At 39.5% G+C, this 280,344-nt stretch overlaps 20 protein-coding genes and 3 long non-coding RNA genes across 59 annotated transcripts; 2 read left to right on the top strand and 21 right to left on the bottom strand.

The window, feature by feature from the left end:
* Nucleotides 1-13,226: 13,226 nt before the first annotated feature.
* KRT25 (keratin 25) lies at nt 13,227-20,636 on the bottom strand. Its single transcript, XM_006214287.3, has 8 exons — nt 20,085-20,636; nt 19,718-19,800; nt 19,167-19,323; nt 16,900-17,061; nt 16,689-16,814; nt 15,028-15,245; nt 14,590-14,657; nt 13,227-13,608 (listed from the first exon to the last, which is right to left on the bottom strand). Exons 1-8 carry the CDS (start codon nt 20,511-20,513, stop codon nt 13,499-13,501), a joined length of 1,353 nt encoding a protein of 450 aa, XP_006214349.1. The 5' UTR covers nt 20,514-20,636; the 3' UTR covers nt 13,227-13,498.
* A 2,526-nt stretch (nt 20,637-23,162) lies between these two features.
* LOC140686084 (uncharacterized) lies at nt 23,163-24,859 on the top strand. The gene is made up of 2 exons (XR_012059579.1): nt 23,163-23,299; nt 23,968-24,859. It is a non-coding gene; the product is annotated as an uncharacterized lncRNA (long non-coding RNA).
* Nucleotides 24,860-29,095: 4,236 nt separating this feature from the next.
* On the bottom strand, nt 29,096-35,494 carry LOC102526144 (keratin, type I cytoskeletal 26). The gene is made up of 8 exons (XM_006214288.4): nt 34,946-35,494; nt 33,740-33,822; nt 33,175-33,331; nt 32,264-32,425; nt 32,054-32,179; nt 31,533-31,750; nt 30,252-30,319; nt 29,096-29,657 (listed from the first exon to the last, which is right to left on the bottom strand). The coding sequence occupies exons 1-8, from the start codon at nt 35,402-35,404 to the stop codon at nt 29,503-29,505; spliced, it is 1,428 nt and encodes a 475-aa protein (XP_006214350.2). The 5' UTR covers nt 35,405-35,494; the 3' UTR covers nt 29,096-29,502.
* A 5,678-nt stretch (nt 35,495-41,172) lies between these two features.
* Nucleotides 41,173-45,803, bottom strand: KRT27 (keratin 27). Its single transcript, XM_006214289.3, has 8 exons — nt 45,292-45,803; nt 44,616-44,698; nt 44,079-44,235; nt 43,639-43,800; nt 43,432-43,557; nt 41,910-42,127; nt 41,612-41,661; nt 41,173-41,494 (listed from the first exon to the last, which is right to left on the bottom strand). Exons 1-8 carry the CDS (start codon nt 45,733-45,735, stop codon nt 41,352-41,354), a joined length of 1,383 nt encoding a protein of 460 aa, XP_006214351.2. The 5' UTR covers nt 45,736-45,803; the 3' UTR covers nt 41,173-41,351.
* A 7,457-nt stretch (nt 45,804-53,260) lies between these two features.
* On the bottom strand, nt 53,261-61,490 carry KRT28 (keratin 28). The gene is made up of 8 exons (XM_072938678.1): nt 60,964-61,490; nt 60,188-60,270; nt 59,431-59,587; nt 58,366-58,527; nt 58,154-58,279; nt 54,532-54,749; nt 53,870-53,925; nt 53,261-53,595 (listed from the first exon to the last, which is right to left on the bottom strand). The coding sequence occupies exons 1-8, from the start codon at nt 61,411-61,413 to the stop codon at nt 53,453-53,455; spliced, it is 1,395 nt and encodes a 464-aa protein (XP_072794779.1). The 5' UTR covers nt 61,414-61,490; the 3' UTR covers nt 53,261-53,452.
* Nucleotides 61,491-68,827: 7,337 nt separating this feature from the next.
* On the bottom strand, nt 68,828-73,337 carry KRT10 (keratin 10). 2 transcript variants are annotated; one of them, XM_015247869.3, is made up of 8 exons: nt 72,744-73,337; nt 71,831-71,913; nt 71,320-71,476; nt 71,070-71,231; nt 70,853-70,978; nt 70,308-70,525; nt 69,522-69,940; nt 68,828-69,197 (listed from the first exon to the last, which is right to left on the bottom strand). In XM_015247869.3, exons 1-8 carry the CDS (start codon nt 73,335-73,337, stop codon nt 69,091-69,093), a joined length of 1,866 nt encoding a protein of 621 aa, XP_015103355.2. In that variant the 3' UTR covers nt 68,828-69,090. The 2 variants fall into 2 exon arrangements, with proteins under 2 accessions (XP_015103355.2, XP_015103356.2); XM_015247870.3 differs by having other exon boundaries at nt 69,542-69,940.
* LOC107034533 (uncharacterized) lies at nt 69,847-195,367 on the top strand. 31 transcript variants are annotated; one of them, XR_012059548.1, is made up of 7 exons: nt 69,854-69,986; nt 77,169-77,285; nt 83,871-83,989; nt 117,448-117,533; nt 131,732-131,820; nt 177,415-177,766; nt 180,629-183,077. It is a non-coding gene; the product is annotated as an uncharacterized lncRNA (long non-coding RNA). The 31 variants fall into 31 exon arrangements; XR_012059564.1 differs by lacking the exon at nt 131,732-131,820 and adding an exon at nt 127,097-127,172; XR_012059553.1 differs by lacking the exon at nt 83,871-83,989 and adding an exon at nt 74,453-74,500 and having other exon boundaries at nt 69,914-69,986.
* On the bottom strand, nt 99,767-105,152 carry KRT12 (keratin 12). The gene is made up of 8 exons (XM_072938679.1): nt 104,555-105,152; nt 104,042-104,124; nt 102,946-103,102; nt 101,912-102,073; nt 101,675-101,800; nt 101,313-101,533; nt 100,570-100,643; nt 99,767-100,090 (listed from the first exon to the last, which is right to left on the bottom strand). The coding sequence occupies exons 1-8, from the start codon at nt 105,101-105,103 to the stop codon at nt 99,993-99,995; spliced, it is 1,470 nt and encodes a 489-aa protein (XP_072794780.1). The 5' UTR covers nt 105,104-105,152; the 3' UTR covers nt 99,767-99,992.
* On the bottom strand, nt 110,614-118,769 carry KRT20 (keratin 20). The gene is made up of 8 exons (XM_031686009.2): nt 118,389-118,769; nt 116,416-116,498; nt 114,916-115,072; nt 114,324-114,485; nt 114,002-114,127; nt 112,855-113,075; nt 112,098-112,132; nt 110,614-111,496 (listed from the first exon to the last, which is right to left on the bottom strand). Exons 1-8 carry the CDS (start codon nt 118,764-118,766, stop codon nt 111,399-111,401), a joined length of 1,260 nt encoding a protein of 419 aa, XP_031541869.1. The 5' UTR covers nt 118,767-118,769; the 3' UTR covers nt 110,614-111,398.
* On the bottom strand, nt 133,676-145,942 carry LOC140686083 (uncharacterized). Its single transcript, XR_012059578.1, has 3 exons — nt 143,905-145,942; nt 140,433-140,512; nt 133,676-134,010 (listed from the first exon to the last, which is right to left on the bottom strand). It is a non-coding gene; the product is annotated as an uncharacterized lncRNA (long non-coding RNA).
* KRT23 (keratin 23) lies at nt 147,748-162,121 on the bottom strand. 2 transcript variants are annotated; one of them, XM_031686007.2, is made up of 8 exons: nt 161,381-162,121; nt 156,259-156,341; nt 155,408-155,564; nt 154,186-154,347; nt 153,976-154,098; nt 151,898-152,118; nt 151,000-151,037; nt 147,748-149,446 (listed from the first exon to the last, which is right to left on the bottom strand). In XM_031686007.2, exons 1-8 carry the CDS (start codon nt 161,774-161,776, stop codon nt 149,364-149,366), a joined length of 1,263 nt encoding a protein of 420 aa, XP_031541867.1. In that variant the 5' UTR covers nt 161,777-162,121; the 3' UTR covers nt 147,748-149,363. The 2 variants fall into 2 exon arrangements, with proteins under 2 accessions (XP_031541867.1, XP_031541868.1); XM_031686008.2 differs by lacking the exon at nt 151,000-151,037.
* KRT39 (keratin 39) lies at nt 177,858-187,578 on the bottom strand. Of its 5 annotated transcripts, none has more exons than XM_072938676.1 (8): nt 186,927-187,575; nt 186,006-186,088; nt 185,210-185,366; nt 184,451-184,612; nt 184,221-184,346; nt 182,681-182,901; nt 181,062-181,332; nt 177,858-177,995 (listed from the first exon to the last, which is right to left on the bottom strand). In XM_072938676.1, exons 1-7 carry the CDS (start codon nt 187,389-187,391, stop codon nt 181,071-181,073), a joined length of 1,476 nt encoding a protein of 491 aa, XP_072794777.1. In that variant the 5' UTR covers nt 187,392-187,575; the 3' UTR covers nt 177,858-177,995; nt 181,062-181,070. The 5 variants fall into 5 exon arrangements, with proteins under 5 accessions (XP_072794777.1, XP_072794776.1, XP_072794775.1 ...); XM_072938675.1 differs by having other exon boundaries at nt 177,870-178,006; XM_072938674.1 differs by lacking the exon at nt 177,858-177,995 and adding an exon at nt 180,174-180,311.
* A 139-nt stretch (nt 195,368-195,506) lies between the features above and the next one.
* KRT40 (keratin 40) lies at nt 195,507-200,843 on the bottom strand. Its single transcript, XM_006214295.2, has 7 exons — nt 200,337-200,843; nt 199,595-199,677; nt 199,171-199,327; nt 198,192-198,353; nt 197,987-198,112; nt 196,643-196,863; nt 195,507-195,866 (listed from the first exon to the last, which is right to left on the bottom strand). The coding sequence occupies exons 1-7, from the start codon at nt 200,781-200,783 to the stop codon at nt 195,767-195,769; spliced, it is 1,296 nt and encodes a 431-aa protein (XP_006214357.1). The 5' UTR covers nt 200,784-200,843; the 3' UTR covers nt 195,507-195,766.
* A 7,335-nt stretch (nt 200,844-208,178) lies between these two features.
* On the bottom strand, nt 208,179-208,920 carry LOC102528209 (keratin-associated protein 3-3-like). Its single transcript, XM_006214296.4, has one exon. It carries the CDS (start codon nt 208,835-208,837, stop codon nt 208,538-208,540), a length of 300 nt encoding a protein of 99 aa, XP_006214358.1. The 5' UTR covers nt 208,838-208,920; the 3' UTR covers nt 208,179-208,537.
* Nucleotides 208,921-213,964: 5,044 nt separating this feature from the next.
* LOC102528468 (keratin-associated protein 3-3-like) lies at nt 213,965-214,709 on the bottom strand. The gene has a single exon (XM_015247957.3). The coding sequence runs from the start codon at nt 214,628-214,630 to the stop codon at nt 214,331-214,333; it is 300 nt and encodes a 99-aa protein (XP_015103443.1). The 5' UTR covers nt 214,631-214,709; the 3' UTR covers nt 213,965-214,330.
* A 10,131-nt stretch (nt 214,710-224,840) lies between these two features.
* KRTAP3-1 (keratin associated protein 3-1) lies at nt 224,841-225,477 on the bottom strand. Its single transcript, XM_006214298.4, has one exon. The coding sequence runs from the start codon at nt 225,391-225,393 to the stop codon at nt 225,097-225,099; it is 297 nt and encodes a 98-aa protein (XP_006214360.1). The 5' UTR covers nt 225,394-225,477; the 3' UTR covers nt 224,841-225,096.
* A 13,121-nt stretch (nt 225,478-238,598) lies between these two features.
* LOC102529268 (keratin-associated protein 9-3-like) lies at nt 238,599-239,760 on the bottom strand. Its single transcript, XM_006214299.4, has one exon. It carries the CDS (start codon nt 239,691-239,693, stop codon nt 239,211-239,213), a length of 483 nt encoding a protein of 160 aa, XP_006214361.3. The 5' UTR covers nt 239,694-239,760; the 3' UTR covers nt 238,599-239,210.
* A 1,906-nt stretch (nt 239,761-241,666) lies between these two features.
* LOC140686081 (keratin-associated protein 9-3-like) lies at nt 241,667-242,554 on the bottom strand. The gene has a single exon (XM_072938673.1). The coding sequence runs from the start codon at nt 242,475-242,477 to the stop codon at nt 242,025-242,027; it is 453 nt and encodes a 150-aa protein (XP_072794774.1). The 5' UTR covers nt 242,478-242,554; the 3' UTR covers nt 241,667-242,024.
* A 4,558-nt stretch (nt 242,555-247,112) lies between these two features.
* Nucleotides 247,113-248,079, bottom strand: LOC102528989 (keratin-associated protein 9-3). The gene has a single exon (XM_072938672.1). It carries the CDS (start codon nt 247,945-247,947, stop codon nt 247,555-247,557), a length of 393 nt encoding a protein of 130 aa, XP_072794773.1. The 5' UTR covers nt 247,948-248,079; the 3' UTR covers nt 247,113-247,554.
* Nucleotides 248,080-257,462: 9,383 nt separating this feature from the next.
* On the bottom strand, nt 257,463-258,174 carry LOC140686080 (keratin-associated protein 2-2-like). The gene has a single exon (XM_072938671.1). The coding sequence runs from the start codon at nt 258,101-258,103 to the stop codon at nt 257,714-257,716; it is 390 nt and encodes a 129-aa protein (XP_072794772.1). The 5' UTR covers nt 258,104-258,174; the 3' UTR covers nt 257,463-257,713.
* Nucleotides 258,175-264,540: 6,366 nt separating this feature from the next.
* LOC140686079 (keratin-associated protein 2-2-like) lies at nt 264,541-265,264 on the bottom strand. Its single transcript, XM_072938670.1, has one exon. The coding sequence runs from the start codon at nt 265,189-265,191 to the stop codon at nt 264,802-264,804; it is 390 nt and encodes a 129-aa protein (XP_072794771.1). The 5' UTR covers nt 265,192-265,264; the 3' UTR covers nt 264,541-264,801.
* Nucleotides 265,265-269,458: 4,194 nt separating this feature from the next.
* LOC102528693 (keratin-associated protein 2-2-like) lies at nt 269,459-270,313 on the bottom strand. The gene has a single exon (XM_006220071.2). It carries the CDS (start codon nt 270,240-270,242, stop codon nt 269,853-269,855), a length of 390 nt encoding a protein of 129 aa, XP_006220133.1. The 5' UTR covers nt 270,243-270,313; the 3' UTR covers nt 269,459-269,852.
* A 6,845-nt stretch (nt 270,314-277,158) lies between these two features.
* Nucleotides 277,159-278,421, bottom strand: LOC140685422 (uncharacterized). The gene has a single exon (XM_072938669.1). The coding sequence runs from the start codon at nt 278,338-278,340 to the stop codon at nt 277,609-277,611; it is 732 nt and encodes a 243-aa protein (XP_072794770.1). The 5' UTR covers nt 278,341-278,421; the 3' UTR covers nt 277,159-277,608.
* Nucleotides 278,422-280,344: the final 1,923 nt, after the last annotated feature.

Raw genomic sequence — 280,344 nt, 5'->3', positions numbered from 1 at the left:
AAGGAAAAGAGAGAGAGATTCAAAACAGACAAGATTAGAAATGGGAAAGGAGACCTGTGGGTCCAGGAAAGGTTAAAATAATTATAAAAGAGAATCACATACAAGTTCATGGGACACACTCGGAGATAGTTCTAGTACTTAGCCCATAAGTGATCTCTATGCTCATCAGACCAGTCCCACCAAGGCTCACCCCAGGCACAGGGACAGGGGCAGACTCAGGTAGACAGTCTACCTGCACGGGCCCCAGGGCATGCTGGGAGAGCGGAGGCCCAGGGCTGCCCCCAGGAGAGCGGGGCTGTTGAGAAACCATTGCAGAGCTGTGGGCTCGGATGGGAAGGGCTCACAGGATAAGACAAGTCTGAAAACAGAGGTTGTAGATCTGGGCCATGCTTGGGAGGGTCGGCTGTGGGCTTAGGACCTAGGAGGCCACCCTATATGGTTACTGTTGTGTGGAGGAAGCCCGTGGGAATGCTGGCTAAGAAGCCGGATCTTTCCAGGAAGGAAGAAAAGGAACAAGATTCGTCTCTGATGTGGGGCTTGACTAGATAAGCAAAGAACAGGTCCCAGCAGGCGACTGTTCTCCAATGCTTGTGCCCTGGAGGGAGACAGAGAAACCAGGTGTCTGGAAGCCTGGCATCCTTCCCGCAGTGGTGCTCAACAGCAAGTCCAGGGTCTCCATTGTCCTTCTGGGTGCGGAGTGGACACAGGCATTTCTAAAAAGGGCTAATGGATGAAGTTTGTGTCCTAACCTGTGACCTCTTCATTGTTGATGCCTGGGTATTTCTAGAAGCACTTTGACATGGTTAGTCCTGGAGCCAAGGACCCAAACCATGCCCTGTTCTCTTCTTTCTGTGTATCCACAAGTTCACCACCATTCAAGCTCTGCCTCCTCTAGAATGCTTGTCTTGCCCCATCCACCAACTCCTAATTTACCAGCTTCCCCTCCTCCCCACACACTTCTTTCTTAATTTTTCTTAAAGTTTCTACCACGTGACTTACCACTTGGCTACTCTTTTATTTTTCCTTAAAAATTAAAAAAAATGATATTCATTGTAAAAACACTTAAACCTTCATATGGTTTTTCTTTGATGATTTAAAAATTTCACATGCAGTGCATATTTCAGAAAAATTAGAAAATGCATATAAAATGTAGCAGGAATAAACATTAGCCATATTTCCACTACCCAAGAATAGTCACTGTTTACACTTATATGTATATTATTTCAAATTTTTAATAAGCATGTCTGTAATTTGTATATAATTACTTTTCTTTCAAAAGTAGGTACTACTGTATGTATTGTCTTGAAACTTTTCATTTCTCAGTTGACGATTTTGTTTTGTGTGTGTGTTTTTAGTTTTTTTTTTTTTAACATTTTTTATTGATTTATAATCATTTTACAATGTTGTGTCAAATTCCAGTGTAGAGCACAATTTTTCAGTTATACATGAACTTATATATATTCATTGTCATATTTTTTTCTCTGTGAGCGACCATAAGATCTTGTGTATATTTCCCTGTGCTATACAGTATAATCTTGTTTATCTATTCTACAATTTTGAAATCCCGTCTATCCCACCCACCCTCTGCCCCCTTGGCAACCACAAGTTTGTATTCTATGTCTATGGGTCTGTTTCTGTTTTGTATTTATGCTTTGTTTGTTTGTTTGTTTTTTTAGATTCCACATATGAGCGATCTCATATGGTATTTTTCTTTGTCTTTCTGGCTTACTTTGCTTAGAATGACATTCTCCAGGAATATCCATGTATCTGCAAATGGCGTTATGTTGTCGGTTTTTATGGCTGAGTAGTATTCCATTGTATAAATATACCACATCTTCTTTATCCAATCATCTGTTGATGGACATTTAGGCTGTTTCCACGTCTTGGCTATTGTAAATAATGCTGCTATGAACATTGGGGTGCAGGTGTCATCCTGAAGTAGGGTTCCTTCTGGGTATATGCCCAAGAGCAGGATTTCTGGGTTATATGGTAAGTCTATTCCTAGTCTTTTGAGGAATCTCCATACTGTTTTCCACAGTGGCTGCACCAAACTGCATTCCCTCTCAGTTGAAGACTGACATCTTTTCAGGTCGATACAGGAACTTGAATATTCTTAATGGCTGCATGACACTCCTCAGGTGGGCTTTGATGGGTGTTTCCTAACAGTCTGTTGATTCTTCATTGTTGGATATTTTATTTTGCCTAACTTTTCACTATGATAAAACACTGCTGGGAGGAATGGACAGATCACAAATAGCGGATTATTTTAGAATGAATTCTTAGAAATGGAGCTGCTGGCTCTAAGGATATATTCTTTTCTTAAAAGCTTTTGATACCTATTGTTAAACTGTTCTCATGAAGGTTTTGCCAATTTACATTCCATCCAGCCAGGCATTAGTGCCTTTTCCCTACACCCCTGCTAAAATGGGTGTTACCATTAAACAAATTGAATCCTCTTTTGATGTCTTTCTTTGATTACTAGAGACATTGGGCATCTGGCGCTTTTTAATGTTTGTTGGCCATTCATATTTTATGAATTGCTTATGTGTATCAAGTACCCATTTCTGGTTCCTGTGGTTATCTCTTATTTATAGATCTGTTCATGAATTTATATATTGGAGACATCAGTCCTTGAACGGCCATAAATAAGAATTAGAGTAAAAACTCCTGGTACCATGTGGCATTGCTGAAAATTGAGACATAAAGTGATTGGCTGTTGGCTCCCATTCTGCGCCCAACTCCCTAAGAAGATGGCTAAAGCTCATATCTTCTGGGGTGAGGAAGGGCTGGGTGGCAGTGGTCAGGGGAGGGGAATTTTGGGAATGGGGACGCTGAGGATAAGTCAGGCCAACTAAACAGGCTGGGGCTTCCTGGCACTGCTGCTTTCAGCTGGTCCCAGAATCCTCTGTTGATTTTAGACAGAGAAGACAGCTGCCAGCAGGTGGCGCCAAAATGCAGAGAGGACAAGATGGAAATTGCAGCGTCCAAATCTGGAGTCCCTTGGCTGCCAGCTGCCCTGATGCCCCTTAGTGCTGGGATGCATTTATACCATCTTTTATAAAGGTTTAAAATGTTCTTCTTTGATACTTGCTTCTTACTGCATATTCTTTTCTTCATACAGATCTTTCTTTTCATGCTTTTTACTTTTTTCTTTAAATTTTTTTATTGAGTAATAGTCATTTTACAATGTTGTGTCAAATTCTAGTGTAGAGCACAATGTTTCAGTTATACATGAACATATATATATTCATTGTCACTTTTTTTCACTGTAAGATATCACAAGATCTTGTATATATTTCCCTGTGCTATACAGTATAATCTTGTTTATCTATTTTGCATTTTAAAATCCCAGTCTGTCCCTTCCTACCCCCCACCCCCTTGGCAACCACAAGTTTGTATTCTATGTCTATGAGTCTGTTTCTGTTTTATATATATATATATTTTAGATTCCTCATATGAACGATCTGATATGGTATTTTTCTTTCTCTTTCTGGCTTACTTCACTTGGAATGACATTCTCCAGGAATATCCATGTATCTGCAAGTGGTGTTATGTTGTCGGTTTTTGTGGCTGAATAGTATTCCATCATATAAATATACCACTTCTTCTTCATCCAGTCATCTGTTGATGGACATTTAGGTTGTTTCCATGTCTTGGCTGTTGTAAATAGTGCTGCTATGAACATTGGGGTGCAGGTGTCATTTTGAAGTAGGATTCCTTCTGGATATATGCCCAGAAGAGGGATTCCTGGGTCCTATGGTAAGTCTATTCCTAGTCTTTTGAGGAATCTCCAATACTGTTTTCCACAATGGCTTTCCTTGCTTCCCTCTCCCACTCTTAATGATTCAGATGTCTTCTTTTACAATTTTGTGTTTATTCTTTTTGTAATTCATGGCAGTTATCTCCTTTCCAGTTATGAGTTTCTCATTTCTGTAGCATCCTGCTTCTTTTCTATTTAGAGTAGACCTGTGAATATTTCTTTTAGCATGGGTTTAGTGTTGCTAAACTCTTAGATTTTGCTTGTCTGTGAAGTTCTTTATCTCTCCTTCTATTCTGGATAGAGTATCCTAGGCTGCATCTTTTTTTCATTCAGGACTTTGAATATATCTTGCCACTCCCTTCTGGCCTGTAGTGTTTGTGTAGAGAAATCAGCTGAGAGCCTTATGGGGGTTCCCTTGTAACTCACTCTTTGTTTTTCTCTTGCTGCCTTTAGGATCATTTCTTTATCCTTGACTCTGGCCATCTTGATTATGGTATGTCTTGGTGTGCGTCTGCTTGGGTTCTTCCTGTTTGGGACCCTCTGAGCCTCCTGTACTTGGATATCTGATTCCTTTAGGTTTGGGAAGTTTTCAGTCATGATTTCTTCAAATATCTTTTCAGTCCCCTTTGTTCTTTCTTCCCCTTCTGGAACCCCTATTATGCGGAGATTGGCACACTTTATCTTATCCCATAGGTCCCTTATATTTTCAATTTGCTCTTCTCTCAGCTGTTCTGATTGGGTGCTTTCTGTTGTCCTGTCTTCATGGTCACTTTTTCATTCCTCTGCATTGTCTAGCCTGCTTTGTACAGCCTTTAGGTCAGCTCTCATCTCAGAAAATGGGTTTACTAATTCAGCTTGGTTCTTCTTTATAGCTTCTGTTTCATTTTTGACATATTTTATATCTCTAAACACTATTTCTTTTAGTTCCTTCAGTACTTTGACAAATCCTTTTTTGAAATCTTGATCTAGTAGGCCATCAATGTCTATTTCCTTGATCGTGCTTTCAGGGGATTTCTCTTGATCTTTTAATTGGGAGTGGTTCCTCTGCTTCTTCATCTTGCTCATATCTCTCTGGTGCTGTGGCTTAAGGAGTATCAGTTATCTAGTTCTCCTGGAGACGTGTGCTCTTAATGATTTTATCAGGAGGTCTTTGTGTCTTCACCCTGTTTCACATACTCAACTTGCTGTTTGCAGAGGCCCTCCGTTGGCGCCCTTGTCTGTGCTGCTCCCAGTGGCTGTCGACTAGCAGATTGCGCCCCCTCCCAACGCTGGGTCAGGTGCTGAGCTCTTACCCGGTGGGCGGGCAGGTCACTCCCCGTCCAGATGCCGCAGTCAGCTGCTGGGCTCGGGTGAGGCAGGTGGGCTGATTGTGCCCCCTCCCAGCACCGTGGTCAGGTGTTGCATTCCTGCCAGGTGGGTGGGGGGCCACCCACCCTCTCCCAGCACTGGTTGCTCCAATCTCAGGGACCAGGGCAGAAAGATCCTATCTGCCTCGGGCTATAAACAAGTCTTAGTCCTGCCTAGGAGGTTGCGGAGCCCCCAGGTGTGGATTCAGGTCTCGGCCCCGCCCCTGGCCGGGCGCTGCGCATAGGAGGAGGTGGTGGCTGTGGCTGCGACCCGCCTCTCTTCTCATGAGAAGCACCAGCAATGGTGGTGTGGTCCGAGGAGACAAAGGCTATGGCGCCCCTCCCCCCAGGGCACACCAGCCATGTTGCCTTGCTTTTTTTGCAATTTATGTGGGACTGAGGTTGTCCTGTTCCGTATCCCCTCTGAGCCACGGCGCGCAGCACCCTGTGGTCCCCTGGGGCTGCCTCAGTGCAGCCTCCCCAGTTGTCTGCCCGGCTCGGCCGCCTGCCCTGGCTCCAGCTGCCGGCTCGCATCTCGGGCTGGGTGTCGTGGGGACCCTTTGTGCCCGTTTAACTCAGTTCTGTCAGTCAAGGGGTGCTCAGGGCAGGTCTGAGCCTCGGAGGCTCCCCCTCCGTCCTGCTGGCCTCTCCGTTGGAGAGGGGAGCCCCAGCGAACGAACGCCAGTCCTCCTTTGCTGCTCCTTCCCTGTGGGATCGGTCCCGCACTGTTTTGCTTTTTCTTCCTTCTTTTTTCCTTTTCTCCTACCAGATTTTTGGCATCTTTGTCTTTTGAAGAGGGCGATGTTCTGTCGGAGTTCGGCAGGTGCTCTGGATGGCTGAGTAGGTCTGTAGATGTGAGTTTTGGTGTATTTGTGGGAGAGGGTGAGCTACAAGCGTCCTTCTACTCTGCCATCTTGCTTCTCTGGTTTTTTTTTATTTTAAATATCCTCCCCCATCCCTCAAATATATACTCTCTCTCTTTTTAAAAAAAATTTGAAGTCTTTGAAGGTTTACTTTCTTATGTTTATGTAATCTCTGTGGGGTTTATTTGGTGCATGATATGAGGTGGATATTTAACGCTCTCCCCACTCCCGCTCCTTGGTTAACTAATGACTCCAGCAGCCTTTATTGAATAATCAACTTTCCCGCAACTGATTAGACAATAGTATTCTTATATATAGGTGTGTCTTTTTCTGAGCTGTTGATTTCTGTGTCAGTGACACATTGTTGTAGTTGTTGGAACCTTGTACTGTTTTCTTAAATCTTGTTCCCTGGAAACAGACTCCAAGATGGAGAAATGGGTACAGAGGTTTATCAAGGAGTTTCTCCTGGGAGATACACCTGTAAGGAAATGAGGGAGGTAGCACAGGGCAGAGGGAGAGGCCAACTACCATGCTGGGTTATTTTTTTTAATTAATTTTTTTAATTGAAGTATACTTGATTTGCAATGTTGTGTTAATTTCTGGTGTACAGCATAGTGATTCAGTTATAAATATATATATTCTTTTTCATTATAGGCTGTCACATGGTATTAAATATCATTCCCTGTGCTATACAGTAGGACATTTTTGTTCATCTGTTTTATATATAGTAGTGTATATCTGCAAATCCTGAATTCCCAATATATCCCTCCCCACTCCCTTCCCCACCCCGGTAACCATAAGTTTGTTTTTGATGTCAGTGAATCTGTTTCTGTTTTGTAAATAAGTTCATTTGTGTCATTTTTAAAGATTCCACATATAAGTGATATCTGTGGTATTTTTCTTTCTGACTTACTTAGTATGGCGATCTCCTGGTCCATTCATGTTGCTGCAAAAGGCATTGTTTTATTCTTTTTTATGGCGAGTAGTATTCCATTGAATATGTTGTAAAGGGATAGGAATGATATGTGACATACGGCAACTGTGAAGTGTGTTAAACAGAAAATTTTGTAAACTCTTGGAATACAACTCCCTTTTGAACCAAAAAGTGCTTTGTTTTTAATGACAAATTGAGGTAGTCAGTAACCATTATGTCCTTGCTCATCTAAAAATAGGTGTGAAGTTTTGAACTAGTGGCAGTTACCTAAAAAAACAGAAAGGAAGACTATGTGTATGTTTCAATGCATTATTTTTTACTTTAAAAACTTCACAGAACTATTACCTATAAAAAAGAGATTGAGGAGTGTAGGCTTCTTTCTTGACTCATCAATTCTTCAATTACTGGGTAATATTTACTGTAATCTCTGGCTTGACCAAATCTGTCCTTTTTGATTTTTGAATCAGCACCTTGTTCATACTGTATTCTGGTAACTGAGGTTTCAGACGGTATGTTTTTCACCTGGGAAAAGCCCGCTGTTGTGGATGCCAACATTACCTCATGACACTGCCTTGTGTCAAGTGTGTTTATCACCATGGAAACCTGTGCTTATACCAGCACCTTTATCTCTAATCTGCATCAAGTCATTTTTCAAAAGTTTGTTCTAATGATTCATCAGATTCAAGACATTTTTACCCCTTTAAATAAGATCATTTTCTCGTCTCATCTCTTCTGCTAGCCATGCTTACATTTCTGCATCACTGTTTTTCCCTCTTTTTTTTGGCTGGAGGGAGGTAATTAGGTTTATTTATTTACTTATTTAAATGGAGGTATTGCGGATTGAACCCAGGCCCTTATGCATGCTAAGCACATGGTCTACCACTGAGCTGTGCTCTCCCACTGAGCTATGCTCCCCACCCCCGGCATTTCTCTGTCACTTTTGCAGGCTTCAACCCTGTCAGTGTACGTATTAGTGTTTAATAAAATAATTATTATTAATTATTATTAGAGTTGTGAGAGACAGTCAGGAAATTTTACAGAGAAGGAAACTGAAGCCCAAGTGTTATGTTTTCTTTTATGTAATACAAGTCGTTAGTGTAAGAATCAGAGTTAGAACCTGGGTCTCTTGACTCTGTCCAACACTCATTTCATTACATCAAAGTAGACGCAGTGGTGATACATTCTCCTCTTTGTCATCACCCTCACTGAGGGTGTCCCTGCTCACCCATTTCCTGAAAGGTGTCACACCTCAAGAGATGAAGTTTATCAGTGAAGAGCATGGATCTTCTAGTTTTTAGCATCCCTTACACATGAAGTTCAGTGTTTCCTCCTTAAATTTTGTCTCTTTGGAGCAATTTAGAAACTATCACTGGGTGGTTTATATTTTGTAATAATTTCTTTCTTTGGAAAGAGAGAACTTCTTGGGGTGTGTGTGTGTGTGTGTGTGTGTGTGTGTGTGTGTGTGTGTGTGTGTGAGTGTGTGAGACAGGCAGGTATGGTAAAGCAGGTTTTAAAATTAAAAATTTAATTCTTTTTAATGAGGAATATTTTCTTATCATTTACCCCAATTTCAGCAACTTTGCTTTCAGATGCTCCATGTGAAACAAATTTGGTGAAAGTTATAATTAAGCAAAACTTCCCATGAAATCTACCAATTTTCCTATGAATCTCTGACAATCACAATGGATTCATTAACCTAGAAGCATTCAGTCTTTGTTTTAGTGAATTCTTCTCTTTTAATTTTCTAAATTTTAGTTTTATAATTTATTTTATTATTTTATTATTTTAAACTCTTCTTAATGAAGGGAATATAACTTCTGTTCAGTTGGCATTGATCAGTGGCATAAAATTAAACATTTTAGGTCCATGTTGAATTAAATAAGTTTATATCTTTTAGTTTCTATGTCTGCCCACATGTTTTAAAAACATTTTACATAAAATCACTTTTTTGGGGGAAATAAATTTCCAGGGGTTAAATTTTTTGAAATCATTGTCGAATTCATAGAGTGGTACCTTGGATGGGAAGGACATTGGACTGGTGGTTTGGAGCCCTGAGTCCAAGTTCTGTACTGTCACTTAATTGCTTTGAGACCAAGGAAGTGACAAGTAACACCTCTGAGCCTGGATCTTGATCTGTAAATGGTCATCACACTTTTTATCTTTTACGGTTTGTGATGATCAAATTTTTGTGTATCTGTGTATTTAAATTCTAAGCGATCTATAAACATAAAATATAATCACTATTCAATTAATTGTTATGCTAGTGTTTGTTTTCTTGAGTTCAATCTCTAGGCTTTAGAAATAATCAATATTGGAGGTGGGGAGGTAAGGTGGAGTGAGTTTTACGTCTGGAGGATGAATTTTTATGTCAGACTTAAGGAAGTACTCATTTGTATTTTCTTTCTTGTACTTCTAAGCCTAGAAACTTAATTGTAGCAATGGGTTGAAAAGTAGTAGTTTCTGATCTGCTTGAAATAGATCTATCTGTATTGATTGAATCTCCCACTTTTGTTTTAATTACCTGGAAGTTGGTTTCAATGAATGTGAATTTTTCTTAAGCTTGCCTTGGTTCAGTTATTTTTCACATGCAGACAAATCTATCCCTCCTACACAGTCAAAGCTTCCAAACAGGATGAAATCCCTCTGATCCTGAGCGGAGATTCAGGTACACCCAGGGGTAACTTTTGATCTTCTGTTTTATGTAGGGGCTGAGGGGCCTTCTGTGAAAGATGTCAAGTCTTCTCTGTGATTGGGTTTCGGATCTATGCATGTACAGATGGGCAGGGACCTGGCAGATGCTGACTGTTGAGGAAGGGCTCTAAGAGAGAAGTCACTTTAAAGAAAGATGCACTTCATCATGAGCTACACTTGACTGGAGCCTGGATGTCCAAGGGGGTGTGAGGGTCTTGAGTGTGGAGGGCTCATCCATCTGGGCAGTTCAAGGGTTAGAGCTGTAGGGGACGAGTGTGCTGCTGTGGAACTCTGTACTGTCTTAGGGCTCTGCCATGAGCTCCCTTGTAAAGTGAAGGGTTAACCCAGAAGGACTGGGATGCATAGACCCTGCACACTCCAAAGAAAGGTCTGGTCCTACCCCAGCTCCTGAGAGATAACCTCTAAGCCTTGAAACATCCTGTCTCATAAACGTATCTTTGTGGATGCAGAAGGTTTATGCTAACGATGTGATTTATGGTGAGTCCTTGACCTACAGTGCATCAGTTTGACCTCTGAAGGGACTGGAGGTTGAGTAGGTTGAGCCACATGGGTGCTCCTTGCCTGCATGACCAACCCCCAGAAGAGGCCCCGGACCCCAAGGTTTGGTTGAGCTTCCCTTGCTGGCAATACTACATACATGTCACGCATCATTTCTGGGAGAAATAAGGCTGTTTGAATCATTACACTTTAAGAGGATGGCTGGGAGCATATGCCTGGGGTCTCCTATGCGCCTTTTGCCTCTGCTGATTTTAGTCTATCCTTTCCCTGTAATAAACCATAACCGTGAGTCCAACAGCTTTTCCGAGTTCTGCGAGTCCTGCTGACGAACTATTGAACCCCAAGGATGGTCTCCAGGGCCACCAACACACTTATGCAGAACAGAGCTCAGAGGAGAGAGGGAAGAGTGTTTCCTTTCTCACATTAAGATAACTTCCAAGTTGTTGTAGCATCATGAGACTTAAGAGTTTCAATGGCCCCAGTGCAGAGCATTAAATTATAGTGCAAAAGGCTAGTTGCCAGAGGTTCTGGATATAGTTTTATAGGTGGGGATTAAAGAATTAGGGAAATGAATGTATAAATGTTCAGAAGACTGCACTGATAGCTATATACTTTTAGTTACATGTCAAAGTTACTAAATCTTGTAGCTAATTTTAAAATTACAGCCATGTTCTCTCAATATTGTGTATAAATATCCCCCTTTTCACATCAAGCCGGGAAAAGGCCCTGATGAACCAAGGCAGTCACTTTCCTCTTCCCTCTCTGGATGGCTTTCCTGCCTCAGACACTAGTTCACACACGTTAACCTTCTTGCCAGGTTGTACCTCGCACCCGAGCAGGAACATCTTGGCTTTGCTGGGCGCCGTGTTGCTGCGGGCAGAAGCATCACAAAGAATAGGATCAGGAGCCGTGCCGTCTCTCTTCTCTTTGTAGATTTGCCATTTTGGCAACACATTCCCCGGAATGAGCTCACTTTTCTCCTGAATGCTTCTGTTTTAGTTGGCTGATTTATTCAGTTCATTGCCTGAGCCTTATCCTAAAGCAGGGAGAATTATCATTCAGTTTTAAAAGGATTGATAGGATGAGCTCTCTCATTCTGAGCACCAGGGATGACTCTGAATCAACCTTTGGGATCTTAGTTCCCTTTGGGGGAATTTGGTATGGATTTGAGAACTTCTAAGCTCTCTGATGTCTGTAAAGTTCTCTGATTTCATGAACTGAATTTTTACATTTTAATTCCTTCATCATGTAGCTACATTTACTTTTTTAGTTTAATTTTTTCTTCCAGTTTTATTGAGCTGTAATTGACATACAGCACTGTATAAGTTTAAAGTGTGCAGCATAATGATTTGACTTACATACATCATGAAGTAATTAGCATAATAAGTTTAGTGAACATCCATCATCTCATACAGATGCAGAATTTTTAAAATATATATATATTTTAAACACTATGTTTTTTTGTTTTTGTTTTTAGTTTTCTTTGGGGGGAGGTAATTAGGTTTATTTTTATTTAATTATTATTATTTATTCAATGGAGGTACTGGGGATTGAACCCAGGACCTCATGCTTGCTAAGCATGTGCTCTACCACTTGAGTTATATCCTTCCCTGAGATGAAGAATTTTAAAAATAGATTTTTTTTTCTGATGAGAGTTCTTAGGTTTCACTGTCTTAACTTTCACATGTAACACAGAGCAGTGTTAATTATATTTATCATGTTGTACATTACTATCTAGCTTTGTTAGGTAAAACCAAACAATTTTTCAATGTGATTGTGTTTATAAACCTGCAAGAATATTAGAATTTCTGTTGCTCCACTTCCTCTTCTACACTTGATGCTGTGAGACTTTTTGATACTTGTTAAGTTGGAGAGTGGGAAATGGAAGCTCTTTGTAGTTTTAATTTACATTTCCCTGATTACTAATGTGGTTGAATATTTTTGTATATTTAAGGAATGTATAAATTTCCTTTTCAGTGAGAAGCTTGTTCAAATTTTTATGTCATTTTTATAGTGCTGTCTTACTTTATCCTCATGTCTCTCAATCTTCTAATATATTTGTTCATGTGTGTAAACATTTTATATATATATCTACACTAATCCATTTCTGTGCTGAATTCTGGATAATTTCTTCAGAATACAATTTTCTCATATTCTTGTGCATTGTGTCTAATCTGAATCTAAATATGAGATTTTATATTTCATTGTATTACACTATTTAGAAGTTGCCGTTTGTTTCTTTTTCAGATCTGCTTAGTCATTCTATTCAGATTTTTGGATTCTGCTCGTTTTCAAGGTTGTTTTTTATTTCTTTAAATATATTCATCCTATTTTTTATGTTCTCTGTTCTATAATTGTCTCTATTGGTTCTTGCTCATTGCACCTTGTTTCCCTGGGTTGATTTTTGATCACAGACAACTGATTTTCCTTAGAATTTTATTTATGTGAGACTCCTTTGAGGCCTGAGATGATGGTGGGTTTATCTACAGAAAGTTTGTATTTGCTTCCATTAGGGCACCTGGGAGGGTACCTAGTGGGTATAAGAATTCTTTTAAACTGAATTCTCAGCTTAAAGTTATTTTGGAACAGCCAGATAATGGGAATTTTGGCTATAAAACTGCCTGAAGTTTGGTTTGTAATTATATATTCTTAAGGGTAATTTCCCCCTCTTCCCTAATGCCAAATGGGGAGACAGGAAACTTTCTTTGCAGTCCTGCCACGGGGTGAATTAATTTCTCGGTCATGCTTACACCGAATGCATGGCCCTCTGTGGCTCACACCCACAAGGGAGGGTCTCTGTTGATACTTCCCTCCTTAGGCAAGTGTTCTGCTTTATCTCTTAACCGTCATACTCTGTGGGGTCATAACAACTGAAGTCTAAGTGCACAGCTTCAGCAAATGTCAGAGTATGGCAGATTGGGGATTTCAGTGGAAGTATTTTTATTCCTTTTGAATTTACCTCATTTTGAATTATTGAGAGAGCCTGATGAAAATCTAGGAAGAAATCTGTTAATTATTTTTTAAGGTTTTCATACAAATCAAGAGCTGTTAGGTGTTCATACATCTGTACCACAGTCATGAACACTTTAAAGATAAGACAATACTACCAGTGGTAACTTGCTAAAGGAAGGTTTATTGACTACAAAGAATTGACAACATCTTCTGTAGGCTAATTAAATGAGTCATCAAATTTGTGTGTAATGTTTTTCCAGATGAATGGGAAGATACCACTGTTGGTTACCTAGATAGAGATTATATTTCAGTTAACAGAAAGACAGCAAACAGGACAGACTTTCTTCTTAGACTCGCTCATTTTTCCGGACAGATACGTAATGCCTTCTCTTCTCAGAGAGTGTTTGGCACATACTCTCTCTCGTGTATCAGATTAATTGCTTTGAGATTTCTCTTCCAGGGAGTGGAGCCTGGTGGTAAGTATTTTGCTGCGTTGGTCTACCTCCTCAAGAACTTTCTTAACCACAATGGCTTTGACTGGATCTAAAAGTTAAATTTTAAAAGATTTTAAGAGAGTTGAAACAAGATGAATAGAATCACAATAGCAAAAATGTGGAAGCAACTCTAGTGTCCCTTAATAGATGAATGGATAAACAAAACACGGTCTATTCATACAGTGGAATATTATTCAACCTTAAAAGGAAGGAAATTCTGATACATATGAGAGCATGGATGAGTCTTGAGGACATTATGCTAAGTGAAACAGTTGATCACAAAAAGAGAAATATTATATGATTCCACTTATAAAAGGTACCTAGAGTAGTCAAGTTCATAGCAAGAGAAAGTGGAATGGTGGTTGCTAGCAGTTAGGAGAAGCAGAAAATGGGGAACTATTGGTTTCTTTGTTTTTAAAAAATTTTAAGCTTTTTTTTGGTTGTTGTTTATTTATTTTGAATGGAGGTACTGGGGCTTGAACCCAGGACCTCGTGCATGCTAAGCATGCGCTCTACCACTGAGCTACACCTCTATGGGGAACTATTGTTTAATAGACTTAGGGTTTCAGTTTTGCAAGATGAAAAGATTTCTAAAGATGGATGGTGTTGATGGTTGCACAATAATATAAATGCATTTAATGCCACTGAATTGTACAGTTAAAACGGTTAAGATAGTAAATTTTATGTTCTGTGTATTTTACCACAGAAAAAAAGCAGAAAAAATAAATAAGAAGTTACCTCAACTAAAGGAATAATAGGATTTTTATAGAGGATGGACGATGCAGGAAGCACAAATACTTAAACTTGTTTTTCAGGAATTTTGATTTCTTGGTTAGCTAAAAACATGGTGTCATAACACTTTGTTTAAAATTAGCACACATCACTAAAGTTAGACACCTAGCACACACTGGTATCTACTACAAAGCTTTATTATATCTGTTCTTACTAAGCTCCAGGAATGTGAAAACAGTCAAGCTGTGCATTGAAGATGAAGTCGTATAACTTAAAACCAGAATTCCATTTTAATTACCTTTGATTTGGTTTCCCACATTTCCAGGTCCATAATCTTTAGACTTGTAACCTCCAGACTTGCAAGCCCTGTGGACACATTGTTGAAAACATCACAAAAGAGAGTCATTTAGAGAGAACCTCTCAACTCTAGATCCACTCTTCCGTTTTCTTTAGCTTGTTTGGTGAGAACAGTTTCAGTGGGTGACACAGTTGAAACTACTCTGCTTTAGCATCAAGAGCTGGTCTTTTTAATTTTCTCACCTTAAATACAGGGCTTGGGGCACTTTGATTTTGTAAGATGGGGCTAATTTGTGTTTGGGCAGCAGTGTATTATGTTTACTATTTAGCATTCATGATAATAAACGTGGTCATTTCAATTTATGTTCACTCTTCCGCTGATCTAAGTTTCAAGTAGATTTCAGTATATTGCATCTTCCCTGTAAAGTAGTGCACCTACCCATCATCTCCACCGATAAGGAGACAGTAGGTCTCAATTTCTTTTTCCAGGTGGACCTTGATGTCGAGGAGCTGCTCGTACTCCAGTTTCTGGCCCTCGGTCTCAGTTCTGACCTGGTGCAGCTGCTCCTCCAGGGCACCGATCTGCGCTTGGATCTGGGCCAGCTGCGCACAGTAGTTGCCCTCGGTCTCAGTCAAGGAGCACTCCAGGGAGTGTTTCTGCCGGGAAACAGTAAAGAAGCTGAGACGGATGTACAGATAGGCAGAAATTTGCTTTGACAGATGACTTTCTCCTCTTGTTAACTCTGCCTTTAATCGTTTCAAATTTCACATTGACCCATAGTTAAAAAGATTCTATGACACTCATAAAAATCAGCAAATTTTTCTTTTTGGTAGAATGAGCCTAAAGACATCAATGATACTGTTTTAACTGTTATATAAAATCCTATTCTTTTCTTATGTTCTAAGTCAATTACATGAAAATACATACGGATATATTCCCAACGTGGTTAAGGACTTTAACTTCAACTGGCACACGTTTAAAATGATAACGTAGGAGCTTAGTTTCTGACATATACAGACAGCTCATACAGCTCAATACCAAAAAAACAAACAGCCCAATCAAAAATTGGGCAGAAGATCTAAATAGACATTTCTCCAAAGAAGGCATAACAGATGGCCAAGAAGTACATGAAGAAATGCTTAACATCACTAATTACTAGAGAAGTGCAAATCAAAACTACAGTGAGGCTCCCACCAGTCAGAATGGCCATTATCAAATAGTCTACAAATAATAAATGCTAAAGAGGGTGTGGAGAAAAGGGAACCCTCCTGCCCTGTTGGTAGGAATGTAAATTGGTGGAGCCACTATGGAGAACAATATGGAGGTCACTTCAAAAACTAAAAATAGAGTTACCATATGACCTAGCAATCCCACTCCTGAGCATATACTTGGAGAAAACTCTAACTGGAAAAGATAAATGCACCCCAATGTTCATAGCAGCACTATTACAATAGCCAAGACATGGAAGCAACCTAAATGTCCATCAACCTAAATATCCAGATGACTGCATAAAGAAGATGTGGTATATGTATAATATATTACTCAGCCATAAAAAAGATGAAATAATGCCATTTGCAGCAACATGGATGGATTTAGAGATTATCATACTAAGTGAAATAAGTCAGTCAGAGAAAGACAAATATCATTTATATGTGGAACCTAAAAAAATGAGACAAATGAACTTATTTATAAAACAGAAACAGACTCAAAGATACAGAAAACAAATTTATGGTTACCAAAGGGGAAACGGGTGGGGGGTGGGAGGAGGATTAAATTAGGAGCTTGGGATTAACAGATACACACTACTTTATGTAATATAGATAAATAACAAGGGCCTACTGTAGAGCACAAGGAACTATATTTAATATTTTGTAATAACCTATAATGGAAAAGAATATGAAAAAAATATATTCTGAATATATGTGAATATGTATATATGTGTGTTTGTGTGTGTGTATATGTAGCTATATATCTATATATCTGAATCACTTTGCTGTGCACCAGAAACTAACACATTGTAAATCAACTGTACTTGAATATTTTTAAAAAGAAAACAAAATCATAACCTAGGAGATGGTAAGAAATCGTCCTTTGCGTACCGTGGCTAAGAGAGACTGAAGTTCGATTTCCAGCGTTTGGAGATTGCGCTTCATCTCGGTGAGCTCATTCCGGGCAGAGGTGGTGGCTCCGACGTCCTCGGAGATCTGCTGTTGCAGCGGAGCGCTCTGAAAAGGTGTAAGGGAGGGAACAGAACTTAATTTTGTGAGTATCACTTAAACGCGGAGGGAGTCTTTTCCAGACAAGACTCACCTTTTCGTTGAACCAGGCCTCCGCATCCCTGCGGTTCTGCTCGGCCAGGCCTTCGTACTGGGCCCGCATGTTGTTCAGCAGAACCGTGAGGTCCACGCCGGGCGCCGCGTTCATCTCCACATTCACGTTGCCTCCGGCCGCGCACTGCAGAACTTGCATTTCCTAGGGGCAGAAAAAGTGTTCAGCTCAGCAATGCAGGGATGTCATAGAAAGTCTAGAGGCTAAGCTTTGGTAGGGTTCTTAGAGTTCATCTGAGTCCCACCTCCCAGACTGTGCAATGACCTCTACATTTTGTATTTCCTGTCTTGTGAAGTAGCTTGCTTTTATTCTCGAAGGGTTTTAATTGCTCGAAAGCTGTTCCTAATGGTGAACTTAATTCCTGCTCCTAGGACTCCAATTCATCGGTTAGTTCTTCTGCACAGAAAAAAGTATTCCTTCCTTTTCCAAATGAAAGTCCTTAAGATATTTAAAATGAGGTATCCAGGTCTGTTATTCTGTTTATTTGTGGCTGAAATGTCTCCACCTCAGTGGACTGGTCTTCATTTCACTTACAGACCAGCTTAGATGTGTTCTCCACTCAGCTCTGTCCTGACCACAGACACTATGAACATGGTCCAAGGGCAGAGTCTGAGCATTCTGAACAATTAAAATAGTTATAAATAAATATTTGTTTATATATATATTTAATTATAATTATAAGCATATTTATTTGTTTACAATTAATAAAGGAAGAACGCTGTCCTCTAAACAATCCTAGCTGTTTATTAAGCTGTCAGGCTTACACAGGGACGTTATAGTTTCATGATGGACCACAGACAGATCTCTGTGTGAACTCTGGTTCTGCCCTAGAGTGGTTAGGTGAACTTGGGAAAATGCTTAAGTTTTTTAAGTCTCAATTTGCAGATAAGAAAATAAGAATAAAAAAATCCTTCTCTGGGTTGGTGAAGGATGTGCAGGAACTCTTAGTAATAAGACTTAGCAATACTACCTGGTGTGTAAATGCTAAATAAATGCTGCTGATTATGCTAATTATCATCATCATAGAAATTGGAGTCAGTTTTGCAGCCAAAGTCTATATCGTATTCCATCTGAGATGTGGGCTGTTGGGATGTACTGAGTCAGTTGGATGGTGGAGGGCAGACCTCACTGCTAAGACTGTGCATAATGAAACAACAGGAATCAGCTTATGTGTCTGCTGCAGGAATCCTCATCCCTCCCATGTCCCCGGCCTTGCACCAAACACTCCCTCCCACCCCTGGTAATTCTAACATTTTTTCCTCCCTGGTGGTCCCTATACCTTCTCTTTCTTCAGATGGGGTTTTTACTCTGAGGATCTAGTGAAAATGTCCTCAGTTCAAGCAGAAAAAGAAAAAGATTTTTTAAAAAAGCCATGTGGGTTTGCTTGGAAGTGAGTCATTTAAAAAATCAATTGTATTTAATTCGTCAAAAAGTTGCTGAGTAACTCCCATGGCCTGCAACCCATATTTGAACCCATATATCCATATAAATGTTGTTCTTCAAGAAAGTATCTTTACAAGATAGCGTCATGACTAATCAAGGGGCATTCTTAGCTTGATTTCCTGCTTAGAGCATTTGGCTTGACTAGAGAATTTTTTTTTTGTCTGTTTAAAAATATCAAATTCATTCTCAAAGAATATTCTCTCAGGAAATAGTGGTTCTGAAGCAACCCCCAAAATGTGTCTGGAGTAGTGGCTGTATGATCCGATTTAAGAGCGTAACTCCCAACAGTGACTACTTTGGACATATACTATTCGGAAGTGTAAATTTTGATATAACAATTTAATTTCAGTCTCGTTATTTTTATAGCCATGTCTATTAGAATATACTTTAAGTATATATACTTAATGTGTGTATGAAGTAAATGTTTAAGTGTTTTAAATCTGCCACTGTCTTATAGAAATTTAGATCTAGTTTTCTTAAGATGTCCTTAAAGCATATTTATTTTATCTTAATTAGAAGTGATCTCTTAAGTGTGTTATTTTAACTTAGCTATAATTACCTTGCTCAAACACAGTTCTTGTAATCCTGATTAGTGTGGAAAACAAGATTCTTCTGCCCCCTCCCACCAAGGACATTTGATGAGAGATCAAGAGTGAATCTGTACTTCACCACTTCTACAGACAACTCAGGACTCATGCCTGTCTGACGGTGGGTCTTTAGTACCAATTTCTTATTTATGAAGTCAAGTCCATTATCCCCTGTCAGATGGACAGAGGGATGGCAACATGGAGACAGTCAGCCCTTACCTCTTTATGGTTCTTTTTGAGGTAAGTCAACTCTTCACTCAGGGTTTCATACTGAATCTCCAGGTCTGTTCTGCACAGGGTAATTTCATCCAGAACTCGGCGCAAGCCATTGACATCACTTTCCACGCTCTGGTGAAGAGCCAGCTCATTTTCATACCTTAAAGAGTGTTAAAGATTTTCCAGTTGGTCACATGGTTGGAGAAATAGTCACTGATCAATGAGCAGATGCTAGAATTCTAGAATTTTCGAGCGACAGATTTGGCCACAAGAGACATTTTCAGAGCTTATTGTATCATAATAATTATTTTATTTTGAGGTAATTCTTTGGCAGAAAAAGAGCTCGGGTACCAGGCACTACTTTTGTAGTGGTTCATACTTTATATTTATAGCCAAAGTATAAAAAAGTAGTAACATCCTGTTTCTTTTAATTCCGAATGTTTTATAGTGTTGGAATAAGAGTGGGTCATATTTAATAAGGGATCAAGGAATAAATTCAGTTGAATGCTTTCCATTGACCTCCATGAATTCTTTCTACTCTGGGTGCTACTTACTTGAGTCTGAAATCATCAGCGGTCAGCCTGGCATTATCGATCTGCAGAACAGCGTTAGCATTGCTGGTGGTGGAAGCGATGATCTAGAAATGGGGAGTTTGACTTTTTAGAGGCAACTTATCACAACCAAAAAAAAAAGTATTTTTAGATTGGGAAATAGAAAGAATCAAAATCAATAGTTACTAGATAGTGACATTTTTTTCATGACCAGTGAATCTTCTTAGTGCTTATTTCCAATGCTAAATTGAAATTCCCTTTAAGAAATCACAAGTAGAAGTGATCAGTGTTTTTCGAATTCAGTGAAGAAAGGAAAAGAACATTTAGAAATAAACGTACAGAGAAAAGATGACGAAGGGTAATTTCTTACCTGGTTTTTAAGATCGTCGATGATGGGGAAATATCGACTATAGTCGTGATCAAGACCGCGGCAAGAACCGGGTCCGTATTTCTCATACCAGCCCTTGATCTTCTGCTCCAGGTCGGTGTTGGCCTCCTCCAGGGCGCGCACGTTGTCCAGGTAGGACGCCAGGCGGTCGTTGAGGTTCTGCATGGTCACCTTCTCATTGCCAGAAAGGAGACCCCCCTCACTCACAGTAAAGCCAGCACAGGGATTGCCCCCCACTGCATTTCCTCCCGAGGAGCTGCCCCCGAAGGCACACGAGAAACCGCTTCCAATTCCAGGCACGCCGCAAGCATTTCCAGCCCCAAAGCCGGCTCCCCCACTGGAGAGCCTGAGCGATCCTGCCGTGGCACGGGGACCGGCCCTCCTGGATCCGCTGGAAAGTCGGAGAGACATGGTATCCGGGCGAGCGAGTCGCAGAGCTGTCTCTGAAAGCCGGGGTGGAGTGACTTCCCATCCCCACTCTCCTGGTCCCCCTTTTATAGACAATTCTCAAGTGTGTTCCGGATGAAATTCTGCCTACATAGAGTAAAACACAGCTTGCCAGCCTCAGCAAGTTAGCATAATTGGATGATTTTTCCTAATTAGTAGCTAACTTTGCTGGGCTCTTTTCTGTAGGAGGGCAGTTGCCCTCAGGTTGGTGGTTATCTGAGAAATGGGTCTGGGTGGAGCAATTTCAGCTTCCTTATTATATTTTTAAATTGAGGGTGAGTCATCCCTTCCCTCGTTGGAAGATAAAACTCATCAGTCCACCACGCAAGAAAAATCTGGCGTCATGGTTTTGGGCTATTCTGCCAGGGCAGATTTTGATGTCTCTGAGAACTTTTTCTGCTTCTATTTTTACAGTTCTTTCCGCATCAATAGAGAACAGAGCTATAATCATCATTATTTCCCCAACTTGGATCTTCGATCCCCAACCTTCCCCGCCCCCTCCCCCACTCTTGCCCCTGTTTCCGGTGGGAAGTTAAGTTCCATTTTGACTGACATGCATCATATTTTGTTGACACTTAACATATGTCTGGGGATAGTTGTCTTCTCATATCCATTTTGGTAATTAGGAACACACCCCTAATTGCTGTTGCGGGTTGTGGGAGTTTGGAAGGACATTAACTCATTCCCTGACCCTGCAAAATTTGAAGCAAACCTGGAAGGAAATATTTCATGTTTTTATTCACTGTAGTTTAGCTGAGGTGAAAGTCATCCATCAACTGTTTACTGGGTGTGGGTTCCTAGATGTTTATTGAAAACTCTAAATATTGGGGAAATTTTGGGGAAAATCTGGAAACTGGTTTACGGACGACATTTCCATGAATATTTATTACGTGAGGCTGTTGTGAACATATGGATTCACCCATTCATTTTTTAACAAATATTTATTAAAAACCTACTATATGCCAGTCACTGTTATGACACTTGTGATAAGTAGAATTATAACATTATTTTACCTGTTATTACTGGCTTATTTCATTAACATAATGCTTTCAAAGCTCATCAATGCAGTAGCATGTATCAGAATTTCCTTTCTTTTTAAGGCTGAATAATGTTCCACTGCATGTATATAACATATTTTGTTTATCCATTCATCAGTCAGTGGACTTGGGTCGCGTCCACTTTTTAGTTATTGTGAATAATGAGTATGGCTGTACAAATATCTGTTCCGGTCCCCACTTACACCTTTTGTGAGAATATACCCCTAAGTAGAATTACTAGATCACATTATAGACGTTAATTCTATTTTTAATTGTTTGAAGAAATGTCATACTCTTCCCGTAGTGGCTGTACTATTTGACATTCCCATCCATAGAGCACAATTCTAATTTCTCCACATCATCACCAACATTTGTTATTTTCTTTTTTTTTTTTTGAGAGTAGCCATATCCGGTGGTATCTTATTATAGTTTTAATCTGCATTTCCCTAATTGTTAGTGATGTCAGGCATCTTTTCATGTGCTTGTTGGCCGTTTACTTATCTTCTCTGGGGGAAATGTCTAAGTCCTTTGCTCATTAAAAATATCATGCTGGTTTTTGTTTTTCATTGTTGTTAATTTGTAGGAGTTTGTTGTATATTCTGGATATATATAACCCAGATAATATTAACCCATTATCATCTTATTTTTAAATAAGTTGAATTTATCACTCTTTTCACTTTTGAATTGTGATTATTTTATAATAAGAAGTGATTATTTTATAAGAAGTGATTAACTCTCTGAGGTCATAAAACTTGTTTCCTAGAATATATTCTAAGCATTTAATCATTTTGCCTTTCACGTTTAAGACTTTGGGATTTTGGAGTAATTTTTGTGTGTTCTGTGATAGAGAATCAAAATTTCATTTTTTCCAATAGGGGTAATAATTTCAGCACTTTTTACTGAATGGTGCCATCCTCTCCCAACAATGCAGTGCCATGTTGTCATAAAGCATAAGTTCAATGCCTCCATAAATCAGTAAATCAAAGCCTGCAATAAATCTTCATGTAGATTGTTACTATTTTTCCGTCAGTCCTGGACCATATCATTTTGGTTACCATTGCTCCATAGTATAACCTGATATCTGGTAAGACAAGTATACCATTTTGTTCTTCTTTGCCATCAGGTTAAATATTCTTTCTTTATTACTCCTTCATATAAATTTTATTTTATTTTATTTTTATTTTTAATTTTTCCCTTGTGTTGGCTTTTTATTATTTATGAAGACTGGTTGCCATTTATTCTTTTTTTTTGCTTTATAAAAAATTGAAGTATAGTCAGTTTACAATATTGTGTCAATTTCTGGTGTACAGCATAATATTTCAGTCATACATAGGCATACATATATTTGTTTTCATATTCTTTTTCATTGTAGCTTACTACAAGATACTGAATATAGTTCCCTGTGCTATACAGAAGAAACTTGTTTATCTATTTTATAAATAGTACTTAGTATCTGCAAATCTTGAACTCCCAATTTATCCCTTCCCACCCACTTCCCCCTACTGGTAACCATAAATTTGTTTTCTTTGTCTATGAGTCAGTTTCTGTTTTGTTAATAAGTTCATTTGTGTCTTTTTTTGGTTTTTTAGATTCCACATGTAAGTGTTAACATATGGTATTTTTCTTTCTCTTTCTGGCTTACTTCATTTAGAATGACAATCTCTAGGTCCATCCATGTTGGGGCAAATGGCATTACTTTATTCTTTTTTATGGGTGAGTAGTATTCTATTGTATAAATATACCACACAACTTCTTTATCCATTCATCTGTTGATGGACATTTAGGTTGTTTCCGTGTCTTGACTATTGCAAATAGTGCTGCTATGAACATTGGGGTGCATGTATCTTTTTGAATTAGAGTTCCTTCTGGGTCATATAAACTTTAAAATCAGCTTCTCAAATGCAGTACTATCCTAAGATTTGCCTTAAATCTATAAAGCTATTTGAAGAAAATTGACATCTCTATGATATTGTGCATGTCTATCCAAAAAATTGAATATTCTTTCCATTTCCTTAGTATCCTTCAGTGAAAAGTTACAGATTTCTCCATAATATGCTTTCACATCTTTTTTTAGAACTACTTCTAGATATTTATCTACTATTGTTGTTAAAGCTATTTTTTAGAAGTCACAATTTCTAGGTAAATTTTACTATGTAAAGACATGCAATTGATATTTGTATAGTGATTTTGATCAACTTTGTTATGCCATAGGGCTCTTTTTGCCTCTAGTTTTTATTTACTGATTTATTTCCAGCTTTATTTAGGTGCAACTGACAAAATGATAATATACATATATGTTGTGAAATGATTTTCACAATCAAGGTAATGAAGGTGTTAATCCCCTCACATGGTTACCTTTTTCTTTTTCTTTTTCTTTTCAGTGAGAACGTGTACTATCGGCTCTCAGCAAATTTCAAGTATGCAATACAGTAGAATTCACTTTGGTCACTGTGCTACACACGAGAGCCTCGGAATTTATTCATTTTATAACTGCGAATATGTCCCCTTTTCTTAACCTGTCCTCGCCTCTCCACGCCCCAGCTCCTGGCAACCACCGTGCATGCAAACATTCTTGAGGTAAACAAATCTAGGGCTATCTAAGCGTGTAGAGTAAGATGTTCAAGTCCTTCCTCACCTTCTCCACTCTTCTGTCCTCCCTGCTCTCTCAGGTGATTACAGTTTACCCTTCCAGATGTTTGCATCCTTTCAAATGAGTTTCTGTTTATTTGCATACATACATGGCATGTAAACATGAACATGCCATAGTTGAGTCATCTGTGTTATATGTGTTGCTCTGTAACGTGCTTTGTTTCCCTTACGCAATATGCCTTAGAGCTTGAACAGGTGTCTAATGTGGATGAAACTGTTGGTTGACCCTCAGTTTTGAGCTGGGCAATAGCGGCCCACGATAAAGATTACTTTCTCCAGCTTTCCTTACAGCTAGCTAACTGTGGCTGTGAAATTAAGTAGCTGATGTGATTTAAGCAGGAGTATATGTGACACGTTCTAGAAACTTTATCTAAGAAGAAGCTGACACAAGTCTTTGTCCTATCTTCCCCCTTTCCTCCGTCCTGCTGAAGTGGGTGTGCTGGCTGGATATAAGGGTTGGAGCTTCATCTTGGACCATGAACCAGGAGTATACCTTGGGTACGGCAGAGGAGAAAGCTGAAAGGACTGTGGGTTCCTGAGGATGCCCTGAGGTGCAGAGCTATTATCCCAGCCCTGAACAGACTACCTCTGAATTTTAAAAAATGTATCAAATTGTACACTTAATTTTTTTTGTTTTTTTTATTTGGAGGGGGAAGTAATTAGATCTATTTATATATTTATTTATTTTTAATGGAGGTACTGGGGATTAAACCCAGGACCTTGTGCATGCTAGGCATGGATTCTACCACTGAGCTATACCCTCTCCCCACCTCTGAATTTTTGTGTGTGAGAGAAATAAACTTCTATCTGCATAGTATCTTGTTATTTTGTTATTGTTAATTAGGACCAAACCTAATATTAAGTAATTTGTTCAGATCATTCCCAACTTTTTGCTATTATTAATAATGCTAAACATATTATCATTTTTCTTGAAGATAGAATCCTTAAATTTATTTTGTCAGTTCTTTTTAGCCAAATTTATTGAGGTTTAATATGCATATAATTAAATTTATTTTTTAAGCACACAGTTTTATGACTTTTGACAAACCCATAGTCATGGAACCTCCACTACAATCAAGATAAAGAAAGTTCTGTTACCTAACCCACCAAATTCCCTTATACCCCTAGTCAACCTGTCCCCACAGCCCCAGCTCCATGAAAACACTGATCAATTCTCTACGTGTGTAGTTTTGCCTATTCTAGAATGTCATATAAATGGAATACAGTATGTGCCCCTGAGTCTGACTTCTTCTAGCATAATTCAATTGAGATGCGTTCACGAATGAGTCAGCGCACTGGGCAATCGGAATATTCCTAGAAGCCTCCCATGGACCTCATAAATATATCCTACTATGCTCAACCCAACTTCCTCTTGACTTAGAGTGACTCTGTGTCCATATGCCTACAGTAGATCAGTTCATGCCTACTAGTGTGCCTGGTTAATAGCATCCTTTGCTCTCAGGTGTTACATTTGGACAATACCTTATGGTCACCCTATCTTAGAAGGGTCCTTGAAATGCTTATGGATGTTTAAATGTCACCAGACCTGAGGGAAACTGATGATGGAGGGGAAATTGGAGTGGAAAGAGATAGAAAACTTAACCAATTATGGTAAAATTATCTTAGTTTTGTAAATTTTACAAAATGGCCATATAAACATAATTCTAGGGCCCCTATTGTACTAATGAGGGGCCCTGAAGCTTATGTGTTACTAGTGTTATGCTAAGTTCATCTCTGACAATCACCCTGCCCTTAGCTTCATCCCTCAGTTCGATCCTCCATCACACTTGGTTCCTCTAAGTCCTGAATCTCTCCTGGATTCTGTGAGGTCAGCTGGTTCCTTGAACATGTATTTTGTTGTTGCTGTTCTTGGGGCTTCTTCCACTGTTCTGAACCAGAAAGACTTTCTCCACCCACTTTCTTTCTTCCAAATTTCTTTTTTATTCACCTGTTTCTTCTCGTATACTTAAAAAAAATCTTTGTAGTTTTATACCTTTTTCATTCTTTAAATTACATTTTAGTGAGGTATGGGAAGAGAGAAGAGCCATGTTCAGTACAGTGTGTTTTTGGAAAGAAGGTGGCAGCACTCTGCACCATGATCGGATATAGCCTCAAATTGGTCACATTCAAGAATGCGATTCTTGCGTGAGTCCCAGGGTCTCAAGGCACATGCAAAATATTGGAAACAGAGACCAGGAGGTTCTAATATAGCACAATATCATTTGTGTCTTTCCTCTACAGTCTCTTTGCTGTCCTTGTAGGGCTGATGGAGGAAGAAACTGCCTGATTCCTTAGTTTATGTTTTACTCCAGAGTCCATGAATGCTGATGATGTTCTGTATTCTTATTGGTCCTGATTTTTCAGGGCAGTATCTTCTCAACCTATTCTACAAAATATTTGTTTGCAAGAGCCTGAAGGTGAAATGTCTAGGACATGCTCTGTTTAGCCATGGTGTCTGAATGATGAATACTGGATGAGATTTGGTAGTCAAAGATTAAGCGTGCCCAATACAAGTTTTTGGGATTTGTTAACTATTGATAACAGTTTCTCACTTTTTTATTTTTATTTTTCACTAAGATGGACTTCTTAGAAATGTGGATGAGTACTTAAGCTTTCTAGCCCTCATTTCAAGAAGTATCATTGTTAGCTAAAAATGTTTGTTTTTGACTAGTAATTTAAGCTTGTGTTAACTATAAATCTGTCTTATGTGGACAGACAAGTTTATTTATCTGAATAGGAAAGAGTAGATACAGAAAAATGGAAGTTAGATTGTTCTTGGAAAGAAGAACTCTCTTGGGAACAAGGAGTGACTAGTACTGGGGTCACAGAGAAAGAGGGTCCAACGTTGTGGTGTAAGATGGTGGATTAGCCAGATGTCTTAAGAGAGCAGATGTTGTGGTTCTAGTCCTTCAATTTCTGTGAGATGTTGACTCTACTACTCAGAATGAGACAGTAACAAGGCATAATGAGGTAGTCTGTAGCCTAAGAGAGGGAGATATCTGGTGACCAGCATTTGATCAATACGGTGACAGAGAAGGCTGGTGCTGGGGATGGGTGATGTGCAGAGAGGAAAAGACTACATTTTCACATTAGCTCCTTGTTATCATGTCATTGCTGATTATGCACACAAGGATCTGCCGGATTATGATCCCCCTTGGATGGCAATGGAATCTTAGTGTGAAAATAGAATGTGCTTGGGTGAAATTCCTATGCTGACTTTTTTCCCTGGACATTGAGACTCTGGTCACCATGGTGGAGAAGGAGCTCGGGATTTGAATTCGGACCCCATCACAGGTCAACTGTGTAACTCTGGGGAAATTACTTAAATTTCTTTGAATATTTATGTCCTCATATGTAAAATAACAATAATAAAAGCACCTACCTTATAAGCCTTTGTAAAAATCAAACAGGTTAATTCATGGAAAGGAAGATTAAAGCACATTCAATAAATGTAAGATCTAGGTATTATGGTCCTGAAATTGAAGGTACTTCTAACCTAACTCCATCCACTCTACATCACTGAAGTTATGGCTTCCATACTTGGGGCCATTCATAACATGAAGACCATGGAAAAGGTAATCTGCAGCTGTATCAACACCTCTGCGCTGAGGTCAACTACTTTATGTAGACGTAGGAAACAATAGCAATCAAGACCATCCTTGAGACTTGGAGCTGCAACCTCAATAGGTCTCAGTGCCTTGAGTTTATGTGCCATGTTTATGGGCCACTTTGAGTTCCACAGGACGTGATACCAGTTGGTTAAAACCCTTTAGTGATGCCTTGTCATGCACATTGAAAATCTAGTTTATTGCAGAGTTCCCTGCCTCACCTCCCCAAATGAAATTGATGCAGAAAAAACGGATGTGGGCCGTGAGGAGGGCCATGTCCCCGGCTTCGCTTGAGCCCCTGGGACGTGCCCCGCCAAGTGTGGGTCCTTGGCTGCACGCAGGAAAGAATTCAAGAGTGAGCCACAGTTGAGTAAAGGTAGATTTATTCAGAGAGATACATTAAGAAGCAAGAGAAAGGCCACGAGGTGTGGGGGTTGGGTGCTCAGAGTAAAAGTAGGTACATACTCCATAGACAGAGTGTGGGCTGTCTCCCAAGAAAGAGAGAGGGGCCGCGAGGGGGCAGTGTTGCCCATTTTTATGGCTTTGGTAGCTTCCTATGCAAATAAATGGAAGAACCAGTCTAACTAGCCTGGGGAAGGGGCTGGGATTCCCAGGAAGGTGGCCATTTCCCACTCTGACCTTTTGTGGCTAGCCTTGGGACTGTCATGGCGCCTGTAGGCCTGTTATTCACCATGCTGATATATTACAATAAGCATATAATGAAGCTCAAGGTCTACTAGAAGTTAAATCTCCCTCCATCTTGAGCCTCAAGGCCTACTGGGGGTTGAGTCTTTCACCATTTTGTTGTTAACTGCTGTCTCATTCCTTGAATGGCTGTGCCCTGCCCCCTTCCTGTCTCAAAATGAACCTCTAGAGCCTAGAACTTTGCTGCTTATCCAGCTCCAGTTTCACTTTCTAAAAGAATTTGGTCAGGATATCAGGCAGAATATTGTGTGCAGGAAGATGTGAGCAAGATTGAGAACCATCCCAGGCCTGAGTAGTCCAGATCTAAATTTGCTTAGTTACCCCATGGGAAGGGCAGAGAGATGCATGTATTATAAAATGGAAAAGCAGCTCTCCAGATTCAGATGAACAAACTAACAGTAGCTGATCACCCCCGCAGGCTAGGCATTATAAGGTTGAACCAATCCTATTGCTCAATGGGTACAACCTTCTATTGCATTCGCGGAAGCCCAAATGCAAAGAGAACTAATCATTTATATAGTGAACCAGGGACAGATCTGGGACCAGAGATTAGGGCCAGTGTTCCTTCCAATTTATCCCGTCATGTACTGAAGTAAATGTGACTGTAAGTGAAATACTTCATTTTATTAGCATCTCCTTAGGACTGTAACATTGAGATCAACACCATGGAAATTCAGAAGCACCGGATTTAGCAAAAAATAACTTGCAACAGGAAAATGTTTTAATGAAAAGGCAAAAATGAGCTCCCCCCCCAATAAAACAAACAAAAAGTAGGGACAGAGCCAGATTTTTCCTACTCCTGAGAAGGATTACAAAGAGCATGAGAAAGAGAAGAGAAGGAAAACACATTCTAGCCTTTTATTTGTAGAAACAGAATTGAGTCATTTCGTTAGGGGTCCTTGGCCAATGGGATTTTGCAAAGGCAGACTATAAAAAAAAAAAAATTCCTCCTCCTCATTTTGGGACTTTCGAAGACACTTGTTGCTCCACTGTAACATTGCTTATTGTAGAGGATTTTTCTTCAACTGGGTGGATCCTTAGTGAAAGGACACTGCTGAGCTGGTCTAGCTCCTCCATCACTGTTTTGATAACAGTTTCTTCTTTTGAGTCTAAAAGAAAGTAGATGCAAGTTTAGTACTCATTCTTAGCAGGTTGAAGGGTGTTAAGTCACAATGGGTATAATGGGTATGCTTTTAAAAAACAGTGTTTGCAAATTTGCCATAAATTGAGATATAATACTGTGTGGGAAGTCTATGTTTAGCAAGGCCTGGGGCTATCTTGTATTTACCACTGCTTTGAGAACAATTGGTGTTTGAAAGCACAAGTGAAACACAGATTAAAACATAAGTATCAGACCAAGTAGAGGCCTGGAGCAAGTCATGTCTTCTTTTAAAAACACCCCTATTTTTGTGGTTTTAAAATATAGGAGCTCTGCCATCAAAGCACTGAAACAGGGAAAATTCTAAGTAAGAAAGATATTGGGGGAATTAATCCCTCATTTCAGTAATTTCATAATTTGACCGCATCTGTCCTACAGGAATATGAAATACAAACATTAAGAACTCTTATAATGACCCATTATTCCTTCATTCACTACAGCTAAACTTAGAAACAGTTTTTTTTTTAAGGTTACAAATAAGTGACTTATTTAATACAATTGCTGGAGTTGAAAAGGGTTACACAAGTAAAAAACCCTTCTATACCTTTGACTTGATTTTCAGAGTTTATGGGCCCATGCCTTTTTGATGTGTAACATGTGGCCTTGCTTTTTCTGTGAAGAGAAGAGAAAATTATTGCATTTTTTTCTTTCATTAGGGAGCTCATAAATAACTTTGAATTGGTAATAAAAGTTTTGAAGTTCTAGTTTTCAGTAAGATTCAAATTTATGTTTAAGAGACATTAGTACATTTTCATGACTTCGATCCAGTGAAAGAAGAGATTAAGTGGGTATTTATGATCATAAATTCCCTTGTGACCAGATATTAACTCATATATAGCACTCTGGGGACTCCTAGTTCTCATTCTGACTTTTGAAGTCAATCACCTGGCCAGTGAACATGTTTGAAGTGCCTACTATGCAGAAGGTTCTAGACTAGAGGCTGGAGAAAATATAGAGTGAAGATACCAGCAGTTTACACTGCTGAAAATTAAGTGTATGCATGCAAAAAGTCATCTAGAACATGGCATGAAACGTGCTGGGAGAGAAGTGAAAAAAATGAATGATGTGGTAAGCACTTTGTCCAAAGGAGGAAGCAGTCACTATTGGGTTCTGAGAGTAGGCTGTCGAGGGCTGACACTGGCCTTGGAGGATGCATGAGATGTTACTGACTCACGGTGTGACCATGGACAAGCATTTAGTAATAGCCACTGATAACCAAGTACCTTTTGTGTGCTAGCCACTGTCACATGCATTTTACCTCCACAGCGAGGCACTATGGTTCAGAGGAGATAAGTGTATGGTTTTGATGTTATTGTGGTTTTTACCAATAAGGAAACTGGGTTTATAGAGCTTAAACAACATGCTCAAGTTCACCCAGGGGTGTGATTCACACTCAGGGCTGTTGCTCTTGGCTAACAAGCCGTGGTGACTTCTCCAATTACATCTTCCTGTATCTTCCTTGCTCATCTTTTCAAATGTAATAACCCACTTAATACAGGGTGCATGGGTGGTAACTAGTGAAGCAATAATAGAATGTGTTATTATAAGAAATGTGCTTCAACATTAAATCACAGAAAGCAATTTGGGAGTACAGGAATTGTTCAACATTCCATATGTAAATGTTCTCTATGAATAATAGGTACAATTACTTTATATACTTAGCAATCTGATTTTGCTGCCTATGTGCATTTCACTTGGCTGCAGTAATAAATTCCTAAGGTAAGTTCTTTAGAGTAGGAAATTCTAGGCTACAATGTTGGTATACGTGTATAGGAAGAAATCTTAGTCGATGTAAAATTGATTTTTTTCGCGTGGTGGTATTTACCTTCCTTCTCCGTCTATTAAATTGCGGTAAGTTTCAATTTCTTTTTCTAAAACTGTTTTGACATCTAGAAGCCGCTCGTACTCCAGCTTCTGGTTCTCTGTTTCCGTTCGAATCTGCTGTAGTTGCTCCTCCATTGCCCTGATCTGTTCCTGGATTCGTTGGAGCTGAAGGCAGAAAGTGCCTTCCATCTCAGCCAAGGAGCATTCGTAGGAACTTTTCTGAAAGAACAAAGCCAGGCTCATGAGTAACATAAAAGACACGTTCAGATTTTTGAAACATTCTCAAGGTGTAAAAAAACATTTGTACAAGGGCAATAGCCAGGTTTCTAACAAAAGACATTTTCTCTCCATTGAAAAGAGTTTTTTTTCCCCCCTTTTTTCAAGTTTTGGGATTGGTGAGTCAACAGTGATGTTATGGACAAAATTCTTGATAGGTAATATATCTATGTCTATGTAATACATTTTTAGTTATATGTATGTGTGTATTCACACACATTCAAGTCAATGCTGATTCCGACGAACCATGGCCACGAAGGACTGAAGCTCTATTTCCGAGGTTTGCAGATTGCGGTTTAGTTCCATCAGCTCATTCCGGGCTGCCGCGGCCTCTCCCGCATCGTCAGAAATCTGCTGCTGCAGCGAAGTGCTCTGAAGCATAATTGTCATAGGGTTAGTGACCCTCTCAGTGTCTTCCTAAACAAGCCCGTGATGTGTGATTTGCCACAGATGTACCTTCTTGTTAAACCAGGCCTCTGCATCTTTGCGGGTCTGCTCTGCCAAGTCCTGGTACTCGGCCCTCATGTTGTTCAACAGAACAGTCAGGTCCACCCCGGGGGCGGCGTGGATCTCCACGTTCACGTTCCCCCCGGCTGCTCGCTGCAGGGCTTTCATTTCCTGGCAAAGGGATCTGCATTATAATCAAGGTAGACTTTTGACTGATAGTCCCACTCTGCTATGAAAGGAGTGGTGGTTAGTATCCGCAAATCCCAAACTCCTAATGTAGCCCTCCCTGCCATCCCTTTTGGTAACTGTAAGTTTGTTTTCTGTGTGTATGAGTCTGTTTCTCTTTTGTAAATAAGTTCATTTGTATCATGTTTTTAGATTCCACATATAAGTGCTGTCATGAGATATTCGTCTTTCTCTGTCTGGCATACTTCACTTAGTATGATGGGGCGGGAGGGCATAGCTCAGTGGTAGAGTGTGTGCTTAGCATGCAGGAGGGCCTGGGTTCAGTCCCCAGTACCTCCATCAAAAACAAACAGATAAATAAACTTAATTACGCCCCGTCCAGAAGAAAAGATCCAAGTGTACTTAGTATGATCATCTCTAGATCCATCCATGTTGCTGCAAATGGCATGAGTTTGGGATTAACAGATACACACTACTTTATATAAAATAGGTGAACAACAAGGTCCTACTGTAGAGCACAGGGAACTATATATGCGATATCTTGTAATAACCTATAATGAAAAAGAATATGGAAAGGAATATATATGTATATGTATGTATAACTGAATCACTATGCTGTTCACCAGAAACGAACACATCATTGGGAATCAACTATACTTAAAAAAACAAAAGGAGCAGTAGACTTGAGGAAGGAAATTGGGTATCATACAGAGTTACTCCGCAGGGTTCCTTACCTCCTCGTGATTTTTTTTGAGGTACATCAACTCCTCACTGAGTGCGTCACACTGTATCTCCAGGTGGGTCGTGCAAAGGGTCAGCTCATCCATAACTTGATGAAGACCGTGGATGTCAGCCTCAACACTCTGATGCAGAGCAAGCTCATTTTCAAACCTGGAAGGTTGTTAAAGTGCTTGAGAATGATAATCGTAGGCGGTCCAAAGCGTAACTTTTTCAGACATCTCATGTACTGAAAGATACGACGTTCAGTACACACTCCTGAAGCTTCTGGTGACAGCAAAGTGATGAAACCCTTTGGGATACCCACTGATGTATGAATATTATTTGGGAGGAGTTGTTTCTTCAGAGTTGATTTTTGGCGTCCAATGTGCTTAACAGTTGAATAAAAATATTGTTTAAAATTTGTGACAGCTTTTTATCAGGGCATATTTAATTTAATTTCTTCAGTGATCTAGTCTGACTTTAGAAAAACACGTTGGTTTTTAAAGTGAAATCTATGTTCTTTACTCCAACTGTAGTATTTTTACCTAGATTATAATTAATTACTTTATATTTACCTACTTCAGCCGGAAGTCATCAGCAGTCAGTCTGGCACTGTCGTTTTGTAGAACAATGCTGGCATTACAGGTGGTCACAGAAATAATCTAAACAGGGTAGATTGTGCAAAATGTTAAGTCTCAAACGTCAAAGGAGACTCCAGATTTAAGTGTGATTCTTCTTCTTTTGTTTTATTAGGACAGATACTGCATTTGAAACATTCTTACTGCTTTCCCATAATTCTTACTTATTTATTTATTCACTTTTAAAAACTGAATTATAACCAGTTTACAATATAATCAGTGTCAATTTCCACTGTAGAGCACAATTTTTCAGTTATACGTGAACATACATATATATTCATTGTCACATTCTTTTTTGCTATGAGCTACCACAAGATCTTGTATATATTTCCCTGTGCTATACAGTATAGTCTTGTTTATCTATTCTACATATGCCTGTCAGTATCTACAAATTTTGAACTCCCAGTCTGTCCCTTCCCACCCCACCCACCTGGCAACCACAAGTTTGTATTCTATGTCTATGAGTCTGTTTCTGTTTTGTATTTATGTTCATTTTATTTTTTCAGATTCCACGTTTGCGTGATCTTGTATGGTATTTTTCTTTCTTTTTCTGGCTTACTTCACTTAGAATGGCATTCTCCATGGACATCCATGTTCCTGCAATTGGCGTTATGTTGTCATTTTTATGGCTGAATAGTATTCCATTGTATAAATATACCAAGTGTGATTCTTCTTAACTCATCAAGCATCTATTTTAGTGTCATCTTTTCTACATTAGAGGAATCTGGATTTTCTTCTGAGCTTAAGAGCTGAAGTGTAAGTTTTTCTAATCATGGACACCTTTATTTACTCTTAAAAAAATTCTTCCTCTTCTTTTTTTTTCAATAGAAGTACTGGGGATTGAACCCAGGACCATATGCATGCTAAGCATGGACTTTACCACTGAGCTATACCCTCCTCCAACTTTTATTACTCTTGATCAAAAAGTCTGAGTTAGATATAAGATCAGTGAAGCAATTCTACTTGGAAACAATTTCTCTTTCACTAATGAAGTCTACAAAATCTTATTGCCAGGCGGTGTGCTAAGCACTGGGAGTGTAGAGTGAGCAAATTCCACATCACATAAATTTGCCGAGCACATTTTCTATTTTGTCTTTTTTTTAAGGTTATACACACCCAAAGTTTGTTGTAAAAGTGTATTTCTTACCTGCCTTTTAAGATCTTCAATGACTGAGAAATATCTACTGTAGTCATGATCAAGTCCTCGGCAAGAACCAGGCCCATATTTCTCATACCAGCCCTTGATTTTCTGCTCCAGGTCATCGTTGGCCTCCTCCAGGGCGCGCACATGGCCCAGGTAGGATGCCAGCCGGTCATTGAGGTTCTGCATGGTCACCTTCTCATTTCCGGAGAGCAGGCCATGCTCATTTCCAAGAAAACCAGCACAGACACCACTGGACAACCCTCCACCACTGGCCAACCCTCCACCACCATTACATAAACCTCCTTCGGAAGAAACGCTCCCAAGAGTACAAGTAAAGCTGCTGCCTACTCCTGACCCACTGCATACGTTCCCAGCCCCCAAGCCTGTTCTTCCACCAGAGGACCGAGCAGCCCCGGCTTGAGAGCAGAGCTGCTTGGATCCACCAGAAAGCTGAAAAGACATGGAGACAGCACAGCCCAGTGACCCTTTCTCAGAGAGGAGCAGAGCTGAGGTACCCCATCCATGGACATTAGCTCCATTGGCCTTTTATACGATTCAGTAGCTCATTGCAGTCTTAACCGTGCCAGTCTCTAATAAAATATTACTCGCATGCTAATTGTTGTTTTTCATAATTGGGTGATTTTTAATAGTGTCCAGTTTGTAGGTAGAAAGCTGCCCTAAGGATGTCTGTGTTTATGGAAAAGGTGCAGGTGGAGTAACACTAAATCATAGTTTCAAAAATCAAAATTAAATATGAGTAAATGCACATCTTTTTGACCTCTGAAATAGATTTTAGGTGATTTCCCCTCCTTTATAACAAAGTATTTATAATTCAAATGAAAAATGTCTCCTGCTTCTGTCCTGCAAGTGCTATGAAATATCTTTCTTACTCATGCAGTACTGAGTGTTTTCTTTCTTACTAAAATCAGATGCTCTCAAGACCTAGCAATATTTTGGACATGGGAGTTCTTTCATTGATTTTTAAAATTGAAAGTGGAAATAATAAAAGTCCTGCAGAACTTGCATAGCAATTTAACTAAAATTAATGAATATGTGGCAATGACCAAAAATGATTCGTATTGAGATTTCTTGCTTTAGTCCAGGAGCAGAATGTCCATTCAACTAACTTTTGAGTCTCTAAATTGTTCATTTTCTACCTCAAAAATATGGCTTAGTGTTTTTTTTTTCAGTTTTCATGTATGTATTTAAGGCAATGTAAGTTATTTTGAGAAGGGAGCTTCATGTTGGTGAGTAGGGAGAAAAGTATATGAAAAAGGGGAGTGTTTTCATCTCTATCTAGAGAACCAATAATTATGGTTCTCTAGATAGAAGATTAGGTGTCGGTGGTAAACAGACTTCCTCTTCTTGCCTTGATGCCTATGGGAAGTTATCCCGTCTGGTCCTTCTTTTCCCTGTTGGGCAAATGAAAATAATAACATTGAATAGTCTCAGATGAATGTTGAGCAGTTCCAATAATTAATGACTACAAAACAGTCTGAAGGGCACAAACATTGTGTAAATGTTAATTATTTAAATTATTATGATAAACTGGACACGTCATACAGGGTCCGGCCTCTATGACTTAGAATGGTACAAATTGATTGGTTAACTGATCATGGGTTCAGAGAGTTTTGAAACAGTCATTTTTCTGGCAGAGATTTCTCAATGTTGTGGATATTGAATACTTTGAAAAACATCCAACATTATTATCCCCCCAAAGATATGGAATATTTGGCAGACCAGAATCCATAAAAACCCATCATTTTGGACCAAAAGTACTTAAAACTATTTAAAGTAAAAGTGTAATTCAGATCCTTGGTCCATGTTTAGAACAATGTGTGATGAGTCAAGAGATGCAGTTCATCTTCAGAGACTTGTAGTGACCTGGTCAAAATTTTAATCTTTTGCTCAGGTTTCCCACGAATAAAACAATAAAAACAGAGTATGTCGTCAGTGGAGTAGTTGATAAGTCTTGAGTTTCTTGGATAAGAGGTATTATGAGCCTGCAAAGTGTTATTAACGTAATCTACTTATCTCTAGATATTTTGTAAATACCAATTAACTTATAATCTTTGGTGTAGTAACTTAAGCATATGTTATTAGAAGCCTTGTGGAGATGAGTTGGCTGGGAAGCTAAGTGGCCACACACATCACAAAGAATTTTGAAATCAAAGCAGGACTGGAATGTATGATGCTCAACTCAGTGAAACATTGTCATCTGTTTACTGAAATCTCTTCAATTTTCTTAATCTGAGATTTCTCGCAAACTAATAATTGCTACAAAAGTTTAGGTGTGCTTTAGTCCTTTCTGGAAGTGGAGTTTAGAGTTAACAAATTCTCCAGGTCATTTCTGCCTGTATGTTTCTTCCCTGAGAGTGGTTATTTTATTCACGGTAAGAAATGCATATTTAACTGCAAGTCATTAGCATTTCTTGAGAATCTGTTGGGTATTAGAACATTCATTATATAATGAGCCTATGGTGGGTTCTCAGAAATAACTGACTTGCGTTAACCTTTAAGTTACGCAGTGTTCGTGTCTGCTTATCTCAGGATAAAGTTGTTCCTCACATTATCTTGTTCTAAGGATCGTACGCTGATTTTTCCCTTGATAAATTTAGCGTTTAGTTTCAAACAGGCTTCCATATCTTTTGCTGTTGTTTAACATTCACATTCTATGCTTCTGTTAGCCAAGTTAAGAAATGTGCATTTCTTGAATGTGAATGAGTTTTGTTTTGTCACTAGATTTCTAGTTTTTGTTCTGAGAATCAATTCTGGTTGTGCTAATTACTCTCACCAAATGGCTTCCCTGGTTTCTTTGAGAAAGAGACTCTGACAACTGCTTAATGTGAAACTGATTGGAGTTAGAATGCACTTAGTTTTTTTTATCCCTTCTCTTGCTAGAAGGTAGAAGCATGAGGTTCTCACTAGCATGGAATTATGTTAAGCACACACGCTCTGAGCCAGACTGCTTGGATTAGTTTTCTAGCAACTCCTGTTACCACCTGTGTGACCTTGGGCAAATTACTCAACCACTCTCTGCCTCAGTGTCCTTAACTATAAAAAGAGGATGATAATACCTTATGGGGTTGTGTGAGAGTTAAATGATGCTTAGAACAGAGCCTAGCACATAGTATAAGTGTCGGTTATCATTATTTTTAGTTTTCTCCTGAAAGTTATGTTGAAAAGTCCTGGCTATATTCTTGGTTTCATTGCCTGTTGCTTTTGGTGTCAAATCCAAGAAATCATTGCCAAGACCAATCTCAGGAAGACTTCCTCTCTGTTAGGTCTTTAATCTATTTTGAACTGATTTTTGTGTCTAGTGTAGAGTAGGGGGTGCAGTTTTACTCTTTTTACATATGGATATCCAGTTTTCCCAAAACCATTTGTTGAAGAATCTACCATTTTCCGATGTTGTATCCTTGACCCCTTGTCAAAAGTCAGTTGACTGTACACGTGTGGGTTTAGTTCTGAGCTTTCTATTCTGTTCCATTGACCTATGTCTGTCTTTATACCAGTACCATACTGTTTTTTCCCATTGCAGTAAAATACACAGAACGTAAAATTAGCGTTGAACCATTTTTAAGGGTACAGTTCAGTGGCATTAAATACATTCATAATGCTGTGCAACCAATATCCGTCTCCATAACTATTTTCATATTGTAAAACTGAAACTCTATACCCATTAAACAATAACTCCCCATTTCTTCCTCCTCCCAGCCCCTGGCAACCACCATTCTACTTTCTCTATCACTTTTACTACTCAAGTACCTCATGTAAGTGGAATCACGCAGAATTTGTCTTTTTGTGACTGGCTTATTTCACTTAGCATCATGTCCTTAAAGTTCATCCGTGTTGTAGCATCTGTCAGAATTTCCTTGCTTTTTAAGGTCACATAATATTTCATTGTATGTATGTATCGCCTTTTGCTTAATCCATTCATCTCTCGATGGACACTTGAGTTGCTTCCACGTTTTAGTTATTGTGAAAAATGTTGCGGTGAACATGACTATGAAAATACCTCTTCAAGACCCTTCTTTCAATTCTTTTGGGTATTTACCCAGAAGTGGAATTGTTGGATCAGACAGTAATTCTGTTTTTAATTATTTAAGGTACTGCAGTAGTAGTGTTTTCTGCAGGAGCTGTACCATCTTACATTCCTACCGACAGTGCACAAGGGTTCTGATTTCTCCACATTCTCACAACACTGGTTATTTTCTATTTTTTTGATAGTAGCCATTCTAATGGGTGTGAGGCTGTATCTCATTGCAGTTTTGATTTGCATTTCCTAATGATTATGATGTTGAGCCTCTTTTCATGAGTTTATTGGCCATTTGTATATCTTCTGTAATGTTTTAATTACTGTAGCTTTGTAATGTATTTTGAAATTTGAAAGTATGATGCCTTCAGCTTTGTTCTTTCTCAAAACTGCTTTGGCTATTAAGAGTCTTTTGTGTTTCCTTATGAATTTTTGAATCATTTTTTTCTATTTCTGTAAAAAAATGCCATTGGGATTTTGATAGGGATTGTTTGACTATGTAGATAATGTTGGTAGTACAGACATTTTAACAATATTAATTCTTCCAATCTATGAACATAGATGTTTTCCCATTTATTTGTATCTGCTTTATTTCTTTTATCAATGTTTTACAGTTTTCAATGTACAAGTTTTTTCTCTCTTCAGTTAAGTTTATTCGTCCAAGTATTTTATTCTTTTTGATGCTGTTGTAAATGAGATTGTTTCCTTAATTTTTTGGGGATAATTTGTTACAATATAGAAATGCAGCTGATTATTTTTCTGTTGATTTTGTATCCTGCAACTTTGCTGAATTTATCAGTTCTAATAGTTTTTGATAAAGTCTTTAGGGTTTTCTGTATATAAGATCATGTCATCTGCAAACAGAGGTAATTTTGCTTCTTCTATTCTGATTTGGATGGCTTTTATTTTCTTTTTATTGCCTAATTGCTTTGGCTAGGGCTTCCAGTACTATACTGAATAAAAATGGAGAGGGTGGACATGATCTTCGAGGAAAAGCTTTAAGTTTTCCACCACTGAGTCTGATGTTAGTGTGAAATTGGCATATATGATCTTTATTATGTTGGGGTACATCCTTCTATATCTAATTTGCTGAGTGTTTTTATATGCAAGGGCTGGAATTTTGTCAAATGTTTTTTCAGCATCTATTGAGATGATCGTATGATTTTTCTCCTTCCTTCTGTTAATGTAGTGTATCACATTTATCAATTTGTGTATGTTGAACCGTCTTGTATACAAGGGATAATAAATCCCATTTGATCATGGCTTATGATCCTTTTAATGTGCTGTTGAATTTGTTTGCTAATATTTTGTTGAAGATTTTTGTGTCTATGTTCACCAGGGATATTGGTCTGTAATTTTCTTGTAGTGTCTTTGTCTGGCTTTGGTATCAGAATAATGCTGGCTTTGTGAAATGAGTTTAGAAGTTTTCCCACTTCCTTAATTTTTCTGAAAGAGTTTGAGGAGGATTGGCATTAATTCTCCTTTAAATATTAGAATTCACCAGTGAAACCACCTAGTCCTGGGCTTTTCTTCACTGACAAGTTTGCAATTACCAATTCAATCTCCTTACTCGTTATCGATCTATTCAGATTTTCTATTTCATGATTCAGTCTAGGTATGTGGTATGTTTCCAGGGATTTCTTTCTTCTAGATTATCCAGTTTGTTGGCATATAAATATTCTAGTATTCTGTTATGATTCTCTTGTTATTCAGTTTGTTGGCGTATAAATGTTCTAGTGTTCTCTTGGCATCAGTTGAATGTCTCCTCTTTCATTTATAATTTTATTTGAGTCCTCTCTCTTCTTGGTTAGTCTAGTTAGAGATTTGTCAATTTTATCTATTCAAAAAAACAACTCTTAGTTTTGTTGATCTTTTGTATTGTTCTAGTCTCTATTTATTTCTGATTCTTCAATTCCTTATTTCCACTTCTGTGAGCATGTTACACAAGGTGATTGGATTTTGTTAGCTGTTTTATTCTCGTTGCTGGTGCTTAGTGTGTGTTCAACAAGTATTTATTGAAGGAAGGAAGGTTTAGAATTTTACAAAGACGTGAAAAAGACACCAACTAGTTTGCCTGTTAGACTTACTCTTAGCTTGCAAAGACCATTATATTAAAAGGAAGAAATTAAAAACAAATTCAGCTCCCATTGGGGGGTATATTTATAATGTAAAGATTGACCAGAACCAGTGAGGATGACTTGCAACAGGAAGAACTTTTATTGAAACACCACCATAAAGAAAGCCAAAGAAATGTTACTATTCTAAAAATAACTTGTCTTAGTTCATTGGAAGAAAAGCAGAAAAATAAGAGGGCTCTTATTTAGGAACCTAGCTTCGACCTGACATCTGGATTTAGGGGCACCCTTTTTGGGGTCAAGAAGGCACCCTCTGTTCACCCTTCATGTTGCTGGTTTTGGTAAACTTCTCTTCCATAACATGAACTCTGGTTGGGAGAACTTTGCCACGAGGATCTATTTCTTCCACAATTGTTTTAACCATGGTGGTTTTAGATGAGTCTAAAATGACACATATGAATTGTTAGAATTGATCAAATTCATAAAGGGAAAATAATGAACTCATCATTTGAAACATATACAAACAAACACTGAATGCTCAACACAGCTTTTGTTTACCTCTTATCAGATTTCCTGGTCCTTCGTAGCCTTTTGATTTAACACAAGAGCTGTTAAAGTATAAAGTTTGTATTAATTATTTCATTGTATTTTGCTAAGGCAACTGATTTAAGATGAATGATGTAAGATTGGAGATCTTATGGAGATCTTATCATAAGATTGGATTCTTATGTTTATTCTTAAGCATAAACTAGAAGGGGTTTATGTACATATGACCTGGATCATAGATACTCTGTATTGGATTTCAAAAAGTCTTTAATAACCTTAAAATTGTTTTCTCAATGGAAACAGGACTTACCCATCGTCTCCATCGATCAGGTGGCAGTAGGTCTCAATTTCTTTTTCCAGGTGGACCTTGATGTCAAGGAGCTGCTCGTACTCCAGTTTCTGGCCCTCGGTTTCGGTTCTGACCTGGTGCAGCTGCTCCTCCAAGGCCCCGATCTGCGCCTGGATCTGGGCCAGCTGCGCGCAGTAGTTGCCCTCAGTCTCTGTCAGGGAGCACTCCAGGGAGTGTTTCTGTGGATCAGCAAGACATAGTTTAGTAGAAAATGTTGCACTGTTGCTTTAGAATAAGGCCAGGCATTTAAGAGATATTTCAAAGAGTTATCCTGACATAATAACCATATTCACCTGAAAGATTCCTCTTGTTCAGCATGGATTATTGCCCTTATTAGATGATATACTATTTTTAATCTATTTGAGAATAACACAGTTGGTGGTGAGGGCCACTCATATCCCCAGGAGTGTTGGAAAAGTGAAAACTAAAGCTCCGCCCCTGACTTACATCCTGTGCTTGTACAGTCTGGCACAATTTGTCACTTTTTCCGGGGATAAAAGTCCCCCTACACTTTGCTATCTCATTTCTATCCTATGACAGCCTTGTCTCATGAGGATTATAGCTCTTCTGTTAAAAAGGTAATCCTCTAGTGAGCTGTATAAACTTTCCAGAATTAGAATGACCCCCGGGAAAAGAATGGCTTTAAATAGTTGGATTCATTGGCTTGTGAATTCAAATGGGTTAATACAGGGTTTATCTCATGGACAGGGGCTTGTGCTAATTTTATATGGAATGAGGATGAAGTTGTCTTACCCATTCATCTGCAAAAATTTTACATACATGTATAGCCTCTTCTCGAGGTTTACTAGTCATAGTGGGAAAAACTTAGATCTGGGATTTGGAAAATTTGGTGAGACATTCTGGTTCCTTCATATCCAACAATGGGGCTCTTGGAAAATTGCTTCACTTCGTTCAACCTCAGAGTCTTCTCTTGAAAATAATGACATGAATTATAAAGCCTGCTCTGCCCAAGCCCCAGGCTGATTGTGGATGCCTGTGGGTGAAAGTCCTGGGCAAACCCTTAATGAAAGAGATTACCATTATCATCATGCAGGTTTAGCTTCACAGGCAACCTTCATGCCTCTACTTTGCTTGTTTATGCCACTTAGAAAGGAATCTGTTAAGGGCTCCAATTAAGTGGCCAAAAGGAAGGCTAGATGAAGAAACTAGGAGGGGTGCAAATGTGTTTTTGCATTCCCTGGGCAGTGGTTTTTGATATTTTGACTTGGGAGAGAAGATTCAAGGTAAAAACTATTTTCCTTCTCGAGTACCTCAAAAGAATTATACTTGTTAATTTCTAATGTTTCACAATTATTAGCATCTTGGTATAATTTTCAGGCAGAGGATTCTCTGGTGAAAAACGCAAGTCTGTTTTATTTCAAGCGGAGTAATGAACGGCTAAAAACGAAATTAATGATCAGGTGGAAGGAAACTTAATTTTTCTGAACTTCCAAAGTAAATCTTTTCCATAATTTTTACCTACCATTGCTAGGAGGGACTGAAGTTCAATCTCCAGGGTTTGGAGGGTACGTTTCATCTCGGTCAGTTCGTTCCGAGCTGAGGTGGTGGCGCCAGCGTCGTCCGAAATTTGCTGCTGCAGCGAAGCGCTCTGAAACGTTGGGAGCCTTGTTAGGGTGATGCTTGCATCAGCACCCGGTGCCACGGCAGCGCGCAACAGCGTGCTTTTTACCTTTTCGTTAAACCAGGCCTCCGCATCCCTGCGGTTCTGCTCCGCCAGAGCTTCGTACTCGGCCCGCATGTTGTTCAGCTGCACTGTGAGGTCCACGCCAGGCGCCGCGTTCATCTCCACGTTCACATTGCCTCCGGCCGCGCACTGCAGAGCCTTCATCTCCTTAAATAAAAGTGTTTAACCATATTAGGATCTGGCTATATCTAAAGGGAGCCAGACAGACACGACCCATAGGGTTAGAAACTTCTGTTACCGTTTGTTTCATTTGAGGGGGATGCAGAGAAACATTTCAAATAATCTAAGCCGTATGGAGAAATCGACAAGTTCCTTCTTGAATATTTGATTCAAGATACTATGTTTGTCATCTGAAATGCATTTTTTAATTTGGGAGGAAGGCCGGTTGTGAAACCAGGAGTAGGGGGTGGGGGGAGAGCACCTACCTCCTCGTGATTCTTCTTGAGGTAAGCCAGCTCCTCGCTCAGCGTTTCCAGCTGGACCTCTAGGTCTGTCCTGCACAGGGTCAGCTCGTCCAGGACCCGGCGCAAACTGCTGACATCCGCGTCAACGCTCTGGTGAAGGGCCTGTTCATTTTCAAACCTTAGAAAAATAATTGGAAAACTTCATCACAGTAGTCATCACTTTTTCGGTCCTCATAAAACTCCAACTAAGCTTTCAGGTCACACTGTTAAAATATACTCAAAACTTCAGGTGGATCGCCCATACTGCAATGCATACTTTTTTTTTTTTTTGGAAGCAAGAGAATGAGAATATTCAAAATTCTCTTTCCTATGATCTTGACATTCATTTGTGTCAAGCCCCAACTTTCCCAAGTAAAAGATGTAATTCAGTCAGTCATTCTTATATACATTTGTTTTAAAACAAATAAGCCAAAGCAAAGAATGGAGCTGACCTCAAAGAGCCTAAATAAAAGAAGGAAATGCTTATGTCACTTTTTTTGATGTCTCTTCTCTACTCACTTTAGTTTGAAGTCATCAGCTGTTAGTCTTGCATTATCATTTTGCAGGACAACATTGGCATTACTTGTCGTTGCAGAAATTATCTGATAAATGGAGAGTTAAGAATGAGGACATATTTTTAAAAGTTCAAATTTCCTTGAAAGAAAATCACCTATGAAATTATACTAATGTCTTTGGAATTCTGTCTCCAATAATAAGATGATGGACATATTTTTAAAAGTTCAGATTTCCTTGAAAGAAAATCACATATGAAATTATACTGTTTTAGGCATTCTGTCTTCAAAAATAAGATGATTTTTGAAAATGGAAAATTTAAGTATAACCTCTTTTACTCTCCACCTCATCCATTTAAAAAAAAAACCTATGGAAAAGCTTATAAATATATAGCTAATATTGGGCAGTTTTTGACATTTTAATAGTACTAAAGCATATACATACCTCATACCAGATGATGAGTGAGTGATGTTCGAAGATTAGAATTTTAATATGTTATTTTTGATATTAATAAATAAACTACCCCAAATTAGAAGCTGAGCAAAGCGTTGCTGTGTGATGGCTTAGGCTTTTGTGTGTGTGTGTGTGTGTGTGTGTTGTGGGAGGGTGGGGGTGGCGCGCGCATGCGCATATGTGACTAACTACTCATGGGTGTTTACCCTGAAGACGTCGTGTTTCTTACCTGGTTCCTAAGGTCGTCAATGATTGGGAAGTATCTGCTGTAATCATGATCAAGACCACGGCAAGCACCAGGCCCAAATTTCTCATACCAGCCCTTGATCTTCTGCTCCAGGTCGGCGTTGGCCTCCTCCAGGGCGCGCACATGGTCCAGGTAGGACGCCAGGCGGTCGTTGAGGTTCTGCATGGTCACCTTCTCATTACCGGAGAGGAGGCCGTGTTCATTCCCGCTGAAGGCAGCGCAGGAAGCACTTCCTCCGCCCAGCCCTCCGCCGTAGCCTCCTGCCGATGAGCTGCCCCCAAAGGCGGAAGAGAAGCCACTTCCAATGCCTGGCACACCGCACGCGTTGCCGACCCCAAAGCCAGCTCCCCCACTAGAGAGTCGCACAGAGCCCGCTCCTCCGCAAGAGCCAAGGCGTCTGGATGCAGAAGAAAAGCGCACAGACATGGTGTCCAGACTGCCGCGCTTGTTCCTAGAGGTAAGCTCTGACGGCAAATGTCCTACTCAAACAGAGTTTTCGTTTGCCTTTATATATGCACCATCTGGGTGTTTCTTGATGAACTATGCTACTCTTAGCAAAATGATGTTTGCCAGCTCATTGTGAATTATTCATAATTGGGTGTTTGTTTGTTTTGTTTTGTTTAAATTAATGCCTTTACCCTAGTGTGCCCATTTCTGTAGGTGGGTAGTTGCCTTGGGGTTATTTGCTATCTCCAAAATGGAAAAGGGAGGAGTATTATCAAGATTATTATAGTGATGTATTTCAAATTTAATGAGTAATCCTGCCTGTCTTCCAGGCTTTAGGACTATAAAATTCCTCTAAGAGGAAAAAAGTGTGATAAACAAATTTCTTTTTCCTTTGCTTAGTTCAAACCAACACCATTGCATTTTCTCCGGTAAGTGAGCCATCAGAGGCATGGTTTTCTATGGATAATGATGATCTTTCTTTCAGATATGTTGAAAGTAATTTCAAGACCATGAGTTTATGGTACCAGAGGAAGGAAGCCAGGTCCTAAACGGAAATTGAGGAATTAAATGGACTCTTGTTTGGAAACTGAAAAATCTCCCCTTGATCCTTATCCCTCCTGAGTTACCATTCCATCTTTATTGGTTTTCTGTCTAAGCTCTGTTGTTGACCAGGTTAAGTAATGGTACTGGTTAACTGCTATAGGCCTCAGTTTCCTCATCTGTAAAATGAGGGGACTAGACTATGTTCCCTTTCTGTTTCTAGATTTCTTATATTTTTACATCTCCATCTCTTCCTTTCATTATTTCTAGAAAAAAATTTCTACATTCACTTCCTCCACTTTTCACTTCCTACTCCGTCCTGAATTTTGGTCTCACCCCTTGACTGAAATTTATCTCACAAAGATTGCTAACGACCCTGCGTCTCCAATCCAACCATCATTTTTCATATTTATTCTCCTGCACCCTCTCGGACACGTTTGATACTGACCACTCCAGTCTTAACTGAGTTTTAAACAACTGCTTTCTGAGAATATAGCTGCATCTCTCTTTACATCTCCCCAGCTTCTGAAAGAATGGTCTAAATTGGGTCATTTCTTACAGTTTTGTACTTGGCACTTTTTTTCCTATCCACTCTTGCTTGGTGACCTCATCCTTTTTTGTGGCTCTGGCTCTATGTGAATGACTTCTAAATATGCATCCTCAGCAACGGCTTCTTCCCCTTTCTAGACACATACCTTACTATGCCCATCAGACATTTCTATTTGGATGTCCTGTCATGACTTCCAACTCAGTGTTCCATCACCTGTCATCTCACTCTGATTTTTTGCATCTCTGTTCATTATTTGCTGGTGGAACTAACATCTCACAATTACTGAGAAAATTTTCATTGCTGTCATTTTTCACCATCTGTGTCCAAGAACTCACTAGGTCATATTGACTCTACTCTTGCAGGTTCTCTTGAAGCATTTCCTCTTTTCTATTTTCCTTGTCACTATCATTTTCTTTCAGTTCAGTTATTAGAACCTTAATTGGGTTTTTGGTTTCAAGCCTTTTTCCTTTCCATCATGGTCAGTAGGCAGGTCAGTAGGCCAGAGGTACCATTCCTGAAGTACACCACCATTCATGTAATGGAAGGAAGCTGGACTCTTCAAGCAGATATGTCAGCATTCATATATCCGCTCTGTCATTTTCTAGCTGTGGCACTAGTGGAAAATTCATTCTCTCTAAGCTTAGGCTTTTCATTACCAAGATGGAGACATTACTTCTGTTGTTCAGAGGCTATTAAATGATGATTAAATGTGTAAAGCAACTATGCTTAATATGTGGTCCATGGGTATTTCATTCCTTTCTCTATTCTCCTCCAGTTTAAATCCATCAACCACGGACTAGGTGAAGCTCCTTTGCCTAATATTTAAGACTCTTCTTGTTGTGACTTCTACCTACCTGACTTGTCCATTCTTTTATTTTACTCCCCTCCTCCCACTCCCCGCTTTTGACCTTTATTCATATTGTTCTCTCCGTTTGGACCACTTAAGATCTCGAGATCTTGCATTTGCCAAGAATGACTGCCATCACTTTGAGTGATGTACATTGAAAAGAAATTGCTAAAAATAGAAATTTGTGTGAGCTATTCAGTGAATTTGCAGAAAAGCAAACCAGAAAAAAATCTGTTGATCAATCAAGAAATCACATGAATAAAGCATTATAATTTATTGTACATAAAATTAGGACATCAAAAAATTTTTTTTTGTAATTTGTAAGTTTCTGTTATTATATGTGTATCATTATTACCTCTATCATATCATAGTAATAAAATATTTTTAAAGAAAAATATTCATGCTTTAGTACCTGTAACTGGCTTTTTCCTGAATTTGAGCAAGGAGCCCAACATTTGCATTCTGCACTAGGCCCTGAAAATTATGCCAGCTCTGGTTATTGGGGCGTTCTCTAGAGCTGAAAAGATCCTAGAGAAAAGAATTCCAGATGCAGGTGTTTGAATGTTTCCCACAAAAGGAAACACCACACAATCATACACACACACACACATACAGAGCTTTCAAATATTTACTCTTTACTTTACTCTTGAAGATGAACAGAATTTCGAAGATCACCTTACACTGAAAAACACTTCAACATGAATGACAAAGATTCAAGCAAGAAGCCAAAAATAGCACTTGGGAAACAGAGACAATATAGGAAGCAGAAGAAAACATTTTAAAAGAAACTTATCTGTAATTAATACCCTTAGAAGTAACAGAAATGCTGTATATTTGAAATATGAATAGGATATCATTAAAACTGAACAGCAGAGCAGGAGACAAGCTCTTGGAATTAAAAGCTAACTTCCACTACCAAATGTCAACGGATTGGTTGAAAAATAAACTTAAAAAACAGATCTCCCCAACAGTAGAACAAATGAGAGAGGAATAATAAAATGACTCTGCCTAGGCTAATTCCTGGCCTTATACTTGCCTTTTGCTTTTAAAAGGGTCAGCAGATCTGACTAACCGGACACTGCCTGCAGCCCCAGGCCTGCTGTTACAACTGGAGTTACTAATTTTCCTGTTTGTTTTACCTTACTCTGGCAATTGAAATTTACAATCATGTTTGGATTTTGAGTCATTCCCGCAGAAAGGGAATCACCGGACGACAACCTCAGGAGAGGAACCAGACCCTCCGAAGTCCCTCCTGGTGCCTGATGAGTCTCATCAGATAAAGAAAGTCGCAGGCTGATGACCCTCCAGACCACCGGACGGTCCCATGAAGTTGGACAGATTCGCCAACATTTAGGAGGAAGTGTCACCAGAGACACTTGTTGATTGATATCCCCTTTTACTCTCCAGTTTGCTCACTATATGATCACTAAGCCTCAACCCTAAGACGGGCTCACAGTTTTGAAGGTACTAGCCTGGTGTGAGTCCTCTTTGCCCAGCAAAATAATAAAGCTGCCTCTTTTCTTCTAAGCTCCAAGACCTTGTCTCTGGGTTATTTGACTTGTCAGGGACGGGGGCTGATCTTTCGGCAACACAAAGGGCAAAAAGAAACGTAAAAGAAAAGATGAGAAAATGAGAGGCTTGACCCAAAAAGAACAATCTTAAGGAGGATTTTCAGAAATAGAGAAGGGAGAAATGAAATAATTTTATAAATATATTCTAGAGTACTACTCAGATTGAAAGTACTACTCAGATCGAAAGATCGAATATAAACATATTCTAGAGTACTACTCAGATTGAAAGGAGCTTCTAATTGGAAAAAGACCATGAATAATAAACGAAAAAGAACCACAGCAAGGCACGTGCACAGGTGATCCTAGAGAACCGTGGAGAAAAAGAGAACGCTTAACACTTAAAGTGCCGGAAGAAAAGACAACACATCTCCAAGACTGGCGAAATTAGAATGGCTCAGGGCTTCTCAACAGCTCTGGAAGCCACGATTCCAGTAAAGAATACCTTCAAAATTCGAACTGAAAATGATGTTTGACCTAAAATTCTCTATTCTGGCAATTAATCATGAGCAAGGATGGAATAGAAATGTTTCTGGACAGAAGAGTTCTCAAAAAATACCTCCCTTGCACATTCTGTCAGGAAGGCACAAGAGGGAAAAATGAACAAGAAAAGGGAACAGTTAAGATCCAGGGACTGGGATTCCACTACAAGGTGCATTGAACCAATGTCCCTGATGATAGCTGGGTAGCAGGTCTAAAAGCCAAATAGCCCATTTTTAGTAGGAGGTTGGAGGATTCTAAGAGTGAGGTCTTCAAGGGGTAGACAAAAATGGTTGATGATTTTGGTCATGTAAGAAAGAGGCATGTGAGATTAAGATACATAGATCCTGGTTAGTGAAAAATTAGAAAAATATTGTTTGTATGAAGCACAAAAAATTGTCCAAAAAACCACAGTACCACTGACACAATGAGCACTATTTCAATGCTGAACTTTAATTTGACCAGATCTAATTTATAGCTGTATTAGGAAGAGGAGGAAGGTGGAAAAAGCTTAAACTATCAATTTCCTGTGAAGAGGCTAATACATAATGTCTAAAATAGATAAATCAAGAAACATTGGCGAATGCACATTATTTAAAAATATAGAGATGAAGATGATAAGAAGGAGCTAAAAGAGTTTCAAGTGGTTTCCCATAGAAAGCAGGGCTTGTGGTACAAGAAGGTAGGGAACAAAAGACTACTATTCTTTGTTTTGACTTTTAGTACAATTTGACTTTTGAAACAATGTGCATTCATTATCTGATAAGAAGTAAAGTAATTTAAAAATAATGACAACCCCAAACTGCTCAAATGTACATCAGAGGTTTAACTGTAAAATTTACAAAGTTGGTACAGAATCCAATTTAAAAAAACAGGAACTATAATATTTCCATGTATAGTTTTGATTTGCATTTCTCTGATAATTAGTGATATTGAGCATTTTTCCATGTACCTATTGATCATTTGTATGTCTTGCTTGGAGAATTGCTTGTTTAGGTCTTCTGCTCATTTTTGGATGGGGTTGTTTGTTTTTTTCTTATTAAGGTGTGTGAGCTGCTTATATATTCTGGAGATCAAGCCTTTGTCGGTTTCATCTTTTGCAAAAATTTTCTCGCATTCCATAGTTTGTCGTTTTGTTTTGCTTATGGTTTCCTTTGCTGTGCAGAAGCCATGTATAATAGTTAAATAAGGCTAGATACTTTGGCTTTTTTTTTTTTTTGCTTCTTTTTAAAAAACTTTATTTATTTGTTTTATTGAAGTATAGTTGGTTTCCAATGTTGTGTTAATTTCTAGTGTACAGCATAGTGTTTCAGTTATACACATATATATTTTTTCTCACATTTATTTTCCATTATAGACTCTTGTAAGATATTGAATATGTAGTTCCCTGAGCTCTACAGTAGGACCTTGTTGTTTATCTATTTTATATGTAGTAGTTAAGACTAAATATTTTGAAATGCCCTTCCAGCATAAAATACTCTGATGCTGGATAAATTACCCTAAATGTCCTTTTTTAAATTTAATTTTAATTTTTTAAAATTGAGGTATAGTCAGTTTGCAATGTTGTGTCAATTTCTGGTGTACAGTACAATGCTTCAGTCATACATAAATATACATATATTCATCTTCACTAAATGTCCTTTTAAAAAAAATTCCACTAATTTTTAGTGGGATAGATAATTAGATTTATTTATTTATTTTTAGAGGAGGTACTGGGGATCAAACCTAGGACCTCATGCATGCTAAGCAGGCTCTCTACCACTGAGCTATCCCTTCCCTTACCTCTAAGTGTCCTTTTAAATTCATTACTAAGCTCTCTTTACTACACTGTCTCCATTGTCAACCAGTGGGTTGTGCCACGTACAGTTCTGATTCAAATTCCATTGTATGGATTTTCCCCCCAACACCAGGCAATTCTCTATCGCTCAGTTCTGACACTATCTGCCTTGAGATAACTCTGGATTCCACAGGTAAAGAGTTCACTCCTACAAGCCTGCTCCACCTACCCCAGTTCAGACCTCAGTGTCAAGTCCAGGTTGTCACTTGTGTTTCTGACCCATAGGCTATCGGCTGGAGGTTCCCATGAACCCCTCTTTGGGTTTGATTAATTTGCTAGAGTGGCTCACAAGAGAAGCGTTTTACTTAGTAAATTACTGATTTATTATAAAAGGATATAACTCAGGAACATCTAGGTGGAAGAGATGTATGAGGAAAGGGTGGGAGCTTCCGTGCCCCCTCCAGGTGCGCCATTCTCCCCAAACCTCCATGTGTTCACCAACCTGGAAGCTCTCCAAACCCCTTTCTTTTGGGTTTTTATGGGGGCTTCATGACATAGGCATGATTGATTAAATCATTGGCCATTGGTGGTTAAACTCAGCCTCCAGCACTTTTCCCCTCTCAGAAGATGGAGGGTAGGAGGTGAAGCTGAAAGTTCCAACCCTCTAATCACATGGTTGTCTCCACTGTCAACCACCTCTGTCCTAGCTGGCTTCATACGTTGTACAGCTGGGAAATTATTTCCCCATGAATTTCTAGTATTTGCTTCGTTTTATGACTTTGGCTCAAGGTTTTGTACATAGCCCATCCTTCGCCCCTTCTTTGAACTCCCATTAACTGGTGGGTTGTTTGGCAGACTTGTTGCCCTCACTGGAGCATCCTGTTAGAACCAGTTCTCATATTAGAGATGTATTGACAGCCGTTCTTCTTTTAGGGAATTTCATATTTGATGGGAATCCTTACCATACATTTTGATCCAGAAAGTCAGAGAGACATGTTCATCAACCTCATGAGACTTTAAGTTCTAGAACAGCTGTTGACGAGTTCATTTGGTCTGCTACCTGTTTTTGTACAGCCTATGAGCTAAGAATGGTTTTTAAATACATGTTTAAATGATTGGAAAAAAAACCAAAAGAAGAGTAATGTTTCATGACACATTGAAAGTATTTGCCATTCAAATTTCAATGTCCATAAATAAAACTTTATTAGAACGTAGTCAGGCTCTTTGGCTTATCTATAGTTTATGGTTGCTCTCTGCTGCAATGGCTGAGTTGAACAATAGTTGAAGTAGAGAACTTAAAGAGCCTAAAATATTTACCATCTGAGCCTTTACGAAAAAGTTTGCCAACCTCTGATCTAGAAAAAAGGTCATTGGAATGAGGATCATTGCTATGGCTCTTTCTAGAGATGATGCTGATTCTCTGGGATGAATAGCTATCCTGAACAGTATCCAAATCTCCAGAAGAGTTTGAGATAAACTCATAGGTGAAACACCAGGAATGCGCCATCTAGCGGTGGAACTTTCAATCACAGGAGATTTTTCTAAAATTTTCCAGATTATTTGCTCAGGCAAAAATGGTGAGATTTAAAGATTCTGCCTAGTGAATATTTAATATTTAAATGCCATGTGGTATTGACTATTTTAAAAAAACTAGAGCAAAAGTCATTTAAAATATATTCCATAAATGTCTCCCTATGAATTAGACACAGAAAAAACCTCAAATAATGATTAGTCATGAATAAATGGATATGTCCACATCACCTTTTTTTATTTATTTGAAAACAGACACCCAACTTCCTATAAAAGGTAACTAAGAAAACAGGTAAGTAACTTATCTCTAAGAGTAGAAAGTGTTTTTATTATCTCCTTGATATTTAGAAGAAAGCAGTTTTGCATGCTCTTTCCCCAAATGATCCTTTTCTCAAAAATAACAGTTAGAAAGGAACCCTCTGTTCTATCTTGCCATTGGTCATTTTGGATGTCTTTTCTTCTATGGACTGAACCCTCGATGAAAGAACTTTGCCACGTTGATCTATCTCTTCAACCACCGTCTTTACCAGTGTGGTTCTGGATAACTCTAGAAATAAAACATATGTGAACACATGACACATGGCATGTCTAAAAGATTACACAACAGAGAATTCCACTGCTGGTTGTAATATAGTATATTATGTACATTTTGGTGAGGAAGTTAAGGATAGGTTTACAATAATAATTTGCGATAGTTTTATCCACTCAAAAGAATACTTTACGTTCAGAGCACTTTAGTTAAAATTACTAAAAGTGTAGTGTATGATTGCCATTAATATAAAAGTATTTGCTGCATTAGAGAGAGATCTAGATTTTATTACCTTTAGATGAATTTCCTGAGCTTCCTGATCCAAAGCCCTTTGATTTGGAGCATGAGCTGTTAGAAATATTACAAAATAAATGAGGGCTTTTTGTTTATCACTTCATAAATATTCAGTGAATTGACAGATGAATGTTTTATACCCAAAACAGATTTCCACTTTCCACAGAGAAAAATATTAAAATTTTTGTGTTGGAGTTGAAAGTAATTAGATATGTTCAAAAGAAAGGATATTAAAAGAACTTGTTTCCATTTGATTTTTTTAAACCCAAGAACTTAAAACTTCAGGAAAAAATATATTTTATGTATCGATCCGAGGGGTTTGTACAGAGTATGCTTATTTCAGGGACAGCAGTGACATTAGAAATGAACTGAAAGATGGGGAAAGCCTGGGGGGTGGGGTGGGGAGAATCATAAAACCTACAATGAGTAACACAGACAAGAAATGGGGGCTTCTGCAGGGATGCCTGGGGCCGCCCAAGGCAGATGAAGAAGAGGCTGTGATGTATGAAATTCAGAAGAGATGACAGCAGAGCAATAGGTGGCTGTGCTCTTCTGCAGTGAGAATGAAAAAGGAGGGCTTGGAGGCATCGAAGGGGAATGACAGTATACAATTGTGCCTCAAAATAGGTAAAAACTGTATTTTCAGAGGATGTTATTTACTTTCCGTCTCCATCGATCAGGCGGCAGTAGGTCTCAATTTCTTTTTCCAAGTGGGCCTTGATGTCAAGGAGCTGCTCGTACTCCAGTTTCTGGCCCTCGGTCTCAGTTCTGACCTGGTGCAGCTGCTCCTCCAGGGCACCGATCTGCGCTTGGATCTGGGCCAGCTGCGCACAGTAGTTGCCCTCGGTCTCGGTCAAGGAGCACTCCAGGGAGTGTTTCTGAGGACATGTAAGATGTCAAAGGAAGCGAGGAAGGACTTTGAGGGCTCTGTACACTAGTGTGTTTCTCAGCAAATGGCAGACTTGCTCCCTCGGTGAGTTTCGGAAATTTGAGGGTTTATAACTATTAAACAGGAGATGGACAGAAAGGGGAAGTGACTGGGACTTACTGGGGGTGGGGGGCAGACCGACTGGCTGACCTGGCATGAGATACATGACCCTTTTCCCACAGGACTTGTGACTGTTCTAATGGACATTCATGGAATTTAACTAATATTTCATATTATGGCCAACCGACATACAAGAACACCTTTTGGCAGGTAGCACCAGAAGAAATCAATATTGGAAATCTTATATTTTGAAATTACATACTTATTTTTAAGTTGCCTTTTGTTTCTGCAATCTTATTCTGCTATTGTCCCCAGAGAGCTACCTCACCAGAGTTCCAAGGCCTTTTGTGTTGCTGTTTCCTTCTCTTTTTCCCCTTTAATTGAAGTGTAGTCAGTTTCCAATGTTGTGTCAATTTCTGGTGTACAGCATAGTGTTTCAGTCACACATATACAAACATGTATTTGTTTTCATATGCTTTTTCATTATAGGTTACTAGAAGATATTGAATAGGGTTCCCTGTGCTATACAGAAGAAACTTGTTGTTTATCTATTTTATATATAGTGGTTAGTATCTGCAAATCTTGAACTCCCAATTTATCCCTTCCCACTCGCTTGCTTTTTTTTTTTTTTTTTTTTAATCTGTCCTGGGTTTTCTGTCATCAGTCAAAGACCTTTTGTTTGGCACTTGAGGTTGAATGAATGGCCTAACATTCATTGGGTGGGTGGGACTGCAAGTCAAGAGGTGTATTTCAATAACACAAGACAGGTCATTATCTCAACACTACTCTTGTGACTCTTCTTGCCTCCTTATTTCTACTTCCATAGTCTGTAATTTGTCTGGTCGTGTGATCCCTACTTCAATTAAAGTCATTTTCCTCTTTCCTGTGTCATAGCCCATCTGAGTGGTTATTACTTTTCTTGATGTTCATTCTTATCTGAGTGTCCACCCTGCTTCTACTCTTTCATTTTCTTTTTCTTCTTATGTGGACTCATTCCCAATCTTACGTTGTTTAAAATAAAACTATTGATCAAAGGCAGGGGTAAGCCTTTCTCTCTTTCATTATATGTTCAAGGGTAGATGGGCCCCAGTGTTTACATAGTAAATATATTTTATTTTAAAATACTTTTATTTTTCTTTTTTATTGCAGTTAATGCCTTTTTATGACATTATATATTTTTTTAAAATTTTTTTTTGGGGGGAGGTAATTAGGTTTTTTTATTTATATGTATATATTTAATGGAAGTACTGGGGATTGAACCCAGGACCTCGTGCATGCTAAGCATGCACTTTACCACTGAGCTTTACCCTCCCCACTGGTTTTAAAAACATTTTTTTTTGGTGTGTTGCTAAATATATTATCTATTGACTTCATTTTTAGGATTATAAAGAAGGAGGTATAAAATATTCATTATAACAGGCAGACACTGGGTCGAATGGAGCTAAGAACCACAGCCTTAGATAAACAGGCTGATAGGTGTATTACATGGCTGGTGCTGGGCTGTCCAGGGCAAAGACGTGGAAGATGGTCAGAACAGTAATGGGGAGGCTGAGGCAACAAGTGGCAAGTGTCAGCCACTTCAATTTCCCTGATTAAGTGTTCTCATATGATATTCCTTTTCAAGGTTGCTCACGCTCTCCTAAATCAGAGGGGACCATGGCATCTCTGTCTTGTAGCCTTCTGCTCTAAAAGTTGGCTTATAGACAAGGAAGGTCAGGATGAACTTGGAAGTTTGTATATTACAGGAAGCACATGAAGCATTTATATATTTAGATAATTTCCAGCTGACCCATGATTTGTGCTCTAAACTGTAGAATTCCTCTTATGACAAAAGAATCTCAGAAATGGAAGTTAGGTTCTATGCCACCATTAGTCTGTAATTCAGTTATGTTGTAAGTTAAAATAGGCTTTTTTGGTGGATTGTCTCATGAGCCCAAACTCTACTGCTACTGACTGCACAAAATCTAACTACTTTCTAACATCACTGCTTCTCTGTGAAAATGCTTAAAATTCTGTTCTGGGAACTCAGGATTTTTTTCTATCAACACAGCTCAGGAGTGAGAAGGAGGGTTTGTGCTCAGGGGCAGCGTGGCAGGAACAGGTCCTCAGGGTTCTAGTTGCAGGAAAGAAGCCAGTGGGGAAGAGAGGAGGGTTCTGGGAGCCCAAAGTGACAAGGAGGAGCATCTGGGGTACCAGCCAGCAGTGGTGATGAGAATGAGGAGGAGAGGGAAATGCTGGTTCAGTTGGGGTTAGTCCGTGGTAAAAACAAGTCTCCAATCTAAATAACATAAGGGGAACCATATTCAATGTCTTGTAGTAACTTATGGTGAAAAAGAATATGAAAACGAATCTATGTATGTTCACGTATGACTGAAGCATGATGCTGTACACCAGAAATTGACACAACATTGTAAACTGACTATACTTCAATTATATATATATATATGTATATATATATACACATACATTTATATATACAAGAAAAAAAAATAACATATGGTAAGAAAGCACCACGCCTTTTTAGGGTGGGTAAATCAAATTAGTCTCCCTATCGTTTTGAGTCATCTTCTCCTTCTCTGTTCCCTGAACTCATTTGTATAATAGTGGCTCTTTTCTTCGTGTTACAGCCTGATGTCCTCAGGGAGCATGAAGCTTCTGATGAGGACAGGGAGCCCTTGGGCTATGTGGGTGCCATAATTCTCCAAATCTAGCCTTTTGGATGCTATCAGCTCACACCCCAAAAGGGAAGCTGGTTTTCCTGGGTTGTCTCCATGGAAACCTCAGAAGGAGGTGCCAAGAGATGGACTAAATGCCCAGGGTTTTGGAGGCATGTCAGGATGGGACCTCTCTCCTGGACACAGCAGGGCAGAAGAAGCTGATAGTCCTCACATGGAATCAGATGTGTATCCTCCTTTTCTCTGCCTGATGGATAGCACAGTGTTGCCTTTAATAGGACTTCATCAATATTAGGTGATGCTGGTGACACCAGCTCTGTCTTGTCTGGCTGCCTGATGTAAACCTGCCACTTGGTTTTCAAAGGTATCAATACCCTTGCTGCTTGCTCTGCGTCCAGAGATGGACCACTTGAAGGAAGGAACTATTTCATTAAGTGGGCACTGAGCACGGGCGGGAGGGAAATCCTCAGTGACCTCAGGGAGGAAGAAATGCCCTGTCTCTGAGCATCTCAGGGTCTGTCTGTCCCGTCTCTGTTAAGTGTTTGTGGGTCAAGATGTAACAGGGAGGAAGGGAAGGGTTTCAGCTAGACTTTGTGGACTCGCTGATCTGTGCTCTTACCGTTGCCAGGAGGGACTGCAGCTCGATGTCCAGGGTCTGCAGAGTGCGTTTCATTTCGGTCAGCTCGCTCTTGGCCGAGGTGGCCGCGCCTGCGTCGTCGGAGATCTGCTGCTGCAGGGTGGCGCTCTGCAAGACCAAGCGCCCAGGGGCTAGACGGGGCTGCCCCCGCCTGGGTTAGCGGTACCGGCCTGGGCTGGCTGGGCGGCGCTCACCTTTTCGTTGAACCAGGCCTCCGCATCCCTGCGGTTCTGCTCGGCCAGGCCTTCGTACTCGGCTCTCATGTTGTTCAGCAGAAGCGTGAGGTCCACGCCGGGCGCCGCGTTCATCTCCACGTTCACGTTGCCTCCGGCCGCGCACTGCAGCGCCTTCATCTCCTGCGGGGAAACGCCAGGGTGACCTAAGGGCGGCGCATCTTTCTATCTCAAAGTGTTTTTGGTTAGTGTCTCTGTAAGGGAGATGAGGAATCCTGCTGTGGACCTGACCCTGCCCTGGCTGGGCTGCTGTGGTTACTATTCCTTCTCTTCCGGGACGTTTTCTTCTCTGCGTCACCCTCTCTGCAGTGCATTCCAGCCCTCTGCTCTGTGACTGCCCTCTCCCCGTTTCTCTTTTATTTTTAATTTTTCCCTTCTAATTTTTCTTCTCCTCCCCTTTCCATAATTTTCTCACTTGGGGCAAGTAGATTTGGCATTTTGGCCATTTCTAACCAATGGTGGGGCACTTCCCGTCACGGGTTGTTTTCTGACAATTTCACATCCATGGTTTTGCAGAATTTTGCAATTCTTTTTGGGATAATAATTTTTTTAGGGGGTTGAAGTTGCCTGGTATTACGTGTCAAATAACGGTTTATTACTGTGTAGGGTTCAACATTAAGATAAACCCAGGCTAATTAAGTAGAGAAACAATTGACATCTTTTCCTAGTCAGAGACGTCTTCTGTGAGAAGACTGATCTCAAGACAGGCCTGTATGAGTGAAAGAAATAATCTAGTGGGAAGATGGTTGTGTTAATGTGAAAGTAATGTGCAAAAGTAATGTATTATTTTCAAAAGGATAGACTATGACATCAGCCTTCAAATGGAAAGATGCAGATCAATTGAACATTTATTACCTTGCAGGATGCAATTAGAAGGGCAGAGTGAGAGACGTGGAATTCTTTCTTTAGATGCTTTGGCATTGTTTGAATTATAATGAGCGTGAATTGCTATTGTAATTTAATGCCCCCTCCAAGTATTTAAAATATACAGAGTTGTGATTTGACTAGAGCGAAAGCTTCCCCTACCTCTTCATGGTTCTTCTTGAGATAGGTCATCTCTTCACTCAGGGATTCATACTGCAGCTCCTGGTCAGTCCTGCAGAGTGTCAGTTCGTCCAGGACGCGCCGTAGCCCATTGATGTCGGCCTCTGTGTTTTGGTGGAGGGCGAGCTCATTTTCATACCTTGGAAGGCATGCAGTGAATTTCAGCACAAATTAGATTGGCTCAAGAAATGGAAAAATAAAGCCTCAAATGCTTTTAACTGAAAGCTAGAAATTGAATTAGAGCTCTACATTTTGTAAACAAAAAAAGGCAGAAAAAGCCCTCTTCCATCTTATCACCCAATTCTATGCAGGGTAATCAGCAGTGATTAAAATCACACACCCAATTCTATGCAGGGTAATCAGCAGTGATTAAAATCACACAACTTCCACTAGCATATCCCAACTAGATAGAAATAGACTGTTTTAGAATTTTATCTTAATATTTTTACCTAATCGACAAATATTTCACAAACATTTGTGCTTGGCACTAGTTCATGCAGGCACAGAATACAATGATATTTTATCCTAAGAATGTAATAAGTATGTATAAATTGTGAGTCTAGCTGACTGTAATATTATAACATGCTTTGTGTCATATTGTGCTGTAGTATTGTAATGCGGTATTTTCTTTCATCTTTTAGGTTATAGCTTATTCTACTTGGGGTGAAATTGAAATTTTATTCAACACATTATGTAGATCGGAAACCTGTTCTAGGCGTGATTATTTTTTATGTCTTACTTTAGCCGGAAATCGTCAGCAGCCAGTCTGGCGTTGTCAATCTGCAGAATGACATTAGCATTTGCAGTAGTGGAAGAGATAATCTAGAAGAAATCGGGAGGGAAAACACAATTAAGTTTGCTCTTACAACCTATGATTTCAGGAAACAAAAAGTGTTTTAATGTTGCACAATTAAGCTTTGGCATAAAAATTTCACTTCCTTAGGTAATAACCAACATGTTTCAAATTTAATGTTTAAAAATTACAGGTAAGGTTTTATTTCTTCTAACATAACTTTTAGAATATAATACTTTCTTATCAATGAATATATTTCAAAAATCAACAATAATGTAACTAATGACATTTAAGCTACATTGAAATTCATGGATCAAAGTGCCTAATTTTAGCTAATTAGAAGAATTATGTTTCAAAATAAATAATAAATGCAATGTGGAGGGGAGGGATAAATTGGGAATTTGGGATTTGCAGATACTAACTGCCATACATAGAATGGTTAAACAACAAGGTCCTACTGTACAGCACAGGGAACCATATTCAGTATCTTGTAATAATCTATAATGAAAAAGATTATGAAAAAAACATATATCAGAATCACTATGCTGTATACCAGAAACTAACACAATGTTGCAAATCGACAATACTTCAACAACAAAAAGAAACCACAATATAGATTACAGATAACAGTTATGAAGCATTTCCTGTTTACTTTTATGTCTTCTGCTAGGTAGTTCTTAGTTTTAAATACTTTGAGTAGTTCCAAATGTGTGACTTCTCACCTTACAATTAAGATCTTCGATTGTTAGGTGATATCTGCTGTAGTCATGATCAAGTCCACGGCAAGATCCAGGACCATATTTTTCATACCAACCCTTGATTTTTCTCTCTAGGTCAGCATTTGCATCCTCCAGAGCGCGCACGTTATCCAGGTAGGATGCCAAGCGATCATTAAGATTCTGCATGGTCACCTTCTCATTCCCAGAGAGGAGTCCCCCTTCACTTCCAGCAAAGCCAGCACAAGCAGCACTTCCAAGGGCACCACCAGCATAGTTCCCAGCAGAAACGCTGCCCAAGCCCCCTCCCAAAGCACAGGAAAATCCACTTCCGGCACCCGAGCTGCTGTATGCATTGCTACCTACAAAGCCTATGCCTCCATTGGGTGGTCTGGTAGATCTAGTTCCAGACCGCAAGCAAATATGCCTGGACCCACTAGAAAATCGGAGAGACATAGTAGTGTGAGAAATGTTTGCCTTGTCTGTGGATAGCTGGAACTTCAAAGGAGAACAGAATGTTGTGTGCTGATGGCTTCTTTGGGCTTTTATACACAATTATCAGGGTGTTTCTATTTGAGTGAATGCGTGCCAAAAGAAAAAAAGGCATCATTCAGATTAGCATGAAATTATGTATAATTAGGTGATTTTTTGGGGGGGTAAATTAATGCCTAACATCTCTGGCTGTTGCTTCAGGATATTTGTTATCATAAATATAATAGGGTTCATTCTATATTAAGTTCATTATTTTAACTTCTAATTTTGGATGAGTAATCCTTTACTTTCATCTAGGCCCCAGGGATCATTATCTGGCACAGGTTATTATAAAGTTTTAAAAGTTAAGTAAGATTGTGATAGGGTACCATCAGCTGTGGTAGGGTCTTAATTACCAAAGAACCATTAACTACAGAAATACATATTTTATCTCACCATAGCAAAACACTGTGTTATTTTAAAAAGTATATTATCCTGGTACCTTCTCTGGTCTTACCATGATTAGGACATCTGTTCATTATCTTGAACAATAACATAAATATTGAGTGATTCCTTTATTTAACATGTATACCTACTATGTTTGGTGTTCAATGCTGAATGCAAAAATAGAGACCCGATGCTAAAAATGCAGAGGTGAAAAATATATGGTTACAATTTTTGAGAAAAGTATGGTCAGGACCAGACAGGGGCTAGGTCTTGTTTCACCTTCTGTACCAAGGAGTTTGGAATGAATCCTAAGTGGAAGGCAGAAGGCAACATAAGCAGGTTTAAATAAAAAAGGAAGGCCAACTACAAGGTTAGGACAGTGGTCCACGTGGGAAGGATGAAGGCAGTGGGATGGAAAGAAGTCGAAGAGGATATGGTCACTGATTGAATTTGGAGAATAAGGAGAAAGGGCGAATTGGGGATGACTCTTAGGTAATTGATTTCAGATGCTGGGAATTCCATGATATTAACTAAGATAGGGAATATAGGAGGAGAAAGAGACTGAGTTTAGTCCAGCTGAGTTTTAGGGATTAGTGGAATACCTCATCTGAAGATAGGAGTTGTGAACGTTTAGAATAAGTACATGGAACTGGGAAAAATACCTGACAAGCAATGAGTGAAGGGATTGTCAGGAAGAGCTGAGGGCCCAGCTGTCATTTGTAATGACATTCACATGCATTTTTGGAAGTTATCCTGTTCTAGGAAGCAGGAAGAGGACGCTCAGGCTGATGTGCATTTGAGATTTGAAGACAAGTTCAGAAGAAGGAAAAAGTAGTGAGGGAGTTTGGTGCTCTTCAGAAAACACTTGAGGTGATTGACCATACGGTCATATATAAAGAAGGAAGTAAGACCAGAGGGACAGATACAGTGAAGAAAGACAGAAGTTGAGTCATTGGGCATCTTTATGAGGACATGGAGCAGGAGATTGACAGAGATGAAGGACGGTGGGTTAAAGTTGGACAGTAGAAGCCAGAGTTTAGAATTTTAAAGTAGATACATGGGTGGGAGGTATTGCTCAGTGATAGATTGCATGCTTGGCATGCACAAAGTCCTGAGTTCAACCCTCAGTACCTCCGTTAGGGGGAAAAATTAGATACAACCCCAGATCTTGAGACATTGACTGACCCAAGAGTCATTGGAGTAGGAAGGTTATTAGCTGAAATGTTCAGTGGACCATCTACATAGCCATGAAGTCTCCCATGACGGCAGGAGATGGGAGAGAACGGACTATGAGCCAGGTGCCAAAGTCCTTGGATGATGGGAGGGTGTGGTGAGGGGCAGTTGGATGGCATTAGCCTCAAAAGAAGAGTTTTAGCTTAAGAATGAAATGACGTAAACTGGATGTGGTCTTGAGGAGCAAGAGAATATGGATTCAGCCTTGAAGTCCGTCTGTTACATATGTTGTAGTGGAGTTGGGGAAAGGATGGGGAGGGAGGTAGAAGGGGACATGGGGATGGAGATAGGGGATGAATGATCAGTTTCAGGTAGAAAAAGTTGCTAGGCCAATTCCGGAGAAAGGCACATTAAGTGTAATGATATAAAAAATATCTTTTCAATTGAACCCCAGAAACAAACAATTTGCTCAGACTCATCAGGCACTTGCCAGGTGAAGATAGCGCATAGGTTCAAGGTGATGTTGAGAGTCTGGCATCATGAACTTACACATCAAATGAGTACCTACTTTATGTATTGCCATCCATAGTCTTAAAATGCTGTGAGGATTGGAAAATTATCTTTTAATGAAGTTATTGAATTATTGAAATTGAAATATAGTTGAATTAGAATATTTAAAAATATAGAGAATTGTGACTCTCTTCAGTATCTAATCATTAACTATAAATAACAATAACTAGACAAGTAATTGATGTAACAGACCTATATCCTGCATATGTAAAGAAAATATTTCCGAAGGAACGTCTTGTGACAAAAAAAAAAAAAGAGATTTCTTTTTAAACGCGTAAGTTTATGTAAGTGGTTCCTCCTATTCAGGCAGCATCACCCCTGGCAACCCCACGTAACTACACCTGCCCCTGCCCTTCTATTTCCACCAGGAGGCAGCCCTCACCTGCAAATGGATGTTGTTTGAGGCTGAACCTCCACTTCAGCCTGGGTCTCACATGCCCTCAGCTGGAAATTATTAAAACCCCGATAAGAAGCAATTTCAACATTGATCTTTTCAAAGTCCAGAGCACGATGAATATAAAGACAAAATTTCCTCACGTTTATATCAAGTTCTACAGCTTCCAAAGGGATTTCTAGTATATTATCTTATTTGAACCTTATAATGAATCTGGGAATTAGGCAGAGAGGTTTCCTTCCTCTGGTTTAAAGACAAGGAAACTGAAGAAAAGGACTGTTCAAGGATACACAGCATCAGACCGGGCGAATCAGGCTAGAACAAGCCTTGTGATTCAGTGTGGTTCCTTTTAATGTACATAATTATCTTTAAGTCAGGTAGAAAAGTAAAACTCAGACAATGCAACAGTCTTCAAGGAAAAACAAACATATTTCTTACCAAATTCTTTTCCGAACATCTAGTTAATAGCAAAATGAAACTTTTGATCACAGTTATGTAGCCTATCAGCCTATGCCATTCATTCTTTTTGTTTGTTTTGTTTATTCAGGAAATATTTAATGAGTGCCTACTATACACCTGGCACTGTACTTGTGTGTGTGTGGGCGGTGGGGAGGATAGAGTAGGGAAGAAAATAGATGCCTTCTAAGCTCTTATTGTGAATAATGCTGATTTGAACCTGCCATGGGCAAATATCTCTTCCAGACCCTGATTTCAGTTCTTTTAGCTACATACCCAGAAGTAGAATTGCTGGGTCATATGGTAAATCGGTTTTTAATTTTTTAAGGCGCCATCATACTGCTTTCTGCAGCAGCTACACCATTTTACGTTTCCACTAACAGAGCACAGAGGTTCCAATTTCTCCATATCCTCGCCAACACTTGCTACTTTGTTTTTTTGATAGTAGCTATATACTAATGGATGTGAAGTGGCATCTCACTGTAGTTTTGATTTGCATTTCCCTAATGATGAGTGAGGTTGAGTATCTTTTCACGTTCCTATTGGCAACACCCAACTTGGTTTTATCTTTACAACAACTTGTTTGATCTATCAAGATGCATTTTGGTACCATGCTTTTTCTAGTCTTTCCTTCAGATTTCTAACTTTATGAAACCTTATGGAGGCTCTGTAGATTGAAATTTTTAATGAGAGTTCCTCTTGCATATCTTGGTCATGGTTCAGCTAACCTTTGAACCCATTTATTTACGCTTTTCTGGAATTTCTTCCGAGATAACTTATTCTGTGTAGAAAAGGTTAATTAAAAGCTTAAGTATGTGATCTTTTTTCTTTGTTAAAATCTTGAAGGACAAAACTATTTTCAGAACACTACCCAAATTCTTCCCTGTGGTAATGTCCTATGTTTATACCAACTCAAAACAATTCCTTTCTCTCCTAACTGGTATTAGGCTGGAAAGACCTTTTGCTCTGTGTTAGGATGTGGATGATGTTTGTGTTTTAATCTAGGGACTGAGGAGTGATGTGACAACTCAAAGAGTCCTTCTTTTGGCATGACTTTTTCTGTGGGATGACCTGGATCAAAAAGTATCCTTCAAAAAAAAATCCTTCATACCTAGTTTCCAGACTGGTTTTATTTCTGTTGTGATGACTTTTTTCTCTTTGCCACCCGAGGACACAGCTTAGATAGTTTGCATGATGATCAGGGCGACCACAATTGCAGCTTTCAGGGATGGTCAACTATCTCAGATCTTTAGGGAAATCGTCTGGTCCTTCCCATTTAACTTTCACAAATCTCTTGCTAGATTTTATTGGACCTCAGGTTCACTGGACTAGATTAGTCACAATCCTTTGTGACACACTGGAATTCAGTTTTGTAACCCCAGGACAGCAACTTGACCTTGTTCTCTGCCTCTTGGCGGACCACATTAATGCATACCTATTCTAAAAAGTTTCTGTGATGCTCATGGCCATTTTTGGAGAACCTAAGTTATTTAGCCAGTAGCGTATTTCTTTGAAGATGAACAAAATACTTTTTCTTCAGTATCTCCTTATTTTTCTAAGGGCTGTATAGGTATTAACTCATTTTATCCCCACAGTAATCTCACACGAAGTCATTATTATCCCTGTGGTATAGATAAGAACACTGAGACTTAGGAGTGTTCAAGTAACTTGTCCAAAAATTACATGATTTGTAAATGCCTGGGCCCAGATATGAAGTCCAGGAATCACTGACTTTGAAATGCACACTTACAACCACAAATGAGCTCTTTCCCTAACTCCCACTCTCAATGTACAAGATAGATGGGAAATCCTGGATGAACCTTATTTAGTTAAACTTACTCAAGCTGTTTCCCCTATAAAGCTGACCACAACAAAGTTACTTCTCCACGCCGAAGCAAAATATCAAGTTGTTATGGACATCAAGGTCAGGGTGCAAAGCTTTAAGGTCTTCAGCGGCACAAGTCAAAATCTTCGGAGCAACAGGCTTTTACAGTTTTGTATGATTTCACCTGAGTGTCAACATTGACTCTGCTAGTCTCATTGGACGCTGTCCTGCTTAAATAGCAGGACTCTGTAACAACCTTAGAATCTGTGAGAATGTATGATTAATAGCTATATGATAAGTCTGTGTAGTAAAAATAGTGACCTGTGCAGCTAGTAATTTTTTAAACTATGAATACCAGTGTCCTTGTTAAAATCAAACTGCTTGTTTAGACAAACTATCTTGATTAAACTGTAGTTTCAGAGTTCAGTCAAGAAAGTATCCCCCTCCCTAGTTTTACTGAAATATAATTGACACACAGCACTGTATAAGTCTAAGGTGTATAGCATGATGACCTGACATACATATATTGAGAAATAATGATCACAATCAGATTAGTTAACATCCATCGAGAAAGTAGTTCTTGATCAGAGAGAAACTAGTTACTTTATCAGAGAGTAATATAAATGTTTAAAGATATTAGAGGATTGAAAAGGGAAGACAGGACCATCATGATTCAGACCTTTCAGGAATGAAGGTTTTGGTCACCACCCAACCAGGTAAATTGTTGCAGAAAAATGTGTTACACCTCAGTGTTACAGCTCAGTTGTGACAGCAACCTGGATCCAGGTGAGAGACCAAGCAGCACTCAGGGAGTTGGAGAACTCAGATTTATTACGCCAGCAGGCCCAGAAGAGTTAACACTCCAAGCTCTGGACCCCGTCTGTAGGTTTACACAGGCTTTTATAGGCTGCCAGTTTACACTTTGCAACATCATATGCAAATAAGGTATAACAAAAGTTGACTAATTAGGAACAAGCTTTGTATAAAATGGACCAATCAGGAGGAAGAGAAATAACCAATCAGGAGTGAACTCCATGCAAATGAAGTACTACAAATGGACCAATCAGGAGTGAGGGAAATGGACCAATCAGGAGTTAGCTCAGGAAACCAATAGAATTTTAGAGGTAAGTTCCACTTTCCTAGAAGCAAGCCCTTTCAGAGGCAAAAAGTGAGATAGAGTCACTGGGCCAGGGAACTGGATAGTGCTGGGAGGAGAGTAGTGGCCCTACCTGGGGGTCCTGTGGGTCTTTTTTTAATGGGGCCTCCCACCTCAAAATAACTGACTAGCTGAGACCCTGGCTTGGAATACATTAACTATTTCATAATAACATATTTATTTGTCTCAAATTAGTGTTATGGAATATGAAAACACTTACTTATTCAGAGTAATGAGAATGGCCATCTCAGATTATGAACAATACTCTAGGTCCCAGGGATTTGGTTAACTTTGTTAGATAGTAACTATTTTAGAAGAATGTTTTTGAATAGCATTCAGTATATACATAGTAGAAGCTCAAAGAGTCCTTACCCAGTAACATGTTTCAGGGCTTTACTAGGCGGCATGTTGGGACTTCAACAGACTGGTCCCCTAAAAGGATGGCTGGTATACATAGAAAAAGACATGTGAACTAAAGCATAGAGTCTCTGAACTGTGGTAATATTTGGTGCGAGGTAGGTCCCAGAGTTTTCACTATAGAGAAGTCCATTCACATTGAAATGGGGTTTCAGTCATCAGTTTGGGGTACAAGAGGATAGGGTTTACCCAGGAGTCCCAGTCAAGTAGCCTGGGGACTAGGTTTCAGGTCTTCGGGAGAACTGGAGCTCAAATCAAGAAGGATACTGAAGAAGTCTGCTAGTTTGTGGACATAGGTAATCCAGGAACCTATCAGAGAACACAATGTAGTCTTGGGGCACCGAATAACTCCAACATTAGCTACCCTATATCCTAGCAGAGTAGGAGGTAATGTCAATTATGTTCTTATTGGCTGAAGGATGTGATTGGATTGACCTTATTATGTCTTGACAGTACTTCTCCTGTTCATCTGATACTTGCCAAATAATTTTGTTGGGGTGATTATTTTACTGGGCTAGTGTTGGAAGATTCTCTTTTAAGCTGTATAGCAATTGGGCAGAAGTAATATAGTAATGGGAAGAAAATAAGGGCAGGTAAATGTGAGAAGTCAAGTAATCAGAAAATGTGAAATTTCCAATTAACTTTATCTTTGGGATATTATTTGAGATTTTTCACAATTTCTAGGACTGAAATAATTCAAAACCAGAGAACTGGGAGCTTTCTACATACTTTGTGTCTTGAAGAGTAAGACTGGGGATTCAGGGACTTTTTCCTCACTGACATTGCTATCATTGGTCCAACATACCCAGAAGATTAAGAACTGATTCAGAGAAATCATAATGACTATCATTCAGTCTTCAGAATTTCTGGATAAATCAATCTTCAAATGCTATAGTTTACTGACCTTTAAAGTTAAAAATATTATCTAATTCAAATTAAAAACAATTCTGACCATATTGGATAGTTTGCATCAGTAAGAAAGTTTATTGAAATTATCAGTAAATGAGAATAGAAAGTTTTCTTTTTTTTCCATTAAAGAACACTTTCTGGTAAAGTGAAAAGAAATACAGAAACCACAAAACACCATTTAGACACCTTATTTTCAAGGAGTGAACCTATTTCCATAGACCATTAAGACAGAAGTGTTTTCTTGGAGATTTTGTTTTTCAAGCATCTGTGCATTAATGGCCTGTGCGAAGGGAGACTCTTTCCTCTTGATGCGGCTTAATAGTAGTGTTTCTTGGTTTCTGATTCAACCACAGATGAAAGGACTCTACCATCAGGTGCCACCTCCTCAATAATTGTCTTGATCACTCTGGCTTTGTTAGTATCTGTAAGTTAATCAAAAACCAAATTAAGACTACGCAATCTGTGCGGTCCTTATTAATTAACAAGCAAAAATATCTAAAAAAAATTACACTAAATTGAAAAAAAGAAAATTAAACTTTACGTTGCTTAAAAAAAAAACCCCACACCCGAGCAATGTTTAAGTTATAGCATTTTAGACATTGCCATTTTCCCTTCAAGATCGGGGTCAAGACGATATTTGGTTAAAAACCGCCAAGTGGGAATTCTAAGATTTTAATTTTTAAAATAGCTCTAGAGCTTAAAAAGCAACAAAACCATCGCAAAAAGTTAAAACTAATTCTGATTACCCCAGCTAGTTTCTGCTGACCTTGGTCCCTTAGATGAGGACTCGCCAATGGACCCGGAAGACGAGGACTTGTGGCCTCCGCTGGAGCTGCCGCCGCCGTAGCCGCCGCCGGAACTGCCGCTCTGGCCGCCGCCACTGGAGCTTCCGCCGCCGTAGCCGCCGCCGCCGCCGGAGCTTCCGCCGCCGTAGCTGCTGCCGCCGTGGCCGCCGGAGCTTCCGCCGCCGTAGCTGCTGCCGCCGTGGCCGCCGGAGCTTCCGCCGCCGTAGCTGCTGCCGCCGTGGCCGCCGGAGCTTCCGCCGCCGTAGCTGCTGCCGCCGTGGCCGCCGGAGCTTCCGCCGCCGCCGCCGGAACTGCCTCCATAGCTGCCGGAACTTCCGCCGCTGCGGCCGCCGCCGTAGCCGTAGCCGCCGCCGCCGGAACTGCAGAGTGAGGGTCACGTTCGGTTAACGCTAACGTTGGAAAACGGTGGGTCCCTTTCCATGTTATTATTACTTTAGGAAATAAGCAAAACACGTTTTGAGAAGTGTATTTCTCAAATGTATTTGAGTACTTGTTTTAAAACCCATTCTTTTAAAGCAGTTTTATATACACATAACCCTAAGAATCATTCTTGGTCAGGTTCGTGGGAAACTGATTCCGGTTGTATATTCCCTTCTGTGTCCTCTGCCTCCTCCCTTCTCTCCCCTTTCGCCTATCCTCTGACACGTTCTTGGGTTTTGGAAAAGCTTTGCCATTTGGAATAGTGAATAAAAGCAATTGGGATAATTTTAAAAACAAGTAATTTACCCTCCCTCTCCTTCTAGCAGGCTGCGGTAGGTTTGAATTTCATTCTCCAGTCGGATCTTAATATCCAGGAGTTGTTGGTACTCGGCATTCTGGCACTCGGTCTCAGCCCGAATCTGTTGCAGCTGCTCTTCCAGAGCAGTGATCTGGGACTGAATTTGTGAGAGCTGCACACAATAGCGACCTTCTGTCTCTGCCAAGGAGGCTTCCAGGGATTGTTTCTGAAAAGAAGAGAGAATATATTGTCGCTTAACGACCTCATTGTTCAGCTGAGTACAGTGAAGCTTGTTTAATAATTTAGTAAGCCATATAGAGGAATAAAGAAAATGAACGGAATTTGTATTTTTGGCTTAATGGCAACATTTCAGTTTCAGCACTTTTAGATCAATGTCAATAATGCCATTCTCCCATTTAGCAAAGAGCTCCAATTTTATTTCTTCTTTCTTACCCCCAAATCTGCATTTTCTCTGGTATTTCCCGGTTTTACGTGAGCCAGAAACTTTGCATGGTAAAGTTGAAGTCATTTCACGAGAGAGTTATTAACGTACCAGGGCTAGTTGGGACTGTAGCTCGATCTCCAGACCTTGAACAGTGCGTCTCAATTCAGTAATCTCAGATTTGTAGCTGGACACTTGTTCAATGTTACTATTGATTTCTGTAGTCAGTTCTCTGCTCTAGAATATTAAAAAGAGGGGAAACAATGAGGAAAATCTGAAGCGATAAACCAAACCTCCATTGGTTTTGCTGTGAAGGAGGATGAATTACCTTTTCATTGAACCAGGCTTCGGCGTCTTTGCGGTTTTGTTCAGCAAGTTGTTCATACTGGCTTCTCATGTTATTCAGAAGTTCAGTCAGATCAACACCTGGGGCAGCATTCATTTCTACATTCACATCACCAGTGGACACATTCTGAAGGTCTTTCATTTCCTGTTTGAGGAACAGAAACATTGAATGACTTCACTATGACCACCATGAGCCCTTTTTTGGCTAGGGGGAGTATAACTTTTTGTGTTACCTCCTCGTGGTTCTTCTTCAGGTAGGCCAGCTCCTCGTTCAGGCTCTCGATCTGCATCTCCAGGTCACTCTTGGTCAAGGTCAGCTCGTCCAGCACCCTGCGCAGTCCATTGATGTCAGCCTCCACACTCTGGTGCAGGGTCACCTCATTCTCGTATCTGAAACAAGCATGGTACAAATCCTGGGTATAACTTGTATCAGGGAGGTGTTTCTGAGCAGAGACTGTTTAAACACCAAATAAAGAGTTGACTTCATATCTTGGCAACACTTATCATATGCTAATTCATAGTGGTTGAATGCAGAGAAACTTAGCAGTTCCTTTAAAATACATTGTCTTCTTTTAATATTGCCAAAAAGGTAATCTTGAGATAGAAAATGTCTCAGACAACTCCAGGGCCATTTAACTTTGAGTGAATTCAGAAACATGTAAATGCTATTATGGGCATCCAAAGTCATTGTTAAAAACGACTCATGTACTTGTGACAGTATTGTACCATATTCACTTAGCTTACTTCATCCTGAAGTCATCAGCTGCCAGCCTGGCATTGTCGATCTGAAGCAGGATATTGGCATTGTCAGTTGTTAGATCGAAGATCTGGTGGGAGAGGCAAAGAAATCAGATACAGAGAGGGCTTTTTAGTGGCATAGATTAACAAAATTTTTATGTTGTCCTGTTGCTGAATCTTGGGGAATTTTACATTTTAAATATGAAAAATTGCAGGCTTGCCCATATACCCAGATTTGAGTCATTTGTTCTCTTGAAGTTTTTAGACTTTGCTATTTCTATATCATCCCTTTCCGAAAACTAGCTGGAATTATATAGCCATCTTCCTGCATGTGTGTCCAGCTCTTGTATACTGTGTGATTTCCATGTACTTCATGGAAACTTGACTGACTCATACCTGTATTTGGCCTAACTTGTTATAAATATATATTCTAAATGAATACTCTGCGAGCTGGTACCCAGTAGGTGCAATCCACAAATTCCCTAGAGGCAAGCAGTATCCTGGTTTCATACTGGAGAATTCATGTTTCTTGCAGTGTTGGTAATGAGTATGTTTTTGGTTATCAATCTGAATAATATTTTGTTCTGATTCATTGAGTAATTCTTTCAGTCCCTATAATTTGTAAAAGTTCTAGTGTATCTTAATTTATGGATTCATTATATACTCATTAAAAATCTAAAAAATTCTCAGTAATCCCCCATCCCATAAGACAAACAACATACATGTTGGATGAGAGGATTGCAATGATCATACCATCATAAATATTTACCTTTGAAGAGACTGGACTGTTTTTAGAAGCAAGAAAGTAACATAGTCAAACACAGTTAACAGCTACATTGTGGCTAATTTAAGATCCATCTATCTGAATTACATGGTTAAAAAAAGAGGCTTTAAATTAGAGTTTTTAAACACCCCTTACCTGATTTTTAAGATCCTCAATGGTTTTGTAGTATTTGCTGTAGTCACGAGGCTCCCGCTGGCCTACGTTGGCATGCTTTTCATACCAGTCCTTGATTTTGCCTTCTAGCTCGTAGTTTGACTCTTCCAGAGCCCGAACTTTGTCCAAGTAGGAAGCCAGGCGGTCATTCAGATTCTGCATGGTTACTTTCTCATTTCCGGAGATAAGGCCACCATCTCCTCCAAATCCTCCACCAAAGCCTCCTCCAAAGCTGCCGCCTCCGAAGCTGCCTCCTCCGAAGCCGCCCCCTCCGTAGCCCCCACCAAAGCTGCCTCCTCCGTAGCCCCCACCAAAGCTGCTGCTTCCATAGCCTCCACCAAAGCTCCCTCCACCGAAACCTCCTAGCCCTCCTCCATAGCCACCTGACGAACCCACCAGGCAGCCTCCACCAGAGCTCCCACGACTGAAGGAGCCACCACTGAAGCCCCCTGAGCTAAATCCTCCACCATGGGAGCCTTTGCTGCTGGAAATTCTGAGGGATGATCCTCCTCCCCCACCCCCTCCTCCACTGCGGGAGGAAGAGTACTGCTTGCTTGAGCTGTATCTAACAGACATGGTGATGCTGTCTAGCCCAGGGAGTGCCTGCTACCAAGGACAGTGACAAGCCTTTATATACCAAAGAGGGTGTGTCCCACGTGTGTTCAAGTTTTGCTTACTTGCTTGGTTTTCCTTTTGCCAATTTTGCATCTTTGGCTTATGATTGCATAAATAATCTTCAATAGTCACCAATCCCCATATGTTCGGTTTTGAATTTGCCTTAAGAACAAACAGGTTTGCTGTGTTGAAATTTAAAATGGGTGTTGTTTGGATGAGCAGTTGTTCCATTAAGCTTTTTCACCTTTTGAAGAACATTGAGTAACTTAAAATCCAGTTTTTTCTCAGCATTAATTTAGTTTGCACAGAACATTTACAAAGTTTGGAAAAATAATTTTACCTACAGAGTTATAGTTAAAATAAGATTTTTCAAACTCAGGTTTTAAACAGTTCAGTTAATTGGAGCAACAATTAGCATAAAGTCAGCCAGAATCATGCCATAATAGGGATTGTGTACTACACTGTAAGCCACCAAAAGAAAATAAAAAACATATGCTAAACAATTTAATAGTGTTCAAAGTTGCCACATTTAAACAGTTGAAGTTATAAAAATACAATTTAGGAAATGTGTCTGTGTATATTTATAGAGAATCTTTTAATTTTTTTGGAGAATGAAAATATATTGATATTTTGCCTAGGAAATTGGAAGTGAGTAGTAATTTAGGAATCTTCTAATTTAATGGTGCTATGCTTTTTTTTTTACATTTTTTATTGATTTATAATCATTTTACAATGTTGTGTCAAATTCCAGTGTAGAGCACAATTTTTTAGTTATACATGAACATGTATATATTCATTGTCACATTTTTTTCTCTGTGAGCTACCATAAGATCTTATGTATATTTCCCTGTGCTGTACAGTATAATCTTGTTTATCTGTTCTACAATTTTGAAATGCTGTCTATCCCTTCCCACCCTCCGCCCCCTTGGCAACCACAAGTTTGTATTCTATGTCTATGAGTCTGTTTCTGTTTTGTATTTATGCTTTGCTTGTTTTTGTTTTTGTTTTTTTTAGATTCCACATATAAGCGATCTCATATGGTATTTTTCTTTCTCTTTCTGGCTTACTTCACTTAGAATGACATTCTCCAGGAGCTTCCATGTTGCTGCAGATGGCATTATGTTGTCAGTTTTTATGGCTGAGTAGTATTCCATTGTGTAAATATACCACATCTTCTTTATCCAGTCATCTGTTGATGGACATTTAGGCTGTCTCCATGCTATACTTTTTAACATTAAAAAAAAATCTAAAATCATGAAGTGATCCTGGATTTTTTTGACTTTTAAATTTATCTTAATGAAGGCTTATGTGAAGACCATAGTGCAGAAATTCTTAGCATAAGATTTGAAGAACTAACCCCCAGATCTTTGTTTACATTAAGTTTGACTGATAGAAAAGGGAGAATTAAGTACATTATAATAGTGAGTTAAAATTTGCTTGCAAAAATATATACCAGATTAGATAATGATACTTCAAAAATTAGGAAGGGGGCATGAGGTATATATAGCTTAGTGGTAGAGTACATGCAAGATCCTGGGTTCAATCCCTAGTACCTCTATTTAAAAAAAAATTAGGTGAACATAAGTTTCCAAGCTAGAAACTGTTTCTCAAAAAAAATTTCCTTGGATATACTGTATATAGAATTTGGTGTAACAGTTTGTCTGGTGAAATATTTAGTTGGGACTTGAATACATTATATAAAATTATTTTTATCTATCTGTAGGCTATGACATTGTTATTCAAAAATATGTTTACATGTATATTTTTATATATGTTCGCACACATTTTACAGTTTTACAGTGCTATTTGTGACGCTGTGGTTTTAGAATCTCTGACACAAGCTGCTGAGACAGGAATGGTGGTTATTATCTCTAGTTTGTATAAGAAGTTGAAGCTGAGATAGGTTATGATTTAGAAAACTGGTCTTTTGACACCTGGCTTTTGGCTCTTTCCTACTTTACCACTGTGTGTATATATTCTCAGCTCTGGTGGATTTGGTCTGGTGGAACTGAATGTGTTTACTTCTTACCATAAACTCCACATGGGAAGAAACAAAACAAAACAAAAAGTACTTGGAAGCATGAGTATATTGAAAGGGTAGGATATTTGGCACACATTTCCATTACTAGTTGCTTTTTCAAATTCAGTGTGTAGCTGCACATTCCAGTTTATGAAAACTATAGAAATAGTCTGTGCAGGGAAAGGGAGTGTGGCTGGGAGCATGAATGAGGAGTTGATTGTTAGTGTGGAGGTTACTACCCAACAAATTGCAGCTCCTCCAACTTGTTGGCACATGCAAGTGGGGCAGTAGTTAAAACAAAAAAAAAAAAACCCAACCATGGGAATTGATCCTTGATGAAGATAACATTGCAGTAAAAGGAAGGCTATAATAAGTCTGGGTAGAAAAAAAAAAGATTCCAGTAAGTTTAGAGAGGATGTTGAAGCCTTAATATTAATGTAAATGATTTGGAAAGGAAATATTTTAATTAAAAAGAGATTTTGCTAGGGGGAGGGTATAGCTCAGTGGTAGAGTGCATGCCTAACATGCACAAGGTCCTGGGTTCAATCCCCAGTACTTCCATTAAAAATAAATGCATAAGGAAAACAACCTACCTCACCGCCCCTCCAAAAGAGATTTTGCTAAATTTTACCTGTAATTATAACAAATTTTGAATCTTGAGCTTACCAGTTTTGCTTTAGTAGCCTTTAATTTTTTTTTACCCTGGTGGGAAGATATAAAAATCTCAATCTATTTGCAGTTAACAAGTGATATGAAGAGATCTGTTACAATCACATTAAATCACAGAATATGTGCAAAGAAATCTTTGTCTAAAAGTACATGGGAACAAGTACATGTGTAGTCTTCTAATACCAACTGCAACATTTAAGCCACATTTAATTTTTTTTTTAGTCAAAGATTACTTATTAACTTGTACACTCTAGAAATTGGTTTCTTCTTATTTGCACTGTCATTTGTTGAAATCGGCCTTCGGCATGTGTGAAATAAGAGAAGTGTCGTCTAATAATTCTACAGGTAAATTGGATGGAAAGGTTATGATTGTCCGTTCTAGTCTTGGCACCATTTACACTGATTGCCATAATCCACTGTCACTGTAATTTTGTTCTCAATTTTTATTGTCTCTATGTAAGGCATACTGATAGGTGTTCAGAAGATAGAAAGATGAATGAGATTCAGCTCCTGCTCTTAAGGATCTTACCAGTTGTTACAATCTAACTGAGGAGACAAAACACACACTGTCCACTTAAGCTCTATGTAAATAGTAAATGAAGTGGGACGGAGGTGGGATGGGGAGAAGCTATTAACATTTCCTGAACGTTTGCTGTGCTCTCTAGGTGGTTTACTCTCCTTTAATCCCCCCCCCGCCCCACTTCTCCAGATAGGTATTATTTACCTCATTTTATAGCTGGAAAAATTAAGCTGTAGAAACCTTGAGGAATTTGCCAGGAGTAACATACCTGGTTTATGCTACAGCCTAGTTTTGAATCAGGTCTGTGTCACTTCAAAATTGATACTTTTTTCACGTCCCCTAACTGCCACCTTAAGACTGATGAGCAAGAAGTCTTGTTGGAATGGGTCACCTGACAAAATTTTATGGTGTGGGTGGAATTTGAGCTGAGTCTTGTGAAGAATGGGTAGGATTTTTCAATGTGTGCTGCAGGGGAGAGGGCTGTTCTAGGAAGTGGTGCCTGTGAAATGCAAAGCAGGTGGAGACTCTAAATGGACCAGTTTGGCTGAAACAGATCATCCACATTTGTTAATTTCTCTTACAGATTTTATTGAGCCTCTGCAGAATTCCCTGGGTATACAAAGGTGACTAAGACAATTCTGGCCATCAAGGAGTTTACAGTCTACTTGGAGAGGCAAACAAACAAACCCACGAATCAGAGGTGATAATATAGGGTAATTTGGGCGACACTTGAGGCATGGACAGGGTGTTGAGAGAGTTCAGAGAGAGCATTCTGACAGTCTGGTGTTTGTGTGTGTGTGTGTGAGAGATGTGTGAGCGTGTGTTTGTGTGAGATGTGTGAAGGCACTGAAAGAATACTGAAGTCAAGTTTTGAGAAGATGAGTTTGGTTTAAGACTTGTGAATTTGAAGTAATAGTAGGATATTGATGTAAAACTATCTTTTAGCAGTTAGAGTTGTAGGACTGCAGTTGAGGAGAGAGATTGGAGCAGCAGATTGCAGGATAGTGAGGATCCCTGAGGGAAGGAATTTAGAGGAAATGAGCGAAAGTCTAAACCTAAACTCCTGGGGACAGCCACTTGAGCACTGGTTAGAAGCTAGAGAATAATGATACTGAGAAAGAGGGTGCCCAGGACTGTGGAAAGCAAGGAGGAGGGTCATAGACGCCAAGGGAGGAAAGAACCCAGATAAAGTGCGCTGGTCTCCAGAGAAGATCAAGGAGAAAGGGGATGGAGGAAAGATCATTGGTTTGGCATTTAGGAACCATTGGCATCCATCCAGAGGATAGATTTAGTAGAGTAGTGGTGGGGCAGTCAACCATGTATACTGGAATTGATGACTTTGCTTATGTTATTTTTTTTTTCATGTAATCCAGTTGATCAATTTCTTCTTAATTGTTTCTGGATTTTGAATCATGGTTAGGGTGGATATAGCTGCTATTCTCATTAATTTGGCTGGGGCTCTTGGAGTGTGTTGTTGATTTAGTTTTGTTATCAACTCGACTTTGTCTCACTCTTGGGATTTGGGTCTTTCCTATTTCTTTCTTATTTTGCCTCGAGTAAAATTCTCTTTGGAAGTATTTTTCTAGTTGAAAATACTATTTGCTTATTTCTGTCTTTGAGTAACTGAGATGTAAAATAATTTATGTAGAGGCAGAAAGACAAATCTAGTTAATGCAGTTTATGGCTCAAGATGGCAAGGCTGATGAACTAAACGTTTAGGTTTATGTTTTTATTTATCATATAACGCTTGAGAATAAGGCATTTTTTTTTTTGCTTGAATGTTCTGTGACTGTGCAAATTGCCAAATGTGCCTTTGTGATTACCACCCATGGAGTCAACACCAAGTGGAAAGTTGTACAACTATTTGATGGATTTGGTACCCTCCTCCCAGATAGCTTAGTAATTAGGATAATTAAGATATTTTTTCTCATTGGAAAACAAATAATATCCAGGGCTCTGAAATTTGCAAACATTTCCATGTTATACAATTTTTTCTAAAACTTTGGGGACTGCACTGTGATGGAAGCTATAAAAATATGGAAACAGCATGAAGGCTTTTCAGTGTATATAGTAGAGTGGTTAAGTGGATGGGTTCTGGAGTCAGACTGCTCGGGTACAGTCCAGGCCCTACCACCGACTGTGTGGCTGTGTCTCAGTTTCCTTACCCTTAAAGCAGGCATAATACTTTTACTTACAGAGTTGTAATGGGAGTTAAATAAGTTAATAAATATAAAGCATTTAGAACAGTGCCTGTCATATATAGAATATGTGCTTACAGAAGGTTTCTCTGTTGTTACTATTACTGTGATCAGAACCTAACCGACTGTCTAACCCACAGTAGGCCAGCAAAATACAGGTTAATGAAAGGATAGGGTTAGGAATTGAATAAAGGCTAGTGAGGAGGAGGAAATGGCTGAGGAGGAGAGAAGGGCAGGGGAAAGGTGTTCTACCTGGCAACTTTGTGGTAAACCATGCTGTTTTTCTCTGAATGACACTTACTTTCAGTTTTAAACTTCATTCTTTTCTTTATCTCCCACATCCACCAAATTACCAATTTTGTCACTTTTTTCCCCATCTGATACATTTGTTTCTTTTTGTCTAGACGCACTGCAACTGTCCTAATCTGGGCTTTCATCACATCTGCCATTGGTTACATCACCAGCTTCTGAAGTGGTTTGGTGCAGTCATTTAAGATGTACTCTGTTCACTGCTGCAGGATTACTGTTCTTGAAAAAATACTGTCATCACTTCCTCAGCATGTTCAGGCACCTTCAGTGGATTTCTCTTGTGGGTGGATTGTCCCGGTGGCCTTGTCCAACCTCATGCTCCTTGCAGTGAGTGAGGGTGCTGGCATGGAAGGATTGTTGCATTCTCCTCATAAAGTAATTATATGGCCTTGGGCAAGTCACTCAGCCCTTCTGTGTCTCATTTTACTACCCTATAAAATGTGGATAATAATAATAATAGTAAATACTAAAATACGTATAGTGTAATAATAATCCATGATCCAATGACAAAAGTGCATTGACCTTTCCTTAAAAGCATTCTTTAATTGTGAGCAAGCCTTTCTCTTAAATCTTAGCCAAGACACTGTTTTATCTCATTTTAAAGCGTTTGCTGCTCTTGGTTTGGAATGTGCTGCTTCTGCTCTGCTTCTTGTTCAGGTCACTGTGTCTCAGCTTCAGTCTCCTCTCCTTCATGAGGCTTCTCAGCATTAGTCTAGTCATGGCTGTCTCTTTCTCTCCATTTCTTATAATATGATGTAATTGTTATTATTGTTCCCTTTGTGACAAGACATTGAAGCTCCTTTAGAGAAGGGAGGGTGCCTTGCATTCTTGCTGCACCTGGTAGATACTTAGCATTCTCTGAATGTTTTCATAACACCTTGGTGTCTTTTTCCACTTTCTTTTCTCTGTCTTTGTTTTGGTCTCTAAACTCTTTTCCCATGTGTTTTGGCAATATGCAAGTTCAGAATTTAAATAAAGGCCAGTTGGAGACGGCCAGTTTAATTTTGCTTTGAAGTCAATTGTAATACTTTCAGATGTGAGAATGTTGTGTAAGAATGTAAAAAATCTAGATTCTGCACCGGAATTTTAAGCTGTCTTAAAATATATAAAGATATATGCCTTAGAATGATTATTTATTTATTTATATTAAGAAAACATTTTGGTCCTGACTTACTCATCTTCATTAAAGGTTGTGTTTTTGGTCTTGGATCTATTGAGAGGCTCTTGATACTAATAAGCTGCCAAAGTAGATCTGTGCTCCTACATTTTGAACTTTTTTAATTAGGAAAATTGACTGATTTTGTTGGTTTCTGGTGAGCTAGCTCATGAGTATGGTGTAATTTAAGGATTAAAAGTAACATGACTCAGCTTTGAAGTTTCATTAGTGTGTCTTAAGTTTCTTCCTTTTAATCAAATTAACTTCAGTCTGTGAATGACAGTTGCTCACTATGAATTACCTGCATTAGAATTTACTGACATAGAACATAAAATAGAAACATAATATCCCTTTTAGTTTTCAATAAAAAAAATAGTAAAGGTGAAAGTACCCCAAACCCACCAACCAGTCTCTACAGACTCCAATTTCAAGATACTGAAACTGGACATTGTTTAAAAAGTCATTAGATGTCCTCCCCACCCCCATGCATAAGTCTAAGAAAATTCCTTTATGTGAAGTTGTGGTTATTTATCAAAGTTGGCTATCTCAAAGATGGTTGGTAATGAGAGAAAATAACTTTATTACCAAGTCTTACTAATTTTTATCTAGGAAGTACAGGCAGATCTAAGAGAATAGAGAAAATTTTGGATTAGATATGGTACATGCAAAGGTTAAAGTATGTAATGAAAGCAGAAATCCCTCACTGTAGTGATTTTAAGTGAATGTATGTACTGTGCTTAAAATTGAAAATAAAAAAATCTTATGAAGTTAATCTCTTAATATTATTGTTTAGAGATTTTTAAAATACTAGACTTAAAAAAAATCAAACAACTTGTCAGTTTCATAAGAAAGCAAGAACAGCTCTTTGCCAGAAATCATATTTTTTTTTTTTTGGTTGTGGGAATGGTAAGGATTAGATATAAATAATTATTTAACTGTAACACCCAGTAGCAATGGAGAAAATTTACCATAACCATTCTGTGACTTCCCTCCACAAGGCTGAGGATTGAAGATACCCGAAGAGCCTTTAATTTCTTGGATTTAACCCATTAAGTAAATACGCAGCATTTGCAAAGTCAATCCTCAGATAATTAGAGCTTATAGTGCTAACTGAAACTTTTCTGTGTTCCTGGGCTTGTGTTAAGCACTTCACCTGTATTTTTCTCTCATCAAATCCTGACAACAAGTGTAAGAGGTAGCTTTTATCTGAACTAAAAAATTTAGTAGTTTGCCCCAAATTATTCCATAAAGGGGCTTAGCTGGGATTTGAACACAGATCTATCTTCAGAGCTTTCGCTTTAACAACTCTCTTGAAGTGACGTGAAATTGTATTTTCCAGTTTTGTGACTTAGAAAATTAGCAAGAACATAAGAGATTTTACTTTCTTTCTCGGACTGGACAAGCTGTTCTTATCATTATTACATTTGTGATGAATCATAGACTAACTTGAAACGAAAGAAAGTTAATCGGGCAAGAATTTCTCCTCTTGAAGAGGTCAGACTTGGAGGTCTTAGTCTATTCTCAGGCTGGACTCTGCTCTAGCTTTTTGAGGGTGCTTCCTGCTTGGGTTTTTGGAGGTTCCTAACTCTTTGTCAAGATTGTCCTCAGCTCCGGACCAGTCATTAAAACAACAAATCAGAGCAGTTAGCTACTGTGCATAATTGCAGTGTTAATCCTTTTATAGTGCTGCTTTTTCCAGACCGAGCTCACACCCATTATGGAGATGAACTGCTTTTTATCAGGTTTTTACTCATAAGACTTAAACATGTGGTGTATATCTTAATTTAATATTAAACTATGACAGGAAGGGGTTCTGTTGCATTGGGATTGTCCAACTTCAGTAATACAAAAGCTATCAAACTTTTTGATGTCTCTCAAATATTTCACATATTGATCATTTTGGTTAAGATGTGGAGCTAAGATTAGAATTTTCTAGTCCTAAAGCTTAGATAGAAATGAGGGGATATTTACAGAACTGTAAGATGTGGTATGTTATTTTTTCCTTTGACATCTAGAATATAAATGCTACAGTTTAAATATGATCTAGTAGAATTGCTTTATTTTTTTTAAACTCTCCAAGGATGAGGAACCCACACTTATATTGAAATAACTGTCATTAACAATCTATCACACCAATAGTCGTTAAGTTGCTCTAAATGTAAGAATATTAAGAATAACAAGAACTTCCACCACTTTCGTCACTAACATTTATTTAACATTGACTTGCTGCCAGACTTTATCTTCAGGGCTTTATGTACATTTTCTCATCCAACCCACTTAACTGCATAAGGCAGATACTATTATTAGACCCTTTTTCCAGAGGAGGAAACTGAAGCTTAGAGTGCTTATCTGTCTTGCACAGGGTAACACAGTTAATAAATTAGTAGCTGAGCCAGAATTGAATCCAGGTCTATTGTCTCTAGATCCCACACTCTTAACCACTACCTTTTACAGACAAATGTTTAATTAAACTTTGCTTTGTGATTTCAAAGACTGTCCCAGAAATATGAATTACAATGGGAAGGGTGGAACTTTTTCATTATAGCAGGACTGTTTTAGGATAGGCTTACATTTTGTACTTATAAATGAAGTAAATGGAATTTTTAAGGTAAGAAGACTTGAAGAATGTTCTTTTGGTCTAGCTCATTTTAGAGTGTTATTGTCAAAGATGTTCTGCAGACACTTTGTGATGTGGATATGTTTAGAGGATAATGGATTTGACTGACTTAGGGGTAGGTCAGTTATAATCATAAATTATTTTATGGCAAGTGCTTTTTTGGCCTGATATTCTAGGTTTGAGTGAGGATACCTAATAATTTAAGGACTGATATTTATTGGGAGGGCTAGGGTTTCAGTGGATTATTTATTGCATCACTTACCCAGACTTTCCATTAATTAATTTATGGTACTTTTCAATCTCATTTACCAGTTGATTCTTCATACCCAGGAGTTCAACGTTCTGACTGTCTACCTGGGTCCTGATTTGCTGAACTTGAACCTCCAGATTCCTGATCATTTCTTGCATTTGTGAAAGTTGAACACAGTACTTTCAGTTTCTGTCAAACTAGAAGGCTTATTTCTGAAGGAATGGAAAATAAACGAAGCAGAAAGACATAATCTATACTACTACCAGACAGAACTTAATTTGTAATTTTAAATCAACTGTTCTAAATTTTTTACTCTTGGCATTGTGTCTTTCTCTCTTATCCTAATTTGCTGTTCCTCTCTTGTTTAACCTTTAACAGAGTTGCTTTTAATTTTTAAAGTACAGACATTCTTCTCTGGAGACATAAAGTAGTTTGAGAAATCTGTGACTATTCAGTGACTGTCACATGGGGATAACCTTTGGACTTTAAAAACAACACGTTGCAACATTCTTACCAGAGATCATTGGGCATGAAGCTCCAGTTGCGATGTCTGGGTGGTTTGCCACAGCTTACCATCTTGCTCCTGTTGGTACTTGTCTTGTTAGCAGAAGTCAATACTTGCCTATTCAGTTCTTTACTCTGAAGTACAGAGTAGAATAAAAATACAAATACTTTGTAGCAGCTTTCATGAGCTCAGCTTAATATTGGATGATTTTTTAAAAATGATGATAGGGTTTATTTTTTGGTTAAACCAGGTCTCAGCCTTTCTGTGGTTTGTTCTGCCAAGACCTCATGTTACCCTCCCGTTGGGTTCAGCTGGGTATTCAGGTCAACTCCTGGACCATCTTGATTTCTACGTTGACTTCAACATGAGGTAACATATCATTGTCACCCCTCATTTCCTGATCCAATGTAAAATAATTAAAATGCCACAGGTTTTGCATCTGGAATATGATAATTAAAAAGGATTAAAAAGATAAAAATGGAAATATAGATTTTTTGGGGAAAAATTTTTCAGGTTTAAAAAACTTCTAGGAGATTACAAAATAGTGTTCCTAGATTTAGCAAATAAAATTACAGAATGCAACGTTAAATTTGAATTTTAGATAAACAACGAATCCTTTTTTAGTATAAGTGTATCCCAGGCAATATTTGAGATGCATTTGTAGAAAATGTTATTCATTATTTACCTGAAATTCCACTTTAACTGTGTGACCTGTGTTTTGTCTGGCAGCCCATTACAAAAATATTCAAGGCTAAGGTAATACATGATATTTTTATATTTTACAAAATGTTTTAATATAAGTAACTCATTTGATCTTTACTGAGAGGTAGATTTTGCCTTGAGGTGGGGAAAAGGGCGTTCTTCTTTAATTAGCAAACAATTGAAACTCAAAGTAACAGCTCATCAAAGCCACGGATTAGCAAAGCATGCACCTGAACCCCAAGGCTCTTGACTCTTAGTCCAGCACTCTTTCTTAAAATTTTGAGACTTTGCAAAATACAGGAAAGCACCAAGAGTTAAGATGCAGAAAGATACAGATAGAAATGTAAGAAATAATCATATTCCACCACTCAGCATTGCTGACCCTTAGTTTTCTTATTTGCTCTTTCCAGCACAGTGCATTACAGTGCTGCTTTTAGTAAGTGCCAAGTTTAGAAAGACCCCTTCCCGTGGCCCTGGGCCCCGTGGGCTGCTGCTGAGATCAGAGAGGTAGGCAGAGGGAGGGAGGTGGGAAAAACCTGGTAGACATGTTGACGTTACTGTCTGTGGTATTTCACCTGTTTTACGAAACAAGTATCCTACAGTGACACCCACCACCGCCCTATCCTCACAAGTGCTGACTTACTGCAACTTTTGGTTAACATTTCATGCAATTCCTAACTCGTCGGGGTTCTTTTTTGAGGTAAGTCAGCGCCTCCATGAGGCTTTCTGTTTGCAATGCGAGGCCAGTCTTGTTCAGAGTCCCCTCATCCAAGGCTCCTCAGGCCCGCGCTGTCAGCCTCAGCACTGTTAAAAGGCAGCTTGACTGTGGTATCTGGACAAAGCACAGTTCGAAGAACAAATACAACTTAGGTAGTAATAGAGCTCTCTTCATCCAGTGGCCGTTGAATACCCCACAGAACGGAGGGTGAAGAGCACAGCATTAATTTATGTGATGTCATAGGTGTTGGCTGGGAAAAAAGGTGTTTTCTGCGTAAGACAAGTGACCTGAGTTTTAAGGTCCTCAATAATCGTGTAATATCCGCTGTAGTCTTGAGGTTGACCATCAGTGTTTCATTTTCCGAAACTCTCATACCGTCTTTTTATTTTGAATTCAGTATCAGCACTGGCATTTTCTAGGTGATGCACCTTGTCAAGGTAGGAGGCTTTGCAGCTGTTTAAATTCTGTGTATCTTCCCTCTCATTACTTGACAAAAAGTACTGTCATCAGAGCCACCAGCATTTCCAAGGCTCCCATTTGGTCCAACACTCAATGCTGCTCCATCCTGTGCCAGTGCCCAACCCAACCCCAACCCCACAGACTCCACCAAATGGTCCCTTACACTATCTGAGCCACCTACAGTGCCAGGACTGACCTCACAAAGCCAGGTGCCCTCCAGACCCACTTTCCACCTTTCTCCATCCTGCTCCCTGCTCCAGGAGGATAGCTGCCTCTGGCTCTCATTACTTCTGCCCAGTGGGGACACAATCAGAAAATTAGAGGGAGGTAAGAAATAGAGTTTGGGTTGTTTATTCCCCAGGCCCTTCCTAAAAGCCATAGCTCCTCTCATGGTGACCTTCTTTATATGATTTTCCCTTTCTGATTAATCTTCCTTCATCTCTTTAGATGTGGGGGTGATAAGCTACTCCTGGTGGCTTCCCTACATCATGCCCACATTTTTGCAAATAGTCCTTTCATTGAACTCTCCTAGATTTTCCCTAATTCAGGTGTACCAGTTGTTTCCTGCTGGGACTCTACTGTATGGTAGGACTTGCACAAAGTTTTTGTCTTCCAGGAGGTTAATAGGAGAATGAATAATGCAATGCCATGAAATAAAGGCTAATAAATACTTATGTAAGGTCTTTGAAGGTAGAGGCCACCTATTACTCACGTTTCTTTCTTGACACTTAGCCTGTTTAGTCCTGGGTATAGGCAGATGCCTGCCAGTGTGGAGGCAGAGGCAGAGCTTTGAATGGCGGGTGGTGGGAGGGGAGGGGAGAGGTGAGCAGCTGTCCCAGGAGGCTCCAGGTAGGCTACTCAGGGCAGTCAGAAACAGACTGGTTGCATTAAACAAAGGAATTTACTGGAAGAGTATCGGTGGCTTCTAGAATCAAAGGAACGCGGGAGAACAGGCTTGGAAGATACACAGGAACTGGGATGTTCTGGAGAGCTAGTTTGCTGAAACCACAACAGAAGTCACACATTCAGTGTGAGTGGGGCATCCTCACAGACAGCCCTTGGCTTCAATTTCTTTGACACAGATTTCACATAACAGAAAACATCTACAAATACATATTATATTCACTATATGGAAACTTTCTGGGCGTTTTCCCTCCAGTCTTCCTCTCAGAAAGCCTGCTTAGTACTGCAGCTAAGGTAGGTCTCAGGTGGGACCAGGTGATAAAATAAGGTGAGGCCTGATCCTCCGTGGCAGCCTGTGTCTCTGGACTGCAGCAGCTAGCTCACCTCTCTCTCCCTGACCTCATGAGATGAAAGGCAGGATAATAGGGGCCGCAGGTGGGAACACTGGTGAATTACAAGAGTTAGCAGGTGTTAAGTAACAGTGGAAGATGAGTTCTTCCCTTGAAGAGCCAAGTATGTGTGCAGAGGTGGGGCTGCTTTTGCTGAGTGTGAGAGAGCATTTCCCCATCTCTGGGGAGGAGCAGACGAACCAGAACCTACCAGAGTTTCCAGCATTGAATTGGGACCTCTGTTTGGCTGCCCTCTTCCTCTCTGCAGCAACCCTCCCCTCCCGCAGCTGTCCTGTGCGCTGAAGTCGCTCCCTGGCAGCCTGAAGTCACATCCCAGTCGAGTTTCTCCCCTCCTGCTGGGCTGCATTTCCCTGACTTCTTCCCTTCTGAAACTTTTCAGCCTATTATGGGAACAGGTGTTAAAAGGGTAGCCGTCTGTTAGTCTATTTCAGTCTAAGGTGCTACTCACTGACAGGGTAGGGGTGGAGAAGTATTCACCCAAACTGTTTACATTTAAAAAATGTCCCTTTTACCTAAGTGAAATTTCAGGCACTGTGGTGATAAAAATTTTGGAGAAAGGACTTTTTTGTATTCTTTCAGTGAATGCAGTTTGACTATCAGATCAGCTGCATTAGGAAGCTTTTTGCTTGTTTATGTCTGTAGGCCTTCTTTCCTCACCTGCAGGGAAGGGGCAGCGCCTTGGCTCTGCTTTCCCTGTTTTTGCGCAGTAGTCACTCACTGACTATATATTAATACTAAAAATTTTACGGGGCTCCTGAAGATGTAAAGAGGTAAGCTGTGGCCCTTGCTCTAAAAGAAACAAATCTTGGAGGCGGAGAGTAGAGGATGAGATGTAATAATTACAAAATAGGTTGAAAAGTTTAATAACACAGATTTATATAAAGTATATGAAGCACCAAAAAAGAGAAACTAGTTTTTTGGAGGACTTGGGAAATGCCATTTGAGTAGTGTCTTAAAAAGTGAGTGGGGAAACTTTTTTTCTAGGCAGGGGGACCAGCATATATAAAGGAGGTGTAAACATGCATGACATACTTGAAAAACTGTGGAAAGTTTGGTTTGGCTGGGGCATAAATTTGTATGAGTGAGTGCCAAGAGATAAGACTGGAAAAATTGGGGCCAGTTGGGGAAGGGCCTTTAATACCATTCTAAGGAATTTGGACTTGGTCCCATAGCCAGGGGGTGGACCATTGAAGGTTGCTAAACAGGGGATGAATATGATCTTAATTTTTAGAAAGATAACATTGTTGGCAGTGTACTAGATGGACTGGAAGGAAACTGGAGGCAGGGAGATGAGAAAGAATATGCAAGGGTCTGTGGGGACTTTGGGGCATGCCATTAACTAATACAGGAATGCAAAGGAGGAGCAGGCTTTGTAGGAAAGATAATGAGCTCAAGATAATGAAGATTAGGGCTGAAGCACCTGTCAGCATCCAGGTATAGCTATTCCTTAGGCATTTGCAGTGTTTGTTCTGGGATTCAGAAATTGTGGCTAGATTTTGAAGTCGGTGGCAAAAAGCAATCATGGAACAGGATGAGATTTCCTAGGAAGAATGGGTAGAGATGAGGACCAAGAATAAAACCTTGAGGAACTGTAACATTTAAGGAGAAACAGAAGAGGTTGAAAGGTCACAAAGGAAAAAGAAAAAACCAGGAGACAGAAGTTTCAGGGACGTCAAGGGAGAGGAGAGTTTCAAGGAGATGGGATGGTCAATGAAGTCAAAGATATCAACAGTTCAGAGATGTCATGTGGGACGAGGGCTTTAAATTTGGCTGTTCAAGTTCTGGGAAGACCATATAAGTACTGGGGAGTGAGTTCTCTCAAAGATACTAAATAAAATACATACAGATTCTCATTATTCATGTATAGTTTGTGAATAGTGTAACACAACCATTTGCACAAACTAAAGGAAAGCGTTAATTTCCTTCAAAAAGGAAATTGATACAAGAATTTGGGAAACAGCTTAAGGCTTAGGGATCATCCATATTGAGGAGATAATCAAAGCCTTGAGAACAACAGAGTTTTCTAAGGTAAAAAAGAGCAGAAGATTAAGATTGAATGGTGAGTAAACCCTCAAAATTAGGATTAGGACAGAGAAAAAGTAAGTACCTGGAAAAGGGAGTGAATAAGGAGTGATCTGGAAGGCTGGAAAAGCCTTAGGAAATCACAGCATGAATTGAAGCATGAATAATTCACCTGGTGGGGTTTCCAGAACCTCTTAGAGGTTCTTCCAGGTCTTGAGTTTCAAATTCTGCAGAGATCAGGCAGAATGAGGTCTAGAAAAATGTCCATGACATTGCCACAAGATTCTTAAAGAGCTGGAAGCAAGAATTTTCTGGACACTTTAGGCCCAGAAGCCAAACCATGTCAATAGGGAAGGAAAGGATGGAGATGGGAGGACAGCTGGGTCTTGTGTTGCTACAGCCTCCCGAGTGGGTGTAAAAGACAAAAGGATGGTGAGGAGGGAAGCAAGGGTGGAGCAAAGACAAGACTGTTGGGTGCAGCATGCACTTGAAAACAGAAGCAAGTAGATTTTGGAACTCTTTAGAGCTTTTTGGAAACAGAACAAAGGAGAACACTGAGGGAGCCAAGAAGTGAAATTATCAGAATGGAATTATCTAGACAACTAACACATTCACTGCCACGATGTCTACCAGGAAAGAATTTCCAAAGAATTTCAAGGTCATTACCAGGTTTTAAATCCTAGCTCTCCTTCTTACGGGATGTGTGGTAAGTTATTTAACATCCTCATATGAGAAATCATATCCAATTGACAAGTTTGAGACTACCATATCAGATAACACATGCGAAGAGTTTGCAAGTGGTAGATACTCACTAACGTTAGTTCCCTTCTTGCTTCTCTTGTTAAAAAGATTTAGCACCAAGCAGAATTCCCTTATCAAATCTCTCAAGTCTCTACTTGAATATTTTTAGTGACGGGAAGCTCATTGTTTCACAAGGTATTCCATTTTGAGCCGCTCTGATTACTAAAAAGCTTGTCTTTATATTGAACTGAAATCAGCCACACAACATAGCTTGCATTTTGCCACGTAGAGCTTAGCTTTGGTGTCTTTTCAACATTTGAAGAGGGATACTGTACCCTTCTAAATCTCACCTCATTTAGTTGTTCCTTGGATGACACTTCCATTGTCATTAGGTTGCCATAGATCACTTCCAAATTTGCAGGGTTTATTTGGCCTTTTTTTTTTTTCTGTCTCTAGTATGAGTTCAAGGAATTTTTTTTTAAAGGAATGCATGCTAACTGTGTTTTATTCCACTGCATCAGTCTCCATCATTATATTACTTCTGAAGATATAATATAGCACAGAATTTCTTGTTTTCCTATTAAGTCCATAGAAATTATTTAAGCTTAATAACTAATCATTAGTAACACAAAATTCTCCCCCTGTCCTGGTTTCAGAGCTTGCTTTCAGGTGTATTGAACACATTTTAATGGAAACTTACTTTACTCACTCTTTGGATTCACTCTCTTTTCTTGGGTGTGGGACTGAGGCTTGTCACTTAGACATTTCTGATTATGGTGCTGATTAACTGGTTGCCTCCTAAGCTATAATCATCTTCCTCCTTCAATTAAAATCACATTTCTATATTACAACATGAGCTATTGCAAAATCTAATAATACACATTGGATTTGTATTTCCTTCTAAGCAGCTTTCCCTGACAATTCATATTTTTTCCTTCTGGGTTGTTCAACTATTAGGTCCTGAGAAGGACTTTTTTCCTCACAAAGATTGATCGATGGGCACTTTGCACTATTGTTTTTTCCATTTTGCTGTGTTCTCATTTGCTCTTATATAGTGATTAAAACACACTGTATTATTATTTCCAGCTTAGAGAATTTTGAGAGACTCATAAACTAAAGCCATACTGTTGTAACAGCATAATTGGTGCCAAATGAAATATTTAGTCAACATATGCTTTTATTTTCAACTATGTCAAATGGTGGGCTTGGTTAATAGGTTTAATTGGATGTTATCCAGTACTTCCCCCTGAATTTTTCAATCATTTTGACAATGTGTAAACTGAGTGTGATGTTTCTGAACATCACTTCAACCAACATGTCTTTGGCATACCTACATTCTGCCAGACACTGCAGTAAGTGCTGGGAGTTTATTTCTGGATGACCAATAATATATGCTCCTGCCTTTAAAGAGGAATCAGACACACAAACTCATCTAAAAATAAAGTTCAGACCTCCATGGTCAAAGAACATAGGGTTCTCAGAAGAAGGTCACTTTGTCTTGTGGGAAAGCACCCCAGGGAGATGCTCTTTGGTCCTGTTTCTGCCTACCCACTTCCTTTTAGCACTACATGTAGAGAAATACTCGTCTAGGCTCTGCTCAAATAATTCTTCTGCTAGAAGAGCGGCTCTTGTCCTCATGCCCCAGTCCTGTGTATCCTCTCCCCCTTCCAGACTTCTGCGGCACCTCATCGCACTTTCTCTCATAGGCAGGTCTCGTTATACCTCAGGTTTTGCATAAATGTCTATGTTTACTCACGGTTGTTTCTGTAATGCCCAATAAATATTAATTTGATTGAGAGAAAAGTCTATTTTAGATAGAACACTTTCGTTAACTAAGGGGAAGCAAGTTCTACTTCATTCTAGGTTGCCAGGAGTATTAAGATTCTAGACTCAAAAAAATTTTTTTTCATGGAAAGCCAGTCTTCAATCAGTCGCTTCAAGGGGACTCAGTTTGTATCCATAGTTAATTGATTGCCTGTGTACAAAGCATATTCTAATCATGAATAAGAGGATTCTGAAGTTGCTTCTACAAATAAAACATTAAAGGATACTCCGCCCCCTCTTATAAACACTTCATAGAAATCAAGTTTCTCTGTTTTGTGAAAACAACTCCTAGTACTCTTTAGATGGATAGGAAAAAGTCCTCGGGTTAATTTGCTTAAAAAAAAAGTCGTGAATTAAAAGACTGCTTATTGAAACTGAAGATTGCTTTCTACTGAGTCATCAGAAACAGTGCATTGAGCAATACGATTGATACCCATATGCCTTGTGAAATTGTTAAGTTAGGAGTTGTATTATTTTAGATAAAAAATTTATGTCTCCACCGAGTGTCAAGTATCTTGAAGTTTTCCTGAAAATATTAATAGAATCCAGTGGAAATGCAAACAACTTCTTAATGGTGGTTTAGTCTCTGAGAGTGTAATTCAGTAAAATGCAAACAATTCCTTAATGGTGTTTTCTGATAACGTATTTCCCTTATTAATATTTAAGGAGAATATAGTAAGTGGAATTCATTTCCATGTGACTCATGCATTTTTAAAAATAAAGTAACCAAAATTAATAGGTTCAGATTCAGTGTATTAGGCATCCTCTTAGTGTCTCCTATGTGATGGCCACTGCTTAACCACTGTGCATTGATTCCATGTGTTTGTATTTTATAAGTTTTATGTAATGTGAATTTTGCAGTCTATTGCATGTATATAAAGCATTGCATTTACTCAGGATTTTGCTAAAAATTAACTATGCTTGTTAAAGGACAAAAACTCCTAAGATTGTGAATAATAATCCCTAAGAGCCTGAAGGTTTTCCTCAACCTGTTTTCTATACCCTATATTTGCTTGTTGAAGGAATGGATAAGTAAATTGATGGATTCAGGAGACATGGAGCTTGACCTAGTTAAAAAGCTACAGGTAGGAATTTGGGATTAACAGATACATACTACTATATATAAAATAGATCAATAACAAAGACCTACTGTATAGCACAGGGGACTATATTCAATATCTTATAACAACCTATAATGGAAAAGAATCTGAAAAAGAACATATATTTGTATGAATAACTGAATCACTTGGCTATACACAAACATTGTAAGTAAACTATACTTCAATAAAATGAAATAAGAAACTACAGTTGAAGGATTGTTAGGCCAACATTGATGGTGGAATAACTTTACTTGGATTGTTTAGCTTAAGTTCTGTTTGAGATGCATACGTTTGTTGAAACAGTGATTTTTTCTGACCAAAGCAAACATTAATTAAATGACCTAAAACATCCTAAATGGAGATCAGTTATCATGATGATAAGAAGTTTGGATGTATTTGTATATAGCAAGTGCTTTATGATGCACATTACACATTTTTAGAGTGTAGTTTCATAAGAGTAAGTTTTCAGAGTGCCAATGTTGGAAAATGCAGCTAATTAATCAACAAATCATTGTGTAACCTGCTGCTTTAGCTTTGTGCTATGGGAATTACACTATTATATTGTCCTTTAACGCCTCAGAAATCATCTCTGTCATGCAACTGTTTGCTATGTGTCCTGGAGGTGACAGATAATGCTGATAATGATGACTAAAACATTCACTGGGTTCTCCTCCCTGCTGAGACCTACCTTCCCCTAGAGCCATTCTCATCTTCCCTCCTTGCTCCTTCCAGCTCTGTGAGCTGTGAAAACACCTGCCAGAGTCACGTAGGATAGAGAGAGCTTCCACTGAAGGCTTCAGTGGGGAATTGAATCAGATTCTCTAACCTTCACATCACCTCCTGGAGGACTTTTCCTTAGCCCCAGCCTCCAATTAATGAGACAGGGAAACTAGACTTCATTGTTCTGTTTTATCTCTAACACCACTGTCCAGTGAGTTATGTGTTAGTCTGGATCTGATGCTGTAGTTTTTGTCACAAGATTATCTCTTGATTAGATGCTGGTTGTAGGCTGTATATGTTTGTTTTTTTAAACAATGATGAAAATTTATCTTACGATTTATCAGTCTATTCAGTCACTTATTAGATAAGATAGGGAGGTTTACCATTAGAATTACTCTGTCATCCAGAAACAGCACATGAGGTTTTTTAAAATGAGTGTCCAGTGAAAACGTCTTTAAGTACCTTGGAGTTACTTGTACACCATGAAATATGTAACATAAAATGTAATTAAGTACTTAAGAATATCAAAATTTAAAAATATGCCCTCATTTATCTGTTCAACAGTATGGCTTGCTCCTTTTAAAACTTACCAAACCCGTAAATATGAATGAGGAGGTGTCATATCTTCCAGAAGGGGGTGACTAAGCCTCTCACACCTTTGTTAAATGATCAGTGTATACTGTGTGGGGGGGTAGTGTCACTTTTGCCGATTAAGAATGATGATGACTTAACTTCGTTCCATTTGCAGGACATAAATACAAAACAGAAACAGCCTCACAGACATAGAATACAAACTTGTGGTTGCCAAGGGGGAGGGGGATGGGAAGGGACAGATTGGGAGTTCAAAATTTGTAGATACTGACAAGCATATGCAGAATAAACAAGATTGTACTGTATAGCACAGGGAGATATGTACAAGATCTTGTGGTAGCTCACAGCGAAAAACAATGTGACAGTGAATATGTGTATGTTCATGTATAACTGAAAAATTGTGCTCTACACTGGAATTTGACACAACATTGTAAAATGATTATAACAATAAAAAATGTTAAAAAAAGCAACAAAGAAAAATAGTATATGAAACTAGCATGCATTTACTTTCAGTTCATAAAAACTGAGGTTATTTTCTCTAGACTATGTAGACTTACCTATAATTGGTGCTAAATAAATATTTGGTGAATGAATGAATATACAAGTAAATGAATATGTGATGCCCCACATGTATTCATAAATACAGCAACTGAATGTTGTTTAAAAAAACTAAAAATTACACTTCAGTGTAAAAAAGTTATATTGGCAGCTCTGTTCATTTGAAATGTGAAATAGCAGCCTTAAGTGATGAAAAAAATTCCATGCTATTTTAAAAGATGTGAAATATTTCAGAGTGGACACTTTCCTTAGCAGAAATTTTGTGTGTATGTAATTTTAGGAGGTGGTTTCAAGCTGATAACTACAATGAATACATTTTGACCAGCTAAGTTCATAATACCCTGTGTTTATGGTGATTTTCACGAGAATCCCCAAATGCTAGGCTAATGTGATTAAACGTGATGTTATTACTGTTTTTTTGGGAAGGTGAACCATCTCAAGTTGAGTAACTTGGTCTGAGTAAGATAATGACTCACTGAATGAAGTACCATCTAGTTTCTATCTATTAGACCCCACTACCTCTCTGTGGACTGTTTCATTAGTGTGGTTTATTTGAGTCTGCTTCTAAGTTCTGTTTCCATGGTTTTGAAAAAAAATTGCATTTCTTTACAATTATATGCATAGTGAAACATTAACACTGCCATCTTTTAGCAGCTAAAAATCCATAGTTAATTTAATTTGAAGGAAGACCCGAGTGCAGACATTGTTTCTAAAAGGACTGATGACTGTGTATTTGCATTCTATAAAGTTTAAAAGGAGGTGGGTATAGCTCAGTGGTGGAGTGCTTGCACGAGGTCCTGGGTTCAATCCCCAGCACCTCCATTAAAATTTTTTATTTTAAGTTTAAATATTTACTCTGAATTTTGCAGTCTATTGCATGTGTGTAAAGTATTGCATTTACTCAGGGTTTTGGTAAAAGTTATACCACGCTTGTTAAAGGAAAAAAAAAAACCACCCTAAAATTGTGAGTGATAGTCCCTACGAGCCCTAAGGTTTTCCTCAACCTGTTTTCCGTACCTTACATTTATTTGTAGAATCCTCCCCTTCAGTCTTAGCAGTGGCATTAAAAAACAAAACAAAACAAAACAAAACAAACCAACCAACAAACAAAAAACACTGGCATCTTACACTTGTAAAGTGCTTTGCAGCTCACAAAACTCTTTCTCAGAAATTGGCCTTTTTGATGCTCACAACAGCTTGTGATGGGGGGGGATAAATATTATTATCCCAATATGTCACGTGAGAAAATCTGACCTCTTTGGAATCAGCTATGGAGAAATATTTCAGGTGAAAAAGAAAATTGCACATTTCTTTTTTGAAATCAGAATTATTTGGGAGTTTCCGTGACTAGGAAGGAAAAGAATAAATGTCTAGGGGTCTGGGAGGAAATCTGCAAATTCATTAATTTCTTTAGTTGTAGAGTGACTTTCTTCTTGTAATAATAGCATTTAGCACTTATTATGTGCTATATGTGTACTGACTCACTGAGTCCTTGTAACAGTTGTGTCAGGTGGGTACTGTTATCTTGATTTTTACAGATCAAAGAACTGAAGAACGGAGGAGTAAATAAAACCACTGGAATGTGGCAGAGCTGGAGCCCAAACCCAGGCTGTCAGCCTCTGCATCTGTCCTTAACTACTGTGCTCAGTGGTAGAAACCAGCTCTTCACAGTCAGTAGTGGAGTTATTTCCATCATGGCCAGTTTCAAGTTAACAGTGGCTTAATAGCCAGCTTGAAAAATTCCTGAACGTTTATCAATCAGTATTTAAGAGGAGGTGCAAACCTGAGCTAGCACATCATTGATTATGCTAACACAGTCTCTTCATGCTTTCACACAGCATCGGCATGAAGACAGACTGTCAACTTACTATTATTATTGAACAACCAGCTTTATTGAGATATGATTTCTATACAATCAAATGTACCCATTTTAAGTGTACAGTTTGAAGAGTTTTGACAGTCAGCATAATCAAAATATAGAACATTTTCTTCAGTCTTAGATATTCTCTTATGACTAGTTCATTGCCACCTCACTACCCATTTCAGCACCAGCAACACTGATCTGTTTTCTGTTACGATAGATTACATTTTGTTTAGACTTTCATATAAATGGAATCATACAGTATGTATTCTGCTGTGTCCGGTTTCTTTTGTTTAGCATAATGATCTTGAAATTCATCCATGGTGGGGTTTTTTTTTTAACATTTGATTATTCTTTATCTATCTATCTATCTATCTACCTCCCTACCTACCTATTTATTTATTTATTTATATTGAAGTACAGTCAGTTACAATGTGTCAGTCTCTGGTGTACAGCACAATGTCCCAATCATCATTTATGGTGTTTTTGTGTCAGTAGTTCCACCTTTATTTATTGTTAGGTTGTCGTCTGTTGTATGGATGTATGATAATTGAACTATTCACCAGGTAATTGTTTTTCAACTGTGAATTCTGGTCGTAAAAAATCCTTTAGTAAGTATATCGCTGGATGTTGCAGCCATAGCTTTTATTAAAAAGCTGTAGTGATAACGAGGACACATTTAATTAGGACACTAATGTTTTTTGGTTTAACTTTGAGTTTATGATACTAATACTGAAAAGTGACATTTAAATCTTAGATCCAATACCAACATTTAAGAGACATTTACTACCCCATTAAAAAAACCACTAAATTACTTAGGTATATGAATATGTTTTTCATTTGGTGTTTGAGTATATTTTTAAGAGCCTGGGTATTTCATATTGGCTGTCTGGTTCTCTAAACTCTAAATAACTACTAGCTTTCTTTTTTATTGTATGCCTTATAGAACTTGCCTCCTTACTGGAAGACTTTCTGGAAACTGATACCACTTATTATTTAAATAAGAAAGCTTTAATTTATTAAGTTGATGCTTTTAAACAAGTTTCCTCTCTTTTTGTCTCTTTTCTTTCTCTCTTTCTTAAAACAAACAAAAAAACTCCACCCCAAAACCAAAAAAACCTTTCTAGTATCAAACATCTCAAGTGGTTTGAAGAGCAGGATTAATTTTTTAAAAATTCATTTTCTGAGATTCCAGTAGGTGGCACTCTTACAAAGCCCAAAGAAGTGACTGCTTTGGCAATCCGTGGTTGTTTTCTAGATGGTTCCCTTCCTACTGTGATCTACTTGCAAACCCATTTGTTCCGGATAACTAAAATTCACCCCCCCCCCACCATTAGTAGAGTTATACCTGCGGTTGGTTAAGCATTTAAAAAAATGTACCAAAGAAAAAATAAAATATTCTTCAAAACCTTTGCTAATCCCCGAGATAACTACTATACATAGTATAGTGTAGTATACACAGTGCTTTCCAGACCTTCCTCTTGCCTGTACACACAACAAATGTATGTAAAAGTAAAAATTTAAATTAGTAAAATTTTAGATTTTAAAATAATCATAAATAATATGCTTGTCTTTTGTCTGATCTGGTGCTTGAGCTTTTTTCTTATGAGTTATTCTCTTTAAAGACAGACCTCTCACTTCTGTAACTCATTAACTGCTGAGTCCAAAAGGACCTTTCATGTTTGTGTTGAATTAGGGCTTCTGGTCTAGTGGGTGAGGGCTGAAATTTTGTGATAAGGATTCTGTGCCAAGTGCCTTTCTTCGCGGTAAGAGTAGGGTAAAATGAACTTACATAATAAGAAATCTAATGCTCCTTTTGCTGACTGAAGACTATCGGATATTGTGACTAAAATATTATGAGAACAGGACTATGATTTTTGGAGTTGCTGGCTCCATGAGATGCTAGCTATGGGTGCTTCAGTGGGAAATTTTATAAAATTTCAGGTAGATTTTTTTTCCCCTCATAGTATAATCTTATAATCAGCTAACTTCCCCCAGATTGAGCAATCCAAGAAACCAAGCAAGATGGAAATGTTTTTGTGACCTAACTTTGGAAGTCACACACTGTCACTTCTTCACTAGGTCTACTTTATTCATTGTGGGAGGGGACAGTGCTCAGGGGCAGAGGATTATTGGGGCCATGTTGGAGGCTACCACAAGAAGTAATCAATACATAGACAGTTTATTTATGTACTTCATTGAGGTATAATTGACATATTAGCTTCAGGTGTACAACTAGTGAGAGCCCTAGCAAATTTAAAAGGGAGTGTGACTTCACAAAGCTGTATATGGAAGCTAGTCAGCTTGAAACGACATAATGACCTTCCGGGGTCTTTTGCACCCAAGCGCTGCAGTTCCTCCAGGCTTGCATGACTCACCCCTCTCCCTTCTGCTCCTTTTGACACTGCTCGCTCATCAATTCCCCCGGTTTCTCCATAATGTTTTGGTTCCACACAGGAAATAATAATAGGAGGCAAATACTGAGTACTTGCTAGGTGCCAGGGATTGTCCCTCCTGTTTCTTGTATGTTACCTTGTTTAATCTTCACAAAACCCACCCCACTTTAAAGATCAGGAAACTGAGGCACACAAGAGGTTAAGTTGCGATTAAGTATTAGAGCCAGGATTTGAACCCAGTCTGGCTCCAGAGCCCAGGCTCTTAATTATTAAATCTTGCTCCTGTTTTCCTTTTAGGGTTTTGAATTTGGCAACCCGGATTGAATCACCGTCTGCTCAGGCTTAGACTTTTGCCACCTTCTGCCCCAACCCAGAATATGACATCTGTTACTGACTTGACTTGTGGGCCTGACACACCCCAATAGAAACCCCACCCTGGGCCTCACTGGTGCCAGATAGGAGAGAGGCCATCAAAGCAATGTTTGTTCACGCCCCTGTGTCCTTTCACATGTGCTTCCTCGATTCCCTTTCTCCCTTCTCTGCCTGGATGATTTCTGTATGAAGCATTTGATTGTCTCCTGACCAGTTCATTTCTTCCTCCAAGTGTCCTTTGAACGTCTGTTTGCCCTATCTCGCTGTATCACCGTTCCCGGTAGATGTCTTCCTCTGTCCTCAGTTGTGAGCTCCTCCAGGCAAGGACCATATCTTATCCATCTTAAGAGTCTCAGTCTGGCACCCTACGGGGGTTTAATAAGTGTTTCTGGACTGAATGAAAGAAGGTGGTAGAAAATGAATCAGACAAATGTTATCCCTTGTAGTGGACAATATAATTTTTTTGTAACCTTGATGGGCTGATGTAAAAAGGACAAAACTTCTAAAACAATCTTAACTTAATCTCCAGCCCCAATATCTTTATCCCAGTGTTTATCTACTTAATTATTAATATTTCACAAACTTCCCTCTACACCCTTGACACTATTGTTGGATTCAAGAAAGTACACATTTCACATTATTACTGTTCATCTTTCATTAAAATTAGCTTTATTAAAACAGTACTACTTGATCAAAGTCTTGTGATTAAAAACATGTTCCAGATCACTAGAAGAAAGTTTATTAAAAGACTACTCCAGGTCCAGAAAGATGTAAGGCAATTTTGATTTATTAGACCAACATGGCCACAATGACTTGTAATTGAATTTTGTTTCAGAAGGGCAAAAAATACTCAAAGTGAATGGAGAATCCAGAGAAAATGAAATAAACAGAAATGGAGATTAAACTAATATATCATCTTACTCTAAAAGGAATAATTTCTACTTGTAAATTTCTTGTTCCTAAGGAACTAATCATGGGGCAGATCTTGTGAAACTTTACATTAGTTCTTCAATTTCCTGAACTTGGGATGAGACCACTTCACCATTCACCACCTCCTGCACAATTGTCTTGATTTTTCGGGCTTTGGTGGGGTCTAAAGATAAAAATGGAACAAAGATGGGCAAAAGTTAGTGTTTCAAATATTCATTTAAAGTTGGTTGTTTAATTAAGCTTCTAAATTAGGTATTGATGGGTACAGTCCATCGAATTTAAACTTTTAGAAGTGACTTTTGCATTCTAAAAAATCGTATTTTATTTAATGAAATGTATTCAGTGTTGTCTTCTGCACAAATGAATATATATGTCTTTTTAAACACTGAAAAAGTGTTTATGATTCTCATAGTACCTCTTGATAGAGTAATTTTTTTCCCTTCCTGAGCTTGCCAAAAGTTTTAACACTGTACGGACTACTCATTTTTCTGCAGGAATGCATAAATGTTTTTTCCCTTGGCTCAGAATACAGATATACTTTAAATTTAAATTGTTAATAACATTGCAATATTCAATGAGATCTTATAGTTTTAGTAATTAATAACTGTGATCTTGACTTATTCTAAGTGGGAATCAGCATACCTTTAGAGGAATCAGTTGATGGTGCTTGAGATTTGGAGGCTGTCATCACGTATGAACTTTCATCCAAAGAGTCACTGTAAAGAAAACAAAGGAGAGGATATTGCATGATGCTTTCTGGAATGAGAGGGAATAAGGAGTTTGCTATTTGAGCTTAAAAGAAAAAAACCAAAAAAAAAGGGCCGATTAGAGAAGGTATTCCAAATATTTTGATTAAGAATGATTGAATGATGCACCTTGAGGATAATCATTTGGTGCGGTGCACCTTTGTTTTCAAACCCTGCCTAAAAAATGTTTGCTTCTTAAAATGAAGCAAACTGGCAATTAGTGGAAGAGCTGGTTTCCCGATTTATAGTCCTGAATTCTTCCACTAGTCCAGGCTGCTGTTACTTTTGGAAAGTTTGCTGCAGTAGGCCTAAGGTGGCTGGGTGGCTGCTGTTTGATGTGTCATTTTTAGCGAGGGGCACTGATACCAGAACTGGAGCGGTTGGTTTTTCTAGTACTGAGCCGCAGTATGCCTCTCTGTGGTGCCGTTGTTCAGCTCAGCATTCTATGATCTTTTATCAAGGAAGGTAATGGGTGACAACACTTGGCTAATGGAGCGTTTAATAAATCTAAGGCATGTCTTTCCTACATGTGTTATTTTCTGTCAGCTACAGAATCCTTCCTTTTATTGCCCCCCAAACTGGTCGGGTGCCCCCTGTCGGTCAGCCATTGCGGTTATTTTCAGCCTCAGTGATTCTCACCCTTGGGCTTCGCCGTCCAGCAGGCGGCGGTAGGTCTCGATCTCCAGCTCCAGGCGGGTCTTGACGTTCAGCAGCCGCTGGTAGTCGGCGTTCTGGCGGTCGGCGTCGGCGCGCACCTGCAGCAGCTGCTCCTCCAGGCTGCCGATGAGCTGCTGCACCTGGGACAGCTGGCCGCAGTAGTCGGCCTCGGTTTCGGCCAACGAGTCCTCCAGGGATTTCTTCTGCACGTGGGAGGGGAATGACACAGACGTAACAATGGAGGGGACCGAAATGCGGCAGGCAGCCAGTGGTCTTACTAATTTGGATGCAACATTTTCTTTGCAAAGTCGAAAGGAAGCCGCGTCTTTCTGCGCGCGCCCTACCATGGCGAGCTGGGACTGGAGCTCGATCTCCAGGTTTTGAAGCGCGCGCCGCAGGTCGGTGACCTCGCTCTTGCTGGACTGAAGCTGCTCCGTGTTGGTGCTGATCTCCTTCCTGAGCTCCCCGCTCTGCCGCAGTAAAGAGGGGCGAGAGGGGACGAGGGGTGAGCCCTGCTTTCCCCTCGTTGGTCTTTAATGTGAACGTATCAAAGCCTTGTGTTTTTGTTAGTGGTATCCTACCTTTTCGATGAACCAGGCTTCCGCGTCCTTCCGGTTCTGCTCGGCGATGGCTTCGTACTGTGCCCGCATGTCGTTGAGGAGCCTGGTGAGGTCCACTCCCGGGGCAGCGTCCATTTCTACGCTGACCTGGCCTGCGCCTCCTGCCTGGAAGCTTTTGAGCTCCTGGGGGACAACGAGTGAGAGAGGAGGGCGCGGGGGCCCGTTATGACTTTCGTGGGACCCTTCCTCCATAAAAAATAGGCAACATATTTTACGACTGCATTGGCATAAAGATAAACATTAACACAGTATCTTCAAACATTTTTAACCTTGAAGTTCATGTTTTTCTTCTGATTTTCAAAATCACCGCGCAGTGCCTACCATACGGAAGGGATGAGCTGGCCCTGCTTCTTGGGGATCCAGGACCTTTACAAAAAGGGAAGGCCTGGTGGAAACGGTACCCCGGGGGGTTTCAACTACAGCTGCCAAAGCAAGGGCTGCAGACAGTTCATAGGCTTGTACACCGTTTGTACCATAGTCATTGATTTCCAGTAGAAAGCTGTTTAAAAGCCAATTGCCAGCATTATGGTTCATAAATGTCCTGTCTGTACACCAGCTCCTGGTATACATTACAGCAGATCAGAGTTCTGTGTATGTATTACATGGGTATAACCAGTGTCTCTAGCATATATAACATTATGTATTATTAGGAGACCTTTTTTTTGAACTTCAGAAATACTATATTAAAAAAGTCGCTGTATCAGGACTATTAAAATTATGATTATCCTTACCTAATGATGAAAACAACAAAATCAGGAAGTGCCTCTAATGTATAGGAACCACTATCAATACCACCACCACCATGACCATCACTTGCACGTGCGCACACACACACACAGACACACACACACACATACTCAAAACAAATGGTAGTATTAACAGGGAGGTAATGTATCATCCATATCTCTTCAAACTCTGGATTTGTAAATTTAAAATCGTGATTTTTGAGTCTGGGAGCAAAAAGCAGCTTAGAGAGCTGTGCTTTCTGGCCTCACCTCCTCGTGGTTCTTCTTCAGATAGGCCAACTCCTCCTGGAGATTCTCGATCTGCATCTCCAGGTCGGCTCTGGCCAGGGTCATTTCGTCTAGCACCCTGCGCAGGCCGTTGATGTCAGCTTCCACGTTCTGGCACAGGGCCAGCTCATTCTCATACCTGAAAGCCAAGTGCAGAACAGTTTAGGGGATCAACACACCCATTTGATGAAGGCCCCCTGCATAAATCTGGCAGCCTTGTGATGTATGCATGCTGTTTTTCTTTTTCTTTTTCTTTCTCTTTTTCTTTTTCTTTTTCATGGTAGTTTACTACTCAATTAGAGAGAAGTGGAAACATTATGAAATGATATTTTTCTACCAGCAGTGATCCCCAATAGCACTGCATCCCAGGCTACAAATTCCCTTCTGGCTGGCTGCTCTGACTACGGACAACAGCAGCCCCTCTCTAAGTAGAGTTTCTGATAGAATCCTAAAAGCAGTTGAAAATAAAACGATAATGAGTCATCTTGCTTAAGTTTTATTCATGATTTAATTTAAAACATCAATACTCCTTTAGTAGCTTGTATCAAGATTTTACAGGTTCAGGTTCCTCACCACTACCACATCCTGAGTGGAAATTTTGTGGAGCAAAAGGAACATTAGTATTTCTTCCTTATGTCTGGGAGGGTGGAATGTGGACAAAGAGGAGGGAATTTAAAAATAAGTGCATGGTTAATATTTTAGTTGTATGAAATCAGAAAAAAGATCATTTCATTTAACTCCCGGGCGAGAACATTATTAATTCATTTTGATACATGAAAGATGGAGATTTAGAACATTGGTAGAATTATCATGTCACATCATGAGTCAATAGCAAATGTCAAATATGGTAATCCACAGCCCTGGGTTTAAACAACTTCTAATTAAGGACATGTAATGTGAATTGCGTTTGAATCTAGTTACTTTCTTGGAGGCTCAATGTGAATTTTCCGAAACATTAAATGCATGGAGCATGTGACCTACAGAAGGTTTGAAACAGTTGCCATCAACGAGAGTAGGAAAATGGAGAAGAAGAAGAGACACTGGGACATGTCAGTCATTGCTAGTCTTTTCTACTCACTTCATCCTGAAGTCTTCGGCAGCTAGTCTTGCATTGTCGATCTGCAGGATGAGCTGGGCGTTTGCAATGCTGGCAGAAATGATCTGGCAAAACAAGGGAAGCAAGGTTGTGAGAGACCAGTGTTTTGCAAATATATTTTTGACAGGAAAAAAATGTTAGGTGATGTTAAAATGGTATTTTACTAGGAGTTTAAGGCCATTTGACTTTTTGAAAGACATTCAAGACATTTGAAATTTGGAAGAGTCATTGATTTTTGAAAGAGATATATTTGTAAAATATTATTTAAAAATTAAGAAACATACACTTCCTACAGAAGAAGTAGTGGAGATACCGTCACTTTATGGTAAATGATAAAATGAAACTAGGTATCTTGAGATGAGAAATTACTTCAAATAACAGTTGAATTGAAAGATAGCTGAGTTTTTGGTGATTTATCACTGTAAAATATTGAAACAGCAGAAAAGAAAAGTGAAAAATAATTCCCAAAGCCCCTGCAAAAAACCATATTGTTACCTTATTCCTGAGGTCTTCAATCAGTGGATAGTATTTACTGTAATCATTCTGTGACCTGGGGTCTCCAGCCCCAGATCCTTGGGTTTCGTACCATTCTCGAATTTTGTTTTCTAGCTCGGTGTTCGCCTCTTCTAGAGCTCGAACCTTATCCAGGTAGGACGCCAATCTGTCGTTAAGATTTTTCATAGTTTCCTTTTCTGATCCAGAAAGAAGGCCTCCATCGTTGCCAGAGAGGATGCCAAGAGACCCACCTCCTGGGCTTCCCCCAAATGCGAGCCCCAGGGCCCCAAAGCCACCTCCCATGGCTCCCCCGTAACCAGTGCCCATTCCTCCCGCAAAGGAACTGGCAGAGCCACCACCCAAGCCAGAACTAGAACCGAACATGGAGGCAGCAGAAAAGCCACCCGCATAGCCGCCTCCAAAGCCAAAGGCGCTTCCCGCATAGCTGCTTCCGATGCTGGAGGAAGACATGCCCCTGGCTCTGCCCAGTGTCCCGCTCTGGGAAGAGAGCCGCTGGGGCAGTCCAGAGGTTCGCACGGAGAGTGCCATGGTGATACTGGAGAGATCCACAGCCTGGGGAGGGTGGCCACAACCTGAGAGGAAGCAGTGTCAGCAAGGCAGGAAGGTTACCTTTTATAGGTCGTGGAATGGGTGTTGGCAGTTGAAAAGTTCACTCTCTCCATTCAGAATATAGTGCCCCCCTCCCCATCTTTTTTTTTTTTGCCAGCTCAACAAGAAAATGATTTATGCATATGGACAATTCATTGGTATAGAAATAATTGAATAATTGTTCCCATCACACATTTGTTATAGGAAGAAGAAATCTGGGTGGAGTGCAGATAGGTTGTCATAAGGAATTTTTCTTACCCAAATTATTCTATTGCTTGTATTCTCAGCACTGCCCAGTTGTCTTATGCACAGTGGGAAAGCCATGAGTGAGTGCTGAATAGTTAAATTAATCAATACTCATTTCTAAGTCTGCCTTCTTGAAGTTCCTCACTCATATTTCCTGTTTGCTTCCTTTAGAAAACACGACGTAAACCATCCGATCATGATCCAGTCTATCATCTAGTGGAATGTAGTTTCAGAAGCATTTGTGAAATGCTGTGCTGGAGGGTGGGGAACAAATGCACTTTCCAGATTGATACTGGAATTTGAATTTTTGGGAATTTAAAAACTTTGTCATTATGTTGTATGATTTCCTTTTTTTTTTCTGATCTTGAAAGAAGACCTCTTAAACTCTGAAAATTGTTATTTTTAAGTAGAATATTACAGTACGTTCAGCGGATCTTCCTTTTACATAAAAATTGACCTTAGTAAACTTCATGAAATCAGGAGCCTTGTCTGATCGGTCATTACTCTACCCCCAGCATTGCTAGTGTATCAAAAAACAATTAATTTTTTTGATACTGAAATTGCATCAGTGCTCAATCAATCCTCAACTCCTCCCCACAAATATCCAGATATTATCTGCTCTGACTCTAGCCTCCCTGAGGGTGAGGTTCTTCAATTCTGTGAATAGTCCTATGCACAGTCCTGTGAACAACCAGAACCAGGATTACCCACTGGTGATTTGGGGGCAGTGCAGAGGGGGTTCTGTCTGAAGCCCATGTCTGACCTGTATAGGGAATACCCAGTATCAATTCTGACAAATGGAAGGACCTTGTCATCCTTTTGATCACTTTCCTAGGGTCAAGAATGGTGAATCCAAGGTGAAATCTGACTACACCTCTCTTCTACCTTTTTATAGAAGAGACGTATGCCAAGGGACATATTTCCTCCCCAACCTATACACATTGCAAGGAGAAAGCAAGTAGGGTTCCTAGGTAAAGGGGTTTTAAGCAAGCGATAATGCAGAAATTATATATTCTCATTCACAATAGATATAGAAAGGATGCAGAAATCTAATGCAGACTCAGCTTGAAGAGAAGGGCTGTAATCCGTCCATTGGTTTCATTTCTTGAGAGAATGCAAATTTACAGGGGTCTCAGCCTCATATGGAGATTCTCCCCCTCCCCCCCAAGGATTCCTTTAATCTGTGTTACAAGCGTTTTCTCTGAGCCTGTCCTTGCTGGACTCATTAGTGGAGATTGTGTACTTACTGTGTTCTGGACATTGGGTTGTGGCTACCTCTTAAGGTGGATACTTTTACCCCATTTTAAAGATAAGCAGTCTGAGGGCCAGGATGTTAACTTACTTGTTCAAGGCCACACAACCAGGAGAAGACACTGGGTCTGCAGTGCCTTCTATAGACACACAAACCTGCCTACCGTGAAAACAAAAGGAACAAGGTTCACTCTGACCCCCAGATCGTGAGACTGGGTTTCTGCCCTGCATATAAATCAGGAGTTTAATTAACTCTTTCCTTTTTAGAAAAGCTTCCTCCTTGAATTTCATTTCTCAGTGTACCGGCTGAGACCCAGATATCTTCATGGTTTATAAGGAGTGATATTACATATGTAATCCTGCGAATATGTAGGCAAATGTATTTCTAGCTATATTTTTGGACATGTGACCTCATCTACAGAGATTTTATAAAGTACTAGTTAAACTTGCACTTCCCACACAGGAACTTGATGTTATGATTATAAATTATTAGTCACTCACAGCAGCATCTCTCTAAGACAGAGTGATCCCATTTTATTGCATTAGAAATGAAATCAGACTGTTACTTGCTTACAGAGTCAGAAGTCATGTGCCAAATTTAGAACTGTGACTTAGTGATATGATCACGTTTTATGGTAATATGATTAACTTGAATTTTTGAACTTGGAACCACTTTTGTGCCGAAATGTATACTTTCCAACTCTAATGCCCATATGTAAATTTTAAATAATTTTGTTCAACATCTATACATTATGTATATACATTATCCCTTTGTGTTTCTATACACATGATAGATTATCCTAGACCGTAAACCTCTTAGGTGAGGATTATGTCTTCTTCATGTTTTATCCTGAGTCTTAGCCTAGTGTTTGGCTAACTTCATTCTTGCACACTTGGAGTTATTTCACTTGAAAGAACTTAATCCTTAATATATTTGACTGTGTCATTTAAAATTCATTTCATTTGGAAATGACTTCGCTCTAATTTACTGGTATGCTTTGACTAAGATTTATTCTGAATCCAACCATCAATGAGGAACAACTTCAGAAGTTGAAAAGAGAAATATTTCTTCTTCAGTGGCTTTTTTTTTTTGGTGGGGGACGGAGGGCAAAGTTAAAGAATTAAGTCTCTATTTTAGAGTTTTTAGATGTGAAAATAACTTTCTTTGACAGCTGTAAAAGTATAGGAAGGTGGTAAGGTATAAAGTGGGAACAGTCTTGGCCTTGTTGGCAAAATGATTACATGGGTTGAGGCCCAGAGGACAATGACTATAACCAAGGTGAACTGTTCAAAAGAATTACGTCTTCTATTTTTGTAGAGTTTAGGGAATACTCAAAATGAGGGCTATTATTTACGTGACACTTGTAAATCTTTAGATTTTTATTAAGTGAAATGTGTGCTCATCTTTTCATGTCAGATCAGTTAGTTTCCTGGTCTTTGACTGCAGAATTTTCCTTCTGAGTTCTTTCTCTTAAAGACGTACCTTTCACTTTGTGCAATTTACTGATCACTTGGTTCGTAATACCTTTTTTCTTTTTTTTTTTTTTTTGCTTTGGATAACATTTTAACATCCTGTGAGCGAGTGAAAGAATATTGAGTTACTGACGTTTTACACTGTGCTTTTGAGAAAAGGATGAACTGACACCATGGTGTTCACATGCTGGAGGATGACTTTTGGACTTCAGAGCTTGGTGATTCTCAAAAGCAAGGGAGGCTTGTACGTGGTGAGAGAGAGGAGGAGGAAGATAAAATAAGACTACGGTAAGGTGATCTTGGAAGTGAGTCAAGGAGAGAGAAAACAGATGTTTGAAGGGAAATTGAAAAATAGAAATTGCTAACCAATGCTTTAAGTTGGAATTGCTCTTTGAGGGTGTCATAAGGTGCCTGAGACCACCCCTAAGTGAGTGTGAGTGAGAGCAGACGGTGTCCACTGGTCAAGTTTTGATTTTAGGTCATTTCATGTCATTTTTCTTTTTAGATATTGTAAAGGCTCTGTGTAGAAGGAATTCTCAAAGCCCAGAAAAAGAATTGTCCTGTCCATCCTGACCTCATCTGTAGGGGTTCTGAGTTTGATAGCTCCACTTCTGCACCGATAATTTCATATAAAGCCATGAAATATACTGATGGTGGTTCTCATGTGTGATAAAGAGACCTATATTTAAGCACTGTGAATCTTCTCTGGATCTGTATGCCTGTCAGAAACAGGATCGTGCTGTAGAAGTATAGATACAGAGATTAACACTTCACTTTCACACAGTAACTACTGGTAGAACCGGAGGTAGAATCATCTGGTCCCACATGTGTGTACGGTCTCACCTACTAACTTGGAAAGATTACTTGGAAGAAACTAGAGACAGACCAAAAGGCAAGGCTTAATCTTCATTTTTATGATAGGAAATTGAGTCAAAATAATAATGTTACCTCTTTTAACAAAGCGTCATTATTGCAGTTTGAGAGTGGCCATGCCTAGTGAATTTCAAACTCACCTCCTTAATTAGACTCATGGTCTCTGGTGTTTGCATCTCAGGGTCTCAGACTATTCTGGAATGTGTCTTGGTATGTGAAAAAGAATTCACTTATGAAAGTTCTTAGCATCTTTAAAAGCAGTTTACTAACTAAAGTGACTTGGAAGGAAATTAAGAAATAGAACAAGAGTGAAACCTCTTTACTTCTTTGAAAAGCAAAGGAATGAGAATGGGTGAAAATAATATCTTTCCTGACAAAGACTGTGCCGAATCAAATCTTGTGTGTGATGTTAGCTGGACGTGTGTGACAACAGTGTGTTGTAAGTCAACATGGCTAGTGAAAATGACCACTAGAAAACAACAAAACAAGAAGCATAGGCAGATGTTCAGGTGGGACCCAGTAATTGTTTGTCATGTAATTAGTTGCTTAAAAGGATGTCATGACTTTAGACAAACAGCCCTGAAGTTCAATTTTGCTCCGTTACTTGGTAACTGACTGCGGGAGAGTCCTTATTTCACGTCTTCATAGGTAAAATGGGGAGAACACGATAAGGTCAAACCACAGGAAACTGCTATTTTTGAAGGTCAAAAATGATCACATTTTGGTAAGTTCATATTCACATGATTCAACCCAACCTCATGGGTGGAAGATTTTAATTTAATTGTGAAGATTAAATGAGAAATGCATATAAAATGCTGGCACACTGTTTAGCACATATTAAGGGCTCAATAAACGGTGGCTATTACTATTAAGTGAATCACATTATTTTCAACGTAATAATCACACTCAAAATCCTATTTATTTACCAACTCATATATCAAAATTTAAATCCAAGCTATCCATTTACTAGAATACAATGATGGAGGGCAAATTTATTTTTCCTGTAAACATCTGCAAGGCAGTTATGGCTCACTAAAATGCAAAAAGAGTGAGAACACAACGTGTAACCTTTTGGAGTCAGATGTGCTACCGTTGTGCCGCCAGGTCTCTCGGGGGGCTAATATGTGACCTTTCATATTTAGTTTCTTTCATTTAGCATCATGTTTTTAAGGTTCATCCACGTTGTAACATGTATCAGTACTTCATTCCTTTTTATTGCAGAATACTATTCTGTTGTAGGGATATATCACATTTTATTTATCCATTCATCAATTGATGAGCATTTGAGTTGTTTCCACTTTTGGGCTATTATGAATGAAAATGCTGTGAACATTTCTGTACAAAAGAACACACTGTATGATTCCACTTATAGAAATGTCTAGGTTAGGCAAATCCATAGAGAGGAAGTGGATTAGTGGTTGTCGGGCTGGGAGGGAAGAGGATTTTGGGTGACTGATAATGGAGTTTCTTTTTGGGGTGATGAAAATGCTCTAAAATTAGATAGTGGTGATGGTTGCACAATCCTGTAAACATACTAAAGGCCTCAGAATTACATACTTTACAAGGATGAATTTTATGGCATGTGAATTATATTTCACGAAAGCAGTTATTTAAAAAAAATAGTAAGAAACATTTCATCACATACCTTTACCGCATAAAGAAACAGGGCACCCAATGAAGATTTACACAGTTTATTATCATAAGTTGAAGCTTTCTGCCTTGAGAAGGGTTTGGCTGATTTTGTTTTTGATCTACTCCCATTTCAAGCATAATGTACTTCATTCTTATTCTGCTCAGCATTTATGATTGGAATTTGACTCTCAAATTATTCAAAGAGCTGATCTGACTTTTAAAGGCAGTGGAGACAATGAGGGCAAAAAGCAGATATCTCTTAAAGCCAGCAGAATTATACTGATACTGAAATTTAATGAAATTAACCAGGAAATTGACTCAAGAATCCAGGGACCCCTGAAAGGAGATTTTGCAATCCAGAAACAGGAGGAATTAGAGAGAGGTTCATTTGCAGTTTGCATACACTCCTCTGCTCTGTATAGCAGTTTAGTATAATTGAAATATGCTGTAATGTTTGGGAACATTAACGAATTGATATTAGGTGGTGTGTAACTTGTGATTAATGCATTTTGTGGTAAAGATGGCAGTAATGATATTTTAAATATCCTAGTGCTCATTGGATTTCATTTTTGCAGGCAATTTGCAGCTCCTCTGAGTAAAACATTTATATTCAATTACAAAGACTGATAAATGGACTGTCCCCCCCTTCTGATCACTATGAAACATTCATGATACTCTCTGATGCTTCCTTCTTGTTGGGAGCAAAATTTATAGCTACATTTCTTTCAAAACCTCAGCAGCATCACCTTCTGGCGGCTGTTTATATCATTTCTTCCACTTCTCTGACTTCGGATGACACAACCTTGCCGTCCACTACTTCCTGCACGACTGTTTTAATCTTCCTGGTTTTCTTTATATCTGAATTTAGATTTAAATAGAAAATGTTAATTCAGACATATGACTCTGCTAGTTTATAATATTCAACTTTAAATTATTACTTTGTATGCATTTCCTTATTTTAGAAAAAAGCTGAACCCATTCTCTTTCTTAAATGATCTTAAGTCCATCTTATAAATAAATGCAGGAGGAGGGAGGGTATAGCTCAAGTGGTAGAGCGCATGCTTAGCATGCCTAAGGTTGTGGGTTCAATCCTCAGTACCTCCTCTAAGAATAAATAAATACTAAATAAACCTAATTACCTCCCCCCACCAAAATAAATAAATGTAGGAAATATTGAATTAAGTAAAATATACATTTTCATCTTATTTTACCTTTTCAAGATCTCAGGATGTCTCACGACAGTAATAGCATGGGCCAAGAAAATCACCGTTACAGAGCATGTGAGAAATTTCATATGGAGAGTCTCCTTATGTGATGTGCCTGATTTTCAGAATCCATAGGGTACTATCTGTTTCCTTGAGAACTGAGCTCCCTTTACTTTTCACCAGTGGCAGATAATAAGTGGTGAGCTACTGAGAATTCAGTCTTAAAGGAAATGTGTGAAAATTAGAATACTTACCTCCCTCCTCTAGGGTGCTTAACAGGTAGTCTGTACTGCTTTTTGTTTTTTTAAGAAAAGAAAAAGAAACAGAGAGAAGTATTATTGCCATTTTGAAAGTGAAGCACTGTCCTGCCTTTTTGTTTCAAAGTGAAGTCTGAGTGTTGTGTTTTACTGCTGTTTGTATTTTCCCCCTTTTACAGTGCTTGTTACTTCAAACTTGAGTGTCTTAGTTTTTAACTGGAAAAATACACAGCTTCACAGCCAGCCTGTTTGACCTATGCTAGACATTTTTGTAATTAAAATAACAAAATTACAACGTAAGTTCCAATTTGTGTTCCCTTGTTGCCTTTCGTGGACGTGGTATTTGAAGACAGACAGTTGCTGCTACAACACTGATGAGTCTTAAACTGATTCCCACCGACCTCTGTGCCCTGTTGTTCAGTTCATAACCTTGCAATGAGAACTCTAAAAAGTTATAGTGCTTTCAAGTCTGTATTAGTCATAGAAATTAGCACAAGCATAGTCTGTATTGTCTGTCTAACCGTCTTCTACCTCAGTGCTACGACATGACCTCAAATACAAAGGAGGTACTTGGTATTTTGGGGGTGTGTGTACTTGCCGGTATATTTTTGTTTTGTTGGTGGTGGTGGTGGTGAGGTGTGTGTAATTACTCTTGTGCTGGGGATTGCATTGGTGCTGACAGTTTAATGTATGGACGTTAAAATAGGGCAGCACATAGCCATTAACACATATCCCTTGATTCTGAGAGCCTTACTTTACATCTTCTCCTTCCAGAAGGCGACGGTAGGTAGCAATTTCCTGCTCAAGCCGGGTCTTTATGTTGAGGAGAATATTGTATTCGTTGCTCTGACGTTCTGTATCCATCCGAATCTGCACCAGTTGGTCTTCAAGGAAGTTTAGCTGCCTCTGGATGTTGGCCAAAAGGCTGCTATAACGAGCGGTGGTCTCCTCTAGTGTATGCTCCAAAGCGTCTTTCTAAGAGTGCAAGAAAAAGTGGATGTTTCTTATGTAAGGACCTGATTTAAGAGGTGGCTCAATTTTAGTTTTTTTTTTTTTTGAGGAGAATTTCCACAGCTAGTCGCTGTGGGCATCATGCATATTTCTAGCTTTGTCTCCCACTATTTCCATCTAGGCAGCCTCAGCCAGCCAGCTGGGGTCACTGGCTCTTGGGGTGTTTTGTTTGTTTATTTGTTTTTAGCTTTGTACTCACTGTTCTCTCACTGCAATATATTATATTATTGTTCTCAGTATCTGCTTCCCTTCCCTGTGATTTGCGGTGCTTTTCCATGTGGAGCATTCGACTTCCTCATCCCGTTGGTGCCAGGCTTGATCATGTGACTCTCTGGCTCATGAAATGCAAGTGAAACTGATGAATGCCTTTTCTGAGGAGATAGCTTTAAGAGCTATCACATGGTCTGGCCATTGCCCCATTCTTTCTGGCATATCAGTGCCATGCCCCGGGTAGGGTCTACTCCTTTCGACTTACCATGGAGCAGAAAGGTCATGGAGCAGAGCTGCAGCCAACCCATGATGGACGTAGTGCTGTTGTAAGCCACTGTGATGTGGGGATTGTTACCATAGCAAAAGTCGTCACGAGCTGACTGATATGCTCAGCCTGGAATGTCTTGACCCCTGTTCTCCAATTAAAAGTTCATCTCACTTTTTCAGATCTAATTTAAGTGCCACTTTCCCTGTGAAATCCTTCAACTCAGCTTTTTCCTCTGCATCCTTGCCCTTGATTGTCTTCTGTCTTTTCATTGTAATCAGTTGTTTGGCCTGTTTCTCTGCCTGCTCTGCAAGGGAAGGGGTTATTTCCTGCAGGTGTTTGCATTTCCAGAGTTGCTAGTACAGGCACCTAGTAAACACACACACACTGAGGGCTGAAGGTTAGAGCGCTTTACCATGTTGTGTTGGGACTGGAGCTCTATATCCAGGCTCTGGCAGCTGTTTCTCAGCTCCTTTACTTCATCCTTGGCTCCTTTTAGCTCTTCAGTGCTCAGTGTGACTTGTTGTTGGAGAGTTTCACTCTAAAGTTTCAAAGATGAGAAAAATAAATAAATGAGACTAGGAAGAAAAAGAGCATAAGAAGGGAAGGAAGGAAAGAAAGAAGAAAGGGAGGGAAGGAGGGAGAGAGGAAGGAAGGAAGGACAGAAGGAGATGAGTTCTGTCTTTTGGGAGGACAGTTTCTACGCATTTGCTTATCCTTTGGAATGATTCCATTACCTGTAGCTCATACTGTTCTTTGGCCTTCTGAAGGTTCTCCTGGGCCATGGCTTCATATTTCTGCCTCATTTCATTCATGATGGCGCCGAGGTTCAGGCCTGGAGCAGCGTCCACCTCTACATTTACGTTCTTGCCCAGATGAGCGCGGAGGCTCTTCACTTCCTACGAGAATGAAAATCCTAATTGATTATGGTCTGAAGCACATTCTCAGATGAGGCTGTGCAGAAAAGACATAGTTAGTCTTATGGCTTCTTTCACTGGGGAGAAGTAACAGAGGAAGAAAGTAACACCTCAGGTAAGGCTTATTATTACGAGCCAGGTACTGCTCTAAGCAGTTCAACCCTGATGGCACCGTATAGAAAGAAGTCAGGTTCACGTCATTCTTGTCATCTTCATCACCACCACCGGATCTTCCTCTATTTCCTCCCCCTCCTCCTTATTATTATTAAAGCCATTCTATTATTTCCAATGTCATCTTCATCACTACCACCGGATCTTCCTCTATTTCCTCCCCCTCCTCCTTATTATTATTAAAGCCATTCTATTATTTCCATTCTATTATTTCCAATAGCACTTTTGAATATTTTCTCACCTCCTCATGTTCTTTTTGGAGGAGATGCCGGTCTTTATTTAGCTCTTCAATTTGAATCTCCAAGTCTGTCTTCCTCAAGTTTAACTCATCAAAGACCTTATGCAGGCCTTGGAGGTCAGCCTCCACGGCGAGGCGTAGCTGTCTCTCGGCCTCAAACCTGTGAATTAATTAGTTTGGAGAGATGATTGAGTCCTTCTGAAGCCATTATAGAAGAGATAATCTTAAAATGACATAGATTTTTATGTGGTACATGAGGAGTTCAATTTCAGTACATTATTGTGTCTCCCTTTATACATTCTGAAAATGTTCATGAGAACATTGGCATCAGATAATTTGCTGCATAATGTAGTCTCTGTGATGTGGAGTGATTGGTTAAAAAAAGCAATCAAAATTACTTTTATAAGTTTCTAAATTCTAGAATTTTTTTTTAAAATTCAAAAAATATTTTGCTGTAATTACTATGCTAGCAAAGGGTTCTCATTATTTGTATTAAATAATTAGGTTGGTATTATAAATAATAAATAATTGGTATTAAATTGTTAGGTTCGCTTAGTGAATGCACATGATCAGTTTCTTTTTCTTACTTTGTAAACAGATACATCCAAAGTGAATTATCTTAAAAATTCATGCATTCTCCTCTACAGTCTTAAATACTCCTATTTTTATTAATGTAGTAAACTTAAAAAAATGATAATGCACTGAGCCCTTTCAGATGCTGACTGGAATTAATGAACTTTTGCAGCTTTAATCTTCAGGTCTGCATCCTCATTGCTTTCTCTTTGATTCCTTGTAGCATTAAAACGTTACCTTCTAAACCACAAAGGACTCTTTAGTACCAATGCGTTATATGAATTCAGGATGAGGAAGCCCTAGTGTAGAAGCATTTATGAGGAACAGCTCTGATCACATGTTTGTGATGTGACTATAAGAAAGTGAACACAATTTGAACCGCTTTTATCAACCTCGTTCTTTGGTTGGTCAGACTGTATTGTAAAACACTGGGAAACTAGAAAGCATTAAGAGTCAGCCTTAGAACTTGGATCATACGCTTGTAGGCATCTGAAGGAACGTGGATGACTCAGAATCACTGAGGGTAGATAAATGGCTGTCTTTAGATAACAGAAGGGCACTTAGGTGGATGGGGAGTTGTAAATTGCTATTATTCCAAAGGGCAGAATTAGTTTCAGTAGGTGAAAAGATAGATGCCAGGTTACTTAAAAAGAACCTTCTGGCAGCCAGAGCTAACCATCGAGAACAGTGGTAGTAACCGGAGGTGTTCATTCACGTACTGGGTGACCAAATCCTAGGATTGTGGGAGAAAGAAGTCCAGTCCTGATGCTGGGCTAGACCAGATAGCTTTTAATGCCCTTTAAACTGCAAGGTTCTGAAAATATTTAATGGTAGCTCCTTTGCCCCGCAGTGTGGAAAGCTGAGTGTCATGAGGGACCACTGAAAGGCACTCCTTTTCAGGAAGCATTCCCAGGGTGTCAGAGAACCTACTTCAGCCTGAAGTCCTCAACAGCCAGCTTAGCGTTATCAATTTGCAGGACACATCGAGCATTTTGTAGCTGAGCATCTTTAATCTGGAAAATACACAAGAAAGAATGACATTTTCACCTGGGACAGGAGTCTAAAATGATTGAGTTTTTCCTCAGCTACAACCACGCTTGTGTCAAAGATGATGTTCAAGGATTTCCATTTAAAAATAGAAAGGTGGAATACTGAGATGAGTATTTGACATAGTAGATGTTATGCAACTCTAGTCCTTAGGGTTTGGTCAGCTTTCTTCTGATTGTACAAATGAAGAGTTTAATTCAACATGAGCCATCAGATCTTAATGAGTGCCTTGCCTTTGGTGTTGTTCCCGTTTAGAACGTTCCTCTCAGGCCCTCTCACTTGGTGAACTCCTTCTCCCCAGGTCTCGGCTTAGACATCATTGCTTCAAGGAAGCCTTCACTGATTTCCTCAGAACAGAGCTGGATGAAGGGCTTGTGCTTTCACTGCCCTGCACAGGCCTCCATGTATCCTTCCATGTAGGAGAATGCTGCCTTTGTCCATGTCTGTTCCCCCAAATCACATTCTGTTCACCATCACAGGCCCCAGTGCCCAGCGTGGTGTCCAGTACCTAGATAGTGTCTACTGAATTTTGGCTGAATGAGTGCACACTTGCCATGTCATGGGATTTGTGCTAGGCACTGGGCCTGTCAGGATGGATAAGCCCCTGATCTTAGGAAGCAGTTACCTCATGGGGAGTCCTCTAAGATGCATATAGATCAGAAGTCTGCTTGTAAAAGATGCTACAACAAAACGTCTCTTTCAGCAGATCTGGTGGGAGCTGCCTTCTTTCACATACTGGGTCTGCCCATCTAAACGTTTGGCTATGCCTATGTGTTTGGAATGATCCTAAGTAACTTCAGAAAAACAAATTGTGAGACTGGGAGAATGGTTGGCTGATTTTGAATGTCTTTAGTGGGAGCTTGAGAAGAATGACCTCTTGGGTAATTTAAACACCTTTGCCTCACATCCCGACAGCTCCTGAAACCCCAAAGTAACTTCCTGTAAAATCTGAATCAAGTTGCACTGATGTCTAACACAATGCAGGAAAAAGAGACATGCTGGTGAGTAAGTGACCTTTGCTCGAAAGAAATAGGAATGTTAAAACAGAAATGAAAATGAAAGGGACACTCTTCTTGATTAGATAAGAATTTTAAAACAGAGTAAGTGTTCTGTGTCATATTTGAAATCTTCAATTTAGGAGCAAAGTCTTATTTTGCATAACTGATAAAACAGAACTTCACCTTTCTTGTATGACATGGGAGCTGGTACGATTGCAATAAATTTGAATTGGGGGCAGTAAAACATTTTATTACTGTGGAGGTGGTTTCTGAACCATTTGGTGATGATGATCAGATTATTAAACATTTTAAAGACATTTTAAAATCCAGATATCATTAAGACTTATACCCCTCCCCCCATTTCCACTCTGAATCACTTTATCCTTGAAGTCTATGATCCAGTATTCTATCACTTGTGTTACGACATTTATATAAATGAAAGGAGTGGAAAATCTCTAAATTGACTGGGATTTTAAAAGTTGATAGACATTAGGTGAAAAACCAGCAGAGATTTGTTACCACATAAAAAATTGTTAGTTCTTTCCAGAAAAAGAGTTTACTATTTGCTTAGCCTTGGTAAACTGACAAAAATACAGATAAGACTGGAGGATAAAATTTCAATATTTTGTATGTAATTGGAAATATTATTATTATTTTGAATGTATGGTTTAGAATCGTCCTATTGTAGTCAGGTATTCTAGCACTAAGGGTAGATGGTAGAATATACCATTTTTATAGATGTAGCATTTAAGCCTAATTTGCTTTACAATGTCCCTTGGGACCTGCTTAACATACATGTCATGCTGATGTATCATGCAGCTGAATAGAGGAGGAGAAAGCACAGGCATCATGCCTCACCTGATTTTGCAGCTCTTGGATTTGTTTCCAGTATGCACTGTGGTCCCGACTGGTGCCAGGGGTGTTGGCTTCATACCAATGCTTGATCTGTAGTTCGAGTTTGGAGTTGGACTGCTCCAGGGACCGCACTTTCTCTAGGTAGCTTGCTAGGCGGTCGTTTAGGCTCTGCATGGTCATCTTCTCATTGCCAGCACACAGGATCCCCGTGGCGAGATCGCTCCCATAGTTCACCATGTGTCTGGAGGTCGAGATGCGGGTGCCGTGGCCTCCAGCCCCACCATACACGCTAGGTGCGCTCCCCTTCCTATATATGCTGAGTGCAGGGCCCTGTGATGAGGAGCTCAGGCTTCTGTGGAAGATTCTGTTGTTGAAATCCATCGGGGATTCTAGGAGGGAGCAGCTGTAGCTTCAGGATGGATGGAGCAGAGTCTATCTCTTGGTGGATGAGCTGACCTTTTATAAAGTTTCCAGGAAAGAAACGCCTCCTGGGCTGACATCTCACTTTCCGATTGACTCCACAGTCCACCTGGCTTTTTTTTTTTTTATTCCCCTTTGTACAGCAATCTGTTTAATTCCATTCCAGAAATTACCACTAGAGGCCTTTCTTAGAGGCTTTTCTCAGAGGTGCTTTCTTTTTTTGAACAGAGGAAACAAAAGGAAATAGGAAGGTGTATTCTTTCAGCCGTGGCACCTGGCTTGGCAGATTTTTTTCTTCCTAACATACACACAAAGCCTATTTGCAGTCTCCATGAATAATTTACCTAAAAAGACAGGTGTGGGTACATAATAGTAAATCACACAAGTGATTAAAAAAAACAATATTTAAGAGTTAAAGTTATCTTTTTTTCTTTTTGGTGAGAACATTTAAGTTCTACTCTCTCAGTAAATTTCAGTTGTACAATACAGTGTTGTCAACTCCAGTCACCATGTTTTAAATTAGATCTTCAGAACTTACTCATCATATAGCTGAAAGTTTGTACCCTTTTACCACCCGCTCCCCATTTCCTCACCCACCTCAGCCCTTGGCAACCACTTTTCTACTCTCTTTTCTGAGTTTGACTTTTTTTCCTCTAAGATTCCACATATAAGTGACACCGTGCAGTATTTGTCTTTCTCTGTCTTGCTTATTTCACGTAGCATAATGCCCTCAAGGTCTATCCATGTTGTTGCAAATGGCAGGACTTATCTGTATTCTTATATTCTCTTTATTTGTTCATTCGTTGGTGGACCCTTAGATTGTTTCCATATCTTGGCTGTTGTGAATATAGTGCAGTGAACATAGTGGTGCATCTGCAGATATCCCTGGATGTAAACCCAGAAGTGGAATGGCTGGACTATAGGGTAGTTCTACTTTAAGTTTTTTGAGGAACCTCCATGTTGTTTTACATAATAACTGTACTAATTTACATTCCCACCAAAGTGCACCAGTGTTCCCTTTTCTCCGCATCCTCGCCAGCACTTGTTATCCTGTCTTTTTGATAATAGCCATTCTAATAGGAGTGAGGTGATATTTCACTGTATTTTTGATTTGCGTAAGAACAATGGTTTATATGTATTGATAAATTACTCTTAATCTCTGTTTTATGCTTCTAGAGGGACTAAGTTTATCCTGTTTAAAGGTCATATTTTATAAGGCTATTAAAATACTTTGTACAAACACAAAACCTTGAATATTTAGAACAGGAATGAAACATTTATACATTTGGAGATATAATTTGGGGACATGAATTAAATGAATTTAGGTGGATAGATGATTTTGAAGTTTGTTTTTCCTCCTAATTCTAATATTCTAAGACTAGATAGTGCATTTAAATTTCTCAGGCACTGCCTGGCTTTGCATCTTCTTCCTTAGAAACTTAGAATAGATACCACAGTACTTTGCACCCGACCTGGTGAATGAGGGAATCTCTCCCCCTTGTAAGGTCAGCTCAACACCTACCATGTGACAGGCTCTGCTCCGTCCATCCTAACGCTGTTCCCTCCTAGAATCCCCAGTGGATTCCACCTGCAGAAGCTTCCACAAAAGCCAGTTCTTCTCTACATGTTTCCATACTCACAGCACAAGCAGAGCAATTCCACATACAGGAAGGAGGGTGTGCAGGGCTTTCGGACCACACCCGGCCTCCATAATTGGACTGGGAACCACTGCAGGTGTGCTGACCTCCAGACTCACGGTGACCTATGGGTGTGATCTCACCAGTGGCGATCTGATGCATGGAATTTGTTTGTTTGCTCCACCTCCTTCAAACTCCCTGGCCAAAAAATTCATACCTCCCCTGAAACACTGAAATTGTCTCCTTCATCAAGTTAAATCCAAGAGATTGGAAAAGTCCCAGAAAATGCCTGATTAATTCTCATCCTAATCCTTGAATTGAATTGAAGTTTGTATATGAGTAAAGCCAGCAAGCAAACAATAAAACAAAAAAGAAAAAACCTAAAAAAAAAAAGGCATGTCCCAAATCCCTGCACAGTCTCTCTAAAGAATTTGGAATTTACTTGTTTTGGTGGCTCATTTATGTTGCTGTTTTTTCTGAAACCAAAGGCTTTTTTACTTTTGAGTTTGAATTTTTCTTAAACATCTTTCTTCTAAAATAAGGTAATATTATATTATTTGTCTCTTATAAACAGTATACTTTTCAATAATACTTTGTATTAGAATTTGCTTCAGTTATATTATGAAAGTAAAAATTATAAGACAGTTAAATGTATTTCATGCACTTTATGGTACATGTGTGGATAGTTCTTATATATTTTTTTATCCATTCTTTTATACATCAGTCAACACTGGCTGAAAATTCACCACCAATGACTGAAACATGAAACAAGCAGACTTTGTTCTTTATTACAGAACTGTAAATTACCCTATGAATAGACGTCACAGATAAAATCTACAGTGAGGAACTTTTTATAAACACATGAACTGTATTCTTTTTATATATGTGTATTCACAAAAGTAATTTTTTTTTGTTACTTAATAGGGGAGAAGGTGGTTTGATTGAAGTCATTGAAACAGCATACTGTTTAAATTACACAAGTTTTGCAGTGAGTTAGTTTCAGCTAAGAGTTTCATCCACTAACACGTGATCAAGGCAGGTAGAAGTGTTTTCTTAATCGAGTTAGTTTTATAATTAGAAAATATAAAGAGCAGTTATTACACATGATAATTTTGTTCTCTTCTTGAATACAACTTATGGCTGGACCCAGTTATGTTTAAGTGAAAGAGTTAAAATCTCTTTAAAATGATTAAAATAATTTTTTGGAAAAATAACGTGTAAGAGTTACTCCACCAATTTTGGCTAGTATTTGTAAGCTTTTGGGACTTCAAATTTAAACTAAATATGATACAGTAGGGGTATTAAGATGGGGTTCAGTCATCCAGTTTGCTCATTTGTTGGAGTACAAAAGCTCCTATTGTGAAGGTTTCCACATATTTATGTAAGTGCAGGAGAATTTGCTGTCTCCTCTATCACATTGAGTTCTATGCACTGGTAGATTATTATATCTTATAATGTGATCACAGGAAACTGGACTGTTATTTCACAGCAAGTAATTTTTCTGAATTATCCCTAAGAACTAGGTACAGATCCTATTGACTCTTGTTCATACACAAGCCCCTGATATTCCAGTCTGTTGGAAGACTACATCTGTAAAAAAGTATATTTTAGATCTCAACTTCCTTATAATTAATAGGAAGTGCATTTTGTCCTCTGAGACAGCCTTTGCTGAGGGTGTTAATGATTAATGTTGAGTATGTTAAGTATGGCCAGTAATTTGGAGAGTGATCATCAGTACTGTAGTTTTCAGAGAACTTTCAACTCCCCCCCCCATCATGGACAAGCTATTGCAGCCCGGATGTGATAGATATAGAACCTGCAATCTCTGGAGGTGTAGGGGGTTTGTACGCCCCAGACACCTCAGTTAGGATGCGTTGCTTTCGTTGGTGGAGAAGGATGGCATCTAGGAACTGTGGGTGTCTGTAGGGATCGTGGTTCTAGATACCACACAAGGTGAAGTGAAGTCAGAAAAAGCCATGGGCTCTGTACTTTAAAACCTGATGTACTTACTGAATTAGTTACAAGTGAAATGATGTCTTCAATTTGCTTCCAAATAGTTCTGGGGGTCGGGGTAGGTGAAGTGGGGGTGGGAATATAGATGAAAGAAGTTTGGACGTGAGTTATTTGTTGAAGCCGGGACAGAGGTATGTGGGGATTTATTATATTGTTGTAACTACTCTAGTATTTGTAGAATTGAATAGAAAATTTCCATAATGAAACATTTTGAGGTACTGATGTAGGCAACTTACAGTATTGTATTTTACACAGTTCATCCGACACACTCAGGTTTTGATTTGTCCTTATTTGGTGATTTTGCTCTGCTGTGCTTTAGTGAGTTGGCAGATTTGCTGTCTCACAGCGGCTCAAACCTATTAGGCCCTTGATATGACTTGCTGTGTGAATGATGAACGAGTGAATGAGTAAAAGCACTTTGTCCGTCTTTGAGGAGAGAGGAAGCATTTGCCAGTTTGGGGAGATTCTTCCGTCCCATTGACTGCTGTTTCTGCTAGTCATGTTAAGAAAGCAAAAGAGTTGCAACCTAGGAATTCATGTCATGGAATATGGTAGACTGGATACCCCTAATGCCCCTCTCCCAGATATTTCCAATGGGAACAACTAGAGGGCATTATACTATTTCCCCCTTCCCTTCCTTCCTCCCTCCCCCTCCCTCCCTTTATCCGTCTGTCTGTCTATCTAGCTAGCTAGCTATCTTTTCAAATCTATTGCAGATCTATTATGAAAGGAAAGATTTCTCAGAGATCAAAAAGGAAATGAAAACAGGAATCTTAGGAGAGAGGTAGGTGAGAAAGTTGTCTTGAACCCTGTGGGTTTCTCCTCAATCATGGAGATACTGAGTTTCCTTTAGGATGTCTGTATGGGTGCAGGAGAGACAGAGTCCAGGGCCTGCCTAAAGTGGGAATACTAACATGGAACATCCATGTAAACCTAGCACCTCGAAGAACTGTGCCTTCAGAGTAAGGGTACTTGTAAATCAAGACACCATGCAGAAAGGTACCGTAAGGAAAATCTTCTGTCTCAACTTTGGTGCTTGTTGAAGAGGAAAAGGAAATCTTCCCTGAGAATTTATAATCAGAAGTGACCTGACACAGTTTGTTGTCTGTATTTACATGTGTCTGTGTGTAATTTGGAAACTTAAGTAGAGAATTTAATTTAAAGTGGTCTTTGTGGACTGAGTGATGCCCTCAGCCAAGTGGCAGCAGGAAGCTGGAATCCTCCCTAAAATAAGGCAACTACAACCTAGGCCCAGAGAATCTCTGCAGGTGGAGCTGTGTGATGTACGAGCACACCCACAAACAGTGGGATTGAAGCCACAAAGACTTTAACTGTGGAATTGTTGGAAGGAGAATATAATCTACTCATATTAAAGTGTTTTAGTAAATAAATGATAAACTTGAAAACTGGAGCACGTACTAAGCAATTCTAAAACTTACAGGAGTATTTGAAAAATAACCAGAAGAAGTGAATAACATAATTAAAATTAAAAGTTCAGTGGATGCGTCCTACAGTGGATTAAAGGGAGAATTATTGAATAAAAAGACAGCTCTGAAGACATTATTTAGAATGCAGCTAAGTGACAAATGAGGAGTCAAGAGGTATGAAGGCTGGAGGAAGGAGGTCTAAATATGTCTAATCTGAGTTCCAGGTGGAGACAAGGGAGAATGGGAAAAGGAGACATTCAATGAGATAAGAGGTGAAAATTTCCAGAACTGTTTAGAGAAACACATTCTTGGATTAAGAGAACCTAATGCATTCCAGGAAAAGTGAATAAAAATAAAGCACATCAATACACATCAGAGCAGAAAAATCAAATAAAAAAGAGAACATCTTACAAGCAGGAAGCGAGAAAAGAATGACTGTCGACAGAGGAGTAATTAGACTGTGGCTGATTCCTCAAAAGGAGCAGTGGGCCCTGGGAATGGAGCTTCTTCAACGGACCAAGAGAAAACAACTGCCTTTTGGAATTTTCCTTCTCAGTGACATTATCTTTGAAGAATGAGAGTGAAATAAAGACATTTTCAGGATAACAAAAACTGAGTTTGCCCGACTCACTAAAAACAATGTGAAAGAATGCATTGTAAGCTGAAAGAAGACAGTCCCAGACAGAATACCTGAGATGAGAAAAGGATGATGAACAAATAAAGTGCTGAACTGTGACCAAATTTAAGTGGATATTGGCTATAGAATAATCTCAGCAAAGTTACATATAAAATACACAAGTATGTTCCAGATTCATTAAAGGTGTAAATATGAAAGGTAAAAACTATACAGTGTTTAAAGGAAAATACAGGATAATATTTCTAGGAATTAGGGTAAAGGAGTATTTCTTAAGCAAGACACAAAAAGTGCAAACTATGAAGTACAAAATTGACATTAATTTAACAATTTTTGATTCATTAAAGGACATTGTAATTATAGTGGAAAAAGCCTCAAACAAGGAGCAGATATTTATAATACATGTAACTGATAAGGAATTGGTTTCCAGAATATGAAAATAATGCCTACAAATCAGTAAGAAAAAGAAAAACAATCCACTGAGAAAACAAACATGAATAGACTTACACAGAGTAGGAAATCTGAATGTCCCATATCACACCTACCAACAGGAAAACATTAAAAAGTTGGACAGTGTCAATTGTTGTTGTAGGAAATTCTTGTCCACTGATAGTGGCTGTGTAAATAGGTACAATTACGTTGGAAAACAGTTTGTCAGTCTCTCCAAAAGGTGACCATGCACATACCCATCACCTAGTAATTTCATTGCTTACAAGAAATGCTTACACATCTTTATCTGAAGACACGTACAAGAATATTCACAGAAGCATTGTCCATAATGCTAAAACACACATACACACTTGAAACGACCCAAATACTCATCAGCAGTAGCATGAATAAGTATGTTGATGTGTATTCAAATAATGGAATCCTATCAGCAGTTTAAAATGGGTAAACTAGATTCTGGACATGGATGAATCTTAAAAGGCATGATGTCTAGTGAGAGAAATAAGATACAGAATAATGTGTTCAGGCAGTTCAATTGATGTAAAGTACAAACACAGGCAAAACTAAGTAACATGTGATGAAGAGATGTACATATAGATAGAGTGGTCCATTGCATGTGACAGGCACAGAGTCCTCCTGGGGCTGCATGCATAGTCCTTTCGCAGGTCCTCTCAGAATTTGACAGGTATTTGGACTATTTCCATATTTGAGGCTTCTGATGTATTAAACAAATGAAAACAAATCCAAACCAAAATGATCATGTTTAAGGTGTTTTTATTGCCTGCATATTACCATTTTCAACACATAAAAATACAACATATATGTATCAATTACATATTTATAAAAAAATACTAACTCTTTTTAGTGTACTATCGTACACTAGGCTGTGTGGTCCTGTGCTGGGGCACAGTTTTGACTGGTGAGATGAACATCTTCTGTCAGTCCTGAAAGTGATCGCTGAAACCAATTATCACCACGTTTGAATTTAAGCTCCAGAGTCTCTGGGTGGGAAGCCCCAGGCTGAATGACCCTCCGCACTCCTGCAGTTGGCCTCACATCTGGATTATTTCACCAAAGTCTGAGGTTACTCCAAGCACAAGTGGGTACTTATTTTATATCAGCCTAAGAGAGATTCCCAACAAAATTCTTCCCAAAACAGAGGAATAATTTGTCCCTAAGACAAATTCCAGCTCTGTCCTTAGGCTCACAGTTAAGAAATTATTCACAATTTAAAAATAACAGCTTAACTCCTGCTTCTAGCCATCAATGTTTTGTAAAGGTTGAAGCCCGGTCTCAAAACCCCCGCCTACAAATACAAGTCTGATGATTTCACTTCCCTGAAAAATTCTTTGCAGTTCTGTGGTCAAGTCCAAACCACAGCTTTCCAAGACCTCGCTTACCCCTGCCTACCCTTCCAGAGCCCCCTTCTCACCCCTCCGCGCCTCAGACTCCACACTTAAGTAACACACGCTCTGATGTTCCTCCCTTCCATGACTTTGCAGACGCAGCCCCCTTCTCTTCTGGTGTCATTTCTTCCAGGAATCCATCCCTGAGCTCCCGAATTCCTTTCTTTCCAGGTTGCCCAGCTGTCTTTGCCTGGAACGGAGAGGTTCTCTGGGATGTGAGACTTCCACTGTTAAACAGGAGAATCCCAGGCAGAGCAGGACAGCTGGTCACCCTGTTTATTGCACCTGTTCCCTTCTCTCTCTTAGGTGTGGCATGTGCACACTCCTTGGCCCTGATTCCTTTGTTGAATGAATGGGTGTGGGGTATGCGGAATAGGATGAGATAATGAATCCAAGGTTCTGACTTGGGTGACTGGATAGTGATGGTGGTGCCCTTTAGCAAAAGGGACACCTGGGCAGGGCTGGGAGAAGGTCTGGGGGGAGGTTGTTGCAAAGGGGCACACGGCACGATCATTTGCAGACATGCTGAGTTTGGGGTGCCTGTCTTATTTGGTCTAAGCAGAAAGGGCCTCTGGGAAGATGACTACTGGATATTCTGATCTGGAGAGAACTGGGCTGGAGGTGTATAATAAGGTAGACAGGAAAGATTTCCTCCCACCTCCCTGGTTCTCACACTATCCCTCGCATATGAATTACCATCCTGATTCTAGTTCATTTGGTCTTTCAGAACATGAGTCAAACCTCCGCAATGACAGACCACAGGGGACTGGGAGTGCCGCCGTGCACAGACCTGCTGCCTAGAGGCGTGTTCTCTTTCTCTAGACTGACTCAGCGGCGTTACCACACCAACGAGCATTTCATTCATTGAGATAACTGAAAGATGTAGTATTTGTGTTTTTTGCACACAACTGCACACAAACTGGGTGCGATTTGTGAAGGATCCAGGAAAGCTTGCCTAGATTTAGAACCTTTGTGTTCTAAAACACTAGATTTAGCTAAATAAATGGTAATAACCAATTAACATTGACCTTCTGGGGCTATATTTTAAGGGAAAAATTGATCTGTGGTTCAGTTTTAAGGTGTACCTTTATGTTATTTAAACAACCTAAACTTAGTATTTTTGAAAACAAGTAAGCACCATGTGTGGTTTTTTTTTTCATGTTTTTTTTTTTTTTTTAATACAAAGAACTGTAAGCTCTCACCTCTGGAAGAGACTTTGAAAATCACGTTGGCCATCCTTCTCATTTTACAAACAAGAAAGCTAAGGTGTTCATAGATTAGATGACTTGCCTATAGCAACAATACAAATATATAAAGTTAAGACTAATCAGCGTGGTGTTTGCTCTCTAAATTAATTTTCAGTAAGTTTGCCTGACCCAGGAAGGCTGTCTTGCAGACACCACCCTGATGTATAAACAGAACTCTCACCAGTTAAATTACTGCTTAAAAGGCTAGTAGAAGGTATATGCCCCATACATCCTAGCTTCCATCCTTGGGCTAAAGAGCTGTTCTTTCCCTCTCTTCCTCCATTTGTTCCTCATAGCAGAACATTGAAATAGGTGCTCTGAGATGTGGCAGTGATGTCTGGCCTCGAGGCCCAGTGTGTATGGATCCATCAAACTAGATGAAGGACTGTATTATTAATCAGGTTTTATTTATTTATTTTTTATTTTGGGGGGAAGTAAGTAGGCTTATTTATTGATTGATTCTTAGAGGAGGTACTAGGGGTTGAACTCAGGACCTCATGCATGCTAAGCATGCACTCTACCGTTTGAGCTACTCCCTCCCCCTATTAATCAGTGTTTTAGAACACAAAGGTAGATGTGTTCACATTTCAGCTTGGTAGGGTGTTATGTCATTACTTTTTAACGTGCATGCATTTAAACTAGAAAAAAACTGCACAAGGCAGAATACTGATTAAAAGAGAAGCTATGGATGCTTATATTGAACATTCGTTGCAGGATTTGGAATAGAACTTGAAATCAGGAAGGAGAGAGAGAGACAGAGAGAGAACAAGCCTTTCCTAATGTCTAATTTTCGAAGAGGTGGGTGGTTATAAGCAGATTTTAGGAAAACTGCCTATAAAGGTCAACATTTTCCAAACCAGGCAGTTGGCAAAGCGTGAAGTGATGGTTTGATAGTTGACTGTTAAAAGTTGAAACATAAGCAGGTACATGAATCAAATGATTTATTCTTCAACCAGTATTTGTTGAATGCTTACGAGATCAGACACTGCTCTCAAGGAGCTTGTGGTCTAGCAGAGGAAATACTGACATGGATTTTGATTTTAATTTTAATTTTAATTTTAATGTTGGTGGATAAGAAGGATGAGGGCATGTGGGATGTGAGAGAGAACACTGAGACCCAAGGGCCCCCTGAGGGTAAAGAATTGGATGAGTTCAGTCAGTCTGCCGGCTCTGGGGTCCAGGTTGTGGATGAATGGTAGAGTTGGGATGTCAGCATGTGGTAAGGTAGCAACATCTTTAGATGATCCTCTTGGGCGTCAGAGGGTCTGGAGGAAACAACTCCACTGTGAGGGGCTCCCTTTAACCTAATTTAGAAAAGTGAAGGCAGAGAACCACCATCATTGCAACAAGATTCAAGTGACAATAACCATTGCAGGTAGTATAGCTTTTTGCAGTTTTGTGTTTTGTTCCTGTGATATGTTTTCTGCCCTTATAATCAGGGGCTTTGCACCTTTCTGGGGACTTACCGAGTGTCAATGGAGACTTGGTGTATCAAATTTTTTTTTTTACAAGAATGAGTTGCTGCTTTTTGACTCTCACAACACAGCTAATATTTTTTGATACCTCATGTTCCACAATGGCCTCCTTGTTTGGTGTTTTCTGCTTTTTAAAAAAAAAATTTTTTTTTTTATTTTTAGCAATGAAAAGGTAGGAAAAGCCTGGAGCAATTTCTTATGTGTTTGACACATATGGTGAGCAATACTTAATAATTGCTGCCCAGGGCAAAATGTAACAGGATTTTATGGCCAAGTCTTCTGTTGATAGAGTGGATGGGCTGGTAGCTACAGACACTTTTTCAAAATAAATGCGTCTCTCTGAAATGAGCTGTCAGGAGGACTACAGTTTTGGAAGCCTGGAGTAATTAAGGAGCAATGTATTGGTTCCGAGGACCTGACATTAATGTTGACACATGATATTTCTGGGCCATTTGATCTGTACCAATAATTCATTTTGTTTCCTACTGTAGGACTCATTCTGTTTATAAGTCATTTGAGGCTTTATTAAAGATTTTCCTGGTGGCTTTTTAAAAGCACAATATTTACTATAGTGTGTGTTTAATCATCATTTATGTTCATTGAACATAATAAGTATGACATTTGACCAGAGTTCAGGTCTTTAATCTCTAGCTCAGATCCTTTCTCCCTCATAGATTATACTGACATAATGCCTTACATTGTCAACATGGAAAAACTAGACAGCAAAACTGACCCTAGAAGCAGTGACCAATTAGTTGAAGAGTAAACATGGAAACCAGTTACTCTGGCTTGTCACACATGTTAAAACCATGATCCTTAATCTGTTTTGTCACAATGATTACAATCATTTTATCTCCATCATTTTGCATCTTAGTATTCCAGGAATTTTATCCAACACTTAATGTGGAAACTTGAATGAAATATTTTTTGGTAGAACTATAAGAAATCATTTAAGGACTTTGTCCTTTTTACAGTTCTGTCAAAATGGATTTCACAAGTAGTTGGTATGCTACTTCAAAGCTTTGGTGTTTTATAATTGTACTAAGATATTTCTATACACAGGTGATAATCCCCAATGCAAAACTGTCCTCATAAAATCTTCCTTTTGGGATGAACTAGCTCTTTTGATGAATAAGAAGGAATTTGAAGGAATTAAAGTCATTAGAAAAAAAAAGACTTCAAAACTGAGATTGAAAAATCTAAAATCTGTCTTTCAAAGAGCATTCCAAGACTAGCACCTTCATTGAAAAACAACTCATTGGTAATTGATTTTGGATTATTCTTCCATTGTTTTCCTTGTAAGCATATTTGTCCAATGCTTTACTGTGATACATCTCATATAAGTAATTGAATGCAGTGTATGTGTATGCATACATATTTGTATACAATCCATACGTGCGTATATGTAGGTGTCCACAATGTTCTGGCATAAAGGAAGGGTCAGATTTTCATGTTCCTTGATTCAGAGGAAAAAAGGTTGATGACATTTTTCTATGTACATTTGAAAAATAGGCTCAGATGAAGAATTAAAGAATCGCTTTGTCTTGATGTGGATATTAAAAAGCACTGAAACCATCCAACACCACTTTTGCCTCTTGGCTGCACAGTTGATCCTGAATACGCTGCCAGTAGTATATACACCAGGGATCAAAAGCACAGATCTGGATTTGAATCCTGTCTCTACTGCTTGCTTGCCATGTGACTGTGGGCAAGGTTCTTAACCTCCGTGAGCCTCCCTTTCCTCATAGGGAAAGTGGAGGGTGGTAATGATGCTCAGCACAGCATTGTTGTAAAGATGAAATGAAATGACCTTTCTGAAGTGCTTAGCACCACACGTGGTATGTAGGAAGCGCTCAGTGAGTTGTAGCTACTAGTAGCAGCAGTGATCATGGTAGAAGTGCAGTAATTGTAAACTTGGTGATGGTGACAAGGAAAGGGCCACTAACACCGTTGAGTATACACTAGGCTAGTAACATTGTGTCACTGATGTTGATTGACGTAGCCAGCAAGCTGAAGGACAGCCTCTGGATGAAAATATAATTGAGAATGCACGTGGTAACTTTTAAATCTGCACAGTGACCCAGAAGTATCCTAAGTGGGAAGAGTTATGATTTACACAGAGCATCGGCACATCAGATGTTAATAGATTGCTTAGACAATAGGCTGTGTGCTGTGCCCTGAGGATGGGGAGATGCATAAGGTAAGGGCCTGTCCTGATGTCTGTTTCGTGTGTGTGTGTGTGTGTGTGTGTGTGTGTGTGTGTGTTTGTGTGTTTGTGTGTGAATTGGGGTGGAGGGAACCAGAGAAGCAAACTTTTGAGAGGTGAACTCCACTCTCAGGTTGTTCCCTACATGGGTGATGTCCAGGCTGGCCCCAGGCTTCCACACCATCAAATGGAGAGGATGGATAAGTGAAGTTCCAACTAAGATAAGCTCCCAGAATGGTGCTGTCCAACAGTGAACCACCAATGTCATTTAAAATTTTCTAGGAGCCACATTGAAAAAAGTTAAAAAAAAAAAAAAAAGACCCAGGTGAACTTCATTTTAATAATATAGTTTATTTAAGCCAATATAGCCAAAACATATAATCAATATAAAATTGTTAATGAGATCGTTTACCTTTTTTTTCCTTATCCTTTAGACTGTCTTTGGAATGCAGTGTACACTTCACACTCACAGCATTTCTCTGTTTGGACGGATCACGTTTCAAGTGCTCCACAGGTCTGTGAGGTTAGTGGCTACCTTAGTGGATGGGACATTTCTGGAGCTCAGCTACTCAAAGCGTGACCCTCAGTGTGGTGGTGTAGGGATCCCCTGGGTCCCCTCCCCGCCTCCCGAATCAGGATCTGCATTTTAGCAAGCTCCTTGGTGAATCACTGAAGTCTAAGTTGGGCTGCTTGATGACTTGAAAATCTCGTCGTTTGAGGTTACGGAACTTCTCCTCGGACCGTATTTGCTGTACATTTCCTTATCATAGACTAACTAAAGCATCTTATCATAATCAGACCAAAGGTAGAGTCCAGTTTAGCCTTTACTGGAATCAGTGGCATCTAGTTAGATTTCTCTTAAACAGAAGGTTGAGATATTTTAGGAAGAGCTGATGGAAAAGCAGACCAAAGATGACACAAAGAGACTTTTTTATGCAATGATGTAATGAACGACACCAGTGTTCTCAGCAGAGCTCTCCTTTTCTGACACGTTTTGAGAGGGAGAAAGAAGGGAACAGAGTGAGGGGGTCTGGTTAATTTCTTAATTCATGGGTTTTTCATCATGTCAGAGTCCCTCCCCCAAGGTTGGCTTCATGGGCAGATGACCTTAGAAGGGCCTGGCGCTTGGTTTAATGCTCTGCGGTCCCAGTGTCGAAATTCTTAATAATTTTGAACGAGGGTCCCTCATTTTCATTTTGTACTGGGCCCTGCAAATGATGCAGCTGGTCCTACCTCTCCCTGGTCCTGTACTCACTACACCTGAAGCTGTGAGAAAGTAAGTGGATGAGGTAGGTTTTTGGAGTGGATGAGGTAGGTTTTGGGAGGAGCTGATGTTCTCTTTCACTTCCCCCTCCCCACCATCTCTTTATAATCGAATACATAAAAAAGAGATAACCCAGGCCTCCGGGGCAGCTGGGCTCAATAATGCTTGAGGTAATGGTGTTCTAAAGCCGGATGTCAAGGGAGGCTAAATGCTGTAAATATGTAACAAAACACCATTCACCGTGGGACAAAGAGGAAGTTTCTAAATCAACGTATATAAGCAGCCCCACCCTCCCGGCCATCTCCACCAGGTTTACTGTAATCACCGCTGTTTGCACAGAGCTCAGGTACACCTGGCAGCGCCAGTGAGTCAGCTGGGCCCAGTCATGTTGACAGTTTTATGTGGGTATAAGTTAAATGTTAACTTCCATTTTGTCAAAAATTTTAACAAAATATGAACATATATTGGTAGTTATAGTGCTCAGACCCGAAATCAAATGCTTGGAACCAACTCAAAGTTTGGAGACCTGAGGCACTGAATTTTCTACCAGCCCCCTTGGTGCAGTTTGTGATGCACCAGCAACTTCGGCTTCGCCTGGGAGCCGGTTAGAGCTGCACGGCGGGCCCACTGAATAAGAATCTGCCATTTCTAAAGATCCTCAGGGGATTTGTGTGCATATTAAAGGTTGAGAAGGCATGTGCTCGTGTATTCAACAGCTGGTTGGCTCGGTTGGTGCGCGGGGCGGGAATAGCTAACCATTCACAGGTGCACGAACTTAATGCCTGAGCCCTCCTGGAGACTGATGGGGAAGCAGGGTGGTCCCCATATGGGCAGCGTCAGCATCACCTGGGAGCTTGGCACAAATACAAATTCTCAGGCCCCACTGATTCTCGGAATCGGAGACCCTGTGGGTGGGAGCCCAACAATGTGTGTCCTAAATCCTTGAGGCGATTCTTTGAGAACCACTGTTAGAAGGGAACAGAAGTAGGAAAGATGACTACTGGTTGTACATTTTAGTTCTGAATGCTTTATTTTGTCAAGCGGAGCCCAATGTTGAATCATAAGGCAACAGTTCTAACTTTGAACGAAACTGTGATGTTCTGACAGATTTAACTCAGTTAGTAGAAATTTATTTTTGAGGGAGATTTGAACAAGGGAAGGGGATAGAAAGAAACAAAATGGTTGGAAAAATAAAGTGAATGAAATGACTGGGGATTAGTCAGCTCAGGGGAGTGAAGAGTGAGAGGAAATGCCTTTGATCCTTACTTTTTTTCTGTAAATAGTGAGAGCCTCTGGTCATAAAGGCTCTCCTGGGACGGGAAGAAGGTGTTTCTTGACTCAAAGTGGCAAGCAGGGCTGTGTGTCCATTCAGAACTTCTTGAGACTCTGTTACAAGCAGGTCTGATGCTGTGATAGAGGCTTGGAGGTGCTCGGGTCACTCCATGAGGCCTGATTAATAAAGCAGTAATTACAAATCAGTGCAAGTGTTAATGAAAAGTTTAGGAATATAGAGGAGGGATTCCCAAGTGAAAATTGATAAAGGGAAGTCACTGGATATTCCCTGGAGGTGGTCACATGCCAGTGCAGCGCTCAATCAGCCAGGCAACCAGAAGGGACATGGGAGATGGCCAGTGCATCCTGAGAATGCAGTGATGAATGACTTGTGGACGAGTGACATACTATCTGAGAATTAACTCTTATTCCACAAATATTTATCAGTGCCTACTATGCATGTGGCAGTGTCCCAGGCCATGGGGAAGACGGACACAAATTTCTGTTTATGGAGCTTCATTCTAGCTAGAATTGAACCTGGAAAAGATTGTAACAGACAAGATGGATATAAGTAAATTATAAGATAATGTGATATAATTATAGTAGAAGTGTGGAGAAGTGGAAATGGGGCTGTGGCGTGGCCTCGGAATCCTATATCATCTTCCACGACAGGAGATTAAGCCTTTAATGTCTTAAATTGAGTAATCAAGGAAGAGCAATGTAAGCATGTTCTTTAGAAAGATTTTGGAGAGGAAGATTCAGGAGTGGGGAGACCAAGGATCACTATTGCTTAGTATGAGCCTGGTAGAATATTTGATGTTTCATTCATTCATTCATTCATTCATTCACTCACAATATTTATAAATACTTTAATAAGTGTGTCAGGCCCTTTGTAGGCACTGGGGATACAGTAGTAAACACACACACACACACACACACTAAAATTTCCGCTCTCATGGAATCCAAATTCGGAGGAGGGGTCCAGCAGTGGAGAGAGCAGGCCAGAGGATGATCCAGGCAATGGAGATAAATGAAGGGGCCGGGGGTGGCAGTTGGCGCCTGGGAGGGTGCCCTTGTAGATACAGCAGTTAGGACTGGCCTTGCTGAGGGTGCTGTTTGCATGAAAAGCGGAAGTTGTGGGGGAGGGAAGAGTATCAGCCTGGGGCGAGGACCTCCCAGGTGCAAAGATCTGGAGGTGGGAGTGTGGGTGGAGCAGCGGGCGGCCCAGAACTGGTGCTGAAGGGTGGAAGGGAGAGAGGCAGGAAGGGAAGTCAGAAGAAAATGGCGGTAGTGAGCAGACGGCAAGGACTGTGGCTTTTACTTGGTGTGGCGTGGGAGGCCATTGCACTTTGTAGAGTGAGCCTCTATACCTCTAAAACAGATTTATTGGGCACACTTTATAAAAACTGATTTTAACAGAATAGACAATATAACACTTTATCAAATGTATGTGTTGTTTTATAGTCATCACTTGAGAGGGGAAAGCAGTGTCAATGGTAACACGGTTTTGAATGCAAAGAAATTAAAATAAAAACTAAAGGAGAAACTAAAAATGATTCAGAGCGAGACCCCTAACATCTCCCAAATGGAATCAGAAGCTTAGGACTCTAGTAACCCAAGCAGAGTCTGGGCAATTGGGTTTTTTTTTTCATTCATGCGTTACTACCTCCCACCCCCTGCCACTTGTCCATCCATCCTTCCAAACCACTCCTCTGATTCTAGAAATTGTTAGAATCTAGTGTCATTCAGGTTTAACAAAGAGAAAGCCTGTTCTCCCTTCGAGGATTTACAGTCTAGGCCGAGAGGCTAGCTTAGGGCTTGCGGGTAGATGGACGGGGAGGACCTGGCAAAAATGGGAAATAGGTGCGGACTGGAACAGACAACAGAGTACTGTGCCGCAGATGTCCCCCGGCAGAGCTGTATGCTCAGCACAACAGGTTGTCACTTGGTACTGAAGCAAGCTTTCACATTCCTTAGAAAACTGTCTCTCAAGCCGACTGACAGCTTTTGCCTCTATTCAACAGTCAATGAACAGTTTTCTGGTATCTAATTTAGTTTGTCGGCACGGTGATCATGAGACAAAGGGGAACAGGATGGTGATAAAGCAGCAACACCAACACCACTTCCGTTGTAAAGGAATAGGGGTCATTTGTGGATGGGTTTGTGTGATTCCATTCCTGATCAACCTTGAGCAGACTGGTAAGACAACATTTCTGAACCTTGAAGTTTGAGGGCTGGACTTTGCCAACCAATGTGTGTTGAATGAGTAAGCGTACATAGGGCAGTGACTCTGGAAGGCTCATCCGGACATACTCTGTCCTTCTCACCTGCTGTAAGTACACTTACAGCCACAAATGTGTGACACAGACAGCCACGTAAGGACACACAGCACAGTAACACTCAGTATTGTATCCCACAAAGTGAGCTATCTGAACAAGGGGCTAAAATATCCCAAACTTCAACATGGCTATGAAGGGATCTTAGGTGAGGTCTGGATACAGTGTCTAACCTCATAGAGTAAGTACACAGTTGATGGTTAATAAGTGAATAAGCGAATAAATAAGTGAGTATGAGCGGTCCAATTTATCTGTTTTAAAGAGGGAAAAATTTCTTTGTGTTTTTCTTAAAAATCCTTCCTGTTTTTTATGGTGTCTGCTATCATTAAAATGCATTTTACTATATTCCTCCCTCTCGTTAAGGGATTGATCACATGTTTCTGTAGATAAATTAACATAAAAGGATCATGTCATGTCAGCTTCTTCCTGGGAAAGAACACAGACCCTGGAATCGAGAGACATAGGATTTTAATTTCTGTGTTACTGTGACCAAGTTTCTTTATCCTTTAGGAACTAATATCACTGAACATGAAATGAATCATTCTGTCTCGAAAATCTTAAGATTCCATTTTATGACTTTACAAGTATTATATTTATTTACCTCTTGCTCCCTCTGCTGGATGATTGACTTTCTGCTTTGCTCTTATAATGACTATATTGTGTAGCTGTAGGACTTTCTTTTTTCTTTTTGTTACTTAAAAATCCCCACGCTTAAACTGAATCATCATTACACTCAAGAGAAACCCTTTGACCCAGTGGTTCCCATCCTTAAGCTGCATCTTGGAATCTCCTGGGGGCTTGATGTTACAGGCTAGGAATACAGTTCAGGCTTTTACTGTATTCAGTGTTCCTGTCCTGGAGGGTGGCGTTTGGCCACAGTGTCTTTAAATCCAAGACTTCAGAAGCCATGGTTCTTTGTGTTTTTAACCTAGGGATCTTTTCCTTAAATCATTCTGGACATTTTAAAGGATGTATCAAAGTATTGGGCCAGCTCAGGATATGGGCATCCATCCTTTGTCCTGACTTGACCCTTCAAATAAGTCTACTTGGAATTTGCCTTCAAGGTCCTGCCAAGTTCTGAGACTGCTGTGTGATGGAATTTGCTGCCCTAGGCTTCTACTTTCATCCTTATTTTACTTCAGAGTTTTCCTATTACTCTTGTGGTTTTTGTGACTCTTGTAGCCCACACTCCTGAAAAATGGGCCCACAAGAATGCTTACTATCTAGGCCACTGAGGTCATGAAATCCAGATTCACATTGATTATATTACAAAGTTCAGATGCATTATGGACAGGGCTACACGTTAATTAGCTTAGTATGCAGATTTTCTAAACGTTTTGCTTCCCCGATTCTCCCACTTTCAAGTCAGAAGTCCCTGTCCTCTTAGTCTGCATCTCTACAGCCCTTGAAAGCCCAGGTCTCCATAGTGTAGTCCCCGCTGCAGCCCCACAGTTAGAGTCAAGAGGGGTTTTACTTCACCTGTTAGCAAACAGAGGGGCAGGCGATGGTGAGATCATGATTTAAGATCTCTTCCTTAAAGCTTTTTATTAGGATGCTTGAATTTAAAAGAAAAAACATTTTTAAATGTTCTTTGATCATTGTTAAGGGATCAAAAGAGTCCTTTGATCATTGTTAAGGGAATTTGTGTTCAATGAGCTGTGGCGGAAGGCTGCAGTTTAATTTTTATTTTTAGTGGGGAGGGAGGCTTGTGGGAGAGACGTGAAAACCTGGTGATTCCATTTTGGTGATCGTTCTTTCCTACCGTGCCTGTTGTACAAACTACTGAGATTTAAAGTTGCTACCACGCCTTGGTCTTGAGTTGTGAAGGTCTGGTGTCCTTTTATTCCCTCTAGGGGATCCTAATCCAACCTGAGAGCCCTGATCTGGAAAAATATTGAATTCAGGCCTAAATTGCCTCTCTGGTCAGCAGGGGGCGCTCTTGCCATTCATATCTAACCAGGGCCAGTGCAACCCTTAGACGCTCCTGGGAAAACCCGTTGGTGAGTCACCATAACCACCCTTCCTCCTCTGTTCAAGTTGGCATTCTGCCAAGAACAGCATCACTTCTCGGTGAGCAACAGTTGGCCAGTCATCTCGAAAAGCGAAGTATATCCTTCATCTTATTTTTAATTTTGCCTGTAAGTGTGAATTACCAACGGGAAAAGCAGATCCTTCTCTGTCTTTTAAATTATCACACAAACCCTGAATTATCCAGGTGCTCTTCAGATTAGCCATGTTCGTGTTTGATTGTGTGCAGAGGGGTCAAAGGCCCTCTCAGCTGTAGGAAAGTTTGAATAGATGTTCCCTGTTCCCTGGCAGAGATGTTGGTACAGATGGGCCAGACTGTTCCTGCTATAATTTCAACCCATTTTCCCATGCTGAAATACCTATGGACGGGGTTTACACACTTTTTTTTTTTCTGTAAAGGCTAGATGGTAAATATTTTAAGCTTTGTAGGCCAGAGAGACTGTGCTGTAACTACCCACCTCTGCAGCTGTAGCCCAAAGTAGCAGACAACGTGTAGGCAAGTGGGTGTGGCTGTGTCCTAAAGAGACTTTATATATAAGCTGACCAACCTGCAGACATCTATAGGTATTCAAAAGCCACTTAATATGTTCCTTATATCTGTTATTTTATATTCTTTATAAACGCAAATTCTTTTATAGTTAATAAGAAAATAGTCAAATCTGAATTCTCTCTTGTTCCATTCCTATTTAGAATCAAAGCCTGGTCCCCCTTTGATTCCTGATAAGCATCATTGCCCTCTTCTTGAAAAGGCCTGGCTTTCTGTTTTCCTTGTAAGCAAAGCAGTGGCCCCCAAAACACTCCCCAACCCCTTGAAGAGCAGAGAGGATGATAAAAGTCCATGGAAGTTTTTAAGTAGATAACACAGCAGTTTAGAAACCAGTGCTGGAATTGTGAAGTTTTCATCTTTCATCCATCACGTTATTTCATCCATATTTTAAAAGAAAGATGCCACAGGATAAAATAACAGGCACCAACTGGCCTGAAATATCCCAGGAAAATCTGGTTTAAGATTTTTCTAGGAGTGGATCCAAGAGCATTTTTCGTTCTGCCTTTTGATCTGTCCAAAGATACACAGGATACTTGGATGCCTCCAAGACATAGATGCCAATATGAAAATAGTCTCTGACAAGTTGTCTTGTGAAAGGAGCCAGCACTTAGAGAAGGGATAATTGTCAGGGCAGGAACTGGAACGTTTTTTCCTACTGCCTGACCTCAAACCCACTGTTGTGCTTGTTCTGTGAATGGATTCTGTTTCTTCCAAGTGTGAGTGGGTTTGGGGGAAACCAAGGTACGCCGACTGCTGCCCACAGTTTTAGTCTCCCTTCCTCTCTCCGCTTCTGATAACAGAAGGTTACGTGTCCCTCTGCCTTCCCTTGAAGACACATTTAGCTGGGGCTGAATCCAGAGGAGATGAAATGAGAAGTGGCCAAGAGGAGAAACTCTGGAGGTGCTTCTACATTGAGACAGTTTTATATAAATGTATAAATGTCAGCGGTTACTTGGAGGCACCAAAACAAAGTGGGGGGGGGAGTGCAGGAAGCAAATATCTGTGAGCCCCAAGCCCCACCTCCTGTGGGACCCAAACAAGCACAGGGAGCCTTCCAGACATCATTTGGATCCTTTAAGCGTAGCACAGACCACATAGGTTTTCCTTCTAAAGGGCTATGGAGTAGGCGCTGAATTCTCCCCCTTGCACTCTCCTGGTGGGGCGGGGTGAGGCAGAGCTGATACCAGGCACTACTGGGAAGATCCTGGAAGAACGTATTTGTGTATCAAAGCCTTGAACTCCCTGCCCCGGACTCTTCTCTTCATTGTTCCCCCACTTCCAGCGTCTATGGGTTCCTCTCGCCAGCCTCCCAGTCTGGACCCCTGGATGGGTCTCAGGCTTGCATAGGTGCAGGCTCCCGGCCTCCTGCCAGCTGCCTGACGGCTCCGCAGGGGCCTTTCTGAAGGCTGTGCTCTTAACCCTGTGCCTGCTGGAAAATTGTCAGCAGCCCAGTGCTTGTCACTGGGGAGGGGGGATGTTTCTTCCTTCTACTTTCTGTGATGCGGAATGAGGGAACTGACTCTGGACATCTCCTGTTCGAAGGCAGCCCCAGTGCAGTCTGACACAGAGCCTGTCCTGGTCACTCTGACCTCTGGTTGGCCCAGCGGCAGTGTGGCTGGGGTGGAAGAGAGAAGACTTGAGGGCTGTCATCTCCTCCTTTGGGCTGTACTGGCCTTAGGTGCGCTTACCTGAGAGGTAGGGGCAGAGGAGGAAGACAGATGATGCCTTGTCTCCTGTAGAGAGGCCTTTTCCAGAACCTTTCAACCACCTAACATTGTAGAGGGAAGGAGAATGGACAGAGTGAGAAATGGAATCGCCGTGTCCCCACAATAAGGTCTCTTTCCAGTGGCCCGGCCCCCTGTGCATGAAGGAACCATTAAAGACGCTCGCTCCTTCCCCAGAGCTGCCTGTCCGCAGGTGCATCACCTCTCTTAACTCTTAGCCCTGTAGCCAGTGTCGTCTGTAAACTCTTGAGAAACTATTATCCTTGTGTGTGTGTTAGATCTTTCTTTGAATAACTAAAAGATAAATAATCTTGGATTTTCCATGGCTTCCCCAAACACTTAGATTAATATTTTCTTGGAAGGCCCTTTTTTTGGTCTGCCAGTTGATTATTATTTTCCGAGAACACTAATGACAACCCAGGCGTGATGTCTCCAAAGCCTCACATTAAGGCAGCTTGCACCACAAACCTGCCATTCAGGTAATGACGGCTGCCCTCTGGAAAAACAGGCTGGGGCCTCCCGGGGGAAGGCCGTGTGGAGATGCCTGGGTGGTTGCTAAGGGTGTAAGTCCATTCACAGGACTTGATTTGGTGGAACTGGCCGGAAGGGCCAAGGAGAGCTCGATGAAGCTTTTGTTGAGTGTGGGGGAAAACTTCAAGAGGGTAGAAAGAGCTTTACTGAAGAGACAAGCTTTCTTTTTGTCTCTCAGCTCAAATCAGTTTCCTTATCATGACACCAGCAAAGGTAATAATTATCATGACTACCTTCCATGATTAGGGGCGCCAGGTCTGGCAGTTGGGCAAAGGGACTGTTTTGTGCATTTTAATTTCCTTCTCTGAAGTTCTGACTTCATGAACTTCCTTGTTTTGTTTTCCTAACAGTGACCGGCTCTATGGTAGACACATGTTAGGAGTTTCATAAATATTTCTTGATTGTTTCTTCACTCCAACTCATATGTGAATTTCTTGAAAACAGGGCTAATCACATCAGTAACAGCAGTGAGACCTCCAGTCCAAGCTGGGTTAGGTTAGTGGGGAACAGGATGTCATGTTACCGAGTTATTGCTGTTTTTCCTAAAACTTCAGCCATTGTCTAGTGCTTTGAATAAAGAAATGGTCCTTGAAGAGAATTTAGGAAGCATTTTATAAGTGGATACTCATATGTAAAGAGTGGCATACTTTTTAGTGCTGAGTTAGCCAATGCAATAGACAGCGTTGGACAAGGTGTTTTGCGTCCTCTCCAATGAGTCTGATAAGTGGCGAACTTTTCATGTCTTCTGTAATGTATTGAGCCCGGGAATAATTTGGGACAAGGTGATTGATAGCCTTAGTTTCCAGACTTCGTTCTGTTTTCCACCCTTGACCAGAACCAAGAAACACCTTCTTTCAAGGCCTTACTTCGTCTTCTTGCGAGCTTCACTCTCTTTGAGAAAGACGGTGCTAATGGGATTCTAATGATGCCACTTTCCTGGTGTGTTTTTCATCCAGTTCAATTTACGTTACATCTATTGGGACAGCTTATAGATGAGACTTCTGGTCTCGGGGATGTATCAGATGTGTGATGGATTGAACATATCTATAATCTTGCTGCTCAAGGTGTGGTCCATAAATCAGCAGCCTCAGCATAATCTGGGAGCTTGTTAGAAATACAGAATCTTAGGTCCCCAACCCAGACCTACTAGAAACCCAGAATCTCCATTTGTAACAAGATCTCCATGTTATAAGTATGTACATTAAGGTTTGAGACACACTAATGTGTAAATAAAACTTCAGATTAGATGTTGACCCCAAACTACTGCTTCCTAAAGTATTGGGATTGATAAATGGAAATCTTCACTATATGTTTTTGTGATGAGACTCTGGATAAAAGTTTCCAGCTGATGACTCTTGAACATGCTTTGTCTAACTATGGGTCGTTCATCACTACCTTCTTCTCTTCTTGTTCTTTGAGTGTGTGGGGAGAGATAATTTTAATGGAAACCAGGAGTGAGTGTTAACATCTAACTGGACAGACTAAGGAGTAAGGTCCTCTGGTTTTGAAACTTGCTAAGAAGCTCTTCCCTGATGTTGACTGGCAGAATTTTAGGCCAAGGTAGTTGTAAGTTAAGAGAACACCTCTGTGCACAGAGGATTGAATGTTTTGAGGTTTGGGTAATAGGAAGGTAACCCCTGGTCATAAAAGTCTATCCCTCTATAGTTCTGGGTGTATATTTCTGACTCCTGTGTATTATTTTAGTACCATGCACATTCAGATTTCTCATCCCTGGACTCTCATCTTAGGTAAAAACTTTCAGCAAGAGTTCATCAAAACCTGTGTTTAGGTTTTACATAACTTTTTAGCAACCATTTTGACTTTGTGTGACACAGTAGAAAGAGTAAGTACATTGGGTACAAATTCTGGTACCATTTTTAGCAATATGATCACAGGTTAATTCATTCATTCTGTTTGAGCCCCAGTTTCCTCAGCTCTACAGTGAGGATAGTAATACCTTCCAGGGTTGTGATGAATGTTAAATGAGATCAAGAATGCAAAGCTTGGTCAAGAATAGTTGTTATTGTTTAAATATTTTTTAGTATATGTGTGTATGTATGTCACACACATGTGTTATGTTGTGTATGCATACTTTAGAAATTAGCATAAATTGGCTAGTAGTTTTTATTAGATGACTCATAATTTTATTGGATGGCTTCTGATTTAAATTTCAAAGAGAAGTTTTGATGAATAGGACAGTCTATGTACTGGTATGACTCACACACACACACACACAGAATTCTTTGGTAAAACTCTTAAGCATGATTAGATCATCAGGTCCTGAAGTATGTCAGAAGCACTGTCTTCTTTTCATTTTTGCATGACCTCACTGCAAATGTATTTTAGAAACCCTCTAATCCTCTTTAGAAAGATGGTGGCATGTAGATGGCATAATAAAATAAATGCTATGAGGAATGACTCACACATAGAGAATGACTTCAGGCATGTAATAAGTCGGAGGAGCAAAAATTGTTATGATAACCAACAACACACTTTGATGTGTGTGTATATATGTATATATATATATAAATCTTAGAAATATTTATTGATTAAAGGCCTTATAAGAGTATAGCATTTAAAATACAGGATTGTGAAGAAACATGCCTGGAATGAATGGACAATATTCAAGGATCTTAATGACTTAAAAATGTAAACATTATAACATTATAAGAGCTACCTGATAATTATGATCATCTTAATCTGTAAAGGCCTTATTGTTTCTTGGTGAAGGAGAGCATTTCTTACCTACCTTGAAAACAGATCACCTTTCAGTGAAACTCTTGATCTGTGTGATACTTACTGTAAGCCTAAGTATTTACAGAGAAGTTGTTAATGTCCCTGGAATGAGGAACTTAAGCAAGTCAAAAGGAATCGAAACTCAAAGATCAGAAGGAGAAGAATTTACCTGGCCATCCCAGCGTGCTTTAGTGAAGAGCAAGGGGTGCCTCCTTTCCCGATCGGATTTACACTGTTTGGTCCCCATTTGTGAAGAGGCAGAGAGGGGAGCTGTGAACATACATGAGCAATGGCTTTATGCTCTGCCATCTGTGAAGAGGGAAGACCCTGGCTTTTCTCTTGGAAGCTTTGGTGTTTCATCTGTGGTTATTGGCCCAGGACTTCTGTAGAGACCCAATTCAGTGTTAAAGAGACTAAAAGTCTGATGGAAAGTTTGGTGGGATGCTAATGGACTAGCCTTAAATCAGCTACTGCCACTGAGCAATAGACTCTTCTGTTTTATAAATACTCTAATACTCTGTTTTGCTTATCCATTTCTGCATGAATAACTACCCCAACACTTACTAGCTTAAAACAACAGCCATTTTATTTGTTCAGAATTCTGTGGGTCAGAATTTCAGATTTAGAATGCTGGGATGGCTTGTCTCTGCTCTGTGATGTCTGTGGCCTCAGCTGGGTTGGCTTGAGTGACTGGGGACCAGCTGGAATGGCTTGACCTGAATCATATGTCTGGAGCTCAGTTACGGCTGTTGGTTGGGTTCCTCAGTTTCCCTTCCTGTGGCCTGCCTATGAGGCTAGCTTAGACTTCTTCACACCATGGTAGTCTCAGGGTAAATGGACTTCCTACATGGTAGCTGGCTTTCTAGAGAGAGCATTCTAAGAGGATAAGCTCTGATGTGTAAGCATTTGTTAAACCTCTGCTTTGTTGAGCTTGCTGGTGTTCCAACGGCCAAGGCCAAAATAAATGTGGGAGAAACTACAGAAAGGCTAAGTCCTGTGGGGTATGGATTCATTGGAGCCACCAATATCCACTGCCTACTCAGAAAATAATGTCATTATTTAGTATTTATTTTCTATTGTGAAAGGTTAAATAGGTCTATATGTAACTATGGTGCAGTATTTCTTAATGTCCACAAAAGATATTTTTGGAATTGTTATTTTTCTCCCCAAAGAAATGGTATAGTGTATTATTTGACACAATGTAACACATGTAAATCTCCATGCTACATATAGTCTGTGTTAAATAATTGATTTAAGACCATCTGCAAAGAAAACAACAATATCCAACCCCTAGTGCCTATCTTAGGCTGGCTTTTTCCTTGCAGTTATTGGCATTTCTACAAATTGATTCCAGCTTAAGAGCTCATACCTTAATTATTTTGACTTTTCAATAGTTCCTGCATTTAGACTTGTTATCTTTAACTTGTTATGAGTTTTAAAAAATTATGTGATAGTTTCTTCAATTCTGATGTTTCCGTATGTCAGGTGCTATGTGTCAGTGGGAGTAAGATCTGAGTACCAGGAGGGACTGGCTAATCTTTCTAGATTTTACCTGACTCATCTCTTAAGCAAGTGGATTCAGTCAGTTGATTGCTGTGTTTTCTTTTCATTTTTTGATTCTTCAGTTTTTTAATTTAAACTTATGCATGATGCCTAATTAACTATTAGAGAAATATAAAGTGTGCATTTGGGAAATACTAAAACAATCTGATATTTCTTTAAGGAAAAATGTACTTAGGTGTTCTTGATATTAAAGCTTTTAGTCACTTGGCTTAGAGATGTTTTCCCCAGGAGCCTCTTATCTGCGTATGTTAATATTTTACTTTGTTGTGAAAAAAAATCTGAGAGGTAAAAGAAATGAAGAGGCTAAAACAACATGGCAAATTTTCATCATGGAAGCTCATTACTGGAGCCTAACGCTCCTGTAGGAAGAGATTTGATTCAGCATCTGAAAGATAGTTTGCTAAACATAGGTAGCAGTAAGTCTGCAAAATTTTGTGAAATACTTTTTCGTATTTGTCGTACTTTTAAGTTTTTATTCAGCTGTCCTTCCTGGACAAAGTTCTCTACAGTTATATAAAATGAAAGTCTGTTCACAAGCATTTGGGAGTGACATGAGGAGGCTCTTATTTTTCCATTAGCTGTCATCTATTCTTATGGGAGTATTAAAAATTAGTAATATGGGGAACATACAAATACAAAGAACTCACCTGAAGCTTCTAAAGCAGTAAGTTCTCAAACTTGGTTGTACATTGTAATTATTTGGAAATCTTTTAAATATACGGATGCTTGAGTTCCAACCTTCAAAAAACTTGATTGAATTAATATAAAATGTGGCCTGGACATTAGAAGTTTTTAATCTCCCCAGATGATCCTGAGGTGTGGCTGAGTTTGAGAACCCTTGTGCTACAATATCTTTCTCAGTTCCCTTTCTTTTACCCACCTTTTCCCACCATAATTTGAGTCCTTGCTCCCCTTTCAGCTTCGTGATCTTTCCCCCCAACATAACAATTGCTAAATTCCTTAATAATGAATTTTTCTGAAGTTTAGTTTCCAATTTCACACATCATTAACAGGGTAGATACATGAAAACATTAATGGAAAAATGAGCATTTAGTAAAGGCATGCATTTGACTGGATTGAAAAATATTAAATGGATTTATTCACTCAGCTGTGTTATTATGGTACTCTTGGAAAATATGTCGACATAAATATTCCAAAATAATACTTGATACCTCTCTGGATTAGCCAACTATTTCCTTAATTGGGTTTTGGGTAATGGAATAACTGCTATTTTCTCACAGTGGTTCTGTAATGGAAACAATAGAATTTATTACCATCTCCTTTATGTGGATTGGGTGTGTGTTGGTCCAAACCAAATACAAATGAAAGCTTCTTTGGTTGGCAACTCGCCTGAATCTACAAGCATTAGCATTAATCAGTTTTGTAATGGGGATTTCGAAAGATTTAGGGGCTTAATTAGATATGGGAGAGAGATTGTTCTATATTGCCTTGAGCCTAAACTCATGCAATTGTTTCTTTATTTAGGAAAATGGTTTAGTTTCTCTCTACTTGTCTGAAAAAGTCATGTTGAAACCCTAGTCCCCAAAGGTGATGGTTTTAGGAGGTTCTTTGGGAGGTGCTTGGTTCACGAGGGTGGAGCTCTTATTAATGGGATGAACGCTCTTACAAAAGGGACTCCACAGAGCTCCCTAGCCCCTTCCATCATGCAAGGATGCAGGCTATCAACCAGGCAGCGGGCCCTCACCACAATGGTGCTTTGGTCTTGGACTTCCCAGTCTCCAGAAATGAGAGGAATACATGTGTGTTGTTTATAAGCCACCCAGTCCATGGTATTCTGTTCTAGCAGCTCGAAAGGACTAAGATAAGAGCAATTCTTTATCAATAGGGTGACCAATCATTCTAGTTTGCCTGGGACTGAGGGGTCTCCTGGACAAACTGGGATGAATTGATCACCTTAATTGATAACAGTGAAAATTAACACTTTAAGGATAATTTAGCTCCTTGAAAGAAAAATTATTTTTATGTTTTGATTTATTATCACCAAATCCTCTATAAGTTATGATGGTAAATGGAAGGTTAGAGATTATTTTCTGGGTCTAGTATTAAACTTTCCCATCAGCATGTCATATTCTTTTTTACAAGAATATTTTCAAAAGATTTTGCTAGCAATGCTCCCACTTCACCTTGAGAAAATATGTTTATTTTATGTCTAGTTTCTAGATTTCAAGAAAGATAGTAATGTCTAAAATTGAGTAAATTGATGCTAAAGGAAAGAAAAAATTTATTTTTAAATCTGCTTTGAGACTGCAGTACCCTGTTAACACAAAGAAGCTCTCCTAGTAAAAAGAAATGGAAAAAGAACTAATAAACTCTAATATTCATTGTTCTTCCTCGCCTCCCCCCACCCACCCCAAGCAAAAGTTTGCACAGACAAGTACTGCACAAAGAATACTCATTGGAGATGTTAGTAAATTGTTTTTTTTGTGTGTGTGAAATGCTTGGAAGTGTTCACATAGTAAAGGTAAATTTGTAATTTTATCCCAGCGAATTAATGTAGTTCACTTAAACCAATAATACAGTTTTACAATGGTATAATTATCCTGGGTTCCTGTTGCCTAATTTCAGATTACTAGGGGATGGTTTTCTGTTCTTTGAGCACTGAGAATGAAAACAACAATCATTGCCTTAAAAGGAAGACTAATCCAGTTTGAAGACATGTCCAGTTCAGAAGGTATCAAAAGCAGTCCTTTCCAAAAGAGTATTCAAACAGAGACAAAACATATTTGGGACATTGCCAACATGTTAGATGACACTAGAACCCAGTGACACCACTTTTAGTTCAACAGCTTAAGTGGAGTCAAGAGGCCCAGATCTAGACCTACCTGTAATCCAGTGAGTGTTTGGGTCAACACATTTATTGCTCTGGGCCTCAGTGCATTCGTCTGTGAAGTGGGAGAGTTTGCCTAGCCTGTGCCGATGGCCCCTTAAATTGTTAATATCCCATGATTCCATGTACAACTTTCTGATGATGTCTCAGTGAACACGTGGGTTTCTGTCTTCCTTTTCTCCAGCATTGCTCCCCTGTACCAGCCTTGGAACAACAGCTCACACTGCTGCAATTTGAGGAAAAGGCTTCTTTTTCAGAGGACAGAGGTGCACAGTCTCTGTGGTTTAGCCCTAAGCACATCTCAACATAATACTCTGGGTCCTAATGTTTGTAATTTGAATCTTGGACAGGTCACTTCCCCTTTTAGGGTCTTTGTATCTACCTGTAATGAGGATTTTTTTTCTGAATTTCCTTTTCTTTTTGAAAAATTTTTATTTTTATCTTATTTTATTATTTTTTTGATTTATGATGTGTTAGCTTCTGGTGCACAGCATAGTGATTCAGTCATACATATATTGTACATATTCTTTTTCACTACAGGTTACTGCAAGCCATTGAATACAGTTCTCTGTGCTTTAATTCTCTTTTAGGCCTTTAAGGTTATGTGTCTATATATGTATGTATGTATGTATCTGTGAGATAGAATAGCTTTTGGTTGCCTCACATTCTCAATGAGGCCTTTCTGGGTGTTCCATTCTCTGTCCCCACCCCTCTTTCCTGCTGGCAGAAGTCTAGAGAGCCTTATAAGCCACGTCTCGTCCCTAGGTTGTATGTCTGCAGGTGACAGTTCCGCCCAGTACTGGGTCGCTGGGAACATGTTCAAAGCATTCCGGCCCCTCTGGCTGTTTCATGGGCAGTGCTCTGAGACTCCGTCATTACGATGAGACCTTGAGGCCTTGTCTCACCTTACAATGTAAAAAAAGACATGATGCCGTTGGTGTGGAGTTTTATTGGCCATGAAACAGATGCACAACGATGGGAGCCTGATGACTGTAGTGCGAATGTGGAGCGTTAAGCTCATGAGCTCACACTTTGAAAAAGCGCATAAGATCGTTATGGAACATCTGGTGAGAATGTAACAGAGAGAAAAAAGCTTCTGAGGTTCATAACTCCATGGACACCTCTTAGAATTCACCCGTTTGTGTGTGGGCAAGGGCGTTCCATTGGGGGGGAATCGTTTTTGCAGCAGGCAACTTTTATAGACCTCACGCATACTTTTAGATCTCATTCACTTGAGAAAGAATTATTCTTCCATTGACGCTCTCCTGGGTGATGGCCTTGATCTTTGGAGCTGCAGATGCTGAGGGAAAGAGCAACAAAGAGGTCATTGCCCATCCTCCCCACCATCGGAACTGTCCTCTTTTTCAGTTCCCTGTTCTCAGCGCCTGAGGGCTATCTGTGCCTTCCAAAATGATCACTAAGCAGTGTGGCAGGCTCTGCTGGAGTGAAGGGCGTCTTACAGAGGAAGAGTCTTCCTCTCACCCTCCAGGAAATAAGGGTGTCTGAACAGTGTCACCTTCTAGAGGTCAAGACCTTCATCTCAGGTGTGCCTGAAACAGAATCTAACCTGGCCACAAGTGCCAGTGGGGTCCTTTCTGCTCAGGTGGGCTTTGTAGCATTCGCACCATAGATTCTGTGAGCTTACAGAGCACTAGGTGCCACTCTGGGGACCTCATTTTAAGGTCTAGAAAGCAAGTCATATGAAGGATGGCTGAGAAGGGTGAGAGGCCAGGGATATTTGTGATGGTCACTGTTTTTGAAGACATGATTTATTTGAGTAAAGTGTGCTTTGTTGACACATCAATAGACTGATTCTAAAGGGGAGGGTATAGCTCAGTGGTAGAGGGCATGCCTAGCATGCATGAAGTCCTGAGTTCAGTCTCCATTAAAAACAAACAAATAAATAAACTTAATTACCCCGCCTAAAAAATTCTAGACCGGAGGGAAGAATTGAAACCATTAATAGAAATACAGGGAGAACTTTGTTAAAATCAAACCTCTCCAACAGTAGGTTGAGCCACCCCCTCCAGTAATAGGTTCCCCGCCCCTGGACATGGGTAAGGAGAGGCTGAAGGGCCATCTGTCAGGATCTTGCAGACAGGGGGCAATGAAGGAGACCAGCTGTTCTGTGATGATGACTTGAACTCTGAGTCCCTAAATCTCTTAACACCTTTTTTTTTTAAACCGTCTACTAATCAGAAAGTGCCACCTGTCCCAGACTGATTTCTTAAAACTTTTCTGTAAGATGTTAAAGGCAATCTGAGCAAATAGGATTCCCAGGTCAAAGATACTTGGGAACCCTGGGCTAAACAAAGTAAGTTTTCTTGTGGCTTTTTGGTCTTTCTTGTTCCTTTTCTTCCCTACAGCAGTATTTGTCCCATCTTCAACACACTGAAACACAGCCTGATTCTTCACGAAGAGGCTAGTGGTACACAACATGCCCAGCCATATCAGGCCAGGAGCACACCTTTCATAATACTCAGTTAACGGTGTTCAACGGAATGTAGTCTGTGAAATCACTTCCTCTCGAGTCCCTAGGAGTTTGGTCAACAGACTCCATAACCTAATAGAGATATAATAATATCAATGATCATTTTAATCTACTTTACTGCTTGCAAAGAGCTTTCATATATATATTTTAGGAGAATATTGAAAGCTTACTTCTTTGTTCTGTATTATTTAATGTGTTAAGTTAATTCAAAACTCCTGGCCATTTGGGAGTAAAATAAAAATTGGACACAAGGCATTTAAGAGCACACGGAGGATTATGAGTACTACAGAGTGGGTAAATGTGCTGATTCATTAAGAAAAAAAAAAAGGAGATTCAAACAATGAAGTGTTTTTTTTTTTTACCTTTCGCACTCAACTTAGAGTCCTTAGAGTCCATTGTCCTATAAAAGTGATAAAGGTTTAAAGCTCAGTTTAGGATTAGCAACAATCATAAATACTTCTCAAGATGATCTAACTTCCTCTGCCTGCTTGTAAACTTGTAGCTCTTTAATGAGGCTAGTTTACTGAGCTCTGTAGTCGCAAGGTCATGAGTTCATGGGACAGCCCTGCTGAAGGCAAAAGCCAGTGAGGCTGGCCTCCCGCTGAGCCTGGGCCAGGTGAAGCCTGCTGAACCCCCTCCATCCTTTTGGCCAGCTGCAGCCTCTGCCTCCACTGGGATCTCTTCCAGGGTCTGGGGCTGAAGCTTAGAACCCCTGGGCTTTTCAGACTGTTCAAAGTTTAGTCCAATAACATTTCATTTATGTATTTAAAAAAAAAACAACCTTCTAATAACCCTTTCTCTTGGGTCATAGAACATATGTGCCCTTGGTGTGGACAGCTATACCTAAAGTAGTCAGAGACACCAGACTGAAAAATCTAGACATTGCCATCTCTTAGGGATCTTTTCCTGCTGTTACAGTAAAACATTCCCCAACTGTTCTTTTTTTTTTTTTTTTGAGCCAAAATTATGTGCATTCCCACTGGAAATACTATAGCCAAGCCCTCTTGGTTGTTTCTTCCTAGAGATTTTAATATATTAGTTGAAACTATTGACCTCAGATCTTGGTGTCCTGGGAATAATGGCTGATTAATTCACACTGGCCACTTAATGGAATACAATCTGATCTAAATGTCTGCAGACAAAACTCAGCATAAACCTTTCTCTCTAGCACTGACGATGGCTTACAGAACATAAGGCACGTGAGTGCACCCATGGGAGGACGCCCCCTTCGCCCTCTTCCCCCGCCAGCCTCCGCCTTACCCCTCATTTTCTCCCTCCAGAAGCTGGCGGTAGGTGGCGATTTCTTTCTCTAGGTGGGTTTTGATGCCCAGGAGGACCTTGTATCCGTTGCTCTGGCACTCCAGGTCGTGGCGTAGCTGCATCAGCTCCTCCTCGTGGTGGGAGATGATCCGTTGCATGTCCTGGAGTTGGCGGGAGTACTGAGACTGGGTCTCCGATAACATGCTTTCCAAAGAAGATTTCTGAAAGAGGAATAATACTGCTTTCGTTCATTGCCCGATGGCATGATCGGTTCAATAGCCTGTGCTTGCTGAGTAGTTAGAATATGATGATTACTCTGCTGGGTGTCTTGGTGGTGCCGGGGATGCAGGGTGAGGAGCCAGGCAGTGAGGAGTCAAACTGCACCAGGGTTTTTTCTGGGCGCAAAGCGTTTGTGTCTGGCAGCTCCTGGCACCTCCACTGTCCTCCTGTGGTGTTTGTTATTTACGGTGCTTGTTTGGGAGTGAGTATGTGCCACCTTGCCTCGATCTGCTCCTTACCTCCTTATGCTTACATTTTGTCTCTGGCCGGACTAAAAACTCCTAGTGGGAAGCAGCAACTGGACTGCTATCTCTTTGTATCTTCAGAGAGGGGCCTCAGGTAAGGATGTCAGGTAAAATAGAGGGCTCCCAGTTAAATTCAAATTTCAGACGAGCAACGAGTAATTTTTTAGTATAAGTATGTTCCAAACATTGCCCTAATACTGCATGGAACATACTTATACTAAAAGAGAAAAACTTTGTTGTTTATCTGAAATTCAGATTGCACTGGGTGTCCTATATTTTAATTTGGTTAATCAGGCAACCCTAGTCCCAAGCGATGTTTTCTGATTATGACTATGATAACAAATTGTCATTTTTGAGGAGATTCTGAAAGCTGCAAAATGAAGCATACAAAGAACTGAGTTCCAGTCCTTGTTCTGTTTGGCTTTACTGCCTGCTTTTCTGGAACATATAACTTCAACCTTAAAGAGAATTTCAGAACTGTGCTGGACACTCACTCTATCACGGCTGCTAACTTTCGGGGGGCCCTTAATGCTGCCTGGCCATTCACCCACATGTTCCTGGTCTAGTCACTCTCCTGTTTCCCCAAAGGGCTATTTCATTCCTTCTCTCCTGTCCTCAAACCTCCCTCCTCCCCATCGTTTCTCTCAGCCCACGGCCTGGCTTCCTCTGTCGCTGAGGAGATGAGGGCCCTCAGGAGAGAACTCCCACAAGCTCCTGCCATCACTTCCACCCACATACCTGAATCTGTGTCTGACACTCATTCCTCTCTGTTACTACGCGTGAGCTGTCTGTGTTCTGGTCATTTCAGCAACGTCCCACCTTCTTGCAACATTAGTGTTTTCCTCTCTCCTAAATTAGTCCCACCAGCTTTCAGAGAGAATCATTTTTCCCACCTTAAAATTTGTTCTCTCTTGAACCCATGTCTACCTTCAGCGATCACCCAGTTTCTCTGCTCTCCTTTGCTTATAGCAAAGCTCCTCAAAGAGTCATCTATACCCGCTGTTTCAGATTCCTCCTGACCTCCCTCCAAGGGTCAAGGCTGCACAGTCCAGCTCCATTGTTACCCCAGGGCCTCCCCTTCCCTCCCCTCCTCTCCTCTCCTCTCCTTTCTTCTTCCCTTTTTCACCCACTGCAGCCACATTGACTTTCTGGCTGTTCCTCCAACCTGTCAGACACACCAGGGTCTCATAGCTTTTGCTGTTCCTCCACCTGGACCCCCACCTCCATAGCCACATAATGCACCACTTTAGTGCTTTTAGGGTTTTGCTCAACTGTCACCTTAAAGGTAAATCTCTAAAAGGGGGACCTGGAAAGATGGATGGATGTAAAGACTGATGACATTTAATATAATGAACCTGCCAGTACACCACGTGGCAATGTGGACACCTCGAAACACGATAGCCCTTATTGTCCTCAGCATGGGCAGTTTGGAGGGAGAGCGGGAGGTGAGAGATGTCCCAGTAGAGTTGCGGAGATGGGCCTGGGAGAGAGGTCAGGGAAGACTTTTGTGGAGGAGGTGGCACCTGACCCAGGATTTTCCAGGCTCAGACTCACCCTGTTGCACTGCGCCTGCAGGTCAATCTCCAGGGCCTGGAAAGTGCGCTTCAGCTCGTGGATGTCACTTTGGCTGCTCTGCACGGCTGTCGGATTGGCCACCTCCTGGGCCATGGCTGCCGACTGTAAGACCAAGCAAAGGGCAGAGGCTTTGGCATTGGGACCACTTGGAAATGGAACCTTTGTGAAGTTGGGGCACCCTTCTTTTACCTGCTCTTTATACCAAGTGTCCAAGTCTTGATGCTTCTTCTTTATTATAAGCTCGTATTCCTGCCTCATATCCTCCAGGACCTTAATCAGATCTTCTCCCGGGGTTGTATCCACCTTCACATTGACCTTGAAGTCATTTGGCACACGATGTTCCTCCATTTCCTGTTTAATAACAGACAGAAAACGAATCAGCTGTGATAATCAGAAGGCCGGAAGTGTACTGATTGGCAGAAGTTCACAGGTCTTTTAAGAATCCAGCTTATGTAGTTGGCGCTGTGGTTTCTCAGTTATTGTTTGTTCATGAGAAAATGTGCTTTTTTTCTCTTAGAACTTTATAAAGTAAAACTTGCACCAGACAGGTAATTAAATGGCCTCTGTGATCACTGACTTCATCCCTGGTTGAAAATGTTTTGTAAAGAGTTACACTTACACAACGTGTAAGGTTCTCTTCAGCAAACGTTCATGAGTGAAACGATGGCACAACTGAGCATTTCAGGTGACAGGCCAGAGCTTTGGGGAAGCAGTTCAGTAACCCAAAGCCCAAAGGGGTAGAGGCTTCCAAAATCTTGTTGACGCATTATGACTCTGTAGGGCTAACGCCCATAGGATATCATGAAAACCAAGAAACCACAGGAAAGGTTTAATTAACCATCATTGTCTAACCAGCTGTGCAGCAGCGGAGGCTCTTTGATGTTCATAAGCAGTTTTGTTTGCCTAGAATGGGGATTGTTTTTCTATCATTTCATCAGAGTCTCTGGGACTTTAGATGGATGGTAACTTTTAAAAAGTCAGTTAAATGCTTCTGGAAATCAGGATTCTTAACTTCTGCCACTAGGTATATTTACCTGGGTCATTGGCAGATTCTCTTTACCCTATTGTCCCCCGATTTGCTGCTCATGGGGTTAGTGAAGGAAGTTCAACTCCACACATCTATTCTTCCGGTAGCATATTAACAAACAGGTCTAGATAAACATCATATATTAACAAAGTTGTTGACTGATTTCATCGTGAATTGTGATTGTATTTTAGCTGTTGTATTTGACACCTGAGTAGATAACCCTGAACTTGGAAAAATGAGATATTTATATGGTTCCTTGTGACTATTTAGGTTGAAGACAATAGAACTGGAATTCAGATGGTGATTTCTTCTGTAGCTACTGCATCACCTGAAACGCACAGATTGAGAGCCATGCAGGTTACCAGGAGCTCCTGGGCGTCCTACCTGCTCATGACGCTTCTTCATAAGGATGAGCTCTTTCCTCATCCCCTCCACTTCCTGTTCCAAGTCTGTTGTGACGATGGTCAGGTCATCCAGGGTCTTCCGGAGACCCTCAACTTCAGTTTCCAAGTCTTTCTTGAAGGAGTGTTCATTTTCATACCTTTGAGTAGAAGGGAGAGAAGAGTACACCTGCTGTTGGAAGGCCATGGCCTTGTAAGGAGTCACCTTAGGTTAGAGGTGAATCTCTTACTTTTTACATTTAATAGGAGCAAATGAATACAGGCTGTGCACCCTTTGTATGTCTGTTTCATGCAGGTTTTTCTATGATGGTGACTCAATTTTTTTTTTTTAATTAGAGAGAATGAAATAATAAACAGCCATATACCCATCACTTAGAATTAGCAACCATTAACCATTATGCCATATTTGCTTCATCTATATTTTGTATTTTACAGTATATTATAGACATTATGACATTTTACCCCTAAGTACTTCCAAATGTATTTTTTAAGAAAAAGACAGTTTTCTAAATAAGCATGATAACATTATCACACGTAAAAAAATCAATAATAACTCTTTAATATCATCTAATTCTTGGTGCATATTCAAATTTCCCCATGCCAAAAAGTGTATTTTGCATCTGGTTTGTTTATACAAGGTCCAGTCAGGTATTAGTTCCTGTTATGCCTTTTAATTATATTTTGGTATGATTTTACACGTTGGTAATGGAGAGATAAGTTTTCCTTCTATAAAACAGAAACAAAAGCAGCAGTAACCCCCAAAACAAAATAGAACAAAACACCAAACAACCCCCCCCCCCCCGCCTTCCCCAACACTGTGAAGCAGGAACCCACTTAAGGCTGAAGTCATCCACCGCCATCCTGGCGTTGTCAATGAGCAGGATGATCTGAGCGTTCATCATCTTGCCATCTGCTATCTGTAAAACAGGCACCAGGAGTCATTTCAGTTGTACAAACCGCACAGGAGCGCTGTATTGCTGCCCAGCTCCTGGGAAGCTGCCTTGTCAGCCTAGATGACGTCTTCTTCTAGCAATGGAATAACGAGTAATAAAATCCGTAAGTATTTATTGAGCATTTACTAGGTGCAAAGTGCAGGAATGATTTTACAGTAAGGATGTGGTCTGCAGTCAGTTTCACTGCCTTTTTTTTCTATGTTGACTTGACCGGTGAGGATGGATGCAGCTGCTCCAAGAGTGATATAAGGAGCAAGAGAGTGATTATTGAAACTGCCTTTAAATTTTCTAGTACAACGCACGCATGTATTAAGCTCATCCACATCTGAAGATGTTAAGTTTATGTTCTGACTTCCTATTGTGAATAGTAATTTGGCTCTCCTAAAGTGCAGTAGTTTTTAGATGAACATAATTCTTCCTTGTGGTAGCGTTCATGTTTCTGATCAGTGACACTGGGCAAAGTATCACTGATACAGAGCTTCATTAATGTTAGTTTGTCAAACTAATTTTAAATGTACTTTATAGTGCATTTAAACTAATTTTAAATGTATTTCCTAATAGTCATCACATACCATAATTTTTTTTTGTTGCCCCAAATGACCATAGCCACACATACAACGTGTGGGTGGGTGTGTATGTATTTGTAACTTATTCCATGATGAGAATGCCCCAATTGGAGCTTTTAAAATATTAACTGAAATAATTCTTTACCATCAAATGAAGTAGCTTAATAAACTTTAACTCTATTAAAGCTTTAACTGTCTCTGGTTAAAGACTTTCACTAGATGTTTATATAATTTTTTACTTTAAAAAGAGAATTTTTGTTGGAAGTGTCTACAGGAGCGATTGGGTATATAAATATATGATTTGTAAATACTTCCGGGTAGTTATAATCAGAGAAATACACATATGAGAGAAATAAGATATGAAATGCACATTCAATGTATGTCACTGCCTTGGGGAAAATTGGGTGCAAGATAATCTCAGTGTCAAAAGTGTAATACTACTTTTGTACCAAGTATCGTGCTGAACTAGGAACAGCGAGATTTTCCTTTTACTTCCTGTTAACTGACCATTGGCCTGAACTCAGGTCAGTCATTCCACTCCCTGGACTTCAGTTTCATCATCTGTTAAAAAAGGAGTTTGTCCTAGAAACAGATGACCTTAGAGGTACTAGCTCCAAACTTCTGTAGCTTAGTTGGAGCTAGAGAATCCTGTGACATTCCCATTATATTTAGGCAGTTAATTCATATATTTAGAAAGGATTTTTTTTTTTTAGGACAGAATTATACCGCAATACAAAGGCACCTTTTAAAAATCTGGTCCTGTTCAAAGCTCCACTGATTACTCGGAATTTAGTGTCACAAGTACACAATAACAGTATTCAGAGGTGGTAAGGAGCTGGTCTGGAACTCACAGAGCAGGGCCTGGCGTCCTGTTCCAGTGCCCACCCGCTGAGTGAGCTTGGCTATGTCTCAGTTTCTTCATCCACAAAATGGCAATAGGAACAATAGCCACTTCACCGAAGAGTTATGAGAATTAGAGTAGAAGAGATTAAATAAAATAATGTAAAAATACTTAGCCTTTGTGGGCACACTGTAGGCACTCTGAAAAATCAGTCAAAACTAACTTAGTTCAGGAAAACATAAAGTGTTTAATTTTCTTTTTTAAAAGCTAGCACTTTTGTTATTAGAGCCAGTGTCTGCATTGGATACACCCTGAGATGCATCCTCACACGTCTGCTGTTCGTGGTGGGAGACAGCCAGGCTTGCTGCCCCTGCCGAACTTCTTCCTTGTCTTGGTGGATTCCAAATAGTACTGTGACTACTTTCTTTGCTCTAAAAAAGGATTCTGCAGGTATTTCCTTGTCTTCCCTCTACAGTGCTGCTTTGGGATTTCTTACCTTTCCATCCAGGCTCTTTATTCGTTCATTACCTGAGCTCATGGGGAATGAAAAGTAGCCTCATCCAAAATGGCCACGGGACCCCTGCAGTTAGTCTCAGTTGTGCATGGAGGTTTTGCTTGACATTCAGAGAAACCATACACTGTATGTTCCGTGGAATCAGGAAAAATTAAATAATCCCATCTGTGTTGGAAACACTGTTTCCACTAACAGGGGCCAAGTAAGCACTTGATATACAATATGTTTCTAGTTGGAAGACCATGGAATGAGCATTAAGAACATCATTTTCTATGTACTGATACAGGAAAATCTCCAAGGTATATTAAGTTGGAGGAAAAGGTGAGTTTAGTTCATAGAAGTATACTGATGTCACTTCCTTTGTTGTTGCAAATGTGTCATGGTGATGGAAGGTTTTACGGATGAGGGGAGCTGGGTGAGAGGCTTATGGAAAGTTTCTGTACCATGTAAATCTAACATTACTCCACATGAAAAGCTTATTTGAAATAATGATAAAGATGCAGAGCAGCGTGTATAGTTAAAAAAAAAATTATCGTCTTACTTACTTACTTGGCTTTTCTGAGGTAAATTGGTAATTTATGCACTGCAGAGTCCACAGTGAGGGGTCTGATTCCCCCAGGTAGCCTTCTCACAGTACATGAGTTGATATGGCTCATATTTAAAAACCGAAACTATTTCCCACTCTTTGGGTTACCTGATACAATATTATGCTACAAACACTACTTCTGAGACATCCTTCATGGTAATGAATGAGTAAGGATGGATTGAGAAATAATGTATAAGGCATAGGTCTTGCATTGTGTATTATAATTAATCACCTGGATTCTCCCCAAGGCCCTGAGTTCATTCTTTTAAAAGAAATCTATTTGGTGCATTAGTGCTGCATCATTGCTCCAGGGTGTGTAATCTCCTACTGGGGGGAGGGAAATAGAATTTTTGACCATAAACCAAATGTGCCAAATACAGTACTATTGAGAGCCATTCTAATATCCTGATATTTATATGACAATATCCAACTCTGTTTCAAAAGGAATGGATTAATTTTTGAACTCAATTTCTTATACACTTTTGGAGTAACATTTAATATCCCTAAAGTGGGGGCAGGAGAGTGCTGTGTCTACTCAGAACATTTCATGAGTCATGAAAGGCCCAGGAAGGGATCAGCCCTGGGCATTGTGGGACCTCTGTGGGCCCCTGTTTTCTCACCTGCAAACGGGGGAGGCTGGTTACACAGACAGCCTGAACTTCAGAGAGTTGTTTTCTTCAAACACAGACAAACAACCAGGTAAGAAATCCAGGAAAGAGTGGAATTCCGAGCTGAAGAATCTCCCTATGTAGTGTCAGAATGCAGAATCGGGGGCTGCCTTGAGAGTGGGCCAGCCACCCCTCCTCGTCATTGTCCCCACTCACTATTCTCAATTCTGTTCCAAAGAGTTTGGGCAACCACTTGGTCTCAGCCTCTGCATCTATAAATTGTGGATAAAACAATGCTTCACAGAATGAGATAATGGGTATGAAATATGTGTTGTATGATTAACAGTGCAAACGTAATGCATTATCTTTATTAATTAACAGCATCATTTTTGCAGGAGGGAGACTGGCTAACACACTATATGAAAATTATAGGGCCATTGGAAACAGGCCTGGGTTATAACCCCAGCTCAGCCTCTTACTGGTGGCTTTGGATGGCTTCTTCACTTCTCTGAGTTTCAATTTCTTTCTAGAGTTGTTGTGAGAGTTAAATCAGTTGATATAGAACATTTCCATCAGAAATGTTCGCGGACAGTGCTGATAAGTGGATTAAATACCCGTCACGATGCCTGGCATACAATAAGTACTCAATAAATATTTCCCTTCCTTTCCCTTCTTCACCCTACTGTCAGCTAATAAATTATGTGAATAGGTCTAACCTGACGTTTCTTTAGGGAGTTACGTTCTCAGCTGCCCATTTGCAAAAATCTTCTAGTCTCTCCATTCTAAAACCAAAACGACTTTATTAATAAAAACAGCGTGGTGAGGTTTGTTGAATCACTTTTTTTTTTTGGTAAAGACAAACATGTACTATATAGTTAAGGTAATTACACAGTCAGTTATTAGGTTGATTATTCAATAATTAGGGTTCATTATAAGGACAGATTTCTATTATCTTGATTGGTCCTTCCTATATTCAAGCCTGGACAACTGAATGCTGAGAAATAATACCATATAAATACTGGAAACCTGTGATGCCCTTTCTAGGATACGTTAAGTAAGATCTTACAGGAAATTTTCTGAGACCACTTTACATAAGAGGGAATTTATGTAGCTTTAAAATATAACCTAAAAGGTGACTGGATTCCCTCTGCTTCTAACCAGTGTTTTGAAGGTGTAGTTTTTTTTTTTTTTTGAATGTATGTCCCAGAAAGATTAGCTTTTTTAATGTTGAAAAGTTGTTTATTTTTTTGAAGAATTCTCCCTAATCCAGCCTAACTCTAAGATTCCAAAAATTATCCTCATTTTATAATGTATTTTCCTAGCAACACGCCATCTTCAGAACTGGGAGCAGCTAGAATTCAGAACTTCTAGCAGCTCCCAAGAGGCAATATCCAGGGATATCACAATGATGTATCTGCTAGTGGAGTGACAGCTTTTAGGTGTGATCTCCAAAATAGTACAATTCAGCCTTTCTTTGATGGCTGATCACTCTGTCGCCAGGACTTTGAGGTGGAGAGGAACTGATGTCATGAGAAAGTAAATGCTCCCTTGTGCCTTGTGCACTAAGCATGAGGCATAAAAATGCAGCCTGATCATTACAATCGTGTCGTTGGATTGTAAGTGATTCCGACAGCAGCTGGTTGCCTTACGTTGTTTAGACTTTCTATATAATTTATGTATAAAGATTATTATACCAAACATTATTGATATTATTATACCAAGTCCAAATTTAAGGTATGATATGAAAATGTCTTTGAATACCTTTGTTCATGATGACTTGAAGCTCTTTTGCCATTTTCCTGGAAATTGTCTTTGTACTGATTTCTCCTCCCACAAACCCCTAGAAACGCAGCCCCCTCTGAAGTTCCAGGATCAGCCGGGATCTTACCTGCTCCTGCAGGTGGCTGATGTTTTCCTCATATTGGGAGTAATCTTGCTTACTGCCCGGATCTCTCTGCTGATGCCACTTGAAGATGCAACTTTCGAGTTTCGTGTTGGCCTCCTCCAGGGCGCGTACCTTGTCCAGGTAGGAGGCCAGGCGGCTGTTGAGGTTCTGCATCATTTCCTTCCCATTTCCACCGAGGAGGGAACCACCTCTTCCAGACTCCCAGCACCCTCGAGGGGGCGGGCATCTTGGTGAGGAGAAGGAAAGGGAGATGCGGACACCTCCCGCACCACCATGGACGCTAGGAGCCCGGGGGAAGCTCTCTGGCCTGCCCCAGCCACCTCCTGGGCCATGGCGGGAGCCTGAGGGGGTCTGGCAGAAGCTGTGCCTGGAGTTCATGGTCCCATCTGGGTCTGGGCCAGGGCTGGGCTCTGGTCGGCTCCCTGGCACCGCAAAACTGAGCCGCCCCAGACTGCCCTGGATGGTTTTATGCCCTTTGCCGTGGGAGTTCCCTTCTCTGACAACTGTACCAACAAGATCCTATCATTGTGCAACATGTGTTTCCTCTTGGTCAATCCCAAAGCGCCCCTGGGTTTTCACACACGATGTTGTTGTTTAGAGCTGCATTGATAAACCAGTTTGCTTCTCCAACTCAGTGGTAACCCGGGGGTGTGGCTCATGACCTTAGTGGGTATTAGTCTCAGGTGTCTTTCTAATCTTTCCGTGGAGTTTTTCCATTGTCCACTTATCTGAAAAGGGTCTGATTAAAGTCCACAAAAAGATTCTTTCGTGGAGCACAGATTTCCTTTTAAAACAGACGTTAAACATGCAGATACATACCTGCCCCTCCATAAATAAACATACCCCAACTCTAAAGCGAGGGTGGGAGAGACTTGCAAGCGAAGAGCCAGATAACAGACTCTCAGTTCCTGGAATAAAAATACTCGTGCTGAGGAAATGGAGACTGAATTTCTGATGTCCTTGTGGCAGTCACTTGTTTGATGGAAAGTAATTTCAAAGGAATCATTCTTAAGAACAAACCCGCAATTATAATTAATTAATTAATTAATTAATTAATGACCGAGCCTTCCACTTCCAGGATGCCTTTTATCCCAGCACACCTCAAAACCAAACAGCCCCAGCCTGTGCCCAGGGCTTCCCTTGGCCCCTGAGGGGAATGCAGCCTTTGTTGAGTGGCCCGGCAGTCTGTCCCGGCTGAGCCCTGGAAAGGCTGGATTCTGTGTGTCTGCGACCTGCAGAGGGAACAGAGGAGAACAGGAAATGTGCCATGGGTTGTCTAATATGCTTGATGAATCTTTTGCTTTGTCTGCCAAAGTAAAGGTTAGGAAGGAATAAAGATAGTCTGGGAGCAGGGAGCCATGTGCTGCTGGCTGGCAACCAGATTTAAAGGGGACTCAGAAATACAATGGCAGCCTCTGAAGGGACTTGAGTCCCCCTTGGTCCAAGCCATTAATTTTACATGTGAGAAGGACTGAGGCCTGTAGGGTAGGGGGTATGGCTGGGGACGTCGTGGGTTAGTGGCAAAGCCAGGGCGGGGATCTTTCTGCCACATAGCACTGTTATCATTGAGTCCAATCTTGATGGAGTCCTGTACCACACTTCTCTTTCATAATAGTGATAATGGGGCTGCCCAGTTTACATAGCCCTTTGTTGTTCTTTATTTAGCCCACAACAACAACTGTTTTTTTTTTAGCTATCCCTTCTTTTTAAAAAATTTTAATTAATTAATTAATTTATTGATTGATGTATAGTCAGTTTACAGTGTGATAGTTTCTGGTATACAGCATAGTGATTCAGTTATATATATAAAAATTATAAATATATACTCAGCTTTATATATATATGTAAATATATATTCCTTTTCATTATAGGCTATTATTACAAGATACTGAATATAGTTCCCTGTGCTTTACAGTAGGACCTTGTGGTTTATCTATTTTATATATAGTAGTATCTACAAATCCCGAACTCCCAATTTATCCATCCCCTTCCCTCTCTGGTAACCATAATTTGTTTTCTGTGTCTGTGAGTCTGTTTTATAATAAGTTCATCTGTGTCTTTTTTTTTTTTATTCCACATATAAGATATGGTATTTTTCTTTCTCTTTCTGGCTGATTTCACTTAGAATGACTATCTCCATGTCCATTGATGTTGCTGCAAATGGCATTATTTTGTTCTTTTTTATGGCTGAGTAGTATTGCATTCTATACCACAACTCCTTTATCCTGTCATCTGTCAGTGGACATTTAGGTTGCTTCCATGTATTGGCTATTGTGAATACTGCTGCTATGAACATTGGGGTGCATATATCTTTTGAATTAGAGTTCCCTCCAGATCCATGCCCAAGAGTGGGATTGCTGGATCATATGGTAGTCTATTTTTAGTTTTTTAAGGAATCTCCATACTGTTTTCTGTAATGGCTGCACCAAACGATATTCCCACCAACAGTATGGGAGGGTTCCCTTTTCTCCATACCCTCTCCAGCACTTATTACTTGTGGACTTTGTAGCGATGGCCATTCTGACTGGTGTGAGGTGATACCTCATTGTAGTTTTGATTTACATAGAAATTTCTATTTCTAAACCTAACATGAATAACTTCTTAAAACTACACACCTCTAATTTACCAAATCACACACTCCACAATTCTCGACTTACAGTGGGCAACTGGGGGAAAAGGGTGCAGATTTCACTGCTTGCTAGGAGACATCTGTTACCACACAACAACTCTTGATGTTGCCAGGCAAGCGGTATTGTTCCCATTTTACAGATCAGGGGCTCATGGAGGTGAATGGTGCAGAGCTGATTTGCGCATACAACTAAGTCAACATAGGACTTTAGAGTTGTTGCTGCCTTGGTCCGTGCTGTTTCCACTGCTTGGAAGGTCACTGCTTGTGCTGCCTATGTCTGCTCCCCTGCCTTCGAGACGTAGATCTAGGGTTACCTCTTTCAACAACTGTTTTCTGAATTTTTCTTGCATGAGTTGGGGGCCCCTTCTATGAGGAAAACTGCCTTTTCTTGATCTCAAGATCCCCCACAGGGGCAGACAGCATGGTATCCCCACGTCAGAGCGAAGCTTGGGAGCCCCACAGTGGAAGCTGGAAGGCCCCCAGCTGGGCCCAGTCACATCCGGTCACATCTGAGTCCACTCCCATTCTTCCACTCACTACATTATACTGTACTTGTTACACTCCTTTGGGACTGCAGGCTTCTTGAAAGTGGGGAGTATGTCTTCCATCTTTCAAAGTCTAGCCTCTTTGAGGCATTTCATACATGTATGTTAACTCAGTAATGAACTTTTTAGAGTCAGGATTTTAACTCAGATCCTCCAACGCCATCACCTCCTGCCTCTTTTAGGAGTGTGAGTTGTAAAACCAGAAAGTAAGAAAAAGCCTCTCCCAGGGGTGAACCAGCCAGCCACAAAGGCAAAATCATTCCTAATCACAAATAAAATCACCTAAGACACACCATCTCTGTTTGTCTGCCTGGCAACAAAACCTCGCAAATGTCTTGTAGACTTTCCTCATTCTGTGTGCGAGATGGAAAAATTTAGTCGAGGCTTAGAGGGAATATCTTTTCAAAGTGTTCTATGGTCACTTACATCTCTGAACATGAAAGGAAGACAGAAGGGAGACATGATAAAAAAAAAAACAGAGCAAATGAGGGAACCACAGAGACTTGTTTAGACGTGTGGTGGCAAGTGGTGTTCTGTGGATGTGGCTAGTTCCTGATCATTTGTTTGGCTCAAGGTTAAGGTCGGCTGTCAGGTTTGCATTTACATGGACCCAGCTTCATATCCATCTGTAGGACGTGCAGAGACCAGGCTGCACCCCATTTCCCTAAACTCTCACAGTCATCTGCAGTGGAACTGATCACTTTCTGCTCATTTCGGGTGTGTCTGAGTGGCAGTGACTTCTTAGCCCCATGAACTTGGCCCATGAGCCATTTTACATCAGTATGTGGGAGTTTGGATTTATAGATGTTAACCTTGAGCAAAATATTCCTAGCATTGCAGCAGGACCTGGGAGGGAAGAATTGGTGGTGAGATTTGAGAGGACTTGGGAGAAGTCATCTCTTCTAGGACCATCATACAGTGATTTTCCCTGTAACTCCCGATGTGTGGCATTCCACTGGGCTTCAGAAGAGATAGTGGGTTTTTGTTTGTCTGTAAAAATGATACATGCTTTTTTAAAATTCTTGTTTTTTATTGAAGTGTAGTCGATTTACAATGTTAGTTTCAGGTGTACAGCAAAGCAATTCAGTTATACATATACATGCATACATATATGAATTTTCAGTTTCTTTTCCGTCATGGCTCATTATAAGAAATTGAATGTAGTTCTCTGTGTTATACAGTAGGTCCTTATATATATTAATACATGCTTATTATTAAAAAAACTTCATGTAACATATGAAAGTGTAAGAAAAAAGATTTAAAAAAACTAATTTCAGCACACAGATGGCCTTTGGTAAAATTTAGTGAACATTATTTCAGATACTCTCTGTATATATTGGTAAACGTATGAATGGCCAGAGTAATTTTAGAAAAATGAACTCATATGGTTTATTCTATTTTAGAAGAATCAGGTTAATTAAAAATTTAGTTGACAAATAAGAAACTAAAATAAATTCACTTTAGTTACAGGTTTTCTATAGGATTTTTAAACTTCCATCATATTCTTCTAATTTTATAATTTTTAAGGGTAGTAAAATGACCTGTAAATGCCATTTGTGGAATCACAAAAGAGGGAAGACCAACAGCAGGTCATTTGATGCAGCTTTCTGCTTTTCAACTGCAAATTGCTAAGCTAATTTTTAAACGATGTTTAAAGAACGCAAGGGATAAAGGCTCTACTGTGCTCTCAGTAGATGTCTAACATTTATTCATCCTTTTGGTCACTGAGCATTTCACCTGTGATAGGGTTTCATAATTTTTTTTTTGTATTTCTATGGAGTTCAAATATTTCAACACCTAAATTTTTCTTCTCTGCATGACTTTCCAGCTAAAAGATTTGTGATTTTCACATTAGTTTCGTCCTTCTAATAACCTGAGATGTCGTCATGAAGAGGGAGTGGGTATTTTGCAGGAGAGGTTGGGTGGTGAGTGGATGAATGGGGTTCCATGTGGGTGTATCAGGTATCAGAAGAGAGCCCTGTCAACAGTTAGCTGTCATTAACTGGGAGCACAGGTGTGTTTGTGCCTTTTAAAGGCAACCGTTCATCACTGAAGCATTTCATAGGTACCCTCTTCTTTATAGTGACAGAAGAATGTTCAAAACAATCCTCAAATAAATTTTTACTATGCATGACATTTCAGAACAGGTGAGTAGTAGATCTTCAGGCAAAATTGCTGTGTCATTATCCTATGATTTGAAAGGTTACATAAAAAGGCTAGACATTTATAGAAATAAAACATAGCTTCTGTAGGGACACCAGGCAGACATTTCACAAGTGCCTAAGTTTATCAAACTATGGCCAAATAAAAGCAAAATTTTCTCATATTTTGATTTTTCCTGAGAAAAAGGACCAACAGCTAGAAGGTTTAAGTTAAGAGGTAGTCAGCGTGGTATTTCAGACTAGGAGGGGAGGGCAAGTCAACTTAAAGTTGCTTCCAAGTAGTTGCTGTATATATTGACTGACAAACTGGGAAAAGTAATAAAACACACACACACACACACACACACACACAGGCAAAAAAGAATTTTAAGACTACAGAATGAAGTTTTCTCAAATGTAGGTAATGAGACAACTATGTTGAAAGCCCTTCTTAATTTGATTTTTAAAAACAGGAAAGAATTAGGTAAGGGCAGGGGTGGTTAGGGCCTTAGAAGTGACCCCAAATGAATAGCACTGGGGACCTTAAGAGTTAGGGAATTTGAAGAAGAGAAGATAGCAGAGTAAAAAAGCAAAAGCAAATTTCAATTAAATAAGATCTGTATTGACAGAAACCTAAGTCAGTAAGTATTTATTCAGGTCCTAATCTGTAATGGCATATTTGGAAGCAATTTGGAACATTTAAAAAGTGAAAGACATGTTTGCTGCGCACACTGTACATCAAGCAACTGTCTAGTTGTCCCAGCACTTAATTGTAAGGAAGCTTCAAAGGCCCAGGCTAAAGCTGACTCATTTTTAATTTCTCAATACTTCCAGTTTATAGAGGGCTGTGGCAGGCTCTCCATCAATGTTTCTCAACCTTGGTCTTGGGAAGAATATATAGTAGTGGATTTTGTGGAATAGACTGAGCTAGAAATGAGAGGAAAAAGAAAGATGGCTGTGGCAGATCTAGTTAAAAAAGACAAGCTCTCTCACAAAGTGGATACTTAAGGGACTGTCATGGTTGAGAAGGAGCAAGAGGTCCCAGGTAATAAGAGTTGGAAAGAATGGCTGGAGAAGAAAGACAAATCCTATGAAATTTCCCATATTCTGGATTTTGCTGGTTGCATCCCCGCGGTATCTTTTAACATGTTCTTCTGACTCGTTTTTCTTATAAGGTGATAGTGGGATCTAATGGCTTTCTTAGTTTCAGGTTTGGCATTTTTGGCAAGAATACTTCATAGGGAGTGTTGTATTCTTCCTGTTATTTGTGCTGTAACAAAATGCCTTATATCAACCTTGCTTCATCATGGATGCTTAAGCTCTTGTAGCTTCTGCATCCATTGGGAGAGTTTCCCAACTGGAAAAAACAAGACATTGCTTCAATTTAAGCTAAGATTTTGAACTTGGAATTCAGCGGATAGACTTCAGGTAGTTAGTGAAGTCTCTAAAACTATATGCAAAATCTTCTCTACACGTGTTCATATGTTTACTCTTCTGAGGGGAGATTATAGGTTCCATTAACTTTTCAAAAGCACGTATAAATAGAAAAAGTTAGGATCCAACAATGTAAAACTTTAAAGGTTCCCTCTTTCTCTTGGCCTCTAGTTACCAATGAAATGTTTAGGATTTTCATGTTTTATAGGAACAAACTATTGGACTTTGAAATGAACCACATTTATCATCTGTTTCCTGCCCATCATTGTACAGATAGGAAACAAAAGAAGGGAAATACTTCTGGCAAGAGCTCACGGCCGGTTAATAGCGCAGCCAGGACTGGCAGCAGGATCCGTCACATTTCAGAACAGCTCCTTATTCTCGCTGCTTTGTTATTTACAAATGGCTAGCCATGTTTAATTATTTATAGTACTTTTTTTCTCCAGCTCCCAAACTTAATTCACTTAATTATTTTATTGACAGTTTACTTTAGAGGTGCTTTGATTCTGTGACTAGAGACTAATAAGACATGGTTCCTGTCTTCAAAGGTCCTTCAGTCTAGGCGGGGGTTGGTTTTTTGTGTTTTGTTTTTGTTTTTTTCCAAATTCAGTTCTCTGCCAAATGACACAACCTGTTATGTGAGGGTCTGCTCTGGGGTGCTTAGGAGCAGTTACCGATCTCTACGCATCCGTACCTTGAACTCAGAGTTGCTGGTTCTCAGGGAGACAGGGCAATTCACCTACTACCGGCAGAGAAAGCCTCATTTTCCTGTTTGTTGGGATCTTTTCACCTTTTAGCAATTAAGTCATCATCATTTGAGTGACATATCTGTCATTGAATACCTTTGTGTGGAGCTTGGGAAGAATGGGTCAGCCTTTCATATGATGCTGGGAGTTGAACCCTGTTAATCAGTATCACCTTCAAGAAAGGAGGCCTGGCTCCTTCCTTTTTCTAACTTCCTTTTCCAAACCTGTCAGAGAAGGTAAAAGCTGTGCTAGCCAGATAACTTCTTTGAGAGGAGTGCCAGGACAGTCTGGTTTAAACCTGGCTTCAGAAAGATCCTGAAGTCCTCCTGCACTACCTTTGGGACACCCCCAGGACTGCTGGGGTGATTTTGTTCAGTTAAGGCCACAGAAGGAAAACAGGTCCTCGCTGGTGGGGGAGGGGCTGCTAATGCAAGACCAAAATGATTTCACTCTTCTTTTTTCTCCTTATTATCATCTTAATTTGGAGAACATGATAGGTAATCAAATAAATCCCTTACACAGAGGCTGTTGTCACTGATGATCCCTGAACCCACACTCTAGCTTTAGTGCCTACTGGGTGTGACTGTCTTTTGCCATTTAAGGAGATGTTTTGAGTAACTGTGGAGCTGGTTTGTTGAGCCATCATCTCATGCAGTTTTCTAAAATCTTTTTTTTAAATTGAAGTATAGTTGACTTACAGTATTATATTAGTTTCAGGTGTACAACATAGTGGTATGATTTTTTGGTAGATTATGCACCATACAAAGTTATTATAATATTGTTGACTATGTTCCCTGTGCTCTACATTACATCCCTGTGACTGATTTTCTAACCAGTAATTTGTGCCTCTTACTCCTCTTCACACGCTTCGCCCATCCTCTGATTCCTCTCCCCTCTGGCAACCGCCAGCTTGTTCTCTGTGTCGGTGAGCTTATGTTTTGTTATGTTTATTTGTTTGTTTGTTAGATTCCACATATAAGTAAAAACATACAATATTTTTCTTCCTGTCCGACTTATTTCACTGAGCAAAATACCCTCTGGGTCCATCCATGTTGTGGTAAATGGGAGGATTTCATTCTTTTTTTGTAGCTGGATCATATTCCATTGTGTACATGTGGCACATTTTCTTTCTTTATTCATCTGTTGATGGGCATTTAGGTTGCTTCTGTATCTTGGCTATTGTAAATAATGCCCCAGTGAACAGCGGGGTGCCTATATCTTTTCAAATTAGTGTTTTCATTTTCTTTGGATAAATACCTGGGAGTGGAATTACAGATAATACAGTAGTTCTATTTTTAATTTTTTGAAGAAACTCTACTGTTTTCCTTAGTGGCTGCACCGATTTACATTCCCACTAACAGTGCACGAGGGTTCCCTTTTCTCCACTTTCCCAGCAACACTTGTTATATCTTGTCTTTTTGATAACTGCCGTTCTAACAGGTGTGAGGTGATCTCTCACCCTGAGGCTTTGATTTGCATTTCCCTGATGATTAGTGATGCTCAGGATCTTTTCCTGTATCCGTTGGTCGTTTGTGTGTCTTTTTGGGAAAATGTCAGTTCAGGTCTTCTGCCCACTTAACTGGATTGTTTGTTTTTTGATGTTGAGTTGTATGAGTTCTTTATATGTTTCGAATATTAGCCCCTATCAGACATATCATTTGCAAATATCTTCTCCCATTCAGTTAAGTAAGTTGCCTTTTCATTTTGTTGATAGTTTTCTTCACTGTGCAAAAAAAGCTTTTTAGTTTGATGTAGTCTCATTTGTTTTTGCTTTTGTCGCTCTTGCTTGAGGAGACAGAGCCAAAAAAATATTGCTTAGACTGGTGTCAAAGAGAGTACTGCCTATGGCTTTCTTCTAAGAATTTTATGATTTTAGGTCTTGCATTTAAGCCTTTAATCCATTTGGAGTTTATTTTTGTATATGGTGTGAAAAAAAGGGTCTCATTTCATTGTTTTGTGTATGGCTGTCCAGTTATCCCAATACCACTTATTGAAGAGACTTTCCCCCAAGGCATATTCTTGCCTCCTTTGTTGTAGGTTAATTGACCATACGTGCATGGTTTATTTCTGGACTTTGTATCCTGTTCCATTGATCAGTGTGTCTATTTTTGTGCCAGAGCCATGCTGTTTTGATTACTGTAGCTTTGTAGCATAGTTTGAAGTCAAGGAGTATGATACCTCCTGCTTTGTTCTTCTTTCTCAAGATTGCTTTGGCTATTTGGGGTCTTTTGTGTTTCCATATACATTTTGGGATTATTTGTTGAAATCTTGTCTGAGTAGCTTTTACCCATTAGCCCAGTGTGGTTCCTGTTGTGGCAGGTTCAGTGTCCAGACGCCTGTGGGAGGGCCCTTACACACCAGAATTCTTCCCCATGTAGCAGTTGTTGGTGCCTGAAATTCAACCATTTATTGTGTTTGGTTCACCAAAATATTACTTCCTATTTAAAAAAAAAAGCTTAATATGTTTGCTTTTTCATTCATTCATCCATTCATTGAGCAAATATTTATTAAACACTTCATCTAAGTGACTGGAGCACAGAGAACAAGGGGGAAAGTAGGATGAGGTGAGCTGGCAGTACACACAGGTGCGGGATTGCTCCAGGATTTCTCAACCCTGCTAAGTATTTTGATCTTCAGCATGAGAGCCATGGAAAATCACTGAGAGATGTTAATCAGGGAAGTGCCATGCAGTGATCATATTTGGATTTTAAAAACGTAGCCCTGGCTGCCTTGTGGAGAATGAATGAGGGCAAGAGTAAGTGCGTGGGGATCAGCTGGGAGGCTGTTTCACCTGTTCAGAAGAAAAAGGCAATGATAGTTTATTAATTACTTTTTGTAGAAGAATGCTTTGGAGAAATGTACAAAGATATTAGAGGAGCGGCACAGCATTAATTAGTTTTCTGCCCTGAGAAAGAAGACATTGTAATAAAATTCACTCTGTCTCTGAGCTATACACCCGCTGTCTGCCCCTGGTAAGTTTTGAATGATTCATGCCTCAAGTTCCTCCTTCTTAAGATGAGCAGTACAGAAAATTCACGTAGAGAACACAGAACACTCTGGTACATTGGAAGCACTCAATAAATGTTAATTGTTGTTATTGTTGCTATAAAAAGATGACTCCAGAAGGTTATGGAGCATATTTACGTGTTCAAACTATAAGTTAAGGTATAAGTCTAAATATATACTATCTTTACATCAGTTATGTGCCTTGAGGCTTGAAGTACAGCACGGAAATTTGATTTCATGTTGAAACGTGATTTAAACACTCATGACTTTGTGTATGTCTATCTGCAGTTTTGATCTTGGTGTTTTATGAAGAAAATACATGACCCCCCCAATTTTCCTTTGTTTTAATTGTAGGCAGATATGGTAGGCAGAATAATCCCCCTCCCCAAGATATCTATCTCCTCATACCTAGAACCTGTGCATACGTATGTTACATGGCAAAGGGGAATTAAAGATGCAGACAGAATTAAGGTTGCTAGTAAGCTGGCCTTGCTTGGGAGGTTTTCTTGAATTATTCAGGTGGGTCTGATGTAATCACACGTGTCTTTTTAAAGTGGAAGAGGGAGAAGGAAGAGTCAGTCAGTGTCAGGGAGGAGATATGGTGAAGGCAGGGCTTAGAGTGATGAGGCTGCTGACTTTGAAGATGGAAGGGGGACACAAGCCAAGGAATGTGGGAAGCTCCAAAAGGCAGGGAAACGGATTCTCTTTGAGGGTCTCTAGGAAGGAACACGGTCCTGCTGAAATCTTGGTTTTAGCCTGGTGAGACTCCAGACCACACACTTACAGTCAATTACTCTATAACAAAGGAGGCAAGAATATGTCATGGGGAAAAATTCTCTTGTTTTGAGCCACTAAGTTTGTGCTAATATTTTGCATTGCCAATAAAAAAATTAATATGTGTGTGTGTGTGTGTGCACCTGTAACATACAAATAGGAACTCTAGCAGTTGATTTTTTGGCTGAAGATTAAATTAAGGTGGATAGAATATTTTTCCATGTCACTTACAAAACATATATTTTCAACACACATATGTAGCCTGGTTTTTAAAATTATTATCATAACAGCAAAGATGGTTGCAGTGACTCTTTCATAAACCCTACATTATCCAAATTATAGGCATATTTTTGATTTGCAAATTAATTTATGCAATATATCTCAGAAAATTTGAATTTAAATCACATTCACTTGAACATTTCACAAGTGATTCTGTTGGAAAGTATAAAATTACGAAAAAAACCCAAGGCTTTTCTTGAAGATCCAGGGCATACATGGGTACCATGATTAGGGTGGATGTGAATATTGGTCTTTTATTTACTCCTGAGCCCATCTTCCTCCTGATCTCACCCTCCGTCCACTTTTTGTCTCCTCCGTGGACCTTTCTCTCAGGTAGACCTGAACCATGAGTTTCTCTGTCACTAACTGCTGTTTACTGCATAGGCTTTATATCATTAAAATGAAGAGATGGTGCCATAACTGGGACACTGGGCATCACACCCGCCGTCTACTCCCATTGAACATTCTCTTCTACTTGCTGAGCTTCAGATGACATCCTGGCTTACCTTACTCTGTGGCCACAAGAGCAAACCTATTTTCCTCCTTCTTCTTATTTTGTCTGTTTCTCCTAGTGTCTTCCCTGAATTCACGAATGTAGCATCTTCTACTTTTACTATCTAAATCTAGTACATTTGATTCCACTTCTGATTACTAGCCCCCCAAATTTGTAGCCTTTATTAAAAGTGATTCAAGAGGTGGACTTCTAATATCCCCTCTTATCACCCCCTTTTCCTGTTAATCTCAGGATGGATCCAAACCAGAAAGCTCCCCGCAGCGCCAGCCACCCATGATTGCTGATGAAGCCACATGTCATCTGCTGGAAACATGAGTATCTGGCAGCCATTGTATTGACCCTGTGTTACTATGAATATGAACAGGATTAGAAATGAAATTGATACTTTCCTGATGTTTCTCCAGTCAGGACCTCTTGGTTTTATGTCTGGCGGGGTTGAACGATTCCGTGCCGGTCTTCAAACGGTAAATTTCCCAGCAACCTAGTTGCTGCGTTTAGGATGAGATGAGATGGAGAGGCTGTCCGGTTGGGCTGTCTGATCTCCGAGGCGGAGCTTTACAGGTTGATACTGCTCTGAGCAGTCACAGTGGTCCACTTCTGTTCTCAGGCTGGTAGGTTCAGAGGCACCATAACTATGAGAAGCGAAGGGATTCTCAGGAGCTGACTGACAGTAACCTAAACAAAGTGGCAGATGAATGAGCTGGAATGCAAATTTATTCATTTACCACTGAGAAATGATCCACTCTGCAGCACCTTCTTTGCTGTATCTGAGTATCGACGAAATTGTGATGTGGAGGTTGTTCAGCAAAACGGACCCAGAAGAGAGATGTGGCGTCAATAATGAAGCCTCGGGAACTGCTCTGACTTTCCATGTGCTAATGTGATTGGGTTCAGCGCTGTTCTTACCAAGATTAGGCTGGATGTAAGCACCATCAAGTTGCTTTTAGGGCTCGCCTTCCTCAGAACTCCATGACAGGCACATTATTTCTCTAACTATTTGTGCCTTTGCTTGGACTAGAGATACTGTATTGTCAAACTTGATGGTATCAGGCATTTGGAGTATAGAAGACTTGAATTTGTTCAAATTTTAACTTGACTGTTCACTAACTGTACTATGCTGAGCGAGTTCACTTCTGTAGACCTTGGTTCACTTATTAGTAAAATGGGACTAATACTGTTACAGGCCTGTTTTGAGGACTGAGTGAGATAATTCGAGTAAAGCACTTAGCACAGTGTCTGAGGCATAATATTCAATAGATCTTTAATTGACTACAAGAAGCATTATTCTTTCTACTTACTGGCCATGTGGGGGGCATTGTGGCTTCGGCACATATCGAACCATTTTGATTATGTGTTGGGTGTACTATGTCAACTCTGAGAGCTTTGCAAGAGCCTCCCTGCTGCTTTCTCTGCTGAGCCCATAACTTGACTACATGGATTTGGATAGATTGAGCCCCGAGAGGAACCTCTCTCTAGGTCTTCTGGGTCAATACAGTTAAGTTGCTTCTCCAAGGGCCACACATATCAAGTAGGTACATACAGTCCTCCCCAGGGTGACTCTCAAGCACCTGCTAGGCCCCCTGGGCCACCATAAGGAGCTGTAATATCTGAGATTTTTGCCCCTGGTTTAGAAGAAAGGCCTTCTTAATTTTGTGTGTGTGTGTGTGTGTGTGTATGTGGTTCTTTAGAGAAAGATACAGACAAAGGGGCCCCAAACTTGGTCTGTTTCTAGGAAATAAGAAGAGAACCTTTAGCCTCAGATGTTTTCTCCTGGTACCAGTAGTATGCACAACCTGATTGTTACATTGTTCTAGACAGAGAGGGAGTGGTGGTGGTGAGGAAGGAGGAGAAGATGAAGGAGGGGGAGGAAGAGGAAGAGGAAGAGGAGGAGAAGAGGGAAAGAGTGGGAGGACCAAGAAAACATGTTCAGAAACTTTGCTTCTTGTGACACCACCTTAATTAGGATATTTAGAAACACTGGCAAATTAAATGTTTTCTTATGTGCATGTAACTGATGGCCTGTGTCTTAAAAGCATCACCTGAGAAAACCCTCCAAATGTGATGCTCAACCTGAAATGATAATTCAATTAAATAGACCTTTTCAATGTTGCCAAATAGGGTGGTTCCCATTTGAACTGAGTGCGTGGGTTGTTCCCATGAAGCTTGTGAATCATGCATGAACACACTGGCCAGGTATTTCTAGCCAGACAAATAGCCAAAGGATTCATTTCCTATAAAAGACATTTGATTACAGTGTCGAAACAATGCTCTCAGGCTTGCTTGCACTGATCCTAACCCACGGCACTGTCTTATGGATGCTGGTTACTTCGACCTACAAAGTCTTCCTAGCAAGGATGGCCCTCCTCCCTTCTCATCCGGACACTTCCCTTTTCTCCTGAATCTTAAATTTCTTTCTCCCTCCCCCTCATTTGGAAAGGGCATTTGCTATTAAAATGATTTTTTTTATTGTCAAAACTTTTAATATTAAATCAAAATGAACAGAACAGAATTAGGGTAAACCTCCTAGGTCAACGAGTAAGATACTTTTCCCTGCTGTTTGATAAATGGAAATTACAGGAATTAATAACAATGTACAGTTATTAGCTTATAAAGAACTTAAAGGTCTTATTGATGGCATCTAATTACTTTTAAAAGACACCAGAGAGAAGTTAGAGAATGTCATTTTGGGTGTCATTTCCTATTTACAGATGCAGAAGACTAGATACAATAAGGTGAGTAATATCAGGGACTGTAAGGGAAACTAAAGATGTTAGATCAAAAAGATCCCTGGTGAGTACCCAGAGTCCAAGCACAGAGAAGTCAAATGATGCTCCTAAGAACTAGACCTGAAGGTTGCTGACTTGTGGTCCAGGGTTGTTTCCATCTGACCCAACTCCACTGCTGTCTACTATAGATGTGATGAGGAGTGAGAAGTAGAAGAAAGAGCACTGGATTCTCTCACTGACTGGGCAGTGATGGACCAGTCACCTTTCTCTCTGAGTTGCAGTTTTTCTATCTCTGATATGAAAAAGGCTATTAGATGCTACCATAATACCTTTCTGATTTTCAAAGAGATATTCACACTCTCATGTTCATTGTGGCACTGTTCTCAATGGCCAAGAGAAACAACCACCTCTGTTCATTGATGGATGAATGGATAAAAAAGAAACACACACACACACAGACACACACACACGCACAATGGAATATTATTCAACATTAAAAAAGAATGAAATCCTTCAATATGCAACAACATGGTTGAAACATTACACTGAGTAAAATAAGCCAATCACAGGACAAATACTGCATGATTCCATTTACATGAAACATCTTAAATAATCAGAGTTATGGAAGAAAATAGAATAGTGGTTGCCAGGGGCTTGGAAGAAGGGAAAAGGGAACAAGTATAAAATTTCAGTTATTCAGGATAAATATGTCCTAGGGACCTGCTGTACAGCATTGTGCCTGTGGATACAAAACTGTATTGTTCACTCAAAAATCTGTAAAGAGGGTAGATCGCATGTTAAGTGTTCTTACCACAGTCAAATAAAATTTAAAATAAACTTACTTAATCTATGAATTTCTGGACAAAGAGAATGATCAGTACTAATAGCATGAAGATTCCCTGTGTGGTTTCTCACTAGAAGCAGTGACAAGCAAGCTGGAGAAAGGTGCTCTGATTGATTGAAAATAATCTGTGGCTACTGTGAATTGCTTCCATTCTTGGAGACTGATTATATAATGTATCAGGTGCTATTTTGACTTTCTTGAGGAAATCCAAGTGCTTAAAATTTGATCTTATTATTGTGTGGCATTGAGTGAGCCACTTAACTTCTCTACCTGTTGGTCTCTTTATCTGTTTTGGTTTTTGATTTTTAAAAAAATGTTTATTTTTTAAATTTATTTTTATTTTTTATACAATTTTGAAAGATTACTTTCCATTTACAGTTCTTATGACAACCTATGGAATGGGAGAAAATTTTTGCAGATGAAACCGACAAAGGCTTGATCTCCAGAATACGTAAGCAGCTCATACAACTTAACGAGAAGCAAACAACCCCATCGAAAAATGGCCAGAAGACCTAAACAAGCAATTCTCCAAGGAAGAAATACAAATGATCAATAGGCACATGAAAAAATGCTCAATATCACTAATTATCAGAGAAATGCAAATCAAAAGTACAATGAGGTATCACCTCGCACCAGTCAGAATGGCCGTCATTCAAAAGTCCACAAACGACAAATGCTGGAGAGCCTGTGGAGAAAGGGGAACCCTCCTTCACTGCTGGTGGGAATGCAGGTTGGTGCAGCCACTGTGGAAAACAGTGTGGAGATTCCTCGGAATATTGGTTTCTTTATCTTCTAAATGGGGATAGTCATAGTAGCTACTTCATGGGGGTGTGAGGATTAAATTAGTAACACTTTTAACATATTTATTATTGATTAACTCCACCTTATGAACAGGTGGATAGAGATGTGGAGGAAGAACTATCTGCAAGTGTGGTCTTCTGCCAAGTTAGTGTCAGAACCTAAAAGAAAGCTTCAAAAAGGCATCAAGTCATTCAGATCTTTAAACCAAAAGACACTTGTTAGTTAGAAAGCAGTGGTTTTTAGTTCAGCCCACGTGCTTCAGCTGAGAATTTTGTTAAAGTTTGAATTTTCGGGTCCCACACCTGGAGATGCCAATGCAGGAGGTCTGTGGTTAGGCCCCAGAATCTGAATTTTACAAGCTCCCCAGGGGATTTGGGTGTAGGTGGTTTCTGGGTCAACTAGAAGAATCCTGGTAGAAAATAATATAAGGGGTTTCCACTAACCCAAATCCTGGGGGAAAATTTGAAGGCTGCTTCTTCTAAGTAGAAATTTTTGTTAGTAATGACAATATTGATAATAATAACTAACATTTATTGAATACATGCTGTTTTCCAAATACTCCTCTAAGTGCTTTACACACATTTGTTTATGTAATTCTCAGAATGATCCTGGTGGTAGGTAGTTCTAAATATCCCCATTTCACAGATGGGGAGAGTGAGGCCCAGCAAGGTTCAATTAACAGCTTGAAGTCTCACAGTGAGAATGCAGAGATGGAATTTGAACTCAGGCTCCAGAGAACATGCTGTTTCCTGATTCCTGGTTATCTTCTGAGCTGTGCTAAAATTAAACTTGTATTGAATCTGTTTCCCTCTCCATCAGTCAGTCCCCTTTCTACTGCAGTGACTGGCCTATGGTAAACTATGTTTAAAAAAGAAAAAAAAACCAAAAAACAAAAACAACCCTTTAACTACCTCCTGTGGCTATGTAGGATACTGATTTAGCTTCACAGTAAAAATCCAGACTCCTTATTGCCTTTAAAAGGCTTAACCATTCATATACAAGGTCCAGCAGATCGTCTTACCTTCCCTGTTAGCCTTGGAGTGGTCAGACCTCCTCTTTACTATGCAGTTTATAGCCATTTATTTTGATTGTAAAACGCATGTGAGATACTTTGCTCTGAGCAGGAGGAGGATGTCCTGTTTCTGGGATAAACTGACAATGGCATTACTTCAGCAGCCTAAGGTTTGCCTGAGTCCAGCAAGGTTCCTAAACCCTGAATCTTGTTGAAATCAAACCTCACAGCATACTGAGCAGCTCTGACTACCATTTGGTTTCCCAGGTAGTGTTGATGGTTTGTATGGGGTTCACCGGGGGCCATCCTTGAACCACACACAGAGGAAGAAGGTTTGGAAGGAAATGGCGTATGCTTGGCTTTCAGTTTAGGAAATAAAAGCTCCTTTCTGCGCAGCACTTTACAGCTTATAAAACCCTTGCACCATCCTTATCCCATCAGGGCCCAAGTTGTTATGTCCCTTTTATTCAAGGACATACACACAAGCTGGGCTGAGACTCTGTCCTGGGGTTTCTGAGTCCAAACCCCATACGCTTCCCACATTTCCATCCTTCGGTCTGAGATAGTATGCGAGTAAGTGCTGACCGGGGTAATCTGAGCACTCAGAGGAAAAAGAGATTATTGATAGAAAAGAGGTCGGTCTGGGAGTTCTGCATTCCATTTGCTTAGTATAAGTTGCTACTTGCCTGGAGGAAGTGGATGGCTGTACTGTGAGCTAAACAGTGCTTTCGTCTTTGATGTGGGATCAGCCATCAACTGCTATCTGATACATACACTAAGACTTCAAAAATGCTTTATTGAGTAAAATTGTGGGCTTGATCACAGGAGATTGTGTTCTGTTCTGTTGATCCCCCAAGCCAAACACGATTAATACTCGAAAATCATGACTAGAGAACTCAATTCATGGAGAAAGAATTTTAACGTGAGATAATAATAACATAATTAGGTCTAGGGCTTATAGAAGAATAACACCTGTGTAGTACTTTTCAGTGTACAAAACAGCATTACCTAAACAATTTCATTTGATCTTCATAACAACCCTGTGAAGTAGGCATGAGCCTTGTTTAACAACAGGGAAATTAAATTTGATGATGGCTAAGTGTTTTGCCCAGAAGTGGCAAATTTAGGGCTGCAGGACTTTTACCTTCACGTTCTGTGTTTGGCTTGGGCTTACTTACTAAAACCTCTGGAAATGCCAAGCAGTTTTTGGAGGGATAGGTACCTAAATGGGGCTTTCTCACGCTGGGACTGCCTTGTGCTTGCAAACAGCAATTACTCATGGTTACTTTTCTGCAAAGTTTGTGGCTATCAAGTTCATTTCTCTCTGATGGGCAGATTGACGCAGGCACCTAAGGTATTTTTTTCCTGGCCACCTGTCACGGGGAGATAGAGGAGCAGGGTTATGTCTTGAGAGTTCCAGCTACATGTCCCTTGTCAAAGAATCAGAATCAAATCCCCTTCCCTAAAGAACAGAAAGAGAAATAGCAAGCATTTAACGAAAGGGTCCAGGCTATTTCTTCAAAATGCTCTAGACTCACTCCCCACAACGATTCCTGATTCTTGATGTAAGTATCTGGAAAGCCTGATGGTTCACAAAGTGTTGGAGAATGTGGACGTCTTTTTAAAAATATCTTGGGGAAAGAGAAGTGTATACGTGTGGATCAACAGTAATTGAGACAACAGAATTCAGCAGGATTCAGACTCATGACTGTTCAAAGAAATTAAGTATTAAAGAGCATTTTCTCTGTTCATGCTGTTCCCACATGGGCTTTTTTCTAGAGCCAAAGAAGGAGTTTAGAAGGGACGGTTGTAGCTTTTCCCCTTCATGTGTCATGGCCAAAAAAAATTCTCGAACTTGTCTGACTGGCTCTAATGAGGAACGTAAGTCAACAAGGCCTGAATAAACACAAGAGAAACCTGCCCATCACCTGTGGAATCAGGTAATGTAGGTCACCTTCTTGTGCACTTACACATCACTGCTGACCCTCTGATACATGGGAAATGCGCTTCCATTAAAGTGTCATTTATTATCACGTTGGCAGCAGCGACTCAGGACAGAAGCAGAATAAAAGATAGTCTATCTAGCGATGGGGACCCCATGTAGTAGCAAGAAACTAAGTACCTTAAGGGCCTGGGGAGTTCTTAAACCTTTCTGGCCGGAGCAAGTACTGGCCTTTCTTTCATGAATGAGGGTCCTTTTTTTTTTTATCACCTTGGGATGTCAGAGTTTGGCAGTTCTGGTGATGAAGCAAGGCTGCACATGCTCGTAAGAAGAAATGACTTTCCCATCCTTGATCTCCTCGGTGATGGTGCAGATTTTCACCAGAATTCGGGGCAGCATTCTGCAGTCACCACAGGACCCCTGTATCCCATGGGGGGCTGAGGATGATGTGCGAACTGGGGCTGTGCATTCCGTGGCTCTGGCCTTACTGGATGTGCAAGTGGAAGGCTCACATTTGGTGGCACATGGGTGACAGGGAAGCCTAGGGGGAAAAAAACTGCAGAATTTTACCTGTGATTGAGGGAAGGCAACAATGACTATGGAGAAAAATGGCAGTGGTTCGTTTTTCAACATGTGTCACTCAAAACAAGTGCTTCCTAATGCTTGTTCATTCATCTTGTACCTTAGTGGAAGGAAAAAAATCAGACCTGATCCATGGGAAAGCTGCATCCGAGGTTTAGAAGGACTAGGTTATGTAAGCTGCCATTATAGCCAATGCCATAGCATTGGACGAACACGCCGGGGGTCAGAGGCTGGGATGGAGCCCAGCTCTGTCATTTGCCAGCTGGTGACCTCACAGAAGTCAGTTAACCCTCCCAAGCTTTAGTTTTTCATCTGCAGAATGGATTAAGGGGGACTCAACAGTGATAAGGGACAAGTTCAAGAGCTTAACTATCTGAGGAGGGAAGCTAAACAGGTGTTGTTCTTCATCAGATAATTAGTCATAATACTTCTGGTGGCCTGATTCCCATCTAGGGAAGAGTCCTCAGCACTTCATCAGAAGCCCTTGAAGTGCCTCCGTGCACCTAAAAATGAATAATCCTTAGAGAATTGGAGTTAGGAGTTAATAGTAAGAACTCTTTTTAGAAAACAGCATCTTTCTTTGATGATTCAAGGCACTTTGGAATATTGTAGCTCCTCTGGGCGATCGCACAGGTTAACAGTGTGCGAACAGAGTTCACTAAGTGTTTTGGGGAGGGAAACAATTAGTGGGGAGCAGACCTAGTTAGCAATTGTAACTAGGTCTGCATTTGAAGTGTTAGTTTGGTCTGAGTTGCTTCAAAGAGCTTCTGCTCTATTCCTTATGGATTGGTAACTTATTATTTCAAAAAATACAACTTCCATAAAAAAAAATGCTGAAACACATATGTACACATTGTTGGCCTCTAAGGACAAGTGGCTGGAAAAGGTTAAGGGTTTAAGCCTGAGCAGAACGTCCTCCAAAGACAGCAGGGTTTTCTCGTTCAGTCTCATGGAAGTCAGAAGTTCATGTCAGTGGGGGGAAATCTGTAAATCACCAGGAATGTTCATCTTTGGGGAAACCATTCTTTTCCTAGTAATTTTTAAAACTCTAAGAAGCTAGCCAACCTATAAGGGGTTAATCTGGAGCACTGGTTATTAAAAACATCTCGGATCAGCTAACCCGTCCAGTTTGGTCTAGGTTATGATTGTAGGTGTCCAAACGACACGGCTTGCGAGGCCCTTCCAGCCTCTTCCAGCCGCAGCTCCCCCTCACTGGCAAGAAGCACCAGCACTTGTCCCCTGTTGTCAGTACATACATGTGCGTGCTTGAGCCTCTGTCTCATAGAAGCTGCTTTTATTTTACGTACTTGCCATCCGAGCTCTCCAGAAGACTGCGGTATGTTCTAATCTCACACTCCAGCCGGGACCTGACGTCCAGCAGAATCTCATATTCTTGGTTTTGTCTTTCCAGGGCACCCCGGATCTCTGCCAGCTGAGCCTCTAGGTAATCGATCAGACACTGGATCTGGGCCAACAAGGCTGAGTAGCGGGCCTCCGTCTCTGCCAGGGCACGTTCCTGGGAGTCTCTCTGCCATGGAGGAGGAAAGGGGGATTTATAACAATGACTCCTTTAAGCCCAGATCACTTGTGATCTGTATCATATGAAACAATGGTTTCTTTGTGACAGGTACTAATGAATCTCCAAACCCTCTTATTGCTTCCTAACCAAATAAATCCAAAAATAAAATTACCAACTATGCTAAAGCTTGCTTTCTTTATCCTCTTTTTTGGGCATCTCTTTAAATATTTACTTCTGTTCCTCTTTCTCAGTCACCCGATCATCTCCTATCACACTGTCCTACCTATGACAGAAAGAAACATTCCAACTTATTTCACATCTAGTCATTAAAAACACAGTACCACGGCACCTCATTCTACGAGTATTTGTACCTTAAAAAGGAAGTGAGTAGCATTTAGCCATAAACAATTCTCTCACTGGATCGATTCCTTTATAGGTAACCTATGAGAGTTGAAACTTTGATGTTTAAAGTTCTTTCCTGATCTATCATTCTATAAGCCAATGGTTGGAATTTTAGGTTTCAGTAACCTGTAACTTGCATGATTATTCCAATTTTTATAGATGAGAAAACTGGGATTCAAGAGGTTAAATGCGTTGCCTATGGTCATGTGACTAGCTGGTGGCAAAGCGAGCTTTGGGGCAAGGTCTTCCTATTAACCTTTGTATCAGAGCATTTAAATAGTTGCCTGCCTTAGGGAGGCAGCAGAATGAGGCAGAAGTGGTCCCAGCTTTGTAACCTGCCTTCTGGCTCAGACTCTTAACTTCTTTTGTGACTTTTGACAAGTTACTTAATGCCTCAGGAGCTCCATGTCTCCATCTATAAAATGGGTGAGATGAAACTTATCTTGGGATCTGACTTGGGAAAATCACCTTAGCTCTCTGAGCCTCATCTGTAAAATTGACTTAGTAGTTATGCCATCTCCCTCATAGGATTGTTTTATCAATTTGGTAGTTTGTAGAAATGTTTTGTATATGTCTCATAGTGTCTCCCAAAGTGTCTCCCAAAGTGTACTCCATGCATTATCACTGCCGTGGATGCTCTTAAAAGGAGGAGTCCACAGCCATATGAGTCTTAAGTGCTGACTACCATGTGTCCCCTTCTTGGAGATTCACGGTGAACATCAGCTTTCTGAAGGCCTGTAGGAAGGTACCCTGTTTAACCTTTGTTTAATCCAGCATTTCTCAGGCTTATTTGACCACAAAGTCCTTTTTTTGACCATAGACACTTTAACAAACAGAGGGGCACACTTTGGGAAACATTGTAGCACATATGTGTCAGGGGCTACTGCCATCACTGCTGTGCTAGGTGTGGTCAGTGTGTTGGGTACCACTCTGTGCTGGGCCTGCAGTTCAATCTCTAGAGCGTTCATGGTGCGTCTCAGTTCAATGATCTCCTTCTGGGAGCACTGCTGCTGTTGGGTTCTGGTCACCACCTGCTGGTTCAGTGCCTCCATCTGAAACACAAGGACCATGGAGATCATGGAGAACTTGACTATGATTCAAGGCCCCTGGAAATGCAATGTCAACTTTTTGTTTTTGACTTGTCTACCCTCCCCACCTGCGTGTTGAACCACTCTTCCACATCTTTGCGGTTTGTCTCCATGATGGATTCATACTGACATCTCATTTCTTGTAGGACCCGGTTTAGGTCAACAGAGGGGGTGGTGGTCACTTCGATGTTGAGCCTGTCCCCAAGCTGGCTCTGTAAGGAATTGATTTCCTATGAAAAGAAAAATAGTGTGAAGTCCCTTGGTGAACAGATGTCCCCACCTTGTGTTCTTGTTTTAATCTAACAGTGATAATTTAGCTTAATTGCATCTGAAATACAGCCCATGATAAAGGAATACATGATTTATAGGTGCTATTAAGATGCTATAAAATGGCTTAAGGCCATTTCAGATATGACTGTGTGTTCAAATATGTGCATTGTGAAAAGGAATGGACTAGCAAGACCAGTATATTAAAGAATTTAGATCATTTCCAGGGGTAGTGGGTGAAGTGGCATACAGGTGGAATTCATAATGAAAGACCATGATCTCTTGATGCCAACATGCATTTATGCCAGTACTGACTTAGACCAATAGCGGCAGAAGTCTGTGCAGGGATGCCAACAAAATGATGGGAAACCTGTGAGCTCAGGGAAATTGGGTTGCTTCCTTCTCCTGGAAAAGCTGAGGAGGACAGTGGGGCCTTCCAATATTGTGTTCTAGGCCATGGATTTGAAACACATTGAACCAGTGGTACTAGCGGTGGGTATAATCACGGTTGCTATTTTTTGAGGCTTAGCTTGTAATGTCCCTCTTGGGCTTTCTCTAACCTCTTCATGGTTGTTTTTGAGGCAAAGGAGCTCCTCCTTCAGAGACTGGACTTGAGTCTCCAGGTCCGCCTTGCCCAGGGTCAGTGCATCCAGGATCTGCTGTAGGCTGTTGGCATCTGCCTCCACTAGCTGACGTAGGGACACCTCAGCTTCACACCTTTAAAAATGAGACACGGAAAGACATTAAGATGTAGATGATGTCAGTCACGCCAAGCAGAACTCTCCAGCACTTTCCTCTGGGCTTCTCATTTCCTGTATTTCTAGTGCAGGTTTTTTTTTCTCTTTAGAGGTGAAGCCATTTGAAAAATATCACTACTTCATTATGATTCCTAAATTTGCCAGAATGATGCTGCCTTGCCGCTGAGATGAAGGCGTTTATCCTCCTTCCCCTGCCCCCTAGGGGCAGTGCAGTGGAAGTGGAAAGAGCAAGGAGTTAAAACTTAGCAAGCGTGGGTCCAAGTTCTGGCTCTGTCTTGTATGGTAGTATGCCTTTGGGTAAGTAGCTGAACCCCATTAAACCTCAGTGTTCTCGCCTTAAATGGGGATACTAACACAGCAGCTCTGCCTGTTTTACTGACTGTTGTGCAGGTAATCAGATGCATTTGTATGTTAGAAACTACAGGTGCTGTATACATGCCAGTGGTTATGAGTCTTAATCATTTATATGGAATTTGAACGTCTTCTCTGGGTTGGGCAGGAGGGTTAGCAGACAATCTTGGAGATGATCTTAGGGGGAGTGAGCAGCATCAGGCGCAGGGTGAACTCTGTCATGAACGACAGAGTTGGGTGGGCTTACTTGGCTCTCAAGTCATCAGCAGCCAGTTTGGTGTTGCCAATTTGTGAGACCAGTCTGGAATTCTCAGCCTTGGTACACAAGATCTAGAATTAAGAAGTTGTACACACAAATGAGACAAACACCAAGATCGCCTCCTTTAAAAGCCTCCGAGGCGCTTGTGTGTGTATCAGTTAACAGGCTTTTCGTAGCTATGCTTAGGATGCTTGGGAAACTTTGGAAAGTCTTAAAAGATTGGCAAGAATGACTACAGTAAAAACTCTTGTCGATGTTTTACTCTTAAAATACAAAATTCATCCTAAATTTGCATTAGCTTCCACCGTCCACTAGAATGTAAATGCTGTGAGGGCGAGACTTTTTAGTTCACCAGGACATTCCCAGAGCCTAGAATAACACCTGGTGCATCGTTGTTGGTGCTCAGTAAATATTTGTGGAAAAAATATAATAGAATAAATCCAGCCTGTGTAGCAGCAGCATATCGCTCTGAATAGGAAACAGGTTTGATGTGGGGAAAAAACTATTTAAACAATTTGGAGATGATGAGATGAGCATAAAAGGGGGGAAGAGTGGTAATGGTTGAAAAGAATGGATAAAAGTTAATCTGTTTAGGAACTTATGAAAACAAAATTCATTTTCTCAGGTCCCAGTTTTCTCACTTTTGTGAAAGAAATGGCAGCAGTGGGTTATTAGTACAACTTGGTCCTGAGTTAATCTGGTTATAAGGGCAGAGTATATCTCTGGAAAATGAAAAATGATAAAACTGTAAACATTGCCTCAAGGTAACAATTTCATTCCAGAGATTTTCTTATTCTACAAAATATTTTTCAGCAGAAAAGAAACTAAACATGTTAAGGTTTAACAAATGACCATTGCCTGGAGAATGTCAATTTGCAACCTGATGATATAGGTCCCCAAGAATCTTACCTTCTGCTGGAGCTCCTCGATGGTAGCATAGTAGGACAGGTAGTCAGGGCATGTGACTGGGACCTCTTTGTCACACTCTTTCTGGATTTTACACTCCAGTGTGGCATTCTCTCGTTCCAGCGTTCGTACCTTTTCCAGGTAGTTAGCAAGGCGGTCGTTCAAGATTTGCATGGTCTCTTTCTCATAGCTGTTGATGCCCTCACCACACCAGCCACAATCATCCAGAGAGGGACAGGTGTTGAAGTTGCTTATTAGGCAGAGGGGTGTGAGACAAAAGCAAGGTATGGGTTGGCAGTCCTGGGACTGGGGAGTTCTCAGAACATGGCCAGTTGGCTGACAGCTGTTGGCTTCAAGACCAGCATGCTGGCAGCTGGTGTTAGAAAAGATGGTCCTTAAATTTGTAATCCCAGAACAGCTTTGGCACGGTGCTGAAGACATAGTTGTTGCGCAGCCCTTGGTATTCATAGCGTGTACCCAGCTTTGGTTTGTTTCAAAGTCTGTGGTCTCTGGGATCCAAAGCTCAAGTAACCACCACTGAGTCTAAATGCCAGACCTCTTGGCTTTTTCCTCTTTGAAGTGCTTATATAGCCTTCGTTCCAGGTGGTGTTGCAGCAGGCAAGATGTTTTCCTTTCTAATGTTTATATCAAATCCCATAGGAACATCTCATTAGTCTGCTTTTTACTTGCCTGAGAAGAGTTACTTGTCTCATAAAAATGTGCATTTAGGCTGTTACTAAGTCATTACCCATCACAACTACTATTTGTCGTTGGATTCAGAGCTTCACATTATGTCTTCAAAAGGAACTGTTGTCACAGTTCTAACAGCATCCATCATTAAGCAGGTGTGAGTGTATTAAGTTTATTAAGTCTTTGTTGACCTCTCCACCTGGTATTGAGCTTGACCAGGAATGAGTCCATCCTTCTTTTCCTTTCTTCTCTAAAAAAGGGAAACTATTAATATCCAATAATTATTGGTGAACTTACAAATCAGTATTGTTTTGGTTTGTCCAGCTGATTTCCCCATTTTCATTATTTGACCATAGGGAGTATGGATTAAAATGCTGGTTTTAATAAGACTCTTTTTAAAGGTAATTGCTGGATTCCTGTTTTAGAGTCTCAGGTAGGGTTTGATTGCTAACAAATTCCTTGGAGAAGAGGCTGGTTACCTTTTGGTTTTCCAAAACTTCCATTCTGTGACATTATTAGTGCTCAGTGTTTGCATGTCGTATTATAATAGCTAAAATTTTGTTATGGTGTTGGTTTATGTTTGCTGTTTAAACATGATCTGTTGAAAGATAAGTGTGTTCTTTCTCAGGACTACTTAACTCAGCATTTTCTTAAGAAAGCTGTTTGTTCCTGATCCTTCCTGGAGGCCCTAGGAGAGAATCATTTCCTTGACTTTTCCAGCTTTAGAGCCTGTCCACATTCTTTGGCTTGTGGCCCTCTTCCATCTTCAAAGCCAGCAATGTACAGTCAGATCTTTCTCCCATTGCATCACCCTGACATTGACTCTTCTGCTCCCTTCTTCCACATTTAAGCAAGAACCCTTATGATTATTTTGGGCCCACTTATATCATCTAGGATGATCTTTCTATTTTGTTTAAGGTCAGCTGATTAGCAACCTTACTTCCCCTTTGTCATGTAGCCTAAAATAGTCAAAGGTCTGGGATGAGGGCATGAACATCTTTGGAGGCCCCTTATCCTGCATGCCACAGAGTGGGAGGAAAAACACGATTTCTAATAGCACTAGCAAATATAAGATATGCAGGAATCAATTTAGCTAGAAAGGTACAAGATCTACATGAATACAATGTTAAAATATAGTGAAGAACAGAAAACTAGAATAAATGGAAAGATATATTACGTTCTTGGACTGAAATACTGTATTCATCATTATGAAAAAGTGAATTATATCTACATTAATTTAACTTAGGTCTCAATAAGTTTATTGAGACAGTATCATTATGTGCCTTTTTTTCAACTAGACAAGATAATTCTAAAGTTTTATGAGAAAAATTAAACAAATTATAATGGCCAGGAAAACTCTGAAAAAGAAAAGCTATGGAGAGATCAATACTTCCCGATTTTAAAATATATTTTAAAGCTTCAATAATTAAAATAGTGTAGTATTGATGCATGAATAGTCAGACTGACTGATAGGTTAGAATAAGAAGTCTAGAAATAGATTCCCAAAGAAATTGGAATTTAGTAGGTGGTAAATGTGACTTTTTAAATCAATGAGGAAAAGACAGACTGTCATATACAGTTGGGGACATTTCTGTATCACTCAGAGTTGGGAGCTGGACAAGGAATATTGGAATCATACCTAATGCCTTGTAGTAGGACAATTACAAACTGATCAAAGATTCAAATATGAAAAAATAATATTGTAAGTGTGTTAAAACAAAACATAGGAAAATTCTTTTATAAGTTTGCAGTCAGAAGGCCTTTCTAATGACTCAAAATTAAGAAACCATAAAAAATTTACAAATTTGACTACATAAATAACTTGTGCATGGATAAAAACATAAAGTATAAAATCAGAAGACAGATGACAAATTGGGAAAGAAGATTTGCAATTATACTATAGATAGTGACCAAAAGGAAAATAGAAGAGGCACTTTTAAAAGTGTCTTAGAGTGTTCAATGTCACTAATGAAAAAGGAAATGTAAATTTAAACTACACTGAGATATCATTTCATTTTTCCATCTGTCAGACTAGAAAAAAAGTTTGGTAACAAATACATTGTACTGTGTACCTCTCATTTATTTCTGGCAGGAATGTAAATTTGTTCAAGTTACTGTAGTGCTACTGTAATCAAGACAGCATGATACTGGCAAATGGTTGGCAAATAGATTAACGGAAAAGAATGTAGAATCTAGAAATAGACCTAAATATGTGGTCAGTTGGTTTTTGACAAAAGTTCCAAAGTAAGTCAATGAGAAAAGGATAGCCTTTCAATAAATGTTGCTTAATTAATTAGATAATTATATATCAAAAACTATTACATCTTGAGCTCTACCTCACACTGTACACAAAAATTAATTCACGATGGGGTAAATACTTAAATGTGAAGGTTATATGCATAGATATACTTCATTTTACTGTGCTTCACAGATTTTACCTTTTTTACAAATTGAAGGTTTGTGACAACCCTGCCTTGAGGAAGTCTATCAGCACTATTTTCCAAACATTTGCTTACTTTGTGTCTCTGTCACATTTTGGTAGTTCTCATAATATTTTGAACTTTTTCATTATTATATTTGTTATAGTGATCTGTGATCAGTGATCTTTGATGTTACTATTACAAAAATATAACTTGCTGAAGGATCAGATATAGGAAGGTTAAAAGACAAAAGTAGTAAAATTATCTATATCTACAATAAGTAATTCAGGGATACACGAAACATATATGATGTCAAAAATATTAAATGTTGGGGGCAGGGAAGAGTGAAAATGCAGGATTGTTAGAATGCATTCAAACTTAAGAGGTTATCAACTTAAAATAGTAATTCAATATATGATTATATGTACATACATACACACACACACACACACACACACCCCTCATGGTAGCCACACACTAAAATCTATAGTAGACACACACACACAAAAGGAGAAAGGAATCCAACTATAACTCTAAAGATAGTCTTCAAACACAAGACAACAGAGCAAAATAAGAAAGGAACAAAAAAAAAACCCAATAAAATGAAAAAAATAGCAATAATTACATACTTATCAATAATTACTTTAAATGTAAATGGACTAAATCAAAAGACAGAGTGACTAAGTAGATAAAAACAAGATCCATATACATGCTGCACACAGAAATTTACTTCAGATCTAATGACACACAGATTGAAAGTGAGGGAATAGAAGAAAATATTTCATAAAAATGGAAATGAAAAGAAAGCTGGGGTAGCAATACTTATATCAGACAAAATAGACTTTAAAACAAAGACTGTACCCACTCCTGGGCATATATCCAGAAGGAACCCTACTTCAAAAAGACACCTGCACCCCAATATTCATAGCAGCACTATTTACAATAGCCAAGACATGGAAATAGCTTAAATGTCCATCAATAGATGACTGGATAAAGAAGATGTGGTATATTTATACAATGGAATACTATTCAGCCATAAAATGACAACATAACACTATTTGCAGCAACATGGATGCTCCTGGAGAATGTCATTCTAAGTGAAGTAAGCCAGAAAAAGAAAGAAAAATACCATATGAGATCACTCATATGTGCAATCTCAAAGAAAGGAAAGAAAGAAAGAAAGAAATAAAGAAAGAAAGAAAGAAAGAAAGAAAGAAAGAACAGAAGAAAGAAAGAAAATGAAAAGAAAGAGAGAAAGAAAGAAAGAAAGAAAGAGGAAAGAAAGAAAGAAAGAGGGAAGAAAGAAAGAAAGAAAGAAAGAAAGAAAGAAAGACAAATGAACATAAATACAAAACAGAAACAGACTCATAGACATAGAATACAAACTTGTAGTTACCAGAGGGGAGAGGGGTGGGAAGGGACAGACTGGGAGTTCAAAATTTGTAGATACTGACAGGCATATGTAGAATAGATAAACAAGACTATACTGTATAGCACAGGGAAATACATACAAGATCTTGTGGTAGCTCACAGTGAAAAAGAAAGCGACAATGAATATATGTATGCTCATGTATAACTGAAAAATTGTGCTCTACACTGGAATTTGACACAACATTGTAAAATGACTATAACTCAATAAAAAAATGTTTAAAAATGGAAAAAATAAAAAAAAGGGCAAAGACTTTGACAACAGACAAAGAAAGATGTTACATAATCATAAAGGGATCAATTCAACAAGAAGAGATAACAATTATAAATGTATATGGATCCAACATATGAGTGCCCAAACACACAAAGCAAATATTCACAAAAAACATATAAAGGGAGAAGTTGACAGTAACACAATAATTGTATGGAACTATAATACCCCACTTACATCAATGGACAGATCATCCAGACAGAATATCAATAAGGAAACACTGGCTTTAAACAACACGTTAGATTAAATAGACTTAATAGATGTATACAGAACATTTCCCTCCCAAACAGCAGAATACACATGCTTTTCAAATATATATGGAACATTCTCCACAATAAACAATATGCTAAGCCACAAAACAAGACTCAATAAATAAGACCTAGTTCCTTTAGGTGTAAAATTAGATTGTTTATTTGAAATTTTTATTGTTTCCTAAGGTAGGCTTGGATCGCTGTGAACTTCCTTCTTGGAGCTGCTTTTGCTGTGTCCCATAGGTTTTGGATCATGGTGTTTCCATTTTCATCGTCTCAGATGTTTTTTGATTTCCTCTTTGATTTCTTCAGCATGTTGTTTAGACTCCACATGTTTGTGGTTTTTGCAGTTTCTTCCCTTGTAGTTGATCTCTGTCTCATACTGTTGTAGTTGGAAAAGATGCTTGATTTCAATCTTCTTAAATTTATCTAGATTCATCAAGAAGAAGAAGAGAGGGCCCAAATAAATAAAACCAGAAATGAAAGAGGAGTGGTTACAACTAATACCACAGAAATACAAAGGATTATAAGAGATTACTAAGGACAAGTATACATCAATTAAATGGAAACCCTAGAAGAAATGAATATACCTCTAGAAATATGCAACCTGCTAAGACTGAATCAGGAGAAAACCGAGAATATGAACAGACTGCTTACCAGTAATGAAACTGAATCAATAATACAAAAAACTCCCAATGAACAAAAATCCAGGATCAGATGGTGAATTTTAGCAAACATTTAAAGATGTTAAAGTTAACACCTATCCTTCTCAAACTATTCCAAAAAGTTGCAGAGGAAAGAATGCTTCTGAACTCATTCTCCTAGGCCAGCATCACCCTGGTACCAAAACCAGACAAGACACCACAAAAAAGGAAAATTACAGGCCAATATAATTGATAAGCATAGGTGCAAAATTCCTCAACAAAACCAAATTCAACAATAGATGAAAAGGATCATACACCATAATCAAATGGAATTTATCTCATGTGGGATGCAGGGGAAGGTTTGATAACTGCAAGTCAATCAGTGTGAAATGCCACATTAACAAACTGAAGAATTGAAAACTATATGATCATCTCAATACATGCAGAAAAAGCTTTTGACAAAATGCAGCACCCACTAATAATAAAACTCTTGGCAAAGTGGATGAGGAGGGAATACACCCAAAATAATAAATGCCATATGTGACAAACCCAACAGCCAACATTATACTCAATCATGAAAAGCTGAAAGCATTTCTTCTAAGATCAGGAACAAGACAACAAGCCCAGTCTCACCATTTTAATTCAAAATAGTATTGGAAATCTTAGCCATAGCAATCAGAGAAGAAAAAGAAATAAAAGAAATTCAAATTGAAAAGAAGTAAAACTGTCACTGTTTGCAGATGACATGATACTATATGTAAAATGTCTTAAAGACACTACCCCCAAACTATTAGAACTAATAAATAAATTCAGTAAAGTTACAGGATACAAAATTATTATACAGAAATCTATAGCATTTCTATATACTAATAACAAACTATCAGAAAGAGAAATTAAGAAAACAATCCCATACACAATTAAATCAACTATAATAAAACACCTAGAAATAAATTTAACCAGGAGGCAAAAGACTTGTACTCTGAAAACTATAAGACATTGATGAAGGAAACTGAAGATCATGCAAACAATTGAAATACGTACTGTGTTCATGGACTGGAAGAAATAATATTGTTAAATAACTGTATTACCTAAGGCAGCGTACAGATTCAGTGCAATCACTATAGAAATACCAAAGGAATTTTTCACAGAACTAGAACAAATAATCCTAAAATTTGTGTGGAACCACAAAAGACCCCCAAATAGACAAAGCAATCTTGAGAAAGGAGAACAAAGCTGGAGGTGTCACACTCCCTGACTTCAAACTATACCATAAAGCTATAGCAATCAAAACAGTATGGTATGGGCACAAAAACAGACACATAGATCAGTGGCTGAGAATATATAGCCCAGAAATAAACCCACACACATATGGTCACTTAATCTATGATAAAGAATGCAAGAATATACAATGGGGAAAAGACAGTCTCTTCAGTAAGTGGTGTTGGGATAACTGGACAGCTACATGTAAAACAATGAAATGAGACCTTTTTTTTTTCTCCACACCAAATGCAAAAATAAACTCAAAATGGATTAAAGCCTTAAATGTAAGTCCTGAGACCATAAAACTCCTGGAAGAAAATGTAGACAGGACGCTGTTTGACATTGATCTTAGCAATAATATTTTTTTGGATATGTCTCCTTAGGCAAGGGCAACAAAAACAAAAATAAACAAATGGGACTATGTTAAATTAAAAAGGTTTTGCACAGCAAAGAAAACCATCAACAAACCTAAAAGGCTGCCTACTGAATTGGAGAAGAGATTCGCAAATGATATATATGATAAGGGGTTACTATCCAAAATAAACAAATAACTCATACAACTCAACATCAAAAAAACTGAAACAACCTAATTAAAAATGGGCAGAAAACCTGAACTGACATTTTCCCAAAGACATCCAGATGGCCAACAGACACTTTAAAAGATGTTCATCATCACTAATCATAGCAACTTGCAAGTCAAACTCACAACCGTCAGAATGGCTTTCATCAGAAAGTTTTTATTTTTTTTTATTTTTTATGTCTGCACCTGCTGGTGTTTCTGGGTTCTTGGTTTCTTCAGCTCCCAAATCTGAGATATATGAGACAAAAAAGCCCAGGGAAATCACCACTGTTATTCCTTGAATATCAAGGGTTTTTGTAGTGTTGAAGTCTCCTTCCACCTGTCATAGTCTATTTTTGTTTGTTTTATATGTAATTGCCAGGAATTTTAGCCATACATACTTAGGAAAAGGAATGGGAAATGTACATCTACTTCATTTTTCTGGAAGTGGAAGTTCTCTATTTTGCTGTTTACATGTGTGTGAAGTGTGTGAGACATTCTTATACTCTGAATGTCCAAAAAGAGACCAATGTACATTATTTATTTTATGCAACTATTAAAATAATGATCATGAGACAATCTCATAATTTTATTAGGAATGAAAATGCTTGGATTACATAGTGAAAAAAATAGGTCAAACTATATGCATATGCAACTATGATTACCACCATATGGAAAAACCCATTGTAAGAAAGAAAACTGAAAGTTCCCAAAATGCTGACAATGGATGTTTGGAGTATGGAATTATAAGTGATTTTTGCCTTTCATGTGCCAAATTTGAAAAAAAAAAAAGAATCTGGTACTTTCCTTATTAAAAGTAAAGTAGAATACAATTTATTGTATTCCTAATTTTTTTCTCAGAATGACACATACAACTGTCTTCCATGATATATGACATCTTACATGATGAGCTAAATAATCAATTTGTATTTGAGGAGTTAAAAATATTTTCATCCTGGGTTTATGCAAAAATGAAACTACCAGATGGGTTTAGACAATTGCCTTGGTATTGAATGGTTATTATTATCAACAGGAATAAGCCGCAAAGGTTCATTTACCATGCTAAAGGAATGAAAACACTGTATTTGGAGAAAACTTTATAGCAAGAAAGTTTTATGCTCCTAGAATATCACAAATAACCATCAGGAGAGGGAATGGTGAAACAGAAACACGTCTTGGATGCTTAGAGGACAGTTTTAGGATATGAAAGGCTTCTTAACTTTGAGTTTCAAGTTTGGGTGTCCCTGATTGAAGCACCATCTCCTTTCCAGGGTGCTGCTGGCTTCTGTTCCTCTGTCTGCCGTGCTGGGTGTTTAACCTTCACGTACAGCAGTTTTCCACTGTGCAAATTATGTACGCCGAGCATGGCTCACAAGTGTTGCTTGACATGCTTTTTGCAGAACATGGGTTACAGGGAAGCCTGTGAAAAATCCATTTTTAACTAAGCTTTATATGGGTTTGGGCAGGGGAGGGACAAATTAGGAGTTTAAGATTAACAGATACACATTACTATATATAAAATAGATAAACAAAAAGCTACTGTATAGCACAGGGAATTGTATTCATTTTCTTGTAATAACATATAATGGAAAAGAATCTGAAAAAAAAGTATATATATATGTATAAGTGAATCACTTTGCTATACACCTGGAACTAACATTGTAAATCAACTACACTTCAATAAAAAATAAAATTAAAAAAAAACATGAGGAAGTTGGATAAAATGTCAACTCAGAAAAAAATCATGCCAAAATTTGCCCTGCAAATTAGGTTCTGAGGAACACTCTTTGCAGAATAACCTTTGACTGAAGCCTGCTTTATCCTTGGACTCAGAATTGTCACGTCCTGTTCACTACAGCAGTGACAGCTGAATAAGCTTTTATGTATTTTCCTCACTCGGCCAGCAGCATCATATGCGTGTTCCTGAGTTTCCTTTAATGGAAAATAAGAGCAAAGGGAGACCCCCTGACCATGAAATGTCACATATGATATTTTTTTCTGCTTTAGAATTTTAGAATATTTTGAACATTTCTATTGTCATGCGATTAGCCTTGGCTACTTTTCATCACTGTTTAAGAAAATCCTTTAACCCATTAGAGAGATTTGATCTTGACCAGAGCTTGGGAAAACAGGATTGTCCTACGTGGTCCTCTTTGTGACTCTGGGGGATTTTGAGAGTAATTGTGTGGAACTTGCCTGCTGTCCTCCCTCTCAAGGAGCCCCCGGTACGTGTTGATCTCGCCCTCCAGCCGGGCCTTTGTGTCCAGCAGCACCTGGTACTCCTGATTCTGCCGCTCCAGGTCACAGCGGATCTCGGCCAGCTGGTTCTCCACGTTATCGATCAGGCACTGCACCTGGGCCAGCTCGGTGCTGTACTGGGCCTCGGTTTCTGCCACAGTGCATTCCAGGGATTCTGTCTGCAGAAGGAAAAGAGTGTAGAAAGGGCTGTGTAGCACTAGGGACAGAGTGCCTGTTTTCCAAGCCTTCCTCCACCCTTTTCCAGTTATATGACTTTGGGAAAATTACTTAGCTTCTCTGAACCTCAGTTTTATTCTATAAAAAATGGGGAATGCAAAGTATATATCTCATGGGATGCTCGTGAGGATTCATGAGTTAATAAATTTAGGAGTGGGTGAGTGTTAGTTATTACTCCTGTGACCACTGCCACCTGCAACCTACTTGCATAGCTTAAGGAGGATCAATAGCATTTGAGAGGAGACATTGAGCATTAGCTCCTGGCTCCTAGTGTGTAAGAGAAGAGGCTCTGGGATGAACCACTTGGATTCAGCTTCCACTTTTGCCTCTTAAAAATAGCAGTGGTCTCCTGTTATTTAGTCTTAGTTTTCCTCATCTCCATAATGGGGTCAGTAAAGGGATTTACCACAAAGGCTATTGTGAGGCTTAAATTAGCATTATGCCTCTCGCAAGACGAATGCTCAGCTATTATTCACTAGATATTCTCTATAGGACCTAGCATGGCACACAGAGTGGTGTTTGACTGGAACTGCTTAATGTAAGCTTGAATGCATGGTATTCTTATTTGGGTGGAGTATGGTGTAGTGAAGGATCCGGTTGAGGTGTGGATCCTGGAAAAGCTAAGATAGTTGTAGAACGCAGAGTTTGAATATCTTTGTTTTAGATATGATGGCAAACTTGGAAGATTGGCTTGAATCAAAAGAGAGTTAGAACCCACTGAAATTCTTGGGTGCCTTTGGCTCAGAAGGTGTTCTCTCATTCTGCTCCTGCACGTTCCCATTCTCTCCCTGTCTCTGGAGGGTGCTTCAGTATCATGCCCAAGCCCAGGAGGGAAGGTCAGGGCATCCTACTGGGACAATACAAGCTGTTGACCTATCACTTCTGCTTTGAGCCAGGTTAACAGCGGTACTTGGAAAAGGGAAGGAAATGTAATCTTTGCAAATGGGAACTTCAGACATTCTGCTACATGAATTGTGCGTCTCTCCTTTGGGTTGTGGAAGCGGGTATAGGATCTCAGGACCTGATTCTTCAGTGGCAAGACAGAGCTGTCTTTCCCTTACACACCAGACTTTGCTGTGCTTGGAGCTCAATTTCCAGAGCGTTGGCTGTGCGTTTCAGTTCCAAGATCTCCATCTGGCAGCCCTGCAGCTGCTCCGCGCTGGACAGCTGCTGCTGATTCAGCTCCTCCGTCTGAAATACAGGCATGGTTAGAGAAAGCAAATAAGGCAGAAATCTGGAAGCCTGTCTTTTTATTGCTCCAGGCACCGACCTGAACAGCGAACCATTCTTCCACATCTCTGTGGTTGTTGGCAAGCACTGTTTCATACTGGCAACGCATCTCATCCAGGACCCTGTTGAGGTCCGTGGTGGGGGCAGTTTCTAGCTCCACATTGAGTCGGTCACCCAGCTGTCCATGAAGCACGCTGACCTCCTGAAGGTGGAAATGGGGTAAAGAATGTCAGAGTGGTTGGGAAAAGAATTCAACTTGACATCCCAATGGCATCTTACTTCTGTTTTGGGGAGTAGTGGGTGAAGATGTGGGATTTAGACTGTGATTGCCTAGCTTGAGTCTCTCTTCATCACTCAGTTTCTTCATCTGTGAAATGGGTCAAGTTTTACCTTTACCAGAGAGTTATTGTGAGATATGTAAGAGGTAATATACACATCAACACTTATAACAGTCCTTGGTGCATAGTAAGTTCTCAATATTAGCTATTATTATCATCAACAGCTGTGCAAATGGAAAATAGACTTTGTTACATCATTCAGCTTTCCATTTTTCAGTTTCACTGACATGGAATAATCATACGCTTCACATTAAATGATTTTTAAAAGTTTATAAATGCAGAATATTTAAAAATATTGGTTGAAATATTGCGTGGGTCCTTATCCTGGTTTTGAAATGGCCTTCATACTCTGCGATTATCATCCTGATTTTTATACTTTATGGATTAGAGTTAGGAGTAGCATAAAGCCTCCAGGAAAGCCACTTGGGGAGTTGCCTCCTTCACAAGAGCAATAACAGGGGAAGGGTTTGGTTCCCCCGTCTGGCACTGGCCAGCAGTCATTTCACATCCATGTTCAGAGACACACCGAAATGATCAGGCTGAGTAGTAGTAGTGCCTGGAGTAATTTTCTTCCACCTTAAGCATCATCTCCCCAAGTTCAATTTATATACACAGCATGAACTCTGTCAGTTTAACTTGGTCACTCTCAGAGCCTTTCCATGATTTTGCCATTTTCCTCACCTTTTCATGATTGTTCTTAAGGCAAAGGAGATCTTCCTTCAGAGACTCCACATGGGCCTCCAGGTCGGATTTGCACAAGGTCAGCTCCCCCAGGATCCCACGCAGGCCACTGATGTCATTCTCTACCAGCTGGTGAAGAGATAGTTCAGACTCGTACCTTTCATATCAAAAGAAATATATCCAATGCTTACTTTGCTCGACGCTGCAAAGTGCAGGGGCGCACTGATGAATGACACCTGGACTCAAGGCAGCCAATGCTGTAATTGCGTCTATGCCCCAAATAATGATAAATTCAAGCTTTGTGAGCATTCTTAGCTTAAAAAATACTATATAGAGAATACACACATGATATGTATGTGTGAGGAAGAGAGAGAGAGAGAGAGAGGCGACCATCAATTATTTCCAAATTCCAAATTAAACTTACTTTGACCTGAAGTCATCAGCAGCCAGTTTGCAGTTGTCAAGCTGTACAGCAAGTCTAGAATTCTCTGCCTTTGTGCACAGGATCTGGGAAGTCAGTTATTATGTGACAAACAGGTCTTTGAAATATCTATTCATTTAACAACAATGGCATCATTTATCTTTTAAAAGTCTTTGTAAGAAAGTATAAAATAGCTGTCAGCCTACTTTTATTAACCACGTCACCCCAAGGAGAAAACAAGGAGTGCCAATTTATATGAACATGTATGAACTAATTTCTTAATGAAACAGAGAAATAAAAACGTTTAGTTTTTAATGACCTAAGATATTTTGCAATATTCCTTGGCAGTTGAACTCAGATTTTTCTCCATTAGTTTGTGTTATGACTATATCCCTATCTGTGATAATGAAAATTCATTTAATATCTGTGTTAAAAAATAATGTAGGTGTACGGCATTACATACAAAAGTAATTTTAGATATAACGCTGTTTTTCCTTATTCTCTCCCTGATAAAGTTTAGAGGTAAGTGGGTTTATTATGGTCACTTAGTAATTAGTGGCAGCAAGGGGGTTAATACTGATGTTTGCTGACTTTTAGTCCAGTGCCTTTTCCTCTGCATCTCATTAACCCTGGGAAGTCCCTCCTGCTTCCCCGGTGCCCTTCCACAGAGCAGCCTCGTCTAGTATAAAGAGAAAGCAAACCACAGCCTGGGAAGGTGGGGCACGAAGGCAGTGAGACACCAGACCTTTTGTTGGAGATCTTCAATGGTGTCGAAGTAACACTGATAATCAGGGCACACCAGTGGGACATCCTCTTCACGCTGCTCTCGGATCCTGCGTTCCAGCTCTGCGTTCAACTCCTCCAGCCCGCGCACCTTCTCCAGATAGTTGGCAAGTCTGTCATTCAGGAACTGCATCGTCTCCTTCTCATGGCTGTTGAATGCACCCTCCTCACACCAAGCACAGTTCCCCACCAAGCACGGATCATTACAACTCCCAGCAAAGCAGCACGGCGTGAGGCACCTGGCTGGCAGGCAAGAGCGGGATAGGAAGCTGGGGGTCTGGCATCTGGATGGAGCACAGGCACTGGGGAGACAGGTGGTTTCCATGGAACAGGCGGAAGCAATTGCACCGTCGGAAGACTTAGCACCGGACTCGGAGGAGCAGCAGGTGGGGGAACAGTCAGAAGTCATCCTAGCAGGTGTGAAGGACAAAGACTCCAGTTGCTTGCCTCCAAAAGGCTCCTTCCTTCCTGAGACTTTTATATAGCCCCCGAAATGGGTGTTTACAGTAGGCACCAGATGTTTTCCAGTGCTGGTTTTCATATGAACACTCATTAGTGCTGTTTATTTGCTGAGGTAGAGTTTTATGCCTCATAAAAGAGGCATAACTTCAGGTTACTAAATAAGGACACCATTTCCATGTAGGATAAAATGCTCGTTTCAGAAAATCTTTAGCAGAACAATGAAAGAAAGAGAAAATTTAGCCAATCAGTAATTATAGATACAACTGATTACACATAAGAAAAGTAATATTCCCACAGATTTTGATTCTGTGCATTGAAATTTGTTTATGTTCTTCTTTGAAACATCAATATTACAACTCATTAAATGCCATATATTTGTTTGTTCCTCCACCGTAAAAATGTTCTGTGTGATTAGCAATGCTTTTCGTGGTCTTGCTCTATTCACTTGTTGGAGGAGTGAGGTGTGTACTGGGTTTAAAGTATGTGTGTGTATGAACCATACCTGCCTGTGTGCCCCTTGAAAAGTCACTTTGTATAACTGATGGGCAAAATTTTTGCCCTCCAAGGAAAAATATAAATTGGTTCTCAAGACCTGGAGTTGTGATCTTTATTTTCCTGAAACTTGTCTTTTCCACATTTCCTGTGCCTCATTTGTATTTGTATATATATATATATTTCACCTATATCTCTAATAGGAATGAAATACAGATTCTAAGTTATAACCCTTCAGTCTCTGAGGAAAGTAAGCCCTCATTAAATTATACGTCAGAGTTGGGGCAAGGGAGCTACAGTGATATCTCATTGTGGTTTTGATTTGCGCTTCCCTGATGGTTAATTGATATTGAGCGACTTTTCTGTGCTTGTTGGCCATCTGCATTTCCTCTTTGGAAAAATGTCTATTCAGTCTATTTCAGTCCATTTTTTAATCGAGTTGATTGTGTTTTTTTTGATGTTGAGTTGTATGAGCTGTTTACAACCCCTTGTCGGTCATATCATTTGCAAATATTCTTTCCCATTCAGTAAGTTGTCTTTTTGTTTTGTTGATGGTTTCCTTTGCGGTGTAAAAGCTTTTAAGTTTAATTGGGTCTCATTTGTTTATTTTTGCTTTTATTTCTTTTACTTTAGGAGACAGATCCAAAAGAATATTGGTGTGATTTATGTCAAAGAGTATTCTATGTTTCTTTTAGGGGTGTTATAGTATCTGCTCTTACATGTAGGTCTTTAATCCATTTTGAGTTTATTTTTGGGTAGGGTGTTAGAGAATGTTCTAATGTCATTCTTTTACACGCAGCTTTCCAGTTTTCCCAGCACCACTTATTGAAGAGATTGTCTTTTCTCCACTGTATATTCTTGCCTCCTTTGTTGTAGATTAATTGACCACAAGCGTGTAGGTTTATTTCTGGGCTCTCCGTCCTGTTCCATTAATAGACGTGTCTGTTTTTGTGCCAGTACCATATAGTCTGCTACTTTTGTGTCTTATTTCTTTCATTCAGTATCTGGTTTTTAATTCATCCATGTTGTCACTTACATCAGCAGTTTGTTCTTTTTCTTTTATAAAAAGCTGCTGAAGAGTATTTTATTGAATGACTGTACTATAGTTTGTTGTCCATTCTCCTATGGGTGAACATTTGGGTTATTTCTGTTTGAAGATATTATGAATACAACTTCTATAAATATTCTTGTATGAAAATTTCTGTGGATATGTATTTTCATTTCTCTTGGGTAAATATCTAGGAGTAGAGTGGTTGAGTCATAGAGAAGGTATATGTTTCTTTTTATAAGAAACTATTAGACTTTTTCCCCAGTGTGATTATACCATTTTACACTCTTGACAATAATGAATGAGAGATTTAGTTCCTCCATATCTTCACCAACATTTGGTATTGACATTTTAGTCAGTGCAATCGCAGTTTAATTTACATTTCTCTTTTGACTAATGATGTTGAACAACTTTTCATGCATTTATTGGCTCTTTGGGTATTTTCTTTTGTGAAGCAACTCTTCAAATCTCTTGACTATTTTTCGTGGGCTGTTTATCCAGGAGAAAGAATATGTCACTTGACAATATATTCTCTACTGTTCCTCTAAATTTACCATTACTGTGCGTGTGTGTGTGTGTGTGTGTGTAGGTTGTGTTTACCCTGCTTGGATTTGTTGGTTTTTATCCTGCTTAAACTTGTTGAGATTCTTGAATTTGTGGGTTTATAAAGTATATCACTAAATTTGGAAAAAATTCAGCTCCCCCACCAATTTTTATGCACCACTTTTTCTCTCCAGTCATTCTGGAACTCCGGTTTCATGTATGTTAGACCACTTGATACTGTCCTAGAAGCTCAAGTTCTGTTCATTTTTTTCAAAAAAATCTTTTTAGGTTTTTCAGTGTTTTCGTTTTGATAATTTGAATCTACCTTAAGATTATTTTGAGCCATCTTAATTTACTGACCTCACTTTTAATTGGCGGTTTCCATTCTGATGTTCATTTCTTCTAAGTTGTCCAATCTACTGCCATATAGTTGTTCACAGTATTCTCTTATGATTTTTTGAATTTCTGTAGCATTGGTTGTAATCTCGCCATTTCTTATTTTGTTTATTTGTGTTCTCGCTCTTTTCTTCTTGGTGAGCCTGGCCAGAGGTTTGTCAATTTTGTTTACACTTTCAAAAAAACAGCTCTTGGTGTGAATGATTTTTTTTCTATTTTTTAAAATCTTTATTTTCTTTATTTCCTCCCTGATCTTTATTAATTCTTTCCTTCCACTGACTTTGGCTTTTGTTTGTTCTTCTTTTTCTAATCCTTTTAGGTGGTAGGTTAGGCTGTTTATTTGAGTTTTTTTTTTTTTTTTTTGAGGAAGGCCTGTATCACTATGAACTTCCCTCTTAGGACTACTTTTGCTGCATCCCATAGATTTTATGTGGTTGTGTTTTCATTGTCGTTTGTCTCAAGGTATTGACCCATTGGTTTTTTTAGTAACATGTTGTTTAGTCTCCATGCTGTCGTTTTTTACTCCTTTGTTCTTCTGTGGTTGATTTCTAGTTTCATGGCATTGTGGTCAGAAAAGATACTTGAAACAATTTCTGTCCTCTTAAATTTGTTGAGGCTTTTTTTGTGCCCAAGTGTGTGGTCTATTATTTCAGAGAATTTTCCATGAGCACTTGAAAAGGATGTATATTCTGTTTGGGGGGATTTAATGTCCTAAAAATATTAACCAAGTCCAACTGTTCCATTGTGTCATTTAGTATCTCCATTGCCTTATTGAATTTGTCTGGAAGACCTTTCCAGTGGTGTTAGTAGGGTGTTAAAGTCTCCTGCTATTATGGTATGCTCATCAATTTCTCCCTTTATGTCTGTTAGTCTTTTAAAAATATATTTAGGTGCTCCTATATTGGGTGCATATATGTTAAGTGTAATAGCTTTATCTTGTATTGCTTTTTTGATCATTATATAGTGTGCTTTTTTATCTCTCTTTATGGCCTTTGTTTTAAAGTCTATTTTGTCTGATATGAGTATTGCTACTCCCACTTTCTTGTCATTCCCATTTGCATGAAATATCTTTTTCCACCCTCTCACTTTCAATCTATGTGTGTCCTTTATTCTAAAGTGGATCTCTTGTAGGCAGCATATTGTAGGCTTTTGTTTTATTATCAAATCTGCCAATCTGTGTCTTTTGACTGGAGCATTTAATCCATTGACATTTATAGTAATTATTGATAGATGTGTGTTTTTGGCCATTTTGAACTTTGTTTTCCAGTTGATTTGGTATTTCTTCTTTGTTCCTTTCTTTTCCTTTTTGTTTTTCTTTTTGTGGTTTGATAATTTTCTTTTGTATTACCTTGATTTCTTTTTGGTTTTAAGACTCTATTTTATGCTTTTGATTTGTGGTTACCCTGTTTTTCAAATATGTTAACCCCTTACTTTATCTGTTTGCTTTAGGCTGATAGCCATGTGGGTTCAAACACATCCCAAAAAGAACAAAGAAAAGTGGAGAGACAGAGGAAAAAAAATCTGTATTTTCTTGCTCCCCTCACCCATCTTTTATGATTTTGATATTCTTTATTTTTATTTATTTATTTTTACATCTTCATGTTCATTCTCTTGTATTTCACTGTAGTTATTACATTTCCAATTATGGTTTTCTCAATTCTATAGCTTCCTGTTTCTTTTCTATTTAGAGTAGGCCTTTCAATATTTCTTTTGGCATAGGTTTAGTATTGCTGAATTCTTTTAGTTTTTGCTTGTCTCTGAAATTCTTTATCTTTCCTTCTACTTTAAAGTATAGTCTTGCCAGATACAGTACCGTAGGTTTCACCTTTTTCTCATTCAGGACTTTGAACATTTCTTGCCTCTCCCTTCTGGCTAGCAGTGTTTGTGTAGAGAAATCAGCTGAAAGCCTTATGTGGGTTCCCTTGTAATTAACTCTTTGTTTTTCTCTTGCTGCCTTTAGAATCCTTTCTTTATCTTTAAATTTGGCCATCTTAATTATAATATGTCTTGGTGTGGGTCTGTTTGGGTTCTTCTTGTTTGGGACCCTCTGTGACTCCTACACTTGGATATCTGTTTCCTTCTTTAGGTTTGGAAAGTTTTCAGTCATGATTTCTTCAAATACCTTTTCAATCCCTTTTTCTCTTTCTTCTCCTTCTGGGACCCCTATTATGTGTAGGTTGGCATGCTTTATATTATCTCATAGGTCCCTTATATTGCTTTTGTTGGTTTTTATTTGCTTTTCTATCTGTTTTTCTGATTGGGTGACTTCTGTTATCCTGTCTTCTAAGTCACTTATTCATTCCTCTGCATTATCTAGTCTGCTTTTGACTGCCTTTAGCTCGGCTCTTATCTCAGCAATTGAGTTTTCTGTTTTGAATTGGCTCTTCTTTATAGTTTTATTTTCCTTTTTAAAGTATTTTCTGTCTCTACTGATAGTCTCTTTTAGTTCCTTTATTGCATTGATCCTTCCCTTTTTGAAGTCATGATCTAGTAGACTATCCAGGTCTGTTTCCATTGATCATTCTTTCAGGGGATTTCTCTTGTTCTTTTAGTTGGGAGTTCTTCTACTTCTTCATTTTACTTATATTTCTCTGGCTCTATGGATTTAGGAGTATCAGTTATCTACTGTGGTCTTGAAGGACTGTTTTATTTTTTGTTTGTTTTTATTTAAACTGGGAGCATTCCTGTGTAGACTGTATGCATCTGGTAGTTTTGTTGTGATGGCTGTTCTTAGTATAGATGGTTGCCATGTCTTTCTTCTGTGAATGTTGGCTGTTATCCCTTTGATTGGGGTGTGGTTCATGTGGTGATCAGAGTCTTCCCTGATTGTTGTTGCTGAGCAGGGCCTCTTTTTTTGTTCTGTAGATGTCACAGCCTTGACAGGGGCTTGGTCTGCTCCCCTGTTGCTGGAATAGAGGCTCTTAGACACGTTTCTGAGCTCTGGTGTGTAGTAGGCAGAGTCAGAGTACTTCATCTGAGAAGAAGAGTAGGCATGAGATGTCCACTGGGAAATGTCCTCTGTGGTGTTGTCTGTCACTTGTTATGCAGGCTTACAAAGTCCTCTTTGTTGACGCTGCCTTTGTCCCCTCCTTAGCTGCGGGAATGTTGGCCACCTGCTCTGATGTCCTCCAGGTTCTGAGCCCCAGGAACCACCAGTGCAGATCCGCCAATGTCAGGTACTAGGACCTGCCATAGCAAGCATGCAGTCACATGCCTAAATCTGTGGTGTGCCACAGTGTCTGTGCCGATCCCAGCCCTACCTCCGCATACAATATGGTGTGCCAGCCTGTTGTAGATACCTATACTTGCCCACTCACTGCCTTTTCGTCCAAGAGGTGCAGGTCCACAGGGGTCCAGAGAGAACAAATCTTCCCTTTCTGCTTGGGGCTGTGAAGAAATCTCAGCCCCGCTCTTGCAGTTGCAGAGCATGGATTCAGCCTTCAGCCTTGCCTCTGCGCAGCAGTGATGGCTATGACTGAGCCCCATCTCTCTTCTCGCGAGAACACAGCAGCAATGGAGCCAAGTGGAGAAAGCAGCTTTTGTGCGTCTGCATCGTGCTTCTGCCCCCAACACCAAGAGTGGTGTTTTTTTATGGGGGGGGGTTCCTAGTCTGTTCTATTCCACACACACCCTCAGCTAGAGCTCACACTGCCCTCCAGTCCCCTGAGGCTGCCTTCATGCAGTGGGCTCCTGCCCTCTGCCTGGGCTTCTCACTGATCCCCAGCAGCCAATCCCAGCTCATTCCTGCCAGCTCGCATCTAGGGCTGGGGATCACAGGGACCCTTTGTGGCAGTTTCCCTTAGTTCTATCTGCCAAGTGGTTGTCACTTTCTCCTCTGAGCCTCAGAAGCTCCACTTCTGTCCCTGCTGACCTTCCACCTGGAGAGGGCATATCCCAGCGTGAGGGTGCCTTTCTTCCTATGCCACTCCCTCCCTGCAGGACTGGTCCTACACTAATTTTTTCTTTTCTCTTTCTTCTCTTACCAGATTTTGTGAGAATCCTCCTGTATTTCGAAATGAGAGACACTCTGCTGGAGTTCAGTAGGTGTTCTGTGCGATTCAGTGGGTTTGTAGATGTGATTCTTGCTGTATATGTGGAAGAGGGTGAGCTGTGAGTCTCTCTACTCTGCCATCTTGGCTCCGCTCCACCTAGCCTTAATTTCTTAATTGTTCTCAAGTTTGTGGCACCACAGCAGTTTATTTTATTTTATTTTTTTTAACATTTTTTGTTGATTTATAATCATTTTACAATGTTGTGTCAAATTCCAGTGTTCAGCACAATTTTTCAGTCATTCATGGACATATACGCACTCATTGCCACAGCAGTTTATTAATGTTATTGGTAGAGCATGTATTTTTTTTTTTAAATGCAATGTCTGGAATTCAGTAAATAATTGTTAATCATATGAAGGAATCAGTGGGTGTTGTGTATGTATCTGCCTCACCTTTCAGACAGTCAGCTCATTTTAAGCAGAGGTGGTAAAATACTGGGCACATAATAGATACTTAACAAGTGTTTATTGAGTGAATGACATTATTATGCTATTTTTTGCATAAATAGATCATGCACCTTAATTAGTTGATATGTTATGTCACATTTGGTCTTCAGATCATGTTCAGTATTTCCCAACCTACCTCAAACCATTTTTTTTGAAGTCAGTGAAAGTAAGCCCATATACTGGACCATTTTATATGTAAGGCCATTTAGTTTTCATAAAACAGCAAGAACAACAGAACCAAGAAATATTTGTATTGCCACTTTTTTCAGTTTTGCAGATGTTCCCAGTTCCTTAAAATGCTGACCTTTGGAGTTAAGAAACACATTTAATGAATTAACAGAAATAAACAGAAGTAATTGCAAACATTTGTGCTATGCCAGAGATGTAGAATTTATTAGAATAATCATGAGGAAGCTCCTCAGTTTCCAGAAAGATACCACCCAAGAATTCCCAAAGCACCCAAAGAAAGATACACTTCAATATGAAAGAATTGAACTTTGGGAAGCCTGTAGGCATCCACCTATTCAAATTGCCTTTGGTTACTGTTAGCTGCTACATGGCCATTGAAAGTCTCTCAGTTTCTTTTTTCTTTTCTTGGATCAAGCACCATCCTTGACCCAACTTCAAAAGCGGAGCCAATCAGTTGCAGGTATGGAAACAGGTGAACACTAAAGCTTCTGGGTTGACCCTTTCCATGTCAGGCACTGAGGGAAGCAGTCATCAATCAGCAGCATCTTGGGACGCAGGGCTCAGAGCAGGGCTGAGTGTAAGTTGTGAGGTTGAGGGTCTCCAGGCATGGGGTGGGCTGGGAGGAGTTGAGCAGGAAGCAGGTGGGCACACAGGGCTGAGGAATGTGGCAGGGTGGGGGGCAGTTGTCACAGCAGGTTGGCTCCAGTAACCAAACCGTGTGTGGGCAGGTGCTGGGCAGGCAGACTCCACACCGGCAGGACTTATCAAAGGAGCAGATGGTGGTGGCGGGGCCGGTGCGAACACTGCAGCCGTCGCAGGAAACACAGCAAGCCATGGCCTTGGGAATCTGTGATTTTTTATTGGTTTGGTTTAAAAAAAGATGAGCTTCTGAGATGCGAATGTCTCTCCTTGCTCTGGGGCTCTTATATACCTTCCCCAGTGGGTGTTGGTGCAACCAGAAGGCTTCTTTCCTGGTTCTTGTTTATGTTAGTGTACCCATTATCCTTTGATTGGTTTGACATTTAGATGCTTGTAAAGAGTCTCTATTTTCCTAATTAACCTTTATTTGAGTTCATTGCTAAATCTGAACTGATTACTCTTGCTATTTGTCACTAGAATACAAGCTTTATGAGGTATCATGAAAAGCTTCTGCTATTATAATTCCAGCACCAGCCCTGACGGGGAATATGCATGGCAGTACACCTTTAGTACATAGAGCTTCTCCCTGGTGCTGGTCAGCTTTTATTGTCTTTACTTTTATCTGTTATCAATTGGTCTGATGAAGTATCCTTGTTTTAAAGAGGTGAATTAAATTTTAGCAACTTTCCTTTACCTTTGGAACATTAAAAAATTAACTAATTCTAATTGATATATAATTGACGTAACATTGGATTGATTTAGTTTGGGGATTTTTGAAGATCAAACTTACACTGATATGGAGAAATATACTATTATTCCATTTTTATCATAAAATGTAATATATTCATTTAAAAATTCAGACAATATGGAAAAATATAAAGAAAACAAAACTCATCCAAAATCTTAACATCAAGAGAAATTTCTATCAATATTTACACATATGTATCCCTCTAGTCATTTTTCTATACATTTGTTTATCATTTTATCACATCACTGGAATCATATTGTACCTACTATTCTACAACTTGACTTTTTGCTTAATCATATACATTTCATTATCTTGTATTTTAAGTATATCTGATAATGTTATTTAAAAATATTTCCTAGCATTCATTATATAAATGTGCCTGTAAGTTGCTTAAACATCTCATATTATTAATCATTGAAGCTATTTGCAGTTTTTCTCTATGATAATTGTGGTGATAGTAACAACTGTGTATATCAGTCTTTATGCACATTTCTGATCATTTCAGAAACAGGAATAATTATTGAAGCAAATATTAGTTAATGATATTTTAAGGCCTTTGATATTCACTGCCATAGTGCTCTCCAGAATGATTCAATTCACCTATTTTTTTTTCTGTTTATGCTTTCCCATCTGCTGTGTTTGAGAATTCCTGTTTCCCTATACTTTTAATGGATATTTTATTTTAAGAGTGTTTGCCAATTTGGAGGGTGGGATGTATTTTCATTGTTTGTATATTTGTATTTCTTTCATAACTGTGAGATTAAAACATCCTTTCATATATGCATTGGTCATTTATCTTTCTATTGAGAACTGGCTTGCCTTGTTTCCTTTTCTGCTAGATGTGGGAAAGTTGAATTTTTAGCTTATGTCTACATACTAAATAAAAGAATAATTTAAGATCACGGTACTAATATTGCCACCAGTGGAAAGTGAAGTTAAGGGCCTAAGCTAATCTGTTCACATTTGACTTTGTTCACTTTTTTGCCCCCAGTGTAGTGCATTTTCTCCCCCAAATCAAACGTAGCTGTGGTAGGAAAGACCTGGATTCTAGTTCTGGTGCACTGTTTAGGCTCAGGCTTAGTTCAGCATAAAAGAGGGAGCACAGAATGAGCTCTTGTCTGGGGTCGTCCTGATGACTCAGGCCATTTCCACTCAACTTTGACTCACTCAAAGTTCAGATCATGGTGCTTCTCACTTCCTTTAAGTGTATCTGTATATCAGTGCATGACAGTGGGCATGTCCGTGTGGATTTTTTTGGAGGAGGTGCAGATTATGAGTTAGAAGAGCTCTTCGCTGGTCCCAGTACTGCTGGTTACTTTCTTGGAGCCTCATCTTTCTCCTCTGCAAAATAGGGGTAACTATATCTCTATTCTTCCACTCTGAAGATTATTGTGAGGCTCACTTGAGATAAAAATGGGTGAAGGTCTGTAGACAGCCATAAAGTGCTACACAGATAAATTATTATCATCACTAACCTAGTAAGTTGCAGCTCAAACTCAAGGAAAGGAAAAGGGAAAGGAGACATAGTCCAAAGAAGAAAAAAATAGCTAAAGGTAAGTAAAAGAGCAACCTTATAGGGAAGAGGAAACATTTATCTAGAAGTTCATACATGCAATTAGAGAAAATGGCTGACATAGAAATTAAATTTCGAATTTTAAAAAAGTTCTCTGTGGCTCTGCTTTGGAAGAAAGAGTTCGTAATCTCTGCTGGTGTCCCTGGATTTCATCCCGATTTATCTTTGAGTAAATGAATACCTGCTAAAGTGCTCACCCTTTTACTCAGGACTAATTAATATTCTTTCAGTATTTAAAAAATTCTTCAGTAGACATTTATTGAGCAATCACCATGTGCCAGGCACTGTGATAAATGTTGCATATACAACAGTGGGCAAAATAGACATCATCTCTGCTTTCATGGAACTGAGAGTCTAGTGGAAGATCTGTCATATACATAACATATTATTATAAGTTACTGTTGTTATCAGTTATGATAGAAAGGAAAGGACTGGGTTCAAAGGACAAAAAATTAGCAGGAGGAGATTATTTTGACATTTTAAGAAAAACGTTATAAAGGGATTTGCAGACTCTCACAATTAGAATTTCATGACAGAGAGGCATCAGTCTCTTATTTAGAATGCATACAATTTTGAGTCAACCTTATAGGGATAAAGGAATTGTTACTATTCTGTGTGGAATACTATTTTTCTGTAGTTAGAAATAAGTCTTAGGGTTACAGATTAGAAACAGTTGTAAAATAACAAGTTTATGAAAAACTCGTATCTTTTATCGAAAAGACTTGTGGCACTTTGTTAAAATTTATTTTCTCTGCAATGGTCTGAGAGACCTGGGAATAATAACTCTCCTTCATTTATAAATTAGGCTAATGAGTCCTTGAGAGGTGAAATAATTTGCCTTGGATGACCTGTCGACTGACTTGTTAAAAACTAAATATAGGACCTATTGGGACTGAGCTACCTTTTATGTGGTTTAAAATGTAAGTTTAAAGTATGTGTCAGAAATATTAAGCCTGAAAAAAAAGAAAAATACAAATAAATAAAGCTTACTCTCTTTTGTGACCTAAAAAAAAAAAAAGAAATATTAAGCCTGTTTTATTTTTAGAAACAAAGAGTATGTTTTTCCTTTAAGGAAATGCAAGAAAAACATGGTGATTCTTGATTAGATGGTAGATTTTCAAAGTGCTGAAAATACACACACACACACACACACAAGAACTTGCCATTTTAATTACACCTTTCTAGAGTCTATGGGGGTGTCTGCGACAATGAAGACATAAATTAAAGATTGATAATAAAAAGAAATAGAAGTAAAAAGTAAAATATGATTGTTAGTCTCTTGCTTCAAATCCCTCATTGCTTCAAAGATTCAGCTTGAACCCCTCTGCCTGGGTGGCCCCACTTAAGGGTCTTTACATTTTTCCCTCTCCTTCGTCTCAGCCTCTCTCATCTTCAGTGCATCCGTAAGTTTGCAAGCTGCTGTTCCCTCTGGAACAACTGCTCCCCACCTCTCCTGCCTTCTTTTAATACTGAGCCTGGATAGCTTGGAGGCTGTCCATAACTGTCCCTTACCCTGAATCGCCAAACAGATCAGAGGTTAGTTATTCTTTCTATGGGCTTGCCTGGCATACTGGTTACGTCTCCATCACAGCAGAACTCACACGGCATTATAATTATGTTCATTCAACATAAACAGAGCATATGTATTGTGATTATCATAACTTGTCTGTCTTCACCAGGTTTGAGGGAAACTTGAGGGCACTTTAGGTAGTAACATTTCTTTTATCTTTATACTTCCAGGATGAATATGGAGCCTGGCACGGGAGAGCACCTGGGAAATATCGGCCAGGTGAATGAGTAAATGGACCGAATTCCTTGTTGACTGTGTCCTGAGTTGTGTCCCATCTACCACACGGCTTCGAAGTTCTGTTCTCCCAAAGTTGAGCTGCTAATAAGCCTGTGGGATCCTCTGAGAAATCTTCTCTGGGGAGGCTGACAGGTGCTGTGAGGACATTTAAAAACATGTTTATTTAAAAGCATTTTCTTTTTCTCCTCCTTGCCTTGCCTTTTTCACATGCATTCTTTTGGTTTTAACTCAACACTTTTTCACATTTTGACGTGCGTCTTTACATAGGTATTGTATGTATATATAAATATATAATATATGCTGATATATTATATATTTTAAAATATATTTATATATTTACATATAAGTATGTGTAAGGCTGGGAAAAGAATAATCTGCATAAGAGAAATGAAGTGGGTTGGTAAAATGAAATAAAATTAAGTAATAGATTGAATTGTGTTTAATAGGTTTTAGCTCTGGCTCTCAGACTACTACCTAGACAGTCCTGGCATTCTAGTCATCATTGGAGTAGCATGCTGCCAGGTGTCCTCCTACGAGGGTCGACCACTTTAAGTTCTCTTCAAGGGAAGATGAAGTCTAAATTGGTAGACCCACTAGATGACCCAGATCTTAGAACTGAATACCCACCACTTTTAATCGATGAGCCAGTATATCCTCTATTACAGTCAGATAAGATTATATTGTTCAGGATTTCTGCACTTCTAATTTTTCTTGCATATTGTAAGTTAACGTCATAATTGTGTTCATTAAGCTTCTGGCTCTGTTGGTATTGGAGGCTCTGTGATGTGGTAGAAAGAATTGGGCTTTAAAGTCAGACAGACATACAAGGAGCTGAATCCTGGTTTTCTCAGTGAAAAAAACTTTGTGAATTTGAGAATGTTGTATAACTCTTAAAGCTTCATTTTCCTCCTTTATTATGCTGTTTTAAAGGCTGCATGAGTTAATACATGTGATTTACCTGGCAAAGTGCAGGTAAATGAATGTTGACTCACCCCCAACTTGTATGTGTCTGAGGAAGTGGAGAGAAGGTGAACATAAAAGATAACCAATTTAAAGTTAGCAAGCTCTGTTAGTAGGTCAGTTCCCATCATTCCTCTAAGAGATTATTTTTTAAAAATAAAATGTCTGCCTTATCTTTACCTTTTTTATGTGAAAGAAATACACCAAAGCCTCTAACATAAACCACGAATACATCTTGCCACAGACATAAAGTTTATTGGAAAACCCATCAACGCATTTTTTCCTTCTATGAAAATACCCAGTACAAGAAATGGGATCCAAGCAGCAGCACAACTAAGAATACATAGTTTGAGGTCTGAAAGATTTCAATAGTATTTTAATAATAGGTGACATTCATCTGTCCAAATTAACCAAATGGTTACTCAGCCAAATAACCGTAAAAAAATTTCTTGATACTCTTTCCATTAACATGAAAGGTAGGTTTTCCATGTCTGGGCCTTTTGGCCTGCCTCAATATCTGATGAACTACAGAGGCAAGTGAATGCTAAGTAGCTGGCTTCAGAGTTCTTCATTGTCAGGCACTGAGCGAAGCAGTCATCGGTCAGCAGCATCTTGGGACGCAGGGCTCAGAGCAGGGCTGAGTGTAGGTTGTGAGGTTGAGGGTCTCCAGGCATGGGGTGGGCTGGGAGGAGTTGAGCAGGAAGCAGGTGGGCACACAGGGCTGAGGAATGTGGCAGGGTGGGGGGCAGTTGTCACAGCAGGTTGGCTCCAGTAACCAAACCGTGTGTGGGCAGGTACTGGGCAGGCAGACTCCACACCGGCAGGACTTATCAAAGGAGCAGATGGTGGTGGCGGGGCCGGTGCGAACACTGCAGCCGTCGCAAGAAACACAGCAAGCCATGGCCCCGGGAATCTGGTTTGCTTTCAGTTTCTTGTGGAGAAAGATGAGGTTTCTAAGATGCAAATGTCTCCTCTCACTTTGGGGCTCTTATATACTCTCCTCATTGGGTGTTGGTCCAACCAGAAGGCTTCCTCTCATTTTTGTTTATGCTACCCTTTTCCACTAAGATTCTCTAATCAGTTTGGTATTTACTTGTCCATTAAGAGTTCCTGCCCTCATGAAAGTAATCATGTTTTTGACTCATTGACTTGTCATTTTTGTCATAAGATGATCACATTTTATTTCACTGGGTCCTGGAATGCAAAATCTTACATGAATTATGTATGATCAGTCCAAGTAACAATTCATGTATAGTTTCAGGGGCTAAATTCTTCTACTTGTTTTTTCCCTTTGGTTTTAAATAATATGCATAGCATGATGTGATTTTTAATTACTAATTTCAGAACATGCAACTCAAATAATTAATTGGATCATTTTCTATTGAATAAAGTCACCAAAGACATGGCTACTTATAAATGAATGTTGCATATGACTGCATGCATCTCAGATATATTTGCCTTATCTATTGATATAATTCAGATTTTATTGAACAAGTGAGATGATAGCCAGAATGGAATAAGATGAAACCCTTTTCATTATTTTTAATAACTCTATGGTGAGTTTTGAAAGGTTGTATTACCCTATGGAGTTTTTGTTTTTGTTTCTTAAACAGTCTGTATTCTCAAAGTTGTGCCAACGTTGTAGTGAGTTAAAGTATAAATTCACCAGAAGGAAAGATCCACTCAGTTGCTATTTTTTGTTAAATGTACCATTTAAAGAAAATCACCTCCGTCTTCAATCATTTTCACAAGAATGATACACTTTAAAATAAGATGAAACAGGAAAGGAGAAATCAGAAGACTGACAAAATAACAGAGGTTTCTGGAGGGAGGGATCTGGTTCAATGGGATTTCGCACTATGACATTCATGGAAGTCATTTTTTCCACTGACTTACTCCCCACTTTGCATGTTTATTTGTTTTCATATCTTAGATCTTCAATTAGGTTGTAAATTCCTTTGACAAATGCCTTATTTGACATTCTTCACCTCAGCTGGCCTTAATTTGCCTTACTGTAGATTGGCAGATGAGGACATTGAACCAAATCATCTCCAATGTGTAATATACTATGATTCCAACATTCCCACATACTTTCCCATGATCAGCAGAAAATTATTGAGGTAGTAGAATCTAAGTTACATAATTTGTTGGATGACAGATGGTTGAATTTGCAAAGTGCAGATTCTTTAGTGGATTGTCTCTGAGAGATCACTAGTGGAAGACCAGGCTGGCCTACTTAGAAGAAGACTGGCTAACACAAATCAGTGGACAATATTAAATGTCACTGCAACAGAAATCTCATACATTTTGAGAAGAAAACCTTGTTCGTAAAGTTGGTATGATTTGGGCTTAAATATTGATATTTATCATAATGCACATCAAGTCAAAATGAAGGTTGGATCTCCTAGCTGCTTTATACCTCTGTGGCTGTGACCATGTTGTTTCTTTTCTCCTTCCCCAGTGCTCTCCTTCTCAAATGCTACCCATCCATCAAGCATCAGCTGGAATATCCTTCATAAAGAAACTATAGGTGGTTCTTCTAGCCGGTTTCATTCTCTTCTCTGCTCTCGCAAAGTGCGCTGCCTGTCTTTTCATCTAGACCTCATTTCGTTCTGCTGTGTCTTGTATTTTCTCACTTATAGTTGTCTTCCTCACTCCAGTGCAAACTCCTGAAAGTGGGACTTGTATCTTTGTCTCTGTCAAGCACCTAGGGCAATGCCTGGAACACAATAGGTATTTTATAAATGTCTATTTAATTGTATGAAATTACAGATGAGAATGAAAAATAGGTATGCATTTATTTTTAGAATAGTCTTATATTAGTATAAACCTTTACACAATCAGAATGACTTATTTCATTTGTGAAGCACTTTACAGTTGTTGAAACAATTTGACATTCAAAACTTCACCTAAATGAGACTAAAAAACTGTGGTTGGGCTCAGTGCTCAAGGTCCCTTCTGTGAGCACGTCGATCTCTAACTGCCAGTTTCTTAGCCTCTTTAAGGACGTATGTGAGTTACTTATAGAGGCAGGGAAAAATTAAAATTAAAAGTAGGTGCTGATCTTGGAATTTAAAATGCTTCTAAGCTTAGCATTTACTGTATCTTATTATCCAAGCAATTTTTCTTCACGTATTGACATAATCCCATGAAGCCTCTTTTTGACCAGATTTATGTTGATGGCATCAGAAAGTGTGATTCCGCCCAACATATTTATAAGTTCATGATGCATGTCTGTGTCAAGAGTCATTGGGTAATTATGGCATTAAACATTGAGACACCACGTGGTTTGGGGAGCAGTGGTGTTTATTTAAAGTAAGGAGGTCCTTGATAGCATTTTTTTCCACTTCTCATTCGAAATCATTGTTCAAATTATAGAACACTTCTGCAAAACTAAAGGCACAGGGTCAGAACATGTTTTGTCCAGAGCTTCTAATTAAAGGCTATTTGCGGACTAGCTCTTAATGACTGTTGCAGTCCCTTAGGGCTGTGTGGGCAAGCTTGTTGAAACATCTTTGGCTAGCAGTGAGGTGCTTCACACTCACGGGGCTGGATGCAGGTTGTGACAGAGATCCCACTCAGGTTCGGAGCAGGGTGACAGCTATTGAGCAGCCAACATGATGGCACGTAGGAGTCAGGCTCACAGCGGGGTGGGGGGCAACTATCGCAGCAGGTGGGCTCAAGGAGGCTGATCTCATGTGGGCAGGTGCTGGGCAGGCAGACTCTGCCTTGACAGCATACATCAGAGGAGCACAGGGTGGTGGCGGGGCTGGTGGGGACACTGCGGCATCCTTGGAGACGAGACTCCCAGCAAGACATGGAGACAGTGGATCAGGTAGATTTCTGTCACAAGGGAAGATTTTCTTCTACGAAGTTGTCCTGTGTGAGTCTTTTATAGCCACCATCTCAGAGAACATGGCTTCTGTCCATCAGAATGTTTCCTTGTTGTTGTTTGTATAACCCCATAGAAGTAACTCACTAACTTTTTATTTATCAGCCATGGGATGAGCTCTCCTTCAGTTTTGTTTGATCGTGTTGCTACATTCAAACTTACTCCCTGTTTCAGTTTCAAAATGGTGTCAATGTAGATTCTCCACTTACTCAACCACAGATACATCAGTATCTGCTGTGACTTTCCGCTTTTTAAAACTAATCAGAATGTATTCTTATAAGGGATCACTACTGAATGTGAAGAGTCAAGAGTGATTTCCCCGAGAAGTAAGAAATGATCCCTCTCAAAGTGTATGCCCTGGATATATTTGGGAAGTCAAAACCTGTGGGACTTTTTTTTCTACCAGATTGACTTTGCTACCGTTTCATGGATTTGAGAAAAGAAATGAATGTCAAAGACATGTAACATGATCTTGGGAGGTTCAGAGCCTGCTAGATGATTTTCTATACTGATCCACTACATTATCCATATATGCAATTATGTATAAACATAAATAAGCTCTCAGTTTTACAAAGGATATTGGTTTTTTTAACCACAAGTCAGAATGTGTTAAAACATAGGTTCATGAGACTCTTTGTGGCCTGAGAAATGAACTTGGATCTCTGTAAAACAACACAAAAAGTTCTTCCTTCTCAGAAAAGCCAAACTGCCGACCTGCCTATTACACTTTTCAAAATGCCAAAGCTGATTAGTCACCTTCTATCAAACATACAGGTACTTTAAAAAAAAATTCCTCCCACTTTACTTCAGTTACAGTGTTAACATCATAGCTAAAGTGAGTGTGTAACTAGAGTAAAAGAGACTGATCAGCAAATCCTTTCATTAAAAGTCAAGTAGTTACTTAATCTCTAATATATTCTGAAGAGTGTGGTAGGGATACAAGACATGGTCCTGTCCTTAAGGAGTACATGGTCCAATGGAAAAGGCCAGAAATCCCTTTGCGTATGATTCAAGCAACATCTAATTAAGTACATGACAGGGAAATGGAAGGAGTTTCAGAGATAGGTTTGAATCCTGATTTTAACGTACATGTTGTGAGACCTAGATCAAATTATTAAACTTTTGGAGCTTCAGTTTTATCAACTCCAAATTTGAGAAAAATAATCATCACCTCCTATAGTCTTATTGCAAGAGTTAAATAAAGATTAACTGAGAATTGCTTATGCAAACCATTCAGCATTTCATGTGGCACAGCAGAGTTATCTAATAAATGGCAGTTTCACCTCTAGGGACTGGGAGAATTCCCACAAGAGGAAATACAATGAAAGAGGTCTGAAATGACCAGAAGTCTTCATGGAAAATTTGGATTAAGTTGTTTTGGGGAGGAATGCTTAGAAAAGAGGTAAGTGCATTTTGGGCAAGGAAAACCGTGATTTCTACTATGACACTGTTCTGCCCCTACTCTCAGCATGGCCCAGCAGGACTGGCCATGCCCTCCTTTGTGTCTCTGTAGCATCCCATATCCACTCATGTAACTTTGTTGCATTTTTTTTATACACAGTTTGGCTCTCTTTACTAAAATATAATCTCCTTCGAAGCAGGAACTATGTCTCAATTTTCTTGGTTTCTCTGTTACCTCGTATAGAGTCTGGATCATGGGGTGGAGTCTGGAGGCTGGGACACATGGCATAAATATTTAAAGAATGACAGCCAGTATTTATAGAATGCTTCTGTATCAAGTTTTGCCAGGAGAACAAGCAAATAAGAACACCCTCACACAAGGTATTTCAACAGAGAGAGTTTTAAGATGGGGAATTGATTAAATACATATGGGAAGACTGAAAAAGCAAAAAGGAAAACTGAGGTAACAAACACAAGAAGCAGCTACCAGCTCGAGGGCTGGGAAGGAAGAGAAGAGGTTGGGGTTAACAGGACCTGGGAGCTTGGAGGAGTGGTCCTGCAGACCGGGGCTCAGACCACACATACTGCCCAGCTGGTGCTCTTACCAAAGAAGCTCAAAAGAGAGGCCCCATGGGGCCATGGCTTGGACCTTTGTGAGAGGCAGGTGGGGAGGCACTTCCTCACTGACACTAGTGTTTCTGAGGAAGTGCAATGATGTTTTTGAAGAGTGAAAAGAAGCTGGAGAGAAGAACCTACTGCCACTGCCAGATGAAGGATTATGGCTGGAGCAACAAGAGCCCTTTTCCCCCTTCTCAGGCCGTTGGTCTTTCCAGCGCCCTCTATTGGTGGAATCTGGTAGAAAATCAACCAAAGGGGGAACAGCTCTCATCCCCGCATCACAGAGTAGTAAAAAGTGGACTTAGAGATGGACAGTCAGGCCACACTCTTCCAAGGGTTGAACATGTTTTAATTAGTTTAATCTTTACTGTAGCTTTAGGAGGTACATTCTTTTTTTTTAATTAGCTTTTTATTTTTGAATAATTTTAGATTATTCAACTAAAATTTTGCAAAAATAGTCCAGTAGTTTTGTATTTCTCTCTCTCAAGTTCCCTTGATGATAATATCATGCACTACTATTGTGCATTTGTCAAAACTAAGACACCAACACTGGTACATCACTATTAATTAAATGTCAGACATTATTCAGATAAAACTATTCAGATAGTTTTTCCACTAATGTCCTTTGTTCCAGGATCCAGTCTGACACACCACATTACACTTAGTCATCACATCTCCTTAGTCTCCTTTGGTCTGTGATAGTTTCTTGGTTTTTCCTGGTTTTTCATCATCTGGACAGTTTTGTGGTGTACTGGTCAAATATTTTACAGAGTACATACTATTTTTAATCTTATTTAACAGTTGAGGAACATGAGGCATAGGGAAGTTAAATGGCATGGCCCAGAACACATAACTAGTAAGTGATAGAGGTACCATTTAAAGCAAGACAGTCTGATTTCAGAGACCACTCTCCCGACCATTGCATAGGGGGCATTGCTCTGACTAGGATACAGGCTGCATGTTGCCCCAAGATTAGTAGCAAGTAAGAATCTGGTGAAAATGATTGTACCAGGTTAATCAGGGTCTTAAAAGCGACACTGAAGAATTTAGACTTGATTCCATAAAAATTAAAATCTCGAGTCATCCAAGAATTTGGAGCAACTCAACCTGACCAATATTTATAGAGGGATAGAAGTCTGTCCTGACAGAGGTGTAGTTTGGATGGAGGAAGGGGCATGGAATACTTGACTCAAAGTCAACTAGGAGACTTGCTGTGACCAGGAGTGTGGTGATCAGAGCCTAAATTAGGCTAGAGTCAGTGAAGATGGAAAGAAAGTCCTGGAGGCAAAAAACAATTTGAAATACAAATGAAATAACTTTGTTTTTCTATTCTACTCTCAAGAACACACAATTATTATCTTTCAGGGTAGTTTGTTTTTACCTTGAACTAGGTCATTGAAACTCATCAGAAAATTGAAAATGTGTCTGAGTTGCCAAACATTCTGCATTTCAGTGCAAGGTTAATGAGTATTTTTCCTGTGCTGATGTTTCTAATTAGTATTAAAAGTTTGACTTTAAAAAAAACACATGATTTGTTTTTACCTTTGAAATGTAAACAGTTTTTCCTAGACTCACTGTGTATACTCATTTTATCTTAAACTATAATCAAGTCACCACAGAGAAAGCTGTTACTATATACAGCCAAATAGACAGTTTAGAGGGAGAGTAGAGCATGTGTTGTCAAGTAGCTTACACTTTCTCCTGGACAAACAGAGCCATGTGTACTCACATTTCTCTTGGGCACGTTGCTGTGTGCAGAGCAGGCAGATGCTTTGGTGCAGTGAAAAGAGGAGGAACTCTGAATTCAGACAGCTCCTCTGTCACTTACTATTTGTTTACCTTTTGCAAGTAACTTTCTTAGTCTCAGTTTTCTCACCTGTAAAGTGGGGAGAATGATGGTAGCTACCTCTTAGAGTTTTGGTAGAAATAAATGTGATAATGCATATCCAGCGCATATTAGAGTGCCCAGTAGATATTCACCAAAGGTTAGCTATTATGACTGCAAGCAGTAAAGTAATAAGATGAGGTAGGGTTGGCTAGTGGCATGGAGTATTTGTCACTTAAAGTGCTTCTGGATAATCTAGAAATACAGAATGTTAAAACTGATATTAACTTTAGAGAGGATCTGGTTGATTAGCCCATTTTACTGATGTAAGACCTGAGAATCAAAGACCTTGAGTGACTTGCTTAGAGTCACAAAGGCAGCCCAAGGCAGAACTAGGACTGGAACACATATCACTTGATTTCTATCAGGGGCTTTTTAACTAGCCAAGGATCCCTTAAAGGCCCACAGTGGTAATAAAAGGATACTTAGAGTTATTTTCAGTATTAAAAGTAAAACCAAAACATTTATCCCTTATCAGCATGTATAAAAACATCAAACTTTGTTTTTGACTAAAAAAATAGTTAACTTTGCATGGTAACAGTGGTTATCTTGCATTAATCCTAAAATTCAGACTATACTTCAAAGCTCTGATAATCAAAACAGTATGGCACTAGCACAAAAACAGATACATTGATCAATGGGAAAGAATGGAGAGCCCAGAAATAAATCCACACACTTATGGTCAATTAATCTACAACAAAAGAAACAAGAATGTACAGTGAAGAAAAGACAGTCTTTTCCATAAGTGGTGATGGGAAAACTGGACAGCTGCATGTAAAAGAATGACATTAGAAGATTCTCTAACACTGTATATAAAAATAAACTCAAAACGAATTAAAGACCTAAATGTAAGACTGGAAACCATAAAATTCTTAGAAGAAAATATAGGCAAAACACTCTTTGACATAAATCATAGCAACTTTTTTTGGGGGGGGTCTGTCTCCTAAAACAAAGGAAATAAAGGCAAAAATAAACAAATGGGACTGAATTAAACTTTGCACAGCAAAGGGAATCGTCAACAAAACAAAAAAACAACTTACTGAGTGAGAAAACATTTGCAAATGATATGACCAATAAGGGGTTAATACCTAAAATATATAAGTAGCTCATACAACTAAACATAAAGAAAAACTCAAACAAACCAATAAAAAACGGGCAGAATACTTGGATAGACATGTTTCCAAAGAAGATATATAGAGGACCAAAACATGAAAGATGCTTAACATTGTTAATTAGAAATGCAAAGCAAAACCATTCTGAGAGATCACTTCACAACTGCTAGAATGGCTGTTATCAAAAAGACCACAAACAACATCTGTTGGCGAGGATGCAGAGAAAAGGGAACACTTGTACACTGTTGGTGGGAATGTAAATTGGTGCAGCCACTATGGAAAACAGTGTGGAGGTTCCTCAAAAAACTAAAAATAAAGTGACCATATAATCTGGTAACTCCACTCTTGGGTATACATTCAAAGAAAGTGAAAACATTAATTTGAAAAAAATATGCTTTCCAATGTTCATAGTGATATTATTTACAATAGCCAAGATATAGAAGCAACCTAAGCGTCCATTGACAGATGAATGGATAAAGAAGATGTGGTGTGCTATGGAATGGGAGAAAACTTTTGCAAATGAAACCAACAAAGGCTTGATCTCCAGAATATATAAGCAGCTTATACAACTTAATAAGAAAAACAAAGAACCCAATCCAAAAATGGGCAGAAGACCTAAACAAGCAATTCTCCAAGGAAATAATTCAAATGATCAATATGCACATGAAAAAATGCTCAATATCACTAATTATCAGAGAAATGCAAATCAAAGCTATGATTAGGTATCATCTCACATCGGTCAGAATGGCCATCATTCAAAAGTCCACAAATGACAAATGCTGGAGATGCTGTGGAGAAAAAGGGAACCTTCCTACACTGCTGGTGGGAATGGAGGTTGGTGCAGCCACTGTGGAAAACAGTATGGAGATTCCTCAAAAGACTAGGAATAGACTTACTATATGACCCAGGAATCCTGCTCCTGGGCATATATCCAGAAGAAACCCTACTTCAAAAAGACACCTGCACCCCAATGTTCATAGCAGCACTATTTACAATAGCCAAGACATGGAAACAGCTGAAATGTCCATCAACAGATGACTGGATAAAGAAGAAGTGGTATTTTTATACAATGAATATATTCAGCCATAAAAACCGACAACATAATGCCATTTGCAGCAACATGGATGTCCCTGGAGAATGTCATTCTAAGTGAAGTAAGCCAGAAAGAGAAAGAAAAATACCATATGAGATCGCTCATATGCGGAACCTAAAAAAAAAAAAGCATAAATACAAAACAGAAACAGACTCATAGACATAGAATACAAACTTGTGGTTGCCAGAGGGGCCGGGGGTGGGAAGGGAATGAGATTTTAAAATGTAGAATAAATAAACAAGATTGTACTGTGTAGCACAGGGAAATATATACAAGATCTTGTGGTAGCTCACAGCAAAAGATAATGTGACAATGAATGTATGTATGTTCATGTATAACTGAAAAATTGTGCTCTACACTGGAATTTGACACAACATTGTAAAATGACTATAACTGAATAAAAAATATTTTTAAAAAAAGAAGCTGTGGTGTGTATGTATGTATGTATATATATATGGTGAAATACTATTTAGTCATAAAAAGAATGAGAGTTTGCCATTTGCAACAACATGGATGGACTTGGAGGGCATTATGCTAAGTGAAATAATTCAGACAAGAGAATGACAAATACTGTATGATCACTTCCATGTGGAATATAAAAAGTAAAACAAAATGGTGAATATAATGAAAAAGAAACAGACGCATAGATAAAGAGAACAAACTAGTGGTTACCAGTGAAAGGGAAGGGGGGAAGGACAAGGTAAGGCAGGGAATTGAGGTACAAACTACTACATATAAAAGAAATAGACTACAAGGATATATTGCACAGCACAGGGCGTATAGCCAGTATTTTATAATGACTATAGATGGAGTGTAACCTTTACAGATTGTGAATTGCTATGTTGGACACCTGAAACTTATATAATCTTGTAAATCAACTTTACCTCAATAAAAAAGGGGGAGAAAAGATCCTACAAAATGACCTGCTCAATTTTTCACTTTTGAACCTATCCCAAAGAGCCAGGATCTAATTTTTCAATGATTCCACCATGAGACCAGTCATTCTACTGGAGTAAATCTTGGGCCGTATTATGACCTGTTGCTCAGGTTTAGGTAGGCATTCCACTTTCCCTAAAAAGAAACAATGGAATAAATAATCACAAAGCCATATTTGCTAAGCCAGAATGAAGTTTATTAATGACTCATCAAAATGGTTCTTTCTCAGAAAGCAGTGGAATACCCTAAAAGACAGAAAGAAGGAGGAAGAATTAAGAAATTGGACAAATACATGAAAACATCGCTCTGGCAGTTGGGATTGATTCAGCCTGATGTAGGTAGTCGTCGACGTGTAGTTGCGTGTGGAAGGCCAGAGGATGCATAAGACGTTGAGCAGCCCGTCACTGAACCAGGGCAAAGATGTGGCTGCTTAACAGCAGGGCTCGCAGGGACTTTCACAGCCAGGCTGAACGTAGGTCATCAGGTTGATCCCGCTCAGTCCGGGAGTCGGTTGGGAAGAGTTGAGCAGCCAGCAAGTTGGCACGTAGGTGTCAGGCTCACAGCAGGGTGGGGGACAGCAGTCGCAGCAGGTAGGCTGAAGGAGACTGATCTCGTGCGGGCAGGTGCTGGGCAGGCAGACTCCGCACTGACAGATTTTGTCATAGGAGCAGATGGTGGTGGCAGGGCCACTGCGGACGCTGCAGGAGCAGGGTACATAGCAAGCCATGGTGTCAGGAGCTGGGTTTTTGTTGGTTTGAGAAGAGCAGTCTCTTGGTCTCAATGCTTCTTTCTTCTCCCCTGGCTCTTATATACCCACCTCCCAGGGCGTCAGCCTATTACTAAGATTTTTTTCCCCCATGTTTCAGTTTATAGCTGTCTCCATTAAAAAAACATCTAATTACCCAAGTGTTTATTACTTAAGACACACTCCTTACCTCATAAAAGGGGCTTAGGTGGCTTTGTTGTCAAATTAGGACTCTTAACATTGGCTGTTTGTCACTGCATGGACATTTCATTTCAGTCTTCAAAGGCACCAAGTCATTATCGTCTAATCATGACACATCATTAATAGCGGCCTGGTATGCTAGGTATCTGCAAATCGTCCCCACATTTTCTGTCTGCTCTTCAGATGAAGACAGAACTAGGCTTTTTGATTGCTGTTCCACCAGCAACCGAAGATTCTGTGTGATGATTTAGGCCTTCTGGCTGAAAAAGGGATACAATTTCAAGATTTATTTCTCATGGCTCCAAGAGACTGAATTAAGATGAACAGTATGTGGAATCAAAAAAAAAAAAAAAAAAAGGAAGAAGAAGAAGAAAAAGAAAGAAAGAAAGAAAAGGAAAAGACAAATGAACATAAATACAAAACAGAAACAGACTCACAGACATAGAATACAAACTTGAGGTTGCCGGGGGGAGGGGAGTGGGAAGGGATAGACTGGGAGTTCGAAATTTGTAGATAATGACAGGTATATATGAAATAGACAAACAAAATTATGCTGTATATCACAGGGAAATGTATACAAGATCTTGTGGTAGCTCACGGTGAAAAAGTATGTGACAATCAATATACGTATGTTCATGTATAATTGAAAAATTGTGCTCTATACTGGAAATTGACACAACATTGTAAACTGACTATAACTCAATAAAAATAAAGTGAAATAAAAAAGAAACTGCAATTCAACAAAATAAAAAAAAAAGATGAGCAGATGGAATCTACAGGGAAAGAGATCCTGGTTCTGTGTTAAGAAGCACTTTCTCTACAGAGCTGTAACAGATCATTTGTTCTCCATTTCCTTCATTTGTGCTTTGAATGGTAACTTGTCAGGGGCACGGAGATGGGAGTTCAGACCTACATGGGTGACAGTGATGGATGCCCTTGACAACACCATCCAATCATGTTATAAATTAAGATACATATGACCCCCAAACTAGTTGTATTGGGCCATTTCGAGGCTAAACGGTAAAGGAGTTCCTAAAATGAGTTTCATGAACACCTGTTCCAAAGAACATTAGAGGGTTCTCTGGTAAATAAGTTTGGAAAATACTGAATTCTTCGTTGGTGGACCTTTCAGGACCTTTAATATGCTAAAGTGCTTTGTGACTTCTCAGTAAAGACATACAGCATGTATTTCTCTTCAACTTACTTGGAAGCATTCTTGTCTGTCAGTTTTCATAGGCTAGTGTTCTATGACGCACACTTGGTAAGCACTTGGTGACATTTAAACCACTAAAACCTTAATAATAAAATCATTTAAATAAGTAAAGGCATAAGACTTATGTTTTAGCATTACTTTAGGAAAAATTTTAAAGTGGTAAACATTTAGAAATATATTACTTTGAAAATCTTTTTTTTAAATGTATATTTTCTTGGCCCATCTTCAGATAAAATGCCTCTGGCTGTAAAACTGAGTAGAAAATTGTACAACAGAGGAGTACAATACAGGATTGTACAATCGTACGATAGAGGAGTCAGAAGCCAAAAGAGATGCAAGTCAGCAAGGCGATGGATCCAAAAGGTACTTAACATGAAAACTGCTTTCATTTTAGCCATGTTCTTACTAGAATGATTTTGGATCCCTCTGCTGGGATTAAAAGCTTATTATCCACATCGCTTCAATAGATATCTCTTAGTTCAAACGCTCATTGGTTGAGCACCTGCTGTAAGTCAGGTATTATGCAGAAAAGGAGCAAATAGGATCTGTCTTTGAGGAGGTCATAGAGAAGAAGAGACACAGAGAAGTAAACTGGCAAAAATGCCAGACAACACAAGAATGCACATTTAGGTGTTCCAGGTCAGAACTGGGAGCTTAGAGGTAGGTGTCACTGACTTTTCCTGTAAGATCTGGGGAGCAGTTGGGAACAAGGGGCCATTTGTGTGGATTTTGAAGTTCGCACAGGAGCTTAGCAGATAGAAGGGGATAGGAAGGAAATTTCAGCGAGTAAAGCAGAGAAACAACGTGCCATGGCATGTTCCTGGGATGGCAGAAAGTGTCCGTTGGTTAAAACTCAGAGTCTGGATCTCCTGTGGGGAGGCATGGGAAGAGAAGTAGGAGATCTGAAGCTGCAAGGGCGGGCTTGCACCACGACAGGAAGAATTTGCACTGTGCTTAAGTTCCTAAACTTAGGATTTTTAACTTCATCTGATTGGCAGTGGACGTTAATTAAAGGGTTTTGCACATACACATGACCTGACTGGGTTTGTGTTTTAGAAAGATGACTAGTTTTTGAGTGGAGGCTCATCAACATTGTCATCATCACTTACTGCGTCCTAAGCCTTGTGCTGAGCACTTTAGATGTAGGATACAATTCTCACCACAAGCTCTGACATGTGCGGTGTTACTATCCTTGCCATTTACAGATGAGGAACCTGAGGCGCAGAGAGGCTAAGTACCTAGTAAGTGAGGGAGTGATGGAGCTGGCCTTGGAAGCCAAGCAGTCTGTCTCCAGAGTCTGTGCTCTTAAGCACCGTGCCATATTCCCTCTCACTGTGGGTGTGGTGTTCTGACTAAAGTGAAGATGCCCCTCTGGGTTAGTTGCATGTAAGATGGGTGGGAGGGTGGGACCAGGTTATTGAAGATCTTGAGACCATAAAATTTCAGTGTTTATTTTCTTAACCAAAATACAATGCTGTGGAAAGGAGATAATTTGAAGGCAGGGGCCACGGTTGGGAAGCTACTTGGGTGTTCTGCAGGAGTGATGAGGAGGGCGTGATTTCTGTCTTAGAGGGCATCGTAGTTGAGTGGGAAGAAAGAAAAGTGACGTGTCTGGAATTTCTCATCACATCACTCAGTTTTCTGAGGATCGCTATCTGGATGGCACACCAGTTTCCACAATAAAACGAATATTCTTGTTCTTAAAATAACTGGAACATCTTAATCTTATCCTCCACTAATAGTTGGCATTTATTGAATGTATACCACTTGCCAAGCATAGTGCTAAGAATTTTATGCACATCTTCTTCCTTATTTCTTACACCCTTATAAGATCAGGGTGATTACTATACCTATTTCTCAGATGATAAAACTGGGAGTAAGGATATTAAGTAATAATTTAAAGTCATAGAGCTAGTGAATGATGGCTTATCTAGCAGTAATGCCTCACATTTATTAATTAAAATCAGTATTTTGTGGAATTAAATTTTATATAATTATAAATTATGTTCATTCTTTTTTTCCGTTTCTTAATTTGTTCAGCAAAATGCCTACCACCATATTAGTTGCTAAGCATGTAGAAATAAACAGGTCAGATAAAGCTCTCATTGTCATGGTGTTCATTCTAGGGGGAAGACACACAATAAAAAAGTAAACAAATGAATAAATAAGAACTTCAGACTGTGACACGTGCCAGAAGGGAATACAACTGAGTAATATTCCAGAGCATGATTGGGAAGTGGGGCAGGGAGTGTTCCTGGTTTGGCTGGGGTGGTCAGGGACAGCCTTTGCCAGGTGGCTGAAGTAGAGAGAAAGAACAGTGAGGTAGGAGATGAAGTCAAGGAGGTAGGCAGTCCCAGGCCAGGTAGGACTTTGTCAGTTGTTCTGCAGAGTTTAGATTTTATTTTTAGGGCATTGAGGATCTACTGGATGATTTACAGCAGGAAATGATCAGGCGTGAATTATGCTCTGTGGAAAATGAACGGCGGCAGGGCCAACATGGAAACAGACAGAGTAAGTAAGTGGTCCAGGTGAGAGGATGAATAGTGATACCAGTGGTTGGTGAATCGGTAGGAGGCAGTACAGTTGGGAAGGCAGGTGCTGCTCAGGGATCAGGTTTAGGTCTCAGATTTTCTCCCAGGTGAGAGAGGGCCTGAGCCAAAAAGCTGGGAAAGGGGTCTCTGATGAGTTCAGTGTAGGACCTGTAGAGAATGAGCAGCCTAAAGCCCATGAGAGGGGGCAGGGCTGAAGATTTGGGAGAATCAAACACAGATGAAAGATGTGCTTACTACCAACTTCCTGGACTGAGATAAAAGTTGGCTTTTATACGTGTTAGTCAGTTTATTGTGAGCCTGTATGAGCCTTACTGGCATTCACCTCCCAACAGCTTGGTGGATTTCTGGGTTGCTGTTGGGGAAACCCTTGCGTGACAGCACCTCCCACAGAAGCAGGGATGTCAGTGTTGGGAGGTTTCACGCTTTGTGGCAACCCAGTTTTTGTTAAGCCTGAAGGAGTGCTTCACCCCTTCACAAAAGCAGGATATAGGAACCTTTCCAATTTGTCATCCTAATAAAAATGCCTGTAAGTAAAAACATTTGGTCTTTATTTCATGAACTGCAAGATCTTTTAAATTTCTGGGAACTCCTTTATGATCTGGACTGGAAGAAAGAATGGCTGGTATCAGGACTGACAGTGACATCAGTCCTTTCACTGCAGAATGTCCACTTTGCTCTTTGATAAGCATGGAGATAAAGGATCCTGGGTTTGGGTTAAATGGTGGACTTTGGGAGCCTTTTCTAGTTGCATAAGAAGATTTTTTTCCCTAGTGTGTGGTTATAGTCAAGACTGGTATAGTCAAGACTTGGCTAGATTATGATCCTCCACTGATAATTACTCTAAAATTGGATTTCCTTCAAATGGAAATAATATTGCTTTGCCACTTGAGGACAGCTGATATTGGCTACATTTGTGTAGGTGTATGTGGCCTAAAGGGGGTGGCTCTTCTGTCTCTGTCTCACGTGGACAGGTTATGTTCGCATTGCAACATGCTGGCGTTTCTCATAGCACTCAGTCACCCAGCACATGCAAGTCTGCTGCCTGAAGTGTTGCCTACTTCTCTTCAGAGTCTTCGGCTTTCAGTTTAATTCTCATGTATTATTGTAAGATATAAACTATGCAGCAAGTTACAGAATATACCCAGTTACATAAGGTCTAAATATATGTTTTAACTAACATTAACCTGATTAGGAAAAAGGATGTTCAGTGAAATTTGAATGCCTAATACATATCAGGCACTGGGAAAAATGACATTTTTAGCTGTTTACTGTGGAAAATCTAATATTGCAATATTTAAACTAATACATATTCTATAGTGTGTGTGGGCAAGGAGGTGATTGGGTTCATTTGTTTATTTATTTTTAAGAGAGGTCCTGGGGGTTGAACCCAGGACCTTGTGCATGATAAGTAAGCACTCTACCACTGAGCTACACCTTCCCCCCATAGTAATTTTTTAGTTTATCTTTGGAATTATTTGCCAATAATAATTGTATCTTATAATTTTATTTTGCTTCAGAGATGTTTCCGTCCATTGGTTAGACAAATCTGATTACTAGATTGAATTAAGTAACCACTGGTTTTCCAAAGAGCTCCTGTAGTACTTGATTTTTTTTAATTAAGAGGGTTAAATGTTTACGTATTTAAATATTAGCAGACATTATGACTTGAAAACATATTTTGAGTTGTTAGCTTAGTTTGCTAAGTATACAGCTGGTTATGTAATATCATCAAATCCTTATATAGCATTTACTATGTAACAGATACAGTTCTAAGTGTTTTACATACATTATGACACTTAATTCTTACAACAACCCTATGAGGTTGGTATTGAAGTTATCCTCTGTTTTATAGGTAAGGGAAACTGAGACCTAGGGAAGTGAAATACATTGCCTAAGGTCAGTAGGTGGTAAATAGTGGAATTGGGCTCTGAACCAAAGCTGTGTGGCTCCCAGGTCTGTATTCTTAACATTTTACACCAACCCATCATCTCTCCATTATTGACGATTATATTTTTCAAGATAACATATATAATTCAGTTTATTTCAACTAATCGTTGTCGAGCACCAGCTCTTTGCCTTGCACTGTGCTAGGAGATTTAGAGCATTCAACAATGAGCAGGACACAGGTTTGCTCTCAAGAGTTTTAGATTCTACAGGGTTCATTGGACACACAGGACTCGAACACAAGGCAGAGGAGTCATTCCCGCTGTAGTGAATAAGATATGTCTAATCAGTGCACAATGCAGTAAATGCACAGCAGTGGAAAAGAACAAATTGTCATTAGGGAGCGGTGAGCAGTGCTCTAAACTTCTGTCATCTTTGACTCTTCTCAAACTTCCTCATGCTTCCAGGCCTCAGTTGCCCTGAAAATCCTGAGTTCCTTCACTCCTTCAGCCCAAAATATTATAAACCTGCTAGGATCTTTTTTCCGGGGTATATTGGGTCTTATCTTTTAAACAAATGAGTACCATCCTACATATAACATAATTGCATTACTTTATTCTGGCAACATTCAGACCAGGATTCTTCTGATCCTTTGGGGAAAAGATTTAGTTTGTCTCTTCTACCTAAAATAAATAGTATGTTAAAAAGTTGAGAGGCCAAAAGTCTTGAAATTTTGTGTTTTAAAAGTTAGTCTTTTAAAAGCCAGATATTTTTATTTTCAGATCATTTAGTTTATCAATTCTGTTTCTCTGTCTCATATTTGTAGTGTAGGAATAAATAAGAAAAAAAATGTACCAGAAATGAAAAGATCCAATATAGACTGATACTTGGTGCATTGGATTAGTCTCTTTCAATCTCACAAAAACAATTTTACTTAATACTCAAATCCCCAGTCTTATCCAAATTCCAAAGCTTCAGTTGATATGATGATTCAACATTTGCTCCCTTGAAGTTTCTCAAAATCCCTTTGTGTCCTTGCTTTTAAAACTTTTGCCTATTGGCATTTAATAGAATAATCATGATGGAAAGCAGGTTTCTTAGGTCAGTGTTATGGTTTGGTGGATAGATCAGTAATTAACAAAGGGCACAGCCCACTTTATATGAAAAGTTTTTAATAGAAATTGCAGAACTTACTTAACTACGAGCTAAATGGTGTTAAGTAATCTTTCTAGTTCCTCAACTAGATTATATCAGGCCTACAGTGTTGTAATTCTCTGCCTGCCACCTCCAAAGCTGAGAGACTACTTTTTTCCATAATTGTCTACAATGATTAAACAAAGGGAGTAAGTGAAAAATCTGAATAAATGATTCACTAAATAATCTGAAATTTCAAAGGCATTGCAAGTATAACAGAGTTCAGTCTGGAGACAAGAACCACACTTATTATTTGAATTAGGTGAATTTTATATGAAGAATTTTAAGCTATGTTTTTAGGTAACTAAAAGTATAAAAAGGGGACGCTGAGATGTTACAAATGTAGGAAATGCAGAAAGCCCTAGGAGTGATGCTTCCTTTAAAGGGAAAAGGGAAGGACTTAAAACAGGCATTTAGAGAAGGGGTTGCCCTGTAGCGCTGAAATTCAGGCATTTCAGAAATGACTGGCCGGTGCTGGTGATTCTGAGGAGGGCGCAATGAAGCTGGTTCTATAAGTGTTGAGAAAACTGCAAACTGCATTTAGATGCTGCTATGGAAAGCGTCTGTAGCTACTGGAGTGTTACTGGGGTGATAATCCCGAGAATCACTACATACAGGAAGCCCCAGTTAAGCAGCAGGAAGCAAAAAGGAATGAACAGTCCCTTCCTCCTCCAGCCTTGCAGTTTTCCTCTGTCCCCCTCTGGTGGCAAAGCCACATGTGGAGCAGCTTTAACTATAAGGAATTTTGCAGAGCATCATCACAGCATCACAGAACTGAGTGCAGAAAGGAGGATGTGAAGCTGAGAGACAGTAACTTAACAGCTGGCACAGAGAAGCCCACAGCTTCCGAAATAGCCACCTTTAAATCCCCTGAATCTTTCCACACCATTCTTTACTTCCAGTTTCTTAATTTCATGGTTTCTTCGTGAGTTTTAGAGTCAGAGTTGTGTTTGTATTTCACTTTTTATGTATGACTATAAACAAGCTATTTAACCTCATTTGTTTATTTTATAAATACCAATTTATTGAGATATGATTGACATACAAAAAGCTGTACATATTTAATATATATAACTTGATGACTTTGGAGATAAGTATACACCCATTACCACAATCAAAGCCATAAACATACCTGTTATTCCCAAAAGTTTCCTCCTGTCCTCTTTTGTGTGTGTGTGTGTGTGATAAGAACACTATCTATCCTTTCAGTAAAGCTTTTAGTATACAGTATTGTTAACTATAGACACTATGATGTACAGCAGTTCTCTAAGACTTATTCATCTTGCATAACTGAAACTTTATACTCTTTGACCATCACCTCCCCACTTCCCTTACCCACCAGCCCCTGGTAACCACTATTTGACTCTGCTTCTGTGAGTTTTAGATTCATCATATATATGGGATCATCTAGTATTTGCTCCTCTGTATCTGACTTATATAACTTATCATAATGTCCTTCAGGTCCATCCATATTGTTACAAATGACATAATTTCCTTCTTTTTAAAGGCTAAATAATACTCCACTGTATGTAAATGGCACATTTCCTTTCTCTATCATCTGTTGGTGGACATTTGGGTTGTTTACATGTCTTGGACATTGTGAATAATGCTGCAGTGAACATGGGAGTGCAAATCTCTTTGAGATCCTAAACAATATGCCACTAAAAAAACCAATGGGTCATTGAAAATATCAAAGAGGAGAAAAAAAAACACCTGGAGGAAAATGAACATGGAAACACAATGATCTAAAATCTATGGGTTGCAGCAAAAGCAGTTCTAAGAGGAAAGTTTATAGTGATAAAAGCCTACCTCAGGGAAAAAGAAAAACCTCAAATAAACAACCTACACTTATGCCTAAAGGAACCATAAAAAAGGAGAACAAGCAAAACCTACATCACAAATGAATTTTACCAAACATCTAAAGAAGAGTTAACACCTATCCTTCTCAAACTATTCTAAAAAGTTGCAGAGAGGAATGCTGCTGAACTCATTGTACAAGGCCATCATTACTCTCATACCAAAAACCAGACAAAGATACCAAAAAAAAAAAAAAAAAAGAAAATTATAGGCCAATGGCACTGATGGATATAGATGCAAAGATCTTCAACAAAATACAAGCAAACTGAATTAAACAATACATTAAAGAACCATATACCATGATACAGTGAGATTTATCCCAGGGATGTAAGGATAGTTTAATATCTGCAAATCAGTCAACATGATACACCACAGTAACAAATTGAAGAAAAAAAATATGATCATCTCAATAAATGCAGAAAAAGATTTTGACAAAATTCAACTTATGACAAAATCTCTCAACAAAGTGAGTATAGAGGGAATGTAACTCACCACAATACAGGCCATATGTGACAAACCTACAGCCAACATCACACTCAACCGGGAAAAGTTGAAAGCATTTCCTCTAAGAGCAGTAACAAGACCATTATGCCTACTCTTGCCACTTTTATTCAACTATTGGAAGCCCTAGCACAGTAATCAGACAAGAAAAAGAAATAAAAGGCATGCAAATTGGAAGGGAAGAAGTAAAAGTGTCACCATTCGCAGATGACATGATACTATACATAGAACACCCTGAAGACTCCACCAAAAATCTATCAGAACTAATAAATGAATTAAATAAATTTATAGGATACAACATTAATATACATAAATCTGTAGCATTTTTATACACTAATAATGATCTGCCAGAAAGAGAAATTAAGAAAATCCCATTTGTAAGTGTAGCAAAAATAATAAAATACCTAGGAACATTTTTAACCAGGAAGTGAAAGACCTGTACTCTGAAAACTATAGAACATTAATGAAAGAAATTGAAGGTGACACAAGTAAAAAATATTCTGTATTTATGGATTGGAAGAATTAATGTTTATTTAGCCACACTATCCAAAGTGATCTACAGATCCAATACAATCTCTGTCAGAATACAATGGCATTTTTCACAGAACTAGAACAAATAAAATTTTGTATGGAACCACAAAAGATCCCAAATATCCAAAGCAATCTGGAGAAAGCAAACCAAAGCTGGAGGTATGATGCTCCCTGACTTCAGACTATACTACAAACCTAGAGTAATCAAAACAGCATAGTTCTGGCACAAAAACAGACACACAGATCAATGGAACAGAATAAAGAAAGAGGCCATAAAGAAACTCACCTATGGTCAATTAATCTATGACAAAGGAAGCAAAAATTTGCAATGGAGAAAAGACAGTGTCTTCAATAAGTGGTGCTGTAAAACTGTCACTGGAGCAACAAGATGTCTTCCAAAGTGTCTGTATCATTTTGCTTTCCCAACAGCCATGAGTAAGTGTTTCTGTTGCTCCATGTACATTTCACCAGTATTTGGTGGTGCTGTTGCTTTGAATTATATCCATTCCAACAGATATGTAGGTTGGGCTACTTATTTACTTATTAAAAAAATTTTTATTGACATATAATCGATTCACAATATTAGATTCAGGTGTACAGGATAGTGATTCAATATTTTTATAGATTATACTCCATTAAAAGTTATTACAAAATAATAGCTCTAATTCCCTATGCTGTACAATGTATATTTGTTGCTTATCTATTTTATACATAGTAGTTTGTATCTCTTAATTCCATACTCCTAACTTGCCCCTTCCACCATCCCTTTCCCCAGTGGTAACCATTAGTTTGTTTTCTATATCTGTGAGTCTGTTTCTGTTTTGCTATATACATTCATTTTATTTTTTAGATTCCACATATAAGTGATATCATACAGTATTTGTCTTTCTCTCTCTGACTTACTTCACTGAGCATAATATTCTCTAGATCTATCCATACTGATGAAAATGGCAGAATTTCATTTTTCTGGCTGAGTAATATTCCTTTATATATATATATAATTCCATTATATATAATATATATATAATATTATATATCCATTATATATAAAATATATAATGAATATTCTATATTTGTTATATGTAATTAATTAATTGTAATTATTAATTAATTATAATCATTAATATATAATGAATATATATATCAATCATATATCACATCTTATTTATCCATTTGTTTGTTGGTGGACACTTGGGTTGCTTCCATATTTTAGCTATTGTAAATAGTGCTGCTATGAACTTTGGGGTGCATGCATCTTCTCAAATTAGTGTTTTTGTTTTTTCCAAGTATATACCTGAGAGTAGAATTGCTGAATTGTATGATAGTTCTATTTTTAGTTTTTAGGACCCTCCATACTATTTTCCATAATGGCTGCATCAATTTACATTCTCACTAACAGTGTACAAGATTCCTTTTCTCCATAACCTTGCCAACATTTGTTATTTGTGGTCTTTTTGATGATGGCCATTCTGACTAGTGTGAGGTGATAGGCCATCCTTGTTTCGATTTTCATTTCTCTAGTAATTAGCAATGTTGAGCATCTTTTCTTGTGCTTGTTGGCCATCCTTTGGGAAAATGTCTACTCAGGTCTTCTGCCCATTTTCTGATTGGGTTGTTTGTCTTGTTTTATTTTTTTGATATTGAGTTGTACATGATTATCTCAATGGTCACAGAAAAAAAATTTGACAAAATTTAGCATCCATTCATGATAAAAGCTCTCATCAAAGTTGCTACAGGGGGAACATATCTCAAAATAATAAAGGCCATTTATGACAAACCCACAGCTAACGTCATACTCAGTGGTGAAAAGCCAAGAACATTTCCTCTAAATTCAGGAACAAGACAAGGGTTCCTGCTCTCAGCTTTTCTATTAATGTAGTATTGGAAGTCCTAGCCACAGCAATTAGACAAGGAAAAGAAATGAAAGACATCCAAATTGAAAGGGAAGAGGTAAAATTGTCACCATTTGCAGATGACATGATAGTCTATATAGAAAACCCTAAAGTCTCCACCAAAAAATTATTAAAACTAATAAATGAATTCAATAAAGTTGCAGAATTACAAGATTAATACACAGAAGTATGTTGCTTTTCTGTACACTAATAGTGATCTATCAGAGAGAGAATTTTAAAAATTCCATTTAAAATTGCATCAAAAAGAATAAAACACCTAAGAATAAACTTAACCAAGGAGGTGAAAGATCTGTACTCTGAAAACTGTGAAACATTGATGAAGGAAATGTCATTGAAGATGACACAAAGAAAAGAAAGATATCCCATACTCTTGGATTGAAAGAATTAATATTGTTAAAATGGTCATACTACCCAAAACAACCTATAGACTTAATGCAATCTCCACCAAAATTCTCATGACTTTTTTCACAGAACTAGTACAAATAATCCTAAAATTAAATGGAACCACAAAACCCCTGAATTTCTAAGGCAATATTGAGAAAGCAGAACAAAGCTGGTGGTGTCATGCTCCTTGACTTCAGACTACATCCACATCCCCTCCACAATTTCTGAGAGTTCCCGAGGCATTACTTTCTTTCTTATGGTTCCCCCTGCTCTGTCTGGCTCTTGGGCTGTTTCCACCTTCCCTTGAAGCAACCCAGACACAAAACTCAGGTTCTTCAGGGTTTTCACAAGAAAGAAGGCCCACCCCCAAGGATTCTGTGAGTTTGGTAACTTAATGGAGAGTGATGCTATAGCAATATTCATTACTTCCTGACTAGATCTCTTCTCTCCCTTTTTTCCCTTAACTCCCTTTATGGTGTTAAAAAAAAAAAGTTCCCTTCTTTGTCTCTTTGTGTAGCTGTTTTACATCCTTCTCTGGGCTTTTGGGGTTGCCAGTATGCATATCCCATATAGATACACCTATTGAAAGTTCACTGTCAAGGCATACTGACCACTTAAGTATCTGTCCCTAAGATAGAATTTTCTTCTATCAACTGCTAAGAAACTACAATTTATATTGTCACATTGTATGTAGCCATTTTCACACAAATATTGTTTTTTCTGGGTAGTAAGTTCCCCAAGGATGAGAACTGATTCTTCATCATTCTGATCTTCGTAGTCCCTGCTTGAGAAGTGGTGGCCAATAAATTTTTATTGAAGAAATGAATGAGTGAATGCTTGCACTATATATGACATCAGTCTCTTTTAAAAAGAAGCAAATGTATTTCTTTCAACTAGGCATTCTTGAATTTTAAGCAATTAATCCATTTTCTGTACAAGTGGAAACACAGACCATAGTTTCCTTGCCCAGCATATAACATTTATTAAGAAATGACAGAAGATACTGTATCACAGATTCTAATTGAAATAGCCGACAGGCATGATCCTTATGATCCAAAAAAAGGGAGATGGAATCAGAAGTTGAAATATGGATGAGTCTAGGCTCCTTCTTAGAGGCTGAATGTTGGGTGAAGAGCTTCTATTTCTTGCTGGTGATGTCTGAAGATGTTATGTGGCTATACTCTGTTGCTTTTGATGATGGAAAAAATTTTCAGGTAAAAAGAAGTTAAAAATAGATCATAAAGCAGGGGGAATTAGACTTGTGGACAGTTCACAAGGATAAACTCCACACTATGTCAGCAATTTTGAACCTGGCAAGAAAGTCAGAAATAGTATATCCAGAGCAATTTGATGATCAGCAGGTGGGTTTGCAACATTTCTGTGTCCACAGTGGAAAGTCAAGATATTCACTGCAGGATGAAATCAGATAAAACTCATACATTTGGTAGCTCCCATAACAAAAGTCCAAATGGATGTTTAAGAACTTTCACTGTGGTCCATGGGTGGTTGAGGGGATAAATTGTTCAGAGATGCTGTATCCTGAGCAACTGAAAATGAGTAACCTGGTTTTTAGCAGGTGGGCTCGCAGCAGGTGGGCTCACAGCAGAAGCAGCAGGCTGGACGGCAGCAGGACTGTCCACAGTAGGATGGGCGGCAGCAGGAGGCCTGGGCGAGGTACAGCTGGCAGCAGGTTGGTGGGGTGCAGCTCACCACGCAGCAGGGAGGCAGGCAGGTGCCCTCCACGCGGCAGTCAGGGTGGCACCACCTGGTGCGGCAGCTCAGAGCTCCGCTGCCACCCTCCTGGCCACAGCCAATGCTACCACCAATGCCACAGCCAGTCTCACAGCTGCTGGTCTGGCGGCAAGTTGGCTGGCAGCAGCTGGTCTGGCAGCAGGTTGGCTGGCAGCAAGTTGGCTGGCAGCAGCTGGTCTGGGAGCAGGTTGGCTGGCTGCAGCTGGTCTGGGAGCAGGTTGGCTGGCAGCAGCTGGAGCCACAGTTCCCACCAGTAGAACAGATGGGAAATCCGTTGAAGCTGGTGGAACAGCAGGCCATGGTATCAAGAGTTGGGCTGAGAGTTGGAATGCTTGGAGGACTTTTGATGGTGACTTCTGTGTCAGGCCTTTTATATGTCTGGGCCAGCTGCTATTTGTAAAATTCTTAGCATATCTTCCTTGTTTTTATTTAAATTTGTTCCTCAGTGGTCCTCTGATTGGCTTACATTAAAATACTTACAATACACTATGAGCAACAGTTTAGAAATTACTTTGTTTTTATAGTTTCATTGGGATTCGTCATATCGGTCCTTTACTCTTTGGAATAAGCTTGTGGTTTCCCATGTTCAAAGAGACCTCCCATTTTAGTCCACGTCAATACCCCTGTTTTGTAGAGGTAGTTATTCCAGGTGACACTCTGTCCAGATCGCTAAGGCTAAGAGTAACTGTGCTTTTATTTTTAACTATTATTTTTTCCTTCTGGATATATAGATTGAATTCTCTTGAATTTGGGACATCAGGACATACACTGATCTAAAAGTTACCTTTGGTCATGCATCATTAAAAGCTTCCAACTTATGTATTCCAACATCAAATTAAATTACCATCATAGTTCCTTTGATTTCAACCAATTTGAAATGTGTAAATATTTATTCATGTTCCAGGCCAGAAATATTTTCTTGTCAACCAAAGGATGTAGTATATATATAAAGATATCCAGCACAGTGCTTAGCTTCTGGTAGAACCTTAGTAAATGTTTATCGAATCTGATTTTGAATGGGTGAAGTAAAAAGCATGATTCACAGATGCCTGTACCACTTATAAATGATTAAATAGAGTTTTCAAGCTGTTGTGCCTCTAATGAAGGAGTCCTTATTATTGTCAGAAGAGAATAGGAAATGCTGAAATTATTTTTACATTTAATAGTCAAACTAAGGCTCGGGAAAAAATATCCACAAGTGATGATATTTTAAAGACTGCACCGCCATCAACTTTATTCTTTTGTGTGTGATCTACCACTGCTACCAATTAAATGATAGAGGTAAGTGCTGGGAGTTTGTAAATATCTCAAAAAATACTTTTCTAAAAGTGTCCTATGTTTTGTTCTATTGTGTCTTGTATATTGTGCTCAAATACTTATTGGAGAATTGAAAAATTAAATGGTAAAGGGTATTTTTGGTTCAAATTGGGTTGCAAAGTGTAAAATACATAGTTGCTTCAGATTTTTGATGCACGTGTCTGACAAAAGGTGATGGTGGAACTCACTAGGAATCTCCATAGCTGTTTGTTCTACTCTCATTTAGACCATAGAATATCTTTTTTTTAACTTTTTTAAATTGAATTATAGTCATTTTACAATGTTGTGTCAAATTCCAGTATAGAGCACAATTTTTCAGTTATACATGAACATACATACATTCATTGTCACATTCTCTTTCGCTGTGAATTTAGACCATAGATACATCTTATAAAAACTTACAGTAAATGGAGGTGAGTGTTAAGAGTTGAAACTTAGAGAGCAATCTGGGGATCAGTGGGAAGAATATAGTAGACTAAGTTATAGGAATTAAACCTAAATGTTCTTAGAAAATAGGTAGTATCCGATAGACCGTAACTGGTAAATATTTTAAAATCTAGTCAGTAGGTAATACAATTTCTTTAGAGATGGAGTTTGCATGAAGAGGAACATCTAGTATATTAAGTGGAAGAAGCTTCAAAATGGTAGAAGTTCATCCAGGTAGAAATCCCATTGCTTTGATCAACCTGAAAATTTTAGGTAGAAACGGCTTTATTGGTTTAGACCTAATCATAATAGATTAGACCGGGTAAGTATCTGAGTAATTGTAAAGATTATTGAATGCATGGAACATTTTATTAACGGGTGGATTCAAGCATAATGTAATTTATATTTAATCATTCTGGTTTGGACTTTCTGTTTATGCCTTAGCAATATTATCAAAATGCAAATTAGCTCTTTCTGAATTCCAGCTAAAGGTGGACAAGCTTGAAGGTAGAAGGAAGAAAATAACTCAGTTTGCTTTGCACATTTAAACATTTTATTTGACATTAGCAGAGGCTATGCAGGGAGAAAGGAGGTTTGAAAGTATGTGGGGGTCAAGAGACAGGAAGGAGACCAGAGATGCCACTTAAATGAAGAATTACTCCACTCTGGGGCCCTGCTCAAGCAAGGCAGGATATCCAGATACTGTGGCCAATGCATGTTTTCAGTTGCTAATTCAAAACATCCAAGAGGGTCCTAAGGCTTTCATTTCTGAGTGGCTTAGAAATAGCATGATACTTAGCATCCAGGTAAAATTGAACACTCCTTCAGAGATCTGCATAATTTAGCTCTGCTTCCCCTTTCATTCTTAAGTAATCAGCAACCTTGCTTTTAACAGGTGGGTTCACAGCAGGTGGGCTCACAGCAGAGGCAGCAGGCTGGGCGGCAGCAGGACTGTCCACAGTAGGATGGGCGGCAGCAGGAGGCCTGGGCGAGGTACAGCTGGCAGCAGGTTGGTGGGGTGCAGCTCACCACACAGCAGGGAGGCAGGCAGGTGCCCTCCACGCGGCAGTCAGGGCGGCACCACCTGGTGCGGCAGCTCAGAGCTCCGCTGCCACCCTCCTGGCCACAGCCAATGCTACCACCAATGCCACAGCCAGTCTCACAGCTGCTGGTCTGGCAGCAAGTTGGCTGGCAGCAGCTGGTCTGGGAGCAGGTTGGCTGGCCGCAAGTTGGCTGGCAGCAGCTGGTCTGGGAGCAGGTTGGCTGGCAGCAGCTGGAGCCACAGTTCCCACCAGTAGAACAGATGGGAAATCCGTTGAAGCTGGTGGAACAGCAGGCCATGGTATCAAGAGTTGGGCTGAGAGTTGGTTTGTTAAGAGAAGTTTCTGAGTTTTGGCTTCACCTTCTACATCTGGCCTTTTATATATATGGCAGAGCCAGGTATTTGCTAACATTTAGCATGTTTCCTTGATAGCATTGCAAAGTCAGTCTCTGATTGGCTAATACTTGAGTTGTTTGGAAAGTTATAAATAGCATTTTCAATAGCCTGCTTTGGTCATTATTCAATTAAATCTCATTATGTTTCTTCTTTGCTCTTTGGATCAAGTGAAGACTCATTATGAAAGCCAATCACATCAGCACCTCTTTCTGCAAGTCACATGACAGACTAGGCTCAGGCCAACCATTACCCTGGCTTACTTTGTCATAGATGTCCTTTGATAACCTTTAGGCAGAGTTTATCTAAACTGAACATTCTCTTCCTAAGTGGTCACTCAGTTAAGGATCATGATTTGTAAACAATTTGTCCAGACTTGAAATGACTACCATTAGTGTCATCAAAACATGAGCTATCACCTGACTCATCAACATCAAAAGAAGTACGCCCTCCTATGTTCCGTTTGTGCAAGTTACAGGATCCTCAGAGTTCTTAGGAGTATTTTTGCCTTCAGTCATCAATGTACATATTTCCAGTTGAAACCCTTAATGACTTTTGCTTGTAGATTGTTTTCTGACTCGACTACAATCTGTACATTGACATCCATCAGTGAACTTGGGTTGTTTCCAACTTTTCGCTATTGTAATTAATCCTGCCAGGAACATAGATGTACAAATATCTCTTCAAGATCATGCTTTCAGTTCTTTTGGGTATATACCTAGGAGTAGAATTGCTGAATCACGTGTAATTCTATTTTTTATTTTTTCAGTAACAGCCATACTGTTCCCCATAGTGTATGTATCATTTACATTCCCACCAAGAATGCACAGAGGTTACAGTTTCTCCATTTCCTTGCCAACACTTGTTGGGTTTTTTGAGAGTAGTCATTCTAATGGATGTGAGGTGGCATGTCACTGGTTTTTGTTTGCATTTTCCTAATGATCATGATACCTTCGTATGCTTGTTGGCCATTTGTATATTTTCTTTGTAGATATGTCCATTCATGTTCTTTGCCCAATTTTTAATTGTTTTGTTGTTGTTCTTGTTGTTAAGTTCTTTATGTATTCTGTATATTAACCCTTTATCAGATATATGATTTGCAAATATCTTCTCCCATTCTGTAGACTGCCTTTTCATTTTGTTGTCTCCTTTGATGCAGAGAAGCTTTTAATTTTGATGTACTTCAGTTTATCTTTTTTTTTCTTTTACTTTTGTTGCCTGTTCTTTTGGTGTCATATCCAAGAAATCATTATCAAATCCAATATCATGAAACTTTTCCTCTATGTTTTCTTTTAAGAGTTTTATCATTTTAGCTCTTATGCTTAAGTCTTTGATCCATTTTAACTTTTGTAGATGTCTTAAGATAAAGGTCCAACTTCATTCTTTTGCATGTGGATATCCAGTTTTCCCAACACCATTTGTTGAAAAGACTGTCATTTCCTATTGAATGGTCTTGGCGCCCTAGTTGAAAATCTTTGACCATATATGTGAGGGTTATTTCTGGTCTCTGTATTCTATTCAATTTGTCTATATGTTTGCCTTTATGTCAGTACCATACTGTTTTGATTACTGTAGCTTTGTAGTATAGTTTGAAATCAGAAGTGTGATGTCTCCAGCTTTGTTCTTTTTTCTCAAGATTGCTTTGGCTATCCTGGGTCTTTTGTGGCTCCATACAAATTTTAGGATTGTTTGTTCTATCTCTGTGAAAAATATCATTGGATTTTTGGTAAGGATTGCCTTGAATCTGCAGATCACTGTGGGTAGTATGGACATTTTAACAATATTAATTCTTCCAGCCATGAGCATGGAATACCTTTCATTTATTTATGTCTTCAATTTCTTTCATCAAAGTCTTACTGCTTTCAGTGTACAAATCTTTCACCTCCTTGATTAACTTTATTCTTAAGTATTTTTTTTGATGCTATTGTAAATGAGATGTTTCTTTAATTTCTCTTTCTGATAGATTGTTGTTAGTGTATAGAAATGCTATTGATTTTATATATTGATTTTTATCCTGCAGCTTTACTAAATTCATTGTTAGTTGTAACAGTTTTTGTTTTTGGGTTTTTTTTTTTTTTGGTGGAGTCTAGGGTTTTCTATATATAATATGTCATTTGCAAATAGACAATTTTACTTCTTTCTTTCTTACGTAGATAACTTTTACTTCTTTTTCTTGCCTAATTACTCTGGCTTAGACATTCAGTACTATGATAAATAGAATAGGTAAATGTGAGCATCTTTTTCTTGTTCCTGATCAATAGGAAAAGTTTCAGTCTTTCACTGTTGAGTATGATGTTAGTGTGGGCTTTTCATATATGGCTTTTATTATGCTGAGATAGTTTCTGCATCTATTGAGATAACCAAGTGTTTCCTTCCTTCATTCAGTTATGTGATGTATTACATTGATTAGTTTTCATATGTTAAACCATTCTTGCATTCTAGGATAAACTTCCATTTAGTCATGGTATATAATCCTTTTAAACATACTGTTGAGTTCTGTTTGATAATATTTTGTTGAGAATTTTAAAATCAATATTCATCAGGGATATTGGTCTATAATTTTGCTTTCTTGTAGTGTCTGTCTGGCTTTGGTATCAGAGTAAATCTAACCTTGTAGAATGAGTTTGGAAAAATTCCTTCATCTTCAGTATTTTTTTTTTTTGAAGAGCCTGAGGAGGACTGGTGTTACTTTGTCTTTAAATATTTGATAGAATTCACCAGTGAAACCTTCTAGTACTGGGATTTTTGTTGTTGTTGTTGTCGTTGTCGTTGTTGGAATGTTTTATTACTGATTCCATCTCCTTGTTAATTATAGATCTGTTCAGATTTTCTATTTCTTTATGATTCCGTTTCAGTAAGTTGAGTGTCTCTAGGCATTTATCAGTTTCATCTAAGCTATCCAGTTTGTCAGCCTATCCTATGCATATTACTCATTCTTTTAAATAGCTGTGTAGTATTCCAGAGTATGATCATACCACACTTGATTCAATCATCCTCCTATTGATGAAACCCTCAAATGTTTTAGTTTGTGCTTTTGGATTTAAGAAAACCAGAGAATTTTAAGCTGAAAGGGACTCTTTAAAAGGGCCCAGCTTTAGGTGATTGTGAATGGTCATGTGATGTAGGGGACTGAACTCTCAAAGGAGAGCTAATTAAGTTAATTAAACTAAATAGGCTTCTCAAACTAGGTCTACTTTTAAGTGACTGTGTGACCTCAGAAAAGTCACTTAATCCCCTCTGAACACCCGTTTATTCATTGTAAAATGAGATGATCTCTCAGACACGTTTGGAGCTAAAATCCTGTAATTGCCCTACCAGGTCTTTCATTCCTTAAGGACATGATCTGCCCATGTCTGTTCACATTGATGGCCTACATAGTGCTTTCTGTACCATCTTATGTGTAGTTGCTCAGTAAATGCTCATTGAATAAAAGAGAGAATGAATGATTAGCAGTATATGGTAATAATGAATAGGCCAATTTGCATTTTACTAAAGTCACATGTTATTTTATTATTTTTTTTCTCAGCAGGAGCTATTAAGGGGCAATACCTAAAAGTATCAGTAGTTAGAATCAAAGGGGCAAGAGGACAAAATGTGTCTCTACTTCTGTTCTGTTTTTCAAGGATGTTTTCTGGATTAGATCAAATCTCTCGATATGCTAGGGAAAATGATTCTTTGCTTATGTGTTACCCTTTACTCATGCCCTCTACTTTCTTGATTTTCATTAACCCTTGAATGAATAAAGCATTGTAATTTTAGCCAATGTGATATTCTTAATAAAGAAGAGTACTTTCAGTCTCCTCCAGCTCTAAGTACAAGAAACTATGATTAATCTTGATTCTTGTCCCCAAAAATCACCCATATTTAGGAAACTTCCCCTTCTTCTCCCCTACTTGTGCTTAAAGGTACCAAAATCCATTGTATATCTGTATTACATATAAATGCATGTATATGTATAATAAGTATGCATGTATTTCTGTTAAGATTTTAACCCAAAGTAGACACGTTGATTCTAAAACTAGGACAAAATAGCTATTATTCTCACTTCAGTTTAGAAGCCGGGGGAAATGTTTTTGGTGTAAAAACCTCCATCTAAGTGAAAGTATATTTCCTCAGTGAGCCTTTCCCAACTTACGGTTCACTTGCTTTACTCTGTAAGATGACATGTAAGAGGATGATTTATTGGTGTGCATTACCACTGTTTGAAGATTGCCTGGAAGAGAATATTCCTCTTACAGACATGACAAAATAAGTCATATTCTGGCTCTAGATACAGAGGTCTTGACATCTGTAACTTCCTGGTTATGAAAACACTGTGTAAAGTAGGGGTACAGCAGTACAGCCCATGCCAACTGGAGGCCTGTGTAACCACCTCTGCTGTATCTTTTTATGGGGATTAACCTCCCCTGGATTTGATCATGTTTCCTAACACGGTATAAGAATCACAGTGTGGGATATCAAAACCAGATTAGAATCTTACTGTGTGACTTCCTCCAAAATATACATCATGAGCAGACTCAAAGAAGAAAAAGAGACATGTCTGCTGTACCAAAGATAGAGTTTATTAAACCTCGGTATATTGTTCCCCTATCATAGGAAATGCAGTTTGCAAGATGGTGGAGTTTAGGAGATGAATGTTTCTGAGAAGGACAGATGGTTCTGCCACAGCCTTGGAAGCACTGGGCCGTGGAGAAGATGCTTGCTGAAGGCTGATCCTGAGGCAAATTGGTTTTCACATTTCTTAGGTCAAACTTATATCTTGGCAGCTTCAGTGGAGCGCTCAAGATCTTTTTAGCATTGAATGGAATCAGACAGGTCTGTGAGGCCCAAATATTTGGTAAACCTTCAAAAAAGAGTCGAATAAAAATTCAAGAACTTGTTAGTGGCCCAGGGGTGATTGAGGAGATTATTAGTTCATGGACTGAGCTGGAAGTTGAAATTTCAAGTTGAAAATCAGAAACCTGACTTTTAGCAGGTGGGCTCTCAGCAGGTGGGCTCACAGCAGGTGGGCTCACAGCAGAGGCAGCAGGCTGGGCGGCAGCAGGACTGTCCACAGTAGGATGGGCGGCAGCAGGAGGCCTGGGCGAGGTACAGCTGGCAGCAGGTTGGTGGGGTGCAGCTCACCACGCAGCAGGGAGGCAGGCAGGTGCCCTCCACGCGGCAGTCAGGGCGGCACCACCTGGTGCGGCAGCTCAGAGCTCCGCTGCCACCCTCCTGGCCACAGCCAATGCTACCACCAATGCCACAGCCAGTCTCACAGCTGCTGGTCTGGCAGCAGGTTGGCTGGCAGCAGCTGGTCTGGCAGCAGCTGGAGCCACAGTTCCCACCAGTAGAACAGATGGGAAATCCGCTGAAGCTGGTGGAACAGCAGGCCATGGTATCAAGAGTTGGGCTGAGAGCTGGCTTGTTAAGAGGAGTTTCTGAGTTTTGGCTTCACCTTCTACATCTGGCCTTTTATAAGCCTTGACCAGCTATTATTTACATAATTCTTAAAGCCCCTTCCTTGTTTGTTTTAAAATAACTTGTCTCTGAATGGTCATTGGCCTATCCCTGAGTTACTTGTTCAACCTCTGAAAGCTTTTAAAAGTTAATTTTATTTGGCCTTCAATTAGGATTCTTCACCATGGTCAAGTAGTCATTAGCGTTCACTGGTTATATAACCCCTAATTCCACATATTTGTTAAAATTTGCTCATTGCCCCAAGAATAATTAACTGAAGCCTCACCTTTAAGGAGTGTCAATATGACTCAGTGTTGACCCTTGTAATTGAATTCTTGGGTCTCACATGACAGGTTAATTCCCACTAGCCAGAGCTGACTGCTGCTTTTCTCATCTTCACCTTGACTGTGAAGCTGGACAGAAGGGGATGCTTTCCTTAGGGCTAGAAAATGTGGGTGAATTGCTACTGATGATGTTTTTGGAGTACTTATTAAGTGTCCAAATGGTTCGGAGACTTTGCATGTATCAATTCATTTAATTTTCACAGCACTTCGATGGGGGAGGTACCACTGCTGTCCCATCATCAACAGGAGAAAACTGAGCCACAGATTAAAGTAATTTGTCCAAGTTCACACTAACAAGTGGTGAATCTGAAATTTGAACCCACGTCTTCTGACCTCAGACTAAACTCTTTTAACCAGATAGTCAGTTCCCTCTTTTCCATGTAAGCAGTTGTTTTAGGGAAAATCAACGGGTGAAAAACAAGATGTCACAATTTGCCCACTTTCTTAGAATTTTTTAGAGTGAAGGGAAGAAAGGCAGAGCTTAGGGTGAGTAATAACACCGGTGATTCAGTAGGGACTTCTCTGGAGACCTTGTTTTTTAAACTGCATATAAGCACACTTCAAGGAAATCTCAAGTGCTAAAAAATGTAACCTACTTAACTTGTGACTTCATCTGATCTTTGATCTCAGGATCTATAGATTTGGATGTTCTTAACTGCATAAAAAGTATACTTTTTTTTTAGAAAGTACACTCTTAGTATATTAATACTGGAGTATGTGATACTATCGTGCCTTAGAGCTCCAGTGTGTGGTTTATTCCAGACATTAGAGAGTAATTCAATTAACTGGAAAGTTTATATAAGCCCAGTGAGGCAACTGATGTGGGTGAGATTGAAGGTTTTGGCTAGGTACCATGAAAGGTGAACTAGCCTCCAGAGAGTATGGCCTCTTACAGGGAATGGAAGTCAAAATGCCACTTACAGGGTTTAAATCAGAACACCAAATGTTCATTGTGCCTCTCTGGAAATGACAGTTTTGAGTTTATGTCCTAACTCTTGCTGTGTCTGAATTAAGCATTTTCAAATCCCACATCGAATTTGGTATGTTTCTTTGTGAATATTTTGCTTCTTTTCCTTAAGCAACTCTACAACACAGATTCTTTGATTAGCTTTTTTTTTTCCACCTTGGATGTTTGAAATGTGTAGCTTTGTCATTATTATGATCTCAGGGGCTATTTACTTCATAGTGAAATTCAGCAGTAATCATTGATACTAAAAAGATTTTTCTCCCCTTGCAAAAAGTTCCAGTGTTTGAGGAATTGAAATGCATGTTGATTAGGGCACTGGAGATAGTAGCACTGCGTATCCCATTTCCACTTCTGTGCGTTTCTGCTGTGGCGACATCTCCCTCAGTGCAAAATTAAACTCAGTTTTCATGTTTCTGGTCTTTGGTTGCACTTAAAGAATTATTAATAGTAAGGTTTATTAGTCAGAATTTTCCAGAGAAACAGAAGTGATAGGATATATATGTATATACATATAGAGAAAGGGGTTTATTATGCAATTATGGAGGCTGAGAAGCCCTGTGACCTGCTGTCTAAAAGCTGAAGACCCAGGAAAACCAATGGTGTAGTTCTAGTACAAACTTGAAGGCCTGAGAACCTGGGGAGCCAATGGTGTGAGTTCTAATCCAAGTCCAGAGGCCCCAGAACCAGGGGTGTCATGCTCAAGAGCAAGAGGAGATGGATGTGCCAGCCTGAGCAAGAGAGAGAATTTGTCATTCCTCTGCTTTTGTGTTCTGCTCAGACCTCAGTGAATTGGACTGTGCCCACCCACATGCGTGAGGGTGATCTTTACTCAGTCCAAGGATTCAAATACTAGTCTCTTCCAGAAACTCCCTCACCAACACACCCAGAAATGTTTTACCAGCCATCTGAGGACCCCTCAGCAGTCAAGTTGATACATAAGATTAACCATCACAAGGTATGACACTTACATTTGAGGATTCTACTCCTCTGCCACAGAATGAAAGCTAATCTGAACATTTCCTTACCTCCTCTAAATAAATCAAGAGTAAAGTTTAACCAGAATCTCTCCTCCTACCACTTAAATCCACTTCTTGATTAATTGTCACACAAATAGAGTAAGAAGTTATAATCATTTATGATGTTTCCCTATGTAGATTTTCTATCTTGGATATCTCTATCTGCAGTCTTCTTTGGAGAAAAAAAATGCCAATACTTTTCCATTTAAAATGTTCTCTTAACTACTGTATTTATTTTCTTTGGGTTTCATTACTTCATTTAAGCAATGGGTGTGCAGACCATACCAGAACCATAAAATGTGTTTTTCTGTTATTCTTGAATGTTTACCTTCTGTTCACAGACATTAATGTTTTGAGTTATTTTTCCTTAAGAGTTCAGGGTTCCAGTTTTCTAATTATGAGTTTAGGGGAATCTTCCAATTTCTTAAACTCCATTTTACCAGTTTTCTAATTCAGTTGCATCTGCCTCACTTAGATTCCTGAGAGATAAGACATAGTTGAAGTACCAATCAAATGACAGACCATTCCTACCCAGGGCTTCTGTGCTTCTGTTCTGGGCTCCCATCCTAGTGACAAAGGCTGGATAACTTCTAAACTTCAAGGACCTCATCTCATCCTCAACTTTTTATCCTAAGCCAACTAAAAAGATCCTTCTCTTCTCTCCTGAATGCCAATCAGCTCTTTTTGGTGCTTCTGAGCTGAACCCCTTCTAAGTAAAAGGTGCAAGCAATTTAAGTCTTCCCAACCTAATGGGAGATGACAGAATGATATGAGTGGGTAGAGTGTTGACCAAGTTTTGGAGCTGTTGTGTGTGAATGTGTAGATTGTGCCCTGATGGGAGACTCTGTCCACTCAGAGGAAGGAAAATCTGTCTTTACACAAAGAGCTATAGTCTCAACTAGTGGTGTGTTCCTCTGCTGTGTCTACCCAAAGGTGGTGCCTTTGTCCAATTCTTGAAAGTCGTGCTAATGGAGACCCAACCCTTTGCTTAACGGTTTAAAAAGTTGAGGTGAAATTCACATAATATACAATAAACCATTTTTTAAACATTTTTTCTTGACTTATAGTCATTTTACAATGTTTTGTCAAATTCCAGTGTAGAGCACAATTTTTCAGTTATACATGAATATACATATATTCATTGTCACATTCTTTTTCACTGTGAGCTACCACAAGATCTTGTATATATTTCCCTGTGCTACACAGTATAATCTTGTTTATCTATTCTACATTTTGAAGTCCCAGTCTGTACCTTCCCACCTCCCCCATCCCCTTGGCAACCACAAGTTTGTATTCTATGTCTATGAATCTGTTGCTGTTTTGTATTTATGTTCTTTTTTTTTTTTTAGATTCCACATATGAGTGATCTCATATGGTATTTTTCTTTCTCTTTCTGGCTTACTTCACTTAGAATGACATTCTCCAGTGATATCCATCTTGCTGCAAATGGCGTTATGTTGTCTTTTTTATGGCTGAATAGTATTCCATTGTATAAATTACCACATCTTCTTTATCTAGTCATCTGTTGATGGACATTTAGGCTGTTTCCATGTCTTGACTATTGTAAATAGTGCTGCTATGAACATTGGGATGCAGGTGTCTTTTTGAAGTAGGGTTCCTTCTGGTTATATGGCCAGAAGCAGAATTATTGGGTCATATGGTAAGTCTATTCCTAGTCTTTTGAGGAATCTCCACACTGTTTTCCATAGTGGCTGCACCAAACTGCATTCCCACCAGCAGTGCAGGAGGGTTCGCCTTTCTCCACAGCCTCTCCAGAATTTGTCATTTGTGGACTTTTAAATGATGGCCATTCTGACTGGTGCGAGGTGATACCTCATTGTAGTTTTGATTTGCATTTCTCTGATAATTAGTGATATTGCTCATTTTTTCATATGCCTATTGATCATTTGTATTTCTTCATTGGAGAATTGCTTGTTCTACAATAAACCATTTTAAAGTCTACAATTGTGTGGCATTTAGTGCTCACTGTGTTGTGCAACTGCCATAACTCTCTCCAGTTTCACAACTTTTTCATCACCCCAGAAGAACAGCTAATGACATTTAAGTAATCATTCCCATTCTCCTCCATCTCTAGCCTTTGACTCACCACTTTGATTTTATGACCAAAGATTTCATCCAGAATGGAAATTCCCTTATGTGTCTTTTGTTTAGTCCTTGCTTCATTCTAGAACTCTCTGTCTGGAGATCAGAAAAAGAATGAGGGTAGTGGATGCCAGCATCATGTTCATATAAAGCCATCCCTGCAACGGACATTTAATTTTTTGTTCACGATACATGAGAGAATTGTGTAGTGAATAAGTCAATAATAATATAAGAACATCAGCTGAAATTCTCCTTCATCATTTTCCAAAGATTATTTTGAGGAAGAATAGTGTTAGTGGTTGACAGGATGTTACTTGGTATTAAGTGAGTAGAGAATTCCATGATTAAATCAGATTGGGAGTGATAGTTGTAGATAGTCCCTTTATTACAAGACTTCTCAGTCCCTATATTCTGATACGCTGTATAAACCTTCTATATGGTAATAATACATGCAACATTATTCAACCATTGAAAAATTTTCCCCTTTGGGAATCTGAAGGGTCTAATTGACAGTGTGTCACCTGTTTAGGAAATGATCTACTATCATATGCATGGAAGAGATATTGCAAGAATGAAATTCAATTCTCTCGCTTTTCAGATTAGAATCAGGTACCTGGCAGGTAAAGAGACTTGCTCAAGAGTTCATGGATTGTTAGTTACAAAGTGAGGACTAGAGCTCAGGATGCCTTTAAATATTATGTTAATAACTATCTTTCCTATTTTGTATTACCCTTTTAATGCCCTTGATGATTGAAAGAATTGTCCACAGAATTATGTATGAATGAAATGAATGGGGTTCGCAATACCTCAAGAAGCTAAATGACATAAAAGTCCTTTCTGTAAAATTGGTCCTCTGGAACACCTAGCCCATCAGTTTGCATATGTGAGGACTTCAGGAAGTAGTTCCGAAATACTGATGCATTCTTTTAATCATATATTTTGGCTGCAGAATATTGGATCATTTAATGGCAAAACAAAGGAAAACCACCTTTTAAAGGCCATTATGAAAAGCGCAGTAATAAGGAAAAACCATACTGCCACATTTATTGAGATTTTGAAAACTCCCAGTACCCCAATATCAATAGCAAATACCAAAGAAAAGATAGCTCCAACAATGACTTCATCACTGAAGAATGAAAAATTTTATTAAATCCACAACCCAATGAGCTGTTGAAACATTTCAGATGATATCTATAGAGAAGTATTACACATCCCTTTTCACATTGTAGGACTTCTGTTGCTATCCAGGTTTATGAAATATTTTATAAATTTCCATCTTAGGGAATTTACATAGCCATGTGACATGAGGTTGCAAGCTGGGTTATGGGTATTAGAGCTCAGAAGTTTGTTGGGACTCTACATTGGCTAATTTTTCAGTGCCACTTTCTCAGAATTCCCATCAGAAGGTTTTCAACAGGTGGGCTCACAGCTGGTGGGCTCACAGCATGTGGGCTCACAGCAGCGGCAACAGCAGGCTGGGCGGCAGCAGGACTGTCCACAGTAGGATGGGCGGCAGCAGGAGGCCTGGGCGAGGTACAGCTGGCAGCAGGTTGGTGGGGTGCAGCTCACCACACAGCAGGGAGGCAGGCAGGTGCCCTCCACGTGGCAGTCAGGGTGGCACCACCTGGTGCGGCAGCTCAGAGCTCTGCTGTCACCTTCCTGGACACAGCCTGTGGTACCACTGATGCCACAGTCTTTCTCGCAGCCACTGGTCTGGCAGCAGCTGGTCTGGCAGCAAGTTGGCTGGGAGCAGCTGGTCTGGCAGCAGCTGGTCTGGGAGCAGGTTGGCTGGGAACAGGTTGGCTGGCAGCAGCTGGTCTGGCAGCAGGTTGGCTGGGAGCAGCTGGTCTGGCAGCAGGTTGGCTAGGAGCAGCTGGTCTGGCAGCAGGTTGGCTAGGAGCAGCTGGTCAGGCAGCAGCTGGTCCAGGAGCAGGTTGGCTGGGAGCAGCTGGTCTGGCAGCAGCTGGTCCAGGAGCAGGTTGGCTGGGAGCAGCTAGTCTGGGAGCAGGTTAGCTGGCAGCAGCTGGTCTGGCAGCAGGTTGGCTGGGAGCAGGTTGGCTGGCAGCAGCTGGTCTGGCAGCAGGTTGGCTGGGAGCAGCTAGTCTGGGAGCAGGTTGGCTGGCAGCAGCTGGAGCCACAGGTCCCACCAGTGGAACAAGTGGGAAATCCACAGAAGCTGGTAGAGCAACAGGCCATGATGTCAGAAGCTGGGCTGAGAATTTGGGTGCTTGGAAAAGTTTCTGAGTTAGGTCTGCTTGTTCCCCCTGGACCTTTTATAGGCCTTGGCCAGTTCCTGTGTTTGTGAGGGACAGCATTTTTATCTTATTACTCTTTAAACAAGCTTTTCTGGGGCCCTCAATTGTTCAAATACTAAGTTATTTCAAATATATCTCCAAATTGGTTTTTCCTTTTGCTCAGCTAATACTCATCAAATGTGTTTGTCCTTTGTAGAAATATTGACATTTCATTTTTAAACAATGCCTTGGCCTTTGTTTTCCACTTACGATCACATCACTTATCACTCATAAGACAGTGTGACCTTGGGGTCATATTTACCAAACCTTCAGTCTCCAGAATAAAATTATGAACCATTGATAGTCCTTCATGTAAGGAGTCTCTCATTTTGGGGGATTATTACAATTATAGTTTCTACAATCAACTATATAGAGACTCTGATAAAATCCACTTTCATAGGAATTCATAGATCTTTCCAGAAATTGGATCTCTCTAATTTCTATGCTCTCTCTTGGACTTCACACATTCAGACTTGAGGAAATATTTATCACTGAGGAGGGTATATGGAACAAAATCTGCTCCATTCCAACTTACTGTGGATATTTTGTTAGCACAAATTTAAAATTTAAAAGGGCTAAAATTCATATCCAGTAATTAGTAAAAAAAACACAAAAAATTTTAAGTGTAAAGTGTAATTGACATTTCTCTGTGATGGATAAAAATCACTACTGTATGGATTATCTAGATAGAATTTCTCAAAGGAAGGATTCATTTTCAATTTACATCATTTTATGTAGCTAACCTTGTTTCCTATGAAAGGATAGTATCAGACAGAAGAGCAAGACAGTTGAATTTCTGAAGGGGAACCAATAAAAGAAAGAGTAGGATTTGGGAACTACTTTTTCTGGATCACATCATAAGGCAGGTTAGGAAATAGATGATCAAATATCATTCAGTAGGTATAAGTGCAAAGAGATTAAGATAAATTTCAGCAAAATAAAAATCGAAACCACCAGGAGGTGGTTGCTCAACAAAAGAACGTGATTTTCCATTAGAAGTTTAGGGTTACGTAGGAGGAAATGAAAAAAGTGGTAACCAAAAAATACATGATTACTACTTGTGGTAGGTTTATTCTTGCCTTCCAACCATGAGTAGAAGCACATAGTTAGCTTTTATGAGGTGGAGGTGTTGGTTTGGACAGTGATAAAATTACCTTAGAGTGTGAATCATGCCCCTGTCAATAAAGATGGTCATGTCCTACGGTAACCATGATGGCAGATATGAAGTTCAAAGATGGTCGAAGGAATCACCGAATGTTGGAGATCAAAAACTTTATAACTCATCTTGTCCAACCATTTAATTATATAGGTGTAGAAACTGACATCATTCTTTTTAAAAGTAGTACATTTATTAAATTACATTATGCATGGGGTACTAAAGGATTATGTAGAAGGCAGGACCCAATCTGCTTGCTTCGTATCTTGCTCTAGTGCACAAGTCAGCATAGGCCAGATTAATCAAGGAAAAGAGTTGAACATAGAACCAGTCAGCCTCAAAGTTCTAAACTGGAACATTGATATTGTAGTATGGACTACTTTTAACTTTCTGTCAACATCAGTTGCTGTTAGAATAATATTGAGCTGAGACTGGCTGCACTTTGGAGAGGTTAGTGACTTGCTCCGTTCAAATACATCCAGAACATAGCCAGAAGAGCTGGGTATAAAACTCTTATCCCTTATTCCTAAATCAGCTCATTTTACTTTATACTGTGCTACTTTTCAGGATCAATTAAAGCTAGTGAAACTCTTTGTCTTCTGAGTTTTTTCCTAATATTCTATAATAGCTTAAGAATAGAAATATTAGTGGTAGGCAGAATACACTACAGAGTTGTGGTTTTAAACATGTAGTAAATGAGCATAAATATTTTAAAATTCTTTTAAGTGTCTTCTGACTAGAAGAGTTTCTCATAAGGCTGACATTCCCAATTATTTTATTGCTGGTTGTTTCTTGTTTCCCACATTCAGATTAGCCAATACTCCTTCTTGGGTTTCTATGTCTGCCATACTCTTTGTGTCCTCTTTATTCCATGATCATCATCTTAGTTAGCTCTATGGTGTGTCACTTGGACCAGTGTAGGGGCCTCTTGATTTGTTTCTGTGTAGTCATTTTATGTCTAGCCTTTGGCCCTTAGTTTTTATAAGCAGCTACCATAGGAATTATCCCTATGCCCAACTCCTGTCATGACATTCCCCTGTCCTAAGGATTTCAACATTTCCTTGGTGCTTATATTGCCTAAACTACATACTCTTTTGGCTAGTATTCAAAGCACACACATTTTCCAAATTTATCTTCTGTTATTACTCTACACATATCCAGGGCTCCCAGTTAAAATATCTCTGAACAGTCTCTCTATATATACTGTTATGCATACTGTTTACATTATTGAAAATGTGGTCTTCCCTCAGATCTGCACACCTAAATCTTAACCCATATAAAATGTTAGGTTCTTTTTTAGTCTTTCTTGTTCTCCCTAGTTAATAGTAACTTCTTGGTTGACACCATCCAGTATGTTGTACCCTTTTCATATTCTAATTTTTAGTTGAGCTATTGTAAATTTGATTCATCTCCCTAGAAGTTTCTTGGACAGGGCAACATTTTAAACTCAACTTTAGTTTCTATTGTATACCATATAGTCTGCGGCTTGCAGAGGGTAGACAATCAGTGCATTTTTGTTACATTTACATTTAATGGAAATAATTAGAATGAATAAGTAAAACCAAAGCTGTATTTGCTAGGCCAAAAAAGAGTTTATTAGAAAACAAACATACTGCAAGACTTAAGATCTCAGAAGGGAAGTAGGAAGCTGTTACTGTTACTTGAGAACAACCCAAACTTTAATAGATAAGTCTGGATCTCCATTCAACTCTTGGTTGATTTGGGGCCTTGATGGCTCAGGGCAGGAGGTGTGTTAGGTAGAGAAAGGCGGGTAGAATTTTTTCAGAAGGTTGATTGCCTGCTCTTGGCAGTCAGCACACTGCTCAGCAGCTGGGGAAGGTCCTGCAGATGGTCTGGCAGGGGGCGGGCTGGCACCAGGAGGGGCGGCAGCACGGGGACTGCACAGAGATGGGCTGGCTGCAGGTGGTCGCCCAGCAGCAGGGGCGGCAGACCACAGACTGGCAGGACGTGGAGCAGCAGGTGATGGGGCGACAGCAGCCCTCCTGCAGGCTGCACGGGTCACAGCACACTGGGCGGCGGCAGGGCTCGCAGATGGTGCGCGTGCAGCGGGGCACGCAGGTCACGGGGCGGCACACGGTGGTCTGGCAGGACACGGGGCGGCAGCAGCAGGGGTCGCGGCAGCAGCAGGGCTGGAAGCAGCCTCCCCCACAGCCCAGGGAGGTGGAGGTGGAGCCACAGCAGGAGCCGGTCATGGTGTCTGGGGCTGAGTTGGGTTGAGCTGGTGAGAGGACTTGAGTGTTCTCAGGTGTGAATGTCTTGCTCCTGCTCTGGGCCCTTTATATACCCTGACCAGGTGCTGATGACCCCCTCTTGTTTATCTTTTGGCCAATTAAGTAGAAATTTGTGTTGACTAATGGATTGCATTGCTGGTGACATACTCATGATCTCATTAAAGAACATTGGTTGCATCCCTAAGTATGGATATATTCATGGTGTTCATCACCAATATCTAAGCACTCTGGGCCATTTGAGGTGACAGCAGCTCTTGATGCTTATTTTGAGTAGACAGAACCTGAAAAATCCTGGGCAAAATGGTCTTAAAGGGGCGGGAATTTTTAAAGAAATTGAATGTAGAAAGGTTTCTAGAGCACTGACTAGATCCTACCCTTGACCCCTAAGAAATCCCCTGAAAAGCCTACATGCGAATCAGACAGGTGTTAGACACAATCTCTGGTGCAGATTCCTTGAGAAAACATTTACATATCACTTGATATATAATGAAATATACATGCCTTGAATAGTGCTGCCCCTCACATGCTCAGATTAGAAAGGCAAAAGTTTATTTTTACAAACCAAGTGAGTATTAGAATAAAACATTCAAGACTGCTATCCATTTCTTTTTCTTTTTTCCAGCTCAGGTTGTGGCAACCCTGGTCTTTCTGGTCACAAAGTGCTGATTTTCTCTGAGGCATGACATTTTTTAATACTTGCTGTTCTTGTATAAGTGATAAAGAATCATGTAATGAGAAGTTTTTTCTTTTTAAATTAAAAAAATTTTTAAATTGTTTTTTGTTGAAGTATAAGTCAGTTTACAATGTTTCTGGTGTACAGCATAATGTTTCAGTCATATATATACATACACATATTCGTTTTCATATTCTTTTTCATTATAGGTTACTGTATGATATTGAATGGAGTTTCCTGGGCTGTACAGTATAAGCTTGTGTTTTATCTGGGTTTGTGAAGATTCTCCTTGTATTTCCAATGTAGGAGATATTCTGCCAAAGTTCAGCAGGTATTTTGTGTGCATTGTTCCATATGTAGGTGTAGTTTTTGTTGTATTCATAGGAGAGGGTGAGCACCGTGTCCTACTCTGCCATCTTGGCCTCCGAGATTTTTTCTTAACATACCTTGACAGGAGTGCTACAGCTATGAAGTGATAAGATGGGGTTTTATTCATCAACCACTGTAGACATATACAATACACTGTTCAAAGGAGGTAGGTTGGGAGACCACGCAGCTGTTCTGTGATGGCGCTGCTAGAAGGTGATTGGTGAACGTGCTTCTTTGGGAACCGTTGCCACAGGCAGTTGAGAAATTTTATGGGGGAAACAGTCTCGTTACTTTCCAGCTTTACTCCTCCTATAATTCACCAGACAGGGTTTTGGATCACTTTTAGTATCATCTCCATCATTCAAGAGAATGTGCCTCAGGACCAGGAGCCAAATGGAATTTCAAACATGACTTCAAAACTTCAAAAGGGATGTAAATTGACTGAACATATAGTCACAGTTGGGGAAACAAAGGAGGGAGAAATCAAGCATAGTCTCATCGATGTAGACCCTCAACTCTCTCTCTCACATTCTGTTGTGCATGGACACTTGTGATTTTTCTCAAAGCAGTAACCACAGCTGAGGTAAAAACTTGAGTATTCTGCTTCTTTACCCCTTTTCCCCCCAGAGCTTTGTTGAGATGTAATTGACATAGAACATTGTGTAATTTTAACGTGTAAATAGTGATATTTGATAAACGTGTATATTGCAAAATGTTTACCACAATAAGGTTAGTTAACACCTCCTTCACCTTACGTAATTATCATTTTGCTGTTGCTGTGGTGAGAACATTAAAGTTCTATTCTCATAGCAACTTTCAAGTATATGGTATACAGTTGACCCTGAAACAAAACAGGTTTGAACCACATGGGTCAACTTATAAGCAGATTTTTTTTCCAGCAGTAAATACTACAGTACTACACAATATGTGGTTGATTGAATCATGGATATAGAGAAAATGCAAGTACAGAGGAACCACAGATATGGAGCCTCAGATTCGGAGGACAGACTGTAAGTTATACTCAGATGTTTGACTGCGCAGAGGGTTGGTGCCCCTCACTCCAGAGTAGTTCAAGGGTCAGCTGTAGTAATGTTATGTATATACAGTAGGAATTTGTTGTTTATCTATTTTATATATAGTAGTTTGTATCTGCTAATCTCAAACTCCTAATTCATCCCTCCCTCCACTCTTTCCCCTTTGGTAGCCTTAAGTTTGTTTTCCATGTCTGTTCTGCTTTATGCATAAGTTTATTTGTATTATACTATAGATTTCACATATGAGTAATATCATATGACATTTGCCTTTCTCTTTCTGACTTACTTCACTTAGTATGATAATCTGTAGGTCCACCCACATTGCTGCAAATGGCATTATTTAATTCTTTTTTATAGTTGAATAGTATTCCATTGCATATATATACCACAGCTTCTTTATCCATTCATCTATTGATGGACACTTAGGTTGCTTCCATGTCTTGGCTATTGTAATAGTGCTGCTATGAACATTAGAATGCATGTATATTTTTGAATTAGAGTCCCCTCCAGCTGGACTATAATTCAAGCTATGTGGCCAGGAGTGGGATTGCTGGATCATATGGTAAGTCTATTCTTAGTTTTTTAATGAATCTCCATACTGTTTTCCATAGTGACTGCACCAGTTTACATTCCCACCAACAATGTAGGAAGGTTCCCTTTTCTCCATACCCTCTCCAGTATTTATTATTTGTAGTCTTTTTAATGATAACCATTCTGACCCAGATGAGGTGATATCTCACTGTAGTTTTGATTTGCATTTCTCTAATAATTAATGAAGTTGAGCATCTTTTCATGTGCTTATTGACCCATTTCTAAAGTGGATTGGTTTTTCACTTCGTATTGTCTTTTTTTTTTTTTTTTTGCTGTGAATTGTAGAAGTTCCTTATAGTTTTTGCATGTGAACCTCTTATCAGATATATGGTTTGCAAATGTTTTCTTCCATTTGATAGGTTGACTTTTTCTTCCTTCCTTCCTTCCTTCCTTCCTTCCTTCCTTTCTTTCTTTCTTTCTTTCTTTCTTTCTTTCTTTCTTTCTTTCTTTCTTTCATTGTTTCTTTTGCTGTGTGGAAGCTTTTTAGTCTAATGTAGTCTCACTTGTTGATTTAACTTTTGTTGCTTGTGTTTTGCACTTTTCATGGAACATTTTCTCATAATAAGTTTTTTATGTTGCTGTGGCCAGGTTAGGGGTGGCGGTCTTCAAGATGATCACATTTTGTGCAAAGGGGTCCCCTTTGGAAGATAACCTCAAGTTGACAAGACAAATTTCTCTACTCCAAACACCTTGATCCAAAAGAGATTGGTGCTATCCAGTCTTAAGACAGTCCTCCTACCCCATAGCCAACCTTCATTTCCGGCAGAGAAAATATGAGTAATTCATGCCACGAAGCTCTGTGACTTGACACTGTGGCAAGTCATGTGATGTTTTCTGATGCCACTTATCCTAAAATCAGACAACACTCATTGAAAACTTTGCCATTTACTATTCATTCTTGTGCCATGGAGGGTAATAATGGATATGTAATCAAGGTTGTTGTGAAGATTAAGTGAACTAGTATGTGTCAAGCACTAAGAACAGTGCCTGACACTTAATAAGGGTCTTGTATTTGTAAAGTAAATAAATATATTTTAAAAGGTCATGTCACATTGTAAACTTATAAACTCTAAATTTTGAATTTAGAACAAAGATGAATGTATTTCATATAGCAAAGGGCCAGTTCTCTGTTCAGTTACCACAGAATACCTATTAAATAAGATTATTCAATGGGGAGTTTCATTAATAACATAACAAAATTGTGGTTACCAGGGGGGAAGTGGTGGGATGGAGGGATAAACTGGAAGTTTGTGACTTGCTGATACTAACTACTATATATAAAATAGATAAACAGCAAGGTCTTACTGTATAGCACAGGGAACTATATTCAATACCTTGTAATAGCCTATAATGAAAAAGCATATGAAAAGGATTATATATATGTATAACTGAATTACTGTGCTATACACCAAAATTAACACAACATTGTAAACCACCTATACGTCAATCAATCAAACAAACAAATACCTTAAAGGAAGATGAAGAGCTCCCTCTATATCAACACTAATCTCTGTAAAGGGGATTCAAGTTCTTGTTGTAGAACCAACAAGAAGAATATGTCAGAATTGTGGATAGTGGCACAAACACTCCTGAGAATCCCACAGCTCATGCAACATAGAGTGAGATCTTAGAAAAACATCCTTAAAAGACTTAGAACTAAGTTAGAAAGATTCCTAGTGGTGATGGACAATACACTTTGCATAATGAATACTAGGGCTTTATGTAACAACATCATTCAACAGTCACATTATGAATGCACTTTAATATGAAAAATATTGTCTTGTGTTCTCAGTTCTCAATTGCCTGCACAAATGGAGAAAAACAATTGCACAGGTAATCTGAAACAGTACCAACTTTCTAAATTCTTAATTTGGAACATATCAAAATCATACTTTATGCAATCGAGATGATCCTAAAATGTTAAAATATGAATTCGATCTTATTTAAATGTAATAATTTATCACATTTTAATGATCTCAGAGAACTCCACTATTTATAACCCAGTGACACACTCTTCTATATATAATAAAAGACTTCTTTAGGTGTACAAACAGTTGCTCTCTACCTTATCTGTCTTAAATTCATTTAGACTTTGATAAATACGTTTTTAGAAGCACAGCATAATCATGAGAAAGTTTTAAATAATTTTCCCCAAACTGATTTAGATTTTAGACTGTCCACTTTATTAAAAATCAAGTTAATTTTAAAAAGTGTGTACTTGAGAAAATATAAAGAAGAAAATGAGTATTATCCTCAGTTACTGTTAGATTTTGTGGCATAATGTTCCAGAATTTTTTACACAGAAACACACATAGACACACACACACAGAATACATTTTCCTCACAAACTAGTTTAATATTTTATAGCTTCCTTATTTTTTACTTAAATATATGGACAGGGCAATTGCATGAGGTTTACTATTTTCAACTATTTTGGGGTATTTCCTTTATATTTATAATGCTTATATTATATGCTATTTGAGTTTTTTCTCATTTATATCTCATCTCCCCAAGTAGATTATAACCTCTTTGAAGCAGGAACCCTCTTTTATTCCTTTATATCCCCTCAGGGTAGTCAACTCATGCATGAGGTCCTCCATTCAATCCCCAGTACCTCCATTAAATATATATATAGAGAGAGAGAGATTAGTGATTGATTAATTTGCTTGGAAATGCCATAAATACCCAATTACTGAGCACAAAGATAAGAAGCCCTTGAGACCAGCTAGCATGGATTTAATATCCACAAGCTTCGACATTGTAAATAACATTCTGAATAACAATCGATCTGTAACACATACAAGGGAGCACAGTTGTACTTGGTCACAAAACACAAAACGGTTCCTTTGGGCAGAGTATTGTGTCTCCTGTCATACTAAGGGAACATGGTTGGCTTAAAGGTTCATGTCAGGGGGCTTGCATTCTCCTGGGTCTTTTCTGAACATCAGTGGTTATAATTACATTATAATTATATTAGTAAGAAACTTCTTGATCTTTCATTACTCATTGCTCTTTAGCTCCAAAAACAGATGACTGGAATCCCATTCTGCCCTTTCCCACCCCCGCCCCGTTGACAATACTGACAGGCATATGCAGAACAGATAAACAAGATTATACTGTATAGCACAGGGAAATATACACAAGATCTTGTGGTACCTCACAGTGAAAAAAATATGATAATGAATATATGTATGTTCATGTATAAATGAAAAATTGTGTTCTACACTGGAATTTGACACAACATTCTAAAACGACTATAACTCAATAAAAAAATGTTAAAAAAAAAAAACAAACAGATGACTAGCCAGATGCCACCCAGAGTTCCTTCCACCTCTACCGTCCTGGGCTTTCTATGTATGCAGTGCTGATAGGCATCGGTTCAGTGAACGGACACTCAGACTGTGAAAATAAACAGTAGCCTGGATGTAGACTCCTTACTGGTCATTGTTGAATGGCATGTCTCAGGTGTTTCTCAGGTGTTTCATGTTTGTGTCTGGACCTGGGGGCACCGGTGACTCTGTATATGTGATGAACATATAGCTGTGCCCGCCTTCCTTACTCAGCTATTGTGCCCTATCCTATAAATGCCATTTACAGTGATAGTAAGGAAACCACCCAGACTTAGATTATTTTAGTGAACCATTTAAGCAGATTATTCTGTATCTTGCTTTGACTATCTCAGTGGAAAAAGAGACAGAAATTACCAAAAGGAAATACCACAAAGACCATGATTTCTATGCTGGGAGTGCTAAGTTTATTAGAAAACCAACAACATGATATAGGAGTGAGCTGGGGTCTTGTGAAGACAGGGTATTCTTCATCAGTAATTAGTCTGAAAGGTGTTTCCCATGTCCCCTATGGGTAGTTTGAAGAGAGGAGGTATGGGCTTCTCAGGAAAAGACATGTTCTGCTGTGAAGCTATGGGACAGTAGGATGGACCAGACCATATGCTGGGGGACCCTTAGTAATGATGCGATCCTAGGATGCACTGCTCAGCAGCTGGGGAAGGTCCTGCAGATGGTCTGGCAGGGGGCGGGCTGGCACCAGGAGGGGCGGCAGCACGGGGACTGCACAGAGATGGGCTGGCTGCAGGTGGTCGCCCAGCAGCAGGGGCGGCAGACCACAGACTGGCAGGACGTGGAGCAGCAGGTGATGGGGCGACAGCAGCCCTCCTGCAGGCTGCACGGGTCACAGCACACTGGGCGGCGGCAGGGCTCGCAGATGGTGCGCGTGCAGCGGGGCACGCAGGTCACGGGGCGGCACACGGTGGTCTGGCAGGACACGGGGCGGCAGCAGCAGGGGTCGCGGCAGCAGCAGGGCTGGAAGCAGCCTCCCCCACAGCCCAGGGAGGTGGAGGTGGAGCCACAGCAGGAGCCGGTCATGGTGTCTGGGGCTGAGTTGGGTTGAGCTGGTGAGAGGACTTGAGTGTTCTCAGGTGTGAATGTCTTGCTCCTGCTCTGGGCCCTTTATATACCTTGACCCCCGTGACACACGGTCATTTCCTTGTTTTTGTTTATTCTTTTTGTAATAGCCCTGGCAAGTTAGTAAGTTCTCTAGACATTTTTTTTTTGGTGCTCAGATACTCATAAAAGACTATTTGTTGTCCTTATTTTATGAAGACTCATTATATTTTGCTATTTATGGTTCAAATAGTAACTTAATGACCCTAACTTCAAAGTTTCCAATTACCTCTATAATTCAGCAATGCTTTTGCCACTTAATGTTTTGACAATGCAAAGTAGTTGTCATGCTCTTAAGGTTTCTTACTAATAGTGGAAGTGAATTCCCTGAGTTTGGGTGTCATTTTCCACTGCTAAACTTCTTGAGCAAAACAAGTTCAGAAAAATACTATAGAGAGATTTTAAAAGTCGTGATTTGCTGGTAAAAGAATTTTGCAGTCCACTTTTTGGAGCTACAGGAAAGCATCTCAGTAGAGCTCTGTCATCAGTAGGTCACCCCCTCCCCTGCTTTTTTGTGGTAGAATACACATAAAATTTGCTCTCTTAACTATTTTTGTGTTTTGAGTTCAGCAGTATCATGTACATTCATTTTGTTGTGCAACCATCATTGCCATTTGTCTCCAGAACTCTTTTCATCTTGCAAATCTGATATTCTGTACCCATTAAACAGTAACTCCTCATGAAAGGCTCTCCCCAGCCCCTGGAAACCACCAGTGTAAATTTTTTTTAAATCTCCCCTTCTTTTTTGAGGAAGACCTGTATCGCTATAAGCTTCCCTCTTAGCACTGCCTTTGCTGTGTCCCATAGGTTTTGAGTGGTTGTGCTTTCATTTTCATTTGTCTCAAGGTATTTTTTAATTTCAGCTTTGATTTCCTCATTGATCCATTGGTTTTTTAATAACATATTGTTTAATCTCCATGCTTTCCTTTTTTTCTCCTTTGTTTCTCTGTTGTTGATTTCCAGTTTCATGGCATTGTGATCAGTGAAGATGCTTGAGATAATTTCTATCTTCTTAAAATTGTTGAGGTTTCTTTTGTGCCCAAGTACATGATCAATCCTAGAAAATGTTCCATGTGCACTTGAAAAGAATGTATATCCTATTTTTGGGGGTTGTAATACTCTGAAAATATCCACCAAATCTAGTTTTTCTATTGTATTATTTAGTTTCTCTGTTGCCTTATTTATTTTCTGTCTGGAAGATCTGTCTAGTGATGTTAATGTGGTGTTAAAATCTCCAACTATGATTGTATTCCCATCAATATCCCCCTTTATCTCTGTTAGTAATTGTTTTATGTATTTAGGTGCTCCTATATTGGGTGCATATATATTAACGAGTGTAATATCCTCATTTTGTATCACTCCTTTAATCATTATAAAATGTCCTTCTTTATCTTTCTTTATGGCCTTTGTTTTAAAGTCTATTTTGTCTGAAATCAGTACTGCAACCCCTGCTTTTTTGGCTTTCCCATTTGCATGGAATATCCTTTTCCATCCTTTCACTCTCAATCTATATGTGTCCTTCTCCCTAAAGTGGGTCTCTTGTTTATCCCCTCATCAACTCCCACCCCCGCCCCATATCCTGTAAGTATTGGCTCCAGCACAACTAGGTGTATGACCCTAGGCAAGTCACTTATCTGATACCTAACGTGTAAAAATGTGAGTTTAAACCCACTCACTGGTAAGGACCATTCTATTCTCTGTTACATGAGTTTGGCTTTTTTTTTTTTTTTTGGTCTGAGATACATGCTCATTAATTCCCACAGTCATATAGTTCCAAACCATGGTTAATTTTATTATTTATAATCTTCACGATAGCCAGAATCATTGAGTTCTGACTACATTCCAAGCATTATGCTAAAAGCAGTAAATGTATCAATTTATTCTCCATAAGAATCCTACGAGACAGGTCTTGCTGTAGTCCTCATCTTACACATAAGGCCGGATAAGTGATTTGCCTGAGGTCCAACACCTGCTAGTGTTTGAGCCAATACTTTTTTCAGAAGCATCTGAGGGAACATTGTAAGCCCAAGGATCCGAAGAATGAAATTGTAGAAATCACATTCCCTGTCAATAAGGAATGCCTGTTTTATTTAGGAGTTTTAACAATGAATTATTTTAAAAATAGTTGTTGTGTGAGAAATGGCTAGTTTCAAGAGTCATCTGACTCTTTGTCTTACAAGTATCCTCAGGAACTTGAGCAATTATCTCTCACAGAGCCTTCTCCAAATTCCAAAACATGCCCTAAGGAAAGAGCATCAAAGTCGGACATATCTGAGTGGTCCTGCGATCCTGTGAACAGAGCCATCATCTAGATGAAGGTTGCAATCTGCCAGCATGATGAAGCCCCCAGATAGTGGTCCCAGCCAAGGTGCCTCACCTTACCCCAGTGTCTCTTGCTCCAGTGTCTCCCCTTATTCCTGCTTATAGAACCAATTATGATTTTGGCGGGGGGGATTCAACAATTTTTTTATTGGAGTATATAGTTGATTTAAAATGTTGGGTTACTTTCTGGTGTACAGCAAAGTGATTCAATTATACATACATACATTCTTTTTCATATTCTTTTCCTTATAGGTCATTACAAGATACTGAATATAGTTCCCTGTACTATACAGTGGGACCTTGTCGTTTATTTTATATATAATAGCTCATACCTGCTGATTTTCTGTTGTTTCAAGTTGTCAGGGTCTGTAGGAAAATCAGGTCACTCAGCCGTTTTGTTGCCTCTGTCTCTGGATGTGCTTGGTTCTGACTATTACCATCAAGTCTGTTCTTGGTCTGTGATTGAAGACTGCAGTTGAAGCCTTCTATTTGATCATTCTGCTTGCATAGTCCCTTGAAAGCTTATCTAGAATCGCTCAGCCACTGTGGCTGACCAGGGCGTGGAGTTACTATGCAACAAACATGGTCCAGTAATATCGAAGAGCTGAGGATAAAACGAGGTATTCTACATCGGAGAAAATATTATAAGATGAGCAAGCCTCTAGAAGGCTAAATTCTGACGGGAAAACAGACGTAGTGAGAGGATTCTTTTAAAATAATTTTTAAAAATTAAAAAAAAAACAGTAATGAAGAATATGTAGAAAGAAATTGGACTTGTGAGCCTATCCATCAGTAGACTGTCAAACTCTTAATTAAGAGAAAAACTCTGTTCTGCATAGACTGATCATTTAAAAGCTTTTTAATATAATGGGCTAGTTGTTGAGAAAACTTCACTATATTTCAAGACAAATACTTTTTTTTCACGAGATGACTTATTGTTTTATTATACAAATGCATATGTCCAGCAAGAGGAGAGAGCTGGGGTGTGATGAAGACTTTCTCTCTTCTGCCCCTTAGAACTTAGTCATTCAATCATTCAACAAATAATTTCTGACTATATACTGTGTGTCAGATTTTGTGTAGGGCGTTGGGAATTCAGCAGTGAACAGAATCAATGAAGATCTGGGTCTTCACAAAGCTTTCTTTGCTTGAATCCTCTAGCTGGGTACATAGATACTCCCAAGCAGACAAGAAGCACGTTCTAAACTCCCTTGGGGATCAGGTGCTGGGAAGTCAATACTTATTTCTCAGGAAAACAATATTCAGACCAGGCTAAAAGTATTTAACGACAAAAACATATCCATTGTGGATTAATGTTATCACAGTGTCAACTACATTGGCATGGTTTTAATGGTAAAATTGTTTGGAGTTCAAAATCACAATGGTTCTAGCCAAGTGACATTTCTCCCTCCTTGGCTGGAGGGAGCCAGGAAAGGATGGGATGGTGGTTCTTCCAGCACAGGCATTTCAGTGGTTAGGAATTCCAGGTACCAAATGGTATTAATCATTGCAGTTTTCTAAATCGGGGAACAAAGAGGGTTCTGCCTTAAGCTTCCTCCCCTTTATTATAGGTGTGTGGATGATTCATGGGTCAAGTTCAGGATCAGAGAGACTTGCTATAATCTCTCCATTTCCTAAGCATCACCATGAAAACTGTAGCTTGAAATATGAAGGTGCTTCACATAAGAGATTCTGAATTACTTGAATTGCTATTAAAATTATAGACCTTACACCGGAATTGTTCCTAAAGCTATTGTTTTTTAATGGCCCTTGGAAAATCCCACTTCCTTTGGTTCTTCTGATTCTGCTTATCGTAACTTAAGTTAAAAATCAGCTTTTGAAGATTAATAAACAATAAAGAGACATATTTGCTTCCCAGATATAAAACTTTATTATTTTACTGTGCAAAACCCTGGCATAAGTGTAATATTATCCTAGAAAAATATCCCATCTTGAAATAGTGCAGAAGGGATGATGAGTCAGTGGGATAGCACTCCATTCAAGAGGAACTTTGATTTTTGTTTATTCATTTTTTTCAAGCAAGGAATTCAAATGATGAAAGCTGGAATTTTTCTAAAGATTGTCAAAGAGGACCAGAATTAGCTGCATAATTATGTGGGAAAATGCATAGACAGTTACTTTTGAGTTCAGTTGTTGAAGGCAGGTAGGTTGCAAAAGTGGTATCTCCCACTGGATCCATCGGGAGTGGGAAGAACTTGTACCTGTTTCTGAATACCTTGGAGGATTTTGTTCTGCGCTGCTCAGCAGCTGGGGAAGGTCCTGCAGATGGTCTGGCAGGGGGCGGGCTGGCACCAGGAGGGGCGGCAGCACGGGGACTGCACAGAGATGGGCTGGCTGCAGGTGGTCGCCCAGCAGCAGGGGCGGCAGACCACAGACTGGCAGGACGTGGAGCAGCAGGTGATGGGGCGACAGCAGCCCTCCTGCAGGCTGCACGGGTCACAGCACACTGGGCGGCGGCAGGGCTCGCAGATGGTGCGCGTGCAGCGGGGCACGCAGGTCACGGGGCGGCACACGGTGGTCTGGCAGGACACGGGGCGGCAGCAGCAGGGGTCGCGGCAGCAGCAGGGCTGGAAGCAGCCTCCCCCACAGCCCAGGGAGGTGGAGGTGGAGCCACAGCAGGAGCCGGTCATGGTGTCTGGGGCTGAGTTGGGTTGAGCTGGTAAGAGGACTTGAGTGTTCTCAGGTGTGAATGTCTTGCTCCTGCTCTGGGCTATTTATACACCCTGGCCAGGTGCCGATGACCCGCACGACACACGGTCATTCCTTACTATTCTGGGCAATTAAGTGAAGATTTAGCTTTGACTAATAGTGATTTTGGTACCACCCCCCACCACCACATATAAATGGAAACACAACAGATATTTTCCATTTTCTTGTGTTGTTTATTTTCACCCAATCTAGACATTGGATTAGGGTCTAGAGAATTTTCCTTTGACATATTCCTAACTCATAGAAAAAGAATGTGTTTTGTAAGTTAGAGTAGTGTCTAATCACCCTGCGCTTTGGCCCAGCTAGCGTTTTATTACTGGACTTCAAAGACTGGCATAATTGCCACCCAAACAGTGACTTGGTGTTTACATGAAGGTAACAGGCTGATAGCACTCTAGTGTAGCCCAGCAGTCACCTGCTTCCCAGATGTCTCCTTCCACGACTCACTGAAGGGCAGGTCTGTGGTTTTCCATGTGAGGAGGGGCCACATGGCACCCTGAATGGCCACCACCCTGGTTTAGTCACCCCTCTCCAGGAGGGCCTGGGTGGTCCTGCCCTGGTTGTCAGTGTCTCCCTATTCCCCTGGAATGACCTCTTCACCTTCCAAACAAAACTCTACTCCTACCTTGACTGCAAAACCCTCATCAAGGATCCATTGCTATTTTCATCTTTGTAATTTATTTGGGATTAGTGCTCGCATGTGAAGATTCTGGGAAGGAACAGTAGAGGAGGGTTCATGTGGGTTCACCAAGGTCACACAGTGAGGTCCAGCTCTCTTTATCCCTCGGTAAGCAGCCTATACTATGAGTTTTATGTTTAGCAGACTCAGTAGACCATGGTCTTCAGATAGAAAGAAGACAGTCTCAAATCTTTTTCTTTCCCCAGTTTTATTGAGATATGATTCACTATATGAAGTCTTTAAGTAGCATCGCTAAAAGTGATACTGAAAGAGAATTGGGGAACGTCTTACTCCAACAACAGATAATCCAAAAGAGCCTTAGGGCTTGCATGCTGGGTCAGATCTGTGCACCAGCACGGAGGTTTCTCTCTGAAGAGTCACAGAGGTCAACTCATGGGAGCTGGGGTGGGGTGACTGCTTGTTTCCTGGATGTCAGTCTTAATGTGTAGTCTGGTTTCCCTTGGTAACACGTGGTACTGTCAGCTATGCACTTGTCTGATTCCTTTTATTGGTCATTTTATTTGTGTCTTTGCCCTATAACTTACCCTTTATGATGAGTTTCATAAATTTATTTCTTATGTATGAAGTAGATCTACGTTTTTCCTTTGGACTTGGAAAAAAAAAAGACTGTCCAGTCAACTGCACACTAAATAAAAAAGAAGGGCCAAGAGCTTGCAAACCACCAATCAAATGCCTTTAAAATGAAAAATTGTGCTGTACACTGGAATTTGACACAACATTGTAAAATGACTATAATGCAATAAAAAAAAAGAAAAAAGAATTTTTAAAAAAGTCATTTGTTCTAAAATTACTACCTAAAAGCTTCAAGGGGGAGATTTTTGTTTTTATTGTTGTTGTTGTCATGGGGATATTAGTTTTATTATTTTCCAGTACCATGGGAGATATCACGAATGCGGATTATATCAAATTCATTCACTGTATTCTTTATGCGAGATTTCCTCTTGGCTCCTTTTATGATATTAGTTGATTTTTACTGTACAGGCTAAATAATTCCCTGAGATAAATGCGACTAGAATTACATGGAATATTCTAGGCAAAATCATATTATAATTTGATATAAGGGTAATATTTTCTGAATTGTTCACAAATAGCCCTTTTTTTTATGACTAACATTCTGTGGACATTTTTGGCCTCAACAGTCCATTGAACCAATACATCACAGTTTTACAAGAAATCTTATTTTTCTTCCTAAGTAGGCTCTTATTGGAATCTCATACCCATTCTCCTCTAAGAACAGTTTAATGATAGTTCCCTGGATGTATTGTTGTGTTTGCTGATGCTGATACCAGGTCCCATTTTTCTTCCCAGTATGTGAGAATTTTCAGTTACCATTTACTGACTACTAGGGATGTTCCAAGGACTATAATAGATATCTGTACTTATCTTATTAATCATCATAACAATCAACTGAGTTAGGTATCATTATCTCTACTTTATAGATGAAGAATCTGAAACTTAGAGAGGTTAACTAATTTGCCCAAGTTTACACAGCTCTTAAATAATAGAGTCTGGATTCAACCCAAGCATGTCCAACCTTAATGCTGTGTTTTAACAAATATGCTTACAAAGTCCAGTGGGATTTTTATTCAATTTAAGATGAGTAAATTCACTTTGTACTATTTATAAGAGCTTAATTTTATCTGTAAACCTAGACATTGTTATCAGTCTGTTTCTTCTAGAAAGTTTATTGAAAAAAATCAACCCCTGCACAAATACTTGGACACTCTTCTATTTTTATTTTCTTTATAGAAAAGTATATGTTTTATTTTTTCATATTGATTAGTGTATTAAGCTAGTTTCTCATTGCTGCCGCAATTGAATTAGTCAGCTATTGCTGCATAAAAAGTGACCGCAAACTTCCATAACAATAACAAGTGTTTATTTCTTGGTCACTTGCCTGCAGGTCAGTTGGGTTTGGCTGTTTAAGTCTGGCCTTGTCTTCTGGTTATGGGTTAGTTTTGGACTTCCTTCTAAATTAGAGTTGCCAGATTGACAAATACACATACACATCCCTCAGTTAAATTTGAATTTCAAGTTAACAACAAATAAATTTTTAGTACAACTATACCTAAGTATGCATGGGGCATGCTTACATAAAAAATTATTTGTCATTTATCTGAGATTCCAGTTTAATGAAGTATGTTGTATTTTAGCTGGCAGCCCTACTTTTTGACAGCACAGCACAAAGGAACAATTCCAATCATGCAAACACATTTCAAGTCTTTGCTTGAGTTATGTCCTATAACATCCCATTGGCCAAAGCAAGTCATATGGTTGCAAACTGTGAAGTGGGAGAAGGGGAGATGATACTTCTCTAGGAGGGGTAGGAGGGAGAAAGAGGAAATACTAGTGAATAATGATCTAATCTACCAGAGTGGCAAATCCATCATTTTGATACTCTTTGTTGTAAAACTTGGATAAAGACTTTTAGAAATTCCAGTTAGGTTACATCCGCTGAGTCTTCACTTAAGTGGGTAACTTTCGCTTCACTTACTCTTCTCTTCCTGGTCAATCAAGAAATGTCATTGATTAAACAGGGACTGCTTGATTTCTCTATAAGAAATTCATATTGTCTGCCGCATATTAGTTTATATTTGATTAGGGATTCAAATGAAAAAAAATCTCCGGGGACTATCACCGATTGTATGAAAAACAAATTCTCTATTCAGAACTGAAAGCTTATCATTTAAGTGAGTTTGGAATCCAATTCTGGACTTCTCTGCAGAGTTGGAATCCCAAGCTGAGAATGTCGTTTGTCTCAGTCCAGAAAAACCCCTGGGACTCCCAGTAGTAGCAAACTCAAAACCATCATGAGGGTGAACCAGTGGAGGTCCATTTCCTCATGTAATTTGTCATTATTAATCATGAGTTAATATTCTTCAGGAATTGTTTTTATCACAGGACCTTCATGTTCTTTGCATGTGGAAGTATCCTTGTGATTTTATTTTTGTTAACCAACTAGTTATTGCTCTCAGTTACATCTGAACAGTAGGGCTTCAACTCCTATTAGTTTGGTATGATGACAAATATGACTTTGCTCCCCTCCTTCATCCATGAAACCACATGGTTCATCTTGTTGATGGTGAAAATGGCAGCTCCCAAAGCCTTGCAGAGATACTCCTTAGTGAAATCACTTTTTTGGCTCAGGAAGGGGATGGAGGGCACTGGAGAGTAATTATTCCATTCCATTAAAATATCAGATTTGGCAGCAGATGATTGGAGAATTTGTCCAATTTCAGCCCATCCTCCTAAATCAAAGAGATGTTCTGGGTCCTCTGTCTTTTGAGACCAAGCCAATCACGCTGAAGTCTTTTGCTCCAGAGTCTTTTTTAGTTTCTTCTGCAAAGTTTCACTAGTCTTAGTCTTTTGATTAATAAGAAGCAAAAAAGAGGGCACTTTCTGCCCCTCAACATTTTTACCTTTATTTTTTAGTTAAAAAACCTTTTCCCCCACCATATGTAATCTCAGGTGTGTAGGGGTCATACATATAGTCTCTTTTGTTAATAAGTTCTTACTGTCCATGAGCAGCTGATGTTCACCTGGGGCCAGTCTGCAATCTGGAGGTTCTCATTTTCTTTATTTCTTGTCTCTTAAATAGAAAGAGCTGTCACTGTCTGCACCCCCACCTCTGCCAATAACTGTGGACAAAATTTGCTCATTGTCGTTCATAGAGGTGAGGATCCAGCTCACCTGTGTGCGTTAATGCTCTTACTTAGTATTCAGATAAGTGCAAGGCAGGAAGGAAGGGATCCTCAGGACTGACATTGGCTTAGCTGAGCTTCCTCACACTGGCCAGCAGTATGTTGTAGCTCTTTCCATCAAGAGGTAGATTCTGTTTCTCCACTCTTTGTGTCTGGTTTGGCCTTATGACTCGCTTTCACCAACAGAACATGGTGGAAATGGTGTTGTACAAGTTCTCAAATCTAAGCCTCAAGAGGCCTTGAAGTGTCCCCTTTTCCCTCTTGGAACAGTTCTACTGTCATACAGAGAAACCAGTAGAGCCTGCCAGAGAATGAGAGGCCATGCAGAGAAGAACCAAGGTACCCCAGCTGACAAGCAACACCAGCTACCAGACATGTAAATGAGGCCATCTTGGACCAAATTTTAGCCTCAGTTGACCAAGGCCTGAGACCAAGGCAGTGGCTTTAGTGAGAACAGGAAAGATCATTAGATTGCCTGGTCAATGCCCAGAATTGTGAGAAACAACTAGCTGTTATGTTTGAAACTATTAAGTTTTGCAGTGGTTCATTACTGCAACACTAGACAACTGAGACAATCTTTACGTATTCAGTTTATTCATACATGTGAACAATTGCCTTTGTGGAGAATGTAGTCTGAGTGTCCCCTTCACAAGAACTCCCGCTAGTTAAGCTCTTCACTCTGGAAGTAGCCAGTATAGAAAATATTTTCATGGTTGAGCATGTGTGATGCTATGATATTGCTTTAACTTTTAGTTAAATTTTTTGTTTGAATATTTTAAATTATTTATTTTTTAATTTTTATACAATTTTAAAGGTTATTTTTCATTTACAGTTATTACAAAATATTGACTGTATTCCTCATCTTGTACAATACATCCTTGAGCCTATCTTACACCCAGTAGTTTGTACCTCCCATTTCTCCATCCCTTTATTACCCCTCCCCCCCTCCACTGGTAACCACTAGTTTGTTGTCTGTATCTGTGAGTCTGCTTCTTTTATGTTATATTCACTAGTTTGCTGTATTTTTTAGATTCCACATATAAGCAATATCATGCAGTGTTTATCTTTCTCTGACATATTTCATTTAGCATAATGTCCTCCAAGTCCATCCATGTTGCTGCAAATGGCAACATTTCATTCTTTTTATGGCTGAATAGTATTCCACTGTGTATATATACTGCATTTTCTTTATCCATTCATTTATTGATGGACACTTAGATTGTTTCCATGTCTTGGCAATTGTAAATAATGCTGCTATGAACATTGGGGTGCATGTATCTTTTCAAATTAAAGTTTTGGGTTTTTTTGGATATATACCCAGGAGTGGATTGCTGGGTCATACGGTAGTTCTATTTTTAGTTTTTTGGGAAACTTCCATCTGTTTTCCACAGTGGCTGCACCAATTTACATTTCCACCAGCAGCACACAAGTGTTCCCTTTTCTCCACATCCTTGCCAACATTTGTTATTTGTAACTTTATGATAGTTTTGCTTGAATATTTTTATAGATAGTTATAAAAATTATCTTGAAAAATAATTTCTGATACTAACTAAAGCTGTTGCAAGTCCACAAGTCAGGGGTTAAGAAGTTTTGACATTGCTTGCTCACCATGTAGATTTCAATCTCCTATGTAGAATTCAATATCAGTGTGCCACAGAGTCAGCATGCACCTCAGCTGAGAACTACTCAAAACTACAAATTAATTTAAATTTAAGAAATCTTTAAAAAGGAAAATAAGTTTTGAAATTCCAGCCTCCCAGCTTCCCTGGGTCAGTATATGTTAGAGTGGTAAGTAAGGAGTTGTTTGAATTATGAGGAAAATCCTGAGAGACCACACTCAAAGACATACCACGCCATCCAAATGAGGCATATTTCCTTAAAAATAGAGTGAAATATTAACTCATCGAGTTGTGTTCACTAAACATGTATAACTTTTTCCATGTCAGTCATACCTCAGTGCAGTTGTTTTTAAAAAAATTCTTTGAAATATGCATTTCTACTCAACAGAACTCAGTGAGCATACAACCCACCTTGTGATTCTGATTTGGAAACCTTGTTTATCGAGTAAAAAGAATTACGTACATTAAATTCTTGACAGTTTTTTCTTCTTTCTTTGACACACGTTCCACACTCAGAAATTTGGTTTTACCTTTTTTTCCAAAATGAAACCAGTGGTATTAAAGGGTGTAATGTGTTTTAATTAAGAGCTAAAGAAATGAATTAACTCTGTCCTAATTAACTCTATCGGATATTAAGTCACATGCACGTGTACATACACATACATGCTACTTTTGTTCTAGGCTCTTAAATTATCTATGTTTGATATAGTATTTCTTGTGAAACTGATTTCAACATGCGTTATTCTCCCTGTATCTTCATGTAAAATATAATTGCCTAGGTACCAAGTAAAATAATCATGAAAACAATGCCAATGAATTCTTATGTGCAGAAAAGTTTATTGGAAAGCAGAGAAGCAACAAAACATAAGAAATTCACTCTAGGAGAAAATACAGGGTATAACTGGACCCCGGTCTGAGGGTGTCAAGTGAGTGCCACTCAGGGGCTGCAGATAATGACCATTAATCTAGAGCCCCAAAGTGATCAGGAAGAAGGAGAACGTTAGAGGATTGGGATGATTTCTTACCTGGTGGATTGCAAATTAACTTCTATTTGGTGCGGATATTGAAAGGAAAGGATAGCAAGGGAGAGAGTTTAAAGTGAACCAGAATGTGCTCCTAGAGTCAGTGGGATAGTAATGGACTCATTGGAATCATGGGTCCAAGCCACTGAATGTGTTAGCCAGGCTCCATGTATCCTAAGGGTCAGCACAGTAGGAGGGTCTACATCTGTGAGAACAGAGCAAACAGAGATGGTGGTCACGGGGCATCAGCAGCAAGAGGAGGCACAGCACGTGGGGCGGGGGCAGGTGGAGATGACACAGGTGGGGCGATAGCAAGTGGTGTGGCAGGAGACCTGGCCACAGACTGGGTGCAGGCAACAGCAGGTGCGGCAGCAGCTGGAGCCACAGGAGCTGGAACCACAGCAGGAGGGGCGGCAGCAGGTGGGCTGGCAACACTCAGACTGGCAGCACTGGGGTCTGCAGCAACTGGACTCACAGCAGCTGCGGCGGCAGCAGGTGGGCTGGCAGCACACAGACTGGCAGCACTGGGGTCTGCAGCAGCTGGACTCACAGCATCTGGGGTGGCAACAGGTGGGCTGGCAGCTGGAGATGCAGCATCTGGGGCGGCAGCAGCTGGACTCACAGCATCTGGGGCGGCAGCAGATGGGCTGGCAGCTGGAGATGCAGCATCTGGGGCAGCAGCAGCTGGACTCACAGCACCTGGGGCGGCAGCAGGTGGTCCTGCAGCAGGTGGTCTGGCAGCAGCTGGGGCGGCAGCAGCTGGAGATACAGCAAGCAGGTTGACAGCAGGTGGGCTGGCAGCACAAGGACTGGCAGCACTGGGGGCGGCAGCAGCTGGACTCACAGCACCTGGGGCGGTAGCAGGTGGTCCTGCAGCAGGTGGTCTGGCAGCAGCTGGGGCGGCAGCAGGTCTCCTGGCAGAGGCCTTGGCTACAGCCCTCCTCAGAACAGACGAAGCCACAGCAGGAGCTGACCATGGTGTCAGAGGGTGGAGGTTCTGGGTGGGTTTCCAGGAGAGTGAGGTTCTTGAGTCTAGGAGTCTTCTTGGCCCACAGCTCCCTTTATATCCTGCTGAAGAGCTGCTGTCAGTGCGTCATTATTTCCTCATCATTATTTACCCTACTGGAAAACGTATTTAATTACATGATTGTGTGTTTCTAGTTAAGTACTCCAAAATGGAGAAAATAACACATTTCCTTTTCCTGGTGTGTTTCTGGGTTTCCAATGGAAAGACTTGTCACATTTCTTCCTTAGTGGGTGTCACCATTGTTCCTGGTGGGTGCAGTGTCTTCCAAAGCGCTTGTCACATGACTCTGATATTTTGTTTTTGAATGTGACATTCTCTCCAATTACTGCTCCCTAAGTAGCATGGAGAACAGTTCATTCAATGCTCATGTGTCTTGCTGTCAAAGTGGAGGGGAACGTGCTGGTCAGGTGAGATGCTGGAAAGGAATTAGAAAGAAAGACCCATTTGGGAGGAGGGTGTCCCACCTGTCATGAGGATGACTATGATCCTGTGTGGGCATCTGGGATGGTCAGGGAGGTAGCTGGACCCCAAGGAAGTTTCAAACTCTGTTTCTGATCTTATTCCACCATCTTGAGCTAAGGCACTTAGCGGTGACTCACTGCTTTTAAATAGTAAAAACACACGTTTGCTGTATGTCTTCCAGGGTGAGCATTGAGTAGGAAGTTTTGATTTATCTTTTAGTTGTCAAACTTGTACAATGGATATTTCATTACAGAAGCATTCATTATATATAAACAATATTTAGAATTATCAAGCCTTCAATAATACGTATTCAAGATACTCGGTTGGGTACTAAGAAAACATAATAGATAAATCCTCATCTTTTTCCTGTGGATACTTGAGTAAGACATATGCATAGGAAACAGTTTGACAACAATCAAAAGAATGACAATTATTTTAATTGAATAACTAAAATAAAAATTTATAGTATGTGGAGAAGTTCCATACACCTTCAGTAAAAGTGAGGAAATAATAACGTCTACCATCTGTGAAGTATTCACTAGATACCAGGCATTGTGTTGAATATCGTATATTTGTTTTTAATCTTTAATGCAACTTATAAAGTAGTGTGTATTCTTATCACCCTTTTAGTGGAATAGGCAAAAGACACAAGAGAAGTTACAAGGGGGAAAAAAGCTTGTGCAAGATGAAATAGTAGGTACACTTGTCTTTGTCTTAGGACAGCTGAGGAAGGAGTGAAGAATAAAACTTGCAAGTCCTTGCTGAAGTTATTTCATCTCCCTGGAATGTTTCTTCTTTCTTGGCATCTCTGCAAACTCCTGTTCCTCTGTCAGAAACCCAGCTTTTCCCTCAATGCTTCCTCCTCAGTGATAAACTACCCCCTTCATATATAATTCTCCCCTGCAATGTGCTCCTAATTAAGCACACTCTGTGGCACCACAGTTATTTTCTTCTGCCATGCGCCCAGTTGCAATGCTGATCCCCTGAAGTTATGAGCTATGAAGTTTAATTTTGTTACCAGGGTGTTCAGCACAGGGCTGGGATAGAACACGTTAGTGATAAATGTTGAATGAATGAAGGCTTTTTGATGACGTAATGGCATGGAATGGTCCTCCAAGACTACGTATCTTTTGACTGATGGAGAAAAGATGGTGAAACATTCCAAACAAAGGGATCATGGTTACATTTGGGGAAAACCACATTTGTTTATGTGGCATGCAACGTGTCACCTGATAAAACATATTTGTGGAAGTTAAGATTTGATATACAGAATAAGACTTGTTTACAGGTAACCACAGATGCCTATAATAACACAGAAACAAGAGAGAAGGAGGTAAATACCAAATGGTAGCACTAGTTCTGCTTCACCTGAAGTCTTCCCAGTTCTGCTCTTGTTGTGAGAAATAACCACCATTACTGGTTTACTATCAATCAGCTAAAAATATTTGCTGAATATCTATTGTCTTTCCTTGAATTTCACTCATAGTAGACC

Source organism: Vicugna pacos, chromosome 16 (assembly GCF_048564905.1).
Source record: "Vicugna pacos chromosome 16, VicPac4, whole genome shotgun sequence".
Classification (NCBI taxonomy): domain Eukaryota; kingdom Metazoa; phylum Chordata; class Mammalia; order Artiodactyla; family Camelidae; genus Vicugna; species Vicugna pacos.
This window is presented reverse-complemented; position numbering and strand designations above follow the sequence as displayed.

Excerpts from the sequence above, each read along its gene's own strand:
- LOC140686081 (XM_072938673.1), bottom strand. The coding sequence starts at position 242,477 with ATGGCCTGCTGTTCCACCAGCTTCAACGGATTTCCCATCTGTTCTACT.
- KRT40 (XM_006214295.2), bottom strand. The coding sequence starts at position 200,783 with ATGACTTCTGACTGTTCCCCCACCTGCTGCTCCTCCGAGTCCGGTGCT. Across the intron at positions 196,864-197,986 it reads TCCAAGCACAGCAAAGTCTG|ACAGAATCCCTGGAATGCAC; the intron begins GTGTGTAAGGGA and ends TTCCTTCTGCAG. Across the intron at positions 195,867-196,642 it reads CTTGAGAGGGAGGACAGCAG|GCTTCCCTGTAACCCATGTT; the intron begins GCAAGTTCCACA and ends GATTTTTCACAG.
- LOC102528468 (XM_015247957.3), bottom strand. The coding sequence starts at position 214,630 with ATGGCTTGCTGTGTTTCTTGCGACGGCTGCAGTGTTCGCACCGGCCCC.
- KRT27 (XM_006214289.3), bottom strand. The coding sequence starts at position 45,735 with ATGTCTGTGCGCTTTTCTTCTGCATCCAGACGCCTTGGCTCTTGCGGA. Across the intron at positions 44,699-45,291 it reads TTGACGACCTTAGGAACCAG|ATAATTTCTGCAACGACAAG; the intron begins GTAAGAAACACG and ends TCCATTTATCAG. Across the intron at positions 42,128-43,431 it reads TTCAGTCCCTCCTAGCAATG|AAACACTCCCTGGAGTGCTC; the intron begins GTAGGTAAAAAT and ends GCTGATCCACAG.
- LOC102526144 (XM_006214288.4), bottom strand. The coding sequence starts at position 35,404 with ATGTCTTTTCAGCTTTCTGGTGGATCCAAGCAGCTCTGCTCTCAAGCC. Across the intron at positions 33,823-34,945 it reads TTGAAGATCTTAAAAGGCAG|ATTATTTCTGTGACCACCTG; the intron begins GTAAGAAATACA and ends TACCCTGTTTAG. Across the intron at positions 33,332-33,739 it reads GCTGATGACTTCCGGCTGAA|GTTTGAAAATGAGCTTGCTC; the intron begins GTAGGTAAATAT and ends ACAACCTTCCAG.
- LOC140685422 (XM_072938669.1), bottom strand. The coding sequence starts at position 278,340 with ATGGTCAGCTCCTGCTGTGGCTTCGTCTGTTCTGAGGAGGGCTGTAGC.
- LOC140686080 (XM_072938671.1), bottom strand. The coding sequence starts at position 258,103 with ATGACCGGCTCCTGCTGTGGCTCCACCTCCACCTCCCTGGGCTGTGGG.
- LOC102528693 (XM_006220071.2), bottom strand. The coding sequence starts at position 270,242 with ATGACCGGCTCCTGCTGTGGCTCCACCTCCACCTCCCTGGGCTGTGGG.
- KRT28 (XM_072938678.1), bottom strand. The coding sequence starts at position 61,413 with ATGTCTCTCCGATTTTCTAGTGGGTCCAGGCATATTTGCTTGCGGTCT. Across the intron at positions 59,588-60,187 it reads GCTGACGATTTCCGGCTAAA|GTATGAAAATGAGCTCGCCC; the intron begins GTAAGACATAAA and ends ATGCCTTCCAAG. Across the intron at positions 54,750-58,153 it reads TGCAGTCCCTCCTGGCAACG|AAACACTCCCTGGAGTGCTC; the intron begins GTAAGAGCACAG and ends ACATGTCCTCAG.
- KRTAP3-1 (XM_006214298.4), bottom strand. The coding sequence starts at position 225,393 with ATGGCTTGCTATGTACCCTGCTCCTGCAGCGTCCGCAGTGGCCCTGCC.
- KRT39 (XM_072938676.1), bottom strand. The coding sequence starts at position 187,391 with ATGAATACCAAGGGCTGCGCAACAACTATGTCTTCAGCACCGTGCCAA. Across the intron at positions 186,089-186,926 it reads TCGAGGAGCTCCAGCAGAAG|ATCTTGTGTACCAAGGCTGA; the intron begins GTAAGATTCTTG and ends TCTTAATTCTAG. Across the intron at positions 181,333-182,680 it reads CTGGAGAGCTCGGATGGCAA|GCTTCCCTGTCACCCATGTG; the intron begins GTACGTAAAATA and ends TTTTCCCCCTAG.
- KRT20 (XM_031686009.2), bottom strand. The coding sequence starts at position 118,766 with ATGGATTTCAACAACAGAATCTTCCACAGAAGCCTGAGCTCCTCATCA. Across the intron at positions 113,076-114,001 it reads TCCAGTCCCAACACAACATG|AAAGACGCTTTGGAGCATAC; the intron begins GTAAAGCGCTCT and ends TTGCACTCTTAG. Across the intron at positions 112,133-112,854 it reads CTGGAAGGAGAAGATGTAAA|TACAGACTACCTGTTAAGCA; the intron begins GTAAGGCTCTCA and ends AACAAAAAGCAG.
- KRT25 (XM_006214287.3), bottom strand. The coding sequence starts at position 20,513 with ATGTCTCTCCGACTTTCCAGCGGATCCAGGAGGGCCGGTCCCCGTGCC. Across the intron at positions 17,062-19,166 it reads TCAAAAAGAACCATAAAGAG|GAAATGCAAGTTCTGCAGTG; the intron begins GTAAGGGCTGAC and ends TTCTGCCCCTAG. Across the intron at positions 16,815-16,899 it reads AGGCCTGGTTCAACGAAAAG|AGCGCTCCGCTGCAACAGCA; the intron begins GTGAGTCTTGTC and ends ACACCTTTTCAG.
- LOC102528209 (XM_006214296.4), bottom strand. The coding sequence starts at position 208,837 with ATGGCTTGCTGTGTTTCCTGCGACGGCTGCAGTGTTCGCACCGGCCCC.
- LOC102529268 (XM_006214299.4), bottom strand. The coding sequence starts at position 239,693 with ATGGCCTGCTGTTCCACCAGCTTCAACGGATTTCCCATCTGTTCTACT.
- LOC102528989 (XM_072938672.1), bottom strand. The coding sequence starts at position 247,947 with ATGGCCTGCTGTTCCACCAGCTTCAGCGGATTTCCCATCTGTTCTACT.
- KRT23 (XM_031686007.2), bottom strand. The coding sequence starts at position 161,776 with ATGAACTCCAGGCACAGCTTCTGCCAGACCCCCTCAGGCTCCCGCCAT. Across the intron at positions 156,342-161,380 it reads TCAGCCACCTGCAGGAGCAG|ATAGCAGATGGCAAGATGAT; the intron begins GTAAGATCCCGG and ends CCTGTTTTACAG. Across the intron at positions 151,038-151,897 it reads CTGGAGGGAGAAAATGAGGG|GACAATGGACTCTAAGGACT; the intron begins GTAAGGCGGAGG and ends TCACTTTTATAG.
- KRT12 (XM_072938679.1), bottom strand. The coding sequence starts at position 105,103 with ATGGCACTCTCCGTGCGAACCTCTGGACTGCCCCAGCGGCTCTCTTCC. Across the intron at positions 102,074-102,945 it reads TGAAGAAGAACCACGAGGAG|GAGCTCAAAAGCTTCCAGGC; the intron begins GTGAGGCCAGAA and ends GTTGTCCCCCAG. Across the intron at positions 100,644-101,312 it reads CTGGACGGCGAAGCCCAAGG|TGACTCTTTGGATGAAAGTT; the intron begins GTGAGAATCACT and ends TTTTCTTTACAG.
- KRT10 (XM_015247869.3), bottom strand. The coding sequence starts at position 73,337 with ATGTCTGTTAGATACAGCTCAAGCAAGCAGTACTCTTCCTCCCGCAGT. Across the intron at positions 71,477-71,830 it reads GCTGATGACTTCAGGATGAA|ATACGAGAATGAGGTGACCC; the intron begins GTAAGCTAAGTG and ends TGCTTGTTTCAG. Across the intron at positions 69,198-69,521 it reads GTCAGCAGAAACTAGCTGGG|ATACTAACAAAGCCAGAGTG; the intron begins GTAATCAGAATT and ends ATTAACTTACAG.
- LOC140686079 (XM_072938670.1), bottom strand. The coding sequence starts at position 265,191 with ATGACCGGCTCCTGCTGTGGCTCCACCTCCACCTCCCTGGGCTGTGGG.